The 242,239-nt window shown below is 45.4% G+C and overlaps 4 protein-coding genes, 3 long non-coding RNA genes and 1 pseudogene across 12 annotated transcripts; 3 read left to right on the forward strand and 5 right to left on the reverse strand.

Annotated features, from left to right (window-relative positions):
• Positions 1–16,340: 16,340 nt before the first annotated feature.
• On the reverse strand, positions 16,341–20,315 carry LOC309329408. The gene is made up of 3 exons (XR_014151138.1): positions 19,993–20,315; positions 18,930–19,042; positions 16,341–17,585 (listed from the first exon to the last, which is right to left on the reverse strand). It is a non-coding gene; the product is annotated as an uncharacterized lncRNA (long non-coding RNA).
• A 13,146-nt stretch (positions 20,316–33,461) lies between these two features.
• On the forward strand, positions 33,462–69,094 carry LFNG (LFNG O-fucosylpeptide 3-beta-N-acetylglucosaminyltransferase). Its single transcript, XM_081839968.1, has 8 exons — positions 33,462–34,067; positions 58,621–58,669; positions 59,979–60,078; positions 61,851–62,004; positions 63,231–63,316; positions 64,095–64,260; positions 66,578–66,663; positions 67,580–69,094. The coding sequence occupies exons 1-8, from the start codon at positions 33,639–33,641 to the stop codon at positions 67,644–67,646; spliced, it is 1,137 nt and encodes a 378-aa protein (XP_081696094.1). The 5' UTR covers positions 33,462–33,638; the 3' UTR covers positions 67,647–69,094.
• On the reverse strand, positions 68,723–70,876 carry LOC309329360. The gene is made up of 2 exons (XR_014151073.1): positions 69,414–70,876; positions 68,723–69,256 (listed from the first exon to the last, which is right to left on the reverse strand). It is a non-coding gene; the product is annotated as an uncharacterized lncRNA (long non-coding RNA).
• A 6,315-nt stretch (positions 70,877–77,191) lies between these two features.
• Positions 77,192–78,446, forward strand: LOC309329313 (large ribosomal subunit protein eL27 pseudogene; annotated as a pseudogene). Its single transcript has one exon. The product of its transcript is annotated as a large ribosomal subunit protein eL27 pseudogene (transcript).
• Positions 78,447–79,397: 951 nt separating this feature from the next.
• TTYH3 (tweety family member 3) lies at positions 79,398–164,164 on the reverse strand. Of its 3 annotated transcripts, XR_014151055.1 has the most exons (16): positions 163,977–164,164; positions 128,840–129,009; positions 120,783–120,894; positions 119,149–119,369; positions 118,661–118,756; positions 113,685–113,757; positions 112,131–112,206; positions 102,621–102,676; positions 101,426–101,518; positions 101,240–101,332; positions 99,743–99,879; positions 96,424–96,600; positions 95,175–95,250; positions 93,128–93,231; positions 79,992–87,227; positions 79,398–79,954 (listed from the first exon to the last, which is right to left on the reverse strand). XR_014151055.1 is itself a non-coding variant. In XM_081839835.1 (15 exons), the coding sequence occupies exons 1-14, from the start codon at positions 164,115–164,117 to the stop codon at positions 93,151–93,153; spliced, it is 1,602 nt and encodes a 533-aa protein (XP_081695961.1). In that variant the 5' UTR covers positions 164,118–164,164; the 3' UTR covers positions 79,398–87,227; positions 93,128–93,150. The 3 variants fall into 3 exon arrangements, 2 of the variants coding, with proteins under 2 accessions (XP_081695961.1, XP_081695962.1); XM_081839835.1 differs by having other exon boundaries at positions 79,398–87,227; XM_081839836.1 differs by lacking the exon at positions 93,128–93,231 and having other exon boundaries at positions 79,398–87,227; positions 163,977–164,163.
• On the reverse strand, positions 115,164–118,651 carry LOC309329420. Its single transcript, XR_014151150.1, has 3 exons — positions 117,553–118,651; positions 116,868–117,203; positions 115,164–115,738 (listed from the first exon to the last, which is right to left on the reverse strand). It is a non-coding gene; the product is annotated as an uncharacterized lncRNA (long non-coding RNA).
• Positions 164,165–177,384: 13,220 nt separating the features above from the next.
• On the reverse strand, positions 177,385–214,750 carry IQCE (IQ motif containing E). Its single transcript, XM_081840712.1, has 23 exons — positions 214,519–214,750; positions 209,704–209,751; positions 208,607–208,649; positions 208,056–208,196; positions 207,170–207,304; positions 206,582–206,652; positions 203,567–203,680; positions 202,661–202,711; positions 201,119–201,189; positions 199,836–199,908; positions 199,223–199,272; positions 193,178–193,329; positions 191,306–191,361; positions 190,122–190,303; positions 188,825–188,927; positions 186,375–186,623; positions 185,443–185,466; positions 184,785–184,928; positions 182,993–183,120; positions 182,689–182,770; positions 181,588–181,850; positions 180,183–180,304; positions 177,385–178,915 (listed from the first exon to the last, which is right to left on the reverse strand). The coding sequence occupies exons 1-23, from the start codon at positions 214,558–214,560 to the stop codon at positions 178,752–178,754; spliced, it is 2,508 nt and encodes an 835-aa protein (XP_081696838.1). The 5' UTR covers positions 214,561–214,750; the 3' UTR covers positions 177,385–178,751.
• Positions 214,751–217,094: 2,344 nt separating this feature from the next.
• Positions 217,095–238,619, forward strand: BRAT1 (BRCA1 associated ATM activator 1). 3 transcript variants are annotated; one of them, XM_081840219.1, is made up of 14 exons: positions 217,095–217,209; positions 217,869–218,059; positions 220,966–221,120; positions 221,993–222,140; positions 223,900–224,272; positions 225,853–225,972; positions 227,092–227,183; positions 227,834–227,940; positions 228,378–228,564; positions 230,548–230,627; positions 230,958–231,060; positions 232,876–232,974; positions 235,176–235,357; positions 236,913–238,619. In XM_081840219.1, the coding sequence occupies exons 2-14, from the start codon at positions 217,933–217,935 to the stop codon at positions 237,624–237,626; spliced, it is 2,487 nt and encodes an 828-aa protein (XP_081696345.1). In that variant the 5' UTR covers positions 217,095–217,209; positions 217,869–217,932; the 3' UTR covers positions 237,627–238,619. The 3 variants fall into 3 exon arrangements, with proteins under 3 accessions (XP_081696345.1, XP_081696344.1, XP_081696343.1); XM_081840218.1 differs by lacking the exon at positions 217,095–217,209 and adding an exon at positions 217,216–217,590; XM_081840217.1 differs by lacking the exon at positions 217,095–217,209 and adding an exon at positions 217,216–217,517.
• The last annotated feature ends 3,620 nt before the right edge of the window (positions 238,620–242,239 follow it).

Here is a 242,239-nt window from a genome sequence, read left to right on the forward strand (position 1 = left end):
ACACGAGCACCCCCCACTCAGCTCTCTTAGTCTTAATTCCCCTCGTTTACTGACGCACACCCACCAAACCCAAAAGTCAGTTGCCCTGTTGTTATCTTTTCATTCAGCAGCCTAACAGCCCAGGATGGAAGCTGTTCTTTACCCTGTTGGTGAGACTAGTCATGCTTCTATATCTTCTGTCCGAGGGCAGGAGATAAAGAAAGTGCCGGCCAGGGTGTGAATCATCCCTGATGATTTTCCTCACTCTCCTGAGGCAACGTTCTTCCGCTATTTCATCCAGCGGATTCATGGGACAGCCCATAATATCTTGTGCTGTATTCACCACCCTCTGTAGGCACTTCCTATCAGATGATGTCAAATCAGCGTACCACACCATGATGCAGTATGAAAGGAAACTTTCTATTGTTGACCGGTAGAAGGAGATTATCAAATGTTGATTGACATCGTTCTTCTGCAATACTCTGAGGAGATGAAGTCTCTGTTGGGTTGTATTGATTTTCCAAGTAAGGTCTTCACTGAGATAAACTCCTAGGAATTTAATGGAAGAGACTCTCTCCACACAGCCCTCCCCAATGTACAGCGGGGCTAGTTCTCCTCTCTTCCTCCGAAAGTCCAACACCATCTCCTTTGTTTTGCTGATATTAAGGTGCAAGTTGTTCCCCAGGCACCATGTAGATATTTTTTGGACCTCCCCTCTCTATGCAGTTAACTACTGTGGCAAGGTTTTCCACACCCAGGAATTTTCCCATTCCTTCTTCTCTTGGGGGTCCTTATACCCTGCAATTCTATGGTTCTACGGTCATCTTCCTGGAGCCCCCCACCTCTGCTCGCCCTCCCCAAACCACCCTTTGAAAAAAAGCTCTTTCCTGGTCCCAAGGAGGATCATTCCAGCATCTGAAGGGAAGCCACCCCTCATCAGCATGTCCCTCACGCCCCTTTGGCTGGCTCCCCCCCCCCCCCAATCTTGGATTGCGCACCAGTTCCCATCTTTGTCCTGGTACCTCCCAAGCGGATGTGAACACGCTACTCTCCTGCTCTAGCTGGCTGTAGCCTCCATCCCAATTAAGAGGTGGCCAGTGCCATTGTCCCAGGCATTCCAGATCCGTGTTGAGTGCCCCCCCCAGCTCCCCCCACCAAAGGCTCTCAGATAAAGAGGGCTCAGTGAAGGCTTTGTAAAAGAGAGTTTCTGCCTGATTAATGGTCACATGGCGGCACTTTCAACTTGGCTGGAATTGCGAGTGCGAGGGAGAAAGAGAGAATTCCAGACCTCCCCCCCCCCCCCGGTACAAAGAGATCAGGACAAAACCCTCATAAATCTGTTCCCAGCGCCATCAACAGAATTTATCCTTCTGCTAAGTGGACCGGGCGATTCACTGAGAACTGCTACTGGTCTGCAGCCCAGCATTTGCTGTGCAGAGTTTTCCCCTCAGCTCTGAACGCCACTTGCCCACACCACTAATATATATATAAACATATTAGTTCCAACAATCATTTAACATAGCTTCTTATCTTATACAATATTTTAGACTTGCATCAACAACCTCTGAAGATTATCAATTCTTTATCACTTGTTCTGCATTTCTTAATTTCTCTATTACTCTTAATTATCATTAACTAATAGTTCTCCTCATAGTCTTACTTGCAATATTTCAAAGAATCATCCTTACAGAACTTCTTGCAGTCCTACTAGCGTAATCTGTTTATTACCATTGCTTTTCAAATAGTTCAAATATTTACTCCAGTCCCCTAAGATCTCTGATCCCGCAGGTTTCAAACCTTTCCTGTTAATTTATCTAATTCTGCATAGTCCATTAATTTCATTTGCCATTCGTCTTTCGCCCGTAATTCTTCTTGCTTCCATTTTTGTGCCAATAATATTCTTGCTGCCGTTGTTGCATATGAAAACAATTTATAATCCTGTCTGTTAATATCCTCCACCCACACCACTAATCTGGTAGCCAAGCAACTCTTCTGACATCCTTAAAGAATAAGAGAATCTTAGAGCTCGAAGGGACCCCGGGGCTATCTAGTCCAACCCCCTGCAATGCAGGAATCTCAACTAAAGCATCCATGACAGACGGCCATGGAAGAGGCAAAGTGAATCCTACTTTTAGGAGCTGCTTCATGGACGCATGTTGAGAATGGATTTTAGCCCCAGCCAGGATGGTCTTCTACAACCTGGTGCCCTTCAGATGTTTTGGACTACAACTCCCATGCCGGCTGAGGTGCATGGGTGCTGCAACCAGCCCAGAGGAGGGTGCCAGACTGAAGCTGATCTAGGGAAGCCTCAGAGTGCCCTGCAAGCTGCATTAGAACTTTACAAATTTGCCTGCAGTGGTTGGCATAGAAACCCAACAGCTGGACCTGTGTTGCATGTAGTTCTGGCACACATCTGGCCACGGGATGCACACTGTGGCTTGCACTGTTTGTGTCTGTCTGTCTGTCTATCTGCCTGCCTGCCTGCCTGTCTGTCTGCTATGATTATCGTGGCCAAGTGCACAGATCTCCTGTCCCTTTCATAGTAAGGCAGCAGAGGGGATTTCAGCAGGCTAATAGCTTTCCTCAGGATCCATTCATTGCATCCGGACACCAGTGTGCACTGTGTGAAGAAGTGCTTTCTTTTATCTATCCTGACTATTTCTCCAGGTCAGAAAAGAGGGGCAAGATAAAGACACCGAACTGTGAGGCTTCCCCCTTGCACATGCAATGCTACCCCAGCCAGCCCGCCAGCCCTTTGCAGTGTCTGAAAAGAAGTCCCTTTTGCTCTCTCTATCACAGAGACACTTGAGTTTCCTTATTTGTCTGCATCTGGCTTCCCAGGCACCAGGAAAACAGCTTTGGGCCTCCTTCCCCTGCGGAGTAATTAACATGATCAGAGATGGAAGCAAATCCTCACGGACCGCTGTGTTTTCTCTGCAGCTGGTCATATGATACAGATTCCAGAGATGCATCCACCTGCAAAGATCTACTGTTAGGGCAAGTCCCCCCTCCCCCCCTTTCTAGACTTCTCTGACATTATTAACCAATAGCAGCTTTCTCTTCATTCTAATATCTTTGGGTGTAATGAAGGGTGACGACTGTTGCACATTAAGAGAGCAGCAGGGGTGCTGCAATGCGCTCTGTGTGGGGCTGCCCCATGGGCCTGGTCCAGAAGTTTCAGCTCGTGGAAGCAAGTCTCCAACATTCCTCAGGTGAAAATAGGGACGTTTCTCAAGTGACCCTCCTCGACCCCTCATTTTCATCCCCTCACTCAGAGCATTTCCACCACCAACGGGACGCAGCACACATGCCTTCCACCTTCCTGAGGAAACCCCCTTGATCCTGATTTTATTCTATTCTTCAGTAAAGGTAAAGGAACCCCTGACCATTAGGTCCAGTCGTGACCAACTTTGGGGTTGCAGCACTCATCTCGCTTTATTGGGAGCCGGTGTACAACTTCTGGGTCTTGTGGCCAGCATGACTAAGCCGCTTCTGGCGAACCAGAGCAGCACACGGAAACGCCGTTTGCCTTCCCGCCAGAGCGGTACCTATTTATCTACTTGCACTTTGACGTGCTTTCGAACTGCTAGGTTGGCAGGAGCAGGGACCGAGCAACGGGAGCTCACCCCGTCGAATGGCCAAACTTCTGATGGGCAAGCCCTAGGCTCTGTGGTTTAACCCACAGCTCCACTCGCGTCCCAGTGTGTGTAGTGTGGTGTAGTGTACACCAGTGTGGTGTAGTGGTTAAGAGCGGTAGACTTGTAATCTGGTGAACCGGGTTCGATTCCCCGCTCCTCCACATGCAGCTACTGGGTGACCTTGGGCTAGTCACACTTCTCTGAAGTCTATCAGCCCCACTCACCTCACAGAGTGTTTGTTGTGGGGGAGGAAGGGAAAGGAGAATGTTAGCCGCTTTGAGACTCCTTCGGGTAGTGATAAAGCGGGATATCAAATCCAAACTCTTCTTATTCTTTGGTAGATTTACAAAAACACACAAACCCCAATAAATAAATTTTGGAATGGAGAAAGATTAGATGCAGAAGCAAAGCATTTTTTTTAAAAAAATCCTTTTGCTCCGCTCCCCCTTTCTTCCCACCCAGGGTGGTCCTGCCTCTCTGCCTAGGGAGCTGGTAGCGCTGTGGTCTAAACCACTGAGCCTCTTGGGCTTGCCAGTCAGAAGGTCAGCGGTTAGAATCCCCGTGATGGGGTGAGGTCCTGTTGCTCTGTCCCTGCTCCTGCCAACCTAGTAGTTCGAAAGCACACTAGTGCAAGTAGATAAATTGGTACCGCTGCAGCAGGAAGGTAAACGGCGTTTCCGGGTGCTCTGGTTTCCGTCACGGTGTTCCGCTGCGCCAGAAGCGGTTTAGTCCTGCTGGTCACATGACCCGGAAAGCTGTCTGTGGACAAACGCCGGTTCCCTCGGCTTGAAAGCGAGATGAGTGTCGCAACCTCATAGTCGCCTTTGACTGGACTTTACCCTCCAGGGGTCCTTTATTTTTTTTACCTTTGCCCTCTGCCTGCCCCTCAGAGCTGGTGCATCACCCAGGGCTGAGCCTTGGCAGCCTCTACAAGCTGCCCAAGGGAGGAGGCCAACAGTGGCGGCCATGGAGAGGCCACAGGATGTGACCTTGTCACCACCACATGCATCTTTTAGTGTGGTGCTCTCGTGGAAGCAAGCTGGCTCATGCAGCAGAGCCACACTGAAAGCCACATGTCCTGATTTTCGTCAGCGTAATGTTGGAGGGTATGTTTTCCCAGACAAATGTGGCTGGTCTCATGCTGTGGAATAATACTCTTCCTCCAGAGACCTGGCAGGTAACCTCACTTTTGACTTTCAGGTGTCTCTCAAAGATTTGTGCTGTTTTGTTCTTCTTTTGATCAGCCAGTCACCTTAATGAGTATCTGTATAATAATAATAATAATAATAATAATAATAATAATAATAATAATACTTATGATTCAGCAGTAAACACTGCCCTGATATTTTATGATATGTTGGCACAGAAATGAATGAAGCAACCACAACCACCCTCTGCCCTATAAGATGTTCAGATGGAAGAGTCTCCAAAGGGATTCTGCCTCACAGCCGCTTCCTGCACAGAGAACCAGGCGAGGATGTATAATTTATCCCAGGACAAACAAAGGCTGGGTTGGGGAGCTGGTCCAAGGCTATTGCAGGCCAGATTTAGCTGCTAAATAGACACAAGCTGTCTTCATAGGGATGTTTTTCAAGGCCCGGTGGGCTGTATTCTCTCTGCTCACATCTGGAAAATGACTCTCATCTGCCAATAAACAGGCGTCCAGGGGAAGGCTAGGGTTATAACTGTCCTTCCTTTGGGACCCCACAGAGACAAGGTAGGAAGAGAACAGGGAGAGGTAGAGTGGCAGAAAAACAGCTCTCTCTGTGTGTGCATGTGTTTTCAGCTGCAAAATGAACAAGAATAACAGGAAAAACAGATTCTGTTGGCCTCAGTCTATTCCAGCTGGGGGATATAGTGGAAAATGGTTTCCTTTACAGAAGGCACATCGAAGCTGATTTGACGGGAGGCAGCGCAAAACCAGTGTGGCGAGTTTGGTGTAGTGGTTGGAGTGCTGGACTAGGACCTGGGAGACCAGGGTTCAAATCCCCACTTGGTGACCTTGGGCCCATCACTGCCTCTCAGCCTAACCTAACTCACAGCATTCCTATGGGATTAAATGAGGAGGAAAAGAGCCATGTATATAGCCTTGAGCTCTCTGGAGAAGGAGGTGAGGTGGAAATGCAGCAAATAAAATGAAAATTTAAAAACTCTACAGCAGCAATGTCCAACCGGTTGGCCGTGATTGACAGGTAGATTGCCGGGGTTCTCCAGGTTGATTGTGTGCGGGAGTTAAAAAAGAGATTGCCCTGTTGCTTCTTAGTGATCGCGACATGCCCTGCCCCCAGCGCTATGTCCCATTGCCACCGCTGCCACTGCTTTGACAGGTTGTATTCCCTGTGTCGTGGGCAGAGTGGGGGAAGGAGGGAGGGCAGCTGACTGTTGGGCGATCAATGTTATTAATTCCTTCCCCAAAGAAGCTCAACAACTCTGGTCTCTCGCCCTAAAAAAAGCTCAACAACTAAACAACTATGGGCAATGACAATGGGTAGATCACTGCCAGTTTTATTTTTATTATACTGGGAGTAGATCACAGTCGCTAGAACATTGGGTGTGCTTGCTCTACAGCTTCTGATCCCTGCACCTAAAGGAGGCAGAACGTAGGCATTGCTCGGTTCCTGCTCCTGCCAACCTAGCAGTTCGAAAGCACACCAGTGTAAGTAGATGAATAGGTACCACTCCGGCGGGGAGGTAAATGTTTCCGTGAGCTGCTCTGGTTCGCCATATGACCTGGCTGGCCACATGACCCGGAAGCTGTACGCTGGTTCCCTCGGCCAAAAAAGCGAGATGAGTTCCACAATCCCAGAGTCGGCCACGACTGGACCTAATAGTCAGGGATCCCTTTACCTTCATGAATCTGTCCAACCATCTTTTAAAGCCATCCACGTTGGAGGCCATAGTTTGATAGTTTGCTATATGAAGGAGGCCTTTCTTTTAACTGTGCCAGCTCTGGAGGGCTGGGCTGTGTCTGGGTTCAAAGGTGGGACCCCTGAGCTGTGCGAAGGTGCCGCTGTCTGTCGGTGTCCTTTCTACTGGCAGAGAAGAAGAGGTTTGCATTTGGCAGCGCAGCCGAGGTCCAGAATCCCTTTCTCCATTGTCTGCGGACATCCAGGCCTTTCGATTCCCACAGTCACCAGGACAATAGAGACACAACAGGTTTCTCTGGGGAGAAAACATAATCTGAGAGATACCAAGCTTCTGAAAAAAGCTCTTCCTCAAAACAACCGAAGGAAATAAAAGGCGCAGTGAGAAAGCTCCTTGGGTCCCCTGAATCGGCCGACACCTGATAGGCTTGCTTGGGGTATTATTTGTCCAGCATTGTCTGTCTTCTGAATGTGATGCTTGTTCCTGAAGGCTAATGGAAAAGAGAGGGAGAACCGCGGAAGACAGAGGTGCTCTGCTTTTCTCCTTCAGGCGATGCCAAGCCCGCTTTGTCCCACACAGGCCTGAAAGCGAGAATCAAAGGCAGAGAGTAAAAAAGACCAACGAGGGACAGGAGGGGAACAAGAGCCCAGAATGCTCTTAGCCGTCGTGAAAAAACTGGGTCACGGCTATAGAATGACATGGAGGGAAGCGGCAGCAGCCTTGGGGTGATAATGCACCATATGGCCCAGTAGGGCGGAGGCTTGTGGGAGAATGAGCCCGCTCCTCAGCGAGGGTCACCAAGATATTATTGGAGCAGATTCACATTACATTTTGGGTAGTGTTTCACGCATCTTGAGCAGCCCTCTTCCAGATGCCCAACAGCTGTCGGTGATGCCGTAGGTTTCTTAAGCAGAAACATTATATACAATTTTTTTGCAGCAGGGGTCTAAACACAGGCCTGTAGCGGGGTTTGCATTAGTCCAGGCTTCCTCCACCTCGGCCCTCCAGATGTTTTGAGACTACAATTCCCCACACCCCTGACATTGGTCCTGCTAGCTAGGGGTCATGGGAGTTGTAGGCCAAAAACATTTGGAGGGCCAAGGTTGAGGAAGCCTGCATTAGTCCAAAGGTGCAGGAAGGGGGAGTCTGGATGATGGTCTGCCCTGCACTACTACGACTACGACTACTACTACTAATTTATTATCTATACCCAGGGCATCTGGCTGGGTTTCCCCAGCCACATTTAATCAACTGCGACCGATCTAAAAGTCTGCCAGCAGCCATGCAGATGGCACATCATTAATTCATTGATACTGTAAAAAGCAATTTAATACCAACCCTGACACTCTAACCACTTTATCATACTGATGTGATGACTTTCTTTGTAATGTATTGCTTTCTTTGAAGTTTGAGTTCATTTTCATTTTTAATGCTGTGTGTGTGTGTGTGTGTGTGTGTGTGTGTGTGTGTGTGTTCGCATACACATGCAAACCACATTTTGGGTCTGTGTTTGGGCAATAAGAATTTGTCCCTGTTCCCTGTTCCCCTCCCAGAGCTACAATTCCCAGAGTTCCCTGGGAAGAGGGGTTGATTGTGAAAGAGTTCCCTGGGAAGAGGGGTTGATCGCTGGATGGGGAATAAGGGGATCTCCTAGCAACTCCCAGCATCTTTTATCAAACCTCAGCTCCCATAATTCTTTGGGGGGGGGGAGCCATGACTCTTTGAAGTGGCATCGTAGCACATTAAACGGGTGCTGTGAGTGTGACCTCAGATTCAGAACTGGTTTCTGTAATGAGTGCAGTACAGAGGCAGCTGGCAAAGGTTGCTGCAGAGTCCAGAAATGTCTCCTGCCCCATCTTTCCAGCTCACCAGCTCCCTTCTAAGTCCATGTTGGATGGAGTTAGCCTCTCTTCCTTCTTCTTCTTCTTCTCTCTCTCTAATTCATCTGTGCTGTCCGTCCGCCGCCCCCTTTTCTCCCCAAGGAGATCCGTGAGTTGTTCGCCTGTTTGTTTTCCTTTTCAGTTTGAGGCTTTGCAGATATTAAAATATAATCCAGGAAGAATTTGCTTTCTGGAGGATTATTTGATGAAGGAGGAGGTCATCTGGGAGCTGGAAGGAGGGGAGCAAGGAGAGGTTTTAATTTCCCCTCCGTGTCCCTTTTGGGTTCCGTGTTTACGCTTCCCTAGAAACAATAGCAGCTGTGATGGGAACAAAGTCGGAGCCTTTAAAATATTCCTGGCATTACAGGAGGCTGTGATCAAAGAATTCTGATCCGAAACAGTAACACTAGACAGGGGTGTATCGGGGTTCAAGGCTAAAATAGTTGACATTGCTCAAACAGTGTGTTTGTCATTATGCAGGGGATTGATAGTTTAGAGGTGGCAAGACACACGGATAATTTAGAGGGGCAGGTGAAAGGGGGAACACAAATAAACATGCACTGCATATGTACAAGTTCCTAGGTCCCATTGCCTTGTCACATTCTGGTGCGGCAAAGAGATGGAACCCAGGGTGGAGCTATGCTGAGGTCATGCAACACAGACTCACGTCTGAGCTCAGCCTCTCGTAGGTGAACATAGGAAGCTGTCTCGTACTGAGTCAGACCACTGGTCCATCTAGTTCAGTATTGTCTACACTGACTGGCAGCAGCTCTGCAAGATTTCAGGCAGAAGTCTCTCCGAACCCAACCTGGAGATGTTGGGTATCAAACTTGAGACCTTCTTCTCGCAAGGCAGACATTCTGCCTTCTCCCAACCGGGGGCTTTCCAGATGTGTTGGACTACAACTCCCATCTGACCATTAGGCATGCTGGCTGGGGCTGAGGGGAGTCTGAGAACATCTGGTGGGCATCAGGCCAGGGGATACTGCCTTAGGGGCTTCCACAGAGATCTAACAGATCAACCCAGTGTGCAGCAGCTGTGAAGAAAAGGCAAATTTCATGCAAGGGATCATTAGGAACAGAATACTGCACAGAACTGGTTGCCTTGCCTCAAAAAGGATATTGCAGATCTGGAAAAGGTTCAGAAGGAGCAACCAAAATCATTCAGGGGATGGAGAAACTTTTTATTTTAGTGAAAAGACTGAACTGGAGGCAATGTGATATGAGCTTATAAAATTATGCATTGGATACAGAAAAGATTTTCTCCCACTCTCAGAACACCAGAACTTGTAGACATACAATGAAGCTGAATGTTGGAAGGTTCAGGTTGGAGGCAGTAACAAACCTCCTCCTCCTCCTCCTTCTTCTTTGGCGATCCCTCATAGCCGAGTAAGACTGATTTCCATGAACACAATCTTAACAGTGAGGCCTTATGTGACTGTGGAGGCCAATTCTGGATCCACACGTCCTTCCACAGTGGGGACATAGGTTTCTGGGCAGGAGTTGATCATGGTGAGGGTTTGCCAAATGTGCCTTCCACTTAGCACGTTCTTCCCTTTCATCCTGAGTTCAAGTGTCTTCGAAGTCTATGACACCTTTGGTAAAGGCTGTTCTCCAATCGGAGCAGTTGCAGGCCAGTGTTTCCCAGTTGTCAGTGTTTATACTACATTTTTAAAGATTTGCCTTGACCACCAGCATTACACCTTCCATTTGTAAGTTTGGAATAGAGTAGTTGCTTTGGAAAATGATAATCAGGCGTCCGCACAACATGACCAGTCCAACGAAGTTGATGTTGAAAAATCATTGCTTCAACATGGGTGATCTTTGCTTCTTCCAGTACATGGACATTAGTTTGCCTGCCTTCCCAAGGCATTTGTAAATTTTTCGGAGACACCGTTGATGGAATCTTTCGAGGAGTTGGAGATGGCATTTGTAAGTGGTCCATGTTTCACAAGCATACAGTAAGATTGGTAATACAATAGCTTTGTAGACAAGCATATTGGTTTCCCTGCGAATGTCCCGGGACAGTAACGAAGACCATTGGGACATCTTGCTGGCCAATGTGAGAACGGGATTCTGGGCTCAATGGCCCATTGATGTGATCCAGCAAGGTTCTTCTTATGCTCTTTTGCTCTTAAGGAATATATACGAAGCTGAAGAGACAGTGCTGTGCAGTGGTTAGGGTGTCAGACTAGGATCAAGTCCCCACTTGTCCATAAAGCTTGGTGAAATGTCCTTAGACCTCATAGCATATTCCCAACAGGAAACTAAGCCACAAATTACTGTTCTTTTTTTTTTTTTTTTTTGAGGGGGGGAAGAATTCCCATCTTTGTTTTCTCCTCTCTTTCTTAGAAACCACTTTCTAGACATTTCTATCCTTTCCCAATACAGACTGATTTCAAAGTGTATATTTGTATGTGGTTAAGCGATTAAATAACTCTTTCCCCAGGGAAAGAGCTGGGAAGGTTAGCTACCCTTGGTTAGCCACGGGGAAAACATTCCATCGTGGTGACAGATTAGAATGACTGGGTTTTTAAGGACTTTTCGGTAAAAAATATAACCCAAGTCCTTGAAAAATTAAAAAAAGCCAACCTTTAATTATTATTTTGTTGACTGCTGCCCCCTTTCTCCCCCTTTTCACCATTTGGGTGTTTCAGGAATGGAATCTCGTTGCAACTGAAACCCCCAAAGAGGTATAATTAAGGCTCCGTTTAAAATCTGCCTCTCCAGGCTGGTTTGCACATGTGAGCTTTCGTCACTTGATGGTGTGAAGCTGCAGCCATCAAGTGATTACATTCATGTGCAAACAGAGCCATTGCAGAGAGCGGGTCCAGAGGCTCTACTCCTCCCCTGACACCCCATATATCAATAAAACTATATACCGTATTTTTTGCTCTATAAGACTCACTTTTTCCCTCCTAAAAAGTAAGGGGAGATTTGTGTGCGTCTTATGGAGTGAATGCAGGCTGCGCAGCTATCCCAGAAGCCAGAACAGCAAGAGGGATTGCTGCTTTCACTGCGCAGTGATCCCTCTTGCTGTTCTGGCTTCTGAGATTCAGAATATTTTTTTTCTTGTTTTCCTCTTCCAATAACTAGGTGCGTCTTGTGGTCTGGAGCGTCTTATAGAGCGAAAAATACGGTATCCTACAAACATCATAGTCTGCATTAATCTGCATTGTAAGGGAACTGAACCCTGGGAAAGCGCAGGCAGCAGGCATGCTATATGTGGGGGGCTGGCGGTTGAGACCCCCCCCAAAATGTTCAATGAAGGCCCACCTATGGCTCTGACTAGGCCCCATCAGGCCTTTTGGAGGGCACGCCGGGTCCTGTGGGGCCTCCCCCTGCCATGTGACACATGCACACTGCATGTGTGACATCACACATGTGCTGGGCCCCCCAATGTTGCACAGAACCCGGCACGCCAGGCAGGCACCCCTAGAGCCCCTTGCTGCTTGGACGTTGGTGTTGGGCCTGACAATATGTCAAAGCCATCAGAAGCTCATCGTCCAGCACCTCTTGTGGCGGGGAGTTCCGTAAACCATTTACATGGTCGAAAGAAGTCCTTTCTCTGCAGCTCCTTTGCAAAAGCGAGCCTTAATTTGGCTCGAAACCTTCAGAGGTGCTGAGATGTTCGCAAGTTTCACTGGCTCCCTTTTGGGTGGGAAAAACAGTTTGTGTCGTTTCCAACATGAGCAGGGAGGTGACTTGAAGGAGAAGATTCCACCGAGGATTTTTGCTTCTCGAAAGCCCTTAAAAAACGTTGAAGGTTAGCATGATTAAGGGAGAACGCAAATGTCAGCCCTCCAGTGTAATCGTGGCCCAAGTATCTGCCAGGAACTGACTAAGCCCCTCTTGAAGGCAACAGTTAAAGTGGCCCGTTGCCCACATTCCAGTGTTAATTGCTCCCTTTGCTTAACTGCGCAGGCGAAATGTGCTCCGTGGGCTGGGCTGGGTCCCAAACAAGGGCTTCCTCATGGAACTGGAGAAATGCAATCAGAGCAACTGATCCAGGCTTGGAAGCAAGGAAGAAGCCAGTAGATCTGAAAATGACCTGGAGGTCCATCCAGCATGGAACACATTCTTAGTCAGTGATGGTGCAGACAACTAAAGGCTGCACCTATCAAATTTCCTTCGTGTGTTGGAAGTTTGGGTGCAACTCAGATCGTTGAGATGGGTTTGCGGATAGAGCACGGAGCCTTCAGTTTTCCAGATTATCCCTGTACCTTTATTGCTATGCCGACTTCTCTTTATCTCTTTGGTGTTTAGACTGATATGTCTTGTTTCTGAAAAATTGGGGGAGAAATTCATATATACCGTACTTTTCCGTGTATAAGACTAGGTTTTTTTATTTTAAAATAATGCTAAAAAATGGGGGTCGTCTTATACACAGGTAGTGCATAGGGCGGATGTTTGATTGGTTGCTGCCACAGCTGTTAGCGGCCATTGTGCGTGTGATTGGTTGCTGCGTGAATGGCTGGTGTTGATTGGCTGAAGCTGCAGTAATTGGGTGGTTGGTTGGCAGCTTGTGTTGGCGAAGGAACAGACAAGAGCTGGATTTTGCAACATGTGCGGGTGAGCTCAACAACTCAGGGCAATCCTCCGCAAAAAAAGATCAACAACTCTGTGCCACCTCCCTCCATTTTCTTAAATTTGAGTCCCCCAAAATAGGGGGTGTCTTATACACGGAAAAGTAGGGTAAATATCTGGACAAGAGGAGAGAGGTCATTGTAAATCTGCCTTCTGAAAACAAAGGGGCAAGCATGGAACTCTTTCCTATCAAGAATGACCTTCCTTTAGTCATGTTGTTGTTTAGCCATGTCCGACTCTTCGTGACCCCATGGACACCTAGACACTCCTGTCTTCCACTGCCTTCCACAATTTGGTCAAACTCATGCTGGTAGCTTCAAGAACACTGTCCAACCACTTCGTCCCCCGTCGTTCCCTTCTCCTTGTGCCCTCCATCTTTCCCAACATCAGGGTCTTTTCCAGGAAGTCTTCTCTTCTCATGAGGTGGCCAAAGTATTGGAGCCTCAGCTTTAGGACCTGTCCTTCCAGTGAGCACTCAGGGCTGATTTCCTTTAGAATGGAGAGGTTTGATCTTTTTGCAGTCCATGGGACTCTCAAGAGTCTCCTCCAGCACCAGAATTCAAAAGCATCCATTCTTTGGCAATCAGCCTTCTTTATGGTCCAGCTCTCACTTCCATGCATCACTACTGGGGAAACCATGGCTTTAACTATACGGACCTTTGTCAGCAAGGTGATGTCTCTGCTTTTTAAGATAGGCAAGGACACATGCAATCTAAACTCCCGTCGCAATGTGCTGTGTATTTAAGCATCAGTCCAGTGGAAAAGTTGATTTATGAACATGAGCATAGATCTCTCCCCCACCCCCTTGATTTCAAGGGTTTCTCTCCCATTTTCCCAAGAGATCTCTAAACCGTGTTTGAATCCGATCTCTGCCAAGTTCTCAGCAATTCCTTCAGTTATGTGTGTTAAGAGTGGCTTGGAGGAAAAGGTACAGTATCTGTTTAACAGTGCTCTAAGGTCTTCTCGTTTTGAGTCCACCTTCACTGGTGACACAGTTACAGAATTCCCTGTAGAAATTTCTGCAAGGCACTGTTTCAAGCCCTACAGCTATTACAAAGTTAAGCATCATAAATGCTACTTAGCTAGGAATCTGACGGTCTTGTCTCTCTTTTCTGGATGATGTGAGATGTAAGGATGCTGCTGCTTTTTCACGAAATAATAAACCCGAAGGACATATAAAAAAATAAAAAAAATTTGTAGAGTTGGAAGGGACCCTGAGGGTCATCTAGTCCAACCCCCTGCAATGAAGGAATCTTTTGCCCAACCTGGGGCTCAAATCCATGTTCCTGATATTAAGAGCCTCCTGCTCTATTGACTGAGCTATCAATGGCTACTAATAAACATATGCTTTCTTGTTTTATATTAAGCCTGAGTCTGAATACTTTTCAACTAAAGGTGTGCTCCAAGCATTTAACTGAAGTTAACTTCTGCCCTTGCATTTAAATGCTAACAGTTTGTGTTTTGTGTGATCTGTACTGTAATTCAAGGCTCACCCATTCATCCAACTTTCGTGCTTTGAAGCATCCCCCTGCCCCTCCAGCTTTTTCACCTCATCAACACCTGGAAAAGTGAAAGTTATCCAAAGACTCTTCAGATTAAAGCATTATTACCTCTGGGGAAGATTTTAATCATGCTGTAGTGTATATCAACCTTCTTACTATTTACAGCCTACAAAGATTTGTTTATTTCATTTCTAACATTTCGATCCCTGATAATAGCCTCCAGCCCCCAAAATTAAATAAGATGGAAAGCGTTTATATGAAACGTGCTAATTTATGTATTGGAATTATTTTAGCTGTGAAGTACAAACCGCACACCTTTTCATATTAAATATGTTCACTGAACTACCGTATATAGCATTGTATTATAATAATAACAAGTTGTAAATCAAAGGAAATGTGAAAAGTTAATTGGAGCGGAGGAGGAGTTCAAAGAAGCTTGCAACATGTGTGTTGTACAATGCAAACATTCCAAGAACCATTGAAGACCATAAATGTACAGGGAACCCTTTGTTGCTGAAGGTCCGGGGTGTAAATATTTGTTTTGTTTATTTACCGCACATACATACAACCTTTCCTCTGAGGAGCTTGCAGCGGGTGCACAAAGTTGTTGGGTCTGCTAATCAGACCTTTTTATTGTCCCAGGCGCTGCTAATGCCAATAAGAGCCTGTAGACAGGAGATCCAATATACTTTTCTTTATTCAACTGAATAAAGCGCACAAACATCTCCAAAGAAAGGGAAGGAAAACACTTGATAGGTCTCCAGCAGGGAAACAGAGACAGCAAGCACAATTTTATACAGAAGCGAATATAGCTGGTTATTTTATATAAAAACAGGATCGCTAATAACTTCTGACCCCACATAGTTCTCCTCCTGCCCTGTTTATCCTCACGACAACCCTGTGAAGTAGGTTAGGCTGAGACTGAGTGACTGGCCCCCAAGGTCACCCAGGGAGCTTCATGGCTGAGTTGTGCATTTGAACCCTGTTCTGCCAGGTCCTAGTCCAACGCTCCAACCAGTAAACAAATCAACAAATTTATAGAGAAACATACATTCACGAAACTCTCAGCAGAACTCACACTCGACTCCTTCCAATGCACAACAACAAAAGGAAGGCTGCCCGGTCCTCAGCCACACTATTCTTTTAAAGCAATATCATTCCACTTTAAAAACTCATAGAATCATAGAATCATAGAGTTGGAAGAGACCACAAGGGCCATCGAGTCCAACCCCCTGCCAAGCAGGAAACACCATCAGAGCACTCCTGACATATGGTTGTCAAGCCTCTGCTTAAAGACCTCCAAAGAAGGAGACTCCACCACACTCCTTGGCAGCAAATTCCACTGTCGAACAGCTCTTACTGTCAGGAAGTTCTTCCTAATGTTTAGGTGGAATCTTCTTTCTTGTAGTTTGGAACCATTGCTCCGTGTCCGCTTCTCTGGAGCAGCAGAAAACAACCTTTCTCCCTCCTCTATGTGACATCCTTTTATATATTTGAACATGGCTATCATATCACCCCTTAACCTCCTCTTCTCCAGGCTAAACATGCCCAGCTCCCTTAGCCGTTCTTCATAAGGCATCGTTTCCAGGCCTTTGACCATTTTGGTTGCCCTCCTCTGGACACGGTCCAGTTTGTCAGTGTCCTTCTTGAACTGTGGTGCCCAGAACTGGACACAGTACTCCAGGTGAGGTCTGACCAGAGCAGAATACAGTGGCACTATTACTTCCCTTGATCTAGATGCTATACTCCTATTGATGCAGCCCAGAATTGCATTGGCTTTTTTAGCTGCCGCGTCACACTGTTGGCTCATGTCAAGTTTGTGGTCAACCAAGACTCATGACTTCCCCCAAAGAATCTTGGGAAGTGTAGTTGTTAGGAGCACTGAAGGGTGTTCAGGAGACCCCTAATCCCTTCCCAGAACTACAATTCCCAGAGTTCCCTGGGAAGAGGGATTAGTTGTTAAACTAAATCTGAATAGGCATATGTTTAAAGGTTAATTTGCCACCGGAATGATTTTGAAGAAAGCTTTTTTCCCCTTTTTTTTAATTGTAAAATTGGCTTGGGGAGATTTCCTGCTGACATCACAGCAGACAGCCAATCGGCACTGGGCACAGCTGGTGGAGGCTTCAGACTTGCAGAACTGTGACTTGTTGTTATTCCAAACTTGAACCTGGAGAGGTCAGACACATCTGGCTTGACTACAGCTTCTAAGTTCGCCCCCCACCCTATAAAAACATTATACATCTCCTTTCACACTGTGGCAAAATGGAGATAGGAAATCGTCAGGAGAAGGCCGACTATTCTGTCTCTTGGAAACAGAGTGGTATTTGGGCTGCCTATCAAGTGTAGCTGGCAGGCTCTGGATGCAAAAATAAAACTATGAAAGAGCCTTTATCTGCTTGCAAGACAGAAAAAGGAAATATCTTTTCTTAAGGAGAAGCAGGCCTAAGGATTAGGCATGTCTTCCCAGATGTTCTGTTCATCCCTGTGAGTGTGATACAGGATTCGCACCCCCCTTTGGGAGCCCTTGGACCCATTTGCAACAGAATTAATTAATGGGCTGGGGGGAGGGGACCCTGCGGGTGGCACATTAGCAAATGCTGGCATACATCAGCCTAGAGCAAAAGGTTTATTCTGCAGAGTAAATACAGAATTTGAGTGTGTTCAAAAAAAGGCTTTAGGACAGGCTGTTCCAGTGGAAACATTATACAAAGGAGAGTCAGGAAATGGCTTTTGTTGAAAAAGACCTATATTTCCTAATGGGGGAAAAATTCACCTCATTCATTTGCTGGAACAAGGGGCGGTCCATTGAATACTCTGGCAAATGGCATCACCGCTATTGCCCTAATTTTTTTTTAAAGCCCTGAATCTGCATTCCCTCCTCCTGTACAGCACTGATACTGCGGCTCAATGGACTGGTGATTTGCCAGTATAATGCAGCTTTGTTGTTCCTAAGCAGGCAGCTTCCCCAGAAATCTGAGCTTCCTTTGAAAAGCACAACTTTCTAGTCCTTATGGATGCTCGCTGGAAGCACTGCCGTTTTCTTCTATGTTGGGGGGGGGGCATCGTGCCACAGATGCAAGCTGCATGTGTGGACAAGGCCACCGGTATCTCCCACTTGGCAACAACAGAAAGCTAAACAAGTTAATTAAGGCAAAGAATGAAGGACAGAGAGCATTTCCTTCTAAGCAACGTGCTGCCTTTGGATTTCGCTGCATGTCCCAGCAGGGCTGGGAGCATGCCTTGGGATCATTTCAAGAAGGCGGTCGCTGTTGGCTGAGTTCTTTGCTGTCATCCGAAAAGCTGCTGGGTGAAAACACTCATTTCCAAAAGGAAACTGTTGGCAAAGGGCACAGCTGGATTAACCCCCAATAAACATGGGCATGGGGTTCTTAAGAAACTCTGTTACAGCAGTGCTGACTGCAATGGCATTGCCCCTCCACCCAACCCCAGACGGGAAGAGGAATTTGCCTTCCACCAAATGTGGCCCCCGGGAGTCTCTCGAGGTGGCCCTCAGATCTCTCCCTAGCCCACACCACCCCTCACTGGCCCATGTTTTTGCTTAGAGCATGCACGACTCTGGCAAGACAGTCTGTGAGCAGATAGGATCTCATCCTGTGTACCAGATGGAGCTGGTAAACAGCTGCCCTGGACACAGAATTGACCTGTGCCTCCATGGACAGCTGTGAGCCCAAAATGACTCCCAGGCTGCGCACCTGGTCCTTCAGGGGCACAGTTACCCCATTCCAGTGGCATAGTGTGGGGGGTGCAGGGGGGGCCGGCCGCACCGGGCGCAACATCGGGGGGGGGCGCGCTCTCACTCGCAGCTCTCTGCCCCTACTAAAATCCACAGGTTAGGGGGCGCAAATTACTTGCCTTGCCCCGGGTGCTGACAACCCACGCTACGCCACTGCCCCATTCAGGACCAGGGAGTCCTCCACACCTGCCCACCCCCTGTCTCCCAAAAACAGTACTTCTGTCTTGTCAGGATTCAGCCTCAATCCATTAGCTGCCATCCATTCTCCAACCGCCTCCAGGACCTTCACTGCCTTCAGTGGTTCCGATTTAAAAGAGAGGTAGAGCTGGGTATCATCCTTATATTGATGGACACCCAGCCAGCTCTACTCCCTAGTGGAAGCTCAGGTGGCCTCTGAGACAAAGCCGATATTCCCACAGCATGCTGGTTAAATAAATTGTTGATTCCAAACTGGTTATCTGAGAGTGCCAAGCCTTATGTTCTCACGAGCAAAAAATGAATGGCTGTAGCTCAGTGGCCGATCACTTGCTTTGACACGAGATTCAACCATTCAACCTTCAGGTAGGGCTGGGGAAGTCTTCTAAAACTGTGATGTTATGAGAAAAATTATAACAGTGACTAGAGCTGTCAGCCAGCATAGAACAGGAACAGGGGAACCTCTGGCCCCTCCAGATGTTGCTGGATTATAAACAGGGGTCAGAAATCTATCTGGGAAAGGATACATCAAAATGGTGTGCTCATCACACAATTTTTAAACTATAGCTAAAATTGCATTCTGTTGGTTTCACTGTGACATTCCTCTGCTATCTCTCCTTTCCGCAACATTTCAGGCTCCCTTTGGCAGGTTGAGTTGGGAATGCAAATGCATTATGAAATAAAACTGTCTTATTGGACAAAACCCTTAAAGGGATGAAGCATAAGCAGAGCCTGTTTGACTAGGAGCCAAATTGCATGGGACGTTCCAGTAAGGGCACTGCTTCTGACACAGGGCAGGTGATGGCACAGTGATGGCACTGGAGGTCCCCACCATAGTTCAGAAAGCACACAAGCAGCAGGGAAAGAAGCAGCAGGGAAAAATTCTGGAGCCAGCACTTGATAGCACCCAGCTATGAAAGTTTTAAGGCAGAGCAAGCGAAGCCTTTGAGAAACCAGGCCAGAGCATCTGACAGCCACCATCTCCCTCCTCTTCCCCCCGCTTGCCTATTTATTTTTCCACTCCTGATGTGAAAAGTCACCCTGAATGACATGCATGAGAAACCAGGCAGGGCGGGGGACCCCCACCTTACGCCACCCGCTTTCAGGCGGGCTCAAAAGCTTTCGTGGGCCCATTTGCGCCCCTCCGACCCACCTCTCCCCCACCCCCCGGCAACAATGGCGGCCGCAATGGCAGCTCTGCGAGGGGCTTGTTTGCCGTTGCCGGGGAGAGAAGAATGTGCTGGGCCAGGGGGCTGACCCACTCCTGCCACCAAAGAGAGAGAAATCTTAGCCTTGAAGGAGTCACCACTGAATTCCATTCAAGGGACAGAAAAGAAGCGAAATCCTTTTAAAGAGAGCCCAAGAATGCTTCTCTCTGGCTTTTGTCTCGCTCTGCTTGGCTTTCATGCAACGATGCTAAGGAAGCCGCCCCAATACATTAACCAGTTTAACTTGTTGGTGACCCTTTTTTTGTGCTGAGGACACAATGGGGATCCTCTCCAGCTTTTTCTTCTTCTTCTTCTTCAATAGACTGGCCCCCCGTTGTTCCCTCTCCCTCCTGCCTCCCTTTCTCTGGGTCTCCTCACCAACCTTTCTCAGGCTCCTCTTTGAGGGGCCTATTCAATGCCACCGCTCTGCGTTTCCGTAGAGAATTTCCCCCCTCCAGGAACCTTCCCTTCATACAAGGACGGATTGTTCCATTCACTGCTGCCCGTTGGGACATCGCCTCCCATTGACATGAAGGAAGTTTAGCGGCAGGATCGAAATTTGTAAGTTTATAAAATGACGCCTGGCATGGAGAAAGCAGGTGGAGAAAGGTTTTCCTCCCTCTCTTCCAACACTAGAATTCGTTGGCATCCAATGATGAATGTTGGAAGACTCAAGAAAGATAAAAGAAATGGCTTCTTTCTTTCTTTCTTTCTTTCTTTCTTTCTTTCTTTCTTTCTTTCTTTCTTTCTTTCTTTCTCTCTCTCTCTCTCTCTCTCTCTTTCTTTCTTTCTCTCTCTCTCTCTTTTTCTACCTTTCTTTCTTTCTTTCTTTCTTTCTTTCTTTCTTTCTTTCTCTCTTTCTTTTAAAATACAGTCGAACCTTGGAAGTCGAACGGAATCCATTCCGGAAGTCCGTTCGACTTCCAAAATGTTCGAAAACCAAATCATGGCTTCTGATTGACTGCAGGAAGCTCCTGCAACCAATCAGAAGCCTTGTTGAACATCGGTTTCCAAAAGAACATTCGCAAACAATCACTTCTGGGTTTGCGGCGTTCAGGAGCCAAAACGTCCAAGTTCCTGGGCATTCGGGATCCAAGGTACGACTGTAAAGTTATATCAACACTTTTCACAACACGAAAAAAGGCAAGCTAATCTACATGGAAAATAACAAAGAAAAGAAATAGGAGAATACAGTAAGGATCCTATCTCGCAAATGTTTCTTAACTTTTGTCCCATACAGAAAAGGTGTGTCCTAGCTGTTACCTGGGAGCCTCCCTCTCTTCTCCCAGCCTCTCACCCTGAGAGATCTCCCCTTCCCTGTGTCTCACACAGCCTCCTTCAGACTGAGAGCCAGTGTGGTGTAGTGGTTAAGAACAGTGGACTCATAATCTGGTGAACTGGGTTTGATTCCCTGCTCCTCCTCATGCAGCTGCTGGGTGACTTTGGGCTAGTCACACTTCTCTGAAGTCTCTCAGCCCCACTCACCTCACAGAGTGTTTGTTGTGGGGGAGGAAGGGAAAGGAGATTGTTGGCCGCTTTGAGACTCCTTAGGGTAGTGATAAAGCGGGATATCAAATCCAAACCCTTCTTCTTCTGTACATCCCCTTCATGCAGTTCTTACCTAAATACAACAAGAAAAAAATGATGAATGTTGGAAGACTCAGGATAGGTAAAAGAAACGATTTCTTCATGTAGGCCAGAGTTGGCCTGTGGAATCTGTGGAATAGGAGGCACTGAGGACCACCAACCTAGATGGCTCTCAAAGAGATTTGGACAAATTCATGGAGGTCTGTTGATGGCTCCTAGCCATCATGGCTGTGCTTTGCCTCCATGGTTGGAGGCAATATTGATTCTGAATGCCAGGTGCTGGAGACCCCAGGAGGGGAGAGAGCTTCTGTGCTCAAGTCTCGTTGCGGGTTTCCCACAGGCATCTGATTGGCCACTGTGAGAACAGGATGCTGGACTAGATGGGCCCTTGGCCTGATCCAGCCAGCAGGCTCTTCTAATGTTCCTCCTGGAAAAACCCCAAAGGCCCATTACTGATGGGATTGCAAGGGAATGTTTGATTTCTGGCTCTTCCCGAGCATCTAATGCAACACAGAAGGGTTTTTAAGAGGCCAAGCTAAGCACGATCCTTTTGATAAGGTCTGGTTCCCATGTATCTTGCTATGTAAACAGAAGTGATGTCAGTGTCGGACCTCCAGACTCTCACACTTAATTAGGCCATCAATAGCAGAAGCCTTGGTGCTGCATTCAACGGTTCAGTTCTTTGGCAGTGCCCCTGATCAGGTTTCTTTCTTGTATTTGTGATTGGCAATAAGCGTGTCACACTCCACAGGTCTTGATCGATGACATTTTATTGTAAAACCATATATATGGATTGTTCGGAATCCAGTTGTGCTTCCAAGTTCACATCTGACCTCATCTCTGGTTCGCTAGTTGTTTTGTCTTTATTACCTGCTCAGCAGTTTAGAAACAACGATCACCAAATTGAATTATTTGTTGTTATACAGTGGTACCTCAGGTTAAGAATTTAATTTGTTCTGGAGCTCCATTCTTAACCTGAAACTGTTCTTAACCTGAGGTACCACTTTAGCTAATGGGGCCTCCCGCTGCCACCGCCGCACGATTTCTGTTCTCATCCTGAAGCAAAGTTCTTAACCCAAGGTACTATTTCTGGGTTAGCGGAGTCTGTAACCTGAAGCGTCTGTAACCCGAGGTACCACTGTATTTTAATTCCATGCAAGCTGGTGGATGGGGTTCTCTCCTTGCCTCACACACACACAAAAAGCGACTCTGTGAGGCAGGTCAGACCAGGGGGGCCAACTTGAATAAAATATTGGAGGGCCCAGGTAAGCCCTGTCACAAATAATCAGTCACATGATGTGGCACACATAAACCATTTGAATGGCCATGCTGAATCAATTTGGGGGAGCCCAGCCCCTTGAAATATTTTATTGGGGGAGTGAAGGGGCCCTGGTCCCTAGGAGTTAGCTCCTATGGGTCAGACTGAGAAACCGGCCTAAGGGCACCCAGGGAGCTTCATGGCGGAGGGGGAATTTCAGCCCAGCTCCCGAAGTCTCTCCCCCCTATGTCTTAGTTGCTTAACAATCCATCCCTCTTCACAGGGTATTCTGGGAATTGTAGCTCTGGGAGGGCAATAGGAAGGTCTCCTAACAACACTCAGCACCCTTAACAGACTACAACTCGCAATATGCTTTGGGGGGGGGACCATGACTGCTTAAAGTGGAATTGGAGAGTTTTCAATATACAGTCATACCTTGGTTGTCAAACAGAATCTGTTCCGGAAGTCCATTCAACTTCCGAAAACATTTGACAACCAAGGTGTGGCTTCTGATTGGCTGCAGGAGCTTCCTGCACTCAATCGGAAGCCGCGTTGGACGTTTGGGTTCCAAAGAGCGTTTGCAAACCGAAACACTCCCTTCCAGGTTTGTGGCATTCGGGAGCCAAAATGTTTGAGTCGCAAGGCGTTCGGGACCCAAGGTATGACTGTATGGTATAAATGTGGCCTCTAAGATACGCAGCCACAATCTGTGCATCGTTCTCCACCCCAAACGAGAAGGCAAAACTCTAGGAAGGCAGAAATAAATAAATAAAAATGTCCTTCCAGATAAAACGCACACAAACATTGCACGTGCATTCAAAATCCATTGTTCTCTTTTGCTCTCCTTCCCTTTCCCAACCAGGCCAGCCACATCCACCTGTTCTTTTCTAATCCTGCACTGAGCCACAAACCCCTTTTGAAGCAGGACAGGTGGCAAGGAGGCAGCAGACAGGGGGGGGCAGGGGGGGCCATTTGCGTTCCTTTGTCTCGTGTCCTGCGTGTGGCTCCACACAGAGAGACCCATGTCTCCAGCCGCCCCGTGTGGGCAAACAAACAATCCCAACTAAAATAACAACAAAGTGAGCAGCATATTTGGGTGTTCAGATACGGAGTAGAGAACCAAGTGGCTTCATTTGCGACGTTTTTGCCTTTCGTGTGTAAGGTACAGGATGAGACCCCGCTTACAATCCAGGCAGCTGGTGTGCAGGGAGGAGAAGCCTTATCCCTGCGTGGGCCGCGAAATAAACATTTTTGCTACAGGGAAGGGCTGTCACCCAGTAAACAGAGTATCTGCTTTGCATGCAGAACATCCCAGGGGGAAGGCACCATGCTGGCTTTTCCTCCAATAGCGCAGAACAATAGAGTTGGAAGGGACCATGAAGGACATCTAGTCCAACCCGCTGCAATGCAGGAATGTTTTGCCCAAACCCATGACCCTGAGATTCAGAGTCTCATGCTCTACCGATGGAGCTATGCATAGTTCCCTGCTGCTTATATATTTCAAGCGGTGGCCTGCATCATTTACGAAATGCTTTAAAATGGGATTAAGCCAGACTTCACCAGCCTGGTGGCCTCCAGATGTTTGGCACTACAACTCCCATCACCCTGACCATTGGCTGTTGTGGCTGAGGCTGATGGGAGTTGTAGTTCAAAACATCACAAAGGCACCAGGTTGGTGAAGGAGGTTTTTTTTATAATAGTTTTTATTGCATTTTCAATTTTATCATAATCCCAGTTTCAATACACAATTCAATAAACTCAAACATCGCTCTATCTGAGCATCAACCTCTTTCTGACTTCCACAGATAATTAGTTTATTCTTAGCCTTTCTATAACCACTTTCTATAACCTTCTCTCTTATTTTTGTATTTCCCCTCATTAAATGTAAATCAGTTCCTTTTATTCTCATTACAAAACATTTCAACACAAACCTAGAAACGTTTTCAGATGTTTACAATCTTCTTTCATATATAATATAAATTTGCTCCAGTCCTCTTGAAACAGTTCGTCGCGCTGATTCCGGATCTTCCCCATCAGCTTTGCTAACTCTATGTATTCCACCATCTTACTCCGCCATTCTTCCAATCTTGGAAGTTCCTGAAGTTTCCATTTCTGAGCCAGGAGTATCCAGCAGCCATTGTTGCATACATAAACAAATTCACATCTTTTTTTTGGAATTTCTTCTCCAATTAAACCTAACAAAAACGCCTCCAGTTTTTTTATTGAAATTATATTTAAAAACCTTTATTATGTCCCAGTAGGCTTTCACCTTGGTACACATCCACCACATATGAAGGAAATTCCCCTGAAGGAGGTTCAGCCTACTAATAGTTATTACCTGTGGGGGCTATATGGACCCCCCTCCCCACATTTTTAGAGGCAGTGTACCTGGAAAGTAGCCTCAAACCCTACTTGCAATTGTGCTGCCGCATCAGGTCGAACCTTGCGTACTGAAATCAGGTTTCACACAGGTGCCTCTTACTAGATTTACAAGGTTATATACAGATCCCTGGCAGGGCTCCTAATACAGGCCTGCATTGGGTTTTCTGCTAGGCCAGGGATGGTGAATCCATGGCCCTCTAAGGGGCTGTTGGCCTTCCAGTGCCCATCACTCCCATGTTGGCTGGGGCTGATGGGATATGGAGTCCAACAGTGCCTGGAAGGCAACAAGTTCCCCAAAAGAAGGAAGAGAGGCAGCAAAGGAATCTGGAACCTGGGTCATTGTTCAAGGTTCGGTGCACAGTTATCTCACAGTAAAGGTAAAGGGGCCCCTGACCATTAGGTCCAGTCATGACTGACTCTGGGGTTGTGGCTCTCATCTCGCTTTATTGGCCGAGGCAGCCAGCGTACAGCTTCCGGGTCATGTAGCCAGCATGACTAAGCCGCTTCTGGCGAACCAGAGCAGCGCACGGAAATGCCGTTTACCTTCCTGCTGGAGCGGTACCTATTTATCTACTTGCACTTTGACGTGCTTTCGAACTGCTAGGTGGGCAGGAGCAGGGACTGAGCAACAGCAGCTCACCCCGTTGCGGGGATTCGAACCGCGACCTTCTGATCGGCAAGTCCTAGGCTCTGTGGTTTAACCCACAGCGCCACTTGCGTCCCTTAACTCACAGTACCTGAATGCAAAGTGTTATCTCTGTGGCCGGTTTGGGTCCTGAATTTCGTGCTGAAGAAGATGTTCTGCAGGGAGAAGAGGCAACGGCCTTTGCTGCATGCATTCATCTTCTCTGGGTTCAGCAGACAGTCACATTTTCAGCCCAAGCCAAAAACCAGAGCCGACGCCTGGAGGGGAAGTCTGGGGAGGGGACATGCGCCTGGAGTCCACCGTATTCTCTAGGGAGCTGCCCTCTGGTGAAACAATTAGTCAGAGATGAAAGGGGGTGTCTCCTGCCCTCCAGAAGGGCCTGCTGCTGGTGGCATGCGTGCTCTCCAGAGCCAGCGCAGTAAAAATACGGTCTCCACACCAACCGCAATCACTGTCTTTTGCCTGCAGCCAAAGGGGAAAACTTTTGGTAATTCATTTATGTGGGGCCTTGAAGACTGGAAGGCTTTGTGGAGCTGACAGCCCACAGACCGTGGACATGCCAAGCTGGACAGACAGGGCATTGTGGCTGACACTGTGTAGCAACGGCAAGGAGCAGGTTGGCAATGCGGCGAAAGCAGCAGCTGGCCTGACAGGGACCCAAACATCTGTCTGATGTTTCTCCAGTCATTTGGGAGATTTCCAGAGGGCTGTTGCCAAGGCACTGGGAGAGAGGACGTCCTTCTGGTCTGGTGTCCTTTTGAAAAGGGTCTTTGATTTGTATCTGCGTTCCTATTTCAGCATCTCTGCAGATAAGGCTCCATGCAGTGTGTTTCCTCCAGGGATTTTAAGCATTCTGAATACAGAATCCCTAAAAATTAAGATTGCACCCCCCTCTCTCTCTCTCTCTCTCTCTCTCTCTCTCTCCCCTTGACCCCAGCTTGCCAAAAGAACCAGCATTTTGCCACAATGAGTTTAGATTAAGTGAAAGGTTAATGGCTTTTAAAATTCCACATGGAACCACCTTGTGTTAAAATCTCTTACCAAAAAAAAGCACTTCTGTTTCATATGTGAAAATTCCCACACCCTTATTAACTGGACAACATTGGTTTCCAGATCTAAGCAGCCCAAACCTTCATGTGGACATGAACTTTTCGTCCAATATATTGTTGCAGGCATTGTATGAGAGAATCTAGGCTTTTGTTTAGCACATTGATTTGTTTGATACACCGTTAAGATTGAAGCTGCTTGCCTAAATGAGCAGCGATGGCCTTGGACGGCTGATAGCAAATCTCATTTGCTTTGATGAGAGCTAGAAAGGAGTTTGGAATGCAGCCACCCAAGGAAACATTAAATATTGTTAGAAGCATGCTACATATTGTTAAGGCACTTGGGATATTTTGTGGATTTTTTCCCAGAGAAATAAATAAGTCTGGGCTTTATTTCCCTAACTGGTTGGCAAGAAGGCTGCTTGGGAATAGAGACCTCAAAAGCATGCTTTTTGCTTTTGAGAAACCGATGCTGTTTCCAAAACAGCTTGTCTGCTTGACTACACTCTTCAGCTTATCGGCATGCATCCTCAGGACAGGCACTCATTTATAACAATCATCATTCAGTGTGCAGAATCAGCAGTAGATAATGTAGTGTCTGGATGATACCCTGGCTGGGTCCCTTCCAGACCTCCTTAGAATCTAGTAGAAGAGGCTGCTGAACAAGTTCCTTTGTTACGATAATGGCTTTGGCTGGCCAGTTAAGTATTGTGATTTGACATATCCAAAGAACTTGCTCTGTTGCCATAGAGACAAAGGGGTGGGCCTTTTCCCACCTCACCTAACTGGATGCCACACCATCCTAGGATGGAGAACAAGAGGCCAAGAGACCTGTGTATAGGAGAGTTGGGTGTGAGTTTTGAGCAAGGCTGGAAGCTGGGGACATAGAGACATGTCTGCTCCGTGCTGAACCCAAGCTTCTAGCTTGGGGTTCCCTTGGAACCCTTATGGGGAAGCAGGATCTTTTTGGGTGTTAAAGCTGTGAGCCACTTCATCCTACACTCAGGCTGTATATATGTATAAAGAAAACCATGTATCCTAAAGACTCCACAGTCTCCATTGACCTTCATTGCAAGGAAACCAAAACTGCAGTAATTGTAGGCACCGCTGGAGTCTCTTGCTGCCTGGAGATTGGGGATGAACACAACAGTAGATTACCAAACACAAGCACACTCACCCACATGGTGCCGTGTTTGTGCTTTCCCTCAGGAGCTGTCTCTTATCCCAGTGTTGCTGGACTCCAACTCCCATCAGCTGCATCTACCACGGCCAACTGTCAGGGATGATGGGAGTTGTGGTCTAAAGCACAGAGATGGCACCAGCTCAGGGAAGGGCTGCCTTAGAAGAACACAACTGGTTCTGTGCTATTTCTGAGCTCGAGGCCTAACCAAAATGTGTTTGGCAGCACAGCTCATTCTCCTGCGTGAATTATCTCCGAGCCTCCCCACTTGAAATGTGCATCCAGCTCATTCCAGGAATAGAGTCCACACTTGTGACTTGGCTCGTCATGAAATGTTCAACTCCCAGGGCTATCAACCGACAGTGTGCTTCTAGCTAGCAAACAGCCCTGCCTTGAAAGGATTTATCAAGGAATTAACCCAGTTAACAATGCAGTACTATGGATTTTTACCCAGATGTGCATCCCACTGAGTCTAATGGAGCCTACCTCATTTATGACAACATTTTGACAGAGGTAGCGTTTGGCTAAAGGTCTTCAGAACACGGCAGTTTCTTTCCGCTCAATAACAAAACACAAAGCTTTTTATGCATAGATTGAGAGATAATCTTAAACACATTTCTCCAATCAGGAGATACACCAAGTTTCTTACAGGGGGACGTTTGGCAATCCAACATCCTTTGGGGGCTTCCTATAAAGGGTAGTCACTTAGGCATCACTTAAGAAGAGACGAAAGGACGCAAATTTGCAGAACATTAGTGTGTGATTGTGTGCACGCATGCACACAAAATTTAGAATACTCACTGCCTTTTAAATAGAAATGCATGACATCTTGCCATAGTGGGGAACTGTGTGCCATAGAATCATAGAATCTTTGAGCTGCACCTACATGGATGGAAATGATCAGGAAGATAAAGAAGCCTCTGACTCAGATGCTGAAGTAGATGGCGTTGATGTTTAGTTGTGTCTGACTCTTCGTGACCCCATGGACCAGAGCACGCCAGGCACTCCTGTCTTCCACTGCCTCCCGCAGTTTGGTCAAACTCACGTTAGCAGCTTCGAGAACACTGTCCAACTACCTTGTCCTCTGTCATCCTCTTCTCCTTGCACCCTCCATCTTTCCCAACATCAGGGTCTTTTCCAGGGAGTCTTCTCTTCTCAGGAGGTGGCCAAAGTATTGGAGCCTCAGCTTCAGGATCTGTCCTTCCAGTGAGCACTCAGGGCTGGTTTCCTTCAGAATGGAGAGGTTGGATCTTCTTGCAGTCCATGGGACTCTCAAGAGTCTCCTCCAGCACCATAATTCAAAAGCATCAATTCTTCGGCCATCAGCCTTCTTTATGGTCCAGCTCTCAAATCCATACATCACTACTGGGAAAACCAGAGCTTGAACTAAACAGAGCATAGTGAGGAAGCTGTGGCCCAAGATGCTGCTGGACACTAGCTCCCATCAGCCCCAGCCAGCACAGCCAATGAAATAACACGATACCCTCACATTTTATTTGCTTATTTGGATATCTAAACTGCTTAAAGAGTACATAATTTTATAGCTTGGAACAACAAACCTATTAAGAAAAGAAGGATACATCAAAAAGAAGGCTGTCCTCTGTAAAGTAGGATACAGGGCCATCCTAGGCACACCTCTGGCCGTCTTTAGTCCAAATCAATGCTGTTCTTACATCATAGTATTGTAATGAGTTTGGCAGGGTCAGTTTGGATGATGCCATGGGGTCCCTTCCAAACTTGCTATCCTGAATCTGTGAGGGCAGGGTCTATAAGAGGAAACCTGTCAGACCAGTTCCTTTGTCTAAGTACTGACATCTGCATCTTAAAAGAGCGAGTTCTGTTGCCATAGAGACAGATCTGTGGGCATTTCCCCACCTCACCTGGCTAGATGCCACAGTCATCCTAGGATGGAGAACAATGGGGGGGTGGAGTTGTTGTTGTGTGTGAGCTTGACTGATGCTGGAGACACAGAGGCCTTGCTCTGTGCTGGGCAGTGGTCTCCTCTGGAAACTTGAGGGAGAAGATCTACTGAGGGGATAATGCGCTGTGCCCCCGGAGCCTCTTGGAACTTGGAGATTGAGGTCTGCACAACAGTATTTTAGCCAATGGCAGGTGGCAAAAAAGACAGTAAACATTTGGAAAACTAGTTACAGGTAGGTAGCCGTGTTGGTCTGCCGTAGTCGAAACAAAATAAAAAAATTCCTTCCAGTAGCACCTTAGAAGAAGAAGAAGAAGAAGAAGAGTTTGGATTTGATATCCCGCCTTTCACTCCCTTTAAGGAGTCTCAAAGCGGCTAACAATCTCCTTTCCCTTCCTCCCCCACAACAAACACTCTGTGAGGTGAGTGGGGCTGAGAGACTTCAAAGAAGTGTGACTGGCCCAAGGTCACCCAGCAGCTGCATGTGGAGGAGCGGAGACGCGAACCCGGTTCCCCAGATTACAAGGCTACCGCTCTTAACCACTACACCACGCTGGTTGGTAAGTTTGTTATTGGTATGTGCATTCATGTGCACACACACTTCTTCAGATACTGGGCATGTGGCAGGTGGAATGGGAGTAATTACGGGTCTAAAAACAGCCAGTTCATCAACATGCCATATGTCTACCACATTGCTGCAGCTTAATATGTTTTTTTATCATTCATCACAAAGTGACTGTGCTCATTATATCCATCTCCATTTCCACTGAGAAATGATCTTCGTATAACACTGGGATGCATTAAGGAAGAGACATCTGTTTGCCAGGCTGGTAAACGCAAATGTTTGGTTTACACTGTGCCTGCAGATTTCTTCTTTTTAACTTAAAATGGCACAAGTCCCTTGCAAAGTGCCCAGCAAGTCGTTTAAGTAACAGAGTCCTGGTCAGTTCAAGGAGGACTATCAGGGTCTGCCTTTGGAGATATGATCAATATAAGATTGGTGCCTTATGCCAACTGCAAGCAGCTCCAGTCACTAGGGTCAAGCCTGATAAAAACTGTGGTCCAGAAACATCTGGGCAGCCACATGTTCCCTTATGCAAAAGGGGCTGAGGTTCAACCACTGACATCTCCAGGCATGGCTGCAAATGTCCCAAATGAAACTCTGGAGAATCAGTGTAAACAACACTCAGGGATGGATTAAGACCTTTAGAGGCCCCAAGTACCTAAAATATTTTGGTGCACCCATATATATATCTATTTCAAATTGTTAACAATAAGAAACCATAAAATAAAATTTTATTTTTTCAAATGAAATGAAACCTACAGTAAGATGGAAAATGTTTGGTTTTATATACTTCCACTTTATTTATATTTGATATTTTTTCTCCTACTTTCTCTAATTGCAAAGCCTTTGATTAGATTCTCAAAACTTATGTAACACATCTGCTTCTATGCTTGGTAGAGATAAGGCACCCAACCTGCCTTGTTGCGTAGTTGTTCTGTTGGGATTTTTAATAGACTTCAAGTGAGAAAATGAACGCTCAGCTGAGCAACTTGTGACCATTAATGTTAAAAATCTGGCAATGGGAAATTTCTTTGGTGCCCCTGCCCTTCCCTTGATGCCCTAAGCATGTGCTTATTTTGCTTAATGGTTAATCCAACCTTTGCAACACTTAGTTAGGTGAACCAATGGGTCTGACCGCATGCAGTTCTGGTCGCCTCACTTGAAAATGGATATTGTAGAGTTGGAAAAGGGCAATGAAAATGATCAAGGGGAGGGTGTGACGGCCTTTTGTGGGAGCCAGTTCCATAGTTTAACTCTGCACTATGTGACATCATACATTTGTATCTTGCTTTTCCACCCAGCTGTTCAAGGTTGTGAACATTATCCTCTTCTCTCCACGCTTTTATATTTGCAGCAGTCCTGCAAGGCAGGCTTCACTACAGTTGATGCATGTACATTGGTTGTTGTTTAGTCGTGTCTGACTCTTCATGACCCCCTGGACCAGAGCATGCCAGGCACTTCTGTCTTCCACTGCCTCCCGCAGTTTGGTCAAACTCATGCTGGTAGCTTCGCAAACACTGTCCCACCATCTCATCCTCTGTCGTCCCCTTCTCCTTGCGCCCTCCATCTTTCCCAGCATCAGGGTCTTTTCCAGGGAGTCTTCCCTTCTCATGAGGTGGCCAAAGTATTGGAGTCTCAGCTTCAGGATCTGTCCTTCCAGTGAGCACCCGGGGCTGATTTCCTTTAGAATGGAGAGGTTTGGTCTTCTTGCAGTCCATGGGACTCTCAAAAGTCTCCTCCAGCACCAGAATTCAAAAGCATCAATTCTTTGGCGACCAGCCTTCTTTATGGTCCAGCTTTCACTTCCATACATCACTACTGCGAAAACCATGGCTTTTACTATACGGACCTTTGTCAGGAAGGTGATGTACGTACAGAAGCAGCAGTTATTCTCAATAGGGTGGGATGGGGCGTGCAGGGGCCCTAATCCACATACAGCGTCTGACGCCCAGGAAATCCTGTTGGCAGCCTTGGAAAGACCTCCTTGGGTGACCTAATCACACCTTGTTTGCTTCTTATGCTGAATCCTCACTCCGCTATGAAACTCACTGGGTGACTTACACCAGTCACATCTCCCAGGAATAAAATGAAGGCGGAGGAAAACCATGCAGCCATCCAAGGTGACTATCATCCAGCCACAATCTGACCCTCTAGCCCCAGAGTATGGCCTGCTACTCTTTCCAGTGGGATGTTTTCCAACCTGCTGAGCTTCAGAACTTCTGGACTGCCTCTTCCTCACCTCCCCAGAAGGACTTTTGGGGCAAGGAAATTGAGGCATCCTTTCCCCCCCCAAAGCGCCTGACCCTTAACATGCAGTCACACCATTTGCAACAGCTATCCAAAAGGGCATAATAATAATAATAATAATAATAATAATAATACACTACACATCTGGCTGGGTTTCCCCAGCCACTCCGGGCAGCTTACACATAGCTGTCAACTTTCAGATTTGAAAATAAGGGATCAGCAGCCTCACCTGTCCCGGGGACAGTCTATGGGATCTCTAACAATCCAGGATAGCAGTGGGAAGAGGCGCTGGAATAAGGGAATTTCCTGCAAAAAAGGGGAAGGTTGACAGCTATGGGCTTACAGTACATATAAAAGTAAAGTAAAACGTCAAACATTAACAACTTCTTGATACAGGGCTGCCTTCAGGCCAAGCTAATCTTCTCTGTGTCCTTCCAATTTTAGTGTATGTGCTGCCAAAGGGAGCACATTTTACACATGCTCAGAGAACCGCTCTCCACCGAGTCCAGCACAGAGAACGGGCTTTTAGCTTGCAGGGTGTGCGTGTGGGTCTGTTTTCCCTGTTTCAAAGCAGACAAAACAACAACAACAAAAATATTCTAGTGGCTGTTTTGCGAATGGCAGGCGCGAGGAAGAATGCCTTTCCAACCCTTTTTTTAAAAAAGCACGATTTATCTCCAAGCGTGGGTTGGTCCCCTTCCGCATAAAACCCCACCGCGTCGCTTTGCCTTGTTGCAATCGAGCTTTACGACCAGGGAGACCCTCCCTCACTTTAATAGCCTCCGTCCCCCCCCCCGCCCCGCTTTTCCAAGCTAAGCCACGTGGGAGACCCGCCGCCACCTTCCAGCCCGGGGGCCCCGCGTCCCGCAATGTTGCAACGTTCTGAGCCCGCCCCTCCCTCGGTGGGCGCGGCCTAAGCCAGCCACTCAGAGCAAAGGGGCGGGGCCGCGGAGAGAGGAGTTTTTAAATCGCGGCTGAGTCGCTGCTCTCGAAGCGATCGGCGCTGAGCTCGGCGCGCTGGGAGGAAGGGGAGACCCGGGGCGGGGTGGCTGGTGCTGCTGCTGTTTCTGCTGGAGCGAGCGAGGCAGGGGAAGTCTTGGCAGGGCTGTTGTGCATCGCGCGCACCTGGGCTGGGCAGCGGTTGTCCCCCCCCCCCCAAAAAAATTGCACTTAAAACTGCAAAAGCTCCGAAATCCGCGATGCTGAAAAGCTGCGGGAAGAAGCTTCTGCTGTCCCTGGTGGGCTCCATGCTGACCTGCTTCTTGGTGCTGGTGGTGGACCAGCAGAAGGGGCAGGTGCTGAGCCTGGGGGGCGGCGGCGCCGGGCTCCTCCTGCAGCCCTTCGAAGGCTCCCGCGGCGACGCGGCGGGCTTGCGAGCTGCATTGCCCTCGGGGCAGAGCCACCACGACGTGCGGAGCTTCAGCGCGTACTTCACCAAGCTGGCCCGGGGGAAGGCGGAGGCGGGCCCGGCGGTGGGAGGCGGCCCGGAGGAAGGGAAGGCGGCCAGGCCGCAGCTGGAGGACATTTCGCCCCAGGATGTCTTCATCGGCGTCAAGACCACCAAGAAGTTCCACAAGTCGAGGCTGGAGCTGCTTTTGGATACTTGGATCTCGCGCAACAAGGACATGGTAAGGAGATGGGGCCGCGGGTGCGGGTCTCTTCCCACCTCCCAGTTATGGGATGGATGCTATGCGTTTATTTTTAAATAAGATGACTGCCAACAAAACAAAAACCCGATCCACTGTTGCTGGAAGACTTGTGGTGGTGTTGGATGAATGCACTCTGTGCATGCTCAAGGGTACACTCGGCTTCGAGCATTGCTGGCGGTGCCAAAGCTGAGCTCTGGGTCGGGAAATAGGTTGGGGGCTGTGCTATGGAAACTCCCTCTTTTGGGGGTGCTGTGTTCCCGGGCAGCGTATCTTCCAGGCTGAGCCTTGACCTGGAAACGAGTTTGTGGTGGTTGCAAGGAAGCCCCGGGGAACCCGCTTCCGCGCGCGCAGAGGCCCCTCGGATCGCTAGCACCCATCCAGAAAAGCGCGGGTTGCCTGCAGCGAGTGGGCGGCTGCTGCACGGTGCCAGCCCGTGCCAACGGCGTGCTAATGAGCAGGAAGGATGCGGGCTGGCGAGTAACTGCAAGCCCAGCGCCTTGATCTGTGCCGTCTCCGCCCTTGCCCCCCAGGGAGGGAAAGTGAGGCACGCTCCTCTGCCACAAGCCCACACAGCCAGCCAGCCTCCCTCCCTCCCTCCCTCTCTCTCTCTTTTGCTGCCCCTCCTATGAATGGTTTCCGTCAAGGGAGGCTTATTTCGCTTGCTTGAGTGCGCACACACACACAGAGAGAGGTTTTCGTTTTGTTGCGTTCATTGTTTCCACGCCTTGCAGCAGTGCTTGCTTAAAAAGAGAGGTGTGTATCTGAAACTTGACATGCAATCCCTACTCTGAAATAGGCAGAACTGCTCTGTGGTTGACGCAATGGTGAGAGAAAGGCACTTTGCACATGCTCAAGCGGTCCCTTCCTCCCCGACTAACCCTTTTCAGAGTGTGGGTGCCCTGTCAGTTACTCTAAATGCATTTCCCTCCTGCAAATGGAGGCAACGGGGCAACATAATGTTATCAGTTGAGATTCTCTGATAAATTGAAAAGGGTGTTGGAGATGCCTTGTTCTCCCTTCGAGTCTAGTTTGCTCTAGGCAATTGCTACAAAGTGGGTCAAGGGGAAGTGTATGCACCCAAACACCCATATTGGATACCTGTTAGGGCAGACAGGTGTGCAAGGTTTTGAGCAGAAGAGGTTTCTATTCAAAACCTTGCATGCCCGTCTTTTCTCCCAGCAAGAAAGCATTGCACTGCACCACTGCAAGCAAATGTGCATGCAATTGCCCCACCTGAGCCTTACGAGGTTCTTGCCACTGTGGCTGTGAATGCTACCATTGAACTGCTTTGCTAGGAATTACCGCAAGTTTTCCAGCAGCAGCAGCAGATTGAAGTGCCCCCTGCCCCAGTACAGACCAGATGTGATAATAGCACTTCAGAGACAGTGTGTGTCTCTGCCAGGACCAGTCCAAGACATTTTGGCACCCAAGGTGGACCCCAAACTGGTTCCTCCCCCCTCCCCACCAGAGAAGAAGGGGCGAGGGAAGATCTACATCAGGATCTGTTGTCCCTGTGGATCCTGCCACCTGAGATGGCCACCTAAATTGTCTCATGGGTGGATCAGCCCTGGTTTCTGCTACATTTTAAAAGCCACTTTCAGGCTTGATTGAGGGAATTCTAGGGGACTGTCTGTCCTTCTGTCAAACAAGGCTTCTCAGCATGAAAGGGCAATTCTAAGGGGAATGGCTAACAGTTTGAATCTGGTGTCAGACCAGCTTACAAGGTGGAAAGTAGAATGATGATGATGATCATGATTTTATTTAACACATTGGCTTGTGTAGCTGAGCATTCCTGTGACTGTTAGGTTATGTGGAGCTGGCCTCGTGTCCCTTAGTTCAGGCTTTGCAACGTGGTGGTGCCATCCAGATGTTTTGGACCACAGCTCCCATCAGCATCACCAAAACATCTGGAAAAGGCCAGGTTGGCAAAGCATCTCTGCAAAGGTTCCTTCTTGGTGTGACTGCTGGAGAGCTGCTTCATTATTTAAATCTGCTCCCTAACAAACTGATGGCTTTAATGATTCGCTCTTCTCAGGCTCTGGTGCCTGTTTATTCCCTCCTCCCCAAATCTTTCCCTCCCTCTTTCTCTTCTCTGTGTTCTCTCTCTCAGGAAGATTGGAGACTGAGGAGCATGAAATGCAATTTGTGTCGCTGGACTGGGCTTTGTCAGATGTAAAGCAGAGACTTAAGACCAGGCTCATTTGCATAAAGAAAAAGGGGAGGGAGGGGGGGGAAAGAATTCTCAGGCTTGTTTTAGAGCCAAGAGGGGGGATGTCTTCAGTCACCAAGTGCCCCCCTTTCCTAAACTGTGACTGGAATTCCAGGATGCCCCCAAAACAATTGGAGATTGGGAAGTTTCGTGGCTTAAATAATTAGCATTAAAGTGCTAGCGATTCTCAAAAATTATTATTTATACAACCATCTTAATTCTCCAAATGCGGGTTCTTTTTTCATTCTGCCCCTGTACACCAACACAGGATGGGTTTTCTTTTTACAGGTGGAGAAACTAAGGCAGGACAGAGAGAATGACTAAGCCCATTGCTGATGGTGAATTTTAGCACTGGTTTGATCCACTTTTGTCCTGTGGATCAAATTAGTGCCTGATGTTGCATCTATACAAATGATAGCCTGGGAACCTGAAAGGTGCATGTAAACTACTTGGTAGCTCGCACACGTCTGCCACAACTCCAGAAAAATCTTACTGCTACCCTATTTTTTTTAAAGAAACCAGGTGCAAAAGAGACACGGAGGCAGTCACTTGCGCAGTACTTTGTAAACCCCCAGTTTTACAGTTTTCCCCGAACTCAGAGGAGTGCAAAAGCCAAAGGACAACTGCTTTCTGCTCCATGTATTATCGTGGAGAAAGCATCTATCATTGACCACAATCCACAGTATCTATGATCTCCCTCTGCTGTTGGAGGCTGGGAATCCCAGGTGAGCGGAAGCAGAGAGCTGTTGCTCCTTCTTTCCGACTTCCCACAGGCACCTGATTAGCTACTGGGAGAGTAGGATGCTGGCCTTGATGGGGCATTTGATCTGGCAGGGCTCTCCTTATGCCCTTGCGCAGGGAGTAGGAATTGGATCTTCAAACTGAGGAACGAGCAAAACATCCCTAGTGGTTCAAGCATCCCTAGTGATAACTCCCTTAGCATGTGGCAGCTTGAGCCAGTGTGGTGTAGTGGTTAAGAGCGGTAGTCTCGTAATCTGGTGAACCGGGTTCAATTCCCCGCTCCTCCACCTGCAGCTGCTGGGTGACCTTGGGCCAGTCACACTTCTCTGAAGTCTCTCAGCCCCACTCACCTCACAAAGTGTTTGTTGTGGGGGAGGAAGGGAAAGGAGAATGTTAGCCGCTTTGAGACTCCTTAAAGGGAGTGAAAGGCGGGATATCAAATCCAAATTTCTTCTTCTTCTTCTTCTTCAGTGCCTTGCTACTGCTGAGCCATTGGTGACCCAGCTGGGTACCCGGGTCTTTAGAGCATCCTTCCATCTCTCTCATGGGCCATTTCTCATGGTCACTTTGCGTCTTGGCCACACAGCAGAGACGGTCCAGCATGGATCTCTAGCCGCTACACATGTGTGGGAGCCCAGAGGTGGGCGATGCCCCCAAACACCTACCGACAATCCTGGGAAAGGCTGGCCCCTTTCCCCCCTTCACGGATTCAGTCTTTCTTCTGGGTTTTTTGTTCTGCCTTGTTTGTCCTCTCGGCCTTCCCAGAGCCTAGCGGCTCTGCTCTCACGCTGTCTCCCCAGGCAAGCTAACAAAGCCCCTTTTCTCCCGGGGGCTGAGAAAAGACTCGGCAGAAAGACTCTGCAACCGCTTGTGTGGTGCTTTTCCGTGGGAACGGAGCGGAGGAGCTCGCCGGAGCTCACAGTGGCCAGGTCAGGTTGCCTAGAGATGTTGTGGGGTGGGGGGTGTCGGGGGGGGGAAGTGGGGCAAAAATCCAGATTGCCTCTTCTTGGTGGGGTGTCTGAGTGACACCTCTCTCCTCCAGTGCTTGAGGGGTAGGCAAACTGAATTTCCCAAAGCCCACCTTGCATCACAGCAGAGAGGGAGGGGAATTGGTGATATGTTCCAACCTCTCTGTGCAGATTTGCATTCTCAGGTTCAAACGCTGAGTGACCTTCAGAATCCTGAAAGTTTTGCATAATACAGTGGCCTCTGGGGAAGACTGTAAACTCGCCTTGCCCACCCTCCAGATTATTTTTGAGGCTACAGCTCCCATTAGCCCCAGGCAGCATGACCAAAATATCCAAAATATCTGAAGGGCACCAGGATGAGGAAAGTGCTGTAAGCCAAAGCTTTGTTCAAAGGAACTCCTTTGATGGATGGCGCTGGGCTGTGAAGGGTCAGCAAATCTTGGCCTTGCTACAGTGCAGACTTAGACTAGTTTAGGGGTGATTGGCACTGTAGTTTTGTGCAGGGGGGGGGGGGAGGACCAGAGCTAAGGACCTCTAATAGAACGATCAGCTGGCTGCCTTGTCAAAATGCCCGGCATTCTCTGGGATAAACTCTTACAGTTAAAAACTAGCCTGTAAGCTCCACTGATTTGTAGCGTCGATAGCAGCTGACTCTTTGCTCGGAGGTAGCCTAAGTTTGCAACAGTCTTTTCTCTCTGCACCCCCAATATGTGTTCTGTTTTTAAGTGGATCGGGGCTCCCACACTTCCAGATCAGTGCTGATGTGCTGCAACAGTAGCAGGTGATGGTCCTTTGTGGATATATCTAAAACTTGAGCATGTCACATTGTGAACTGGATCAGACAAGCGGCCAGGCTCACAGACTTTTCTTCCTCCTCTTTCCTGGAAGAGGTTCAGAAAAGGGAAAGCCAAATGAATCAGGTTGGGGAGCAAACTCCGCTGGGGGGAAACGTTACAACATCTTGGGCTTCCTGGTTGGGGGGAAATGAGGTGAATAAGGGAGCATGGTGGTAGAAGTACGTAGAATGAGGCGTGTCGTGGTGAAAGTGGATTGGGAGAAGCTTTTCTCTGCATTGGAGGACAACCTGAACACTGGGAGATTCAGCACAGGCCAAAGGAAGTTCTTCACAGAATGCTATTTTGTTGTTGTTTAGTCGTTTAATTGTGTCCGACTCTTCGTGACCCCCTGGACCAGAGCATGCCAGGCACTCCTGTCTTCCACTGCCTCCCGCACTTTGGTCAAACTCATGCTGGTAGCTTCGAGAACACTGTCCCACCATCTCGTCCTCTGTCGTCCCCTTCTCCTTGTGCCCTCCATCTTTCCCAACATCAGGGTCTTTTCCAGAGAGTCTTCTCTTCTCATGAGGTGGCTATGGAATCTGCCAACACCACATGTAGGGATGGTCGCCCACATGGATGGCTTTGGAAAAGAGTATTAGAGCAATTCATGAAGGATAATCAGTGGCCATTGGCCATGATTGCATCCTGCCTCGTCTGTCTCAGGCTGAATGCCAGTTGCGGGAAATCTCAGGTGGGGAGACATTGTGCTCAGGTCTCACTTGTGGGCTTCCAAGAGGCACCTGGTTGGCCCCCTTCGGCTGGATCCAGCAGCCAAGCTCTTCCTACAACCTTTTAACAGTTGATCTCTTGCTAATCATGATGTACCCTCTTTCTCGGGGGGGGGGGGATCGAGTTGACTGTAGCCGTGGGGCCTCTCTTCCTTTTCCTTGCCTTCTCTCTTCCACATTCGCACAGCTTCTCTGTGGCATGGAGCCTTTTACAGGCTTCAAGCAGAGTGGGGAATTCCTTGGAAATTGCCACAATTGCATCTTGCCATTGACATGAGGGTGGAATCCCTTTTCATGTTCTGTAATGATGAGGGGTGTCTCCCCTGGACTCAAGACACGCTTCAGTTCACGTACGTTGCCATTGTACACATGTTCTGCTTCAAAAGTCCACTCTGCCATCATAAGAGCATGAGGAGAAGATCCATCCGGTTCTCACAGTGGCCAACCAGATGCCGGTGGGACACCAGCAAAGCCAGACCTGAGCACAAGAGCAACTCGTCTCCCGTGACTTCCAGCAACTGGAATTCAGAAGCATCACAGCTTCTCACCATGGAGGCAGAGCACAGCAGCCCAAGACATTTGGGTATCTGAGGCGAACCACAGAATGGCAGCCCCTTTCCATCCAGGGATGGTGGGGTGAGTGAAGATCTACTTCAGAACATGGAAGGAATGGCTGGCAAAAGGCCCCCTGTGAGAGGCAGGGAAGGAAAGATCTCCCAGGGTGAAGGAAGAAAGGGAAGCTCTCTTTCTGCGTGAGACGAGGGTCTCGGACACTGAAGTCCAGCTCTGAGGGCCTTCTGGCGGGTCCCTTGCTGCGAGAAGCCAAGTTACAGGGAACCAGGCAGAGGGCCTTCTCAGTAGTGGCACCCGCCCTGTGGAACGCCCTCCCACCAGATGTCAAAGAGAAAAACAACTACCAGACTTTTAGAAGACATCTGAAGGCAGCCCTGTTCAGGGAAGCTTTTAATGTTTAATAGGTTTATTGTATTTTAGTGTTCTGTTGGAACTCGCCCAGAGTGGCTGGGTATAAATAATAAAATGTTGTTGTTGTTGTTGTTGTTTTGTTATTATTATTTATTATTATTATTAAGATTTACCATTGGGAGAGGGCAGAGCCTAGTCTAGTAGCAATTGATAGCCTTCTCCCTCTTGAGTTTGCTCAATCCTCTTCTAAAGTCATCCAGTTTGGTGACCCGTCGTTGCTTCCTGTGGGAGTGAGTTCCACAGTTCAACTAGGCATGAAGAAAGAATCTCTCATCCTGCATCTTCAAACTTTCAGCTTCAATGGAGGCCCACAACTTAGAGTTCGAGAAGCTTTTCTCTGCCCACTTCCTCCATTCCTTGTGTACATCTATAAACTCCCACCCATGTTGCTTCTCGCTTGCCGTTTCTTTAAACGAAAGAGTTCCAAGCGCTGCAACCTTTCTTCACAGGGAAATCTCTCCATGAAGATTGTGTTGATGAAACAGCTTTCCCCCTGGCCTGTCCCAGCTGCTGACTTACACTGTTCTTCAGCTACACTGGCACACTGCCCTACCATGGTGTGTTGGGTGGCATCCTGGCCTGGCCCTTTCCGCATTGCCTCCTCTTTAGCGAAGCCAACCAGTCGGCCAGGGGGGGAAATCATGTCAGCTTCACTGAAGTTCCTACACTGTCTTGTTTTCAAACTATTGCCGTGTGTTCCAGTTCTGATGTGCCTACCTGCCCTTTCCTTGTGTTTGTGTGTAAAGGGAAATGACTGGTGCGTGGATCATAGGGAGCTACGTATTCGAGACCAAAAAGAAAGGAGAGCTTAACATGTGGAAAAAAGCCATTTGCAAACGTTTGAGGGGGAAAGCTGCATGTTTGTTTTCCAAGTATGCACACTGGAAGCAGAAGGTGGGGAAGTCTGTCTTAAGGGGTTTATCTAAAGCACGAGGTCTTTCTGGCCTCCCCCATCAACCTGCCATTTATTAAACATCTCCCTAAAGCTTATCCTTCCTCTTTTGGCTGCATTCAGGCTGTTTGCAAAAGTGGTTGTGAGATGTTAAGATCTAAAACCGAACATCCTTCCTTCCTGTAGTTTGAGTGCAAAGAGTAGGCAGAATGTTCAGGTCTTAGCTGTGCTTTAGAACCCACAAACGAGCCGAGTGCAGTTGACTTACCCTATTCATGCAGAATGAGCAAAATGTGTAATTTGGCAAATGAGTCCTCTCTCCATTTGACCTGGCATTCCTAAGAACCAGTTAATTCACCAAATCATGAGAAGGGCTTCCTAAACCAGCCTTTTGGGGATGCTGGTTCACATGGTCGTTTTTTAATTGCACACACATAGGAAGGTCAGGAGAATGACCTCTTGGTGCCCTGTTGGTTGAGACCATCCCTGAGCAGGCCTGGACAAGTGAGCTTTGTGACCGTGGTCAAAAAGGGGGGGGGGAGTAACGCAATGAACTTTGTTTCAGGCTTGTGAGTGGTGACTAGCCTGATCGCCTGCATGATGAGTAAGAATCTCCTCTGGGTGACTAGGCAGTGTCTTTACAAGAGGGTCCTACTTTGGCCAAATCCCAATAGCTATTTCCTGCAGATGCTCAGTGCATTTGTATTTACAGTGGTACCTCGGGTTACATATGCTTCAGGTTACATACGCTTCAGGTTACAGACTCCGCTAACCCAGAAATAGTACTTCGGGTTAAGAACTTTGCTTCAGGATGAGAACAGAAATTGTGCTCTGGCGGCATGGCAGCAGCAGGAGGCCCCATTAGCTAAAGTGGTGCTTCAGGTTAAGAACGGACCTCCGGAACGAATTAAGTACTTAACCCGAGGTACCACTGTATTTGATGAAATTTATATACCGCTTGATTGTTATAAAACCACGATGGTTTACAAGAAATAGGAAACTTTTAGATAAAAACCAGTTAAAACCAATTTAAAACACTTAAAGCAATTTTCAGTTAACAGAAGAAAAGACTGTTGTGCAGTCTTTTTTTATATTTTTATGACCCGGAGATGGTGGAGGACTTTGCAGTAAGCTTGTAACTTACGTTTAGCTTTATCCACTAGGCAATAAATGGGGGGGGGGGCAGCCAGGAAAAAGGCTTTGGCAAACCCACCCACCATTGCACCCAATCTGTTTTGAATATATATAATTTGGGCTTTAGGCGCGACCCCCAGAACGTAACCCCCACATCAGTTGAGGGCATACTGTACTTCCCCACAGTGTCTTGCAACAACTGTCCATATATATAGCCAGAGGGCAACTGTTTAGTTCCAGTAAATCAGCTCTGTGTATGGTTCCCCTTTTACCGCCACCCCGCCAGGGTTTGCTGCCACGTAAACTGCGTACGGAAATACCCTCCCAGACACCAAAGCTGCTAATAACTTGAGGGCTTGGTGATGTTTCTAGCAACTCTCAGCAGGCACCGCCAGTGGTTGACCTCCGCAGTTAGAATAACTTTCAGATGAGAACCCATAAAGAATTACTTGACGTATGGAGTGTAGGCGGTTGCATTTGACACAATGCATGCACAGGGACTAGCGGTTAACACACTGTGCAATTGGATCCTGCCCCTTGTTTTGTGCACAAAGCAACTTTCTGACCCTGCACCTATCAGTTTCCTGCTCTGCCTCTAAACGAAGATCTTGCACTTCTAGTAATGGGATAGCCGGATCGGTTACCTATTGCAACCTTTTCAAGAGTGAGCAGCCCTTCAATGAGTGAAGCTTTGTTAAAGAGCAGTCTCTGCTTACGGCAAACACACACTCAGAGATGCTCGTAGGTAAGGAAGCAATAAAGTTGTCCATTGTAGGAAATACATAACTTGGGGAAAAGAGTTTGCGGTTCTAGTCTCACCAACTGGTCTAGAGAAGAAGACAGCCATGCTTGCTCCTTTACTCTCTGAAGACTGAGAAATGTGAGGAGGAGGAAGTTGTGAGCAGGATGCAACCCGAGAATATCGGTCTCATATGAGAGAGGGCGGGAGAGGGTTCGTTTCAAGAGGTTAAAGATATCTGTCCCTCACCCCATCGGTTTAAACCATGGGTAGACAAACTAACGCCCGGGGGCTGGATCCGGCCCAATTGCCTTCTAAATCTGGCCCGCAAATGGTCCAGGAATCAGTGTGTTTTTACATGAGTAGAATGTGTCCTTTTATTTAAAATGCATCTCTCGGTTACTTGTGGGGCATAGGAATTCATTCATATATTTTTTTGAAAATATAGTCCGGCCCCCCACAAGGTGTGGGGGACAGTGGACCAGCTCCCTGCTGAAAAGGTTTGCTGACCCCTGGTTTAAACCCATGAGAAAAATCATATGCTCTAAGGTGAGTTGTGCCCAAACTTCCAACAGCTGGACTACTTAACTCCCATTTCTGCAACACACACCAGCCATCATTTCCAACTTTACCATTGTGAGCCTTGTGATGTTTTGGCCTACACCAGTGTTCCCACCTGGGTCCCCAGCTGTTTTTGGACTACAACTCCCATCATCACTACCTAGCAAAACCAGTGGCCAGGGATGATGGGAATTGTAGTCCAAAAGCAGCTGGAAAACCAAGTTTGGGGGACAGTGTTCTTCAGTGTGTCCATCGATGCCGGCTGGGGCCGATGGCAATCATAGTCCAGAACATCTGGAGGGTGCCAGGATGGCGAAAAGCTGGCAATGAGGACTCGCATTTTCTCCCCTTCCTAGCTTCTCTTCTGCAGCTCTTCTGATGATCTAGCCCCAAGGGGAGAGTCCAGTCCAGTGGTTTGGGGCTGCTGTTGTTTTTTTAGAAGTGGTTTCTTAAGAATTGTGGCCGATTCAGTGTGGAAATACTCGGAAGCCAGAGGAGAGGGGAGAGGACTGCAATGCCAGGGAGCAGTTGGGGGGAGGGAAGGAGATGAATACAGATGCAAGCTAATCCAAACTTAGCAAATTCCTGCTGAGTCGAGGGATTTGCCTTAACAGGATCACACAAGAAATCGTCTTAGTTATAAACTCTTCCTATATGCGGTTACGGCAGCTAGAATTGTGATAGCTCAGAGATGGAAACAGGAAGAAATTCCAACGGTGGCAGAATGGAGAACAAAACTAACAGAATATGCCGAGTTAGATAAATTAACAGGGAAAATAAGATATTTAAAAGATCAGACGTTTATTGAAGATTGGGGAAAATTTGTAAGTTACCTGGAAAATAAATGTTCAGTAAATACAACGTTAGTGGGGTTCAAAGAGGCTGTGTGAAGGGTCAACAAGTATTGTTTAAGCTGAAATAATATTTAAAGGAGGTACGAATGGCAATATAAAAGAGGAAATGTGACAATAAGATTTAAATGCGAATGAATGTCAATACCGCTGAAGGAAGTTCAAACTGTATAAGAAAGGATAAACTTCGAATACATTGTATATATAATTGAATTTAATAAAGTTTTCTTCAAAATGCAAAAAAAAAAAAAAAGAAAAAAAAGAAATCGTCTTAGTGTGCAGAGCCGAAGAAGAGAGACCTCAGCGCCGAGGAAAGCGGGTGGTCTGGGTTTTCTGCCACTTGCAGGCAGCGCCAGCTACAGATCTGGGGCTGCCCGGGTCCAGTGGTGTGGAAACAAAGCTGGCACGGCCCTGGGATAGCCAGCCCTCCTGGCATAAGACTTGGTCGCTGGAATGGAATATTGTTTGATCTTTAAGCAGCATTTTTTTTTGGACTAGCTTCTCCCTGGCTGCCATGTATATCTGCTTCATCTTATTCGAGCTGCCAAGAGTCAGGCCTGCAGGGGGTCCCTGCTGCCACCCCCAAAGCACATTTGCGCTCCTTAGTCCTAAAATGACCACTTTAACTGTAGCTCAGGAGAAAAAAACCACCTGCTTTGCATGGTTCAATCTCTAGCATCTAGGGCTGCGGAAGACTCCCCACCTGAAATCCTGGGGAGCTGCTGCCGGTCAGTGTGGGCAATGCCAGCTGTCTGATCCAGCATAAGGCAGCCTTATGGGTTCCTATAAAGAAGGGCCCATAGCTTAGGGGTAGAGCATCTGATTTGCATGCAGGAAATCCCTGGCATCTCCTATGGGGTTGGGAATGTCCCCTGCCCGAAACCCTGGCTGCCAGTCAGTGTGGTCCCAACTGAAATTGGTGCAAGAGCAGCCTTTAGAAGCCATGAGAGCTTGAGATTTTGCTTTTGTGTGCATTGCAGTTATTCAGTCCCACGTCCTATGCTCATCCAGACATGTGATGGAATACAAGTGTGTACACACACACACACACACACACACACGTGTGTGTGCGCACACCCGCCCATCATGACTGACCTGTTCCATGTTCTCTTTTGCAGAACGGTTAAATAATTGCCTTGCCCTCCCCTGACTTTCCTCTCTCCGCAAGCCGTGCATTTGCCTTCGGGACAGCGCATTCCTAAGCAGCTGCGGCTCCCAAATTTTCATAGCGCCTTGGCTGGAGTCCCTGCCCTGGGGGTTAATAGCTAGCTAGGGTGCGTGCCATGCGCTCCGCACATGCCCCACAAAGCCCGGTGCGCTTCTGTGTACAGAAGAAACAGTGCTGTGTTTACTGTTTACACTCCAAACACAGGTGTGGGCCCTGCCCGACCGGATTCAGTGACCTGGTGCTCCCAACCAGTTCTGGCCACTTTGCTGGGGCAGAGTGGGAAGGACTTTTCAGTGGGAGCCCAGGTCCTGTCTCCCTACAGTCCTAGGTCTGGGGGTGGGGGGTGGGGGCTGCTGAGTCCCAGCGATTCCAGCTATATTTAGTGGGAGTGGGAGATTCCCAGAGCTGCGCCCCCACCCTCATTCCAGGATAATGAAGACTTTGCATCGATTGCACCTCCCTTTTGCACAGCTCCAAGCCTGGCCTGCTTAAAAGGGGGGGGGGGAGAGAGAGAGATAGGAGATCTGGGCAGGCCAAGGGAAGGGCTCCTTTGCACAGTGCAGAGTTAACCCTATGGAATCCTTTTCCCACCTGTGGTGGAACTGCCCACCAGTATTCAAATTCTGGACTATAGTTTGTCAGGAAATGAGCAAAATGATCAAGCATCCCAGTCCAACTTCATAGAACTGTAGCGTTGGGAGGCACCCCCTGCAATGCAGAAATCTCAACTGGAGCCCCCATGGCAAATGGATTTGTTTAGTAAGTCTATGAGGGATGATCAGCTGAAAGCTTTGAGCCCTCAGGAACTGTTGACATGGATGCTGGCAGCTGCCAGAACCTCAGTTGCCCCCAAATGGAAAACCTTCCTGGATTTGCGACTTTTGCTTTGTTGTGTAAATATGTGGAGTTTAAATGACATGTTGCCCAAAGCTCGGAGGACCTGGAAAAAAAATAATTCTGGGATTTAATTTTACATGCAGCAAATAGACACATAGGACTCCCTCCCCACGACAAAATGTAAAATGTTGGCTTACCCAATGGTCTCAAGTCCTTTGCCAACCGAATATTAAGACTCTCACAGGTATATTGCACTGCTTTTTTGTAGCTGTAGTATTCCTATTGTATTAATTGGTTGGATTTACTTCAATAAAATATTTCGTTTAGACACATCCGTGGGAAAGAGAAGGCTACCTGTGACTACTAGTCACATTCCCACTGGTCAATCTGCAGCTCAAAGTTGCCAACACTGGCTGGCAGCAGCACTCCAGGGTTTCAGGAAGTCCCTGCCTTGATATTGAACCCAGGATGTCTTGCGTGAGCAGAGCAGGTGCTGGACTGCTGAAATGAAGTTTGTTCAGCACGGTTGGCTTGCCACATCCTCCTCTTCCAGGCTGGCTTCCTGGCCCAGTTCTCCCATTGCCTTCATGCTTTGCCAGCACCCTATCCATGGGGGGGCGGGGGGCGGGGGGCAGAAGGGTTTGATCTGTGCATAGTGTCAGCGCTGCTAATCGGCTGCCCTAGGCGATGTGGATTTTCCATTCAGGGCTCCATAATAGCTCTTGAAACCAAAGTCCTGGAGAGGCATCTGTGCAGTGCAGGGTGTGTGTGGGAGAGATGTGTGGGCATCTAATTGCACAAGGCCCTTCATTGTCCTGCACTGGGGGTGGGGGGTTATTAAACATAATAGCACTTAAAATTAGAGGGTCTTCCAGCTTCTCAAGAGCAGAGGAGCAGAAAGAGAGGGAGGCAAGGATCAGGGGCACCTGTGTCTCTTTAGCAATGCCTTGCAGCCCCATGGCTCAGGATCAAATCCTGAGAGGGGTTGCAAAAAAGGGTTTTGCTTTTTGCAAAGAGAAAACGGGCTGCTCCAAAACGGATGTCTGCGTCAGCCTGTTTTGTACACAAGGGCTGGGTTCGAGTTCTGTCTTTTCAGTAAACAATGCCCCAGGCAGAATACTTTGTTCCTCCAGCTGCTGATGTCTTCCTCCCGCCCCGCCCCCCCTTTCTTGGCACCAGGGACTTTTCCAGCTGTCAGGGAGAGAGACTGCAAAAGCGACTAGAACTCCGACTGGTCTGCCCATCCAGTGGGAATTTCAAAAGTGCAGGCATTCTTGTAGAAATATCTGCTTGGAGCCATTTGGGGCTTAAATCTGCAGCCTGTCCCCACTCATGATTAGTGCTAAAGGTGTTAGCAGAGGTGGGGATAATCTTCGGAAAGAATAATTCTGGGAGAAGTCCAGACTTTTCTTCTATGCAGGACTGCACAAATCAGAATACATATCCCCCTTCATCTTTTTTGTTATTAGGACCTAATTTCACTGGTGGAAAAGCTGCTTTCAGGCATGTGTGGGTGATTGTGGGGTTCACAACTGAGGGAGTTAGTGTGGGGGTGCCTTGATCTGAGGTCGCGGGAGGTCAAAGACCCAGTACAATTTCTGCAGCAGGGTCTAGGGCTGGTATTTTCCCAACCATGAGGTCTAGAAAGTTTTGTCCTTTCAAAACCAAAGCAGATTCTCCGAGAGCCAAGTCCTTTGCCAGCCCCTGTTCCAATTTGTTTCAAGCATCACATCCGGTTCTTCTCGGACCTCGAGCACAGACACCACAGATCTACAAAGTACAGTGGTACCTCTGGTTAGGGATTTAATTCATTTCGGGGTGCTGTGCGCACCCTGAAAAATCTGTAACTAGAGGTGCCGCTTCTGTGCACGCACATGGCGCGATAGGGCGCTTCTGCGCATGTGTATACACTTCCAGGCTTGCCGCAGCCGTGACCCGAAGATTCTGCAACCTGGAGGTTACGCAACACGAGGTACCGCTGCCCCCGGGGCACAGACAGATCTAGCTGGGAGCACGTCCTCCTCCTCCGAAGATCAAAATGGGGTGCGTGAGAGAGACTGTGCGTCATGCAGTTCTGCAGAAAGGCTGGTCATGGGATTAATTTCATCACACTAACTTGCTTCAGTTCCTTAAACTGAGATTGCTGTCTCTGCAGAAGTGGGTGACGAGGGAGAAGATTTCTGTAATCGCAAGCTGGTCACATGGCTTGATAAATCTTGCGTGCGTGTTCCACCTTCCTGTAGATACTTTCGATGGCTGCTGTGAAATGTGACCGCAGATGGCAAGAAGAGGAAAAATCCCACCCCCCTTGTACCCTTCTGCTGCCGCCTCCCTGGGGCCTCCCTGCTCCCTGCCCTTTGCCAGTCCTCTTGCGGGACTTTTTCTCTACTTGCAGCTTCTTGGCCTTTGCCTCTGCCAGGAAGGGGAAATGAATCACAAACCAAAAGAGAAATGGGACCAGTACAAGGGCAGGAGGAGAGGGAGGGAAACAGGCTCTCATTGCTCAGCTGGGCCTAAGCCATTCTCCTGCTTACCTAGTGGCAGAGCTGGTGGAGCTGTGGTCCTGCAGCTGCTGTCTGCCAGACACAACTGAGGGAGCCCCAAGTATCCCTGGAGGAGCTTCTCCACCCCCATCGTCCAGCCCGGACACTGAGGTCCAGAGCGGAGGGCCTTCTGGTGGTTCCCTCCCTGCGAGAATTGAGGTTACAGGGAACCAGGCAAAGGGCCTTCTTGGTTGTGGCTCCCGCCCTGTGGAATGCCCTCCCGTCAGATGTCAAGGAAATAAACAACTATCTGACTTTTAGAAGACATCTGACGGCAGCCCTGTTTAGGGAAGTTTTTAATGTTTGATGTTTTTTCGTGTTTTTAATACTTTGTTGGGAGCCGCCCAGAGTGGCTGGGGAAACCCAGCCAGATGGGTGGGGTATAAATAATAAATTATTATTTATAAGTAAAGGACTGGTTGAGCAACCAACCAACCTTGTCCTGGGGTTAACAAAGGACACTGCTGAACGGCAGTTGATTGAGGGCAGCTGGGTGCATCATCTATAAGTTGTCGCCCCCCACCAAAATATACCATCCTCTTCTCTCTGCCCACTTTCAGTATGGATCTACTATTGTGTGTGTGTGTGTGTTTGTTGGGGTGGGGGTGTTAATTTACTGGTTTTTCTGCAGACATGACAAATCTGGATTAAATGGGGAAATAAAGGCACTTTGATGCCGGTGACACTTGCAAGAAAATGTGCATGCATGTGCAGCCCCCAGGTCCAGGATAAACTGGCAAGGAGTGTGGATGCTTCTGGTCCTGTTCATGCAGATCCATGCACCCTATGCAGGCACATCAATGCACTATGAAGACTACAGCCTGCCGTTTCAGCAGGCCAGCCTTCATACAACTGTGGCGTATGATATAGCACACCATATAGGAGAAGGGGCAAAGTGTTGTCTTTGCCTCCTTCTGGCCCTGCTCTGCACTCTCTCCCAATTCTTTTGCCTGGCCGGAATGTGTCCTTGAACTAATGCCCCTGGTTTGCCTGGATGGAGAGAGAGTGAGAGTGAGAAAGAGTGTAGAAACCTTTGTGATTTTTGCAGGGCTGCTGCATGAAAGTTAAGAGATGCATCCATTGCTCTGCTTCAGATCTTGCCCACAGCTGGCACACAGCCCCCCAAAGAGTTGCCCCACAAGCAAACACAGCCCTTGGGCTGAAGGAAGCTTCCCCCTTCCTGGTCCGCTCCCTCCTGTTGCAGAGAAGATCCAGGCAGAGAGGAACTTTTTGCACGGACAGCAGCGGAGGTGGAGTTCTTTGTCCTGGGAACGTGGGTGCTCAAAGCGTGCAAGAGAGGCCCATTGCTTTACCCGGCCAGGGATTGACCACTGTGTTTTCTTTTATATATTTTAGAAAATGCTTGGTGGTGGAAAATGCTCCAAGCAGAGTTTGGAGCAAAGGAACAAGAAGCTGGAAGGTTTCTGCTGCTTTAAGAGAGCGCAGGGTCTGTGGAGCCTGACATCTCCCTTCAGGCCTGCTGCCCCAGTGGAGTCCTGCTGGCTCTGAAGCAGCATTGTCCTGGGCTTTATTCTGGTGGGTGTCTGCTATTGTTCCTCGGGGCTCTTTTCTTTTTTTGCATCCTGTGTTTCTTTAAATTGCAGCCTTCAGAAACAATGAAGTTTCCTGCGTGTCCCCAGGCCAGGGTCCTCAGACAATGCCGCCCACTGAGTAAGCACCAGAGAGGAAAGAGAAACCCTTTTTCTTAAGCTTTAAAAGCTCTCGCTTGGGATGGGGAGGGGAGAACAACAGCCGAGAGCTGCACCAGGATCCTTGCTGGGAGGGCCCTGGCCTCCAGTTTAAAGGGTGCTTCCCAGTTGGGAAGCTGAAAAAGCTGCCTGAAACCTCCCTCATGGGTCAGATCCAGAGCAGCAACAGTTGCATTTGACTTCAATGGGACTTAAGTTATAACTAACCTTCCCCCATGACAAACTGGAACGTGTCCAGAGGAGGGCAACCAAAATGGTCAAAGGCCTGGAAGCGATGCCTTATGAGAAACTGCTAAGGGAGCTGGGCATGTTTAGCCTGGAGAAGAGGAGGTTTTAAGGGGTGATATGATAGCCATGTTCAAATATATAAAAGGATGTCACATAGAGGAGGGAGAAAGGTTGTTTTCTGCTGCTCCAGAGAAGCGGACACGGAGCAATGGTTCCAAACTACAAGAAAAAAGATTCCACCTAAACATTAGGAAGAACTTCCTGACAGTAAGAGCTGTTCGACAGTGGAATTTGCTGCCAAGGAGTGTGGTGGAGTCTCCTTCTTTGGAGGTCTTTAAGCAGAGGCTTGACAACCATATGTCAGGAGTGCTCTGATGGTGTTTCCTGCTTGGCAGGGGGTTGGACTCGATGGCCCTTGTGGTCTCTTCCAACTCTAGGATTCTATGATTAATTTCAGTGGCCTTCGCTTAGATTCATTGATAGGAGCTGGATAGAAATATGCTTTAAAGAAACTTAAATTTAACTTTTTATTTGGAGGGGGAGGCTGTAGCTCAGTGGTAGAGCATTTGCTCTGCAAGCAGGAGGTCCCAGGTTCGATTCCTGGGGACTGTCCCCTGCCTGACATCTGTTGTAAACAAAAATCTGCCCCTTTTCCCTTATGGGGTATCCAAGAGCCCATATAGAGTCCTTAAGTGGGTTCCCTATTTGACCTGCAGAGAAAACATTTAGTCAGGTTGGGAATCAAAAATGGTTTCAGGTCGGTCTTCCTGTGCTGATCTATGTATGTGCTTGGTTGGTACATTTATTATATATCTAAGACTTTAAGACTGCTGGCAATACAGTGGTGCCTCGGGTTACATACGCTTCAGGTTACACACTCCGCTAACCTAGAAATAGTGCTTCAGGATAAGAACTTTGCTTCAGGATAAGTACAGAAATCGGGCTGTGGCAGCAGCAGGAGGCACCATTAGCTAAAGTGGTGCTTCAGGTTAAGAACAGTTTCAGGTTAAGTACAGACCTCCGGAACAAATTAAGTACTTAACCCGAGGTAGCACTGTACTGAGCTGGATAGACCAAGAACCCAGGCAGTATCCTGTGTCCTTTTAAGTGCATGCTTAAAAATGCATGTGCATCATCCAGGTATATTTGTTTGAGTGCTGGGCTGGATTTGTTGCTTTCATAAAGTCTAACTGGCTCTCGTGAGCATGCCTCTTGCATTTCAGTCCAGTTGCACAATGTTGTCATCTCCCCATCTTCGGGACAACAAAGGAGGCCAGGTTAAGTTTTACCTGCGGCCTTCAGGATTGCCTGCATTCTGCCTGCCTGTGTGTAATGGCTGAGCTGCAAGAAACACAAGTAAATGACGTGTAAAAGAGTGGGTGACATTGAGAGAGACAGAGAGAAAGAGCAATTGTTCAGATTTTAATTGAATTTCCTGGCTGGGTTCCTACTGAGCGGCAGGAAGGGGCTGGATGGAGAGGGTGGGAGGCAGGGAGCCTGCAGAGACAAGATTCTTCTCAGAGGTGACACTGAGGGTTGTGGTCAGGCTGTACCCTTCCTGTCCGGGCAGCGGGGGAGCCAAGCAGGGAGGCTGCTGCAGCTCTCCAGCGCTGGCTTCCAAAGCCTTGCAGGGTCTCTTCCTGTTGCGAGAACTCGACAGAGGGTCCTCTTGCCCCACTGGACTCTCCCAGGGTGCAAGTTCGGTGCTGCTGGTGGCATGTTCAGGATGAACTGTTCCAAAGCAGTCCAGTAAAAAAAATAAAATTGGCAAAATAGTAATCTCCTCCTGGTCTTTTTATAGCAGCAGGAGGATTAGCTAAGGGGCTATTTTGGGAGCAGGCTAACGAAGACACAGTCGCTGGAGACGGCACATGCCTGATCTAACCATGTAAACATTTCCCTGTTTTTTCAATGAAGTTCCCAGTCAAGGCTCGCAAGCTGATGCCGATCTCTGATCTCTTTCTCCCTGCTGCTGTTTCCGCTTTCCCCATCCATGTTCCACATTTGGGGGGGGGTGTGATTTTTTTTTTTTAAACCCATGTTGAAAGAATGTGCAGGACGGGCGGTGGTGGTGCCTCTGCCGCCTAGTCCTGCTTTGCCACTAACCGACACATTCAGTAGACATCAGGTGCCACATCCCACATACTTCTGTGGGTTGTTGTTTTTTTTTGGGGGGGGGGGAGAAGAGCCAAGCCAGGCTTCAAAGGGTCTTCTCCCCCTCCACCTGGTACCAATGGGGAAAGCAGAGTCTGCATTGCCCCCCCCCCAGCAAAATCGGCACCTGAGATATTACTAGGTCCTGTAGCCAATAAGGACTAGAACCTTAGGTTTTTTTTAATAAAGGGGGGAAGGAAAGGAAGAATCATTAGAATTGAGACAGGAGGGCAAATTCTGTACCCACAATTACCAAATTCCACTCCTGGGGGACACACAAGAATTGATACATGCCACTCCTGAAGATAAGCTACTGGTTTCCAAGTAGGATGAAAAAAGCACCATCCTATCTTCCTAATGGGACGCGGGTGGCGTTGTGGGTTAAACCACAGAGCCTTGGACCTGCCGATCAGAAGGTCCGTGGTTCGAATCCCTGCAATGGAGTGAGCTCCCGTTGCTCAGTCCCTGCTCCTGCCAACCTAGCAGTTCAAAAGCACGTCAAAATGCAAGTAGATAAATAGGTACCACTCTGGCAGGAAGGTAAACGGCGTTTCCGTGCGTTGCTCTGGTTTGCCAGAAGGGGCTTCTTCATGCTTGCCACATGACCTGGAAGCTGTACGCCGGCTCCCTCGGCCAATAAAGCGAGATGAGCGCCGCAACCCCAGAGTCGGCCACAACTGGACCTAATGGTCGGGGGTCCCTTTACCTTTACTATCTTCCTTATATGTGGATCTGTTCCTTGGAAGTCACTTTTACCTTCACCAACAAGTCCTGCCATACCCCAAATCCGCCTGAGTGTGTACTCATAAGGACTAGAATGTTGCTTTTAAAAGAAAATAGAACTGAGAGTTGCAAGGGTCAGGCTGCTGAATTCTGTCTGGCTCTGGCCCATCTGCACCCCCCTCCTTTGTCTCCATGTCTGGGGTGGGGGTGGGGAGTGTCTGCTCTCTTCCTCCTCTCCCCACCCTCCTGATGAAACCAAGTTGCTTGAATGCTGCCTCTCCTCCCCCCTCCCTCAGCCCAACCCTGTTAACCAGCCCAGCTGTATGCTAATAGAGAGCAAACACCATTTCAGCCTCCAGCTTGCATTAAGTTGGCTGCAAGAATCTATTGTTAACCAACCCCTTGCTTCCCTACCCCCTGCCAGCTACATTCTTCAATGGGGGGGGGGGGGAGAGAGACCACAAAGCAAGCTGGAGTGAATGATGTTTGGGCGCAGGCTGACAGCTCAGATTGTACTCCCCCTCCCCATCTCCTTTTGTGTGCCTCCCCCTTTTCGCTTTTAACTATTTTTTTTGTGGGGGGTGCATCTGGCTGCTGTTTCTTCCTTCCCTCCCTCCCTTTTCTGTCCTTTGTTTTGTGTTGCTCTGAATTATTTGAGATTCCCCCGCCCCTCCCACCAGGCAGCACACACAGACAGGCAACAGATGCCAGGAATTACCTGTGTCAATAAGGAAGTGCAGCCAGGCAGGTGGCAGGGCTCAGAAGGCGGGGGGGGGGGGGGCAGAGACGGCTCCCTTGGCTCAGGTTCACCTGGCAGTTGGAGCTGAATCAGTTGCAGGCGGGGGGGGGGTGCTGTTTTGTGGTTCTTGTTCTCCATCATGCTTAGGGGGCAGGTGGGGAGAAGCCTCGCAGTATGGAGAGGGGCATCTGGGCAGGACTTTGGGGGCAGGGGCCTGCGACCCCTCTTGGTAGAATGAGCAGCCTGCCAGCCTCATAGATGCAGCACATTTTGAGGGGTGAAGGAATGCACATTCCTATCCAGGTTGCATTGACAGAGCAGTTTATTCTGTAAATTCGCGCACCATGTCTGAGCTTTCGCACGGCGTGAAAGCCACTTCTGCAAAGCCATTGTGGGAGTTTTGGAGTGTGAAAAGTGTGAAAAGAGCAGGAAAGCACCACAGCAAAGTTCTGTAGGCTTGCAGAAGGCTTGGACCAGGGGTCAGCAACCTTTTTCAGCCATGGGCCGGTCCACCGTCCCTCAGACCTTGTGGGGGGCCGGACTATATTTTGGAAAAAAAATATGAACGAATTCCTACACCTCACATAGAGATGCGTTTTAAATAAAAGCACACATTCTACTCATGTAAAAAGACACTGATTCACGGACCATCCGTGGGCCGGATTGAGAAGGCGATTGGGCCGCATCTGGCCCCCGGGCCTTAGGTTGCCTACCCCTGGCTTGGACTCTGCTATTTCAACAGGTGCTCTTAGTATGTAGATGTATTAATTCAGAATGTTTCTGGGATAGCTCAGTAGACATGAGATTCTTCATCTCAAGGTTGTGGGGGGTGGACTAGATTGGCTCTTGTGGTCCCTTCCAACTCTACAATTCTGTGATTCTGCGGATACAAGTTTGCTCAGAGCTGCAGGAGGCAATAATGCTCTTGTGCTTGCGCAGGCATCTGGTTGGCCACTGTGAGAACAGGATGCTGGAATAGTCATTGGCCTGATTCAGAGGTGGTCCCTATGTCCTAATGTGCTCAGACTGAGGGGTGCAGGAGAAGGTGGTTGGAGGAGCAATGATGAACAGGTTGTGTGTGAGAGACACAAGACTGAAACATCTACTCAAGGGCACTTCATGAAAATTGTTGGAGGCTGGTGGTGGGTGGGATGTTTGCATTCTCCTCTGTTACATTTAAGATCACATACCCCCATTTACCCTCCTTACAGCGCAGTGATTTCTCTTTCTCCACCCCAAGCCACAGGCAGGAATGAGAAAATTCCAAAAAGTTGATTGCCATTGTCTTGAAACCTCAGGGCGACCAACGCCCTACACAAAAGGGGGAAGTGAGCTCAGGCAAATATTTCTCTTGCCTGAACTGCATTTTTATAGCCGGGTAGATGCTAAAAAATCTGGGTGCATTCATCACATCCAACTCCAGTGCTTGGTCTCTGTCTGGGCTGATGACTGGACAGAACAATCTTTTTATTTCTAGTTAATAAAATCCAACCTTCCTGCATGTTATGTACTGAGTCGAATAGGATCCAAACTGCAGCAGTCTGATTGGTCCTAGAACAATAGGATTCAGAATGCAGCAGTCTGATTGGTCCTAGAACAATGCAGCAGTATGATTGGTTGGCAGGAACCACCCAATCATGCTCCAGATTGAAGTGAATCCACAACCTGATTGGTTTACAGTACAATTCCGGAATTAGCCAATCATGTGCAGCCCATTGTGTAAATAATGTATATAAGGCAGATACTTTGAGGGGACTTTCATTCATTCCTCCTCACCACTATGAGCTGAATAAAGAGCATGAAATCACTTTGCGACTCCGAGTATATTTCACTGCAAAATTGCATGTTGGCGTTTAGGTTGCACCAATTTCCAGCAAGGTGAGACATGGTTGTTTGCACAGTGTTATCTAGAAAGGTTTGGGGACATTCAGCAGCAGCCCCGGGCCAGAATTCGCCAGCTACACAACCCGCAAACATGAACTGTCGGCCCACAAGGGGTGCCTGTTATGGGGAAGCAGGGTCGTTGTTCCCCAGCCCCTCCGCAAAAGGGTCCTCACAGCCCTACACGAGACACACCCAGGGGTAGTAAGAATGAAGGCCCTTGCCAGGAGTTATGTGTGGTGGCCGGGGATCGACGGAGAGATAGAGGCCTGGGTCAAACACTGCCAGGCCTGCCAAGAATCCCGCCCAGATCCCCCAAGGGCCCCAGTCCAGTCCTGGGAGTCTGCCCGAGCACCATGGTCACGCCTGCATGTGGACTTCGCTGGCCCCTTTCAGGGGAAAACATTCTTCATAGTGGTGGACTCCTACACCAAATGGCTGGAAGTCGCACTGGTACCATCCACTTCTACATCCGCAGCCATCCGGGTACTACGCAGGCTGTTTGCAACGCACGGGCTCCCTGACACTCTCGTCTCAGACAACGGGACTGCATTTACGTCAGGAGAATTCCAAACCTTCACAGCGCAGAACGCCATCCGCCACATCCGTTCGGCGCCATTCCACCCTGCCACCAATGGCCAAGCAGAACGCATGGTGCGGACCACCAAGGACACCCTTCGCCGCATGACGCAAGGGGATTGGGAGTACCGCCTTGCCACATTCCTTCTAGCACAGCACAGCACCCCCAGCTCAACGACTGGCCGGAGCCCCGCTGAACTACTAATGGGTCGGCGCCTTGCAATCAGATTGGACCGCCTTCACCCCGATAGAGCTCAGGATGAGGTAGGGGTGGGGGAAGGCAGGAACCCCCGGACCTTCGAGGCCCAGGACCCAGTGTACGCAAAGAATTTTGGGGCAGGCCCTGCATGGGTACCCGCCACAGTCACCAGGGTCACTGGCCCCGTGTCGTACGAGGTGCTAACGGATGGGGGGCAATGCTGGCGCCGCCACTGTGACCAGATACGGCGACGATTCCCGGGAGAAAACCAGGAGGAGGAGGACAGGTCAGAGGAGTCCCAGGGGAACAGTGGGGCAGTGAGGCCCATAGAGCAGCAGGGGCCAGCAGGAGAGGCAGAACCAGTAAATACAGAGAGGTCCCGGGAGGCCGAAAGGACACCGGAACCAGAACCACGACTGAGCGAGCCGCTTGCGCCAGACCAAACAGCCCCATCACAGCCAGCATCCTTGGAACACGAGCCAGAACCAGAACCCAGGACCAGGGAACACCCCAGGCCGCAACGCACACGTAGGCCGCCAGCGTACCTTGAGGACTATGAATGCGACCTCCCGGGCAGGACTGGAACTTAGAGGGGAGGGGTGTTATGTACTGAGTCGAATAGGATCCAAACTGCAGCAGTCTGATTGGTCCTAGAACAATAGGATTCAGAATGCAGCAGTCTGATTGGTCCTAGAACAATGCAGCAGTATGATTGGTTGGCAGGAACCACCCAATCATGCTCCAGATTGAAGTGAATCCACAACCTGATTGGTTTACAGTACAATTCCGGAATTAGCCAATCATGTGCAGCCCATTGTGTAAATAATGTATATAAGGCAGATACTTTGAGGGGACTTTCATTCATTCCTCCTCACCACTATGAGCTGAATAAAGAGCATGAAATCACTTTGCGACTCCGAGTATATTTCACTGCAAAATTGCATGTTGGCGTTTAGGTTGCACCAATTTCCAGCAAGGTGAGACATGGTTGTTTGCACAGTGTTATCTAGAAAGGTTTGGGGACATTCAAAAGTTATAGCGGTTCAGATAAAACTTTTATTATTATTATTATTATTATTATTATTATTATTATTATTAATTTAAAAAAACTCCCTTTCTCTTTTAGACATTTATCTTCACAGATGGTGAGGACGAAGAACTGAAGAAGAGGACAGGTGAGCTGGTTGAATGCATTTTGGCAGATGGGGAAGGGAGCTTCTTAAATATCGCTTCATCTGGAGGCTGTTCGTGGGAGGGTGAAGGAAGATAACCTCCTGCTCATTAACTCTCTGGAGTTGCTGGGGGGGAGAGGGGGGACTTACTCAGCTATTTATTAAGCTGCCCTTCCCCTGCCCTTGGGAGACTGGATCAGATCAGTCTATTCTTATGCTAATGCCTCTATTCATGATTCCCCTCAAGACATCCCAGAGAGTAACAGGTGGCAGCTGATGGGAAAATGCTGGTTGAATAGGCAGATGAGAGCCTCTCCTTAGCATTCCCCCAGCCCAAGAGGGCCCAGTTTGCATGGAAGGCTTTCTCCCCCTCTCTGAGTTAACACTCAGTGGAGTGAAACAGCCTAGCAGCCTTTAGATGTAGCCCGTAATCCCTTCTTCCCTGACATTTGTTTATCCAAAGAATTTTTTATCCTGCTCTTCAGCCAGAAAAAAGGCTCCCAGAGCAATGTATAAATTACTAAAAGGGAAGAAGGGGAGGGGGGAGAGAAAGGCAGGCTTCTAGTCTTTAAAAAAAATAAAGGCATGGCACAAAAAGAAAGTGGAGGGGAGGGAGAAGGAGATAAACAAACTCAAGTTCGAGTTGCAGGTTCTTCTAGCGACCTGCTGGGGTGGGAATATGAGGGGAGAAGGTTTTCTCACACGGAGGCCCATGTTTGCATCATGGATTGGAGAGTTGGAAGGGACCCTGAGGGTCATCCAGTCCAGCCCTCTGCAATGCAGGAATATGAAATGAGCCCTGACCATTAGGTCCAGTCGCGGACGACTCTGGGGTTGCGGCGCTCATCTCGCTCATCTCATGGCCAGCATGACTAAGCCGCTTCTGGCGAACCAGAGCAGCGCACGGAAACGCCGTTTACCTTCCTGCCAGAGTGGTACCTATTTATCTACTTGCACTTTGACGTGCTTTTGAACTGCTAGGTTGGCAGGAGCAGGGACTGAGCAACGGGAGCTCACTCCATTGCAGGGATTCGAACCACGGACCTTCTGATCGGCAGGTCCAAGGCTCTGTGGTTTAACCCACAACGCCACCCGCGTCCCCCAGTACACCTAGTTAAAAAGGATCCGGTAACAGGGCAGAGTAGGGAATGAGCCAGTGGTTAGATTCAGCAGAAAACAGCTTTATATGTTAGTAGGGTTGTGGTTGTGTTCTTGCGATGCATTTTGTTGACGTATTCATATTTCCAAGCAAGGCACAAACTTGTCAGGCAAGCCATATCCTCCCATTCATTCTTCCTCCTCTCTCCTTCAGGGAACGTCATCAACACCAACTGCTCCGCTGCCCACAGCCGCCAAGCCCTGTCCTGCAAAATGGCCGTGGAATACGACAAGTTCATCGAATCTGGGAGAAAGTAAGCACAGGGAGTGGGCTGTGGGGGAAAGGCAACTTCGTAAAGCCAGTGTAAGGAGGGGCAATGTAGAGGGTGTGCTCTGCAGGCTGATAGGGATCTCCAACTAGGCAGGAAGGGTCTATAGCTCAGGGGCAGACCATCTGCCTTGCAAACAGCAGGTCCCAGGTTCAAACTCTGACATCTCCAGGTGAGAATGAGAATTGTCCTCTGTGCAGGCAGTACTGAGATAGAGGGACCAATGGGCTGACTCTGTATAAGGCAGCTTCCTACGTCTTGGCTTGAATCATAGAATTTTAAAGTTGGAAGAGACCACGAGGGTCATCTTAGTCCAACCCTCTGCAAATTTGGACCTTTTTTTGCCCGGTGTGGGGCTTGAACCCATGACCTTGAGAATGAAGAGCCTCACACTCTACTAATGGAGTTATTCCTCATCTTGTTGTCCTCCAGATGTTCTGGAGTGCAACTTACATAAGTTCCAAGCCAACCTTAAACAGGCTAACAGGACCAGTGGTCAGGGATTATGGGAGTTGTAGGCTAGAACCTTTGGAGGACACCAGATTTTGGGAAGACTGGACAGTCCTGAGCCGGATGGACCAGTTGTCTGGCTCTGAATATGGCAGTTTCCTAAGCTGCTAATTCTTTCTGAAATTGCCCAACTGAATGTAGTGTGTAAGCTTTTTAGGGTAGGTGGATCACAGCCTCGGTTGTAGTGAAATTTTATTGCATCCTTGATAGGTCCCTTTCCCAGTTAGTTGTCCTAAGTGATGTTCAGAATTAAAACCACCAGTAAAAGCATTTTAAAAAATTGCAACCTTAGATAAGGGTTGCCATCGCTAACCAGCTGAGGAAAGGGTCCTTTTAAGGCAGGCATGGCCAAACTTGACCCTCCAGATGTTTTGGGACTACAGTTCCCATCATCCCTAACCACTGGTCCTGTTAGCTAGGGATGATGGGAGTTGTAGTCCCAAAACATCTGGAGGGCCAAGTTTGGCCATGCCTGTTTAAGGAGTTGAGTTGCCCACACCTGGGAAAAGAGACTTTTTTGCCCCATGAAGCTGCCTCATGATAGGCAGAACAACCAGTTCCTGTTTAGATAAAAACTGTTTGTATATATAAATACCTATAAATACCGTTACAGATAGGTAGCCGTGTTGGTCTGCCATAGTCAAAACAAAACAAATTCCTTCCAGTAGCACCTTAAAGACCAACTAAGTCAGTTCTTGGTATGAGCTTTCGTGTGCATGCACACTTCTTCAGATACACTGCTAGTCCAGTGTATCTGAAGAAGTGTGCATGCACACGAAAGCTCATACCAAGAACTGACTTAGTTGGTCTTTAAGGTGCTACTGGAAGGAATTTGTTTTGTTTTACCTATAAATAGTTAGAGCTTCATCGGTACCAACCCAGGAAAATATAGCAATTGGAATCGATTGTGAATTCATTAAGACTCCTGGTGTAAACATGCAAAAGGAAATAATTCGGTTTGGTTCTTAAGGCTGATGTTTAAGCCTGTGAAAAGGAGTGTCCCCAAATTTGCTTACAAATCTGAAATAAAATGTCTATATTTCTGTTCTTTTGTCTTTTATGATTCATTCTTGGAATGTATTTAATCCCAGCAATAAAAATAAAGAAAGCTAAGACACTCCTGTTTTGCGCTAAAGTTTGGAAATGCCTTTTGGCTACGAATCCTGGTCAACTCATGACAAACCGAAGTTGAATTTATTTCGCCCCCTCTTAACCTGTTCACCTCTTGCTGTCGTTTGATGCATCAGGTGGTTTTGCCACATGGACGATGACAATTATGTCAATGTTCGAGCGCTGATCAAACTGCTCTCCAGCTATCCTCACACGCAAGACATCTACATCGGAAAACCAAGCCTGGATAGGCCCATCCAGGCCACGGAGAGGATTAGCGAGAACAAGATGGTAAGCGAACAGGGGAGCTGGAGAAAAATAAAAGGCTGTTTCACTTAGACCACATTCGCATTCCTCATACATTTAAAGCACTATGATACCACTTTTATATAGTTGATTCTTTAACTGTCAGGTATCTATAGAAAATTATTCTAAAAAACCAATCCTGTGGGAATGTTCAGGGAGGCAGGAGAGGATATATTGCTTATTAATATCCTTCCTAATTTTCACTAGCAAGTTCTATAATTTAGCAGAGTTTTACACTCCCCTTTTTAAACGTACAACAGATAGCTGGTTGCATGCTTAAGCCTTTCACTATTATGTTCCTGGTAAGTTCCCTTATGGGACGCGGGTGGTGCTGTGTCTAAACCACAAAGTCTAGGGTTTGCCGATCAGAAGGTCGGTGGTTCGAATCCCCTCGACAGGGTGAGCTCCCGTTGCTCAGTCCCTGCTCCTGCCAACCTAGCAGTTCGAAAGCACATCAAAGTGCAAGTAGATAAATAGGTACCGCTCTGGCGGGAAGGTAAACGGTGTTTTCATGCGCTGCTCTGGTTCGCCAGAAGCGGCTTAGTCATGCTGGCTACATGACCTGGAAGCTGTCTGCGGACAAACGCCGGCTCCCTCGGCCTATAGAGCGAGATGAGCATGCAACCCCAGAGTTGTCCACAACTGGACCTAACGATCAGGTTTACCTTTACCTTTACTAAGTTCCCTTATATCCCTCTTAAAAGAATGAACACGCCACAATCTTGTATAAAGTACATAAAAGAAGTTTACTCACATCATCAGTTCACAGTTGGATCCCTGAAGGCAGACTTAGTTACATATACATGTGGGTCTGTCCCATATGGAGATAGCCCCTTTGTCCTCTGTTGGCTGAAAGCTGAGCCAACAGAGCATCTCTAGCTAAAAATCTGCTGGTCCAACGATGGAGGAAGTTAAGGAGGAGGGGTACTGCTGCGTGCCTTGTCCTTTTTGTTACCTAGACAGGTAAGGTCACACCCACCTCTAGTCACATGCTAAAGGAAGTATGTCCCAGTCAGGAGGAAATGGGAAGTTTTCGACTGACTGGACCAAACATTCCCCCTGCATGTCCACTCTAGGAAAACAAGGAATGTTGTACTTGACTGCTACTTGTGTGTCACATCCCACAAATACCCAACACATTCCACTTTCTCTAGACCAGTATTTTCTTCCGGATTGATTTTGACTCTTGACCCTTTTCTTGCTCCACACAGCATCCAGTCCACTTCTGGTTTGCCACGGGGGGCGCTGGTTTCTGCATCAGCCGTGGGCTGGCGCTAAAGATGAGCCCTTGGGCAAGGTGAGCGGTTGACATTTGGAGGACGCTGTGTTTGCTACCCTGAGCTCTCGGATCACTACTATTTATGCCTTAGCTGGCCATGAACATGAGTGCTCGTTCCCACCTTGCAAATGTAAAACACATTGGTGGGTCAGGGGATATTTTTTTTGGGGGGGGCCACCTAAGAAAGAGGTCAGCCCACCCCTTTCCTTTTTATTGCAGTTGTTAGAATTATTTTTGTTACTATTTAACACCCATAAAGCACCTAATATTTTCTTAAGTGCTATACGTGTAATAAATTTTATACAGTCGTACCTCGGAATCCGTTCCAGAAGTCCGTTCGACTTCCAAAACATTTGGAAACCAAAGCGTGCCTTCTGATTGGCTGCAGGAAGCTCCTGCAGCCAATCGGAAGCCGCGCCGGACGTTCGGCTTCCGAAAACCGTTCGAAAACCAGGACACTCACGTCCGGGTTTCGATCGTTTGGGAGCCGATCTGTTCAGGAGCCAAGGCGTTCGAGATCAAAGGTACGACTGTACAGGGGAATTCCCGGCTTATGTGAGGGTTCAATTCTGGGTTCCCCTGCAAGTCCTTTGCCCCTGGAGGTGCCTGTAGATATTTTTTTAAAAAGCTGTATGTAATATTGAAGGTTTTTGTTATTTTTCATATTTAAAAAAATAAGGTTTTGGTAAATTGGGGTGGGGGAAAGCAATTCTCCTCCTATGTTCGTTAGGGAGCCTTGCCCGTTGTTAAGTCCCCCACCATACCAAAGTCTTGCTTCTTCCACAATCCTCTACAGTGGCGGACACTTCATGAGCACCGCAGAAAAGATTCGCCTCCCAGACGACTGCACCATCGGCTACATCATAGAATCTGTGCTGGGCGTGAAGCTGATTCGGAGTAATCTCTTCCATTCTCATTTAGAGAACCTTCACCAAGTGCCCAAGACAGAGATTCACGCTCAGGTAAAAAACGAGAAATAATAGACCAGTGTTTCCCAAACTTACGTGTGATTGCGTACCCCTTTTGAGTTTTTCCGTCTTGCCAGTGTATCCCTTCCCAGGTGTGGATAATTTGAGGGCAGTTTCAATAATGCTATTGTTTTCTGTAGGGGGGGAAAGCTATGGCAAAGTAAAATAGAAAATTCAGCTGTGAAATGCTTAGGTGTACCCTGAAGATGCCTGAGACATATTACAATAAAATGGCAATCTGTGTGAGCCAAGGGCTTTCTCCACCCCCCCCCCGCCCCCAATGCCACGGTGCTTTACAATATCTACGCTCCTTCCTGCCTATTCCAGTTGTCGTGTTACATGGGAACTGTGAGCACAGGGTGTGGGTAGGGCATGTGCACACATCTTTGCGCGCTGCTCATGGCTGCACTGTCAGTAATATCCAAGGCAACACGAAGACCAAGTACAACAATGCAATATCAATATAAACTCTTTATAATGTCTATACGAAACATTGAACAATATGAGTGTTATGTACTGAAGTTCTCATCCTGGGCCAACAGGGGGATACTGTAGATAGTTATGCAAATAAGGGATCAAAAGTGACGTTCAGTGATTGGATAGTTTTAGAAAATTGTTACAGTTACGTTGTACTGGAGCGCTATATAAGCAGGCTGACTGAATCCTTCAGTTCAGTTCTGTTCTGGCCTGTGAATAAACAAGAGCTGTTTGAAGAATCGCTGTGTCGTCTGATATGTTCACCCACAACTTAACAATGAGAAACCAAATAAACAGAAATCTTATAAATCTCTGAAAGTCACTAAATGTGCACTCTTGATGGATTCTCTTGAAAACATAGAACCAAATAAACATAAGTCTTATAAGTCTCTGAAAGTCTTTGTGGACTATGCAAGTCTCTGAAAGAAGCGATGGGTCAGATTCTTATCTGATGAAAACAAGCCGTAAAGCTTTGTTATATGACGTCTAACGCTGCTGAAGTGGTCCGCAAACAGACGTAGTGAACAGTGATTCCGGATATACCCACTGTTTCATAGAATTCTTCTTCAGCACAGCAGAAGGATACAGAAATGCTTCATAAACCCATCTATATGGTGAATGGATTTCTATAACAACAATATCTATGGAGCAGTGGTCATAAAGTGTTGTACTTGGTCATTGTGTTGCCTTGGATACTACTGACAATTGTTTGCAACCCAGGTGTTTAATTGTTTGGTTACTTGTGGCTGCACTGTGTCAGAATTGTCCTCAAACAGAAGTTTTCAGTGGTGCTGCTTTAAATCACAGGGGTCCAGTGTCTAAAAACTGGGACCCACAGCATGGCAACTGTGGGCAGCGTGGTACCCTCAGACACACCATGATGCCCTCCTAGCTCCCTTGCTCATTACTATTTTTAATTTTTTTAATTAAGCTCTTTTGGCTCTTGTTTGGTTGGCAGGGGCTGGAGGGGTTGTTATTTTGTCTGTGTTACATTTTGTGGTTGGCACAGGCGTTTTGCCTATTTGGGGGAAGGACTTCCTATCAGTTTTTCCTTCTGTGAAATGTGTGTGTGTGTGTGTGTGTGTGTGTGAGAGAGAGAGAGAGAGAGAGAGAGAGAGAGAGAGAGAGAGAATATGAATGAATGAATGAATGAATGAATGAATGAATGAATGACAGACACATGGAAATCTTAGGAGCTTTAAACATATATACACCGAGGACCCTCGTACCTACGGGACTGCCTCTCCTGGTATGTCCCACAGAGGACCTTACGGTCTTAAAAAAAAAACATCTTGGAGGTCCCGGGCCACACGGAGGTCAGACTGGCCTCAACCAGAGCCAGGGCTTTTTCGGCCGTGACCCCGGTCTGGTGGAACACTTTGTCACAAGAGACTATGGCCCTGCGGGACTTGACATCTTTCTGCAGGGCCTGCAAGACAAAGCTGTTCCGCCTGGCCTTTGGCCAAGGCACAGTCTGACCCCCTCCTTCTGTAATCCTCATAGAACTCTAGCCCAATGGCTGCCATTAATTTGATTTTGAATTGATTTTAAATTGAATTGATTTTAGAATGCTGTGTTACTTTTATTGTTGTTAGCCGCTCTGAGCCCGGCTTCGGCTGGGGAGGGCGGGATATAAATAAAATTATTATTATTATTATTATTACTTTATATATATTTAAAGCTCCGAAGATTTCCAGATGTATTCTTTCTTTGTTCCCAACATGTCGGGAACCTTAAGTCTTGAGAGAAAGATCTTAATTCAGCCAAGTGGACATACGAGCTCCTTCGTCATTTCATCAAGTCAATCTTTGTGTGCTCTCTCTCCCCTGCCCAGGTGACCTTGAGCTATGGGATGTTTGAAAACAAGAGGAACTCCATCCATATCAAGGGAGCTTTCTCCGTGGAGGAGGATCCGTCCAGGTGAGCAGCAGGTGTCCCCCCCCCCATGCATACTAGTTATTTGTTTAGAGATGTGGATCAGTTGAAACAGTCCCTGTCCACAGGTTTGCAATCTGAAAATATACACGACACGCAAGGAGAAATGGACAGTTAGGGAAGAGCTTCCCATCTCCACTCGGCTGAAAGACGAGCCATATTCACACCACACTTTTAAAGCACTAGAACAGGCACAGGCAAACTCTGGCCCTCCAGATGTTTGGGACTACAATTCCCATCATCCCTAGCTAACAGGACCAGTGGTTGGGGATGGTGGGAATTGTAGTCCCAAATATCTGGAGGGCCAGAGTTTGCCTATGCCTGCACTAGAATATCACTTTGAGCAACTGTGGCTTCCCCCAAAGAATTCTGGGAGCTGTAGTTTATCAAAGGTGCTGAGAGTTGTTCGGAGGCTCCTATTCCTCTCCCAGATCTACTGTTCCTCTGGGAGAGGAATTGATTGTTAAATAGCTCTGGGAAGAGATTGGGGCCTCCTAACAACTCTCAGCACCCTTGATAAACTACAGCTCCCAGAATTCTTTGGGGGGAAGCCATGGCTGCCTGAAGTGGTATCCTAGCGCCTTAAATGTAGGGTGTGAATGCGGCCAAATCTCTTAGCCTAACCTACCTCAAAAGGTGATTGTCAGGAATAAAACAGGGCAGGGGAGAGAGACAAAGAACCACGAGCTCTTTAAAGGGGAAATACTGGATCTGAAAGCTATAGATAACTTGCTCTATAATTAGAAAGGTGCCCCTGATTATCATCCGAGAGCAGGTTTTAAACCTGCTTGAACCACCCCCTGGCTAAACGTTACAGCCCTAATCAATACTGTGCCACTGATGATGGGGATTATAATTTTTGGGATGTCGCTGATATACCTTCTCCTCCTCTCTCTCGCAGGTTCCGTACCGTCCACTGTATGCTCTATCCGGACACTCCGTGGTGCCCTCGCAATGCAGTTTACTAAGAGACAAAGCGTCCCCTTCTTAACCTCGTCCCGAGTTTTCCCGGTATCCGAAGAGCTCGTGGGACCTGTGCATTTGCGTGTGTGTTTGTTTCCTTTGCTGTGAGGCTGTTGGCGCTTAATTACTGTGGTTAATTCACAGTGTGCATGTGTTTTATAGGCTGCTGTGCGGCCCCTTCTTCTCTCATCTGGCCCTGAGATGCTGAGACGTTTTTGGGCTCCCCCTGCTATTTGCCCCTGTTGATGGGGCAAGCGGGTTTTACTCTGGGCAAGAAGGAACTGCCCTTACAACCCTCATTTCTTAGGTGAGTGGTTCTGGCTGTTTGTACAGGCGTAAACTGATCGAAACCAGCCTGGGCATTTCTGAATATTGCTTTGCAATGTTCTTGTAAGAAGTTGTTTGTTTGCTTTTCCACAATCACCATTACTGCTGTGTTCCCCCCTCCCCCCGCTCCCTTGCTGCTGAATTTGTAAAAGCAGTGTTGGAATGAATGAACAAAAACACAGGGTGCAATTCAGCCCAGAGTTAAAGCACTAAAGGGAAAAAACAAAATTAAAACCTATGGACTTCATGGGGAAAAACTGAGCATCTTCATAGATCTCACCCATTAACGATCAATTGGGTGCTTCCCAAGTGCCAAACACTGAGCTGGGGTATGCCTTAAATCGGTGGCAGAGAACCTATGGCCATGTCCCAGATGTGCTTGAACTCCCAACCAAGAAGCCCAGCAGCCAACATGGCCAATGGGCAGAGATGATGGGGAACTGAATCTAGCAACACCTGTAGGACCACAGGCTAGCCACCTGTTGCTTTAAACCAGGTGCAGGGAATCTGCAGCCTTCCAGATGTTGCTGGACTACAACTCTCGGTCAGCAAGCATAGCCAGTACTGATGGGAGTTGTAGTTCACCAATATCTGGGGTTCCATGGGTTCCCTGCGCCTGCCTCAAACCTTTCACTGCCCTTCCCCTCTCCATCCTGGATTCCTAAACGCCCCTTTAATTGTTCCTCCCTGCTTATTAGGCTCCGGATAACTGTTCAGATGAAGGTTTACAAACTAAAGTTTGTAATTTTTTAAAAAATGCTCCTTTTTTGGAATTTCCCCCCTCTCCATAGTGAATGAGTGAGTGAGTGTGTTCTGTATTTTATACATATAATGCTCAGTTTTCTGAACTGTTGCTTCTAGAGCTGGTCCCTTGGACTCCCAGCTTTTATGGTTGCACTGAAGGGAGAAAGTCTGGACTCAGCCTCTTGGCAAACTCTACTTCCTTGCCTACAGCTCAATTGCACGAGGATTTATGCTCCACTGAATATGGCAGGGACTTCCTTGGAAGTAAACAGGTGTAGGATTCAGTGTTTCTCAAACTTGGGTACTCAGCTGTTGTTGGACTACAACTCCCACCCTCCCTAGTGATCTGGACCAGTGGCCAGGAATGATGGGAGTTGTAGTCCAACAACTGCTGGGGACCCCAAGTTAGAGAAACACTGAGTTAGCTTTATTGAAGCACTGTAATGTTTAGCAGCAGAATTTTGTATACGTTTACTTGGAAGGAAGTCTGGGGCTGTTGATAGGGACTTGGTCTTAGGCAGGATTGTGAATTCCATACAAGTGACTTAACTTTACCCAACGGGTAAGGTTTTCCTTTACGGTTTAATGAGAAGTGGCATGAATTACTATTTTTCTGCCATGCCTTCTCATATGCGATGAAAACCTTTGTGGGCCTGGTTTTGTGTGACTTCTGTTTAGCAAGGACATTCGCATGCCTTCACCTTCTCTCTCCCTTCAGTGCAACATCTTTTGTCCACCTGTCGTTTCCTCTGGAGCATCATCTCCAGGGGCGATTAAAAAACATCTTACCTGGTTGTCTCTCCTCTTGATGCGGAGACTGCTGCTCTAGCCCAAGCGCTCAACAAGAGGTCACACACTCGTACGCAAGTGTCCAGCCTCTTGTGCAAAAACCAGGGGAGTGTTTGCTTCCTCGATTCTTGGGCACGTTCAGAGAACTGTAAGCTTCCATTCCAAATGGGAAGGAAAAAGAATTGGCCCACACTGGGTAGTGTTTGTAAATATCTTATTGCAACAGTGTTATTTACTGTGCCCTTTTTGTGTAGCTTTTGTAAATTGTGGATTTTTTATTAAATATTTTTTTCCTGTGGATCAGGAAAAAAATAATTTTATAAAATCTGTTTTTAAAAAAATGAAATGGGGAGGGCCAGGGCGTCTTTTGTGACTATCACTTATCCTTAATTTATATGTCCCAGTATCTGGGAATTTGTTTGGGGTGTGTGTATGTATGTTGTGTGTGTTTTTAAATGAGGAAAATAGAGGGGGGGATATAACAAGGACAAATGTTCTCAGGGAATTAAACCTGATTGTTACCATGGAAACTGTGGTAACCATCCTTTCTTTTGCTGTTAATAAAGCAGTTTTTCGGCTGATTAATGTCATTTGACTGTGGTGTTTTGTGTGTGGCGCATGTAGGGAATAAGATCACACATCCTTTGTTGCAAGATGTAATGAGAGTAGTGGCCAAACAACAGAAGCTGCAACACAGTGTTGCAGTACTGCCTTTCAGGGTCCCAGCCAGTGGTGAGGTGGAGAAGGAACATTTTTGGGGGGGTTTAGTGGCTGGAGGACTGCAGCAGATATTTCACCTACAGGAGAAATATCTGACTCTATTGTAAGCTTAGAATATCGGGCTGCCTGTACCTATTCATTTACCTGGCAAGAGCCTTGCCTGCATTTTATCTCTTTACATTAAATAAGGTGCAATAAGCAGAGATGGTTCTAGGTTTCAGAGGGTCTCAGGCAAGGTGTGCACCATCTTCCTGTGCTTAACAGACCTGGTCAGAAGTAGCTGGGGTGGGGGTAAGGGGGAACAAGTGCCTTTTTTCCTGGTGGGTGAATGAAAAAGGGAGCCATTAGCTCCTACTCCATGTTTACTGCCCTATACGAAGGGGTGGAGAATGGCTCCCTTTTTCTTTGACTGATCAGGAAGAAGTTGGGATTCCTTGTCTTCATTCTCCACATGTTCTTACCGCCTCCTGGGATCCTGACCTAGTGATGCCACTCAGAATCTGACACAATTGCCTTACAGCCCGCTAGTTCTGAATGGGCCTCACCGATATGTCCACATTTGTAGCCCAACCATCCTCAGTTGATAGCCCAGCCACAGATTGCTACACCACATGGACCGCCATCTCCTCCTAATAAATGGTGCGCACACAGCTACTTTCACTGTTACATTTACAGAATAATACCATATTTGCACAATAATAAATAAATAAAAATACATTTTATTTATACCCCGCCCTTCCCAGTTCAGAAAACCGGGCTCAGGGCGGCAAATTTAAAACACTTAATTGATGCAACAAAAAACAGCATAAAATACATTATAAAACATGAATAACAGTACATTCAGAATAAAAAAATCAATTTAGGGGGGAAATCCATCCAATAAACATTAGATGATCACCAGGGCTAGCTGGCTAAATTAGTCCTACTTGGGCCAGCGAGGAGACCAGGGCAGAATTAGCTGTGGGATCCCAGAGCAGGTAATCTTCATAAAAAGGGGAGAGGGAGGGAAGGAAGAGAAATAAAAGATCAGGCTAAGTTCAAATTGAAAACCAGGCAGAATATCTCTGTCTTCCAGGCCCTGCGGAAGGAAGTTAAATCCTGCAGGGCCCTGGTCTGATGAGACAGAGCATTCCACCAGGTCGGAGCCATCACTGAGAAGGCCCTGGCCCTGGTGGAGGATAGTCTGGCTTCCTTAGTGCCCGGGACCTCTAAACTATGATTATTCATGGACCTTAAGGTCCTCTGCGGGGCAGATCAGGAGAGGCGGTCCCTTCCTGTGATTTCCAGCAACTTGTATTCAGAAGTATTGCTGACTCCAATTGCGGGGGCAGAGCAGAGCCATCACAACTAGTAGCTATCGCTAGCTCTCTCCTCCACCAATACATATAATCTTCTTCAAATCCATCCTAGTTGGTGGCCACCACTGGTTTCTGCAGAAGGGCGTTCCACAGTTCAACTACATGCCCTGTGTGAATAAGTGTTTTGCTTTATCCATCCCGACTCGTCCAACGTTGAGCTTCATGGGATGCCTGCAAGTTCTGCTATTACAACACACAGAGAAAAATCTATATTCTCCATGCTATGTGTCCTACAAACTTCTGTGAGTTGGGGCAAAACTCTGGTGCCGTCCCCCAACCCCACATTCCACCTCTGCTCTCATTTCTCAGCTAAAGACTGGTAGAAAACAACAACAATGCGCACACAGAGGCACAAGCACAGTGAGCTCATTTCAGACACCCATTCTGGGTGTATGGATTGGCAGTAGCCAATGTGTGTTCCCTTAAAACTGAGACTCTCTGCAATGCCTTTAAAAGTAAAAAAAATAAAAATAAAAAATCGCACCCATAAGAAACTATTGCATTATGCTGCAAAGCACACTTTCATTCTCGCATGTCAGTGGAATGGTCTGCGTGTGGGGTGGTGCTGGGGATGATATATGGACTCTGGCTGGGAAAAGCCAGCTCCTGTTGTTTGCTTTGTAATGGTTCAGCAACCCAGAACAGCCATGATAACGGCTGGGCTAGCTCTCCACGGTCCAGCAGTGAGGGTTGGGTGCTTGCCACCGGAGGAAGCCGTTTTTCATCACTGTCTGGCCAGCGGCTGCAGCCTCTGGAATAAATCTTCTGTCCCATAGCGAGCCAGATTTGATGGCTAGCCAGCAGTGTTATCAGAACAGCAGTATATCCTGGAAAAATCTACCTTTGGCTCACATTAGAAGTAGACCTCACAATGTATTCAAGAGGCAGTAAGCATTAATCTACAGAGAGCAAAAGAGCAAACCTCTTGAGCGAGATTTAAGCCATCCTGCCAGGCAGCTGGACTGGGATTTGTGCTCTGGCCTTCCAGTGCCAGTCAACCTCCAATTTCCTGATACAAATATCCATGAGCTAACCCCTAAACTAATACTTTCAGCTATGCAGAACAGCTCTATCAATGGCAATTGGTCATGATGGCTATAGAGAACCTCCAGGTGAAGGGGCAGGCTATCTTAAGAGGACTGACATGCATAGTATTGCTTTTAGGTCCTGCTTCAAGGCTTGCTGGTGGGCATCTGATTAGCCTCTGCATTAAATGGGCCTTTGGCATGACCCAGCAGAGTTCTTATACCCCAAAGGGTACACAGTCTGGCAGCACATGATGTCCATCATCTTGCTGAAGCTAAGCAGCTCCAGGCCTGGTCAATGCGTGGAAGCTCATGGACTCTGCCTTGGTTTCTGCTCCAGAAGAAAGGTAGAAAATAAACAGAAGGGAATAAATAAATGCATGTATCAAGATTTCACATCTCACTCCCTGAGGATGCAGTTATGCCCTTCAGGAACCACACATGACACTGGCCAAGGGATGCCTCCACTCTCTCATGGTTTGATCCCCAGTCATAGCATCAAGTTGAGGTGCAACACAGCTTACACTTGAAAGCAGTGCACATGAAATTGCTGTGCAAGGTACTGAAAATGCCTAAAAAGAGCTTTGAGGTGTGTGGGGGCCGATGGCCCTCCAGGTGTTGCTGGGGAGACTCCCACCAGCCCAAGCCAGCCTGGCCAGGGATCAGGGAAGAGGAGAGTTGCAGTCAAGTAGAAACCAGAAGGCCACAGGTGCCCCATGCCCTGCTTTAGTGTCCCCTACAAGAAAAACGGGGAAGTTGTACCAATACATGACCATCATACAGTCAGAAGCAGGGTGGGCGACTACCAATTTTAGTTTATTTTACGTTCCAGTTTTTCCGCATCCTGAAACTAGTTTTCCACATTGCCACTACAATCTACAATTTTTAAAAAAGAAATCCTTCAGAATATTTGTCAGCATTTTGCTACAAATTTGCCCCAATAAACACATTGATTAAAACACTTATTTTCTGCAAGCAATTTCTCCTAATGCATTTTTGTACGCATCGTTTGGGTGGAGACACGCATTGCGAAATTTGTAGCAGTGCAAATTTCAAAGGATAGCTGTGCTTTGGTTTGCGGCATGGTCTGAGATTTGCAACTTAGGTAAGTTTATCCTTAAATGCAATCAAAACCACATTTCTCCCTACTGAGCACATATTGTTTGCCTTGATTTCATTGAAACCAGCTTAGCTTTGGCCAAGCTGTAGCCAAGGTTTTGTTGGTCTACTTACTAAGATCCTGACACCCAACTGTCAGAAGAAGCCAGTCCTGTTTAACCATCCATGCACTGGTGGAACATGTAGACCCTGCCACCTATGGGTATCTCTGCAAAACAATTCTACAGAGGTTTTGGACAATACTTCAAGTTGCGTGTTTATTTTTGTTACAAAGGAAAGGCCCAAAGGGGTCTTATGAAGTAGAAACAAAATCTTTGTCTGTATGGAGCCATTACAAGTAAACAGGATGTCCTGTCCCAGAAAAGAGCTGCAAGATGAAAGCCTTTAATTTAATTTTATTTTTAAATTGAAGCTTTTTTAAAAAAAAGCATGCGACATAGATACCAAAGTAGAAGATGGCCGCAGAAAAGGTTCTATTAAGAAAAAGAAAATGGTAGCCATGGCTGCTTATGGAATGATGAATCAACGCTATAGAATTGCAACATGGCAAGAGAAGTATGGCATTCAGAAGAGACTTAAAATTAAGTTGGAATAAAAAGGCCATGCAACACTCCTAGGGGTCACATGTATGCTGCCCTGACTTCCATGTTGGAAGTAAGGCAGAATATATATCTAAACAAAGCACCAATTTCAAGTATTGCTTTTAGTTGTCAGAAAAGACGTCACAACAAACATAGTTCACACAAGGTCTGCAAGCAGGGGGCAGAAGCTATGTTTTTTTCTACTGCATTCTTTTACAGGGACAAGAAGGTCACAGAATTGTAGAATTGGAGAGTTGGAAGGAACCCCAAGGATGATCTAGTCCAGTGCAGGAATCTCAACTAAAGTACCCATAACAGATGGCCACCCAGTCTCCTCTTTTCCAGGCTAAACATACCCAATTCCCTCAACTGTTCCTCGTCAGACTTGGTTTCCAAACCACTGATTATCTTGGTCCTCCCCCTCTGTACCCATTCCAGTTTATCAATATCCTTCTTAAATTGCAGCGCCCAGAACTGGACACCGTATTCCAGGTGTGATCTGACCTGGAATAGAGTGATACTATTACTTCCCTTGATTGGGAAACTAGACTTCTGTTGATGCAGCCTAGAAGCGCATTAGCTTTTTAGCTGCTGCATCACACTGTTGACGCATGTTAAGCTTATGTCCTAGGTTCGATCTCTGACATTTCCAGGAAGAACCAGGAACGCTGACGAGCCACTGTCAGGCAGTGTAGACTGTGCTGAGCCGGTTGCAGCAATGGACTGACTCAGTATAAGGTGGCTTCCTCTGTCTCTAAAAGCAGCGCCTGGAAATGGCAATGAGAGAAGCACAGTGACAGGGATGAAATCCTCCCATCTTGCTGGGAGGAAAACGAAAGGCAGTCCAAGAGGCAGCTGAATGGAGAAGCAGCAAAGGTCACAGAGTTGTGGTTCTCACGTTCTATTCCTTGGCGGCTGGATCATGTCTAGTAAACTATTCACCGTCCCGCAGTTGGAACACCGTCCACGAAGAAGCCATCCCACTCACCCAGCTGTTTTGTGTCCATCTCCATTGAAGATGAAGAATGATCTGTGACCAAGTCTGTGGCCCCGACCTGACGCTGGAGCGTAGAAGAAAAAACCCTAACCAGCACCAAATTTGTGTGTTGTGGGCGAGGAGTAAATGTTTTCAGCTGAGCAAAGCTTGAAGCATTGACTGATGAATTATGCAGAATTGGCAAAACTGACGGCTAGACTGCGAGAAAAGGACAACAGTGACTTTGAAAAAGAGTGGGAACCTCTTATATTATATTTGCAGAAACAAAAAAAGAACATTGACTCGATGGTAGGATTTAAATAAACATTCACACCTTTATTGATAGAGAACAATTAATGTGATGAAGGAATAATATGGTGGACTGTAAAAATCAGCAGTATATAATAAGGAGGACAACAAATCAGAAATGGAAGCTGAGGGAAGTCCAAAGAGAGGGAGGGGGTGATGATGTGTAATATGTATGTTATTGATATGAGATGTTTGATAAAATTGCAGAAGTATTACACCGGCTCAAACACTTGAACTTGATTGTGTACATTCTTACTCAGACTGTAAGTTTCAGTGAATGATATGGGCCTTAATCTAAGGTTACCAGATTTTTTTCAATGAATCCAGGGACATTTTTTAGTAGAAATGATAGGATTTTGTATGGGGACTGATTTGTAAATCTGGGGACTGTCCCCTTACCTTAATCTCGAGTCAGGACATTTGGCATTGCAGTTCCTTTAGTTTCCCATCCCAAGTAGAAATTAAGATATCATTTACATACACAGCAAAATGAGTAGACTATACCTTTCAGAGTAGTGTGGGAAACGCTCCCTCACATCAAGAAAATCAACCTGCCTCCAACGACAAAGAGAAATAACCAAGTTCTGGCGCAGATCCTTCTTTGCAATGTTATTTTCCAGGGTTTTTTTTTTTTGGTTTTTTTTGCTGCTACAGCAAAATAGCTAGAATTACTCTTGCATCACCTCAAAAGACTGGTTGAATTGGATGGAGGCAGTGGGTTTTTATCACGCTGCATGTGTTAATGGCAGGATGTCTGGATCATCAACATAACTGGCTGTGTGTGTGTGTGTGAATATAACACCTGAACTTTTCTACATTTCATTTCCTTTCAATGTCACAGCTTACAATTCACCCCTTCCCCGCCCATGCAATCTCTCTCTCTCTCTCTCTCTCTCTCTCTCTCTCTCTCTCTCTCTCCTACACCAACTCAGTATAACAATGCATGCATCTGACAAAGTGGATTCTAGCTGACAACAGATTTTGCTATCATGAATTCCTTAGTCACTGCTTCAAGGCTCTCTTTTGTTTTTTCCTGGAGGTGCTTAAAATTTTACAGGGGACACATAGGGTGCTGCCGCCACCTGGTGGAAGCAGTGTGACACGAACACTTGAAATGTGAGTAAGCAGAGATAGCATTATGGTCTGCAGCTGCAAGCTGTGGAAACAAGATAGGATCGATGCCGAATGCAAATAGCAACTGGAAAAAGCAGAGATGGACTCCTTTCACAGAACCAGGTTAATCTACCTGCTATCCCACTTGTTAAGGGACGTGGGTGGCACTGTGGGTTAAACCACAGAGCCTAGGATTTGCCAGTCAGAAGGTAGGCGGTTCGAATCCCCGTGAGCTCCCGTTGCTCAGTCCCTGCTCCTGCCAACCTAGCAGTTCAAAAGCACGTCAAAGTGCAAGATAAATAGGTACCACTCCAGTGGGAAGGTAAACAGCGTTTCCGTGCGCTGCTCTGGTTCGCCAGAAGCAGCTTAGTCATGCTGGCCACGACCCAGAAGCTGTATGCCAGCTCCCTCGGCCAAGAAAGCGAGATGAGCGCCGCAACCCCAGAGTCGGTCACGACTGAACCTAATGGCCTTTTTACCTTTATCCCACTTGTTCCTTGTTTGTGTCTTTTTAAAAAAAACCTGCATTATTTTCTAGTTCCAGTGTGGCTATTTAAGTTTTGGTTAACCTGATGTGCTCCAATTGCTTTGGATGGCAACTCCACCAGCACCAACTAGCACAATCGGGGAGGGCTGCCTGCACCATGAGGGGCAGACAGGGAAAGCAATGCAGATATTCTGGATATTCCATATCCGGAAACATCATCACTGCACCCTGGGCACCTTCACTGGGTCAGGGTCCCACAATAGGGTGTGGGTGCCATCGCCGCTGCAGCTCCAAGTTTATGAAACCAGGGAAAGTCATCCTTGTCCTCAGTGGGCATTACTCCGGACACAAAGCTGTTATTGTTAAGAATACTGATGATGGCACCTCTGACCGCCCCTACAGCCACGCTCTGATGGCCGGCATCAATCGTAACCCACGCAAAGTGACAGCAAGCATGGGCAAGAAGATTGCCAAGCATTCCAAGATCAAGTCCTTTGTGAAGATCTACAATTACAGCCATTTGATGCCTACCAGGTACTCCGCTGATACTCCCCTTGACAAGACTGTTGTCAACAAGGATGTCTGTAGGGACTCAGTGCTGAAACGTAAAGCCCAGCGGGAGGCCAGAGTGAAATTTGAGGAGATATACAAGACAGGCAAGAACAAGTGGTTTTTCCAGAAGCTCAGATTCTGAGTGGCATGCATTTGGACCAATAAATATTTTTTGGGGGGGAAGAACAATGGGGGGGGGACCGATCCAGGCATCTTTTGAATGCAGACAAGAGAAGTATTAACCATCCTGAACAGGTAAGGCGGTCGATTTCACTTTCACTGTCAATACGGTAAACAAAACCCGATCAATATGGCTTTCCCTACAAATGATGGGTCATCATTACACACCTTTGTGGCAACTGAGCCCACAATGGAAGAGTTATAAGGTACCACATTTGCAGCCATTGCATCAGGGAAGGTTTTTGTGGCACTATGACTTGGGAGAAGCCTCCCCACAAAATCATGAGCTTTGACATGCTGTGCATCAGGGCACACTTCCCCATGCCCACATATAATAGTTGAGTTGGAAGCGACAGCAAGAGTCATCTAGTCCAACCCCCTGCAATGCAGGAATCTCAGCTAAAGCATCCAAAACAGAGGGCCATTCAACCTCTGCTTTGAAACGCCCACTGAGTCCACCTCCTCCTGAAGGATTTCGTTCCACTGTTAAACAGCTCTGATGTTTAGTTGGAATCTCACCTTTTGTTACTTGGTTCGAGTCCTACCCTCCAGAGCGGGAGAAAACATCCAGCACTGCAGTGCAGAGGGTTGGTCAGCAGGAAATATACCTCACACAGGCCAAGAAAGGTGAGCCACCCATTTTATGGAGGACGGGTCCCTGCTCTAAGGAGTTCTACCATCTGAAGTTCAATGCAGGGGAAACAAGAGGAAGCAGAGGCAGCAAAATACAGGCGACTGCTTCAGTAACCCCACTTAGACTCAGTTACAGCAGGCCAGCCTTTGCCAATAGATATGCCGTCTACAGTGGATGGGAGTTGTAGTCCAAAAACATCTGGATTGCACCAGGTCAGGGAAGGACGCCATGGACGATGCCAAGGACTGGAGAAGGGGGCACGTTTGCAACCAGTACTGGTAAGCTATGCCCCCTCCTCTTTCATCCTCTCTTGTTGCAGAATAGTAAGGGAGTGGGTGGCGCTGTGGTCTAAACCACTGAGCCTCTTGGGCAAGCCAATTGGAAGGTTGGCAGTTCGAATCCCCACAACAGGGTGAGCTCCTGTTGCTCTGTCCCAGCTCCTGCCTACCTAGCAGTTCAAAAGCTTAGCAGTGCAAGTAGATAGATACCGCTGCAGCTCTGGCTTCTGTCAGTGTGTCCCGTTGCACCAGAAGTGGTTTAGTCCTGCTGGCAACATGACCCAGAAAGCTGTCTGTGGGCAAACGCCGGCTCCCTCAGTCTGAAAGTGAGATGAGCGCCGCAACCCCATAGTCGCCTTTGACTGGACTTAACCGCCCAGGGGTCCTTTACCTTTCATTGCAGAATCTAAGCAACCAATTGCATGTTTCTCCCTCTGTGTGTACAAATACATAAAACACAGTCCCCAATGCTAACAAACTATGCCCAAACTTAGTTAAATATAAAACAAAGCCGCAAGGAACAATGGCAGTGATTTAAAATTAAGACACTTAACTCCAGGGCTATGCGTTTTCAAAGTTTATTTTAAAACATTAAACTGAAGCTGAATAGAAACCACAGAAATTACATTTAGAACTTTTTGTTTAGCATTTGCTGAACAAGGGAGGGGAAAGAAAACCCAAACCAGTAAAAAAAATTAAAAAATGGTTACAGTACAATTTAATAAAACTAATGAGAGGAAAGGGAAGGATACAAAAACAGGCTCACTCCTCAGTTTATACTCCCACAAAATTTCAAAACATTTGGGGTAAGTGCAGAACACTTGAAAGCAACTAGTCATGTTCAAAGGCTTAAAAAAATTACACACATATACATGTGTATCTTTATATAAAGTGGCAGGATATACAGTACAGCCATTGTGGTTTTAAATAAAACCAAGTTAGGAGAGAGAGAAAATGTCAGTTTTGTCTTCACTGGTATGTTTCTGTGACAGTAAGTCAAAAGGTGAGGAAGAGAAGCCAGAAGAGAGAAGTCCTCAGGCAATTCCCATGTTGACTCTTGTTAAGAAAGGATCCAGGACCTATGTTACAGCTAGGAAAAGCAGCCTGGCCTATTCTTGTGCCTTTCCTTGCAGATCACTGACCAGAAAGCAGAACCACCTTTTTACAGCACGGGGACAAAGACAGTCATCTCCCAATTGTGGCTGCCATTGGTCTGCTAATGAAAAGCACAGCTACCATAGCTGGATCATTCTAGTTGGCAAATCCCAAGAAGCAAATTTAACAGCACCAAAACACCTGATGCTGTGTGTGTGTGTGTGTGTGTGTGTGTGTGTGTTAGCAGCAACATTCTTGCCAACTACTTCCAACGCTCTCTGGAGATGGAGCCCTTGTGGTGGAGAAATTCAGAGTATAAGAATCCTAACGTAAAATAGAAAAAACCAACATTGCATAGAGAGGACAGTGGTGTTGTTCTTGTTGTCGAAGACACTCAGCACCTAGAATGATCCTGAGGGAGCAGAGCAACCCCTCTTTAAATATTGAAAGGAATAACGCTTTGCTTTCCTCATAGCTGCCTGCTTAAAAACTGGCCTTTTCTTCCTCTTTTTTGGTCCAAGTGTACCCAGAAGGAGCAGTTTTCTGTTATAAATAAATAAATAAAAGCCCACACCTCTGCATCTTCCTATGCAGGACGTCAAAGCAAAACTTCACCTAGTTGGGCGAGAGGAGAGTCGCCTCGTTTACAGAGGAAAAACTGAAGTCTAGTGAAGCCAAGCCATCTCCCCAATCCCACCGCCAAACTCTCATCTGACAACTGCATGTCAGTCAAGAATGAAAAAAGTCTAGGCTCTAGGGCAGTGTTTCCCAACCCTGGGTCTCCAGCTGTTTTCAGACTACAATTCCCATCATCCCTGACCACTGGTCTTGCTAGCTAGGGATGATGGGAGTTGTAGTCCAAAAACAGCTGGAGAACTAAGGTTGGGAAACACTGCTCTAGGGGATCCCAGCTCTCACCTTCAATGGTCCCATCAAATTACCCACTCCTGATACAGTGACTCCTTTAATCAACCACCCCACGCTTTAGAGGTTATGGGAGCTTAAGCCATGGGTTGCCAATGAAGCTCTTGAGATCTCCCCCTGCAAGAGCCTCTGAGCCTCCCCACTCGCTGCCCCCCTTGATCATTAGGCGATAAGGGTGGTTAAAAGTACATAGAGCTGAAACAGGAAGTTGGAAGAGTGGCTCTCTCCCACTTTCTTTTCAGCACTGTGCACTTCTCAAGGCTGAGATTAATTCTACTGGGTCATTTTTTAATCGGATCCCTTGGAAAAGCAAAGTGTGTCTCTGCATCTTCTCTCTCTTGGGCAAGCTCAAAAATAAAGATTAGCAGCAGAGATTCTTTCTTGTTTTAGCAGATAACATTCCAGGAATCAAACTCTGCAGTCCTGCAACTAGCTGTGCATAGTAATTTCTCTCTCTCTCACACACACACATATAAATGGCTAAGATCCAAGAAGCTACTCTAGAACAGGCTCCCTCAATCTCGGTCCTCCAGATGTTTTGAGACTACAATTCCCATCATCCCTGACCACTGGTCCTGCTAGCTAGGGATCATGGGAGTTGTAGGCCAAAAACAGCTGGAGGGCCAAGTTTGAGGAAGCCTGCTCTAGAGGTTTCCAAAGGCTCTCACATGCCCTGTAGACTCCTTTCAAACAGCAAGCTCCCATGTGGCTCAGGGCCTGCTCCTCAAGACACGTTCAAACTGGGTTAGACTTAAGGTTTTTGAGGTCCTGGCCAGCCATTAGTTAAAACAGGGTGGGGAAAGCCCTCCAGATGTTGTTGAATTACAGTTCCCATCATCCATGATGATTCGAACCATTGGCTGGGGCTAATGGGAGTTGGAGTCCAACAACATATGGACACTGGTTTAACATCCAAGTTACAGATTAATCGTGAGTAACGGAAATGGGAAATATCTAAGGTGAAGAAAAGGGGAATCCAGCTGATTTAATATTGCAGGCAATTCAAAGAGAGCACAATGAATTATAGCCTGAAAATTCAGGAAATGTATGAGATAAATGTTTGTAAGGAGTTGAAATCCAAGCCTCCTAGCTATTAATCCTCATGGGATGCTGGTCCTGGAAAAGAAAGATCTTGCCTGATATTCAAAGCCTTGCTAAGGATGGCAGAATGTCTGTACGCTCTCCTGAAACACTGGCTGAGAGCAGGCAAGAACAGTGTAAGTTAACACTGGCTTGTATCCGTGTGGCCTTTTAAGAAGTATTTTTTGCATGTGAATCACATAAGCTTGCCTCCAGTTCATGAGTACCACACAAAAACGTACGCATGGGACACATTTCACACAACCAAAACTATCCCACAGTACCTCTGCTACAATCAGCATTGCTACAATCTCTGCTACACAGCATTATGTGAAATGGTCCTATGACTTTCAGCCTTCCATGCTGAAGTAGGAACTTGAACTGCAGGCTAAAGCTGTGTCAAAAGAGAGCAGCTCAACTTCTTTCTCATGGCCACTGCGACATTGATTACTGCAAAATGTAGGTAGTATTCTTCCCCTTTGTGAACACACACAATGCGCATCCTAACAGGGGATAAAGAGCAGAGGCGGCACAGGCGTTCTAAATAGTGTTTAGCACCAAGAATTTCAAGACATGCACGAATTCAAGCCAAGTGAAACTGGCTCCCCATCTGCTTACAGTAAGTAGCCCGCCAGGAGTTTCAACACTGCCATTTCTGCACTTCCAGGCAGGCATAAAAACAAAAACAGGCGGCTTGTTGAGTGAGGTGTGCTGTTTGGCTTGGTAGGTCACAAGCTGTATGGCCCAGATGCATCTAGGCACCACCAAGTGTCTGGGCTAAGCAGTAATGTGGAAGCTTTAATTATTCTTGGAAATCGTACCCTGAGCACACACACACAAACACCTTTCCATGAACATGCCATCTGCGGCTTGGGAAATTCTGGGCCTCTCTCTCCTTCCATCACTGCTAAGCTGGTCACACCCGAGGCACTAAATTAAAATATGTTTCCAGTGGTATTTAACAAGGAATAGGGGACAACAGAGGAGAATCGAACTCCTCAGATCGGCATACGTGGATGAACGCCAAGTTCGTACACTGAACCCTTCTTTTTTCTTTTTCTTTTAATAAGCAAAAATGAACTCAAAATGGAGTCAGCTAACATTAACATACAGGATACAAAACACTACACTTATTTCCAGGACAGCACACACACACAAAAAATAATTTCACAGCCAAGTCTTGATTCAATTTCCTTTTTTTTTTTTTTACGATTACAATGCAGTCTTGAACACTGGACGCAGAGAGTCCAACATGCTATATACATTTCACATTGTGGAGATGTTTGTGTGCTTGACAAGGTTCTTGGTTCACAATTGGTTTTTTTTAATAAAAAAGTGCTGTGACAATGCCATGGGGGTGTTTTTTTAAGGGGGAGGAGAGGAACATGACCAAATAAAGCAGACAAGCAGATGGCCACAGATGCACTGGGGGTGGGGGAAGAGAAAGAAAATCAAAAGGAGAGTCTTTGGACCACTCCAGTTTCCCATTCCGTTGTCTCATTGCCTCATTTAGATTCTGATCAGGCAGTTCTAGATATTAGTCTTCCTCCCTCTCCAGAATTTCAGAAACTAAATCAAAGTCAGGGCGATGGTTCTGAAATGATTTGAGAGTCGCTGAGGAAATCAGCCAGGACACATTCCAAGCAATATGGTCTTGAGATTGTTCCCCACCCCCACCCCCATCACATTACTTAAAAACTCATACAAATTAGGACAGAGAAAAAATAAAGTTTTTGTGGTTTCACTTGCTATACCAAAGATATTTAAGAGCCCCAACAGGCACCAAAGCCAGCTAAAAGATAAAACCGGCCAGTCAGCAATTTGGAATTAGTCTGTTCGGAAGCTGGCCTGGAGGACAGGGCAGAGTGGGGGTAGAACAAATGATGCAGAGACCTCCTGAGAAGCCGATTCCACAGACATGCTGCAACCACAGATGGTTTGGGATTGCACAAGAGACTGCATAGAGAAGTCACCTCACTTGCAGGTCACCACTGTGCGCACTTTTCCTCGTGCCAGTGCAAATGCCCCCCCCCCCCCCACACGCAAGCTTCTTTTTCAGAAGTAGGTCCACTTAAACTAGCCTTGGAAAATCCCCACGTGCTGTTGGTGTCACTCAGGAATCCATATCGGTGTTGTTCTTTTCGGATTTTTTAAAAAAGAGGTTCAATTAAAAACCAAGTTGAGTCTTGCCCACGTTAATTAAGATATACACCAAGGTCCTGCATTGCATGCAACGAGGCAGTTAGATGCTGTGACTCTACGGAAGTTGGGAAAAAAGTCACAGCAAGTCCAGAGTCTCCCAATCAAATCCACACAGTTGAGACCTTGCAGCTTTGCCTTATAGCGTCACTTTCCCCCAAATGGTCTCCTTCTAGAAATCCAATGGGAGATACTAAGCACATCTCCATTTGGCAATTCATGATCCACCAGTGTACCCGGTTGCTCCTTCCTCTTCAGAGCACAAGTTGCAGCTACACCTTGGACGAAGGCAATTTCTATAGTGGTTACTGTAATGTTGTTGTTGGTCCCTTGGTTAGCATCCGTATGGCCAGACAGCATTTACTGGAGCATCTGCAGGGGGTTGGGCTACTTGACCCTTGGGGTCCTTTCCAAATCTACAGCTCTATGATTTCATACTCTGTGAATCTCTTCCTTTCTACACTAGTGGGCGTGGGGTGGGAGAGACCTTGTTTAAAGGCTTGCCTTTCTCAAGCCATTAAAAATCATGGCTAGGCTACCAAGGGTGATATTTAGGGGCTGCTTCTCCAGTACAATCTGAAAACTGTTCCATAAATTTAAGGTGTTTCAAGTGTACACCTACATTTTTTTTGTTTTAGAAGCATGAACAAACAAGGTGTTTCAAAACCATGTACCTAAGCAGAATGAGGATTAACTCCCAACTGAGTGTGCACTCAATGGCAAATGTGGGTTTGCTGCTTTGCAATGCACAGTATGGTCCTTAGAGTGGGAAAAGAGACCAGTTTTGGAGCTAGCCAGATGGAAAGTAATTATCAAAAGGTTGCCGGATGGCAGGGAGGATATAAACATTTACAGTCTTTAACTTTTTAGACCCCTCTCCTAATAGTATTGGGTAGCATATGACCATAATCTATACCCAGAGGTAAATTTAAAGGCTTACTACGCTGTTCATATGCACGTAAATATTTTGGACAACTGACTGAAGACTGTTTCAGTCTTTTCTTTCTATCCTTCTGCAGGCAGCACCCAAAGATCCCATGGTCCTCTGCTTTCTCAGTAAGCAGACTGCAAAAGAGTCACACCCTTGTAGGAAGTAACCTATTTCCAAGGAGAAGGCATACAGACCTTCCCCTGAAAGCAGCCCTTTGCTAATGGAAGAGATACGGGTTATCAAGGGGGTGAACAGCTCAGCTGATTAGAGTGTGGTGGTGCTACTAACATCAAGGCTGCAGGTTTGATCCATATGGAGCAGCTGCATGTTCCTGCATTGCAGGAGATTGGACTAGATGATCCTCAAGGTCCCTTTCAACTCTACAATTCTATCATTCTATGTCTGGAGGAGTTCTCCTCCAATACTGTCCTAGGTGATGGGACAAACTCACTGTGGCTTCTACGTGAACTTAAATGAGGACCCCCCAAGTTCTGATAAAGGTGCCACGCAAAAAAGTGATCTGGTATCCCAGCTGACATTGGGAGGTATTTTACCCTGTCTCTAGTCACTTGTTGCGGGATAAGTTACACAGAAATGAAAAATCAAAGTATTAAATAAGTAAAGGCCTTCCCTGTCCAGTATTTCCTGTTGTCACCCCCCACCCCTGGACCCCCATGGTGTTTTATCAAATAGAGCACCTTCAATGCAGCAGCTGTGGGACTGGTGCAGGCATCCCTGAACTTTGATCTCTCTCAATCTGCTGTTGATCTTTGTTGCCAGCACACATCATCATTTTAAGAGGCAACTGGAATGTGGTTTGTGCAGCCAATATGAGAGATTAGCATGACGGGCCAAAGAGGGTGGTGGGAGAAAAAGCAAATATCAAAGCTGTTCTGACATTCACAGTATTTTTGCTCCCCAATTCTGGGATACAGGAGCAGCATAAATCTGTAGATTGATTGTGGAGCTCTCCCAAAGGTCTATCTGAATCCAATGCTTCTAGGGTCTTGCATGTTCCAATGCTCAGAAAAAGCAGTAAGTCCATCTTGCCACAGGGGAACATTTGCACCGAACCTGGCTGGCACTCTTAGTTGCGCTTTTATCATGTTACACTTGTGCCATGCGGGCAACAGCAGGGATAAGATCCTTCTCTCCCCCGTCTAATGCTTCTTAAACATTGTCCTGAAATATTTTGGCACCAGAAGGAATGCTGGCTCCAGTTTCATGTCTGTACATCAGTGTCAAAGAACTTCTGCTGATTGCTATTAGAAAGTCTAGTGGCAAAGTAGAGTGGGAAAATTCAGCACAGCCGATGTGAACTCATCCATGCATGTGGGTGCATGCATAGCGTGTGGGGAGTGAGAATACAGCAGTTGGCAAGGGAAGCCCCCTACTTCTCCCCAGGTGTTTGCACCTAGGTCTAAAGAGAGGGAGAGAGAAGTAAACTTGTACTGGAAGAGGATGATTGAATCAGCAGGCCTTCTCATTCTAACATGGTAGGAAGAGGTGGCCTCCCAGATTTGTCGATCCTGGAATGAGGAGACGCTTCTCTAGGGTAGCACAGAGATGAGAGATATGCAGTAGAAGCTGAGTGCACGTGAACTTTATGACAGTGTGCGCATTAAATATGGCTTCCTCGGATTAGTATGTCGCATCCATAGTACTTCTGTAAGATGATCCACTTTTTCTAGGCTTGACTCACAACACCATTTTCGTCCTCCATGAATTAGACAGAGGCCTGGCAGAAAAGGTGGCAAGCGGCTTGCAATTTCCTGATTGGCGGTCAACAAAAGCTGATCCCACACACAGCAGGGCAAGATGGGTGAACTGGCGAGTCTCCTGCAGGTGTGCACAGGACCTTGCTTCTCTGTCCACTCCTGCACACACAGGTGCAAGTAAGTATAGCCTTAATCAGTAATAAGCTTCCACCTAGCTTTGCCCCAAGTGCACTCCAAAGGGGTGGAGAAGCAAGAAAAGCAACTGAGCTGGATTCAGGACAGAAAAAAAGCAGGGCTGTTCTGCGAGGACAACACAGGATGGCAGCAGTTGGCACGTTTTGTTCCTTTTTTTTAACTTAGACCACATTCTAGTTTTTAATGCACACTGCCAGAGTCTGGCCGAGGCTGGTTGGTGGCGAGGTATTTGGCTCTCATGCTGGAGGTGTACTGGAGAAAGAGAAAAAAACACAAAGAAGATAGTAGATCAATTCAGAGTAATCGGCAAGACCTTAAGACTCAAGTATTGCTTGATACATCCCCTTGTATTAAGATTTGAAGTTAGATATCAAATGGTTAATCATCCTTTCCGACGCCTTAACGAAAGGTTCACCTAGGCTTCTGACAGATGCCAGAACCAAAACTCCTGGGTGTAGAAAAGGGCTTGGAAGATATATGCATAACAAATCCCATGATTTTTTGAAGGAAAGCCTCGGCAGTTAAGCTGGTATAGAAACAAACCTAAATTTGGAATTTAGACAAGCCATGAGTGATACGCCTATTTACAAAATACTTGCAGTGCTCAGTCCAAGTGCTCCCTGATTAAACAGTGAGGAGAAAAAGCAGAGATTTGGCTCACCAGATTTCCTCTTTCAATCATGCAAAGAAAGGAAGAGATGAGTGGCAATATATAGATACATTGCTATATCTATATTTTTTTACTATGAAAGAAAAAAATGGAAAATTTAAGGGCACCATATGTGTTGCAAACTGAGGGCTGCCCAGGAACCCATGCTGGGAGATATAAAGCAGGGTCAGGTCTTCTAGAGGCATTGCTACAATCACTGGCACAAGGTGGGAAAGAGGAGCTAGTGAGGGGGAGACAATCCTACCTTTCTGTCATATAATGCACAAAACACATTGATAAGAAGCCAATTATGCGCGCGCGCGCGCACACACACACACACATATATATATAGGCATTTGTTATACACACTTGAACCACCACATAATAAAAATAACCCAACATAAAAACCAACAGTCCAAACATTGATACAGTCCACCCTACAAATCCATCCATTCATCTACCCATCCATCCAGGAGCCAGCTAAAACACAGCAGAGCACCCTTCAGCTGCAGGGCCATGCCTTTAAAAGTGACATTTTCGCTTGCCAATGGAAGACTGACAAGGAGGAAGGAACCCAGGCAGATATGCCAGAGGATGGTCTGAGGACACAAGACGTAGCACCCTGAGCTCCCTACTCTGGCAGCTGGTAGTTCTGGGTCTGGGTTGGTACCTGGGCAGTAGACCACTGGAAATCCTTTGCATGCTGCTTTGAGTTCCAAGGTGGAAGAAAGGCACAATATAAATGAAATGAAATAAAGTAAAAATAAAAGTGTCTTCCAAGGAAGTGTGTTTCCTCCTTAGAGTCAACTTGGTGTTATCCCAGAGTCACTGTTTTACTCATTGGCAGCGTTCAAATCAGCTTAGCTTGCTGAAACCAAGCATGGCAATGGACTCAAGTTAAAATCCAATGCTCAAAAACACAAGATCAAATATCGCTGAGTGAAATGAGGCTTACATCTGAGTAAACATGGACAGGATTGGAACACCTGCCTCAATGGGATTAACACCTGTTTTTACTGGAAAGACGGATGTTCTTCTGGGACAGGTTAATGCTCAGCTATAAATGTCAACCAGATCCTGTTCTCAAGGTTGTTGCAGTAGCTCCAGAAGTACCCCTTGCTGGGCAATAGGCAACACAGAGGATAAAACAGGCAAGGTCGCTCATGATGTAAAGTTTCACACTCTCTCTCTCTTTTTTAAAAAGAACAGTGTGAAATCTTAGTGTGTACTAAGAGGTACAGAGCAAGTTTACACAGAGAGCAAGGCAGACACCACTACATTTATTTCTGATGTGTTCCCTAGGGAAGAGAACATTGATTCTGTAAAGCAGAGCAAGTATTAGGATAAGAGAGGCAAAGTTAGTGATTCAATGGCATTCCTGATGCCAGCTCAATTTCCCATACATGCCCATGTATGAGGACATCTTTTCAGTCAGGTCTTTCACTGCAGATGACTTATGGACAGCCAACCCGACCTTTCAAATTTAATTAGATAAATACCTCCTGGTTAATATCTGTGCTGTTCCCACTGAGATAGATTCCTTTGATTCCCATCTTTCTAAAGAAAAGTTATGTCCTACAGACAAAAATATTACTCTCAAAGTTCTCTTGAAAGGAGAACCAAACCTTACATTTATTATGCTTTTATCACACCCTTTCCCCACGGAGCTCAGTGTCTGTGTACATTATTCTTTCATCCTCTCAACCAACCCTTCAGGTTCGGCTGAAATACAGTGCCTGCTCCCCCACCCCCAAATACCCAATGACCTTTAGGTCTACACCATTTCACACTCACATATACAGCACAAAGCCGTTGTGGCTCAGCAAATGATTGTCTCACAGATGAACAACAAATCACAGTTTGTTCCTCCAAAGCTTGGTTTGCTACCCAACTACTCTTGCCTTGTACCTGTGTAGCTTGGTGAGCATATGGGGGGGGGGGGTGAGTGGCCAAACCATAGTTACACAAGGCTGGTGGGTTCAAACAAGATACCAAACCATAGTTAAAACATGCCATAGTGCACAACTCAACCTTCCATCATGGTTTGCTGCTGGGTTCAGACATTCAAACAAACCACACTTTGGCTAAACCAACCACGGCTTAAAGTTATGAGCGTGTGGACCAGGTCTTTGGCTGTCTAGCTGAAGTTTAACTTGTGCAGGTCTACAAAACAGCACTACTCTCTGGATCACCTCTCATTTTATTTATGAAGTTAGCTTGTTAAATTAACCAGAGTTGTTTTAAATGGAGATCTCTCATTCGAACACAATGCTAAGCTGGGATTCTGTAAAAGTGAAGGAGAAAACAGGAGAACCTGACGCTTGGTTCAACTTTTATATATTATGGATTCATTCACTTATGTAGGCAGTTAATATTTCTAAGAACTAGTCTATTTTATTCCTCACCTGAATGACACTGTGAAAGTGGGTAGCTTCAATATCTTGCAACTGCCATAAATATTTTGCTGATAACCTTTGGCCCCTTCTCAGCAACTGAATTTAAGACAAAATATTCATGTCCAGTTTTTCTGAGCATGAGCCAGCTTGATTGGTGCTGATGTTCTGGTCAACATGTACGCATTTTGGGCTGCTGGAACATGTATCCTATCTTCACTAAATATTTTCACCTGGGAGGGCTCAGTCTGCTAAATACATTTTAGGGACTTTGCTGATCTTTGGAACAATCCCAACCAAAACCTGTGCCCACATGTTCCAAGGAGACGCTTCTTCACAAGGTGACAGTTCCACTTCTCTCTCTCTCTCCCCACCAATCTTCCTACTGCAAGATCTTGAGCAGGAAAATGTCTACCCCCAACCTGTCTGCATTAGCTGCAACATACATTTTTTTTTTAAAGCAGTTTTACTCAGAATTAAATATAAGAGCTTTCCCTTGACCCCCCCCCAAAAAAAAACATTTTCAAGATGTGTTGGGAACAAGATTAGTTGTTGCAGCTGCTTCCTGTATGTGGTGTTTCTTCCAATTGTTTCTCGCTGTGTAAAATGTTAAGCAGCTCTTTCCCCCTTCTGGTCCTAACCTCGGAGGAATTTTTTCCTTAGAAAGCAAAAGGGGGGAAAAACAGCAGACCTACGAGGGACAGCTGGACTGGTCCTTAGTGGAAATTCAAAGCTTTTCTCCAGCAGAACCACACAAATACTACAACATGTCCTTAATCTAAATCAAGTTTTGGGGTGAGGGAAGAAGGATGACAGGCATTTTATAGAGGCCAACCACTTAAGGAGGGCAGTCTCTGCCACCCACATTCAAAATTCATGTATTCTTTCTAGTTAGCTATTGTTATAAACCATTGCAGGCCTACAGAGTAAGTTATGCATACAAAAAGGAGCAAACATTTTTGCTTCAAACATAAAAGAGGGTGAGTATTTAGCCTGCGCTGATAAACTTGCAGTACTGATCATGCAATTTAGCCTTGTTTATGGTCCCACCAGAAAGTTCTATGCCCCCCTCCCCTCAATGCAAAATGGTACCCCTGATTATATTCATTTCTTTGAGGTTGTTATATACCGCTTAATTAATCGTAAGCATTCAGTGTAACATTTCTTTTGTTTTTAAAGTTCAGATAGTGCTCTAATTTCATGAAGTATATTCTGCGCTGTAAAACTATCCTGGGGTGGGGGTGGGGGGAATTGCCTGAAATACAAAGTAGGTAATACAAAACATTAAAAATACACAATGCAATGGGCAACTGCATACACCCATGAGAATTAGGAAATGCTGCATTCGGGGCTTGGTTGCCCAAGCAAGGCCAATGCAAGACTGCTTACAAGAGAGGAAGATGCAGTGGCATTCTGGAGAGTACAAGCAACATGCATTGAATGACGCACACACCCATTCATGCGCTTGATAAAGAGTGCGCCGAGCCAAGGCTGTTTCCTTGACAGGCCAGCCATCTCAAGAGACCCACAAGCATTTGCCAAAGCAGAGCAAGCCAATGACAAGGAGGTGGCAAGAATGAAGACCAGGCAAGTGACACCGGAGAATGGAAGCCAGCGCAGCACAAAAGCCTCAGCAGGAATGGGTGGTGTGGAGGTGTAACAACTTGATGTATACAAACAGGTCTAGGAACAGGATGCAGACTGTGGCTAGTGGGCTGTGCTAACCAACCAACCAGGGAAACAAAAGAAAAACCTGCATTAGGGCAGGCACTTTTTCCAGGGCAGACGTCTTTCAGTTTGCTTCAGTAGATAAAGAGTGCAGGTTGGTTGGGCTTGTTTTAAAGGGATGAACCGCACAGGATTAAGCTCTCCCCAAATACCTGCCTCTAGGATTCAAAACTACACATGGCTCTCAAGAAGCTACTTTGTACTTAAGTCAGACCATAGGTCCATGTGGCCCTGGGCTGACTACCTGCTACTGCCCGCCAATACCTGAGATCTCAGGCAAAGGCTCTTTCCAGCCACACCTACTTACAATGCTTTTGTTATGGATATAAGAGTCACACCATTGTTGATCCATCTAGCTCGGTATTATACACTTGAGTGGAAGCAGCTCCCCAGAATTTCCAGCAGGGCCATTTCACTGTCCTACCTAGAGATGCTAGGAACTGAGCAACGCATATGCTCTAACTTTGAACTACAGCCACTGTAGTCCCCTGCCCCCCCCCCAGCTAGGATGCTAGGAATTGAATTTGGACCCTTTGGTATATAAAGATGGTCTCTTATCACCAAACTATGCTTATTCCCCTTTCCCTTTAAGATTCTACAGAAGTTGTTTTTTGATGGATTCTTGCCACTTAGCATCTTAGGAAGAAGAAAGCACCACATGGCAACTGTGCTTACTTGTTACTGATTAAGAAAACTCTATGGCTAATTTGTCAAAGCCAGAGGGGAACCCATTTTTAAACAGGAACCAGAGTAGTGTTCTTCCTGTCAAACCTTGCCTGCAAACATTTCTAATAGTAGAAAGATTGTACGTGCAACACAGCTAGGAAGCTATTTTGAAACATGCAATGGGCAGAATTTAAGTGCTTTGGATTATAGATTTGTTAGGAGAAGCTTTAGTAGCTGTTCTATGCTGGTGGCATTCTTTTTTAAAAAAAAATGTGTGTTCCACAGCATCAGCTGCGATGCCAAGAGATTCACTGAGGAAAGACAAATAGGCATTTCATTAAGAAAGATGCCCAAGTTAGCTAAACTGGATTCTCTCATGTTTTCAGTTTCAGACACTTGGCAGCATCCAAACTCGAGGCCTAGTTAGAGAGGAGATTCCTCTCCCATTACAAAACTCCTGCTAATCTGTTCATCTCCAAGAGGTGTGACTGACTGCCATGAAGACCACAGGAAGCTTTGCCAAGGAAAGATGTTGATGTTGCTCCATTACTAAGCACCAGGGCAGGCCTAGCTAGCGTAAACCCTGGGCGGGAAAAGGATAGGGTGGGAAGTGCAGGGAGAAGGAATGTGAATACTTTGGCACTGGCCTGGGGAAATAAGTGCAGGGATGGCAGGGTGTGGGTGGGAGTTCAGCGAGAAGGACCTTATTTCAGTACCTGTTCCGATTTTGCGGGCGCTGTTACCAGTACGTCCGAGCACTGTCCGAGGGCTTAAGCTGCCAGCTCATATGGCTGCTACTGTCCATGGCAGCCAAATACAACTGTGATGATGCAGGAAAGAGAGAAAAAGAGAGAGTGCAGCCTCAACGTGCATGAAAAACACAGTGCAAGCAAGTGAAACGCTGGGGTGTGTATGTCAATGACAGGGAAGGCTCTACTGTCCTATGGGAATAGACTCTGGAGCAAGGAGGAGGAGGAGGAAACAAGGGAAGGTATGACCAAGGGGACAAAAAGAATAGACAAACAATGAAGAAGACGACTCCAGTTCTAGGAGTAGGTTTCCTTGGTTTCCACAACAGAAGCTGAGACAAAATAGTATGAGTACGGACTACGCAACATCATCTTAAAGACTTCTTAGGCACCTCCTATTTACAGATTTCTTACTCCTAAATTGTGGCCAAAGCTGAGTAAAAGGCATTTCCTACGGCTGTGGATTTGAGCCTTAGCTGGAAAAGGCCAATGGGCCACATGGCTCAGGGGGAGGACTCACACCCCATCCTCAAAGATTCTGCCTTCTCTTTCTCATCTGAAAGTAATTCATTGCATAGATAACTGCTGGCAAGAAGATGTCTCTGTTCCCCCCACAACTCAAAAAGCAGGAACCCACCTGAAGTCATTCCTTCTTGTACTAAAAGTATCAATTCAGATGCATGTAGGGACATATTCTCTTTCCTTCTTTCATTGGGACAGTGTTATTCTGTCTTCTCAGAAAGTTCAGGTAGGAGATGAAGGATATTCTGCCCATCCCCCCTCGTCAACAGCGCTCCCACCACACCTGTCTGAAGTCCCCCATCTCCCTCTCCCAAGAAATGCAATTAAGACCACTGCTAGTGACAAGGGACATTTCTTAATTAGAGAATGAAGACTCCTTTTGCCAAAGAATAAGAGCTTTGCAGCAAGCAAAACTATGGTTTGGCTGAATTCTACAGGCAACTAAGATGATCAGGCTTAGCATGCAGTATTAGGGAGTTATAGTGTTTGCAGCTACAGATCCCACCACCACACTCCCAGTCAGAACAGTAATCAATTCCAAGAACAGATGTTTACATTTCCTCTGGAACGGTAACACCATGGCTGAGAAAACAGTGTTCTCTGAAACGATATACAAAAAAAGAAAAGGGGGGAAAGGCTAAAAAGGAGAATTCTGAAGTTCATTGTTGAGAGCTGGTCAAAGTAATCAACTAGGGCTGGTAGCACAGACTGTCACAAGTTGTTCTTTTAAAATTCTCATTGCTTTTCTTTTATATTTTAGGGTGTATTTGCTTTCAGGAATGGCTAAAGGCACTCCCCCAAGACAAGTTCAGACATCATAAGAGTGCATCTTCTTAAAAAGAAGGAAAAAAGATGGATTTATGTCATTCATATCTCAATTGGGTGCTAAAGCACACTATCAACTCACCAGTGCAAAGGCTGATATACTGCAGGTTATTACAAGCTTGAAACCAAAGAAACTAAGCAGTGAATGAAACAAAGCTGAGCCTGAAACAACTTCCAGGTCAATCAAAACCTTTCATGAAAGACATTTCCCTATTCTGAAAGTTTGATACAAAAAAATGAAAAAAAATACCAATATTGAAACAGAAGACAAACCCCCTAAACAGCTGTATATCTTAAAGGCAGATTTTGGAGAAGGATTCAGTGTTAATGTCAAAACACAGTTTCCACTACAAGCTCAAGAGTTACTATGGTGATATATCTGCAGACTTACTAGCAGAATATATTTGCAGAATTCTTCTAAAGGTTCACATCTGTGACAACAATCCTCATGTTCTAAGCAACATGCATGTTTGTTTTCCTATATGAAAAGGTACCTAGACATTTTACCAGGAGACAAGTTGTGTTAATGTGTATGGGTGCAGGAAGAGCTCATGTTTCTGTTCTAAATAGATGCTTATTCATGAAGTAGCATATAGGAGCTGACTAAACATATCTCCAAAGCAGATTTCCATCTTACCCTTCAAAGCAGTAATTAAAACAGACTTACGGAGGGAGGTGGAGACTCCCGGCCAATCAAAGGTGTGTTCTCACATCGGGGGTTCTGAAAATTTGCATTCTGGCTCCTGAGGGGAAGGCAAGAAAGAGTAAAGCGTGAAAAGGTCATTCACTTTCTGGTTTACAGTATTTGTGGAAGTCAAAAAATAAGGTGGCTGCATTTGTTGTGATCTTGGAATTGTATACACAGAATGTAATCTGTGAACTGAGCCTTAACAGGCAACTGCTGCTCAACAGCAGATTAGGCTGGCGGATGTTATTTCCTTGGCTCAGTAGGCAGGCAAGAGATGTACCACTCCCATGAAGAGTCCTAGCCCTGTGGTTATGTCCAAAGATGCACATCATATGCCAGTCCAAAACACGACAAAAACATGCACATTATTCTGAGTTGTCTCTAGGCAAAGAATTATCTCATATTCCATATTATTAAAGCTTATGGAAGATGTTCCATTCGTTCCATTACAGAGACAATGGTGGAAATACATTAAGCCAGGGGTGGTGGAGCCTTTTTCAGACCAAGGGGTGGTTTCATTTGGGGGGCAAAAGGGGGCAGGACAACAAATGCAATGTATCTTTGTACTACAGGCTACTTTCTTAACATATTCACACACCTGCTTATAGCCCCCACATCCAGAGAAGCAAGGGGCAAAAACATTCAGTGTGCAAAGCAGGGCCAGGGAGGAGGGTGGCCTGGGGTGAGTTCTGAGGAACCAGACAGTGAGGCTTGAGAGGCCACATTTGCCCTGGATCTGAGGTTTCTCACTCCTGTTTTGAACACACAGCATCTCTAGTGGCAAGTGTTTCCAATCTTTAAGTACCACTGAGTCTTTTCCCATTAAGCTCTGCAAATATCAGTTTATCCACTTGCAATACAGAAAGATATAAATAACTTGGCTTGCAGCTGCAGTCACATACAACTCCCTTTTTGGTTCTCCAGTAGTAAGTAACTGCTGCCTTCAACTGTATCCATACATTATCTCTTAAACCAAATACCAGGATCCACTCAGGTACAGAGAGCTGCAGAACAGAGCCTCCCTCCTTCCCCCCCTGTTCATTCTCCCACTGTGAATATGTGAAACTGCCAGACCACAGGCCCATTCAAGGACAGTACTACTGACTGACAGAGCAGTGGCCCGCCCTGGGTCTCAGGAACAGTCCTGCTACTCAGCTAACACTTTTCAGTGGAGATGTCCCTCTGGATGCACATTACCCACTCTATGCACTGAGCACCATCTACTCACATGTACTCTGTGACGGGAGCATTGCTGACTGTGTGCGCCGCTGCTGGGATGCTGGTCTCGCTTCCATAGCTGCTCCCACAGCTGTAAAGACTAGGCATGTGCACCCTGTACAAGTTGTCGTGCGTTTGCCTGTTTCCTTGAGCAGTCGATTCATCCTCTCCATCATCATCTGAACTCCTGCAGACGGGAGGAAAGTTTCTCTTCAGGGCTGCTGCAGAGCAAACCAAACCAAGCACGTGGTGTTGCTTCTCCTCCCCCCTCTTTCCCCTGCTTCTGAGTAGTTCAGTACAGCAACAGCTTCCTTCTCACAGCAACCACCTCCCCACAGAGAAGAGAATGACTCAGACCTCCCACAACTGCAGCCTGGGCTTTCAAAGCCTGTCACATTTCTTCCCACAGAGCCTGCCAAATAACTCAGAACCAACAAAGCAGTCTTCCAGGAGCTGGTGCAGGATAGCTGGGGCTGATGGGGATTGCAGTCCAAAACAGCTGGAAGGCATCAGGCTGGGAAATGCTGGAATACAGGGTGGCAATGAACACAGCCACTGGATGCATAACTAATCTAAGGGGCCAGTATAATATTAAGACTGTGGGGTAAGGAGGCGGCCACACATACAGTCACCTTTTTTACAAGTTAGGAGATTGCCACATTCTGTCAGTATTATTAACCAGTGCTGAAGAATCTCGGGGATGTTTTATATGAAGACAGGCCAACTTCTAGCTTCTATTTTGTGTTTGTTTACTACAATGTCTTCTAACTGGAACCTGGGCAAAAATAGTGGTAGTGGCAGACACAGATGCCAAATGGTGGCTCAAGAGCTGAGGCCAATTGCCTACTCTACACCTGGAGCCAGCCTATATCCAAGTTGCTGCATTCCAAAGATCCTAGCACAAAACACAAGCTGCCTGGCAGAGTCTCACAGACACTTGGTCAGAAGCAACTAATTCATATCCCTATTTTATAGAGAAGGCATTCTGAGGCTAAGAAACAGGTGATTAGCACAAAACCAGCCATGGCAAGTTTTGCCAGGTTTTAATGGGTTCATTACTGAGTTAGAAACCCTTGCCAATCCATTCCAAATCACCCAGAAATCTACCAGTAGATCCCAACTTACCTTCTTTCTATCCTGTTTTTCCTAACCAGAGGATTTAATATTTGTGTCTACACCTGATATGATAGACAGGGGAAGTATTTCCCTCCTATTTGCAGGGTTTTTTTGGTACAACAATCTGAGGAACTTTTTCAAAACAGCTTTGTAGATATTTAAAGAATAAATGCAGACTCCAAAGCTCACAGAAATAATGAGCAAGTGATAGAGACACTTTGAAAAGTAAAGCTATAACCAACCAGGGTGGGGGATGGACTACATTGTATTCTGAAAGAAAAGTCACGAGAAAAAAACCTATGCAACACAGGCCACAAGTGTGTAAGGGGTCCAAAGAAGGCAATGATTAGAAACTTTTAAGTAACAGACAGAATTGGCATGTGGCTTTCGTATGTCTGAAGGAAGAAGAGGAGGAAGGGCAAAGACTATGGTGCCAGCAAAACTCTGCCTGGGCTTACATAACCAGCAGCTTCTCTGTGGGACTCAATAACCTTCTCAGGTGAAAGACTGAGATCATTCAAAGAGTGATCAAGGAATTTGGTTTCCAGACAACAGTTAATTGGGTAATTTGAAATGTGTTCCACAAGGTGGCAGTGAACATTTGCTGAACAACAGGAATTAAGGGTCAGCAACACAGCATTTTATGTCTCCTGAACATTTTACAGGTCAATCTTATTAAGTGGTCTTTTTGACATTAAAGACAATCCTAATCACTCCAGGAAGACTTGCCATCCCATACCAGTCAGTCCTTCCCAAACTGCATGACATTTCTCTTTTAATGCGTATTTTGCATCCCATGGACGTCTTATCCTCTAAACTTAGCGTCTTGAACAGTACTGTTGGGTAGTGTGAGGAGTTGTGGCTAATAATGTTTGCTTGAGATGACTTAGTGGGTGGATTTTAGTCCAAAATCTAAAAGACTGCCATGCATAACACTTCCTTCTCTGCTCCATTTGGCCAGTTTCTCTTCACGTTGCCCTGCCGTGTACTGCTTGGGTAGTTTGCTTACATCACACAGAGCTGTCAGCTCCTTTTCCTCAGCCTCTGGAATCCCAGCATGTGGATGACACACAACTATTTTCCCTTTTCATCTGATACCAAAGGCGCTGCTGTGGTTTTGAATCGCTGCATGGAGACTGGATGGGGTTAAGGGCTAATAAACTGAGGTTTAATCCAGATGGAGACGTTCCTGTTTAAAAACGAGATGGACCCTAGAAAGGAGATTCACTCCCCTTGAAGAATCAGGTTCGCAGTCTGGGAGTCTGCTCCTGGAGGCAGCTTTATACAGTGGTACCTTGGGTTACATACGCTTCAGGTTACAGACTCTGCTAACTCAGAAATAGTACCTCGGGTTAAGAATTTTGCTTCAGGATGAGAATGGAAATCGTGCTCTGGCGGCGCGGCAGCAGCAGGAGGCCCCATTAGCTAAAGTGGTGCTTCAGGTTAAGAATAGTTTCAGGTTAAGAACGGACCTCCTGAACGAATTAAGTACTTAACCCGAGGTACCACTGTACCTGGATGACCAGGTGGCAGCGATGGTTAGAAGTGTCTTTGGCCAGCTGAGGCTGGTACACCAGCTGCACCCATTCCGAAGGAAATGGACATCCAGGTTATTGTAACACAGTCTACATGGGGCTCCGACTGAGGAAAGTCAAAGTGTGGACAATTAACCTTTAAAACTTTAAATCGTTTCTGTCCAGGATTCCTTAGGGATCACCCTCTCCCCATATCATCCTGCTTGCTCCCTAAGGTCTGAAGGAGAGGCTCTTCTGTGTCCCATCTAGAGTAGAAGCACGTCTCAGCGGTATAAGATAGGGGATCTTCACAGTGACGGTTTCCAGATTATGGAATGCCTTGCCCATTGTGTATTGTTTACACTGAGTTGCAACAGCTCTTCAGTGTTTCAGACTGGGGACACTCCTAGCCCTACCTGAAGATGCCAGAGACTGAAAACTTCTGCATGCAAAGCAGGTGTTCTAGCACTGAGCTATGGCTGCCGATTCCTATCTCTTGGATTTGTAAACAACTTAAGACTTTTTCTTAAAAATACTGGGAGGCATATACAATTATCTAAATAAATAAATGCATCGTTTTATACATTGTTGCTTTTTATAAAACTGAACTTTAAATGTTGTAAGTAGCTGCGAGTGGTGCTCTTGTGCCAGAAAGAAGAGATATAAAGGCACCACTGTTCCCTCTGTTTATGTGCATACCTCTTTTGCTGCCAAGTGTGCGGGACGCTGCACACTATAGAACTGAACATGAGGGCAGTGACAAAGGAGAAGAGAACCAGATAGATAAGCCCTTCCACGCCATCATAGCAGAAGCCCGTCAGAGATTGTATGTAATCCTAAAAGGAGAGAAACAGAGCAAACTTTTTCAAGCTCAAGATGGAAGGCAACACTGCCGCCTGGCCTCCCACCTGCACAATTCCTCCATTCAAGCATGTGTAGTAACACTGTGTTTTATTTTGTGAGACTGTCATGGGAGCTTTTAAAAAAATGGTTCGCCTTCTAAAATTGCACTTTTTAAAATGCAAAAATAATGCAACAGTATAAATAATAAGAAAAAAGAAATTCCAACCCTATAGTTCTTGGATGTATTGCTGTAATACCTTAAGCATGTTATTACTGGTCATAGCAATAATTTATAAATCTCATCTATTTTTATTTTCCAGGTATCACACGAGGATGCTCCAAAGGAAATCAGAACTGAAAGAACTCTAACAAGCAGTAGATGCTGACTTTTCATCCTAATGCTTTCTACAGAGACAAATACATTAAAGTCAACACACAGTTATACACTTGAGAGCTACCATGGCATAGTAGCCAAGAAGTGAAGACAGGAACCAGGAAGTCACCAGTTCAAGTCCCACGTCTGCTACAGACTGAACTAGGTAGTCTTAGGTAAGCTGTTCTCCCTCAGCCTCAAAACTACCCACCTGCAACGTGCAGACAATGATAAACCTTGCATGGTTGTTGTAAAGATTACAGAGCTAACACATGCAAGGTACCCCTGAACACTACTAAGTATTATTAAAGTTACAAGCACACCAGAAAGAAGAGGAGAGGCACACTTCTCTCTCCAGCTGTTGCTTTTCAAAATCAGTCTTAGCTAAATATGTACATCATAATCCAGGTGTGCTGCTGCCGCCCTGCCTTCATGCCCCTTCAAGCTTTACACAGAACCATTATCAAATCGTTCCAATGTATCTTTGCTGCCAAAGAAAGGCCAAAATGGCATGCTAACATTGTTTTTTTCCTCTAATGGGGAAGGCCACCAGATTCAGCTCGTGTAAAAGTATGTGCCGCTCATGGTGTTCGAATGCCCTTGTTGAATAGTGAAGCTCAAGATGAGACAAGCTGCCTTGGGCTGAATGCAGAGTTCTCTGTTTGCAAGTGCTCTTGCGCTAGTGGACAAGTGAGTTTTAATGTTGCACAACAAAGGAATCCTGCTTATGCATGCTTGCACAACAACATCCCACTGGTGCAAAATATATCATGAGCGGAACAAATAGACTACTACGTGACTTTAACTTAGCGCTACATTTGATACAACCTCTAGGTTTCGTGCAGAAAATACAATCAGGGCCCACCTGCTTTTCTATATTCTGTCCTTTCACAGTACACCATATCCCAGCTTTTCACACCACAGCTCTATAGCTACAAGCACCAAGTGATTTACTGTATTTCCTGCCCATTGGTACTCACCAAATGCAGACTCCGACAGTCCACCAGGGCAGTCAGGTGCTGCAGGTTGCTTTCGGTGGTATTCAGAACTCCCTGGATTTGACTGATGTGCTCCTAAAAGCAAAGATGTTAAGACAGGAATTGGAATGCAAAGCTGGGCATTTTCTGTACTGGGTTTGTGGAAAGGAATAATTCACCAAGCTTTACCTTGGAAGCGGGGTATTCTTTGACGGCAGACTTCATCAGCTCTAGCACATCATCCTGCATTTCTACTAGGACCTTGTGGCTTCCTGACAGCTTCTGCTCAACACAAACACCATACCTCAGTCATCAGGGCCAAGGCAAGTCAGCATGCATGCAATGACTACATCTCGATTTGACAAGCTGCCCTAAATTACTGAAGCACTGTCTAGAAGAGTAGCCACCAGTATCCTACACAGGAGAACCGTAGTGTGTCACACTGTGAATTAGAAGCCGGCAGGATGGGGGTGGAAGGCCCCAGGTTCAAATCCCGCCTCGGGCATAAGGCTTACAAGGTGACTTGGTCAGCCTAAGCTGCCTCACAAGCTTTCTGAGAGAGGAAAGGCAAAGCCCTTTTGTGAAAACAAGACTCCGAAACAAAACAAAGTCAGTCTTTATAGTGGAATTTTGTGCTTCTTTCCAGGTCTGCAGGTTTTCTATGTACGTTGGAAAGTGGGTGGCAAAATTCAGAGTTGGTGTTCCATGTTTGTAAAGAAAACACACTCCAATTAGCAAACTACAGGCACACCAAAGTTTTCATTACATAAACACACCCTGTGGTTTGCTTGTTTTCCTTGTATTATGATTTATTTTTAAAAATACGTGAAGGAGACACAAATTTCGTAGTCTAAATTGTTTTCAAACGTTGTGCCAGGGAGATTAGCTTTATGTACCGGGCCTTTGGGCTTTTGCTGCAATACCCTGTGTGATTGCTACTCAGATAATTTACCAGAGAGCCTGACCTCCTGAGAGAAGACTGGGTGACCAACCAGGCTGCTGTCCCCATAGGGATCATTTTTGGTTTCTGCACCTGGAAGGGGGTTGTGTGGTGACCTGAATTTGAAGACATGGGTCAACTTCCATAGCAAATAGCTGTTTTCACATTAATTAAGAGCCCTTCCTTGCTGCTCCCCTAATCAAATATTGGCGAGCGTTTCCTGGCATTTGCTTTGAGAGCAGATGAGATCATAGTGAGACATGGTGAATGGCCAATCCTCCTGCCCATTGTTCTCACTACATTCGTTTGGGCTCTCCTTTTTAGCAGCAGATGAAAAATGCTCTGACGTTTCGGAGAAGCTAGCCTGGAGACTTGCTGCTAAGACTCCTGGTCATGTCAAAGTACAGCTTAGCGAAAGAGAAGTGTGTGGGCTGAGGAACTCACCTGCTGAAACGGATTTAGGGAGCCAGCATTGCAGACAAGATAATAGTTCAGAGTATCTGTCAAAAGGGAAGACAAAAAAAGGGGTAGCAATCAAGGCTTCATATCTGGCTCTGGTTACAGCTTGCTATTCCTGTAATACCTGAATATTTTGTTCTGAACAACCTGCCAAACAGGTATGCCCTAGAAAAATTGCCAGAGGGGTGGGAGGATGTGGCATGAAATGAAGCTCAATGAATCTTCAAAAAGGAATAGTCTCAAATGTGATGGTATTTTAAAAATATTGCCACCACACAAAATTTCTCTCCTGCAAGTCACATCTGTGGCACCATATTAAAAAGAGACAAGGCTATTTTAAAAGAAATTTTTAACTAATCACATGACTTTTCTGGAGAAGCTGTTCAAAAGTATCACACCACTAAGAGCCGACAGTCTTCCTCTAACCTCTGCATCAAACATAATGCATGATGTTCTCCCTCCTACTCCTCATGGAGTGTAAAAAAGGCTTTTAAAAGCAAATATTTGAACAGATAAAAATGCTGGTATTGGGATGGGGGGACAAAACAGGTAGGCTGGCTGAAGAACTGGATGGGGGGCAGAAAAGAGCCAGGAACAAAGTGGAGGGGGGTGGGACAGAGTTCAACCTGCACCAGACACCCTGCATCTCTCTCTCTCTCTCTCTCTCTCTCTCTCTCTCTCTCTCTCTCACACACACACACACACACACACACACACACACACGCACACACGCACACAAATGTGAGAAAGCAGACTTTCTTTTACTCTCAGGTGTATAAGCTGCATTAAGGCACCTAACTTTGGCATAACATCCAGAAGAGGACCTACCTCAGGTTGATACAATACAGAATAAAGTCCTTTTAAAACATGAGAAGGGCCCTCACACTGCTTTCTCACCCAATTGCATATACAAGCACTACTACTACTACTACTACTACTACTAATAATAATAATAATAGGTTTCTACATTATTCCTAAGCACTGTCACCGAAAAGGAAAGGAAAACGAGCTCATACAACATTTCACAGCCTGGCTTTTAACCCTTTCTTGATACAGATGCGGTGGGAGTGAGTTATGCACAACCAACCATTTTCTCCCCGATTTGCCCTGGCAGAGCCGCTCTGAACCAGTTTTAATGGGATTCCCATTTTTCACCCTTAGTCTCTCTGGCTCAGCTTCCATGCCTCCTTCATAAGGCACGGTCACTGACAACAGCCACAAGCAAACAAATAAAAAAGAAGGAAGCCACAAGGAAGCCTATGGGACTTGTATTTTGGTCTACACACCCTACACACATGGTGAAAAGGAGATGGGGGGAAAGCAGTTATTCTAATTGACCATGGTTTTGTAGGGGAAGAAAAAGAAACAGCCAGAAAAGGGGGCAGCAGCCAGTGAACAGAGCTGGCCAGACTTTCTCCTTGTTTCACTGCACTTACCATTAATATTGAACACAGTTTCCAGAAACCAGTGCACACGCTGGAGAGACAGCTTCGTATGGGGCCGCCTGCCTGCTAACCAGGGAACCTGACAGCTGTTATTTATAATTCATTAGCCCGCTTTGGGGCTGCTTCCAGCTGCTGCACCTTCTCATCCCCCACTGAATTTCTCTTTGGGAGAACTTGTGCTTGCAGCTCAGCTGAGCCAATCCAGTGGTAATCAGCAGAAATTGGGGAAGTTGCAGGACTCCTATGTGTATTCCCCAAAAGGGGTTTTGCCATGAATGACTAGGAATGGACAGCTATCCATCAGACTACTAAGCATTTGACCCCAAGAAAAAAAACCTGTGTATCCAGGTCTGTATTCATGAGCAGGCCTTTCCAGAGCAAGAGCAGAGTCAACATACTAGCACTGTGTCCAAAGCTATTCCTCTACACATGGCAATGTACTCTCATGTATGCATCAAGCCACAAGGGGAAACAGCAAATTCCACTGAACCTGAACACCCCTGGATTCTACTGATGTTAACTCCTTGGTAAGGCTATGACTTGGGGTAAACATGTGTATGTCAATTCAAACCTCTACTGTTAAAGTCATTTATTTACAGATTGCCCTTCATCCTACAGGACCCCAGGGCTGTGAACACACAAGACAAAACAATGCAACAATTAATTAAAAATGTAATTGAAACACCACACTTGGCGAATAAAACAATTCAGCAGGAGCACAGCCATGCCCACTTACAGGCCGCCAACAAAGGTTGTGTGAACAGATGCGTTTTAAGCTGTCATCCACAAACCATCAGTGCCAAGGGCAGCCTTTATCTCTAGAGCAGAGGAAGTTCCACAAATTGAAGGGCTGCAGCCCATGATAACTGATTCATCATTCCATGGTTATGGGAACGCTGCTCCAGCCAAGAAACCACAGGACTGACTTTAGGGTACAGACCAGACATTCTTTCAAAATGCCACAAGCTAGATTGATGCACACAACACACCCCTTGGATGAGCTCACAGCCAGACATGGATGGGGAGTGCTGCAGAGAAGCATGCAGGCTTAGGTAGTCTAGACCTGCCTTAGGTGACCATTGAACGCATCAGTGAAATAAAGACATGCTGCTCCACACAGCATTGGATTAGTAATATGAAGGAGTAGCAGTGATCGACAGATTTGAGAAGCAGGTGCACTCTATTCCTGGAGCATTCATACAGCTTGAATTATATTGTCACAGGCCAGACTCTTAGGTATGCCAAGAATAGCTTGCTATACTTTTCATTCAGTGCTTGAGCACCGAAACAGAAACATGGGAAGTGGGTCAAAGCAAGTACCTCACAGAATCCATGTCACACAAGCCATGTAGCCCATACTGATCCTGTATATTGCCACATGTGGTGTAGACATGCAGGGATGGGGTGGGCTCTGGATGCACACCCATCTAAAAGAGTGCAGATGTGTCTCTACTGCACACAGACAACTCTGGATGACTTCAGGACACTAGTGTGCTTGCCTGCACCTCAGTGATTCAAAGAGAGCGACAATTCTGATGAGAAGGAGTGAAAAGTCTCTGTTTAATGCCAGTTTTCTGAGAGGGGCATATCAGCAAAGTGGGCTGCTCTTAGGCGAGCCTGGAGAAATCAATAATTCAGTGCAACTACCCAATGCATGAAGAAGTTGTGCTGTGCGTGCGTATGACTTGTCTATTGGGTGGGGGGAAGCCACACTGACAGTTCTGGAAATTGAAATCCTGTTCGCAGAACGTGCATAGCATGAGTGGATGGGAGAACAGGCTGCCCTGTCAGCACCCCTCAGACACCACCTAGAAATCCCCCACCCCCACAATAATTCAGTCTATGCTGTCTATCTAGTACAGTGGTACCTCAGGTTAAGTACTTAATTCATTCCGGAGGTCCATTCTTAACCTGAAACTGTTCTTAACCTGAAGCACCACTTTAGCTAATGGGGCCTCCCGCTGCCGCTGCACAATTTTTCTGTTCTCATCCTGAAGCAAAGTTCTTAACCTGAGGTACTATTTCTGGGTTAGCAGAGTCTGTAACCTGAAGCGTATGTAACCCGAGGTACCACTGTATTGGGTTCAACATCCAGGGAGACCAGAAAGGGGTTCCGGAGAAAGGGTTATTTTACTTTAAGGGGTTGTTATAATCGAGTGCAAACCCTGATTGAAAGGGGATGGGGAAAGATTCAACAACCTAACAGGGGTCAACAACCTGGCCCCCACAAAGCCTTCCATGGGTGAACTTGGGCAGGCTCCTCAGCCTCTGAGCTTTCTTTTCTGTTTTTTAAGTAAGTCTCTAGCCCTCCAAGAAAGTTATGGGACAAAATGTGCAGGCACCTTCCAAGTGATTTCTGCGAAATGAGAGTGCAGCCACCTTGTATATCTGTCCTGGTACTAAGATCGCCAGGCGTGGTTCTCTCTCAGTTGCACAATGGGATAGACAAAGGCATATTTAATCAACCCTCATCCTATTCACGCTACATAGGGAGCAGAGGTGATTCAAGTGACCCCCTGACTCCATTTCAGAGGGAATGGCTATGATGGGACCCATGAAGCTTAAGCTTATTTTATTTATGTCATAGAATTTGTACACCGTTTGATTGTAAAGCACCTCCAAGCGGTTTGCAAAAATACAGAACAATATGGAGACAAATCCACAACCATACTTTAAAATATACAGAAGTTTAAATGTTGGTGTTCACACAGCACAGGAAGAGGTCCAAACACCAAGAAGAGGTCTGCTTGTGCCTTGCACCTGTCAAAACTTGTTTGCTGCTAAGGGAAGATGATAATATGGAGTAGAGCAGTGTTTCCTAACCTTGTGCCTCCAGCTGTTTTTGAACTACAACTCCCATCATCCCTGACTAGCAAGACCAGTGGCAAGGGATGATGGGAATTGTAGTCCAAAAACAGCTGGATGCACAAGGTTGGGAAACACTGGAGTAGAGAATCAGCAGAGGGAAGAGGTTTTTAACCCTTTCCCCACTTGTTGCTTCTCCGCTCCAGATCACTAGGGAATGGGGTGTCCTGAAGTAAAGGAATGATGGGGTGGTGGTGTAAACTAACCACCCACTTCCCCACTACAAATCAATCCCTTGCAAAATGAAGGTTCTCCATTAGAAGCAGTATATTGGTTTTTCCAGCTCAGAGGGGATTATGACAATACATGTATGAAGACCAATGGTGATGAGCTCAGAGACCTTGACAACTACCAATTAAGGGAAAGCTTCCCCACGCTCTCTAATTACTTCCCTCCTCCGCCCATCATAGACCTGTTAGAAAGGAGAGACTTTTCAGCCCAGAATCATGGCGTCTGATGCAGCATCATTCCAGTCAGTTATCCAGAAACAAAACATCTTATTGTACATCACCCCTGAACTTTACTGAATCACTTGATAATAAAACACAATCAGCTGGAAGGACTGGGGCTGGCAAATGGCCTCCTGCCTTGAAAACAAACGTATTGGCTCCACTGGGGTTCCCCTAGCAGTGCAAGATGATTATCCCATCAGCGTCCAACTCTATTGGCCTTATCATACTTAATGAATACTAGATGAGCTGAGCATAAAATAATTTAGCCTTCCTGCACACCAAATTGCTTCATTTCCCTCTGCTCCATTCCCCCCCCTCCACGCAGCATGTGGAAAAACAAAAAGGATCTCATCTCATCTCTAAACTGTGAGTGGAGAAGATGATACACTTAATCAGATTATCTTCTGCGCCATTTATTCTGCTTAGATTTGAAACATGCCAACATAATTTGGGTATATTTAAAAGCATTTCAATTTCTGCTATTCATTGTTGTTGTTTTCCAACAGGAGGAAAAATGCCACACTATCCTACAATTAAATGCAACTATGGATATAAGGATCATGCATCATACAGAAGATCACATCTATCGGTCAGGCTGGGATGCTATCAAAACAAGCAATTTATATCCCTGATTAGGAAAAGCAAGCTTGATTTTAATTTCAAATTTTCTTCAGTCAAGTTACTTATGGAAAATTCCCCTAGCAAAAGCTCTCCAGCTCAAGGATCTCTTCTGTATTTCTTAAACTCAAGTTGCCTTAGCTAGTCCTGGGTCTTGGCAAAGGGGAGACACATCTGGCCCCATCCATCCACCAAAGTAGGACTAGTTTGCTTCCCCATATCCTGCCAGAAAAACAACAACACACTGAGCTCCAAATGGTATTGCAGAACTGAAGGGAAGCATTTCTCTGGGGAAATATGTGTGCATCTTATGGAGCGAATGCATGCTGCGCAGCTATCCCAGAAGCCAGAACAGCAAGAGGGATCGCTGCTTTCACTGCGCAGCGATCCCTCTTCCTGTTATGGCTTCTGAGATTCAGATTTTTTTTTTTTCTTGTTTTCCTCCTCCAAAAACCAGGTGCGTCTTGTGGTCTGGTGCGTCTTATAGAGCGAAAAATACGGTATTTTATGGAATCAGAAAAGCTTCCAGGGCAAAAACAAGCAAGAAAAAACTGTTACTCATGTAACATTTGCTATAATTCTATGGACATTTACCTTCTCTTTCAGGGTATATATCAGGGACTAGCAGCTGAATGGTACACTGAAGTTTCAGGGGGGTTAAAAAAATAATCAAGAAATACATACCACTGAGGAACACCCAGCTGACTTCCTCATTATTCAAGTGGGGGATATATGTGGATGGAGTGGCTGCAAGGGAACCTCTGGGCAGCCCACCCTTGGGGGAGGGATACTGCCTGGCCTATCCCAAAATAGCTCTTCCAGAAAAGCTAGTCACTGGCCAAAATTTTATATTTTCCCAAATTGCCCCCAAATGCTTTGCAGTGCTTCTGCAATTGCTGTGCTGCCCCCTTGTGCACTTCTAGGCACCTTAGCCGTAGTATGTGGCTTGGCACTCCTGTCTTGAGTAGATTCTGGGGACACAGTTAGGGAGGCCCCTTTCCACAGCACCCCTACTCTCTTGCTTGCAGCACAGAGTTATTTGGGGGTGGGTGGGAAATAGTCCCTGCCTTTTGCAGCATGGACTGAATGCTTCCCCCACCTTCCATGTCTAAAGACATGGCTATATCATGTTTATTTTTACAGATGGGTTAATAAAACCAGGAGTTGTTTATGCATTATAAAGAAACAAATCTTTGTTGGCAGGATTAGGGGATAATCTTAAATCACCAGTTACTAACAAATGTTGTTTCCGTGTACACGGTTAAGATATCAATGCAGATATACAGTTGCTTAAAAATAAATAAATAAATAAATAAATAGGAAGCTAAACCACACTGTTGACAGAGCTATCCCTGCCATGAAGGAAGTCTGCAAAGCCCGATTAGAATCCTGCACAAGCACCACAGCTGTCACTTGCTCACCCAAGGAGCAGTTCAGCCATCTATTCTGCCTCCCCCTTTCCCGCCTCGACTGCTATCGAAGCACCGTTTTGTCAAATGGACCGTTACCTACCGAGACCCAAATTGAAGGCATCATTCATCTGCTACCTTTCTCAGTCTAGATCAGGTGAGGCAAAGCCCAAGAGAGCACATTACTCAGCTAAGGTGTTCAATTACGCCTTTGTCACAGATGTGTCAAGAACCTCTGCTACTAAGCCTAACAAATTAGTACAGAGAGCTCTGGCTTCCCAGGGCTAAACACAGCTGAATGCTGAGTTTATACAAAGACCCTGAGGCAGGAAACCCTGGATTTCAGCATTTGTGAACATGCATGCAGCTTACTGGGGGAAGGGTACAAAGATTTCAGTATTTCTCTACCCTATCCCCAATTTCTTTGAATTTGTAGAGCAGAAGAACAGAAACCTCAGTTAATGACATTTAACAAATAATCACTGATTCAAATTTAAACCAATTTTAAATCTGTGGTGTCTCCTGCAAAAGAGGGTTTGTCTATAAATGTCTCTTGATTCTGAAAACACATAATAGATGTTTTTCTTATGTTTTGCTCAGAATGAAAAACATTATTTGTTATATGCCTTCAAGCTACAAATTGTATTTAGAAATAAGAACATATTCACTGTTTTATTTCTTTAGTTATAAGCAGTGTTAGAAGCTCAGGTATATAAGCTAGGCGCCAAGTGGCACCTTATACCAAGGTGTGTGAAAACCTTCAAGATCCCTATGGACTATATGGAACTGGCGGAAATGACTGGCAGAATCCAAGACCAAGGTGAAGAGTTGGTGGAAGAAGATTGGAAGAAATTCAAAATTTATCTACAGAAACATTGCAAAATTAAGGAATGTTAGAAGGATGTTGGAATGAAGTAATGTGGTTTTAGCAGAAATGACATAAAGGATTAGGTAAAAATGGATCTGTTAATTGGTGAAAGACGAGAATGTAAAATTACAGTATATTAAGATAAATTATTAGGATAAAAACAAAGCTGGAAAGGATTTGCTGAAATATCTAACTGAACTAGAATACCAAAAAGGGAGGTGTGAGGAGGTGAAGGAAATAAGCAAAGGAAAGAAAGTTACCGGTATGTAAAGGTTTGATCTGGTTTTTTTAATTGTTTGTATTCTTTGTTTTTTGTTGTTGTTTTTTCTTTTTTCTCTTTGTAATCTTTAAAATTTGAATAAATATTATTTATATATATAAAAAAAGAAAACCTTCAAGATCCAATGATCTCCAGGCAGGCACCAGCAGGTGTCAGGCACCATCCTGATGCCCAGGCATCTTCACTTGGTTGCAAGTGGCTGATAGCCAGGTGCAAAATGTGCCTGGCACCTGGCTAATTTCGAATACTGGTTATAAGCAAGGATTTTTGCACTAGAAATCATGGTGGAATGATGGTGCAAAAACTATTAGCATACTGGAAATGACAGTGGCTGAAACCAATTTATTTATTCTTGGATTGTAACAAAAAATTCATTTTCTACATCAGGGGGAGAACTGGACAGCTTATTGTAGAATGTCTATCACCTGCTAGTTGACAAAGCTCTTGCAAAAAGGTGGATCTTGGATAATCCAGCAAGGCAGCTAGGTTAATCTGTCTATTTATTTTAAGAATCATGCAAGTCATAGTTAATCTGTGTTAACTGTTAAGAGACCCTGAGCACACAGTTTTGTGTTGTAATTTAAACACACACACTAGTGGTCTAATGGGATTCTTTCGTCGTCTAATGTTTTACTGCTGTTGCACTTGAATCTGAATTTCCAAAAAATGTCAATACAGTCCCATACGACACTTTTAAGAAAACATTATATTTCTCTCTTTCTTAATGTTCCAGCCTATTTAACTGCCCTGTCTGGCATGACAGGGGACTGGATGCTTTTAAATTGAGATGCTCACTCATTCTGGCTTTTATTTTGCTTTCAAAAGAGATCTCATATTCCCAGAACTACAAAAAGCCAAGATCAATCCACAGAAACACGAATCACAGTTTCAACACATGAATGGATTTCCCATTGTTTACATAGCCATCATACCAAATCCACTTGCATCTATTTGTGTGGAGTCACCAACACGGTATGAGCAGTGGCCACTTTGAATTATATTTCCACCAACTGGGCTTCTTTCCTTATATACAGAACTCATTTAAGCAATCGCAGGTTCTTTAAGGAAATTGGTCAAGGCTCAGGCACAATCCCTCAATCAGTCAACCAGATTCTCACACAGATATCCACACACTCATCCATAAAAACCAAACCTTGCATATCCCCTGTCTCATATGCTCCCACAAAGACCTTGGACAACCCTTTGGTCACATACTGTTTTATTGGGAGAGCTAGGACTTGGGGGAAGAGATGCTACAATGCCCATATCAGAGGACCTTCTGTGAAGATGCCAACTACCATTGCCTTGCTGTTCTGCTGCACTGGAAGCCAAGACATTCGGGTCATGCCATGGCGTATTCAATGGAGACAGAAGGGTCAGAGGAGGGGGAAAGGCAAAGGGGGAATACAGTACCCTGACACCACAGCTTATGCCAGATCTCGGTTCACTGAGATGAACCAAGGTTCTGGTGACATGGGCCATCCTCACACCTCCTACCCTCTTCAACCTAACCCTCCATTTCTTGCCTTTCTACAAAACACAAAATGCAGTCACTTACCTGTACTTAGCACTGCATAGTCCTCTACCACTCTGGAGATGTAGGCATCAGGGTTAACGCAGAAGTCACTGGAACCCTAAAGAGGAGCAGAGATGTCAAAAGTAGTAAGAAACACAGGGGGAGAAAGAATAGCCATGCAGAGCACAAAAACATTTTATCTCCTGCCCCGATATTACTCTTCCCAATTTGATCTTCAAACGTATCTTTTAAATTATGATTTTATAAAAGCACCCAGCTCTAAGAATTTATGACACTCCTGCAGAAGATCTACATGTTCAGGATGTCAGATTTCTATCCAACCATCTGGATATGATGAAAGATGCACACCCCGTCTCATCTACCTGCTTTCCATCCACCCCAACAAATCTCTCTATTTGTAGAAGATAGCAGATCTAGGGGAAAATCAGTCAGTTTTTTTATGTTCAGGAAGGAGTTTTTGTGGTCAAGCATTCAAATATGGAAACTCCCCACCATCAGCACCAACACATAAACTTTAAGCAGTCCAGTCCAGGAAAAACTTTGCCACTTGATTCTGCTGAAAGTATAAAATCCTTCCCATTCTAAAAGGAGGGCACTGGTAGTAGCAACCCTGTATCTCCAAAAGCTTTTTGTCAAGAAATGATACATATCAACAGCTCCTTGAAGTGTAGAAAAATAAGGCTTCCAGTAATTTTTAAAAATAAAGGCAAAGAAGCTTCATTGTCTCTACACAGGAACAGTGTGCAAACCATAGTCCCACATAACTGCTACTAGAAGCTGCAGCCTTGATTCACTTACACCATGGGTGCAGCGCTTGGAGCTAGAGCAGCCAACATGATGGTGTCAGACTACACCTTCCACCACCCCGACCACTGGCCAGACCAGCTGGGGCTTGTGGGAGTTGTAGTTCAGCAAACATCTGGAGGGCTTCATAATACAGTGGTACCTCGGGTTACAGACGCTTCAGGTTACAGACTCCGCTAACCCAGAACTAGTACCTCGGGTTAAGAACTTTGCTTCAGGATGAGAACAGAAATTGTGCGGCAGCAGCGAGAGGCCCCATTAGCTAAAGTGGTGCTTCAGGTTAAGAACAGTTTCAGATTAAGCACGGACCTGCGGAACGAATTAAGTTCTTAACATGAGGTACCACTGTACTTATCCCTAGCCTGGAGGAATCCCATTATTCCTACCCCTCACATATGGGCAGAGGGTAGAGGAGAATTTGAGAGATCTCCCATTCTCCCTGCTCAGTATGGCTTGTGCTACCTTGGTAGGTGCGGGGGTGGGGGCAGGGAAGAGGCATGGGCCTATTGGGACTTAATTTTTTTTATTGTTAATTGTTCTAACCAATTTTAATATTGTGATTTTGCAATGTAGTAATAGTAGTGATAAAAATAATAATACACATGGGTGCTGCTCCTGTGGTACAGGTGGACTCCACCCTAGGGTTGTCATTTTTTAACTACCAGTAAATAATGTGTCACCTGTCACCAATGATTCACCTGTCACCAATGGTTCACCTGTCTGCTTAAACAGCAGTGCAAGGTGTGTGAGTTTTGTATCATAGCCACTTACCACAGCAACAGCTAACTCCAGACCCAGGGACCCCCAGCTCACAATGAGGGCAAGCACCCCTAGAAGACACACTCTGTAGGAGAAAGAGAAACAGGCTCAGTTTGGCAGACACCTTGGCTCCATTCTAATACCTTAATCTTAAGTGTAACTTCTAATTTAGAGTTCAAAGCAATAAGGAGGAGGAAAAGTTGCCAAACAATTTATGTTTCCGTAACTGGAAATCTGAAGGAGTAGTTGCTTCGATAAGCACCCTGACCTCTTTGTTGTGGAATAACAGCGCTATATAAATAATTATTTACAGGAAACCTCAAAACAAGCCAGTTATGAACAGAACAGTTACTCTGCAGGCAACATGAGCAACGACTGCAGTTCATTTTTTGCTCTATGCCCTTCATATTTGGCATCGGTGAACTTTCTTTTTTCCTTCTAACACATGAAATGCACAAGACCAAATGCTGCTGGCTCACTACTTTGACGGGGATTTGAGGATTGAATGAGCAGGACAAGTAGTTTTAGGTTCTCTTGTCTTGAAGATTGGCTGTGAGGAGACACTGCCCAAAGGGTCTGGGACTGCAGTCTAAAAGTGCAAACAGCAAACATACATATTGTTGTGCAAGGAACACTGTGTGGTCCAGCTACTGGCCTGGAGCTGTATTTCACACCCCCAACTTTTAAGAGTGCCCATAAGAAGCCATCGGCCTGACCATTAAACACCGAGCACAACAGTAGAGAAAACACTGAAGTGTGAGAGACATCTCATCTTCTCGCACATTTTTTTCTCTTCTTTGCAAGTGAAACTGTTGGCAATTTTTAAAAATACATATCTTTTGTAATTCTGTAGGGCAGGAAAAAATGTTTTCTGCTTTGTGACTATTTATATCCTGCTTTTTTGCCTAAAGACTCTCAATAAACAATGTAATAAAATGAGGTTGTGTGATCAAGCAGGCACTCAGTCTCTTGGTAAGCAGTCCTGATCCATGACCATCCCGCCATTTTGAGTTGCAAATGCTACAAGGATGATAGGCAACAGAATAGACATATTGCAGATTGAAGAGAATTTTTTCTAGAAAGCTAACAGGTACCGTAATTTTTGTTTTGTAATATTTTGTTGAATGCCGCCCAGAGTGACTAAGGCAACCTAGTTAGATGGGCAGCATATAAACAATATAATAAATAAATAAATAAATAATAACAGTAAGTCATTCTTAAAAGTAGCACAAGCAGGATCTCAGTAGCATAAGCCAATTCTGCATGCTCAGGATGGCAGTAGATTTGTGTTTCTATTCCACTCTCACTGGCAAACCCCCCCCTGAAACTAGAGGACATTTAAAAAATTGCTTTGATTGCAGTGTATTTCTAAACTGGCCAGAGAGCTTTGTTGTGCAAACAAACAAACAAACAAACACTGCACTGAGGGGGACAGTCTAAAAGGGAAAGAGAGAGCTATACACACATCCTCTGATACTCTTACATTAGTTCTTTGGATCTCAGCCCTTATCATTGCTGAAAATCCTTAGAACCGGCATCTAATTGTTAAGTCCAGGTCTCTGGAATTCTTGAATATTGCCAGTAAAACACACCAGAACATACTATGTTAAGAACAGTCTTTTGAACACTAAAACACAGGTTTTCATTATTGTGTATACATGACAATAAGCAAATCCTGTTATTAAAATGTAGGCACTCCTTTATGCATAGCTAGCTACTTTGGAAAACTACACCCAAGCATCGCAAAACCCACTGCACAAATAGAAAACAAAAGCCACAACAGAAATAAAGAGATAGGACAATTAATCAAGATGATGATGACTTGGTTTTGGCATCCTACTGAGTCATGACTGTGATATCTGAATTGATAAGCCATGGTTTGCAAACAGCCTGCAAACCATGGTTTGAAGTGGGTTTAAAGTCATAGTTTGTATGAGCTATGGTTTGATGTGATGATGACTGAATGGACTAACTGTGGATGTTTATTTATTAGATACATTTATTACACTTTCTTCACCAGTGGTCCCAAAGCATGTTGCATCATTACAAAACAGTAAAGCACAATACTAAAATAACGAATCACTAAAACAGCTTATTCTTTTTTTCCATTTGCTTTCATTTGCTTTTATGTTTTATACTGCATGATTAAGACTGTATTTTTGTTTTAATGGATGTTTTAATATTTTACATAGTGTACACTACTTAAAAATGCTTTTAAATGAAGAAACAAGCAGTAGTTACTGCCTTTGCTCTGCCTCCAGAGGCTGCTGCACCATGGATACTGGAGTGAACACTTGTAGGGGACTGCTGAGAGAACAGAAATCAAAACGTGTAAGAAGCTCTAAACTACGATCTGCATTTCGGTAATTTTGGAAGCTCAAACCATAAATTATGGTTACCATACACCTGTGCTTTTTTCTAAAAAAATGTTTAGGTGTACTCTCATTTTCCTACTCATATTGAAATACTACCCTCATTTATTTATTTTTAATAATTTTTATTGAATTTTCAAATTATAACAACAAATTTTCCACAAATCTTACTTGAATAATTTATATATCCATATTTCTTCCCTCCCCACTCATTGGCTTCCCCCCGTATTTCCGTATTGATTTATTAAACAAATTCTACACCCTGCTGATTTTGCTTCTTATATAGTTGTGAAAGTTTAGTCAAAACCTGCCAATGATTCCAAATCTTTATGTCTTTTTATAAATGGTTCCCACTCTTTTTTGAAACCAATGTTGTCTCTCTCATGTATCCTCTCTGTCAGCTTAGCCAGTTCTTCCTTTCTTGGCGTTTTCTCTGTTTTCCATACTTGTGCTAATAAAATTCTTGCTCCTGTTGTCACATACATAAACAATCTCTAATTTCCCTCTCTTATATCATGATCTAAAATTCCAAGCAGGAAAGATTCTGGTTTTTTAACAAAGGATTTTTTCAACATTTTTTTTCAATTCATTATATATCATTTCCCAATATTCTTTAACCTTCTTGCATTCCCACCATACATGAAAAAAGTACCAACTTTCTCTTTACATCTCCAACAGACATACTACCCTCATTGAGGTCAAACTTAGATTGTTTAGGGGTATGTGTACTCCTGCAACCCCCCAGAAAAAAGCACTGCTATACACCATGATTTAAAAGCTGCTTTTGGTATGATGTCTGAATTGGACCAAAATATACATACACTGGGTTTAAATTCTTCACAGGGTACATTGTTATATGGTATTGATGATACAGCTATGGGCTATCACCTGGTCTCAAGTACTTCCTTTCTGGGTAAGATGACTGAGAGGGGCGTGGAGGAACAACTGCAGATATTCCTGGATGACACTGCATCCATGCCAGTCTGGGGTCAGGCCTGAGTTTGGGGCTCAATTGTCACCCTGATGGATGACCTTTGTAGAGAGGAGGGCAGGGGGAGTGGATGCTCCTTCTGCTCAATTTCTCAGCAGTTTCAAAATCCCCGCCTCTTGCACACACAAATTATGACTTTGATCTGCCATATGTATTTGCAGCCTGATCCTATGTACAGTGGTGCCTCGCAAGATGAAATTAATCCGTTCCGTGAGGCTCTTCGTATAGCGGTTTTTTCGTCTTGCAAAGCAAGCCCATTGACAGCTTAGCGGATTAGCGCTATTAGCGGTTTAGCGGCTTTTAGCGATCAGCTGTTAAGCGGCTTATCAGCGGATCAGCTGATAAGCGGCTTAGTGGCTTAGGAAAAGGGGGGGGGGACCCCGCAGGAACTCGCAAGACATTTTCGTCTTGCAAAGCAAGCCCATAGGGGAATTCGTTTTGCAAAGCGCCTCCAAAACAGAAAACACTTTCGTCTAGTGGGTTTTCCGTCTTGCGAGGCATTCGTCTTGCGGGGCACCACTGTATAGTGATCCACTGATTTCATGAGCACATACTCCCAGATCACAGAGGAAAATTTTGTATTTAGATCAACAGAATTACGCAGTACCACCAAAGCACCAACTGCGTAAAAGAGGTATGCAAATCCTTGGAAATGTCAAGCTCTAGCCACATCTTGTGACTTCCCCAAGTCATAATGAAAACCATCACGTGTTATTGTATGATTTTAACTTGTCAAAACAAGGTATTTAATTTACACAGCTTGATCTTTTTTGTGCAATACACTTTCACAAGCGATAAGGAAGCTACAGATATGAAATCCTTCTGACTCCATTAATCAACTGTGTGGATTAGTAACTTTCTCCTGAACCACAGAATGGTAGCTGCTGTTTTGCATTTTGTTTAAGCACCTCAATGCCTTCCTTTATCAGTTTTACCCTTTTGTTTCCAAGAAACACATTCTTCATGGTAAGCATTCCCTGTTCTGCCCCCAAAATGCCTGGATTTAAAGCCTCTGTAATGTGAGAACCATCTCTAAATTAAATACACAAGTTCAACTTCTGAGTGCATAAAGATACACTGCAAATGACCAATATGCAGGTGAACCGTGCACTTGAAGGGCCTTATCATCTTAACCATATTAAAAGGTCTATTACAATAAGCACATCCCCACTGGTAAGATCAAAGCACACCATGGGACTTGGCAGTTTTTAAGATGTGGCATTTCCAACCCATATATGCATGGGTCTAATTCTGCACCACGAGGAGATATCTTCAACCAGAGACACAGTACTGCATTCACCTTTCTTATCCATGGAGGGTACACCAAAGACCGTTAGAATTACATTCACTTTGAAGAACATTTTCTCATCTTTCCAAGTTCAAAGATGGACACAAGCACAGTGCAACTGTGTAACTGTTACATGAATGCACTTTCTTGTTAATGCCTCCCAAAAAAGCCATGGCCCTGTCAGAAAAAAACTCCAAATTACCTTTTTGAATGCAGCAAGCATCGCTCACTGAGTAAACACTACTTAATAGTGTATGGAAGACTTGAAGGGCACAGAACTGAAGATTAAAACAAGCTCATTTTAATACCTTCACATACTGTTTCCACATCAACCTACCCCACAAGAATGGCCTTTGAGTTTCTAATTAGTCCAAATAGCACCAGCAAACAGATTAGGACATGGAACATGAGTAAGCCCAGGTATCCCAGCCACCTGTAGCAAAACCAAAACACAGATTAAAAAACAACACAGGAGACAATTAAAATGCGCAAAAGTGAAAAGCAAGTCTTGAACAAACAATGCAATCTTCTGATTCCCACACCCACTACAGAGATTGAGAAATGAATGCTACAAAGCTCATTTGCTTTGGCTTGGAGCTACATGCCATTGCATCATTATCATCACATCAATATCAAGGCAATTCAGAATTGGGCTATGATTATTGGTAAATGCTCAAAAACCTTTCTATTTAAAAGAGTGGGGATCCTAGCACCTCTAACTACAGAATGATAGCATAGGAAGCTGAAGCTTGAACACTCAGCTTGAACAAGCACCAAAACAGCATAAAAAACACACATGTAAGAAAGAGTACACAGCCTGCTTACCTGTACCAGTCATACAGATCAATACGACCTGCCAGCAATTCTAGAGAGACGTCATCATTCTTCCAGAAAGGAATCTCTGTTGTCTGCCTCACAAGTTCATCCAAGAGTCCTTGGAGCTTTTGAACCACATGCAGGTAATCTGTCTGTTTAGCAAACATTACCTCCAGGAACCCCAAGTTGGGCTCTGCTGTTTTGTTCAGAGCAACTGCAATGTTTTGCACCTGTGGAAAAAGAAAGTCAGGAATGAGTTCTCCACATCAGCACAGGCACACACATAAAAGTAAAGGGCTAGCAAGTTGGTCAGCTTCAAGTGAGATGCTCTAAAGCAGCTTATCTATCATATCCAAAAACTAGCAAGGCAGCTAATTGCAATGATATACACTCTCACACAAATCTGACAATGCATGCAGAAATACATACTAATAATCTCTTCAGGACAGGGCAGGCGGAAGAGATGCTTTGTCTAATAAAATTTCACCAGGCACTCAGACTTTGCTGCTATGTGGCAAGGACAACCTGCTACCACAATCTTCTCAAGCAAAATTTTGGCAAATTCAGCCTGCCTTTTTTACAGGGAGGGTACTTTATTGCTCGGTGGTTGAGGGCTGCTCCAATGAAAAGAGAAAACATTCCCTTTTCTTTGTGGGCTTGCTGCAGCAAAGCGTATTTCTCAGTACACAGGGGTGGCACTGCTAGAGCGGACTCTACTACCACAGATCGCTGTCGTGCTAAAACAGAGTCTGCAAATCAGCTCAGAAAGCACACCCACAATTCCAAGTGCGGTCAGATTTCATAAGTAATTTATATACAAGTGGATCTGAGCAAGGCTTTCATTCAGTGGACGCAACCTGGGTTTACAAAACCAAATCTTCCTTAACTCCAACATACCATAATAGACTACTGCTCACCTGAAGACAAAGCAGGCCATGTGGTTTCACTTCTGTGTGACTGCCTCACATGTTGCACTGAGAAATTATTTGTAATTATTTGTTCCATGAAGACAAATTCCTACTTTCTCTACAATAAAAACAGCTGCTAGAGGTGCCATTTGCAGTCTCTCCACTTCTAGACTTTCTGAAACAGGAATCCTTCCCACTTAACAATCTGCAACTTACCCTGCAAAAAAGAGGGCTAGCCCTGTTTTTAAGGGTTTAACCTAAGCATCTTCATGTAAGGAATCTCAGATAACTAAGATTGGAAATGGCGCAGGATTGTTGCTGCTAGAGTATTGGGCTAACTGGATTATTGGTATGGCTCCCTAAGAGGCAGTTCTTTATACTCTCATTATCAAGCAGTACAGGTGTAAATTAACATTGTGGTTTTGCTGTTTTTTTTGGGTATTGTCGCTGCTCAGGAAGGTTGGGGAAAGCATTAACATGCAGAAGCTTGAACCAAGCATAATCGTGATGGAACATTACTTTATTTAACAGGTTTGACTTGCTTGGATATTTTTAGAACAAGGAATGAAAGGAAATAGAACTGCATTTCCTTCTGCTAATGGAAGCTGTCAAGGACCTGTTGGGAAGCAGATAAGAACAGAGAGGTAGACACACAGGTGGGTTCTCACCTGAGGACAAGGTTTCAACAACAGCTCTCTCCCTCTCTGTCTTTAGGGGGAGCCTTCTTCCACTTACCCGGTCTTGGACCCCTGCAACAGTGAGATTGGCGTGCCGCAGTGAAGATGTTAGCCGATGAATGCCATCACTGGTCTCCCCATTTCCATAGAAGCCAACAGCTATGCCAGCACTGTGGGGAGACAAAATAGGAAAGAGATTGAACATTTCAATCTATGCAGGCAGCTGCAAACTTATTCCTCATATTCTGAAGTTCTCCACAGGAAGAGAACAGTATACTCTGGGCTCTAAGAAAGGTTGCAACTGGATAACTATAATCCCCAAAAGAAAGAATAAGGGGGAAAAACACTTCTTGTTTGTTTGCATGCTTTAGCTCTGGATTCTAGCTAGAAGTGTAATATACAAAGCTGATGGCCCACTCACTACTGAGCATTAGTTTTAGGACAGGGAACATTTTACTGTTCCACCTGCTCAAGTATTCCAGCACATTGCAGTTCACTCTGAGGCACCTCCAAGGGTGCAGATAGTTCATGTGGGATAGGGAGTAGTAATAATAATAAAAATAATTTTAATAATATTTTATTATTTATACCCCAGCCATCTGGCTGGAGAAGCCTATTGAGTCTGCATGGACTGATTCACATTTCAGGGAAAGACAGGAAGTTGTGGCCAGGCTACCTTTCAGGGAATGTTGCCCACCATTGCTGATGTCATTGAGGAAGTCCCGATAAACCAAAGAACTCCAGATGACAGCTCAGAAACCACTGCTTTAAGAGAACAATACAGGAGGTGTGGGCTTTCTAGATTTCAAATCAAGGCTTCCAGGCTTTCTACCTTGAACTTTTGGCAGGTTACACATTCTATCCACCCAATTGGTAGAAGAAACCACCTGCCTAACACAGGATTACCAGAAACCTTTCAGTTTAAAATGAGACAAGAAACCGCCCATTCCAAAAGAAAACCATCAGCGGCATCACATTTGCTTTTCATGCTCAACACTGAACGATGACCCAGAGGGGAAGTTATCTTCCTAAATCTATACAATGTGATTCACTGCTGTTTTAATTTTCCTCATTTGATAAATTGCAATTTATTCTTTGAAAAAAAAAAATAACTATAGGCCATTTCAAGTATCAATAGAAATGTGGCATAGAAATATTGTAAACAGGAATGAAAACTGTCAAGTTGAATTGACTCAGGACAGAGAAATTACCCACAATTAATTAAAACATTTCTATACTGCATCCCATGTTGGGATTCAACAATACTGAAATGTGTATCAAAACACCTAAAGGGTGAGCAGGCAGACAGCAGGAACAGTCCTTAGGCTGCGTATTTAGGACGGTGGAAGGTCTAAGAATATGAGAATGTAACTATTATAGGTTGCCATCCCAGCAGATGGAGAAAAGCAAAAATCTGTCACCTGAGGTGACACAAGTCCAAGGGCTGAAATAGGTACAGATGGCCCTGTAAGATCACAATCTCCTAACTTACCTTTCTCTAGCGAACAAAGGCACATATCTAGTGACGAGATAAGCTTTCATCTTTGTGTCAGGCAAAAAGCGGATAATCCCCACTGATTGTAACTGATCCAGTAAAAAAATTTTTTAAGGGTTTAACCCACACAGTTGTTGTATGAATTAGACAGAGGTCAGCTGGAGGTAAAATGATGGGCTGCATGGGGGAGGAAAGATGTCTTGCCATGTGAAAAGGAAAGGGACCCGATGAGATCATTTAATAAGATATGGCAACAACTGGGAGTTTGGAGGTGTGGCTTGTTTAAAAGACATAGTAGAACTGCATTCTGTATAACAGTATCCTAAAGCAATACTTAAAATCACAACATTTAAAAAGAGAAGCTGCTGAATTGCAACTTATCACCAAACTTAAAACTATGGAGAGACCTGGTTTGAAAAAAGACATTGGATTCTTATCTCATTATACATGACAAAGCCATTTTTCACCTTCTCACCCCTTGCTTTTTCCTGTTAGACCTATTGCAGTCGTTAAGAGTCGTCAACAGGCTCATCGCAGCTATCTGCCAATCACCCATTCCCACCACTCTTCTGAGTAATACCCCTCCCCACCTTCTCACTATATAGAAAGGTCCGGTGACTTCTGTTTCAGTGTATCTGAAGAAGTGTGCATGCACACGAAAGCTCATACCTAGAACTAACTCAGTTGGTCTTTAAGGTGCTACTGGAAGGAATTTTTTTATTTTGTTTTGACCATGGCAGACCAACACGGCTACCTATCTGTAACTGGAACATTTAAAAAGTTATTATGTCGTCATGTCAAGGTTGTTATTTAATGGATATTTCTAGGCCCTTATTGAGGTCCAGCTACAAACAGTGAGGTTAGCTTGGGACTGAGAAGAAACACTCAAATTTTATGCTATCATGTGTGGTTCGGGTGTTTCTGCAGTCACCATGTTTCCTCTGAAAGCAGAGCAGGAAAGGTCAGCAGTCCCCCACACCATGATAGAGGGAAGAGATAGTCTGCAGTAGATGGACCAATGGTTAAGGATAAGGCAGACTCCCATGTTCCTATGGTAATAATAATAATAATAATAATAATAATAATAATAATAATAATAATAATTTATTATTTATACCCTGCCCATCTGGCTGGGTTTCCCCAGCCAGTTTGGGCGGCTTCCAACAGAGTATTAAAATACAATAGTCTATTAAACATTAAAAACTTCCCTAAACAGGGCTGCCTTCAGATGTCTTCTAAAAGTCTGGTACAGTGGTACCTCGGGTTAAGAACTTAATTCGTTCGGGAGGTCCGTTCTTAACCTGAAACTGTTCTTAACCTGAGGTACCACTTTAGCTAATGGGGCCTCCCACTGCCACTGTGCCGCCACCGCGCAATTTCTGTTCTCATCCTGAAGCAAAGTTCTTAACCCAAGGTACTATCTCTGGGTTAGCGGAGTCTGTAATCTGAAGCGTCTGTAACCTGAAGCGTCTGTAACCTGAGGTACCACTGTAGCTGTTTTTCTCTTTGACACCTGGTGGGAGGGCGTTCCACAGGGCGGGTGCCACCACTGAGAAGGCCCTCTGCCTGGTTCCCTGTAACCTCACTTCGCGCAGGGAGGGAACCACCAGAAGGCTCTCGGCACTGGACCTCAGTGTCCAGGCAGAACAATGGGGGTGGAGACGCTCCTTCAGGTATACTGGACCGAGGCATTTAGGGCTTTAAAGGTCAGCACCAACACTTTGAATTGTGCTCAGAAATGTACTGGGAGCCAATGTAGGTCTTTCAAGACAGGTGTTATGTGGTCTTGGCGGCCGCTCCCAGTCACCCTGTCAGGGTTGAATGTCAGGGTTGCTACAAAGTGAACCATGGTGGGGGCCATTGTGGAAAGGCGGCTGTCAGACACATGGTTTACCCCCGCCAACAGAAAAAGGTTACCCATTCCCAATAAGTGAGTGGCTGCCATCTTCTTCTAGAGAAGGAGAAGGAGAAGGAGAAGGAGAAGGAGAAGGAGAAGGAGGAGAAGGAGAAGGAGAAGACAGCCTATCCGCTGCCAGTGTTTTAACAGAGAGCAAAAACAAATCACCATACCTGACACCAGCTGTGGTTCAGACATAAATGGAAGGAACACTATGTGGGAATGGGGGATGGGAAACGCTCCATTGCATTTATCACTAAATTACTGTTGTAGAAGGTGGAGTAAATTGTATATAGGCTTGGTTTCAAGAGCTGCCCCTCCCCTCAACCCAATTATGACCATGGGATGAAGCTAGATTTTCCATTTGGTGGAGGCAATTGAGGCTGTGGAAAAGCCCCCCATACCCTTCATTGACTAAATTTGACAGGCTTTTCACTGGTATTCATTACTGAATAAAAGCTGGGATTTTCAGAAAATTCCTGGAGGTCACATACAGCCCAGTGAGCACAAATTGCCTGTTGGATAAAAGAAGAGGAAAAGAGAACATGGTTGTATTCTGTTAACTATAATTTTGTGTTTAAGAACTTTGTTCTGAGCAGGACCTTGTAGCTATCAGGGGTGGGGGTGGGGGTGAGTTAGGCTGAGAATGTGGCTGGATATGATTAACAAAGTTCCTTAAGAATCACTGAAATCTGGGGTTTTTTCTGAATAAGGGAGTGGAAACACAGAAAAAAAAAGAAGCTAAGTTGTATGCATACAGGAGGTGCTGTGTGTGGCCACTCAAATGACCTGTTCCCCTTATTTAGCACTAAACTGAGGCTTCAAAGTGAGGGCCAGCAATTAATATATACATAGCCCCTCCTCCCTTTCCTAAGAAGAGACTCACCATCCACAAAAGTCTCATCTTTACAAGTTAATATTGCAGTGGCAGCAAGACATCTTTAATTAAAAAAGAGCCTTTGTTACTCCTGGGGACGAGTTAATATTCCCATCTAATTACCACCTTATTCTTCAACATTGGGAGAAAATGCTATTTCTGGCAGAGCTGTAAAAGCCATATTTCAACATCTGTTTGCATGTTATTTCTGCTAAATGCAGTTGTTCAAGACATTTCCCAACGATTAGAACCAATCTGTCTGGAATTTCCTGGACATATCCAGAATCCTGCAGCTGCAAGCAGTGTCCGTGTGGAAATCGGCTAAATATTCGGAGGTATGGCAGCCCATGCCGGCAGTGTTGTTTTTGCTGATTCTCCTCAGAAATAGCTCAAAAATGTCCTATTTTGGCAAAAAAGCTTAACAACTTTGGCCAGAACTACAAAAAGCTCAACAACCGTTCTGTTGTGGGGAACCCTAACTTTCTGCTCTTGTTTCTCTGGTGTTTTATTATTTATTTGTTTATTCATTCATTCATTCATTCATTTAATATATATAACACCCTTCATCTGAAGATCTCAGGAAGGTTCACAATATATAATAATAATAATAATGACGACGATGATAATAATTCTTCCAATACTTTCCACTATTTCCAAAGATCACAAACAAAGCAGACCTCAGAAAATCTACAGTGTCCATAGGTACATTAAAAGTGACAAATGTGTTTTTGGAGGACTGGAATCAGAGTTGGAAGGTGCCCTGGAAGTCCATTCCCTCCTTAATTCATGATCTACCATGCAAGTCATTCCTGAGTCCACCCAGGCTCTTCTTTAATACCTCCAGCAAAGGAGACACCAGCTCCTAAGGGAGTCCTGTTCCACAGTAGAACAGTTCTTTCCACTAGGATGTCTACCCAAATGTTTAGCTGAAATCTACTTCACTGTCATTTCTACCCATTAGTTCTAATCCTGCCTATGCATGGCAGCCGCAAGAACACCTGCAGCCCAGACACATCCCACAAAAGACAACAGAGTCCCTTTGTGGCTGCACCCCAAGTCTCTGATGGCTACCTATGAGAAACCCTAGATTAGAGCCATGGTTAGGAACACTCTCCTAAGAGACCAAAAACAAGAACCCTCAAATCGCAGTGCTTAATGGCCAAAGTATTGGAGTCTCGGCTTCAGGATCTGTCCTTCCAGTGAGCACTCAGGGCTGATTTCCTTCAGAATGGAGAGGTTTGATCTTCTTGCAGTCCATGGGACTCTCAAGAGTCTCCTCCAGCACCATAATTCAAAAGCATCAATACTTCGGCGATCAGCCTTCTTGATGGTCCAGCTCTCACTTCCATACATCACTACTGGGGAAACCAGAGCTTTGACTATACGGACCTTTGTTGGCAAGGTGATGTCTCTGCTTTTTAAGAGGTTTGTCATATGCGGGATTAAAAGTCTGCAAATGCAATGCTTGATGGTAGATTGAGGAAAGGGGCTAGAGGATAACCCAAAATAACATTCAGAATGGGCAAGAGTAAAGGCAAAAGTTAATTGTGCTGTTCAAAGCTGAAATGTTTTGCCCTCTCCAGCAATGGGTTGGTTGCCAAGAAAGGTCTGGTAAAAGGGCTAGAAATACCACTGTTTAAAAGACTGGCAGTGAATTTTTCTAATTGCTCAAGGTGCCATGAGATCAGAAATAGCTACAAGGACCAGTGGCTGAAGTTTTCCCTGTGTAAACTGCTGATCAGTCTTTTGATAAATGCAATTTAAAATGCAGAGAGGCATCAAAAAAGCTCTGTGGATGGACAGAGGTCACCCCTGTGTGCTGCAATGTAGTTTGAAAGCAAAGCTATCTCAAGCTTTCATGCAGAAAGAGCAGAACTTCTGCCCTGTTCACTTTAGAAAAATGCTCCATGAAACATACCTGTCTGTGGGCAAATAAGCTCATTATTACTCATGCTAACAGAATAACCAATTTGTACCGATCATCATCCCCACTCAAGAGCAGAGAGGTGAGGAGCCCCATTCCCTCTACTGTCTGCCCTGTTCTAAGTCTCAGGCAGTGAACAAACTTGCTTGCTTGCACTTCCAGCTTTTCCCATTCAAACCCAAGCAAATAAACTCTCCAAGGAATCCAGGTGTGTTTTTTTAAATTGTGTGAATTCCTTTTTTTTTAATGGGGGTAAGAAGAGTAGCTTACTAGCTGTGCTTAGCACAAAACTAGCAAACAACAAAAGTTTTCCACAAAAATCAAGTCGGGAAAAGACTACAGTGGTGCCTCGCAAGACGAAATTAATTCGTTCCGCGAGTCTCTTCGTCTTGCGGTTTTTTCGTCTTGCGAAGCACGGCTGTTAGCGGCTTAGCGCTATTAGCGGCTTAGAAAAAGGGGGGGAGGGAAAAAACTTGCAAGAACTCGCATGACGTTTTCGTCTTGTGAAGCAAGCCCATAGGGAAATTCGTCTTGCAAAGCACCTCAAAAACGGAAAACTCTTTCGTCTAGCGAGTTTTTCGTCTTGCGAGGCATTCGTCTTGCGGGGCACCACTGTATAAGGATAAGGCATCAATAGGAGTATAGCATCTAGATCAAGGGAAGTAATAGTGCCACTGTATTCTGCTCTGGTCAGACCCCACCTGGAGTACTGTGTCCAGTTCTGGGCACCACAGTTCAAGAAAGACACTGACAAACTGGAACATGTCCAGAGGAGGGCAACCAAAATGGTCAAAGGCCTGGAAACGATGCCTTATGAGGAACGGCTAAGGGAGCTGGGCATGTTTAGCCTGGAGAAGAGGAGGTTAAGGGGTGATATGATAGCCATGTTCAAATATATAAAAGGATGTCACATAGAGGAGGGAGAAAGGTTGTTTTCTGCTGCTCCAGAGAAGCGGACACAGAGCAATGGTTCCAAACTACAAGAAAAAAGATTCCACCTAAACATTAGGAAGAACTTCCTGACAGTAAGAGCTGTTCGACAGTGGAATTTGCTGCCAAGGAGTGTGGTGGAGTCTCCTTCTTTGGAGGTCTTTAAGCAGAGGCTTGACAACCATATGTCAGGAGTGCTCTGATGGTGTTTCCTGCTTGGCAGGGGGTTGGACTCGATGGCCCTTGTGGTCTCTTCCAACTCTATGATTCTATGATTCTAAGGCATTTGAAGGATATTTCAGATATTCCTGAAGGTTAGAAAAACAACGAAGACAGAATGCCAGCTTGACACTGCAGAACTACATGTTTGTTTCTATTCTAAGGACAATATGACCTTGAATGGGGATTACCTCCACATGCTACTCTCAGAGGAAAGCATTACAATCACTCTTGCAGTTTTTAGTATGCTCTGTGCATGCAGATAAGTGATAATCAAGTTAGCACTTGGTGGAAACAATTTCCCCCTGCAAATATGGGCCCATTCAGCTGGCCTGCCCCCACTGATGGATCCTGGTGGATTCCTGATTTTCTGGGGGATGTATTGTAGGATCAGTTTCATTTTACATACTCTGATGATGTGGATTTCTAAGCAATATACAAATATAAGGTAGGCCTTGCCCAGAGGTTTATGATCTAACAGACACAATGCTAAGCTAACAGTTTCGCCACAGATCTAGACTGACTTAAGCAGCCCGATGAGCCTGGATCCGGAAGAGACCAAAAGTTTATTTACACTTACTATGGAGCCTGCTAGGGAAGAGAATATTATCTTGAATCATAGACCGGTGAAGGCTATGTTTGAAAAGCTACAACTTTGGGTAGCTGGTTGGGTAAATGTGGCAGCAGTGGCAGAATGAGAAGGCAACTTTATCTCTGCCTTTGTCAGATTAGTTCTGTTTGTCCTTCTGTTAGTTTGGAGGGGGAGGACTTACCTGCAGACCAGAGTTGCAATGATGACACACCAAGCTGTACAGCAGCAATCTGCATTCAGCTGTTCTTCAGTTTTCCGATGGCGACAACATAACCAGAAGGAATAGAAAAGGAGGAAGAGGAGATCCAGAGCAAGGCAGGACAGAGCAACACCACCCAACAGCAAGAGGGCCTGAGGAAGAGAGAGAAAAATAGTTAACTGAAAGGCATTTCCATAGCAGGAATATACAAAATCACCTCTGTGGCCCAATTGCTGTGATCTCCACAAGTACTATTGCTCACAAAATCTTGAGAGGCCAGCAAATAAGGAATTCCCTTTTAAAATCCAGATTGAGTCACAGGGGGAGGAGTTTAGCTGGCCTGTATTTTAAGTGAGGGCTACTTCACATTTACAGCTTATATCTTTGCATCATTGATTAGCACTGGGGGCATATTTTTGAAGTATGGAGGGCTGAAGGCCACAAACATTGGCTACCACATGAGCTAAGTCTCCTGTCACATGAAAGGGGCTCTTAAACTAAGGTTACCAGATTTTTTTCAAGGAATCCGGGGACACTTTTCAACTTCAATGGAATTTGTATGGGGACTGATATGTAAATCTGGGGACTGTCCCTGGGAAATGGGGACGCCTGGTAACCTTATCTTAAACCCACTCCGCCTCAGTATGAATAGATGAGGCTTTTGTAAAGTCCTTCATTAATGTGCAGTTTTAAACTGAAAGCTAAGCCTGTGAGAAAACATTTTTCTTCATACAGTTTATTGCACAGAGTCATAATTTAGGCTGATGGTTAAGTACACTGGTAGCATACACTGTGGCCACAGAATTCACTGCGCAGCCAAATGAGTCTCTAAACCTCCAAATCTGGGAAGAATGTATGTAAGTTAGACTTCTTTGCTTTTCTCAGACTGCATGCATGTAGACCACTGAAAAAGCATAGTAAGAGAAGTGCCATCATGGTAGAAGATAAAGGGCTATTCTGGGGGCTACATGGGGAGCCTATCCCTCCCAGACTTATCTTTATTAGCTCTATGCCAGAGTGATGCTTTTAAGAAGTTGAGATCTTTCCCCATAACCCTTTTAAATCATCATACTGTTCTTCCCCTCCACCCAAATTACTTCCCTTTTCTCCTCTTTTTCATTTCCCCCTACTTCTAAATTACCATGCCTTCTTTCTAGATTTGCTACAAGGGTTATTTAAGACAAGCTGATCAATTGCATCACATCATGAATGGGATAGCTTTGGCTATGTGACATCACTGAGGGCAAAACAGAGCCAACTGAGAAAACGGGCCATGCTGGAGTAGTTTCTGCAAAGTCCTAACCCCCACACTGCAGCATCTCATTTCCAGGGCAGGAGAAGTGCGAATCACCATTTGCTGAGTGAAATGGCAAGCAATGATTGGCTGCAAGCCAGGGAAGGAGGTAATGCATGAGATTGGGGTTCCCACAGTTTGGTATTACATCTATACCAACTCAGTAGGAGGAACTCAGATGTCATTCTAGCATGACTTATTCAAATTCATTCATTTTCTGCAATTTAAACACACACGCGCACACACACACACACACACACACACACAAACAAATACTTGAACCAATTGCTTTTTGGACACAAATCTGGAGGTTACTGACTGTAAAATGACACTGAATTGCAAGTCCTGGAATGGAGCCCAAGAGATTTGTGCCAACACAGTAATGTTCGTAACCTTCACTCCGCAGACAAATCTGTCCCAGAAATGTGCAATAGAAGGGATTTTATTTTTAATCAGTTACGTCTCTTTTGCCCTTCCTGTCCTCTTGCAATCCTGATAAAATTACAAAAAGTATGAATTTTTAACAATAAAAACTCTCCTTAGCCTTGGAAATGACATTAAACATACTACAATTAAATGAAAAGTTAGTCCTAAAGACAGGTTGACTGCCACTATACTATTGAAATACCACAAAAACGCCTGCCAAAAAGAAAGCACATACATTTGTGCTTCTCCTCCTTGCTGGGAAACTGAGCAACACCAAAGCTTTCAGCTAAGCAAATACCACTGCTTGCAGAATGACAGGTTGCCTACTACACTATATACCACCCATGTGGCAAAGGAGTTGTCCCAGGATTTCAGAATACAACTAGTTTGGAACAACTTTACCTAAGCTGGTGCCCTCTGGATGCTGTTGGATTCCAATTTCCATCAGCCTCAGTTATTATGACCAAGGTGTACTGAGGATCGGATCTGAAGTCCAACATGCAGGCTACCCCTGGCCCACTCCGACCACGAGCAGCACCCCAGTGTCTTCAAGAAGGAGGAGGATTCTCCCATTTGTGGTGCATTTACCTGGTGATCCCAGGGACTAAAGCTGCAACCCCCTGCATGCAAAGCATATACCCTAATACTGAACTACAGTTCTGCCTCAAGGAGCAGTAAAAATGATAAATTCTCAAATCAAACCTTTTGTTTGTTGCTCCTGCTTCTCATTTCAATGCAGCACTGGCCAAAGTTATATTTAAAAACAAAACACGCTGAAGTTGTGCTAAGGCATTTATTATAGAACCTGTGGTCTGCAATAATCATTTTGCAGCAAACTCATCTAAAATAGCATGCTACTTCCAAGTTCTCTCTTAACCATGGTTAAGACAGCAGCATTGAGCTGCAGGACTGTGAAAGATTTGAGAGAATTCCCTCCTTTCACAAAAGAAAAGAAAAGAAACAATGATCCCTCAAATGATCCCTACCACAGAAGTCTGCATGCACATACACTCTTAGGAGCTTACTGGAGTTTCCGCTGTATCATGCCAAAGGGTGACATCATCTGCTCCTTGCTCCTTTGCAGCCATTCTCAGAGGTGTATTAAAAGGACCAGGAGACGGTGAAATGTTTTCAGAGTTCTACATGCCACATTTACCCTTTGAAGGCAGTGAAGGGCGTTTTATGTTGCCAAAGTGAATGGTAATTCTTTGTAAGATGCACATAGGCCAGACATAGGCAAACTCCGGCCCTCCAGATGTTTGGGACTACAATGCCCATCATCCCTAGCTAACAGGACCAGTGGTCAGGGATGATGGGAACCGTAGTCCTAAACATCTGGAGGGCCGGAGTTTGCCCATGCCTGACATAGGCATTCACAAATATCAGACCTCTCCACAAACCCAGTCAAACACTGAAGAGCAATGTAGCATGTGGGCAGGCAACCTGGGTAGTCTAGGAGGTGGCACACTGAACAAGGTGGGGAGACCCAGGGTCAAAACACCACTTGGTCACAAAGCTTGACTGGTGATCTACCCCATAGGATTTCTGCAAAGGTAAAAGGGAGGAAGCATACATACGTGCCCTGAACCCACTGGAGGAAGGGTGGAACAAAATACTGTTAATTTTTATTATTATTTAACAACTTCCTACATAAAATGGTCTCAGAATTGGACCGAGAGAGCTTTCCCCATAGTTGAGATCCTGGTATGTTAACAACCTCCAAGGAGGGGTCACAGGTACCCGATTCTTTCATCACTACCCTAATTTCAAGTATGAACCACTCAGGAGTTGTACATAGACTCCTGCAGGGAAGTTGTTCTTTTCCATTTTATCAGTATACTTGCTGAAAGCTTCTCTGCAGAACAATGATTTAGAAAAGGATAATCTCTCCCGCTCTCCAAATGCAGTTTGTACTGACACATCCCCACAGACTAAATCTTTATTAAATGAAGCTTAGCTCAAATTTGGCAGGCTGTCAACTGAGCATGCTCACTGAAAAGACAGATTTCCTCACAGAAGCTGCTGCAAGTCCAACAAAATGGATGCTTCAGTTGTTTTGCATTAACTGTGTCTAAGGCTGCTAACCTGTAAGGTAGGAAATGCAGAGTTCAGCAACAGCTTGTTTACATCACTCTTTGAAGCAGTAAAGCCTCAAATAGATGAACAAGAACCACAAAGATTACCTTATCAGCCTCAAAAGAATTTACTCTCAAGCAGATAGAAAACAGAAGGTGTCCCAATGGCATGTTTACATAACATGGGTATGGAAAAACAACATACATCTCTGCTATCAGAATTTGCAATCAATGGGATTGGATTGTGGTGTATCACAGTCATCTATGCATCATGAAGCATTACACTGCACAGTGTAAGGAAAGATCTGGCGCATCTCCAGATTCAGGGGGGTGGGGGGTGGGAGAGAAATATTCCTCTACCAAAAAGCTTTGAAAATTCCCTCTGCACCATGTATTCTGGGATCGAACTGGGAACCTTGAGCCTAAGTCTTAGTCTAGTGAGGTAAAGCCATGGGGGAGGGAGAGGTATCCTTTTTCTTTTCATGTATCTGATATGTCCCTGCAAAATACGAGTTTTAACTGTACCAGGACACATATAAAACAGGCCTCATTTTCTTTTTTTCCAGTGGATGCCTTCAATCTCCAACAACTCAGTTGTTCTCAACATTCTTTTGGCCCTTGAAGTCACTGATCATAAGTCCTTGCTAGGCTATACAGTTCTCTTTTAATTTATAAATTAATATACTTCTGTAGACCTGTGTCCTCAAGTACATAGTAACTCAGCACAAGCAAATTTTTGTGATTTCATTTGAAATACATCTGTTAAAGCTGAAATGAAATTGTCACAGATATTCATTTTAGGGTTTTTTAAAACTTTTCTAATCAAAATGTCAGAAGTACTGTAGTTAAGAGTTGTAAGGGTCTTCAAGTTGGTGGCCTGCAGACGTTTCCAGCTGGTATTTGTTCCGAAGTAAATGAACCAATACTGCAATAGAATAATGAACTGATACTAGTACATGAAGTCAATATATACATTCATGCACCAGACTCAAACAAATCTTCATCAGTGGCATCCACTGTACTGAAAATAATCACAGGATAATTCACTGACATGCTAGCCTGCATTTCCTCCTGCTATATCCAACTAAAGCATCAAATATAACCGGCCATTTTCTTCATGGCAACCAAATTCAGTTGGAGCAGGTATGAGGAGCAGCAAGCACTCTCAGAAAAGGAAAGATCGGTGTGTTGCACATTGTTCATGTGAATAAAGTGCATTCAATGTTGAGGATAGATTCCTGTTTCTGTTGCCTCATATTATTTCTTTTGACTCAAAGTCCTAAACTTGGCAACTCTTGTCTTCAGCAAGATGTGCTTTTTCTGTCTTTCTCTGTAGCCTAGATGTCACTACAATGAATACTTCGACCCATAATGAGGTCTCTCACCTTTATAAAGAACAACCAACAATGACCCCAGCAAGGGAGGTAACTCCATCCATGTCCCCAGCTCCCACCTGTGGACACAGTATTCAGATTCTTAGCTCAATTACTGCCAAAGGCTTTATTCTAAACATCACTACAATGACCAAACATGATCAGGTTGCAGGTTACATGGTTCTGAAGTTTACAGCACAGTTCTAAGGTACATGGCTAGGCATAAGCTAAGATGTTGCCCCACCACTTGATGTGGTTCCTGAGCTTTGTTTAAATGCCTTAAACAAAGCAAGTAAATAAACATGTGTGCCCACACACACACACACACACACAAATATTGACCAACTGGTTAATATTTCAATCAACTCTAACCATTTCCAGCATTTAGATATGAGTGAAGGTCAACAAAACATAGGCTTGAGTGACATGTTCCCATTTTAAAGCCTGTTTTTGTTACTACTGATTTATGGAAAGATTTTAAAAAATTAAAATTCATTAACATCCTGAGTGCATAGATGTGAATTGAGGTTCTTCAAAATACAGGGAACCTTTTAAGATAGCTGCTGCCACTCCCATCAGATGAACAGCTGGCATTACTAAAATGCCAGGGGTGGGAATGCATTATCTAAATAGCCATTTGTTTTTCCAAAGCCCACAGGGCACAACAATATGAAATTACTGGAAATTTATGTGAAAAATAAATTGCTGGGGAAATCGAAAAGGAAACAATCCGATATATGGGGGAGGGGGGGATGCTATGTGAGAACTGGAAGAACATGTCAGTGGAAAACTATCAAGCAAGAATATAGATTTCCTGTTAAAGGTGAAAACAACAGATGATCCTCAGGGTCCCTTCCAACTCTACAACTCTTATGATTTTATGTCAGGAGAGGGAGAATTCAATTTGGGGAGAAGCAGCTATGTTAGACTTGCAAGGACAGTGAAGCAAACAGGGATCTGAATCTAGGTTGCCCAGCTCCAAGCGCAGCAGAACCACACTGGTTTTCACATCAGCAGATGCTGCCTCTTAAAAGATCTAATGTGCTTTTTATAAACAGTGAGATGAGCTAATCTGCTGGAATATTACCAGAAGCAGCTGAAATAAGTGGCTTGAATATTTTAAATGCTCAAAGAAGAATTAAAAACAGAAGCAAGCAGTAGATATTAAAAAAAAATAGCTCAAAGGGATGCTCCAGTCTACAACCTGACGTTGTGTCACATCTAATGTCCTCAGGCTGCCCTAACCGCTACAATTGATTTGGGTGGTGGAAATCTCTCTCTTTAATGTCCATGTTTTCCAAACAGGCTTTAGTACTCAGTCAACCTGGGAGCTCCCTCTTTGTATCACCAACTGCACTGGCTGTTGCAAGGACTGTAACATGCCCTTAGCGACACAGAGACAAAATATTCAATTGTATTGCGACAAATTCCAGAAGAAGCAGCCATGTTAGTCTGTGGCAACAATACAGCCTCTGAAGTGCTGCAGTGCTTTAGAAGCTAATTGGTTTGCTGTAGCCTGAGTGTTTAGCAAGCAACAGCCTACTCGTCATTTTAACCAAGCCAAAAGCACAAGAAGAATCCCATCTGAGTGTTCTGAAGATGGATTGGTTTGCTAGATTGAAAAGAATTTTAAAAAGGAAGTATTCATGTGTAACCACTGGAAAATGACATATGAAAATGATTGTGTGGAGGACAACTGCCAAATAAGAGGGCCGTTTCACATATTAGCTGCTTTCAACTAGAACCTATTCTTTTGGCAGGGCTCATTTCAGAAATCTAAACAAGAGGCTCCATTACAAGGATGGATTGGGACCCACAGCTGGGCTAAGCCCCAAGCTAAGATCAGCAGCCCTAGCACAATCCATTTTCCTTTTCAGAAGAGAAAAAAATGCAGACCAATACAGGGAGAAAATCAGAAGTGGGTACTGTGTTGCAGGTTGGATATCCTGGAATATGGAGAACACACACAACAGAGAAATGAATTCAACCTGAAAACTATCGTAATTATGAGTCTAATTGTTAGAGGATAAACTATTATTCATTCATTCAATTTTTTACCTGCCATTCACCATCAGGTCCCAGGGAGTCACAACCATTCAAAATTCAACATTAAAAACAGATTAAGCAAATTACAGTGGCAGGAATAGGGTGGGTCTCAGGTGTCGAAGACCAGGGTAAAGAGGTATGCCTTCGGCAAACATTGGAAACAATAACGAAGGTGCCAGACACACCTCTGTGGGGAGGGAATTCCCAAATGATTTTGCTATTTTGGGATACTCACCTGGGAATGGGGATACTCCCTTAAGTGCATTTATAGGTGGCATCAACCTCCACCAAGGCTAATCGGTATACAGTGTCGCCCCGCAAGACGAATGCCTCGCAAGACGGAAAACTCGCTAGACGAAAGAGTTTTCCCTTTTGGAGGTGCTTCGCAAAACGAATTTCCTATGGGCTTGCTTTGCAAGACGAAAATGTCTTGCGAGTTCCTGCGGGTTTTTTTCCCTCCCCCCCCCCTTTTCTAAGCCGCTAAGCCGCTTATCCGCTTATCTGATAAGCCGATAAGCCGCTAAACCGCTAATAGCGCTAATCCGCTAAGCCGTCAATGGGCTTGCTTCGTAAGACGAAAAAACCGCTAGACGAAGAAAATCGCGGAACGGATTCTTTTCATCTTGCGAGGCACCACTGTAATGACAAACAAAAGTTTTCAGCGTTGGAGGGGATTGGGCATAAAGAGTTCTTTATAAACATGCCTTGGGACTGCCCTAAGATTCTTTATAATGGGAGATGATTTTCAGAGAAATTAATGCTGCCACCGACCGAACTTAATACGCACTCCTGCAACTGGCACTTCAAAACCTTTGGAAGGGTGAAAATTAAGATTTAATACATGAAATGTTGATTTCCATTGCTGCTAGCAGCATGAATTGAAGTTGCAAAAAGTTGAAAGACAGCTGACAATCATTTCAGTTGTAGATCCACAGGAATATGGCTATGGTGGAAAAATTTACCTTCAGTATAAGACTTTGTAAACTGCTTTCAGGTTGTTGTTTTTAATAATCAATTGGTATATAAATAATGGAGCCCAAACATAAACAGAACCTACACATATCTAATGCTTTCTTGAAACTCTGGGGCCATAGCTAAAGTATGTTTTGTCATACTTCTTTCTTTTTCAAATGATGTTGTAACTAGGTATACATGCATTTTTGGGTGCATGTGGAAGAGATCTATTGGTTACCTAGTTAATTGCCTTGTTATTTTGGTAATCAATAAAATATAGGTTTTTTTAAAAAAAAAACCTGCAAGCAGCCCCAGCTAGGATGATGGGAGTTGTGGTGTATCTAAAGGGCCACAGCTTCTTCAGTTATGAACTATATGCAAACTGAAGCTGAAAGCTGAATGCACTGAATTTTAAAATAAACTATTTCAAATTAAGAGCATATCCCTAACGTGATCAAAAGCCAAGTTCCTTCAAGCATTCACCCCAAAAGCAATGACTGCATATATTGCTGTCTCTTTCCATAAATATCCCCTTTTCTGGCTGTTCCCTCGGCATTTCTTAAAAAGAAACATTTGCTTAATGCTGTGTATGTGTGCATCCTTTGAATTTAAAAGGGTGCATATGGATTCTTTACATGTGGAGTTGTGTGTCCATGTACAAAGAAAGAGAAAATTGTTCCTGAAAGCAGCCTGGTTGCTGTTTTACTGGTGTCCTTGATTCCAAGTTCATTTCTATCACCATGAACACCAAATACTATTCATCTTCCTTCAACATTAAAGGAACTAACATTCAAATTAAAATCGACAACATACAGGAAACAGATAAAAACTACCCAAGACCTACAACAATTATAGCTGAAGACTGCATTTCTGAACCACTGAGACTCAAACCACTTTCCTCAGCACTGCAGGACCTGACAGGGGCAGCCACTCAGCTAAGAGACCTTGTTCAGAAACCTTTTTAAATATTTTCAAAAAAGAAATTACCAGTAACTTCTAGCTTGCTTTAAGGGATTGTGTGCATTGTCATGTTTTTCAAGCTGACCATACGAAGTCTAGGTGGCTTGCTGTAATCAAAATGGAAGTAAACATTTTACCGTGAAGAATATTCTGAAAATGGTAACAATGCATAGGCGGTCCCATCTAAGATACAGGGACTTGGAAGGATACTGTTATGTGGCTCTTGAAGGGATGTGGGATTTTTTTATCCAGGTTATCATTTGCCACAGATGATATCTATGTCGCATGGGCCACTAGAAAGAATAGTCTGAGTTAAACAACTGCAGCATTCTTTGAATGATAAAGAATCAAAACTCTGAAGCCACGGTATGTGTGATGGTCCCTAGTTCAATCCTTGGCATCTCTGGGTAGGAATGGCAAAGACTCCTGTCTGAAACAGTGCAGAGCCCATATAGCAGACAATACTGAGCTGGATGGAGAAATAATCTGACCTGATTCCTTGATTATTTATCCTGGGAACATATTAACACCCGGGGAACATCGGAACAACTGCAATAGCTAGCAGCTTTTTGAAAAGCGAAACTTGTTTTATTTCTAAGAATAACCACCAGCACATGAATCATTTTCCACATTTAAAGAATGGCAAAGCTGCTTCCTACACTATTTGGAAACTATTGTGGAAAAACAGCTGCACCCAAAATTGGCTTTCCACAACAAAGAGTCCGACAGTTCATATATTTAAATCCCACCTTTCAAACCAAACAGGAAGCTTAAAGCAGATAACAATCTAAAACCTATAAGTTAAGGGGAATCTAATTTGACTGGCTAATGTGCATAACAACTGGACATTGTGGACATTCACCAGGTTTCATGGTGAATGTGCACATAATCCTTCCATGAAGAGAGAACTGTACCCCAGTCAATATACATAATCTCCCACAGACCTCGGTAACTGTGCATATATCAGCTGAATTTCATATCTTATCTTATCATTATGCATAATCCCCAACAGGCTCTGAGAAATGCATGTATCTCAACTGCAATTTGTACATCCACCAGGTAATATGCACATTCTCCTATTAGTATGCAGTCTCAGCTGTTTCTGCTGTAAGTTGAGCAGCTCAATCCTGATGGAAATTCCTCCATTGAGTTTTACAGAATCACAGAACTGTAGAGTTGGAAGGGACCTCAAGGGTCATCTAGTCCAACCCCCTGCAATGTAGGAATCTCAACTAAAGCACCCATGACAGATGACCATCCACCCTCTGCTTAAAAACCTCCAAGGAAGAATCTACCACCTTCCAAGGAGGTCTGTTCTACTGTCAAACAAGTTCTTCCTAACGTTCAGTCACAATCTCCTTTCTTGTAACTTGAAACCATTGGTTCAGGTCCTAAACAGTCCTCATAGGGGCAAAACTAGTTTGCTAGACAGCTATTTAAATGATGTGAAATGGCAAAAACTCGCTTTAAGTTCAAGGAAATCACTGGATATTTTTTAAAAACAACAACAAACAACCACTTCCATGTACAATACTATTGGACCAACGTGAACTGGAGCTTCCCAAAACAGGCAAATCAGACATCTTCACTCAAGATGAGCAGAACAATATATGGAGACCTGAGATAAAAAGTTCTGGATCTGTGAAGTGAGAAATCCACTTGAAGATGCCAACGCTTTTATTTTGAGGTACAGACTATTTTAGAAGAGGTGAGCACTTGGGGCAAAAGCTTAGCTCCATACCTCCAAGAGGAAAAGGGTGTCAACAAAAACTGTTTATGCTTCAATCTTGTAAGACAAGTCATCTTAGATTTATTCTCTATTACCACACTTGCAAGTGGCTGATGAATTTCACAGTTGCACAGCAACATGAAAACCTAATGAGGCGAGAGGTTGACTGTCAAAGAAAGCTCAGAGCTCCATCCCTCCTCCACCCAGTGGAGAAAAAGAGACACTGAAATGGCTTCAAACACACTGACTAGAACTTTGCACATGGTGTTCTTTTTCTTTCTAAATGGTGGGGGAATACCAGCAAATACAAAAAGGGGTGGGGTATGCAGTAAGGTAGTTTCACCTTGATTTTACCTAGTCTGTCTCTCCTTGCTGAGTAGAAAGCTGAAGGGCCTCAGATGATGATTGCAGGGTCCAGGTTGGTTCATATGGGGAGAGGCAGTCCTGGAGGTATTGTGGTCCTGAGCCATTTTAGGCTTTATAGGTCAAAACCAGCACTTTTAAGCTGGCCTGGAAACTAATCTGCGGCCAGTGCAGTGGAGCCACAATCAGTGTAATATGCTCAAACCAACTTGTCCGAGTGAGCAACCTGGCCGCCGAATTCAGCACCATCTGAAGTTTTCAATCTGCTTTCAGAGGCAGCCCTACATATAATAAATTGCAATAATCTAACCTAGAGGTCACCAGAGCATAGACAACAGAAGTTAGGTTATCCTTGTCCAGATAAGGGTACAGCTGGGCCACCAGCCAAAGCTGATGGAAGGCACTTGGTGCCACTGAGGCCACCTGAGCCTCAAGCGACAGCAAAAGATACAGAAGTACCCCCAAGCTACGTACCTGCTCTTTCAGAGCAAATAGAACCCCATTAAGAACAGGCAACTTCCCATCCTTCTAGTCTAGGCAATGATCCACTAACAGTGCTTCAGTCATATCTGGATTGAGCTACAGCTTGTTGGCTCTCATCCATACTCCAAACCTCTGGGTAACTCCATTCAGTGGTTTCATTTAGAACAAAGAAAGTTGCACCTGCCAAAATTCCTGCTTCTGCACAGCTAGGGGCCCTGTCCTTTGTACTTGGTCACTCCAAACACAGAAAACAACAGATACGTGCTGTAAAAAGTGGATCCTGTGCTGCCAATTGGAGTTGAAAGGGGCCAGAAAAGCTGAAGGTTAGTAAATACTCTTAAACATTCAGACAGAGCCAATATTCATAAGTGCAAGCAAATAGAATGGTATTCTTGGGCATATTTATTTAGTAAAATGGGAGTCGCGTAGCACCTTAGAGACCTGCGAAGTTATTGTGGCTTAAGCTTTCAGAGTCCCCCAACAGTGTCTGTACCTAAACATGATTATCAGGGGAGAAGGGGAGTGGAGCCAAAAGGCCAAGCAATGCAATTGATAGTAGTAACCATACACAGTAGAGCCAAAGGGTGTTTTAAAAGCCATCTAGTCCAACCCCATGCTTTATGTAGGAAATTCAACATAGAGCATCCCCCAACAGGTGGCTGTCTTGCCCTACATTCTGTCCAGTTTGCACAACAAACCCAGGGACACACAAAGCACAACCAGCCATTGATTAGACCGTAGAGCTGTGCCTGAGCAGCTGCACAGATATCAAGATATATGCACAGATCAGCCTTTTCCCTTACATAGACAGAAAAAAAGATGATGGTTGATGGAAAGGCAAGGTCCGGCAAGTGTCGTAAGATTACACCACTAACATATGCTTCTTTCTCAATGTTACATTGCTATCCAGTAGTGAAATGTGTTTCAGAAGCACTATGGAGTAGAAGAAAATATTGCTGGTATTCAGCATTTGCTACTAAGCCTACAGCTAAGATTACAACTGAGAGGGAATTCTGTCCCACCCCAGCACATGCAAGCATGTGGGGGATGAGAAGAAAGCGCTGCGTTTTAACAACTACTTCTTTTAATTAACAAGCAGCACATGCTGCAAAGGTTCATTAAAGTCTTTCCACAATCACCCCTTTGCATTACCACCTGGCTCCCGACCCCAACAAATAAGCAAGGGCAGGAAGCAGTCTTTCTGCCACCAGTTTTCAGATTCATATAGAAACAAGTGACATAATTTACCCAAGTCGTATAGGGTGTTGGAAGTCAAAATTACCACTTTGAATTGTGCGAAGAAACCATTTGGCAACCTAGGCTAAAATTCTCCCTTTAATCCAGTCTCTAGTTCTGTATGTCAGTCCCTTCCTTCCGGATCCTTGATAATGCTGATCATGTATGAGAATCTAGCATTTTTTAGGCCCTCCAAAACGTGCAATGCAATCCACTACCTCCCCTAAAATGACAGTCTTAGTGGAGGTAAGTAATTTTCTAGCTGTCAGACAATTGTATTGTATTGTATCAATGAAACTAAGCACAATTTGCAATGGTGGGGAGAATGCCTAGACAGCACCGAAAAGAATATAACAACAACAACAACAACAACAAAGATCAAGACTGGATCTCAGACTCTCTTAGGACAGTTATATAAAAAAAGAAGAGATTTGTAAGCACAATATTATAGAAAGAAAGTGCTGTAAACACAACAGAACATGATGCACACATATATTTAAATAGTGTGTCTGAAGATAAAGTAGGTTGACCTTCTGCCACAATGTTATTAGGTAAGTTCTCAAGACTCAAACCATAAATGAATTAATGTAAAATATGCATGGTGTGTTTTAAACAGGCTTCTGACCTCAGGATTATTGAGGTGTTCAAGCAGTACAGTCAAATGTTAACAATAGGAGCAGCAGTACACAAAGCCCTTTTTTGAACAATTCACATAAGCACTGAGCAAAAAACAAGTTGAAGCTTTAAAAGTGAAGAGCTCAATTTGTGTATATGCAAAAATACTGGCATAAAGTTCCCCTCAAATAGCTCTTAAAACCACTGTAAATTCCAATCCAGGATTCAAATTTAGAAAAGAGCTACTGTCCAATACACAGAATGCTCCTATGACCAAAACCCATTTTTGAGTTGTTTAAAGTAAAAATGACAAAAATAAACTTCAATATTTTACAGCAACCATTGAAAGCAAGATAAAAGTGTTGGGGTACTGCCAGGGAGACAGAGGCCATCATGACCCCACGTCGTCTCCGTTGCGATCCATCGACCTCCCGTAGACACGCAGTATCATTCAATTAGTGACACGAGCTCCAGAAATAGCTCGCCACATTCCAGAGCTGGTGCATGCTCTATCAGCAGATAATGCACAGCGAAAAATGCACGCAGGAGAGCATTATTTACAATTTTATTCAGTGTTGGTCAGAACAAAGAAAACATGACTGCCTGCTTCGGTGTCTCAGGCACAGAGAGAGAAACGAAAGCAATAGACAAACAGAAACATCCTGTGAACAGGAAATACACAGGCTGTGACACAAACATCCTGCTCGCTTTTAAGGTGGAACGGAAATATCCTAACAAAAAGAACCCATGTTGCTGTAACATGGAAGTTGCTTATTAACACTTATGGAATATGAGAAGCCACAGTAACATAAATTCACACTAATGACAGAGGGGTAGGTGCAAATATACAGGTGAAACTTGAAAAATTAGAATAACATGGAAAAGTTCATTTATTTCAGTAATTCAACTTAAAAGGTGAAACTAATTTATAAGATAGACTCATGACATGCAAAGCGAGATATGTCAAGCCTTTATTTGTTATAATTGTGATGATTATGGCCTACAGCTAATGAAAACCCTAAATTAACAATCTCAGAAAATTAGAATATTGTGAAAAGGTGCAGTAGCTATTTAGTCCATAACACCTGCAATGGGTTCCTGACTGTTAAATGGTCTCTCAGTCTGGTTCAGCAGGAAGCACAATCATGGGGAAGGCTGCTGACCTGACAGTTGTGCAGAAAGCCATAATTGAGACCCTCCATAAGGAGGGAAAGCCTCAAAAGGTAATTGCAGAAGAGGATGGATGTTCCCAAAGTGCTGTATCAAAGCACATTAATGGAAAGTTATCCGTAAGGGGAAAGTGTGGAAGAAAAAGGTGCACAAGCAGCAGGGATGACCGCAGCCTGGAGAGGATTGTCAGGAAAAGACCATTCAAATGTGTTGGGGACTTTCACAAGGAGTGGAATGAGGCTGGAGTTAGTGCATCAAGAGCCATCACACACAGACGGATCCTGGAGATGGGCTTCAAATGTCGTATTCCTCTTGTCAAGCTACTCCTGAACAAGAAACAATGTCAGAAGCGTCTTACCCAGGCTAAAGAAAAAAGAACTGGTCTGTTGCTCAGTGGTCCCAAGTCCTCTTTTCTGATGAGAGCAACTTTTGCATCTCATTTGGAAACCAAAGACCCAGAGTCTGGAGGAAGAATGGGGAGGCACACAATGCCAGATTATTGAAGTCCAGTGTGAAGTTTCCACAGTCTGTGTTGATTTGGGGAGCCATGTCATCAGCTGGTGTTGGTCCACTGTGCTTCATTAAGCCCAGGGTTAACGCAGCCGTCTACCAGGAGCTTTTGGAGCACTTCATGCTTCCTTCCACAGATGAGCTTTATGGGGATGCTGACTTCATTTTCCAGCAGGACTTGGCACCTGCCCACACTGCCAAAAGTACCAAAACCTGGTTCAATGCCCATGGGATTACTGTGCTTGACTGGCCAGCAAACTCGCCTGACCTGAACCCCATAGAGAATCTATGGGGCATTGCCAAGGGAAAGATGAGAGACATGAGACTAAGCAATGCAGAAGAGCTGAAGACTGCTATTGAAGCATCCTGGTCTTCCATAACACCTCCGCAGTGCCACAGGCTGCCACGCTGCACTGAGACATCCATGCCATGCCACACTGATGCAGCATCCATGCCACACATCCACTGCATCCATGCCGCGCCGCACTGAGGCAGTAATTGATGCAAAAGGGGCTCAAACCAAGTACTGAGTACATATGTATGCTTCTACTTCTCAGAGGTCCAATATTGCTCTATTTGCAATCCTTGTTTTGCTGATTTCATTTAATGTTCTAATTTTCTGAGATTGTTAATTTGGGGTTTTCATCAGCTGTACGCCATAATCATCACAATTATAACAAAGAAAGGCTTGACATATCTCGCTTTGCATGTCATGAATCTATCTCATATTAGTTTCACCTTTTAAGTTGAATTACTGAAATAAATGAACTTTTCCACGATATTCTAATTTTTTGAGTTTCACCTGTATGTTAGAAAAATGGGCTTGGTTCATAACTTATCAAATGCTACACCAAGTACAAACTGTGTTGTTTTTATATGATGAGTCCTTATATTTTGACAAAAGAGAAGGTAAATACAGTAGCAGTCTGCCCCTGCCTAGGACAATCTCTCGCGATCAACACACACCAGGCACAGTCTGAACTGGATTTGCCTCATGCAGGAAAAGGCAGTATGCAAGGTGCCAGAAGCATCTGAAACCCCACCTCCAATCTGGAAGGTATTTTTAGGAATGCAGCTCATGCCTCCCAAGATACTTCATGCTGCCACCACTAGAATAATTAGCAGCTTGACGCAGGTGCAAGGTAATCTGCTGTTTTGACAGAGCAATACTTCCTATGATAACATGTCAACAGCTCTTCAAAGAAGTGCAAGACCTACTCAGAGCCATACCCTGAGGCAATACCATTCGTGTTCACCCAATAATCATGATTTGCTAAGCTTTTAAAAGTTTATTTAATTTCTTGTATTTCATAGATATTTAATAGATTTTCAAAGCACCTTTCAAGATACATTATCCTTCCAAAGTGGTTTTTATTCTACTGTTTATCTGCTACACTGAGAACCAGTTTTGATTTTAAAAGTTAAAGTTAAAATATAAATACTGTCCCCTGGCAGATTTTTAACTAGCCTGACTTTTTAGGACAATGAATTAGGTTTTTTCTCACAAGGGATTTGTTTAAGCTTGTATATAGTTTAACTATGGATGCTTTGCTTCTGTATAAAAGTGATCACAGTGAATGTGCAGAGCTAGCCTAAGGGCTTGTCTACCCAATACATCAGTTTTTAAACTGTACATAATACAAACTAGTTCAATTACAAGTACAAAGTCAGCTTGATCAGTGTTAGAAACAGATATGAAAGCTAAGAGCTAAATGACACCTTAAAGCTAGGTTATGGGCGCCACAATGGAATGTCTAGGCGCGCTTTACTTGTAACAAGAATACAAAGCTGAAAATGAATGAATTGCAGCTAAAATCTTATATTCATTTTTCACATGGTCTAGTCCTCATCTGAAGACTGAAAAAAAGCCATGCTTCCCCTGCCCACCCCCCTAATATTTCTATGAGGGTCCCTTCTCCAGTCCTCAGAAAGTGACTGGAAGTGGGGAAGGAGAAAAAAAAGTCCTCCTTTCATTGCAGCAGTGGCAGTTTTAATCTGAAATCTTAGGCGCAGTAGTGCACCCAGAGCTCAGAAACTGCTCGCATTAATTAAATTCCCTGCCGCAAAACGCGCCTAGAAGAATGGGAGTTTCGAACTCTGAGCTTGATCAATCTTTCTTGCTTTCGGAGTAGCTTTTCTCCATTTCAACAAAGTAGTTAAATAAAACATTAACACATTGAGTTCAACAAGTGCCAAATTTGTGTGTAGTACTAAACAAAAAGGGGACGCAGGTGGCGCCGTGGGTTAAACCACAGAGCCTAGGACTTGCCAATCAGAAGGTCAGCGGTTCGAATCCCTGCAACGGGGTGAGCTCCTGTTGCTTGGTCCTGCCAACCTAGCAGTTCGAAAGCACGTCAAAGTGAAAGTAGATAAATAGGTACCGCTCCAGCGGGAAGGCAAACGGCATTTCCGTGCACTGTTCTGGTTCGCCAGATGCGGCTTAGTCATGCTGGCCACATGACCCGGAAGCTGTACACCGGCTCCCTCGGGCAATAAAGCGAGATGAGCGCCACAACCCCATAGCTGGTCATGACTGGACCTAATGGTCAGGGGTCCCTTTACATTTACTAAACCAAAAGGAATGTCTCTGAGATGAAAGTAGTGTGAGTTGTATTTGCACACTGATTTCAGGAACAACGCCATTAATATGTGACAGTTACGTAATTACTGAACTAACAGTTTCTACAAAATTACATTGCATTACTCAAAACTGCACCTAGTTTGGCTCAGTACATATGCACCCAATACAAATAGTTGCATGTAAGAACTGGTGGTGATGTTGTCTTAAATGAAAGAAGCTGTTGGCATGGCACATACATGTGTTTATCTCTCCATTATTTATTTTGACTTATAGCCCACAGTATCCCCAGCAATTTGGGAAAGATGTGAACCTAGGAAATTATATCTTATCCACTAGATCATTTTCCTGACATGATGGAAATTATGCTTCAGGTTGCATCATCTACAGTTTCCCCCTTAAACATAAAAATGATTTCTATATTACAAGCAAAAGCATGTTTGGAATCTCTCTCTTTTTCACTCTAGAGTCCTAAAGGATGAAATAAACCAATAAGAATAGATCATATATTTAACACTCTATATAAATTCCCTTCAAGCTTCTCTTTAAGAATGTGGATTCTACTGTAACACCTCAGAAGTGTCATCTCCTGTTGCAAATGCAATTAGCAGGAACTTAAATTTACATCCAAACTACCCTGTTTGCTTCCCAACACATTTCATGCAAACCCCACTTCCTATCCTGCAAAATGCATTAAAAATTATCAAAATAGCCAATTTATTACATGTATATCCCACTTTTCTTCTAAGCAGTTTAAGGTGGCATAGAAAGTTCTCTTCCTCCCCATTTTATTCTCACAATAACTTTATGGGGTAGTTGTCAGAAGGAAACAATATCTTACGAGCAATTTTAAGATGCCATGCTGGGATAAACTAGTAACTGGCTCATTTGTTAAGGCTTTAAAAAGAAAAACTGACATTTTGACAAAAAAAAAAAAATTGGTACATATATAGTTCTCATACAGCAATGGCCTATATCTGCTGTAACTCACAAGAATACTTTCTGGGTCTTTGGAAAGATATAACCCACAAGCAAATAGAGAGGTTTCCTAGCGAGCAAGATCGAAATTTTATGGACCCTGGCCCTTCAAATGAGGTTGATGTTGTACCAAATATCCAGATATGTACTGAGTCAGATCAACTCTGCCCAACTTGCGCCCAGGTCTCAGTAATAATACAGGCCAGATGGGCTACCTCATTTCCAATGAAGCCATGGATGAGTGACGTATTAAGGTAAAACAGAGCAATGGAGAGGGCAGAATAAAAATTGAAACTGTGGAGTATGCATCTGATCATAGCCTTAAGACCTCCTTCCCCTATCGATCTTAAGACTATGACCAAATGCAGACCCCTTGGCTTCAGCATCACCCATCAATCCTGCCCACTGCAACTCTGCTCTGTTCACTGTCTAGTTCAGTGTTTCTCAACCTTGGGTCCCCAGATGTTGTTGGACTACAACTCCCATCATCCCTGAGCTCTGGCCTTGCTAGCTAGAGATGATGGGAGTTGTAGGCCAAAAACATCTGGGGACCCAATGTTGAGAAAGACTGATCTAGTACATCCTTTCTCAACCGTGGGTCTCCAGATGTTGTTGGACTATAACTTCCATCATCCCTGACCACTGATCCACTAGCTAGGGATGACAGGAGTTATAATGCAGCAACATCTGGACACCTAAGGTTGAAAAAGCCTGAAAAAGTTATGGAGGAACTCAAAAGCTTGCACATTATTTGTGATGTTGGGGCTGCCCTCATATGAATATTGGATTTTTATCACAACAGAATTCCTGTAGTTGATTGATACATTCTATCTACAAAGTAAGGGTGCATATTTAAGTTTTCTCAACATTTAAGGCATAATTGGTTTATGTGACCCTGCACATATACTCTCTGCTGCCCGAGAGTATAAATACCTCCTTGCTAGATCAGACCTAAGTAGCATTCTTTGCAACAATTCTAGCAGTCAGGAAATAGGTGATGCACCAGAATAGGGTAGCGGTCCATTTGTGAATAATAGTATCTTCTGCCCACTCATGTAAGCTATAATTAGGTAAAGTGATGTCAAAGACCATGCTAGGAGTACATGCTGAGAAGCAAGAAAGAAAAGAACATTACTTTTATTTCCCTGCAACAGCAGAAGGTAGACAATACCTAGATTTTCCCTGGCATTTAATAGGGTATTTTAAGATAATGAAAGCAGAAACCAGCTCTCTAAAAGGCTTTTCTAAAGATCTCTACACAATGTCACTCCCCACTCCACCTTCTGATTAGAGAATAAGCAGAGAACTAGCATCTCAGAACCTTGGCTGTGGTACGTTACCTATCCCCAAGCCAACTTTTAAAAAGGAAAGGGATTTTAACTGTTGCTCCAGCAAAAGTTCTTTTGTTGAAAAATGCCACACAGGTGTACTATACAATAGAAGTCAGAGAGAGACAGAAAGCACACACACCACACAGACCTTTGGTTTTATATTCCATTTTATTAAGACCTTGAAAGTCATCTTGTTCCATTACACATAGGCTTCCTGAAAAACGGTCCCATATTTCCTCATTACTTCGTGTTCTTCATATTATACATTCAGTCCAACTCTGAAGACAACCCAAAATATGGTGAACAGCTTTTCATTCAAGTTATGTCCCTTCCAGTCAGATATCAGAATGCTCACAGTTGTTGCTCTGGGATGAAAATGGTGTACATCTGCAGTTTTACATATACCAGAGATCTGGAATTCCAATAATCTTTCTTTTTTCCGATTAAGTTTTTTACCTCTTGCAGCTGAAGAATTTAAACACACGTTGACGAAAGCAATCAAATTCTCAGGCACCAAACAATGTTGTACTGAACTTTGCAAGGATCTAAATTCTAGCCAGGAAGGAACGAAAATCAAGAAGAGTTCTAGATGCTCAACAAAGCTTCCAACTCGGAACAGTAATCCTACTTGTTGCCACAAGTGAAACCAGTAAGACAGGACTGTGGACTGTCAAGGTGGACTGTGAAATCACATCCAGCTCTATTATTTAAAGTAAAAGAAGAAATATAGTGGGACACATGCAAATCATCACTACCCCTCCAACCATGATTGGTAAGCCAAGAACCATTCTTGACTTCAAATTATGGTTTTTTTGAGTGAAATAAATCACATCCCCCAGTTGATGTTACACTAAGTCAAGGATTGTAGCTTGTTGCACCTGATCACTATTCTATTATACTGATGGAATAATTTTCAGAAGTACTTATCAGATGGTTTAGCGAGTTAATTCCATTGGATATGCATTGAACCAAAGAGTTTTACACTAGGCTTTGATTTTACAGTTGCTAATCGCTTTCTCACTTCATTATTTAAAGGAATGATAGAAGGCTTCAGAAACAAGTCCACCCATTCTCCATCATATTATAATGCAACATGACATTAAGGTTCTGCCCCTCCATCAAGTGACAGGTGGATTGAACCTGGTAGGGAAATGCCACTTCAAGTCAGGCAGCTGAACACAAAGGCTTTTGGATGAAGTCATTAAAAATGCCTTTGAATACACAGCAGCTAGATAAAAGTCTGCAAAGTGCTTACTCTGTACATTTGCATTCACTATCTGGCTCCGCACTCCCACCCTACTCTGCAAATTCGAACAATTATAGTTCAGTTTGAGTCTCCCAGAGACCAGGCAAAAATTGAAAACAGATTTCCTCTACAGCACAGCTTGAATTTCATAAATTCCATCAACTTTCTCAGGCTTTCTTAAAAACTGAACTGGAGAAAGAAGAAAAACAGCAGCAGCAAACACACTGCACCCTTGTTCTACTTCAGCAAACCAGCACAATTAACAACAGTCAACACTTCTGGCAACCCACCACCACACATGCACAAAAGTGTGAGAGAGAATTCTTACTGTAACTTCTTATGAACTCTCAAGTTCAAACTATTTCTTAAGACAGGGGTGGTGAACCTTCCAGGTGTTGTGGGACTAAAACTCCCATCATACTGCTGGGGTTAGTAGGAGTTGAAGTTCAACAACATATGTGAAGGGCCATGCAAGTTCCCCATCCTAGCCTAAAGGAGTAAAACATAAACTCTGAAAATCTGAATGTGGAACTCAAAAATGCAGTTGAAAAGATCACACGCTGTCAAGCCAAGATGAAGGCCTTGATTGCAGGTAATCGTTAATAGCACCATAGCACTTCCTAGATAACATCACAGATTAAAGAACCTCTCTGACATGCCTCAGGATATAATTAAGGTTGCAATCCAGTATCCTCTAATTTACAAATAAGTCCCACCACAACTCAGTAGGGCTTATTTCAGGATAACCATTTATAAGATTGCAGTACAAATAGTGTAAAAGCTAAAGTGATTCAAAACACAAGGCCTTAGTACTGTACATAAACCAGTGCAAGTGTCGTTTTCAATCATAGTAAAAAGCAGGCTATGATTTCCCTTATGCAAAGACTGCTGTAGTAATACTCAGAAAGATTCAACAAGAGGTTATTCACATTACATTAATGTGGAGCTGGCACTGTTCCAGGTGCCACATAATATTTGTTCTGTTCCTGTAAGAAATGGATCTAACAGTGTGGCAGCACCCACACTTTGGAAATTCCTACCTGATATCAGGCAGGTGCCTTCACTGTACTCTTTTCAAGGTGAGCTAAAAATATTATTGTTTACTCAAGCCTATCCAAACATGGAAAAGTTGACAATGTTTTAATTTGTTTTTAACTATTGCTTTTAATTATATTTTGAATTTTTCCAAATACCTGTTTTTAACCTTGTATTTTATTGACAATTTTAATTTTATATATATTTGTAAACCACTTGCTTAAGAATACAGTACCAGATATGCCTTGTAGGATCAGCTCCAACATGCTATACCAGAAGCCTAACAACCTGCAGGTTCCAAGTGGTCTACCAATGAACTATGGTCTACCCTTTTCTCATTTGTGTTCCATAGACCACATGCATAATGAAAATGGGAAGGGGAGAACCAGAGCTAACAAAAAAGACAACAACCATCCCAATTCTGTCAGTATGAGACAGGCGAAGGTCAGTTTTCCAGCACAGAGTATAATTCACTTTAAGTGACTACTTTGCACCAATTGAGAGTACTGTTTGCTAAAGAATGATGCATTCAAACCTACTGGTTTTCTAATTAGCAGACTCTGAACTACAGTCTTGAGTTTCCAGTAGTAGACAGCTCCCAAGAGAGTATTTCAGCACACAGATACAGTCTGACTGAAACAAGTCGATTTGTACTTCTCTTTTTTTAAAAAAGAATAAAACAAAACCTTTCACTTCCCTATGTCTGCACACCAGATGCTTGTGGAAGATGTGTCAGCTGATACAAACCTGCACTTGAATGAGCTTCCCAAATATATTTCTTTCAACATATGAATTTGGAGAGGCAAATTCCTGGCTATGTGCTCTGCCTCACTGTTGTCACTTTTCCAAGAATACGAAACAATCCTTTATCAGGCATCACCACATTCATCTGTTGACAGAGGGAGAACATCAGTTCTCATTGGAAAGTTTGAGGCAGGAGGGTAGAAGAGCACATCATGTGGGAAATGCTAATGAACTGGAAATCTAGTAATGCTGGGGAAGCATAAGGGAGGGGAGAGTCTGGAAACTGACTTGGCAACTTTCACATCCCTCAGCACAGAATTATGCCTGCAAAACATGAAAGTAGCAAACTATCAGAAAGAACACAATATTTAAAACATGTTTTGTATCCCATGTTTGGAGACAGATAACAAGAGGATTTTGAGGAGCTCCAAAAGGTCTGTCCCAACTGAGTGAAAGGACATTAAAATGGCAAATACAATTCACTATAAGAAAGTACAAAACAATGCACACTGACACACACACACACAAAAATAAATCCTAACTTTGCTTATCCAATTCCAGGGTTTTAACGAGGGAGAAATATCTTGGGGTCATAGTGGATAGCTCATTGAAGATGTTGACCCAGCATCTGACAGCCATGAGAAATGTGACTTCCATGTTGAGAATCATTAAAAAAGGGACTAAAAATAAAACTGCCAATACTGTAATGCTGTTATTCAAATCTATGGTGCAATTGCACTTAGAACACTTTGTACAGTTGTGATTGGCACACTTCAAAGACGATTCCGTAAAGCTGGAAAATATCCGGAGAAGGGCAACCAAAATGATCAAGGGGCTGAAACAACTTCCCTTTGATGAAAGGTTGCTACATTTTGAGCTCATTTAGTTTATAGAAAAGGTGAGAAAGGATACAGGTATATGACAGAGGTGCAAAATGATGTGTGGTGTGTAGAAAGTGGATAGAGAAGTTTCCCTTCCTCTCATAATACTAGAACCCAAGGTCATTCAATAAAGCTGAATGTTTGAAAGATTCAGGACAGACAAAAAGAAAGCACTCTTTCACACAACACAGGGTTAAACTATGCAATTTGCTCCCACAAGATGTAGAGATGAACACCAACTTGTATTGCTTCTAAAACGGGATTGGAGAAATTCATCAAAGATGAATGGATCTATTCATGGATCTGAGGCAGTATGCTTCTGAATACTAGTTGCTGGAGAGTACAAGTGGGGAAGAGTACTTTTGTAATCGGATTCAGCTTATGGGCTTTCCATACATATCTGGTTGGCCACTATCATAACAGGATGCTGAACTAGATGGGTGTTTGATCTGACCCAATAGGGCTCCTCGTAGGTTATTTGGGAAGATCTCTTAAAAGAAATCAAAGACCCAAGGATGCTTTTGCAGTGAATTTACATGGACTCTTGGGCTGAGGTATATTGTCTAGGGCAGGGGTAGTCAACCTTTTTATACTTATCGCCCACTAATGCATCTTTCTTGATGGTAAAATTTCCTTAACGCCCACCAGTGCTCAATGGAAAGAGGATTCAGCTTGTGCCATAGAACCCCCTACCGCCCACCTAGAGTCCTGAAACCCCTGGTCTAGGAGGTTGATGGGGGGGGGGGCGTTGTTACTGTTATTGATATGACTTTTTTGTATCTTTATTTAGATATTCTTATGATTTATGTGGAAATTGTGTGCTTTTTGATGTTTTATTTATTGTTTATGACTACTCTTGTTATGTTTGCAATTATGTGATTTTTTACATGTTGTAAGTCACCTTGAGCATGGTTTTAACTATGGAAAGGCAGCATGCAAAAATAATAGCTGACTGACTGGTTTGATTGAATGCAAATGGGAATTACTTTGGAATTCAGAGTACTAAAACGCAATATACTCAGTCTAAAAACAATATTAGTGCAATACAAGGGAAAGTGTCAACTCCAGCAAGATCTATAACTGTAACTAGCCTGACATTTTGAAACTTTTTTTAATACTCTTTCATAGCTACCAAATGGATACATATTTTAAGGCAAGCGCCACAGTGCAAGCCATCATGGAAACTGTAGCTACTTAGATGTATGAAAAACCTGCTACTGTATCCATGTTCAGCTGCATTCCAAGCACTGTAATTTTCAAGGTAAAAGCAGACTTTTTATTTTTAAGGTTCTGCATCTTGAGACTTGGTTCAAATTACACTTTGTGCTGCTTGAGGAAATCCTGGCAGCTATTAAGGACATTGAGCATTCTATAGAGATCCCTAGCTCGCTCAGTGACTGCAATTCTCAATATTTATTTGGGCCTAAGAGTTATGACAAATGGACTTAAGTGATAGTTTAAATTTGCAACCTATGGACTCAGTGCCAGATGCAAAAGTAGATGCAAATTATCTACACTTGAAATAGGTGCTCGGGAGTTGAAGTACCAGTTGCTTAGCAGATAAGACGATGATACTCTTTTGCTTCCCATTTATTATTCTATTTCCAAAATGTTCACCCTGCATTATTAGTCCGCAATGCTCTTGAGGTAGTTACAGAAAAACAATGTTCCTTTAGGGCAGGCACGTCCAACAGGTAGATCGTGATCTACCAGTAGATCACTGGACGCCTGTGGTAGATGACTGGTAGATCACTGGCTCCCCCCAAAGAAGCTCAACAAGTTTGGCTCCCCTAAAAAAAAGCTCAAAACTTTTGTCCTGCACCCCCAAAAACAGGGCTTTCCTCCTCCCTAAAAGAAGCTCACCAACTTTGACCTGAACCCCCAAAAGGGGATAGATCACTGCCAGTCTTTAACTCTGTGAGTAGATCGCAGTTTCTTGGGAGTTGGCCACCCCTGCTTTAGGGAGGGCACTTAGCTTAAAATGAAAATGGGGTCAGTTCAAATTCTAACATCTTGTTCCTGACTTAAGGAGAAAACCCACAGCGCAGTGGCTGAGTACACAGTTGCATGCAAAAAAGTTTCGCTTCTCAAATCCAAAGAAAGGATTTCAATTAGAAGGGCTAGGAAAGACTTCCAAGATGCAGACAGTCCTGAGCTGAATAGAAAAGTGATGGCAGACTCTGGAGTTCAACTGTTAAGTTTCAAGACTGAAGCAAGTGCTTTATTGCCATTTTTTTATTACCATTTTCCCCCTGGTGTACAGAATGCTTTTATAATTCTCATTTAGTTTCTCCTCACAATTTACTTTGGGTTAGCTATACAGGACTTGCCCAAGACCAGCCAGCTGAGAAAAACCTGGAACCCTGTGTTTAAACACTACATAGCTACTTCATGGCATTTGCTCAGTACAATGAAGACAAATTCCCTGGCTAAAGCCAGACAGTAGAGACAAATTGTAGTACAGAATTTGTAGCAGCAGCATTTTAAATCTATCTCCAGACATGGTACACAATAGCAGCAATTTTACAGCAACTACCGGTTATCACACACTTGTGCAATCAATACCCAGATTTATATTATTACCACATTTAAGAGACTGACACCCACCATATATAGGGAAACAGAAGAATTTCCAGAGGATAAAAACTGGCCATTTAATCTCCAGTTTGATAGCCAAACAAAACTGCAAAGGAACATAATTTGATAGTTGTGGGCAGACCTCAAAGTCTGGGCAAAAATTGTATTATCTAATCCCATGAAACAAGCAGCCCTTTTTACACAAAGAGACTAAGTTGCACTGACAAGCTTGCATATGGCAAATGCATGGCCCCTAATTAGCTTAGGAGATTTATAAAACGCCATATATCTGGGCATAGTACTGTAGATAAAAATACAATTATAATGAAATATGTAAACAGCTCCTGCCAGGACTCCTGTTAGAAAAAAAATTGGCTTAAAGCAGCAGTCACTCTTAAGATATTCCATTAGCAACTGCTATACTGATTTTTTTAAAAAAAAACTTCCTGAACAGGAGCTACTTGCAACTACGGTAATCTGACCACATCTGCTGGAAGCTTCTGTACAGTTATACTCACAGCAAATCAACAGAATCCAATTCACTTTAGCAAAAATTGGGGTGGGTGGGGAAAAACTTTATTTGTGTGCATCCCTAGAGGTTGTCTAAGCCCAACAATGTAAGGCTTGTCATGTCCTACAGATTTTTAAAATCTGTTGGTAAGAAACAGAGCAGAGTATTATTGGCACAAAGTTCTCAGAAGCACTGGCTCTGCACTCCTCCTTATCTTTATCTTTGGGTTTATGATTCACTATTAAGTAAGAAGCCTTGCAGCATGACTCAGAGATTAAACTGTGGAAAAAAGGGAAGAAAATGACTTACATCTCATGATACGTAAATGCCTATACCATAGTGATTCATACTAAATGGGAAAGAAGGCAGAGAAGGGGTAGAGGTTCATCTTTCAGAATGTTCTACACAATATGATCATATAATGGGACCATAATATGGATCAGATTCTTAGTGCAATATTATCAACACCAGAGGATACCCAACATGTTGCCCTCCAGATATTATTGGATGCCATCATCCCATACAATTTGGCAAGCTAGCTGGGGCTGATGGGATTTGTTGTCCAAAAACATCTGGAGGACACCATATTGACTACTCAGATCTGGCAACTGCTCTCCAAAGTTTTAGGTACAATCTTTCCCAGTCCTTTTGCAACAGATTCTTTTTAGCTAGGGGAACTGGGAATTAGGGGTGTATGGGGAGTTAGGGGAGGAGTAGTACCTCTGGTGAGGGACAGGTGATGTACTTTCTGAGGTAGTTTGTCCACCTTTGGTCCCCATCCTTCACTTAGATCCCACATGTGGCTCCTAGAGGCTGTCAGCACACAACAGCAGCCACACCACGGGAACGGCTTGGACTGGCCGGCTAAACCAGGTGAGGGTAGCCAATGGGTCTTAAATCTTCGATGAATAAGGGAATTCCCCTGCAGGGGAAGACAGGCTCCAGTGGATTAAGCGGACAAGACTAATAGTGGGACCAATGGTCAAGAAGGAAGTTTCTGCATGTGCTGTAGAGGGTAGCAAGGATCAATGGGGTTCATCAACCTGGGAAAAGAGCTCATCGAGGAGAAGGAAAACTTTGATCCTAATCCTCCGCCAGTGTTAGAAACTCAGGTATATAAGCTAGGTGCCAAATGGCTCCTTAAACCAAGGTTGCAGTCACCCAAGTGATATGTGTAGTTGCTATTTTGGGGCAAGATGACTCTAAAGTCTTATTTTTCAAATGATGAACTGACTGTGGTTGATTCTCAATTAAACATCTGGCTAGTTGAGATGAGAACCTTGAGCTAGGTTAAGAGCTTTGAGAACTTCAAGAAGAAAAGTCACTTGATCCAGGGACAGTCCACATATATACTGGCCTATTCCAACCTTTTTCTTAATGGTGACTGCTGCTGCTCAGGCTGCACAGAAAAAGCAATTTGGTTCCAGAAATTCATTCCGATTGTGCAGATAAAATATAACTGATAGAATTTTACAAGATGGGGTATTAGTGTGTGAAACGAGTCCAGATCCAATGATCCTCAGGTGGCGAAGATGTCAGGTGCCATCTTGGCACCTAGTCTTCTTCACTTGGTTGCAAGTGGTCAAAAGCCACTTCACAAATCTGGACTCTGTAAGACTTCTGGGTGGTGCCTTGCATGCCTCCTTCTGGCAACTCCTGCAGCCAGGCTGGCCCCAAACATACTTCAAAGTTCAGCAACATCATCTGTCAGGTGCAGCTTGGAGCTTCTCTTGGAAAAGGGGAAGGATTAAGAATAGCTCCACGAGTTCCACCTTCCCACACTCTAACCCTCTAGCGATGATGGATGGAAAAAAGGACGTGACTATGGAAGCTGGAGAAGCGGTAAGAAAGGAAAACAAAGGTGTGTGTTCCCAGATTAAAGGGAGATACCTTCATGTGTAGGTACATATAAAGATGAAAACATAAGGTAGAAGAACCCTACTCATTTGTACTGGCAGGGATAAGATAGTTTCAGAGGCTGCTACCTTTGAATCAGCAGCATCACCTTATATCAATGAAAACGGGAGATATTTTACATCCTTATACTATATGGTCTTGCAGCAGCACACAATGTAAATGTTGTGTCTGAAACACTGACATTTTGACACATTTATATTGAGGTGAAAAAGAGTGAAGGGACAGTCCTGGGGAAGCCATGTGGGATGGAGGTGTGGTTGTGACAAGGAAAAGAAACAAAGGCAGTGCTGATGTTGACATGTAAAGCTTTCACATAGCTTGGATCAAACAGACTAAGGGGACTAGGCTTTCACAATAGAAAAGGTCAACCAAGAGTCACCAGTTAGTTTGCAACTTCATTTTTACAATAAAGATCATATCAGGTCTCAATAGCAGAATGCAGCAGAGCTAGATGCTTAGTACACAACTGTCTCCTCTTTCTCCAGGCAAATTAAAGGCTGCTATGTAGTCTCTCTTCAGAGAGGAGAAACAGAACTAAACGCAGTGCAGTCATTCCATTCCATGAGGGGTTTATCACCAGTTAAAAGCTCAGTGTGCATGTGCACACACAGAGAACAGCCCCAGGACTTCCTTAAAACAGAGGAAGGGTGCTTACTTCAAAGCAATAAAATGAGTACAACATTAAACCCCACATATGGTGGGAAGGACATCCAAACTCATTCAGTAACTATATGCTATGCTGGCTGTTTCCTTTACAATGAAGCAAAATATGTTAAAATGATATATTTTACAAAAGTGAACATTTATGCCTTACTATCACTTTAGGAGTTGCAAAAAAACAAACCAAGCTTTACCTAAAAAGCTGCTTGCAAAATTCATGTCTACACTATAGTTCTCAGGAGATAAAATTGGCTCACTTATCAATAGAAGGCATAACTGAAACCTCAAGCCCAGTTCTAGCCCATAGTTAGATTTAAAAACACTACCACCATATAGAATGTTTCCTGCCGCCTCAAGAGACTGCATGAACCATATTTCCTCAAGAGATGAATGAGTGAAGGGGGGCCCTTTCCACATCCTCTCGACCCCCTGGGAAACTCAACAAACGTGATACACCTGTAACTGGGTATGGAGACTGCTGTGGGCAGCCTGAGGAAGGACCATCCACTATAGGCTGCCCATAAAAAGCAAGTTTAGAGTGAGAGACTAGAGAGATGACTGCTATTTCCAGGATCTCTTCTCATTCTGAGACATTTGTGGGTGAGGTGAGAACCTGGACCCTGGGTGAGAACCTGGAGAATGAGAGGGAGGGTGAGTCAGAAGAAAAATGAATTGAACTTGATATATTGGTAACTTTGTAACATTTTTATATGCAACTGTATTTTTGTAATATTTACAGTAAGTTGTCTGTTGTTGCTTAAGTTTTTGGCACACTGCTTAGATATATTTTTAAATATATTAAATGGTATAGAAATTAAACTAAAAACTAAGTAAAATAAATAAAATAAGAGGGCAGCCTTTTTTCCCAGAGTTTGCAACTTAATAAACACACTTTAAACTTTCAAGCATTCAGTCACAATCAGGGGTTAATTGAGGAGAAAGCAGGTATTATTAACTTTCCTGTTTAGATATACTTGCTTGGTGTGCTTGTAATGTCAACGGACTGATCTTTAAGGTGGTCTTCTATTGTCTTGCCCACAATGCATGACAGGACATAGAACAGGAAAAAACAGTGCTAGATCTGAAACAGCAAAATACTGTACATACAACTGCATCCAGCAGGAAGTTCAACAGAAAATTTACAGGAGATGCTAATGCTTATCTCACTTAAGTGCACAAAACATCTGAAAAACTGACCCCAAATTTCTCAGCAGGCCAACTTAACTGAAAAATTTCTCTGCAATAGAAACCTAATTAGAAGTGTTCAGCACAGAAAAGTTGCAAGGGTTTATCATTACAGTACACAAATACACAATCGCACCACTGCAAACACATTCTTCTCTCCTGTAAGGAGATTTTACCCTCAATTTATCCTCTCACTCCCCCTAGTCTGGTACTGTTGAAGTAAGGTACAACATACTAAGAATGGGCAAAAGTCCTGAGTTTTCAATTGCAATCACAAATACAGTATAGGTATTTTTTTCATGCACCAATTATTGAAATTGCATTCACACTTGTTCAATAGATTATACACATCTTTAATCTTCATAACCTAACCAATTCTTTATATCCAGATCCTTCAAAGGCTCACGCACTTAAGGATCTTGCAATACATTTATCGCAACAGAAAACATGAACCATGGAAAACAGCCTAGAGAATCAAGTTTCATATCAATGTAAAATATCAGTTGGGCTATCTAATTCATTCCCCCAAGAAGGTGCCATTTTTTGTATCAACGACAGGCTATAATATTTAGGCCACACAACTGGTATCAAAACAGAATAAGAAGAATTCCCCTTCACGTGCCTATATTCCTTCACATAGCAAATCATTGGAATAAATGAAAGCCACAGAATACACACAGAAAAAAGATTGGGCTGGAAGTGAGGTTCTTAATTATTTTGCACTTCATTTTAAATTTTGTCAACAGATTGCTTTAATGCCTTTATGCATGAAACAAGGTTCAAGAGGGAGGCATAGATACACAACCATTTCTATGCTTGGTTTTTGCTGAACCTTAGGTAAAGTGCACTAAGAGGTGCAAAACGATGTTTTCCAAGCTAAAGATCATGGCTATACAAGACAGCAATCATGTTAGCTCCACTCAAAAAATGAAAGGCAGGAAGAAGGGTGCAAAAGTAAAAGGCATTTCAGTTAGAAGGCTAGTCAAACCAAGAGCAGAGATTTCAGATCCATTTTTTTTGTGCAGGTGGGAGAATTACGGTTAAGTGTTCCATTAATAAATCCTTGCAATTTCAACACAGAGCTATAATATAGTAAGTCATCCATTTTAATAAAAGCAGTATACAGCAAGCTGTTCCTAAGAGACAATAGGCTTCCAAGTAACTACAAGACCAAAGAGTGGGCTCGATGTACCCTTTGCCCAATTCAATGTGAAATTCCTTTTGTTTTCCTAGGTACATACCCAGAACATAAGCCTTGTGAAAGACTAACACCAATACTTGGGTCAGAAGTAAATATACATGATGAAACCAAAGGGTAAAATACAATATGGAAGACTTTCCCACTATCACCAGAGTCCTTCCCAAGTTCCTAGGATGTAATGACATGAACCACTCTAGTTTAATGTTCTGCATGCACAAAATGGGTAAAGAAGAGCCCTGTAAAACAGAGACTTGCTTTCAACCTCCAAGCCTGAATTCCGCCTCTGCTACCTCTGCATTTCTAGATTTGAAAACATGGGAGGCAAAATGGATGAGTTTGTGCAAAATTTGTAACACCCCTACTTTCATCCCCAAGGAAGCAGGTTCAGACAGGATGTCTCTATGCTACAGTCACTCTTACTCAACTTCTTGTATGGAGGCAAAGCAAATGGGATGAGGCACTCCTTTCTCAGCAGTAACCTCATAAGAAATATTTGTGGGGGAAAGGGGAACAGCTCTTTTTATAGCCCCAAATACTTTGGTGTGTAACAGACTTTGGTCTATTTCCCCCAATTGTTTTGGGTAGCAGCAACTGAGTGGGGTGAAAGAAAGGATAAGAGGTGATGACAGTAAATACGAAGGAGCCAAAGCAGAACTGCCCTCAACTGGAACTGCTATAAGAAAGAGAACTGGAGAATTGTAGGAGAAAGATGTGGAGGATCAATACAAGAACTGTTCCAAACTATCCTAAGGCTTGAAATAGCCTTCTCCAACCTGGATTCCAACTCTCACCATCCCGGCAAACTGTTACAATGATGGAAGCTGTATCCCAGAAACATCTGCAGAGCACCAAGTTGGGGAAGGCTGTTCTGAAGCCCACATTTTTATGTCTGACAGTCAGGCAATCAGGAAACTGCCTGCCATAATTTGCTCTTAACAAACAAAACTCCCTGCATATAGAAAACAAGCATGCCATGGGGAAAAGGTAAATTTAGCTTTTTCCTCTCTCCCCCTCCCCCGCAGTTCAGTGTGCAATTTGTTTGTGGGAATGGTTTGAATGTGTAAACCCCCACTTGGACCTTCAAGTGGTACAGAGAGGGAAAGGGTTTATTCCTTGATTTTGCTGAATATATTATACTTGCCAGACAGGGGTTTGTGGGTAGGAAACTGAAATGATGGAGATCTATGGAGGACAGTGAAAGGTGAAGGTGCACATAAATGCAGAAAATTGTATTACCAGGAAAATGTCTCCTCAGCCTGAACCACTATAGGAAAGTGAGTATGGGAGGGGGGGGAGAGAAAGAGATGAGGTTTGGAAAAGATGATTAAAAAGGTTATGGCAAAATTCCTTTGAAACTGACTGCATGTATAAAAGCCTATCCTCAGATTATAGAGGTTCTTTCCTTTTCTGACAACCCCCTCAGTTATTATTTTTTTAGAAGGAATGGAAAGGGACTTGTCAGTTTCACTATTGCCTCTCCCCTCAAAATTCTAACATTAATTAGGGGAATATGTGGAGGAAATGTTGGTTCTCTCTCTCTCTCTCTCTCTCTCTCTCTCTCTCTCTCTCTCTGTGTGTGTGTGTGTGTGTGTAGTGTGGACAGAGAAGAGACCAGTATGGGGGAGATTGTACATGTGGGGAAATGTGTGCAAAATGGGGAAATATGAGAAAATATGAGGTGTGGATGAGAGGTAGATGAATATAAAATGGGGATAATATGAAACTCCCCTCTGTCTGAACTGAGGTTCCCTGCCTGCATATATGGGGTTTGGGGAAGGGGGTGGGGAGAGAAGGTACAGGGTTAAATGAGGATAAATAAAAACAGGGGAGTGAAAAAGAAAGATTTCCGGGGAGGGGGGCCATATGGGATAGAATGAGGTAAGTGGTGAGGTTGGAGGTTGAAATGAAGGGATGTGGATGGTCTTTGCCCCACACTTCAGCTGCCACTCACATGGGGAAACGTTATTCTATTTCATTATATGGTGCTCTTATTACTGCATTGTATTTTTTATTATTACATGCAGTCCTGGAAACCCTTCGGATGAAGGGTGGCTTAGGATCTTTTTAAGCAATGGAAATCAAATGAAAGGAAGGGGCTGTTAGAAGAAGATAAATAAAAACAGAGCCTGCCAGTGCTTTCCCCACCAGCAAATCCCTATATGAAGAAAACCACACAGTTGTACAAAGCCAGGACATTGTGTTCTGAAAAATCGCTATTAAGTACAACGATCATAAATAAACGAACATATAAAATCAAAGGGAGAGGAGGGTAGGAGAGAGAGAGAAGTCCGATGATGAATATGCTGTAAATGTATAAATATAAACAAAGTGGAAGGGTGAGAGTGCACTTGACAATACAAACAAATAAACATAAATAAATAAAGTATGCATGGGGGGGGCGGAAAGAGAGAGCGAGAGGCTGGATCATTTAAATAAATAAATAAGGCAAGCACGCAAAGGGGGAGATTAAGTGGATGGGCAATGTAAATAAATAAATATAAACAAGTCTGAAAAAAACCAAGCGGCGGCGGGGGTTGGGGGTTGGGAGCGTGGACTGATAATATAAATAAATATAATTGAATAGCTAAATAAATAAATATAAACCAAGGAAGCACGGAGAGTGAGAGAGTGGAGGGGTAATGAATGTAAATGAATTAAATATAAACAGACGAAGGGGGGGAGAGGGAGAGAGAGAGAGAGAGAGAGAGAGAGAGAGGGGAAGGGACTGACAATATATAAATTAGGTCTGCTGGCTTGCAGGTCTCTTTGGTTCCAGTTACAGATAGGTAGCCGTGTTGGTCTGCCATAGTCAAATAAAAAAAATTTAAAAAAATTTAAAAAATTAAGGTGCTACTGGAAGGAATTTTTTTATTTTGTTAGGTCTCTTTGGGTTGGCTAGGGCGAGGGGAAGGGGCCGGGGAATCTCCTAATGGCTTCTGTGTAGGTGCATTTCGCGGTGTGTGTTGTGGGGGGGGGGGACACACACACACAAACCCCCCCCAGAGGGGGAGCCGGGGGGTGAGGCGCCCCTTCCTTCTCACCTGCTGGTACTCGGCGTCCTCGGGTCGGAAGTCGTCGCCGACGGCCTCCCAGCGGAGGCTGAAGTGGGGCAGGCGGTGCAAGAGGCTCACCCACCACGGAGGGGAGTAGCTCACGCCCGCCGCCGCCGCCGCCGCCGCCATGCCCGGCCTGAGGAGAGAAGGGGCCTGGCCGCCTCCTCCGCTCGCCGCCTCCGCCGCCGCCGCCTCCTTCTCCCCCTCCGGGCCGCCGCCGCCGCCGCCGCCTGCCTTCCTTCCTTCCTTCCTTCACCCGGAGGAGCTGCCCCTTCCCGCGGCCATGAGGGGGCAATGCGAGCAGCAGCAGCAGCAGCAGCGCCGCCTCAGCGCCGCCGGTTCAGGAGGCCCAGGAGGCCCCGCGGCCCCGGCTTCCGAGGCTCCGTGCCCGACATGGCCCCTCGCTCCCTCCGCTCGGCGCGGCTGCCGGCGCTCTTTGTTCGCCTCTCGCCTCTCGCCGCCGCCGCCTCTTCCTCCCCGGATGGCGCCGCCCACAAGGTGGACCCCCTTTCGGCGCCGCCCGAGTCGCCCGCCCGCTCCCTGCCTGCCTGCCTCGCTCCCTCGCCCGCCCGCCCGCCCGTGTTCGTGGGCTGGCGGAGGGGCCAGAAATGGCGCCTCAGGGAGCAGGCCCTCGGCGCCGCCAGGCCGCCATTCCTGATGCTGATGCTGATGCTGCTGAGCCTGGGGGACGGAGGGGTATCATGGCCACACACAGAAACACACACACACACACACACACAGGGCATGGGCACAAAAAGGTCCCCCCTACACACACACACGGTGAGAAGGGGATATGCACTAAAAGCTCGCTCTCTCTTTACACACACACACACACACACACACACACACAGAGGCATACAGTATACACAAAAGGTATCCCCTACACACACAGGCACACAAGCATGAGGGGGATATACACTAAAAGCTCTCTCACACATACACACAAACAGACAGGGACACAAAAGGTCCCCCTACACACACACACACACACACACACACACACACACGGTGAGAGAGGGATATGCACTAAAAGCTCTCTCTCTCTTTACACACACACACACACACACACACACACACACAGGCATACAGTATACACAAAAGGTATCCCCTACACACACAGGCACACAAGCATGAGGGGGATATACACTAAAAGCTCTCTCACACATACACACAAACAGACAGGGACACAAAAGGTCCCCCTACACACACACACACACACACACACACACGGTGAGAAGGGGATATGCACTAAAAGCTCTCTCTCTCTTTACACACACACACACACACACACACAGGCATACAGTATACACAAAAGGTATCCCCTACACACACAGGCACACAAGCATGAGGGGGATATACACTAAAAGCTCTCTCACACATACACACAAACAGACAGGGACACAAAAGGTCCCCCTACACACACACACACACACACACACACGGTGAGAGAGGGATATGCACTAAAAGCTCTCTCTCTCTTTACACACACACACACACACACACACACACACAGAGGCATACAGTATACACAAAAGGTATCCCCTGCACACACAAGCATGAGGAGGCTATACACTAAAGGCTCTTATACACACACAAACAGGCATGGACCCAAAAGGTCCCCCTACCCACATGGCGAGAGGGGGATATGCACTAAAAGCTGTCTCTCCACACACAGGCATATACACAAAAGGTATCCCCTACACACACAGGCACACAAGCATGAGGGGGGTATACACTAAAAGCTCTCTCACACATACACACAAACAGACAGGGACACAAAAGGTCCCCCTACACACACACACACACACACACACACACACACACACGGTGAGAGAGGGCTAGGCACTAAAAGCTCTCTCTCCACACACAGGCATATACACAAAAGCCCTCCCTTACATACACAAACAGGCATATAAACAAAAAAGGCCCTACCTACACACAGGCATGTACACAAAAAGGCCCCCTACACACACACACACACACACACACACGGGGTGAGGGGGATATACATTAAAAGTTCACTCTACACACACACAGAGGCATATACACAAAAGCCCCCCCCCCCGCTTACATACACAAACAGGCATATAAACAAAAAAGGCCCTACCTACACACAGGCATGTACACAAAAAGGCCCCCTACACACACACACACACGGGGTGAGGGGGATATACATTAAAAGTTCACTCTACACACACACAGAGGCATATACACAAAAGCCCCCCCCCCCCGCTTACATACACAAACAGGCATATAAACAAAAAAGGCCCTACCTACACAAACAAACACACAGGCATGAAAGGCCCTCTTACACACAAGCTCTCCCCACACGTACACACCAACGGGCATAGGCGTAGAAAGGTCCCCCTTCACAGAGAGACATGTGCACACAGAGGCATGCACACAAAAAGTTGCATCTCCACACAGACGTCATTGTCCGCATCCATTCGCCTCGAGAGACAATGGGGTGCACCTCCGGGGTGAAGTGAAACCATTGGCATTTGCAGCACCAAAGTGACCTCTCTCAGGGATGCAAACCTGGGCAGTGGGGGGGGGGTGTCTTTGGTCTCCTGGAGGGCATCTTTGGGCTCTGCACCCACCACAACAGCCTTTGATTCCCAACCATCAAGTAAGCTTGACCTGGTTTCGCACCCTGTTCCCGATGTAGATGTTCACTCACCCCTTCTTCCCTGGCATTGGGCATTTGTGGTTTGCCGCAGGTGCCAAAATGTCTGGGGCCAGCCCCGTGTGTGGGACACCAAAACCCTACTTTTGAAGACACTGGAGGTATTCAGAAAAGCGTTTTTGAATAATATTTTAAACCCTGACAGGTTCATATAAGCAGTTCTTCAGGTAACGATATTCCAATCTTTACACGTAACCAAGATGAGGGTCTAAAACTTCCCAGCAATTCCCTCTCCCCCCTACTTATCATGCTCTAGTTTTCCAGACTCTGTCCCAGCCCATAAAAGTCTATTTTGTCCCATCCTAAAGTCTCAAATTCTACCTTGCCCCCTCACCTCACCTGGCAATATTTTGAAAGCCAATGTTATTTATTTATGGCTCCATAACCAGAGTTCTCTTGGTGACAAATTAAAATCCGAAACCATCAATCAATATAAGCAACAGCAGGGAAAACCATATAGAAAAAAACCAAACCACTTCAGAGCCAAGGTTAATGTAGGTTCGGCCACATTCATATAATGAGAACCACAAAGTACCTCACAGAGCTAAAACCAAATCCTAAAATTTAAGTGAATTGTAGAAATTAAACTGCTCATACAAACAATTTTAAAGGACCTAGATTACTATTTTTTTAAAGCTATTTGCCTGATGCTGGGCACTAAAATCTACAGAGGAGTTTTTCTCTGTCCTGCCACATCTGACATGTTTGGTGAAGAGCCTTCTCAGTGGCTGAACCCAGACTTTGGAACTCCCTACCAAGAGAAGCTCACTTGTTCCCCTTGATGGTCCTTCTGCCAGCAGGCAAAAACTAAAAGTTTGTAGTCACCATAAGATTTGGTTTACTGATCCTAAGATTCGGTTTCTTCAGAAAACAGGTCACCTTGATCTGATAGGCTGCCTGATTTGGCTCAGAGTCTGTCCAAGTCTGCTCTGTTCCACCCCAGCCCTGCATTTCACTACAGGGAAATTTAAAAACAGCTATAACTTCACTTTTCTTTTGATGAAAGTGGATGGAATTTGCAAACATATTATCCTCTTCAGAGTGCATAAGGTTTGCCAAATTACAGGCAAATAGGCTGAGGGTTAGGGTTGGGAGCGGGGATAATACTTTTAATGTTTTCTTTAAGAGAGAGAGAAATGAAACACCTATAACTTTTTATTTTGGAGGGCAGAATTGGACAACATTTTCAGGCACGGCTGTCCCTTTTGGGAGCATGAAATCAGCAGAATTTCAGGTTAGCTGCAGTGGTTTTCCTACAAGGGCAGCCATTATTGTATCAGCACAGGTAAATAAAAAAATCACTTAATCTCTCCTTTGTAGTGACTAGGCTGAACCAGCTAGGATCCTATCATGCTGAGGTGCTAAGTCTGACTCTCACCTAAAACCCATGTCCTTTGACCTGGAATTTTTCTCCCTATCAGTGTGGGACCCAATTCTGCATTACCATTCTCTACAAAGACTTAGGCACACTCTCTCCTTTCTCTCTCTCTCTCCACACACACACACACACACACAGAGTCCTGGCACAGAGAGCGAACTCTGGGCTTTGGAACCAACCCATAGGCACCCTGGCTGAAATTAAGCCCTGGTCACATGCTTATCATGGACTCATGGAACACATATGCAACATAAAATTGGCTCTAGGCCAGCCCATTGCTGGAAAAATCCAGAGCCATTCCCAGCTGTGTGAAATTAACCTTTGTTTCAGAATGTAAGGGAAATATATCCTCTTAGGACTAGAAATAAGTTAGCTCTGATTAGCTTCAAGATGGCATAAAGAAACAGAACATGATAACAAGTAGTCATTGTTTTAAAAAATCCCAAATTTACTGCTGGGCCTCTTGCAAAGATTAATGTGGGCAGGGGAGGTGGGGAGATTCTTTGTGGAAATGTTTTGCATTAGGGAAGAATGTGCCAGATGAAAATTAAATCTGGCTGTATAACATGAGAATTCTTTAAACTTTTCCAAAGTGTGGATCCCATCTCACAGTTCACATGCTTTTCTGCTTGACTTACGGACCACATCTCTTTGTCTTCAGCTGCTTAATAACCCTGTATTCATGTGTTGTGGTGGTGACATACTTAGCTACAGTTAGCACACTGTTGCCCGAGGGGTTAAAATAGTAACAAAGCCCATACAATGAGATTAGTCAATTTTACATGGACCACGTTCAACTGTTCTACATACTAAAATTGGAAAACTTCTAATCTAATTAAACCAGCCTCAGCAAGAGAACCAGCCAAGCCACAGCAGTCTCTGTCTACCATTGTGGAATTTTAAAACTTTTGAACCATCTTTTAAACTATCAAAAGTTGGTACCTTTGCACAGCTCTTTATTTCTTAACAGGCCCTTGCAGGCAATTAAATGCCAGAAAGTACTACTAAAGGTATATGGGGATATTAGTCCAACAACATCTGAAAGGCCGCAGTTGCCTCCCACCCCAGCTTTAGAAGGAGAGATCACTGTACATTTCTGTGTGGGTGGGGGGTGGTATTTGGGTTTACTTTCAAATATACAAGTAGCACACAGGTGGAAGTACGCAGCATAACACTCTTAACAAAGAGCAATTCCAGTGTCCACACAGCAAATTTCTACAGACAGGTCCAGATGCTTAGATAAAGATCTGCACTTCCTGGTAAAGGAATTAATTCAGACTCACCTGTCACTGATCAGAAAGTTGTTTTAACTCTGATTGTTACCCTGCTGTGAAGAATCAATGAAATGCCTAGGTATAATTTAAGAATGATTGCCCATAATACACAAGAACAGACAGGGCCATGAAAAAGCGGCATTATATTACTCCCAGTGGCAAAACATTTATTAAAATCTTTACCAGTCTGCACTTTAAAGGCAGCTTGCAAAAGATTAAAACAATCTCAAAACAGGGAACACAACCTACAAAGTCTATCAACACAGAGAGTGACAGAACACTGTGACATTACATCAGATGTCAACCCAGCTGCAGATTCAAGAGCCCACCCCAAAGACCTTCTGAGGAGCCCAAAGATCCCAGGCTCAATCCTTGGGATCTCAAGGAAGGGCTGGGGGAGGGTCTCTGCTTAAAATGCTGGCAAGTTGCTGATCATCCATGTAAAACAGTAATTAGATGGTGCAATTATAAGGTACAAGGTATACCTGATAAGGTATAAAGACGCCTCCTATCTTTCCTTCTATGGAGATTGCCAGAGTGCACATGTGGGATGACATGGCCTTTTGTGTGTTGCTTGGCATAAAACCCCAGGGGGGGAAACTCACTGTGCAATGCCATAGCAAATTTTTCAGGCACAATGGAGAAAACTGCCAGATCATGCACTTAAGACAATATGACAGGCTAGTGCAATGGCCCTTCCTGTAGGAGAAAGCAGCAGCCACAGCCACCAAGACTTCTCCATCATCACCTTCCAATGACCATCTTCCTGCTCAACTGCTTTATTAGTTGGGGTGAGGGTAGGAGAGGTCCTCTCATAATGGTTTGCATACCCAGAACTCAAACATTCCTCACCCTAAGTCAAGAGGTAATGATGGCTGTGCTTAATAGGCTTGGAAGCAACAGGTCAAGGAAGAGTTTGGGAACACCAAGGCGAGCCGTTCAACAGCACCCCCACTTTCTGGTGGGCATTTTGTCAGACTGCATCATCAAAGGCCCATTCTACACCATGTGGCAAGAAGCGGGCAGCCAGATATGGCGGGGGAAGGGATTCTAATCTCTCGGATCAACTTGATCCTATTTGGGAAATTTTGCTTACATGAAAGCAGATGGTGAGCAATCCCATACCAATTATGGCTCGAGGATGCGTTCCATTCTCTATAATTGTAAAGGCACTTCCCACGTTGCCACCCTTCTCCATCCACACCTCCTGTCGGTTTTGTCTGAAAACCAAAATGGGAAGCAACAGTTACAGAATATGTGTGTGTGTGTGTGTGTGTGTGTGTGTGTGTGTCCTTGAGGCAGCCTCTCTGTCAGCATGTTGAAAAGCAAGCCTAATTTGGAGGTGGGGGTAGGTGCACATAGGAATGACACTCTCAAGTGTGTCCAGTTAGAAGCTGCAATGGGAAAGAGAAAGGAATACAAAACTCATTGGCATCATTTTAAATGTTTGTCTCATTCTCATAAGAAAAGCCCTGCTGGATGAGACCTGCAGGTGGTGAAGGCGATGTCTGCTCCCAGGTCACCTAGGTACTAAGGCACAGCCTCCCTTACTACGGCAAGGCACATTGTATTTCTATTTAATTCATTTACCTCTATGGCTATAAATTAGCATATGCATTTTTGTAAGGCAAATCTGTCTCATTTGCGGGGGGGGGGGGGGGAGGTTGATGCATTTCCTCTTTTTTGGCAGTATGCAAGCTGTTACCCTGTACACACCCAACTTGCTCCTCCGCTAGCGATGGATAAGGTAACAACATTTGCAAGATGGCTCCATTTGCGCACCACAGACATGCATGTGGTTGCAGAGGAATGTCTGTGTCTCTCCCTTAGAAGCATGATGACCTTGTTGCCTTCCTTGATGTCAAGATTTTTAAATGGACTTCCACCTTTGAGGAAAAGCCCTGTCGCAGCAGTGGTTGTAAAAACTCGTGCAAGATGATGCCATATGGTGATATGACTGCTGATGAGTTCTTTCTGCATGATGTGCCAAAGGCATATTTATTCCCTGTGCGCCCCCCCCCCCACCCTCAGGCAGACCAGCCATTTGAGGAGTGGGTTTATGTGTGTTGTGATTTCTGCATGAGAGTTATAAAGATTGCAATTCCACTGCAAACAGCCCACATTTGGGAATGATACATCGTTATTTCCTATGGGTTTGTCCCTATGGTATTGTACAAGGCCAGAAAAACAAAAACAAAAATGCACACTCTCTTTTGTGTTTATTGAACGTGACTCTTGTTCCTGGAGGCAGGGAGCAGTGATTCCATAGCAGCAACCTCACACAATGGAAACCTTCAGCCACCTGGACGTGGATGTCTGTTTTTAATTAAGACCTCTGAAATATAGTTCATGCTACATCAAACTATGTAGCAGTTGCACAATGTGGAACTGAGATCTCAGCAAGCAAAAAATGGTGAGGTTGATTATTTATTTATTTGCATGCTGTTCCCCCGTTTGTGGCAAATGCCAGAAAGTCAGGCTATGACCTTAGCTGCGCCAGGGGATTAGTCGACAGGAAGTCAGAGAGAGGTCAATGCACCAGATGTCTCCTCAGCACTGCTTTTGGCACCCTGTTCTACTCTTACAACAAATCCAAAGGTTGAAAAATTTCAGCTGTACAAACCAGTCCTTGGCTATTTACACTACCATTTTTTTTTGGGGGGGGGTCACATTACTCCCTACTGAATGAAGCATCCTATGACTATAGATTTCACAGGGCTATCCAACTTCCCACAAGAGCTCATGCAAGTATCCGTAGCCTCCAGGGCGGGGGCGCCCCAACCAAGGCAGAAAGCTTAAAAGCTTTTTCCGTGCTGGGTACTGCTTTGGTTACATGGTGCAAAAAGGGTTTATAAGCTTTCCGCTTCGCCTTGGGGAGCAAAGCCTGCTTGGCACACGGGCTCTGGGAGTGCTGGGCCTGCTCTCTCTCACCCCCCACCTGCGGGGCAGTTCCAAGATTTGGGGTACATGCCGCTTGGAACCATACCTTCGTGTAAGACGTGATTGCACTGTGCATATAGTCCACTCTGGCCCTGCCTGATATCTTGGGATTTTGGGTGTCTGTATCTTTGCCCTATGAGAAAGGGAGGCAGGCAGCCTAGTGGTGTAGATTATGTGGGTCTAGCTACTGATCTGAAAGAAAACGTTCCTTGAAAGTCACAGAATCACAGAATTGTAGAGATGGAAGTCAGTGGTCACGGGTTCAATCCCTGGCATCTACAGATAAGACAGGAAGAGACTCCTGCCTGAAACCCTGAAGATGATGCCATTCTGTGTAGATAAGACTGAGCTAGATGGGTGGCGCTGTGGGTTAAACCACAGAGCCTAGGACGTGCCGATCAGAAGGGCGGCGGTTCGAATCCCCGCAACGGGGTGAGCGCCCATTGTTCGGTCCCAGCTTCTGCCAACCTAGCAGTTCGAAAGCACGTCAAAGTGCAAGTAGATAAATAGGTACCGCTCTGGTGGGAAGGTAAACAGCGTTTCCGTGCGCTGCTCTGGTTCGCCAGAAGCGGCTTAGTCTTGCTGGCCACATGACCCGGAAGCTGTACGCTGGCTCCCTCTGCCAATAAAGCGAGATGAGCGCCACAACCCCAGAGTCGGCCACGACTGGACCTAATGGTCAGGGGTCCCTTTACCTTTACCTTAGATGGGCCAATGGTCTGACTCAGAATATGCCATCTTCCCGTTCTCCAAGCGTGTGGCACCATTTGCTGCTCTGCCTCAGTAAGCACAATGTTCTGAGTTGGCCTTCACCCTCCTCCCCCTCCAAAAACACACACAAAAAAAACCCCACCATCACTACCAGGAATAAAATCCACCTTCTGTCCCAGCAGCAAGCCAGTTTACCGGCTGGCCATTCTACCTACACCTTTATAATGTCAACTCTCTCATAAACCTGAAAAGATTAACAAGCACCAATCTGAAAGCGACTCAGCTGTCCTGCGGAAATGCAAACCTCTCCCCCTCACCTCTCGCTCACACAAGCTTTGTTCATAGCTCTCTCATACGGCTTGCTATTGTGGGAAGGAAGATCTGGTTCCATCAAATTACTCACACTAGTAGCTCCCCAGGGACTGGAGTCTGGGAAACATTTTGCTCCTGTCTTGGCCTTTGTACACACTCCCGAGTTTTGTATGAAAGCCTGGGGTTTTGCCATGGACTGCGGAGGTGCCTCTGAGCCTCAATTACAGGCTTCCAGCCTCCTCTCCCTGCACATCAGATGTATTCAGGCTCTAGATGCAAGTATTCCCCCCCCCCCCCCGCTTACGTCATTGACAGTGCTTAGCCGTGTATTCAGAGCTGTTCAGGAATCATACCCAGCCTGCGCACCAGAGCTACCTTCTGCGCCCCTGACAATGTGACCGGAGCAGCGGATGGAATTAATTTACCTGATGGCGTAAACCTCTCTCCCGATTGCCTGGGCTCTGGACAGCTCCCAGCAGCTGCCTCTGGAAGCCCTACAAACAGCGTTTCCACTGATGGGATTAAGCAAAAATCATCTGCTCTGTACCGTAGCCATCCTTTTTGGCTGCAAGTCCTGGCATGAATGATAGCAAGTATCAGATAGAGAACAGATTTCTGTCCCCAACTTAGCAAGCATTCAGCATAAGCGAGGGAGCCAATTTCTCTCTTTTATGTAGAGGGGCGTGGGGGGGGGCAGAGAGACTCACTGGAAGAAGAACAAGCAATATCTTCCAAAGGACAGAGCTCTGGGCTTCATGGACGCATTAACGGTAACCACTTGCCACTAAAGAAAGGCTACCTTTCCCCCTCCTGGCCAGCGATGCATTAAAGTTGTCGTAATGACAGCCCAGAAAGTTTTCCTCTTTTGTCTTTGAAAAACAACGGAAATCTCACAAAGGTTGAGGAGCCCCAGCCAAGATGCAACGTTCCCATCTTGATTGCTAATAAGCAGGCCGGTAAACGCAGCAAAACCCCAAAGGGGAAAGACTACAGCCAGAGGGCAATGTTCCAGGAACGTCAGTCATAATGGTGGTTTGGAATCTCCTTCTTAAGATGCTGCAGGCCAGTGAATGCCAGTTGCTGAGAAGCAACACTCGAGAGGGGCTATTGCATTCCAATTCTGTTAGTTGGGCTTCCCAAATGTATTGGACTGGCTACTGGAGGGAGAAGACTGGCTGGTCTAAGGGGCCTTCAGCCTGACCCCGTAGGGCCTTTTTTATGGAGGAAATGGTACTTAGTTTCAGGATAGTGCAAGTGGCAGCATAGGCCCAAGTTTTTGCAGAGACTATCAGCAACACCCCACAAAGGTAAAGTGACCCCCGACCATTAAATCCAGTCACGGACCTCGGGGGTTGTGGTGCTCATCTCGCTTTACTGGACGAGGGAGCCAGCGTTTGTCCGCAGACAGCTTCTGGATCATGTGGCCAGCATGACTAAGCCGCTTCTGGTGAAACCAGAGCAGTGCACAGAAATGCTGTTTACCTTCCTGCCGGAGTGGTACCTATTTATCTACTTGCACTTTGACGTGCTTTCAAACTGCTAGGTGGGCAGGAGCAGGGACTGAGCAACAGGAGCTCACCCCGTCACGGGGATTTGAACTGCTACCTTCTCATCAGCAAGCCCTAAGCTCTGTGGTTTAGACCACAGCGCCACCTGCGTCCCTACACCCCACAAAAGGAGGAAGCATTTCCTCCAGTAGAGTTTCTGTGTGAGTGAATGCACAGAATCTCTCCAATTATTATTTTTAGTTCTTTTGATTAGAAGCAAAGATGCCTCTGTGCCCACACAGTGAAAGCAGGATGGAGCCTGCTGTATATAAACCTGTCCCCAGCCCTTCAGGACCAGCTTGGAGGAAATGCACCCCACAAAAGAAGGACTTTCGCTGTGTGGGCATGCAGGCATCTTTGCTTCCAATTTGAAGAACTAAAAAAAATATTGGGGAGATTCTGTGCATTAACTCACTCTCACACACAGAAACTCCACTGGAAGAAATGCTTCCTTCTTTTGTGGGGTGTAGGGACACAGGTGGAGCTGAATGTATTGTACAAATGGTTACTGGTTTTGCTCAAAACAAATCCAACTCTGGCTGTAACCCTAAATACATACACTAGGAGCAATCCCAACTTGACTCAATGGGGCCTGCTTCACATGCATAGGATTGTGCTGTCAGTTTAACGGGCTTCACCTTCCCAAGATCCACTTGAGTGTTTGCAGATATCCATTGTGCCAATATAATGGTTACATCCCTGGAAAAGACCCTGATGTTGGGAAAGATGGAGGGCACAAGGAGAAGGGGATGACAGAGGACGAGATGGTTGGACAGTGTTCTCGAAGCTCCCAACATGAGTCTGACCAAACTGCGGGAGGCAGTGGAAGACAGGAGTGCCTAGCATGCTCTGGTCCATGGGGTCACGAAGAGTCGGACACGACTAAACGACTCAGCAACAATACAGGGGTACCTCGGATTACATACGAGCAACAACACAGTGGTATCTCGGATTACATACGATTCAGGTTACAGACTCTGCTAACCCAGAAATAGTACCTCATACCTCAGGTTAAGAACTTTGCTTCAGGATGAGAACAGAAATTGTGCTCCGGCGGCGCAGCAGCAGCGGGAGGCCCCATTAGCTAAAGTGGTGCTTCAGGTTAAGAACAGTTTCAGGTTAAGTACGGACCTCCGGAACGAATTAAGTACTTAAGCTGAGATACCACTGTAGTTACATATCCTATGGCATTATTTCCCCCCAACTGGAAAGAATTTAATCACTCAGCTAATGGCTTGGCAGCCAGATCCATGCACTACAGTGCATGACACAAACCATGTAAAGCACTGCAATATTTTGATCTACGTTTTGATTTGTAAACATTGCTGGCAGGGGGTAGGTAGCTTTCTCTGATCCCTACAATAAGACAGATTTTTGTTGTCATGCAAGTGGATCATATATGCTGCCACCCCACACACCGAATCCCCCAAAGAAACCATGTTGATTTGTTCCAAGGAATGATGTACAGTAGAGGAGGCAGCCCTTGGCTTGCAGGGCAAATCTGTGCTCCACTATCCCTGCTGAACTTCAAAAATGGGCACCACGATTTTTGCTCAATTTCACTTGTAAGGACAGTAAGTCCCAAAAGTGTTTGCTATGGCGTTGTTTTGCTGTTTCATGCTCGTTCTGGAACGGTAAAGGGCCATTTCAAAATATGAGGTGATCTGTCAGGAAGCATCCATTCATCCCCTATTTACACATTCAGCAAAATCATGTGGCAGATATCTTCTTGGGCTGTGCCACTTTAAAATGCAAACGAAGGGTTACTTGTGCTTTTTCTTGAATGATACACTCAAAACAAACAAAAACCCAAGATTTCCCACATGTTGGAAACTTACACATCAGAGAGCTATGCCAGAGCTGTGCGGCACTAGCTTTCTGCTTGCAAGTGTGCGTGCAGGAGCAACCCCACATTTGGAGGATGCAATTGTACAATCCAGGAAGAGTTCTATGAAGAGATTTTCGTAGAACATACAAGTTTTGCTGCAAGATTTGGAAAATAGCTCCCCACAGCTTCTCTCCCCAACACCCCCCTGCAAGAGGTAACGGGGAGTGCTACAGGTAAGGAGAGCAAGGCATTTCATGGTACTTTGCAATAAGAAACATCTTTTAAGGGCACAGGCAGCAAAGCTAACGCCACTACGCTGATGGCAACATTCATCCTTTCCTCTGGTATGAACTGGAAAGGCATTTCCAAGGTCTTGCAGCAATTCATGCTTGCCTGCCACTTAGGAAGTGGTCTTACTACTGCAAACTTGTGGCTTAGAATAGGGATGGGCACCAGAGTATCTGGGACTTGCTTTTTGGGCGGCACAGGGCAGAGTTAGGCGGCACAGGGCAGAGCAGGGGCTTCTTCCTCCTCCACTGCAAATGTGGGTGTCTGATAAGTGGCACATGTACAATCAGCAGGATGATCAATGGGCAAGAGCAGCCCTTCCATCTTACACTCCAGAAGGCGAGCAAAGAAGATGAGTGATTGCCATGGCTCCTGAATAAATCTGAATAATTCATCAAGTCACAAATAATGACAAGACAGGAGACTGAAGCATCCTCCTCCAAGCAGGAACTGTAATTTAGATTCCCATCTTTATCTGCAGTAGCAGCGGCAGCGTTCAGATGGACTATAGCTTAGGGGCAGAGCTGGGCAGGCAGAAGGTCCCGGGTTCAATCTCAGGCCTCTCCAGTTGAAAAGGAATAAGGAGCAGGCAATGGCAAAGACTTTCTCTGCATCAGATCTTAGAGAGCTGCTGCCAGTCAGGGTACCCTCTCTTGGGCTTTAGAGACCAATCATCTGACGGAGGAACCTAGGAAATTCTTTCATACAAAGGTGATCACACAAAGCTACCGACTGAAATGCAAGCGCAAGGCAATTCTTGGTTTGGCGCAAAATGAACACTTCTGAGAAAGAGAGAGAGAGAGAGAGAGAGAGATATTATCTATGTCAGTTAAGTATGCTTGTTAATCTACCACAGGTTTGAAGATAAAGGCTCATATCCAGTGAAGGAGCTGGGAGTCTTGCGAGAGAGCCAGAAGATAATGGAGTCTGGAGCCTGTTGATTTTATATTACAGTGGTACCTCAGGTTACATACGCTTCAGGTTACAGACTCCGCTAACCCAGAAATAGTGCTTCAGGTTAAGAACTTCGCTTCAGGATGAGAACAGAAATCTGGCTCCGGCGGCGCAGCAGCAGCGGGAGGCCCCATTAGCTAAAGTGGTGCTTCAGGTTAAGAACCGTTTCAGGTTAAGTACGGACCTCCGGAACGAATTAAGTACTTAACCTGAGGTACCACTGTACTTAGCAAAAAGCCAGACTTGACTCCTAGCCCCTTCATCTTCTACAATTTCAGTAAGTTGTATCTCCCCTTCCTGGACATATCCTTTTGCTCTGGAGTCTTTGAACAAATCGGCTCCAACTGATTTTGGTTCAGGAACCAGTCAAAGCTCAGAAATTCACAGGGTTCCTGTGTTTCGTGCCAAAGCACTGGTCCCACAGAACTGTTTGTTTAAGGGCATCACTACCTATTACAAGGAAGGCGCCCTCACCTTTTAAGGACCTTGTACTGGGGCGTCCAATTGCAAGGTGAATCAGCATGGCTAAAAGTTGGGTACAAAACATGAACTGTGGGAAGCAAGAATAACTTAGAAACAACAGCTGGAGATGGCTTGGGGTACCAAAACAAGTTTGAATTCCTACCATGTGGACCAGCAGGGGCAGAATTTGCCAGTACCTGTGAATTATAGGGAAATGGATCTGCAACAGATGCTTTCCCCTGTCCCTTAGGAACCACCTCGCAAATGTGGCCTTAATCATCTTTAGCTCTTTCTCTTTCGCTTTTGTGAAAAACTAAGCTGAGTAGCATAGCCTGGACAACTTCACCTCACCAAGCAAGACTAAAATGTCCTTCATTGTCACGCTAGGAGTGCAACAGAGAATGTGACAAATGGCTGGTGAAATCATGAGATGATGTTTTCTTCACTGGTGATGGAGACACCGTGATGATCTCATCTGAGTCATCCGACTGAACTTCATCTGCAGGTGGCGAGGGAGAGGGCTGCAGCTGATCATGGGAGGATGTGGCTGAAAGAACAACAAACGAAACAGGAGAGTGGATAAAAATGGCCAAAGTCTTTCAGTTAAGAATAACAAGGTTTCAGAATGGGTTGTGAATAATTTTGATTGCCCTTTTCTGTTTCCACGCTGACACAATCTCTCATTCACAAAAGTAAGGCAGGCATTAAACCAATCATCAGGATTTACATGTAAATGAGAGTGCACGCTCCACCTTCTCTCCTATGGTACTGCACTACTTCCTCATTTTGAAATATATCGCTTTCCACTGCATCAAAGTACAGTAACCTATGACTTGATCAAACCATGACGCAATGCATTAAGCCCTACGACACAGGAAGGGAGGAGGGAGAGAGAGCATGAAAGCACAGGAAGTCTCCTGCATGACCCTCCAAGCCATGGTTTGGAAGATTGCCCCCAGTGCACCCACAGGTTCTTCTGGGACAAGATAAAAGCAGACTCTAAGCAGAAACAGGAGGAAACCACCAATGAATACTAATTAGAAAACTCATCCGTTTGGACATTAGCAATTCAACTCCAATTCAAGTAATAAATAGCAGTAGCACAATAGACAATCTATTTCCCCCCGGTGTGATGGCCCCCTTTATATGTTTGAATTACATCTTGGGCTGCTGTTTTCTTCTGGAACAGTTAAGCAATTAAATAATGATAGTTATTAACCTTCACAACAACCCTGTGAAGTAAACAGTAATTGATACCTAACTCAGAGGCCTGTGCAAAAAAATAAAAATCAATGTGATGGAGTGGCTGTCGACAAATAAGAGTTATAACAACTGAAAATCAATGAAGCCGTCACTCTGCTGCAAGATTGAATACTGAGCCCCTACTTAGCCTCAGGTTTGTTTTGAACTCCGTTGAGACTGAAGACTTGGATGATGCCTTTCTAGAACAGATTGCCAAACATTCAAAAAGGAGAGAGATAGTAGTCATGGGAGACTTCAACCACCCCAATATCTGCTGGAACTTAAATTCTGCCAAGACAAATTCTGCAGGAACAAATTCCTCCATTGCCTCACTGACAATTTCATTTCCCAGAAGGTGGAAGTAGCAACAAGGGGGTCATCTATCCTGGACTTGGACCTCACCAACAGGGAGGAACTGATTGACAAAGTGGAAGAACTGGGAACCTTGCTGAGCCTACTGTACACAGCAGTCTCCTTTTGGACAAGATTAATTAGAACCAAAGTTCAAGGGAGACCACTGCAAAAACGTACAATTAACTACAAGCCCAGGCTAGGGAAGTAAATGAGATTACCATGAACCGCTGAGGTGAATGCTAGAGGCGAATATTTGAATGGAGACCAGACTGGCTTCTTCTCTCCACTGTCAGGGGCTGCTAGGCTTGCTCTCTCATCTCCAGGACCAAGGATCAGAGGCCTGCAAAATATGTGGAGAATTGGCAAGAGTTGTAAAAATAGCTCCCAGCAGAAACTGAGCCCAGAGTCCGAGAGATCCAGCCATAAAGGAGGAGACCTATGATAATAACTAGCACAGGCCTGAGGCTTTAAATCAGATGCAGAGGTTCACTGGTACGCAGGCAGGCAAGCATTCTGTTACATTCATCGTTTTGTTTAATCTCCATGTGGAAAGCATCTAACGTAACTTAACACTGTTGGGCGGTACATTGTGGAACGAGCATAGAGAAACAGAGCAGGCCTGAAGAACCCAAGTCTCCGCGTTCCTGCTATTTGAGAAAGATGCTCCTCAAAGACAGAAACCAATTTAGTAACACCTTAAGTGGTGAGGTTTTTCTGGCATAGTCTGTTAAAAGGCTCCTAAATGTAACACACACCTTGGGAACTCAGGATGGGCTACCTGCTTAAGACTCAAGCATTATACTGCCACATTTATTTTTTATTGCCTGGGTTTTGGATTGCCTTTCAAGATAAAAATCACCTTTACACATAGGTAAAAGGCACAAACAATGAATGATAATAAATACAATCAGTGCTTTTTTCCTGAAAAAAATATTTAGGGGTACTCTCATTTTGACTCAAGAAAATCACCATTTTATAGTTCAAATCAGGAAAAATAAATACAGTAAGTGGGCAAAAGTACAAAGATTCACAAAATGTTTAGGGGTATGCGCCCCCCCAGAAGAAAAGCACTGAATATAATACACAAGCAACCCTCCCGAGGTAGTTTATGGTAGTCAGAAAAACAACATAATATGCTTAAGATAACAAAAGCAACAGCATTAAAATGTTAAGGCAGTGGCAGCAAATAATTAAATTAGATAAGAATACTAGCAGTAGAGAAAACAGCTTTAAATAGTGACAGCAGGTACAGCACCACATACCACCCGAAAGCTGAGTGGAGTAAAAAAGATCTTCAGGGCCTTTCTTTAATACCACTGAGGAGGGCGAGGCAAAGGCAGGAGGAGCTCTGACCTCACCCTGCCAAGCACCAGTGATGGAATGGGATGCAGCATCGGTTGTAATGGTCTTAGAGCAAAGATGCTGTGCTGACACATTCTGCTGTGTTGCAGAATAGCTGCATGGATCACATCAAAGGTCCTGCCACCTCACTCTTTTACACAGCACAAAAAGTGTATTGTTGTTGTTTCAACCATAATGGTCATATCAACTACAGAAGAAAATTATATGCAATGTTGTTTGCAGATGACACAGCCTTGACATTATACGCCGAGGAGGCTCTACAGAGACTCAGCAACCGTTTTGCCCAAGCCTGTGGGGAGTTTGGCCTCGCCATCAGCCTGACAAAGATCAACAAAGATCAGGACGTCGCCAGCTCTCCACGCATCCGCATTGGTGGCCAGACGCTTGAAGTGGAAGACAATTTGGTCTACCTGGGTTCCACCATAACCAGCAACCTGCCCATTGATGCTGAACTGCACAAGCATACTGGCCAGGCAGCTATGGCGGTGGCTCACCTCTCCCAAAGGGTACGGGAGAATGTGATGCTAACAAGACAGGCGGATGCCAGCGACAACATCAATATTTAAACACAACATCTACCGACATATATCTTTATATTAAAATAATAATATACAAAAGGTTAAAATGTATATTAAAATACAAAAGGTTGAAGGGACTAATTGTTGTTGGCATCTGTCTGTCTTGGGAGATATTGGAAGAGTGCGCCTTTGGGGGGTGAAGTCAAACCACTGGAAGGTTGCAGTGCCTGCTGTGGCTGTAGAGACTGATGTAGGAGAGACATGTTTTGTTGCAGCTGGGGCAGATGAAAGCCTCTGGTTGTGTTGATGCAGGTGTACCATGGCATTACAGTAAAATCATCCAATCAAATGTTAACAATTCACCATATTGCCCTAAAAAAAAATCACAGCTTTTGGGCAGCTACAGCAAATCCTGTAACTCTGCCATGAATTTCTCAGACTCAAACAAAGATAAGTGATTTTCGCTTGATCATCCCCATGAGGTATCTTATTTAACAAATTCAGAATATATACAGCACTTGAAATCTTCAAGGTATTGCTCAACCTTTCACGAGCTTGCCACTATTATTTCCCGTTAGCAGAGGCCGGCTTGCCTACTCTAAGGAGCACAACAAGATCATTGTGGGGCACATGTGGGATTGGGACCGAGGCCAGTTAGGGCTGATCTACGCTGTCAGCAGGATCACATGGAATCATAAAAAAAGATGGAAATAGCCTGGAATTCCTTGTGCAGGTAAACAAACCATTTCTGATCCAAAGTTGTTTGGAACCATTTCTGACCCAAAACTTAGTGGGGTGTATGAAGGACCTTCAGAATCTTTTAAATCACTTCAGAAAAAGCTACTGTGCTCTTGTTTTCCTTTTCAGCCAAGCTGCTTGATGTTCTGGAACAACGTTGCCTGGCATCTGGGCTAGACTGTGGAAGACTAAATGGAAATACAAAGGAGGGGGAGAGGGTGAAGACAGCAGAAGAGTTGAACAGCATGGGAGAAGTCAACATTAGCCTCGTCACCTGCAGGTCCATTTTGCTGGTGCAAATATTGTTACACTGTTTGGCCCAACCTGGGCTCCAGCTCACGTTCTTCAAGCCATTGACATCAAGCTTTGTGAAACTCAAATCTCATTAGAACAAACCACTCCTGGCTTACCTTTCCTCCAGGTGAGTGCGTGCCGTGTGAGCCCTGAAAACGGACTGCACAAGCCTCACAGCATCTTCTTCTGCTTTGTAATCAGCAGCTGTTTGTGAAGAGCTGGACCCACGAGACGAAAGTGAATTCTAGGAGCACAAATAGGAACAAGGTGTTGGCATTCAATATGTCAATTGAGAACTTAACAGATTCTGCTGTTTCTGACCTCAAAGCATTCCTTATCCGTCAACAGAAAGAAAAAAGAACTGGGCTGCTTTTCAGCTGTAGTAGTTTGGGAATCCCAGTAGATTCCTGGGGCTGCCAAGGCAAAGTTGATCCAGCCTTCTTACTGCTTGCTCACTGAGAAATTTGGCATCGTTGATATATAAATATGGGAGAACAAAGGAGCAAGGATGCGGGCTATCAAATATTCTGGCCTTTAGATGAGACACCTCTGGGTTGAGAAGTAGCAGCTTTCACTAGGCTGGCTGAATATGGAAGGGATTCAGCAATTTCCCAACACTGAACATTCACTTAAAAAAAAATGTTTGCGGGCAGATAAATTAATATATTAGGTCCCCCAACCACATACTGTATTGTCCAAGGTTATCAATCACTGCCCCAAATTCCAATCAGCCAAAAGCAACAGCCAAATCAAGTTCAAAAAAGGGACCTTATTTTCTTTTTAAATTTTTATTTGTTCAAACTACTTATAAAGAAAACATTATTTTCTTAATTTGGTCCTCCTCCTGCATAATGCAAGAGCAAAATTAGGAAATACTGGCAGGAAGATTCAGACGTTATTCAAGCTTGTTTCACAACAAGATCTCAACAACAAATTTGGTTGGTCACTTGACAGTAAACATCAGAATGAGTTTAGCTTTAACTTTTTAGCAGCGGAAAAGCCATCTGTTGTATAATGCTGGAAAAACGTTTTGACCCATAGATTTTGGTTAAGGAAAGAATGGAAAAGTTAAACATGGGCATAAGGAGAACAGCCTTTAGAAGGACTTCCAAGGATTAACATTGCAACAGAAATGCTGTCATCTTATGTCAAGCGAAGGGACACACAATGCTTATGCAAAAGTCTAGAAACAGTTTATACTTAAAAGGAGTTTATTGGGCATTGATGGCTAGAAGCCCCTAATTCAAATGGCCTCTGACAGCTTCTAATGGCTGGTAGTTTCTAAAGTCCTGGACAGCTATAGCAATTTGGGCGCAGCCTAATTCAGAGGCCATCTACCCTCTGAATACAGGCTGCTGCCAGGCAACTGAGGTGTCTGAGTGGGGGGGGGAGAGGAAAAAAAGCTTTTATGTCCTGTTTGTGGGCTGCCTAGAAGCATCTGGTTGGCCATGGGCTGGACTAGATGGACCTTTGGACGGATCCAGACCTTTGGCTCTTCTCCTGTTAAAAGGCCAGCTTGCCCTCCTGGGGAAGTGGGGAAATGTCAACAATAAAATAGTAAACTGGCTTGATAGAGACGCGGGATAAATTTGTTCATATTTGTTTTAAAGTAAATCTGTGTGGTTTGATTTTATTATTAAAAGGTAAATAAAGATAAGAAGCAAAGCACAGCCTACAGTCTAAGTTCCAGTATTATAGCAGGACTAGCGCTTGGGACAGTGTTCTCGAAGCTACTAACATGAGTTTGACCAAACTGCGGGAGGCAGTGGAAGACAGGAGTGCCTGGCGTGCTCTGGTCCATGGGGTCACGAGGAGTCGGACACGACTAAATGACTAAACAACAACAAAAGAGCTTGGGATCCTGTTCCTTTGCCCTGCAGACCATCTGCATATCAGGGGAAAACATACTGCGGCTACATCTCTACTTGCCCGGATAGTTGCCTTGTGTCCTGTTCGAGGCACGCTGGGAGAGTTTCGACCTTGTGCGTTAATTGATAATAGTTTCTGCCGAGCCAAGTGTCCCCTGAAAGCTGCCTGGAGCACAACAACTGCCTGAGAGAGAGCACAGGGTGAGAGAATAACATGAATGGATGTTAAGTCCCTTGAAAGATGGCAGCTACACATTCCACGCACAGCCCCAGGAAGAAATTGTGTTCTGTAAAGGACTATTTTCTTGGCTCTATAAAGGTATTCCTGCCAATCAAAAGGCAAGCTGAACTACTGATCTCCAATTCAAAAGTTGGTCCCGGTCAATGAAAGATAAAAGAAACCTACTTATGCACAGGTTTATTTGGAAATTCACATACAATCAAATCTGCTGAATGAAATCACACCTCAGCAGCTAAAATTTCATTGGCAAGGCTACATTAATGTCTTGGGTCTCCAACTACCCATTAGACTTTGCCACTGATATGAACATGTTTCCAGGTGACGCAAATTGCAGAAAAACTGCACAAGACCTGAATGACTGAGAACAGAAGCAATTGAAACTATTAGTTGTACGCCTGCAACCATTAGATTAACTTTAAAAAAATCAACTCAACTAAGAAGAGTTTACATTACTCACCTCATCCAGTGCAACCCTGTCAATCTGAAATGGATAAACATTGGACAGAAATGAGGCCTTTTCCATTCTTTTAAGCTAAACTTGGTCATTCTACTTTTGGATTTGGTGTATGCCCCGGTGCTCAGAGGCTCATCAAACATTTTGCGTTTTATATCACTACAATTATTTATACAGTGGTGCCCCGCAAGACGAACGCCTCGCAAGATGAAAAACCCGCTAGACGAAAGGGTTTTCCGTTTTTCGAGGCGCTTCGCAAGACGAATTTCCCTATGGGCTTGCTTCACAAGACGAAAACGTCTTGCGAGTCTTGCGATTTTTTCCGCTCCCCCCCCCCTTTTTCTAAGCCGCTAATAGCGCTAATCTGCTAATAGGGTTGCTTCGCAAGACGAAAAAACCGCAAGACGAAGAGACTCGCGGAACGGATTCTTTTCGTCTTGCGAGGCACCACTTTACCTTGCTTTTGCGAACAATGTGTTCCAAAGCAGCTTGTGAGGAAATGCACAAATACAACAATAAAAGAGATTAAACGTACATTGACCTTAGATTAAGTCCAAGTCGTATTCCCACCCGGTGTAATTCATATTCCTTGGTATTATCTGAGCAGTTATCTATGACCATGGGACTTATGTGGAGTCAAGCCACTGGTCCACCTAGCCATGCCTGGCCAACTCTGACTGGCAGTGGCTCTCCACGGTCTCAGACAAGGGTATAATGTCTGCCTCTCCTCCAGGACATCTTTGTAGATGGAGCGTGGGACCTTCTGCATGAAAAGTGTGAGGCTCTGGTAATGATTTAAAGCCCATTTGCTATATCCAGCATCCTTAACAACTGCCACGTACAAGTACAGAAATCAGGAGTGGATGGCTTTGTTTTTAAAGGATAGATTTGAAAGCATGTTGGCACTTGAGTGGTGAGGAGGTGCAGAGTCTCACATGCCAAAGGGTGTCACTATCATCCCGGTTCCTCCCGTCCTCCGATTTCTGTACTCTTCCGCTCCAAAAATATGCCTCCCCCTCCCTTTGCAGCTGAAAGAGCATCACCTTGGTGTGGTAGGCCTTCCATTGTCTCTGGATGACCCGAGTAGCTTGTTCTTTCCTGTGATGCTCCAAATCTGAACCTCTGAACTTTAGCATGCATGCTGGATTCAACGGTCGCCAGCTGGGCTGACATTTCTGCAGGCCCTTAAAATAACATTGGAGAAAGTATGAATGGAGAAGCAGAAATCCAGAGGAATGGTGATTGCTGCTGTCAAAGGGACAGCTTGGAGGAATGGAATGCTAGCACCAATGAGCAACTGATTGTGCCAGTGCTGCAAAAAACAAATGTTTTCATTGTAACACACACACACACACACACACACCCTTAAAAAGGTAAAGGACCCCTGACAGTTAAGTCCAGTTGCGAACGACTCTGGGGTTGCGGTGCTCATCTTGCTTTACTGTCCAAGGGAGCCAGCGTTTGTCTGCAGACAGTTTTTCCAGGTCATGTGGCCAGCATGACTAAGCCGCTTCTGGCGAAACCAGAGCAGCGCACAGAAACGCTATTTACCTTCCCGCCAGAGCGGTACCTATTTATCTACTTGCACTTTGACGTGCTTTCGAACTGCTAGGTTGGCAGGAGCAGAGAGCAAGCAACGGGAGCTCACCCCGTCGCGGGGATTCGAACCGCCAACCTTCCAATCGGCAAGCCCAAGAGGCTCCGTGGTTTAGACCACAGCGCTAGCCGCGTCCACACAAAACCTTAAAAAGCCCCATAAACCTCTCAGATAAGTGAAGATAAAAGGTTGGCATGCTGACCAGTTCACTTGACTACTATTCAGAAAATTTTTGAATTATATAGAAAGAATGGTTTGTTCCTAGCTCAATGGTAGTTCTGAGTCACGCACTGAGGGAGGCACCTTCTTTGGAGCCTACTCTCTATTCTTCATGGTTCAGGAGTTGGGGGTCCACAAAAAATATGGAGCAGTGCCGAAGGAGGACTCTCCCTCAGCTGTGCTCTTCCGCAGAGACTAAGAATTACAGTGGTGCCTCGCAAGACGAAAAGAATCCGTTCCGTGAGTCTCTTCGTCTAGCGATTTTTTCATCTTGCGAAGCAAGCCCATTAGCGGCTTAGCAGATTAGCGCTATTAGTGGCTTAGCGGCTTTTAGCGGCTTAGCGGATAAGCGGCTTAGAAAAAGGGGGGGGAGGGGAAAAAAGTTGGAAAAACTCGTAAGACATTTTCGTCTTGTGAAGCAAGCCCATAGGGAAATTTGTCTTGCGAAGCACCTCGAAAAACGAAAAACTCTTTCGTCTAGCGGGTTTTTCGTCTTGCGAGGCATTCGTCTTGCGGGGCACCACTGTAGTATGTATCTGTTTGGACACACTTGGTTCTTTCTGTTCAGATGCAACACTAAGCCATAGTTTGATGGAGGGGTGGGAAATAGTTCCAGCTGTTGGGCCAGATCATTCCTCTCACACATCCTGCTGGTCAACTGACAGGTGGGCAGGATCCAGGTCAAGCCTTTACCTGGCAGGTGGGCATGGCTTGGCTGAAATAGCCTTACAGCCCCAATTAGGCCTATAAGTGGAGGTTCGGCATCCCTGGTGCAGTGTTTCATAAATGAGCTTGCTTGAGTCTTGGGCTTGCATGCTCACCCTTCTCCTCTGATGCAGGCATGAGAAGATAGGTAAGCACCTGCTTCCTGGCTTAAACTTGTTGCAGCTTCTCATTATGTCTAAACCAGGAACAGCAGTTAGTTTGTAAGAATGAAGGGGGGGAGGGGTATAGACATATGCAAGAAGCAAGAAATTGGAAGTATCAACAAATGAATGAGGGAAAAGAAGTCATGCAAACATGGAGGAAGAATGTGGCAAAGATCTAAAGGAGTACAATACGGAAAGAAAGGATTGGGACAATGAGAGAGTTAGTGGGGGAGAAGAGGAAGGAGTAGATGGAGAGAAAGAGAGAATAACTGCCAATTCCAAGCACTGTGAGAGCCAAGGCAAAAAGATGGCGTTGTCTTTCAGTACAGAGGACTTTCCTGCTATTAACAAATCAGTGAAGGAACAAGTGAGGACAGAGATTTCCCAGCCAAGTTACCAGCAATTAAGTGTTCTGTCTCCACTCACATCCCTAAGCTACACATTTCCTCCAAGCCAGCCTTAGCTATTAGGAGGTCATACATCATTCTCCTTTAGCCACCTAGAATAAGAATATAAAAGGCTCCCCCCGCCTTTCTTTCATACCCATAAACATAAAATCCAATACTTGGCTGGAGGAAGGGTTTAGGAGGGATGCAATCTCTGAAATCCATGCCAAGCAGCCTGCACAGAAGTTTCAACAGAAGTCAATTAATAATAGGTGACCTGCTGTACCAAACATATCGAACTGTGGTTTTTTTACCTGGTTGGAAGGTTCTGTGGCATCAATTCCAGCCAGCCTACAGTTTGCTTCTTGGTTTCCCTCCAATTCTCCCACCTTCTCTGTCAGCTTCTGGATTTCTTCCCTGCAGAAGTACAAAACAAATCATTTGCACAGAGTTTCCAGTTCCACAGAACTCTGAAACCTGCAGGCGCCTCTACAGAGCACACAATGCAAGGAGTTGTTTGGGGTGTCTACTTTTGGAGGGGCGCACCAAGGAAGCAGCACGTGCAACATCATGAATGGATCCTGAGGCACACCACTTGGATCCTGTGAATCTTCCAGTGCAGCAGGAGATTGGGGAAGGTTGGAGTAACTTGCAGAAGGACCCCCGAAACAAAACCAGGCAGGGCAACTGCTCTGATCCTCAAAACAGAGGGAGGGAACAAATCCTGCTACATTCAGTCCCATGTTCAAAGTGAGGGTGCACGGCCACCACCTAGCCACAAACCTCTAACTCGCCAGCAGAGTCTTGCAAGGAAGAAGATGGGGGTAACAGCTCAACAACCTCAGGGATTTGCCAAGAAATTGACAATGAAAGGACATGGTGCTAACTGGTCAACAGCCTTGACTGTGCCGAAATAGGAACATTTTGCCAGCTCTGCTGATAGCGCTTCTGGGCCAGAGTCACATTTGCTATGAAGTCAGGCTCTTGTGCAACTCCTGCTAAGTCTCTTTTGCAACTCCCTGTGGGTCCGACTCTGCAGGGTCACAGGCTCCTCCAACTTGTCAAGGTTGTGGAGGAGGAACGACAATCATCCTGTGAGTAAGGAAGGCACGTCTGGCGCCACTTTTGTTTTACTTCTGGCACCAGATCAAGACGTGGTCGTTCTTGCAGGCGTTCATGATTCATTGATTGTGCAGATGAAAACGGTAATAAGAAACCACTTTTGCCATTGTGTGGTTTTTAGCATTATCTGCTCTGCATAACAATGAAATTGTTGTTTATAATCTGCATTTGTGTACCCTGCTCCTGAGATCAATATGATATATAGGGCAGGCTACAAAGATTTTTAAATAAACAAACACACTTACAACTTCAGGTATTTGCTAGCAAATCTGGCTTTTGCACATATTTGCTGTAAGGAAAGCAGCATTCTTAGGGCCTGGATTTTTTTTTAAGCACTTTTTAATTTACACTGGGGGAAATGGCCAAATTAAAAATGCAGAAAGATTCTTGCATAGAGCACCAAAAGATATTCACATACATATGACTATACCACCCAAGACTGCAACCAAAGGCAGCTGCGCTGTTTCTGGCGATACCTAGAGACTTAACTCTTTAGCAGCCAGTTGGTTCTGAAGGATGTCCTTTTGGCCTTTCAGCTTGTTCACTAGTCTGCGAAGACGCTCACGTTCTTCCGGAGGGTCACCTTCCGCAGCAGCTGACTGACCCAACTGGGAGAGCAACGTTGAAGTGCTACTTTCTGAAAGCCTGCCATTCTGCATCTCATCCATTTTCTGGAAATATGGAAAGGGAAAAGAGTGAGGCACATTATAGCATTATAGCAGTCTACTGATCTAGGGGCACACAAAACCCTGCCCTGGTGTGCAGAAATCATCTGTGGTTGCAGAACATTCAACCAGTGGCAACCACCAGCTCAACCCTCCAGAACAGCCATTCTCAACCTTAGGTCCCCAGGTATTGTTGGACTACAACTCCCACTGGCCACGCTTGGCTAGGAATGATGGGAGTTGTAGTCCAGCAACATTTGGGGACCCAAGGTTGAGAAAGGCTGCTCTAGACATTCAAGCAGTTTCTGTGGCTAAGGGAGGGTTGGCCATTGAAGCTGCTTATAATCTAGACTCTCCTCTCAAATCATCACCACCATAAGCACTTTCTACAAAGAACTTTTGTGATTTTGGAACTAATCCAAGTGCTTACTCTGCACCAGGGGGACCGGAAATGTCCAGGCCTTTCCACCCAGCCCTGGAGACTCTCCCCAAATCGTGCCCCATCTTCTCAGGCCACCTCCCACACCAGCCCTATACTATGCCCTCCTTGGGTGCCATCGTTTGCCTGGCTGGGGATGTGTGATGATGCCTCTTGGTTGCCTGGATGGAAAATGCTTCTCTCTTGCTTTTACGTGGCTTAAGTGTAGGTGAGAGATGCATCTCTTGCTGTGGCCACCTCTGCACCTGGCCAGGTTCACTGCTGGCATGCGGCTCCCAGGAGGTTGTGCAAAAGGGGATGCGTCCCTTGAGTTTCTGAGCCTTGTCCTACGTAGTCTATTCAACAAAGATGCCCAGTGACCCCCAAACAACTGCTCGGTAATGGTAATGCTCACATCCTAAAAATACGCCAATCAGCATCTCTCTCACACACACAAACACCTATATAAGCAAGTTCCTTGGGTCTAGTCCCTTTGCAATAGACTGAAGCAAATGGACCAAGGGGTTCAGCAACTGCAACCGTTTCTTTCCCAGCAGCGCTAAGATAGCGATCCGGCTCCCAGCACTCACTTTCTCCAGCCTTGAAATCCGCCGAACCAGCCTCTGTCTGCTCCACTCAGTGTAATCTGGAGGAAAGTTAACAAGGTTTTCAAAGTGGAAGTCAGATTGCGAGAGACACAAATCCCCGAAAGGAGAGGCCCACCAAGCTGCAGGGCATCCGAGAGACGCTATTTATAAAAGCCGGAGCAGCAGATTAATCTTGAGATGTTTTGACATCCAATCAAGCTGCCTCTTGTTGGCTGAAGCTCAGGTGGGGCAAGGGAGAGACATGCCCCGTGTGCAAAAATGGACAAAATACCAGATAGTGTACTGGCAGCTATTAAGGCAGCCGTCTCTGGTAGTGCACCCGCTTTGGCAGGAAATAGTTAAGCAGGTTTTTGAGATGGGAGAAGAAAAGCAAGGCATCAGCCTGCACTGAGGGTTGGGTAGGGGCCAAAGGAACGTGTGGGTCTTCTGCTCACTTCCTTTGACTAGTGCTAGAGGTGGCAGCCCATGAAACTGCTTTTGTCTGTTCCCTGGTTGCCCTGATCATTTCCCAGGGCCTGCTTGGCCATTTCCAATAGGCATCTGGTTGGCCGCTGGACTAGATGGTCCTTTGCCCTGTCCCAGCAGCCAAGCTCTTAAGCACATAGGTAAAGGTAAAGGGTAAAGGGACCCCTGAAAGTTAAGTCCAGTCGCAAACGACTCTGGGGTTGCGGCACTCATCTCACTTTACAGGCTGAGGGAGCTGGCGTTTGTCTGCTCTGCAGACAGTTTTTCTGGGCCATGTGGCCAGCAGGACTAAGCCGCTTCTGGCGCAATGGAACACTGACACCAGAGCAGTGAACGGAAACGTCATATACCTTCCCGCTGGAGCAGTACCTGTTTATCTACTTGCACTGGTATGCTTTCAAACTGCTAGGTTGGCAGGAGCTGGGACAGAGCAACGGGAACTCACTCTGCCGCGGGGATTCGAACCGCCAACCTTTTGATCAGCAAGCCCAAGGCTCAGTGGTTTAGACCACAGCACCACCCGCGTCCCTTAAGGGCATAACCAGGAATCAAATAAGGAAAACGCACCAGAGACAGGAAAACTGGAAGTACCCAGGCAAAGTCTGAGTCCAAACAGAGCCTTTTTCCCCCTCTTTCTCCCTAAAAGTCTACTTGAAAGACCGTATTCCCTTGTACGAAACTGCCCAGGCTCTGAGACCTTCCCCCCACCCTCACAGGCATGTTTGGTGGGGATGCAGGATTTGGCCTTCTTGCTAGCTGCTCCCAGATTCTCGAACTCCTTCCCTAGAGAAGCTAGACTGGCTCCCTCCCTGCTGTCCTTCCGCCAGCAGGTGAAGATCTTTCTTGTTCCAAGAGGCTTTTAGGCAACTGACTGCTTTTAATGAAAGGGATGGTGCTGTGCTGTTATTACTGTAATGATCTCTATGTTTTCAACAGCTCTTTTAATATATTTATGTAGTTTTAATTCTATCAGTGTTTAATTGTTTTTGAATGATTTCTTTTCTCTATGTTGTTAGTGGTTCTTGTAAGCTGCCTTGAGTCCCATAAGGGAAAAGGTGGGATAGTGATGATGATGATGAAGAAGATAATAATAATAATAATAATAATAATAATAGCCAGTTTGGACAGACAACACTTGACCTAACCCTCCAGACTACAGTCCTGGTGGCTCATCACACAAGGCAGTCATGCCAAAGAGCTGAGTGGCTCCCAGTTTTAGCCACAGCAGCTCATGACAGATTCTCCCTGGGGGTTGGGAGATTTCGCATGCCCAGACGCTTCCACTTGCAGGGACCTGGGCGGGGGCCACCGCATGAGGACCACAGCACTGCAACCCACTCCTCTTTTACACAACAGAATCAAAACAGTTGGCATTCTCGAGAAACTTACTCTTTGCTCTGCCGGAGGCAGGGGAGCTGCTCATCGCGTGCTCTAGGTCTGCTTTCAGCTTCCGGTTCTCATCCTGCAGCTCTTTGATGCTCCTAGATAACTGCAGGATGGCAGCGTTGAGCACCTTCTGCTGTTTGCTCTCGGGAGGGGACCTGCGTGTGGAAATGGGGGGAAGGGAACAGCTGTAGCCAAGACTGAAAATGCAGGGGGGGGGTGGCGGCATCTAACTAGACTTGGGATCAACCAGCTGACTTGACTCTTGCATGGGATGTATGCACAAGCAACAGTGCAGCAGCACAGTGACCAATGGCAAACATGCGCCCCTGATTATTTTCACACCAAGGAGACTTGAGAGCCAGTGCAGAGAAGCATACAGACTACTGGATTCAGTATACAGTGTACAGGATCAAATCCACACCAAGCCATCCAATTTTCAGGGTGGCATTGGGCCAGTTATGCTCTATCAGGTCATTACAATATTTTTACTCATTTTATTTATTGATTTAGTAAATTTGCTTCCCTTTCCCCCCCCCAAAGGATTAGCTCCAAGTGCTATGCCTTGTGTTCCTTAGAGGAAAAGACAGTCTACTTATGCATTTATTTTATTGTTGCGGAGTTGTCACTGATAGGACATTAACAACAACAACAACAACCAGCGACTCAGGCAGGAGCTTGTGCTATCAGGAAGCTGTTTAGATTCAGGAAAAGCAGTAGAACGCAGGACTAGGCAGCATTCAGGGACATGCTTCTATCGTGCACCTTAAATCATACATCACAAAGTCAGCCCTTTAATGGCCTGGTGCCCCTATACCTGCTTTATGGCATGCAGAACTATCCAGGGATACAAAGGGAAAAATAAATCCTTGCTTTTGACCAACCTGGTGCCCTCCAGATGTTTTGGACTAGATGGCTGTGCCAGCTGGGGCTGCTGCAGCTTGTAATCCAACAACATCTGGAGGGCACCAGGTTGGCGAAGGCTGCTCAGCTTATTTAATAATAGGGAACCAACGGGATGCATCACAACAGCTGAGGTTGGGAGGTGGTTCATCCGAAACTTTTGTCCCTAGCAAAGAAAAGTGGCCTCTCAGTTAAGTAGCTTTCTGCTTGCAGATAAGAGTTACTTGTCTCCTGCTGCCATGTCTCATACTGAGAACAGACTTTATAAGACTTTGTATGTGCAGAATATCGTTTAATGATAAAATTATACGGTTTCCAGATTGGGGCTTCCAGCTCACGAGCACACCGTAAATTTCATTTTAAATATGTGTATCAGATTCTGATGGGGGGGGGAGGGGAAAGCCAGGATACTGAAGGCTGAGAAGGGAAAGTCCTTTCTCTGGAGGTTGCCCTAGATGAAATCATCAGGAACTGCTCACCTCAAAAGTGATACACAACACAAGCCAAAGAAATGAAAAAGTGTAATGGCTTCAACTTAAAACTCAGCCCAAGCAATAGCTGTATCAACAAATGTGCTGCTGAGCTCAGATGAATCCTGCATCTCTTTCGGACAACTTAAAATCAAAATCCTTTTGCGGACGCCACCTCATAGCTGGCTATACCTCTGCTTGTGATTTTGATTCTTGCAGCACCCAGAGCTCTCCTGCTCTCTCAAGGCCATTTCTCCCTTCCTGCTCCTCATGCTTGGAACAGCCTCCCAGAATACTGTACCTCCTTCTTCCTTCAAACTGTCCCTCAAAATGCCACCTTTCCCCCCAAATTCCTTTGGAAATAAACAACAACTCTGGTCCTCACACTAGGAATAAATATTTGTAACTGTAGCAATAAGAGATTTCAACATGTTGGGGGGAATAATCATGTTAGCCTCTTTCAGCAGGAACAACCAAAAGTCTTGCAGCACCTTAAAGACCAAAGCATCTATTATGCCATGAAAAGCTTCCATTCACTTCATGGGATGCTGGATGGAAGTCCACGAAAGCTTATGCTCCAAGACTCTGTTGAAATAGCTGAATGTCCTTCCCCTCTTTACTCCAGACTCCATTTCCCTCCCAAGTCAAATTGTAGGGGTTAAATTCATTGGGGCAGGAGCCTGTCCTCTTGTACTGTGCAAAGCGCAGCACACATTGCTGGTAACAAGGGGCAGTATAGTGCAGTGGTTAAAGTGCTGGACTAGGGCCTAGGAGTCCAGGGTTCAGCTATGAAGCAAACTGGGTGATCACAATATCTCTCTGCCCAACATACTTCACAGGGTTGTTATGAGGATAACATGGGGAGGGGGAGAGCTATGTGCAGCTCCTAGGAGAAAAAGTGGCTATAAATGTCATATTATTATAACACAGTTCTTAATCCCCCCTTGTTCCAACAAAGTGTGGGAGCATAGGCGGGTGCAGCTGATGAATCTATTATTTACACCTGAGATAAGGACGCTGGTCCTAAAAGCCTCTCCCTTTCAGAGATTCAATCTGGAATCCCCACCCTTGAATCTTTTCAATGGTCTTACTGTGATTTCAGTCAAATTAGCAGCATTCAAGACACAGAATAATGTTAATCTTACTTGATGTCTTCCCCACACTACCTTGAGCTCCACAATCCTCCAGTCTTCCTCTGATTGCACAGACCTCTCTCTCTCTCTCTCTCTCTCTTAACTCTTCCTTCAGAACTTCCAACATTTTCTTCCTCCTCTGGATCTTTCACCTGATGTCTATAGTATCTGGGCAACTTTTAGAGTTAACGGTCTTTTTTTTCTAGGAATAGGAAGTCCTGCTAGCATTCACCTCCAATCGGGCTCCCCAAACACTCAAGTTACAGAAACACTCCTATTTACCAAGGGCTCAGGGTTTGAAAAAGGAACAACAACAAAATAAGTGCTTATTCTACTTTCTAAACTATCTCCATTTCTCTTTTTTTCTCTGTTTCTGCATGTGGGTGTTAAGTGCTCTTCTCAAGACTGGGTTGCTTTGTTCTGCATTATTGTTCTCCCTCATTGTGAGAAGCAAAGCTACAGGGAACCAGGCAGAGGGCCTTCTTGGTAGTGGCACCCGCCCTGTGGAACGCCCTCCCATCAGATGTCAAAGAGATAAACAACTACCTGACATTTAGGCAGGGGTAGGCAACCTAAGGCCCGTAAGCCAGATGCGGTTCAATCACCTACTAAATCTGGCCCGTGGACAGTCCGGGAATCAGCATGTTTTCACATGAGTAGAATGTGTCCTTTTATTTAAAATGCATCTCTGGGTTACTTCTGGAGCATAGGAATTCATTCATTCCCCCCCACCCAAAATATAGTCCAGCCTCCCACATGGTCTGAGGGACGGTGGACTAGCCCACGGTTGAAAAAGGTTGCTGACCCCTGGTCCATCCAGTAAGAACACAACACAACACCTGGATCAGACGGAAAGCCGGTCTAGTCCTGCATCGTGTTCCCACAGGGGAACCAGATGAGCAGGATAGCATTTTTCTGCTCATATCCTTCAGCAACTGGAATTCAGAACTGGAGCTTCATTGCCTCCAGTACTGAAGACGACACAGCCTTATGACTTGTAGCTATTTGTCTAATCCTCTTTCAAAGCTATTCAGGCTGACAGCCATCACTACATGGCAGCAAATTCCATTGCTTAACTATGCACCGTGGGCAATCATAAAATCAGAGAATTATATGGCACTGGGAGGGACCCTGAGGATCATCTTGTCCAACCCCCTTCAATGCAGGAATATGCAGCTGCCCCGTATGAGGACTGAACCTAGTAGTGTCTACTCGGACGGGCAGCAGCTTGGAAGGGTTTCCTTCTCCAGCACTGGCTGCCTGAGCCCTTGTACGTGGAGAAGCTAGGGACTGGATCCAGGAGACATTTTGAATGCAAACTTGTAGTCTTATCACTGGTCGTGGTCCCTTCTGGGTTAACCTAAAGTTCTGCATGGTGAATGCAGACTAAAAATCACCGCTAGATACTTCGGTTTGATTGAAGTGACAGCCCAGAACCTTAAGCCATTGATTTGCCCCCTTCAGGGAAGCTGGGATTGAGGCAGGACTTGGAGTTTGTATGTATGTGTCAGTATACATACAACTTGGGAGTTTGTATGTATATGTCAGTATGTGTATTTGCAAGTGCTCAAGGTGAGATGAGAGGGAGGCACAGAGAAGTGATGCATGTATGTATAGCTGGAAGATTATGAAAAGCTGGTAAGTGGATTTAGGTGGGGGGAACTGCAACCCGCTAGACTGAACCAAAGGTGTGGTAGAAATGTGGCATTGGTGGAAGAATCACATAACATGGATTTGGGAACCTTCATTCAGTGGAAAAAAAGATAAATGATATTTCCACCACATTTATACAGAAGCGTTCCCTTAATCTACCCTCTTTTGCAATGTGCTTCAGATCTGGGTGCAGGATGTGCACCCCTGACCCCCCAGATTGACTAACGTGGGATATTCCCAAACTTCTTGGCGCAGATTAAACTGGTACCCACTTGCTTAGAGGCTTGTTGCAAGCATGGCATGTTTTTAACGATATTTAACTACCCTAAGGGTAGAGGGAGGAATAATTGTACAGGACTTGAGACTCTGCCCCAAAGGCTGGAGGTGCTGCCCATGTCCTAGAGAAGGGGTAGTGAATCAGAGGCCCTCCATATGTTGTTGGACTACAATTCCCATCATCCCTTGCTATTGGCCCTGCTGTCTGGGGCTGATGGGAGCTGAGAGCCACAGGTTCCCCATGCTGGTCCTAGAGCTTCAATTGTTTCCAAGACATGGGTAGATCAAAATTTCCTGTATGTTTCCAATCTTTTCTCTTTTCGTAAGCATGTGGACTGGAAACATGTATTTCTTTTTAACCAATGAAAAATGAGAACCTCAAGTTTCCACATCAATACTTATAATTAAGCCTGCAGAATACATAGAGAGCCCTGACTGTGGGATTATTTTTTGTTGGAAGGTATGTAATTTCCATGACACATTCACCTGAGAACGCTTAAATGACGAGATGACTACACAGAATCCTATCAATTTCTAAAGGCAGCTTTCTTTGGGGTCAGGATGAGGGATTATTTGCTGAAATTAAAGGCTATCTCAGAATTCTGCTTCACTGCTTTTGATTGTTTTCAAATGGTTTACAACTTGATGCTGCTATGAAATATATTTTCCTGTTCCATAGGAACTTGTTCTTAAAATTTAACTTGATAATAATCCAGTGGAAAGGAAGTAGGTAATTTCAAAATGGTTTAGCTACAGCCTGAAGTGCTTTCACTGGAGCTTGGAAAATAAGGTGCAGTAAAATCAATAGGGCTTATAGGATCAGGGAGGGTACTGACTTCAGTGTGACTCAATCTTAAAAGTAAATCCTACTTATTTCAGTGTACCCATTTCTACCTAAGCAGGTATCAAGGCTGCAGCCTTAATTACCTTAAATTTAATTGTCTCACGAGCTGGAATGCCAGCCAACCAACTAGGTTTTAGCCTTTAAAAGGCCATTGTCTTGACTTAAGAGTACAGTTTTCATAATATGAGGATGTGAACCTAAAACTGCAATGCAAAGGTCAGAAACTGCAGTTCTCTGCCTAATTTCACGAGACTCTTGAATTTATTTCATAAGCCCTCTGCAAGTTCACACACCTGACAGGAGTAACCTGTTCCTCCCCCCAGCAGCCCATTAAGTGGGAAGAAAGAGTGAGAGACAGCAAAGGGAATGTCAAAAAGAAAGAGAAGGGGCAGCCCCACCCACTATTGACTCTGGCCCCACCCACTTCCAGCTTCTGCTCCACCCCTTATTAGCATACAGCCCTTGGCAGATTACCTCAGAGATAAACTATTCGTCAGAAATATGGTTCCCCACCCCTGCTTTACCTGGTGACATACCTTAGTAGGAAATACCTTCAAGAAACTTCATTTTCTCTTTAGTTGGAAATAATGAAACATAGGTAGGACATGAAAGATCCATCGTTGGGGAAAGAAACCCAAAACAACGTCTAAGTGATGAGATTTTTTTTTTAAAAGCTCTTAACATCTTCTCACTTCACCGCTATTAGTGAAGTATAAAAATTAGCGAGCAAAAACTTATACATATGCATACAGCCCCGAAGAAATAAACGTACTTTCGTTGCGCCGTCTTCGATTTTGCCAGTAGGGTTTGGAGTCGCTGGATCTGTAAAAGGATGGCTTGCGTTAGCAGGGAGACAGAGCAAGGACCAAGGTGTGAAGGAAGCGGCTTCATAAGCATTTGCTACCAAGTTGCATCAGGTGGGCGAAAAGGAGCGAAGGAGAGCAGGAAGATAGGATGGTGACATTCTGGTAACTAAGAAGTTGCACCGTGAAATCAACTAGGAAGCCTTGCAATTTTGCAGAGGGTTCCCAGAGCACAGCTCTGGCATCGTCTGTGGCCATCTAAGTCTGCATCGCCGTATCTGGGTGTGCATACCTCTCAGGTTGCACAATGCTTTTCTGGCACCCCTATACATCACAGCCCTAAGAAACTGTTTGGGTTGCCCATGTAACGGAGAAGCATTTTCTCCATGGTGAAATTCTGTTGTAAGAAATGCATGAGATCCAGCAGCACGAACAATGGACATGTTTACCCATCATCCATTGGGAGGGAAACAAGGAGAGCCCATTTGGGACACAGAATCCAAACCTATGTTGGTTCCAGCTTTTTATTGAAATTTTCTAATTATGTTCTCCCCCTTTAGCACGAGCAAAAGAAAAATGTACCTCCTCGTAATAGGTCTGCAGGGCAATTTTCATTTCTTCCACATTAGTGCTTTTCACATCTGTCTGGAGTTTGCTTTTTAGCGATAGAAAACACACATTAGAAAAATAAAAGATGCGGAAACTGGCAGAACAGAAGAAGAGACATAAATTAAGCATGAACATTTGTTAACGGTGAAGGCAGCAGGAATTCCTTTTTCGCCCCTTACTGTAAAACAAAATTACCACCAATAGTACTGATCATAACCAATGTTTCTGGTTGCTTTAAGAGGGCTTTTGGAAAATTTCTCTGGGGGGCAGATGCTACCACCAACTGGCTTGTCATCTCCCTGGTCTAGTCTACTGACTTGCACTAGATTCTCGTAGACAATGTGCGAGGCCACCAGGTCACTCAGGCTGCCCTGAAGAACCAAAGCACATCACACTTGTAAGAGGATGTTCCCATTCTTCTCCAGCAACTGCATTTTCATATAATTCATGGCTGCCAGAAATGGAGCAATCATTCGTGGGGCGATCTATATTTCAGCAGCATCAGAGAAAGTCCACTTGCTCCAGAACAGGATTGCTGTGGCCATAGCATCTGCCTCCGACACATAATGGTTTTGCCATCTCCCTCTGCCCAGCACAATACAATCTTCAATGCAAGCACCATGCTTGGGAACCTTAGCATCGTAAGGACTGCCTCCTCCCCTATGAATGCTTAGAACTTCAACAGAGGCCCTGCTCTACAACCCACAAGTGGTTTTGCCATAGCAGGTGTGCAAACAAGGCCTTCCCACTGGTGGTGTGCACTGTGAAACCCTTTGCCCTGGAATGCCTAATTGGTTCCCACCCCCTCAGGACGAGATGCTGTTTTTGCAGGATGCTTTGGGCCTCTATGGTAACTATCTGTTTCAGATGGGGGGGGGGGTTGGTGTCGCACGGACGTGGTGTCACAAAACCAGGAGGAGCCAAACATGGCGCCAGCACGGCTTCAATGGTTGGCGGCTCCTCCTCTCTACCTCCTCCAGCTGCTATTGGGGGGAGAGGATGGCTTCCCCCCAAAATTATGGGGCGGGGCAAAATAACTCAGCTCCTAGGAGATAGCGCCCCTGATCTGCTCAGTCCTCTCATGGGCTTCGCTCCTGGTTTAGCTCAATTTTGCTTGCTGGTATTGTCATTTTATGACACCTATGTTTTCAATATGCTTTTGTAACTGATTTATTGCTAGCAACCTTGAACTTCTGTAAGGATGGAAAAGCAGAGTGAAAACTATTAAATGAACAAACAGATGGAATTTGGCATACTTAATAGTGTTGTCTTTCTCCTTGCACTGCTGCTCCAGTTTAAGGATCTTCTGCTTCAATCCGTTGAGCATCTATCAAAGAGAAAGCACACAGGGCCTCTCCTGAAGCACACGTTGCCTAAGACATTGTGCGTACACAGTTCACCATTTGCCTGTGCTGCCTACAAACCCATGAGAGGCAGGGCAGTCTCAGCAAAAGGCAGGTCAATATGAACCTCCTGAGACAAAGGGGTCAACTGGGAATACAACAAAATAAAGGAAAGGAAAACAGAAACCACATTTCCCTCTTTCCCCAGCATCCTCTTCTCTAGGTGCTGTGTCTTGGTCTCATTATCTATTTTCCTGACCTCCGATACAACCTTTATGCTGTTGACCTTTAGCTCTGCTGTTCTTCACTCAACCTTTCCATTCCTCTCTTGCCTCAATCTCTGCTGCTTTCTTCACCACCTCTCATTGGACGGGTGCCCATTTCCCTCAAGCTTAGCTGTACTAAAATGGAGCTAGTTACAGATAGGTAGCCGTGTTGGTCTGCCATGGTCAAAACAAAATAAAAAAATTCCTTCCAGTAGCACGGAATTTTTTTATTTTGTTTTAAAATGGAGCTGTTTTCTTCTTGCTTATCAGCCCTTTTTAACCTCACATTGATAATCTGGTTCTCTGTTCTCCTCCTCCCTTTTTTTTTTTTTTTAAAAAAGCCATTCTCTTCCTTTTTCTGATGTCAAGGCTCTTGCCAGGTCTTGTCTTTTCAACCACTTAATACATCTGGCATTTTCTCTTTCCTTTTTACAGACATTGCCAACATTTTAATCCACCCTCTTATTATTTTCTCCTTTGATTATTGCAATTCTTCTCTTGTTGGTCTTCCTACGCCAACTCTTAGGCCATCTCACTCTACCATAACATGCTGCTGCTAGTTTGGTAATTTCTGTTTCAATCCTATTATTTTGTGCCATTCTCCTCGCTGGCTCCCCCCCCCCCCACGTATTGTATAAGCCTCTTGCATTTACTACTGAGCATCTTAATGGTCCTGCCCCACCTTCTTTCCCTAGAAGCTTTTCCTTGGACCCTTTGCTCTGCTACTCTTCTAGTTTTGTCCCCCATTGCCTTCTCTATTCCCTGCCTGTTTCTCTCTGCATCTCCCCAGGACTCAAATTAGCCTTTCACCTGACACCCACCTCTCTTCCGCCTTAGAACATCCATTCATCCTGGCATATTCTGGCCTCTCCTGCCTACTTACTTGATCTTCCTCTTTAACGTTTCTTGTCTTTATTCTTTGGCTGCAAGCCTAGAGGAAGGTTCTGTGTTCATTTTTGTAGCGTGCTTTGCAATTCAGGGCAATTTAATAAACCGAGTTCCGAATCCAGATGCAAGCACATCCACATTAAAAACAAAAGAAAACCTTCTGGCATTTCATGAGCACTTTCACCTTGTGTACTGTAATACACAGTTTAGCCACTTGGTCACTCTACAAACCCAGTATGTTCTGGTCCACCAACAATTCTTAAGCTAGAAAGGAAGATAGGGAAAAGAGAAGGCACAATACCGAGCTGGTATCATTTTTCTGCTCTGTCCGCATCCAGCCAAATTCAGACCACTGTAAAAACAAGAACATTAACATTATTCACTATTCACAAGGTGTTTCATGAACCCAAGTGCTTTGCAGAAGATAAAAAGTGAAGATGGACCTTTTTAATAGCAGTTCATGTCCTTTTATTGTGATCCTCACACAAAAAAATATTTATCCCCAACTTGCAGATTTGAGGGGAGTGGGGTGGCTGAGGCTAAAAATAGAAATTGGCTTGCCTAAGATCATCTAGTGAGATCATGGCAGAGGAAAAATTTGAACCAGGCACCTTCCTGGGTCAAAATTCAGCCACCATGCTTCTAGCTCTCACTGACAAAATTTCACTATGTTCCTCAAGCTGCCATCCTCCAGACTATCTGGCTATAAATAGACCAAGGTATGGTCTGAGGGCACATGATGCAGCTCTCTCTGTGAAGCAAAGCAGGTCTGGTCACTGCCTGGATGAGACACTAGGTGTCTGCTGCCTTGAGTCCGATGGTGAAAGGAAGTAGGAAGTGAAATAAATTTTTAAAGGGCAAAAATGTACCCAGAGTTGTGCAACTGGAATCTTTAATTTTGTATTCTTATTTTTAACAGGGCACCCATTATATCTTTTTGGGGTGTAAAGTTTATTATTATTATTATTTCATTATATAATGTATCTAAAACAGTAAGCACCCATTACAACAGTAAAGCGGGCATTTCTCCCTATCCTACAACTGTACAAAAAAACCCAACAAATACTACAGACAGACAATACTGTGCCTTCCTTGCCCCAGTTAGGAAGTATTTTCCTTGTCCTGTTTAGAAAACCAAGAGCGAAGTGAATAGATTCAAACATTCTCCCTTAACTGCACTTTTTTTACCCAGGAGCGCACAACTCACCCTGGAGGGATCCAGCAGCTGCTCAATCTGTTTGTCCTTCCGGTTATTTTCCTCTTCGAGTCGCCGAAGCTTGGTTTTCATCCGATCTGCTTCACTTTTCTGGGCTTGTATTGTCTGTAACAAAGAGGGTTTGTGTGCACTACTTGTGCTGACTTAAGAGGAGCACAGCCGGATCAGGCCCATGGCCCATCTAGTGTAAGGTTACCAGATTTTTGGAAACTTTGGTCGACTTTAGGAAAATATTTAAGAATGAATAATGAGTTTGATACCATCGACCAATAACATCCTTCTGGACCGTCTTGAGGGGCTGGGAGCTGGGGGCACTGTCCTACAGTGGTTCCGCTCCTTCCTCCTGGGCCGTGTTCAGAAAGTGGTGGTGGGGGATGAGTGTTCAGACCCCTGGGCTCTCACTTGTGGGGTGCCTCAGGGTTCTGTCCTCTCCCCCATGCTTTTCAATATTTACATGCAGCCACTGGGAGAGATCATCAGGAGGTTTGGGCTGGGTGTTCATCAGTATGCGGATGATACCCAGCTCTACCTCTCTTTTAAATCAGAACCAGTGAGGGCAGTGAAGGTCCTGTGTGAGTGTCTGGAGGCGGTTGGAGGTTGGATGGCAGCTAACAGATTGAGGTTGAATCCTGACAAGACAGAAGTACTGTTTCTGGGGGACAGGAGGCGGGCAGGTGTGGAGGATTCCCTGGTCCTGAATGGGGTAACTGTGCCCCTGAAGGACCAGGTGCGCAGCCTGGGAGTCATTTTGGACTCACAGCTGTCCATTGAGGCACAGGTCAAATCTGTGTCCAGGACAGCTGTTTACCAGCTCCATCTGGTACGTAGGCTGAGACCCTATCTGCCTGCGGACTGTCTCGCCAGAGTGGTGCATGCTATGGTTATCTCCCGCTTGGACTACTGCAATGCACTCTACGTGGGGCTACCTTTGAAGGTGACTCGGAAACTACAACTAATCCAGAATGCGGCAGCTAGACTGGTGACTGGGAGCGGCCGCCAAGACCATATAACACCGGTCTTGAAAGACCTACATTGGCTCCCAGTATGTTTCCGAGCACAATTCAAAGTGTTGGTGCTGACCTTTAAAGCCCTAAACGGCCTCGGTCCAGTATACCTGAAGGAGCGTCTCCACCCCCATCATTCTGCCTGGACGCTGAGGTACAGCGCCGAGGGCCTTCTGGCGGTTCCCTCATTGCGAGAAGCGAAGCTACAGGGAACCAGGCAGAGGGCCTTCTCGGTAGTGGCGCCCACCCTGTGGAACGCCCTTCCAGCAGATGTCAAAGCGATAAACAACTACCTGACATTCAGAAGACATCTTAAGGCAGCCCTGTTCAGGGAAGTTTTTAACGTGTGATATTTTACTGTATTTTTGGTTTTTATGGAAGCCGCCCAGAATGGCTGGGGAGGCCCAGCCAGATGGGCGGGGTATAAATAATAAATTATTACTATTATTATTATTATTATTATTATTATTATTATTATTATTATTGAGGTATAAGTACTGATGTTTAAGTTTGGATAAGTCAAAACTGATTTTTAAAATGGTCTAAATTAAATGAAAATAAGGTTTGCAAAAATAAATTGAGGAAATGGAAGAAAGAAGAAAAGTAAAATAACAACATGTTAGAATAAATTATTAAGTTAAAGTTGAAATAAGATAAGGATTTGCTGAGCTGATAATTTAAATTGGAATACAAGAAGGGGAGGTGTGAGGAGGTCTGAGAAATAAGTTAAAAGAAAATAAGTAATTGAAATTTTATGTGTTTTTAATTGTTTTTAAGTTTTGGATTTTTGTATTTTTGTTACTTTTTGTCTATTTTTGTTTTTGTGTGGTTTTTGAAAATGCTAATAAATATTCATTTAAAAAAAAAAGGTTACCAGATTTTTTTCAATGAATCCAGGGACACTTTTCAACTTCAGTTGAATTCAGTGGATTTTGTCAGGGGACTGATTTGTAAATCCGGGGACTGTCCCCGGGAAACGGGGACGCCTGGTAACCTTAATCTAGTCCAGCATCCTGTTTTCACAGCAATCTCCCGTCCTGCAGTTTCCAGCCACTGGCATTCACAGCCACACTGCTTCTGACAGTGGAGCCAGAACATCCATTCCGACAAATTTCTCCTTGTAGCTCCATGGTAAATAAACATCGGTGACATTCTTCCTTTTGCATTTGCTTGTTGTTGTTTTTTTACAAATGCAAAACAGAACTGCCAGCCCCCAGATCTCAAAAATCAGAACAGAACAAACTAACAGAGAGAGTAGATGAAGCAATAACCCCCCCCCCCAATTCTTCACCCAGGCTCCCTGCCCTGCGCAGCATCCTTCCCCCATTCCCACAGCTCCATCTCGCTTCCTCCACTGTGCCAGAAGGCCTTCCATGCAACCAGCGAATGGGAAACTGGAGATGATGTGCTAAATGACAAGGCAGTGGAATTCAGAATATTAGGTCAAGGAATACGGAAGTAGAAGGCAATCAGGAAGGGAAGGTAGTGCAGCCGAAACAGGGACCCTGGGTGGGAAACCCAGCTAGATGGGCTGGGTATAAATAATAATAATAATAATAATAATAATAATAATAATAATAATAATTGGAGCCCAATTACTAGCCCCTCCTGGAAATCCTGCCAGCAGCTGTTCAGTTCCTGAGCAGATACTCCCTAGAGATTTGAAGATTTCTTTGCATCCATTAAGACCAAACTCCCCACCCCCCATTACAACTGAGAGTCTTCAGAAACTGCATTTTGCATGGTGCAGAGACGGAGGCATCAAGTCAAGACATGCTTGTTTCTTCAGGTCTATGAAAATGGCTGAAGTAAGACCTAAGGTGCTGCTAGATTTCCTTTTGACTTTGCTTAAAAACAAAACAACCTACTTCATGTATATTGTCGATTTTCTGATCACTGTACTAGTGCATGCATTTTATAAAATATTGCGTACCACCCTGGACACCTTTGGGTTGAAAGGTGCAATTGAAAAACATAAATATGTAGAGTTTGTGATTCATACCTTCTTTAATTCAATTATCTCATCGTACATATCTTCTTTTTCTTTGTAGTCTGGAGTTCCAGGGATGTAGCCTGGAAAAGATCATCCCCAAATAAATAAATGGGAGCCGAAAGGAATGGTAGAAATATTCCAAGACTGCAATGACTTCCTGTCCATTATAAAAACCCCAGAAAACAACAGAGACAGTTGATTTTTACAATTTGTGCAAGTTTAAAAAGATGCACCTGTTGCAAACTCACTGGAGCATTTACCTTTAATTAAAATTGTATACCACTGATATTTGCTATTGCACCTGGACTTATTGTCATTGCAAGTTTACTAAGAATGTTTTAGTTGAGATTCCTGCATTGCAGGGGGTTGGACTAGATGACCCTTGGGGTCCCTTCCAACTCTACAATCCTTTGATTCTAAGAATTTATCTATGTCACAAGTTTATTGACGGGCACCGCAGGACCAAAACAGACTTTCCTTGCTTCGGAAGTCTTTGAAAGCACACAAAGGTTTTCTCAAGGTTAAGCTACTCTGAAATGCAACCTGTTCGCTATTACGGATCGTCCTAAAGCTACTATTCCCTTTTTGTGAACTCACCACTGCTGGCAGAGCGACCGTGTTTGGGCTTCTTCATGCCTAAAGCTTCCTTCAGATACTCTGGTGTGCTGCCAGAGAGAGCGGTCAGCATAGGACCCACGTCAGGGTCCGACTTTGTCTGGTTCATCCAAGCACCTAGTGAAAGGGCAGGGGGAGAACGCAGCAGAGTTGACTGCGCACATATCTGAATTGCTGTAGAAAGACAAAAGCAGCGCAGCCCAGGAGGTGTGAAGGTTGTGAAGTGGCTGCCATGCTAGCAGTGCTGAAAGAGTGGCAAGATGGAAAGGATTTGCTGAAATATCTAATTGAACTAGAATACAAAAAAGGGAGGTGTGAGGAGGTCAAGGAAACAAGCAGATGAAAAATAAGTTATGGGAAGGTTTGACTTGGTTTTTTTTTTCTTTTTCTTAATTGTTGGCATTTTTCTGTGTTGTTTTTTTTTTTCCTTTTTTTGTCTGTACAGTATGTATCTATTGTGATGTATTGTTTTGTTTTTTCTTGTTTAATTTAGTGTTTTCTTTTTGTAACCTTTAAAACTGGAATAAATATTTTTTTTAAAAAAAAAAGAGTGGCAAGTCACAGTAACCGGACAAAGCAACGTGTAATCTACATGAGGCAAGAACAGAGCTGGCAGAGGTGATGCGTCATCCTATGGTGAAGCAACTGATATTCAAAGGTAACAGAAGAACCCCTAGGTCACTTGGGAGGAGCCCATTGGCAGGAGCTCCTCCCAGAAAGTGGGACAGGGCTGGCAGGAGCTCCTCCCACCTCAGAGACTCTTTTTTACCTTCACGGCATGGGAAAGAGATATATTGCCCTTGTTCCCGCATCTCAAAGATTATGCAGTAAGAAGCTTGTAGAAGGAACTGATTTTGCATGTGGATACCTTGCTTGAACGGTCCGTGCCACAGCTGCCTTGATGCTTTAACCAAGGGGATTTCAAAGTGCTTACTGTCTGTGCCCTTCAAGGTTCTCAGAAATCCAGCCTTTTTAGAATGGAAACATGTGCTAGAGGTGTATGGAGACTCTGAGGCAAGAAAAAAAAAACCCTGTCAGTGCTATGGATTAAAACTGCAGCAACAACAAGCTTCTAACATTTCATCTGAGTAAAGCTGCAAAGGATGTATGAACTAATTGCCTTAGAATTGCTACTTAGATATAGGAGGCTATTGTTCAGAGTAATGTACATATAATGAGAAGTATGTAAACCACAAGATAATAAAAGGATGAACTCCTTAGCCAGGTAAGAAAGCAGCCAGTAATATTTATCTTAAAGCTTATCTTCCTATCTTAAAGCTTTTTTGGAGAGACCATTCAGTTCCCTATCCCAGCACTCTCAGACTGAAGAATATTTCATGCTAGAGAACGACAGAGAATCAAATGTCGCATTTGTCATTAGGTGGTTTCAGGGAAAGGGAAAGGTCTAGTCATGCTTACTTGGTGATTTTGGAGGCTTGCAAGATGTTTTCTTCTTCAGTTTCTGAAAGAAATATTTATTTGGCACTGAAATTCACCAATTTCATTGGTTTGGATTCACATGATGGCTACAAACAGTATATTTATTTTCTGAGCAGGGAACAAGAGCGCCTCTGCCATTATACGTATGTAGAAAGTGGGGTTCTAATTAGCCAGCCAGGTTTACTAAAGTTCCAAAGCTTTATCAACAAATCGCTAACCTGAAAGTCAATAAAATAGGAATAGGGAACTTGCGGCCCTTCAGATGATGCTGGACTCAGGAGTTGTTGTCCAACAACAGCTGAAGAACCACATGCTCCCTCACTGTGCAATAAACAAGACAATATCTTACAATGCTGTAAAAGTAAAACATCTAATTTTGTTCCTTGTCCAGGTTTCTCACTTAAACTTCCATATTACAGTAGCATTACACACACACACACACACACACACACACACACCAGGGACAAAGTAAAGCCCACTTATTTTTGTAAAAAAGGCTTACTACTAACAGCTTCTTATATATTAGCAACTACTACTAGAACAATGAATGCTGCAGATTTGGGATTAGTGGAGTGGTCCAGCAAAATACCCAGATGAGTCCAGAATTGTTGCCTGGAAACAAACAGTCACAATAGATGAAACAAATTCACACCTACATGCCTTATATTAAGTTTGCTGCTGCAAAAAAACAAACTACCACATTATATAACAGGAGAAAATTCCTCCCAAGGTGTTTTAAAAACTCAAGATCACCTGCATCAATATCACCATGCTGCGCACCAATCAGTCCAAATGGAATATTATGAATACTGTTATGAAACTAACCGTAGTTTGTTTAAAACCAGGATCCCATGATATGAGCATGAGGCTAAGCTGGGATTCCTTAAAAATGAAATGAAACTCTGTCAAATGTTTAGCTCTAGGTCACGGGGAGGAAGGCGAGTGCCAGCCTGACAATTTGGCTTGCTCTGGGCTCATCCGCAGAGCACTTGAGCCTGGTTCACCATTGTATGAAAGCGCAGTCACTGAAAGGGTATGTAAAGTGTACAGAAAGAGAACATCCTTGTAAAACTCACCGTTTCTGTGTCAGATTCAAACGTCATTGCAGAAAGACTGTCCTCTGCCTGCAGAATAAAAATGCATACGTATAGGACTTTTTCTGCATGCGAACCTGCGGCTTTTCTAGATACTGTTGGACTCCAACCCCCACCAGGCCCAGCCAGCATCTCCATGCTCAGGGATTATGGGAGCTGTAGTCCAGCAATGTCCGATGGGCCCTGGGTTCCCTATCCCTGAACTTCTTCATAATGTCCTGGCATCATTCAGAGGCACCAGATTTCAACTCAAATCTGCTTGCATGGATTACCAGGAGAGCTGTGGAAATACATGACACAATGTATTAGTAAGGGGGTTGGGGTTGGATTTAGTCTCATTTCCCATTTTTTTTAAAAATTTCCTTTAAAAATAGTGTTGTCCCCCACCTGTTTTTTGCAAATAGGTCACTCTCTAAGGAAGCACCTTGCAGTTCATTTCTGCTGCTGCTTTCACCAATACTTATAAGCCCCACCAGTCTGGTCCTTAGGCTAAATCTAGATTTCGCTTTGTGTGAAAGGCAGAATTGCGGAGGGGGGGGGGTCCTAGGCTGGTATTTACAGCCTGGATAGCGGCATGAAGAGATAAACTGGCTTCCTGGTAGCTCACTGCAGGCAGACTCGGGCCACACAGCGCATCACAGAGTTTTTAATTTCCTGAAGTCCCATTCTTCAAGGCATACTGGCAGATTATTTTTTTGCTATCCTTCAGGCATCTGATCTCAGGCTATATCTCCCTATCCAATTTGCCCTGCAATGTTAGTGAGTGATCAGACTGCGAAAGAGGCGAGGACCGCAGAGCTTGAAGGCAGATGGATAACCACCTCCAGGAGAGTGGAGCATAGGCAGAAATTTCTAAGAGCTGGTCTCTCCCATTACCTGGGAGGAATTAAATGAAAGAGATATAAATCTCAAGAGACAGTGATGGAACTACTTTCAGAAGAAGATTTCAATTGTGCTAATGCTAAGAACAGAAAACACGGCAATCTGCACGTCACAGATAGCTTAGACAGAAGAACTAAGGGGGTGTTTGACTGGTTTAAGCAGCAGATTAATCAACTGAAACTTTAGGCGATGCCTCTATTTTATAGTGGTAGAAAATTTTAATCCATGGAGTTATAAATTATGCCTATGGGGACACTTTACTTCTAATAAACATTACAATAACTATAAAGACTGATTTTGTTCTTTTTGATGTGAGCCACATTTGTCTGAAAAGGAGAAGAAAAAATGCAGTAAATAAATTGTGAGGCTTCACTTTAATTCCAAATCTGGACATAAATGATAAATAAACCACCTAAGAATGCACTCCTATGCATGCTTACCTGGAACTAAGCCCCACACATTGGGAATTACTTCTGAGTGAACATGCAGAGGACTGAGCTTTCCCTCTAATCTGCTCATAGGACGTTTGAGGGTAAGGCTTGCACACAATGTTACAGTATAAAGATAACATATGAGATGTTATGACCAAGTTATGGGATATTCCTAAAATAAACTCATTCTAAGTCTTGCACAGGGCTCTGGTAAAAGGCACTGCAATTTAAAGCTAGACCTCTTATCACATGATAAAAGTGCAAGGACCATATTCCCAGCTGTGTAGAGTAGTGGTTAGAGCAGCCATAGACAAATGCGGCCCTCCAGATGTTTTTGGACTACAACTCCCAACATCCCTAGCTAACAGGACCCGTGGTCAGGGATGGTGGGAGTTGTAGTCCCAGCATCTGGAGGGCCGAATTTGCCTATGCCTGGTTAGAGTGTCAGGCTAGGCCCTTGGAGACCAGGGTTCAAATCCCCACTTGGTCATGAAGCTCACTGGGGGACCTCTGGACTAGTCACTACCTCTCAGTCTAACTTAACTCACAGGGTCGAAATGGCGGAAATGACAGGCAGAATCCGAGACCAGGGAGAAGAGTTGGTGGAAGAAGATTGGAAGAAATTTAAAATCTATTTACAGAAACCCTGTAAAATTTTTGAATGTTGATGACATTGAAATGAAATGAAGGGGTTCTAGTAATAAGGTAAAATAAGAATATGCAAGAATGGATTGATATTAGATGAAAATTTGAAGCTATAATATGTGAGGAAAAATAATTAAGGATAAACCAACAGGATATGAATTTGCTGAACCAATTTTTAAATGGAATACAAAAAAGGGAGGTGTGAGGAAGTCAGGAAAATAAGTTAACGAACGGTGAGAAATTAAAAAGAGGGATTTTTTTTCTATATTAAACGTTTGTATTTTTGTGTTTTTGTATTTTTCTTGTGTTTTTTTATCTATAACTTTTTTCTTGTTAAAACTTAATAAAATATCATTTATATATATAAAAAAACTTAACTCACAGAGTCACTGTGGGGATTAAATGAGGAGGGGCAGAACCATGCACACCACCTTGGGCTCCTTGGAGAAAAACATGGGATATAAGGGCAATAAATAGAAATAAACTCGATGAGCACTGTGGAAAAGACTAAATTCAAGACATCAGGAGGATAGAAGGGGCAGAGAATTGGTGCCTTTGTGTGATCCTGGGATCACTGGCAGGCACAAAAAGGTATTTGTCATCGAAGATCGGTCTGTCAATAGCTATAGATCATTGCAGTGGAAAAAAACCTGCTTTATGTATACTGAGGACAAACAACAGAATACGGGCATGACTTTCCAATCCAGCTTGTGACTGGTTGCCGTTGGAAGCAATTCTGAACACAAAAGTTCCATCTAGTTGTAGAAAAGCTTCTCCAAATTTGCATAAACCTTTAAGCCACCACCGGACCTTGTAGTAGTAAGGCCCACAAATTAATATTGCATCACCTACTGTACTGGGTGACCGCGATGGGTTATTAAAAGGGAAGCAGAAAGATTTGTCTTTGCCCATGTCCTCCATAAACACATTGGCCCCCCCACTCCATATTTTTTCTCAGCTAAAAAGCTCCAGTTTCATGAAGGTCAATGTTTACTTGTACGTTCTTGTGAAGCTTCCCCCACAAAATCCCGGGGGCTGTAGTCTGTTAAGGGTGCAGAGTTTTTGGGATATCCCCCTGTTTTCCTTTCTACAGTTACAATAGCCAGAGTTCGCTGTGAAGGAGAGAGACTGCTAAAGTTACCACTCTGGGAACTGTAGTTGTAGGAGGGGAGCAGGGGGGCTCCTCCTCACTCTTTGCATCCCTAACAAACTACAGCTCCCAGAATTCTCAATGAGAAAGCCACAACTGTTTAAAGTAGCATCGTGGACTTTACATGTCCAGTGTGAATGTGACCTTAGCCTTTATGAACGGTGCATATCAGTTTTGAAGGCTGGATTCATTTATTTCTTAGGTCTGCCAGCGCAGGTGGGTGGGAGACAGAGATGAGGAGGAGGAGGAGGAAGCAGCAGCAACAGGCTATGGTTGCCACCTGTCCTGTATAATACAGGATTGTCCTGTTTATTTCAATGTAAAATGCTATGTCCTGTACTGATACAGTTTTGCCCTGTATTTCAGGTCTTCTCTCTCTCTCTCTCTCTCTCTCTCTCTCTCTCTGCCATATTAGAGACCTTCTCCAAATGCACGTGTTGGAAAGGGGGTGTGAAAGGCTGTCTTATTTAAGCTCTGGGTTGCAAAGCACAGGCGGATTTACAAATCCATGCGTTTGTGTGTGATAAATTCCAGAGGAGCCATCCTGTGAGGCTGCAATAGATTGCAACAGGTTGCTTTGAAGTCACTTTGCGAACCCCCCCCCTCCCAAAAAAATTGTCCACCCACCACCCTGTCCTGTCTTTTGTCACAGCAAAGGGGGCAGCTCAGGGCCGGATTGAGGTTTGATGAGGCCCTCAGCTACTGAAGGTAACGGGCCCCTTTCTATGTCCAGCTGTCCTTTGTCAACAACAAATTGTCACTGTTTTTTGTGCTGAATAGATGCTATATGGTAATTTATGGACCTAATAGGTATCTAAAGCCATTTGCACGTAACAAAATATCTATTTTATCAAATCCAGTTACAGATAGGTAGCCGTGTTGGTCTGCCATAGTCAAAACAAAATAAAAAAAATCCTTCCAGTAGCACCTTAAAGACCAACTAAGTTAGTTCTTGGTATGAGCTTTCGTGTGCATGCACACTTCTTCAGATACATGTATATGTATGTATATATGTATCTGAAGAATGTATATGTATGCATATATGTATCTGAAGAATGTATATGTATGTATATATGTATCTGAAGAATGTATATGTATGTATATATGTATCTGAAGAAGTGTGCACGCACACGAAAGCTCATACCAAGAACTAACTTAGTTGGTCTTTAAGGTGCTACTGGAAGGAATTTTTTTTTATTTTGTTTTGACTATTTTATCAAAGTAATTGTAGAACTGAAATACAATTTTGGAAATGTACATCCAGTTGTTGTTGTTTTTTCCTTTAAATTTTTTGGGGGGCCGCCAAGAGAGTGGGGCCCTAAGCTATAGCTTGTTTAGCTTATACGTGAAGACTCGATGGCCCTTGGGGTCTCTTCCAACTCTATGATTCTACGGCACTGGGGCAGCTGAGGGAAGCCAAGCAGGGATGGGGCAACCCTTGACCCGCCTGCTGCTCCAGAGGAAGCCCCTCTGAGCTCAATGGGGGGGCGGGGGGGAGAGGGAGATGTTGCCTCCCCTCCCTCGCCATAAGGCCTGGCTGGGCCGCAGCTGCCCCCTTCCTCGACCCCCACCAGGCCTCCCCTCCCCTCAGCCGGGAGAGAGAGAGAGAGGAGAGGGGCTCCCCTTCCCCCCAAGGCCGGCCGGCCTGCCCGCCTGCCGGGAGAGCTTTCCCGCTTCCTCGCCCCTCACCAGCTCCCGCTCCGCGGCGGCCTCGTCGGGGCTCTGAGACATAGCGGGGAAGCGCCGGCCGGGCCAGCGAAACCACCATTTCACCCCAGGCGGCAGCGGCCCTTTCTCCGACTCCGGCGGCCTCTCCTCGCCACTTCCGGGTTTCCGGCGCCATGGCAACCTGCCGCGGCAACCAGGACCCGGATGGGGGGGGCGGGGCGAGCTCGGGCCGGGAGGCTCCGCCGCCGGAGTTGACAATCAAAGGCGCGGGCCGAACGAGAGGTTGCCCGAAGTGACGCGCTTGCTGTTGGGTGAGAGGCGCGCAGGCGCAGAAGCGAGCGAAGGGGAGAGGATGACCCGCGGTTTCTGCTACTCTTGGCTTGGGCGTGCAGGGCAATGGGGAGACGGGAAGAGAGAATGTGCACAGGATCTGGCCGCGCGGCTGCCCGCTGTCCCGATCCTAAGTGTTTAAATTCCCCCCCCCCTCCGCTTAATGTGCTCTCCTTTTATTTGTATGTGTGCCGCCTTTCGGCCAAAGAAGCCCCGCCCCTAAGGCGGCTCACAAAAATAAATAAATCATCATCATTTTATTTGTAGTTGAAACTATGCTCAAGGCGGCTTACAACATGACAAGATTTACAGAATTACAAATGTAACAGAAGCTATAAACAACAACAACAATAATAATAATAATAATAATTTTTTATTTATACCCCGCCCTCCCCAGCCAAGGCCGGGCTCAGAGCGGCTTACAAGCAATAATAAAAACAAGAAGAATGATTACAAACTTAAAAACAAAAATAAAATACAACATTAAAATAATGGAACATTAAAATATTAAAATGTAGCCTCATCGCAGGAGGAGAAGGAAAAGAAAAAAAGAGAGAGAGAGAGAGAGAGGGAGGGAGGGAGGGAGGGAATCAAATTGGCTCCAAGCCAAAGGCCAGGCGGAACAACTCTGTCTTACAGGCCCTGCAGAAAGAAATCAGATCCTGCAGAGCCCTGGTCTCATGAGGCAGAGCGTTCCACCAAGCCGGAGCCAGTGCTGAAAAGGCCCTGGCTCTGGTTGAAGCCAATCTAACTTCCTTAGGGCCCAGGACCACTAGGGTGTTGTTATTTATGGACCTTGAGGCTCTCCGTGGGGCATACCAGGAGAGGCGGTCCCGTAGGTACGAGGGTCCCAGGCCGTGAAGGGCTTTAAAGGTCAAAAGCAGCACCTTAAATCTGACCCTGTACTCCACCGGGAGCCAGTGCAGCTTGAAAAGCACTGGGTGAATATGCTCCCATGGCAGAGACCCCGTGAGGAGCCTCGCTGCAGCATTCTGCACCCGCTGGAGTTTCTGGGACAGCTTCAATCAATCAAACACATCAAAAAGGACACAACCAAATGGAAACAATTTCCAGGTCAATCCTAAGATCTAAAACTAAAGATGCAACAGTAATATCAAACCCCCCCCCCCCAAACAATACCCAAGAATCTGTTCAACAGCCTCAGCTTTGGTAGCTGGAGTCATGTGCATGTAATCAGGGCCGGATTTAGGTTTGATGAGGCCCTCAGCTACTGAAGGTAATGGGGCCCTTTATATGTCCAGCTGTCCATTGTCAACAACAAATTGTCTCTGTTTTTTGTGTTGAATAGATGCTATATGGTAATTTATGGACCTCATACAGATAGGTAGCCGTGTTGGTCTGCCATAGTCAAAACAAAATAAAAAAATTCCTTCCAGTAGCACCTTAAAGACCAACTAAGTCAGTTCTTGGTATGAGCTTTCGTGTGCATGCACACTGTGTATCTGAAGAAGTGTGCATGCACACGAAAGCTCATACCAAGAACTGACTTAGTTGGTCTTTAAGGTGCTACTGGAAGGAATTTGTTGTTTTGACTATGGACCTCATAGGTATCTAAAGCCATTTGCACATAACAGAAAGGAGCCTACACCAGTGGCGTAGCGTGGGGGGTGCAGGGGGGGCCGGCCGCACCGGGCGCAACATCTGGGGGTTAGGGTTAGGGGGCGCAATTACTTGCCCCACGCTACGCCACTGGCCTACACAACACAAAACACTTTTGCTGTATGTAGGTTTTATTTTATTTGTTTTTTATCTTATATTTTGGAAATGTACACCCAGGTTTTTCCCCTGTAATTTTTTGGGGGGCCGCCAAGAGAGTGGGGCCCTAAGCTATAGCTTGTTTAGCTTATAGTCAGTGATGGCCAAACTTGGCTCTCCAGCTATTTTTGGGACTACAATTCCCATCATCCCTGACCACTAGTCCTGTTAGCTAGGGATGATGGGAGTTGTAGTCCCAACACAGCTGGCGAGCCAAGTTTGGCCATCTTGTCTTCCACAACTTGGTTCCCTCCAGACGTTTTGGACTACGACTCCCATCAGCCCCAGCAAGCTACCACAGGCATTATGGGCATAGTCGCAGGGGCTGATGGGAGACGTAGTCCAAAACATCTGGAGGTTGTGGAAATTCTCTCTTTATAAACCTCTCTGACCCGACTCCGGCAGATCCCTCTGGTGCAACCCAAGCCCTGCAGTCCCGCCTCGGAGAAAGGCTCTCCTTGCCCTCCACAGATGCTTTGGCTAGCGAGCCTGGAGAAACTCATGCCAAGTGCTGGCAAGGCAGGACTTCGCTTGCGCTACTGAGCATGCTCACTGCCGGAGATGAACTGAGCATGCCCAGTAGCGCTTGGAAGGGAAACGGGGCAGGTAAGGTCTTTGCGATAGCAGCGCGCGGGGATTTTATTGCAACCCGATCCAAGCCACGTTTGCTCGGAGAGCAAGTCCCGTTTTGTTCAGCGGGGTTCCTCTCCAGGATCGCGGCGTTTGCGTGCTTGCTTGCTAAACTCTCCAGAGATTCCTGTGGCTTATTCCCAATTAAAGCAGAAGTGATAGGCGCACAAACTGTTGGGGAGGCTAGTTCTGTGGAAGTCGGTGGCACTTACTTCTGAGTAAACGCTGATCGCGCCGGCCGAGCTGTGCGTGCGGAGAGCTGCATTCCTAGGGGACCCCGAGAGGTGCACTTACTGTACTTGATAATAAACTCAAGCTGAACTCGTTGCTGCTGCTGCCTTACTTCCGAGTAAGCAGGTTCAGCACTGAGCTGCAATGCTTTGATCACGGAGCAGGAAAGGAGGGAGACTTAATGGAACCCGTGTGTCCCACCCCCTGATGCTCCCCAGTTTTGGTCAAGTCCTCCTCCATAGCCCTCAAAACAGTAGCTTTGGGTCCCATCCTAAGTGAGAGTGGGTGAAACCAGGTCACTTTGCTGTCATTTGAGTACAGTTGGGCCGTTAGATTTAAATGCAAGATCCCATGTTCCGGTTTAGTTTCCTCTTCAAAAACAACATGTTTTTCCTGCGTTGTAGGTTCTGCCTTGTTCTTACACTCTTTCTTGAGGAAAAAAACAGAACGGAAAAACCGAGACTCGCCATGGATAGAAAGTGCTCTCAACTTTTGCCTTCAGTATGTACGATTCTGGCAGATCCAAGGCACCCCCTTTCAGATGACACTTGTTTGGAAAAGTTGCTGGATTGGTTTAAGATGCTGATTAACACTGGTAAGTTCCACGGTTAGATGTATGGAAAGGAACCCACCTCTTGAAAAAAAACTAAACAAGGGGCCTTGAGACCATGTGGCCCTCCATATCCCATCAGCTTGGAAGGTGGTGGACTGTCCTCCCTTAGAAGTTTTTAAACAGAGGATGGGTGACCATCTATCAGGGGTTTTTTAGCTGTGATTCCTGCATTGCAGGGGTTGGACAAGAAAACCATTGGGTTCCCTTCTGAGGCAAGGAAGAAGGGCTACCCTTATGCTATTCATATAATCAGTTATCAGAAATCAATATATTCATATATGCTCACACATAATCAGGGCTTACAGTATTTTTATAATCCATTTTGAATCAAGATCAAGGTGTCTCCCCTGCCGGGTAAGCTTGAATCAAAGGGAAGCTGTGCCTTAGCTAACTGCAAACTGCTTGAAACAGCGAAATTGGAGACCAGGGAGAAGAGTCGGTGGAAGAAGATTGGAAGAAATTTAAAGGCTATTTACAGAAACATTGTAAAATGAATGAATGTTAGAAGGATGTTGGAATGAAGTTATATGGCCTTAGCAGAAATGTTATAAAGGATTAAGTAAAAATAGGTTGTTAATCAGCCAAAGGGGGAAAAGAAAGGTTAGATTGTGTCAAGACAAATTATTGGGCAAAAACTGAGAAAGATGGAAAGGATATGCTGAAATAGCTAACCGAACTAGAATACAAAAAAGGGAGGTGTGAGGAGGTCAATGAAACAAGTAAATGAAAGATAAGTTATGCAAATACTTGTTGTGGGTTTTTTTCCCCTTTCTTGCTTTTTATTGTAATGTATTGTTTTGTTTTGTTAAACTTTGTTTTTTCCTCTTTTTCTTTTTGTAATCCTTAAACCCTTAATGAATATTATTATTTTTTTAAAAAAAGAAACAGCAAAATTGGAAGCCGACCTTTCCCCTATAAACATCAGTGTACCCTGGACAAGGGGAAGACATGAATCAGAGATTCTGGTACAAAATCCCCTCAGATACAGGCTAAATTAATCCACGGAACAGGAAGAGCAAACCACAAAAACTCCAAAACTCCCTGTCCTGTCATAACTAGGGGAGAGGTTAGACAGAGCGTCACTGCAAGCAACGGAAAGCAGAACTAGAACTCAGTGCTTGATCAGGAGCTGGAAGCATGGCAAGGAGCTTGCTAATTGGCTAATTTTCGCTGGCGATATCGTGTCTGTCTCACGGTTGTCTCATGATCAATGATTTGCTGTGATTGGCTCAGGTATAAAGACCTCTGGATTTCTGTCAATCGGGGTCCCAGTTCCTTTTGGAAGAGATTCCAAACTGGGTCCTTATTGCCTGGCAATAAACTTCACCTTCTTCTTCTCCATTGCTGCGTCTGCCTGATCCTTATAACGCAAATTGGGTACCTGCTATTACCTTCACGTGTTTCACTTCCAATTCTTCTGCAGTTCTACTATTCATTATCTGCACTGCGGCTGATGGAGGCTGAAGGCCAAGAACATGTGAGCGGCCACAGGATCTGTTTCTGGGGCTTGTGATTTTGGTGTTAAGTGGTATAGAAATGGTTTAATTATTGCATTTATATCCTACCTTTTTCTCTAAGGAGCTCAAGGTGGCATGCATGGTTTTCTCTCCCCCCCCCCCTTCATTTAAGCCCCACAACAACCCTGTGAGGAACCCTGTGAGGAAGGTTAGGCTGAGAGGCAGGTCATCCAGTGAAATTCATGGCTGAGTGGGGGTTTGAACACTGGTCCTAATTCAACACTTATAAATATCTAACCTAGAAAAGAGATCATAAAGAGGTGATAGCCAAATAATAATAATAATAATAATTTATTTATACTCCACCCATCTGGCTGGGTTTCCCCAGCCACTCTGAGAGGCTTCCAACTGAATATTAAAAACAATACAGCATCAGACATTAAAACTTTCCCTAAACAGGGCTGCCTTCAGTTGTCTTTTAAAAGTAAAATAGTGGTTTATTGCCTTGACATCTGCTGGGAGGGTGTTCCACAGGGCAGGCGCCACTACTGAGAAGGCCCTCTGCCTGGTTCCCTGTAACATCACTTCTCACAGGGAGGGAACTGCCAGAAGGCCCTTGGAGCTGGATCTCAGTGTCCGGGCTGGATGATGTGGGTGGAGATGCTCCATCAGGTATACAGGACCGAGGCTGTTTAGGGCTTTAAAGGTCAGCACCAACACTTTGAATTGTGCTTGGAAACGTACTGGGAGCCAATGTTATATGGTCTCAGCAGCCACTATCAGTCACCAGTCTAGCTGCCACATTTTGGATTAATTGCAGTTTCTGAGTCACCTTCAATGGTAGTCCCACATAGAGCGCATTGCAGTAGTCCAAGCGGGAGAAAACTAGAGCATGCACCACTCTGGTGAGACAGAAAGTGAAACCAGTGTTCCCCTGCCTGGTGCAATCTGCCCACCCGCCCACGATGTTGTTGAACTCCAACTCCCATCAGTTTCCAGCCAGCTTAGTCAACTATCAGGGATGATAGGGGTTGTCGTATAAAATGTAGTGAGGGCACCAGGTTGGGGAAGCCTGTTGTAGTTGATGGAGCAAATTTGCAGCTCCAGAGAACTCAAAGCAGCTGGTTCAAATAGCAAGAAAGGAGATTTTGCTTTAAATGTTAGGAAGCACTTCCTGAGGGTATAAGGTGTGGAGGGCTGGGGCATTCAAAATTTCTTAATAGGTTGAGACTGTGATTCCAGGGAGGGCTGAGGAAATCGCCTGCCTTAAAATACGGAGAGTCAGTGTGGAGAAGACTAAGCAAGGCAGCTTCCTATTGCATCACCAGGACTTAATTCTGAGTAGACCGCAGAGGCTTTGCCCTACATAAGTTTTGTCTTCTAATTAAACATCTGGTCATTCCCTGCTGGCCCCTCTTTTCCCCCTCCCAGGATCCAGCCTGCTGCTGTTGGAGGAAAACCCGTGTTTGAAAGAGCTGGTCTTGGCTGTGCTCAGACAAGAGGAGCCAAATCCCACCATCCTTTCCTTCGTCCTGAGGCTCACTGGGATATTTGCTGCCTCTGAAAGTAGTTTCCAACACCTGCAGGTCAGTAAAGTCTTGAGCACCAGCTTGGCTGCAGGAGTTGCTGGAAGGAGGCATACAAGGCACCACCCAGCCATCTTAGGAAGTCCAGATTTATGTAGGGCTTGCTCCTTTTCTTCCCCAGAAGATACCCCGCAAGGCAGTGGGGGGTTCGGACCTGAGTTTTCCTTCCCCTAAATGGGCTCCCTTCCCAGGTGGACGAGCCCCATCTGCCCCTCGCTTCCTTCTACAGCACCTGCAGAAACTGCCTTCTTGACCGTTGGACCCACTCTTGGTCTTGCCCGCTCCATCCACCAGAGCTTGTCTTTACATGCAGAGGAAGCCCCTAACTCACTGAGGGTTTCGGACTCATTGGTCCAACCCTTAAAATATAACCACCAAAAAAGCACAAGGGAGGGTGGCGCTGTAGGTTAAACCACAGAGCCTAGGGCTTGCTGATCAGAAGGTTGGCTGTTCGAATCCCTGCGACGGGGTGAGCTCCCATTGTTCAGTCCCAGCTCCTGCCAACCTAGCAGTTCAAAAGCACCTCAAAGTGCAAGTAGATAAATAGGTACCGCTCCGGCGGGAAGGCAAACAGCATTTCCGTGCACTGCTCTGGTTTCGCCAGAAGCGGCTCAGTCATGCTGGCCACATGACCTGGAAAAACTGTCTGCGGACAAACGTCGGCTCCCTCGGCCAGTAAAGCGAGATGAACGCCGCAACCCCAGAGTCATCCGTGACTGGACCTAATGGTCAGGGGTCCCTTTACCTTTAAAAAGCACAAAAGAGCAGCGCTAGGTTGCATGTGTTTCAGGATTCCCCCCCAGGCAGAAATGGGCGTTAGTCATAGGTCAGCGACCGTGAGAATCTCCCGCTTTCTTCTGTTCTCCCTTCAGCAGGGAGAAGTTGTGTTTGGTGCCTTTGGGGAAGCGGGGCCTCTGAGCAGTGCATTGTGGGAGGACATGTCCATCCGGAGCGGCTGGGTGCAGGGCGTTTACAGCATGCTGCAACACTACAGCGCCTTCCAGTTCTTGTGCAACTCTGGTAAGCGCTGCTTCTTCTGCCAGAATTTATACAACGGACCTGGGCCTGCCTCTGAGGCACGAGAGGCATCTGTGTCAGGCCATTGGTCCATCCAACTTAGTATTCTCCACACTGCCTAGCAACATCTGTCCAGGGTTTTGGAAGAAGTCTCTCTCTGTCTTACTGGAGAGGTGATCTGCTGGTGAATCGTGGCCGTCCGCCTAAAGGAAGGCAGTGGGGCTTCCTAAAACTGAAAACCCATGGCTAACCTGCCTTTTGAATCCTGTTGAGAACATTTTAGCTCCCAAACCTGCAGGGTTGGGGAGCCAGATGCTGTAGGACTACAATTCCCATCATCCGCGGTGATTGCTCACCCTCACCGGGGCTGCTGGGAGTTGTAGTCCAACCACATCTGGAGGGCCACAGGCTTTCTCCCACTCCGTCTCCCCCTGCTGCCTGGGCTCCCCTTCCTCTGTTGTTTCTCCTCTGTTGGTTTGTAAGCTCCTTGGGGCAAGGCCTTGTCTTTTGTGAAGCATCATGTGTCTTGATGGCTCTGACATGTAAACCATCACTCTCGTAATTCCAGAGCAGATGTCTGGCTTATAACAACAAGAAAGAAATGGACCTTTGTCTTGGGCCTCACGCTGCAGCACTCTGATCTCCCCAGCCTTCCTTGGGCTGTTTGTTTTCTGGGTCGGCCTGCTTTTTCGTACTTACGGGACCGCCTCTCCCGGTATGCCTCATGGACCTTAAGGTCCATAAATAGCAACACCCTAGAGGTCCTGGGCCCTAAGGAAGTCAGATTAGCCTCAACCAGAGCCAGGGCCTTTTCAACTCTGGCTCCAGCCTTGTGGAACGCTCTGTCTCATGAGACCAGGGCTCTGCGGGATCTGATTTCTTTCCACAGGGCCTATAAGACAGAGTTGTTCCGCCTGGCCTTTGGCTTGGAGTCAATTTGATCCTCTTCCCCTCTTTCCTTTTTCCTTTCTCCTTCTGTGATGGAACTCCTATTTGGGGACTTCCCTGGCTTTTTTCTAGCCCACGTAGGACCAGTCTGAATAGTTGGCCTTGGTGAAGATTTGACGTTTTCATCCCCAAAAAGTTTCTGATTTGAGTTTCTACTGAAATGAGGCTGCATTTTAATGTTGTATTTTAATCTTGTTCTTAAGTCGTATTTTAATCAATTGTTTTTACCTGGTGCTAGCCACCCTGAGCCCGGTCTTGGCTGGGGAGGGAGGGGTATAAATAAAATTATTATTATTATTATTATTATTATTATTATTATTATTATTATTATTTTGTGATGTCTGCTGCCCCTTATGGCTAGTAGGGCCATTGTTGGGCTATGGAGCTCACTATCGATTAGAGAAACGCTGCTGAACAGAAGGAAGCTGCCCCTTTTCGCTTTCTCCCTTTCCGATGTTTGTGCTGCGAGTCCTGTTGCTTATGTAGCCAAAACAGCAGCACCCACACGCACAAGGGAAGCATCACCCAGATGAAAACGCTGGACGGGAGTTTTTTGTTTTGTTTATGACATTGATATCCCACCTTTCCTCTCAAGGAGCTCAAGGTGGTGTACATGGTTATCTTCCTCCCTGTTTCATCCTTACAACAACCTTGTGAGGTAGGCTGGGCTGAGAGTGACTCACCCAAATTCACCCAGTGAGCTTCATGGCTGAGTGTGGGATTTGAACCCTGCCCTCTAGTCCTAGCCCAGTGCTCATGGACCTCATTACAAAATTATTCTGCATCTTCCTCTCTCTGTCTCCCTCAACACCAGGTTCCCTAGATGTGATTTTCGCTCTCCAAGGAGACCCAAGCCTGTTTGTTGCTTCAGGAGCCAACCGCCTTCTCGCTCGCGTGCTCATCTTCTCCGTTCAGTCCGAACCGTCTCGCCTCCTCAGCTCAATGGACTGCGATTGGCCGGCTTGCACTCGAATGATAGTTGCTCGCGTCGAAGAGTCCCTCAAATCCCACTCAGCCTCCCGGGCCAAGCATTCCTTGCAGCTGCTGACAACGTTGTTTGAGCACAACCAGGACGCCTGGACTGAACTGCTCTGGTCGCGGATCGCGGGAACAGTGGAGTCCCTCCTGACAGAGGAGCTGCTCCAAGTTGGGCACCAGCTGGTGGATCTGTTCCTCAGCATGGCAAGGTAGGTGCCTGCACAGTGGCATTCATTAATGTGAGGGGAGGCGAAGGATGGAGAACTCTGTGGTTCTCCAGAGATTGATGGACTCCATCTTCCATCAGCCCCCAGGCAGAATGGCCAATGGTCAGGGAGGATAGGAGTTGTAATCCAGCCATGGCTGGAGAGCCACCAGTTCCCCAACCTTGATCTATATCAAAGAGGTCTTCCAAGGTTAAAACCATTAGTTTGAGCTATGCTTGGAATAGAATTGGGAGCCATTGGGGAAGCGGAAGACCTGTGGTCCAGCAGCTTCATTGCCAAAAGAAGCTCCTGAGTTGAGTCTCCAACATTTCCAGACCACTGACCAGAAACCCCGGGGAGATTATGCTACTTGGTGGGAACCTATTGTGGAGAACTGAAGTGAAGGCATGAGGCGGGAGTTGGTAATGCAGGTGAGCTATGCACAGGCAAGCAGCCAGCTAGCTCTGCTGAGGCTCTTTTTATTAGCACAATATGCAAAACCAGTCAGATACATTTTGGACTGTGTCCTTTACACGTCTTCCAATCACGCGATCGTGGGGGGGATACAAAGTTATTTTCGCACCTGTTTCCACTGTTTCATTTTCCCCTTGAACAATGTATAACGAAGGAGACAAAGGTCACAGACAGGGCACAGCAGACCACTGAGAAAGCCAAAGGTTAGATAGAGGGCATGATGTTCAGACAGTTGTGGCTTGTCTGTGGGTGGAAGTGTGCTCCACACCTGGTGGTCATTCCTTCAGAGAACCTTTCCCATCCCTTTGGGGCAACCTTCTGGGACCAACAAGTTAGTGGTGGGTGGGGCCAGAGGCAAAAGTGGGCGGGGCAGCAGGTGTCAATTTTACCTTTATAGAGTAGGCCAGTTTCTGGACACACTCACACATGGCTCTCTATCCTGCATCCAAGCAAGCAAGAGGCATCATCAGAGGTCAGGGACACATCCCACCCAGCCAGGCAAAAATGCTCTGGAGCAACAAAGTTATGAAGTAGGGTGGCTTGGGGAGAGGCCTTCATTTGCCACAACTCCACCTGCCCCACCCGCCCCCAGGAAGGCCACCCATCTAGGAGAAAGAAAACTCAGATTCTAAATCTCCATTCCCTTGTGGGATACCTTTAGCAGAAAAAAAGGCTGAGGAGTAAACCCTATACAAATCAGGAGTGGCGTCCCTAAGACTGTTGGATGGCGCCTTGTACTCCTCCTTCCTGCAACTCCTGCAGCCCAGCTGGTGCCAAACGTCTTGCTCTGCTTTTCTTTGGACCTCATCAGCAAGGCTTGGCCAGGGGGACGGGTCTTGTTGCCTGGGCAGCCCAGGACCTCCAGACACACAGCCCAAGATAGTGCCTAGGGAGGTCACTTCAACACTGCTAACACAGCAAAAACAGCACGGGAGGCAAAAGTTATGAGTTCCAGGTTTCTGCAGCCACAGCAGGCGCCGCGATTCTCCAGTGGTTTGATTTCACCCCCAGAGGCACACGGCATGGTCTCTTGAGACAGGCTGCTGGCAACAACAAATACATATCTAAAGGTTATGCGCGCACATAATGCATCTTCCTCTCTCCTGTAGGTCTCCTGCGTTCAGCTGCCCCGAATGCAGCCTCTGGAAGCTGGTGGCACTTTCTCTGAATACCTTGAGCCTCACTCAGTCGGGCCCTCTGGCCTTGGGACTCCTGAAACTGGAAGCCTGGTAGGGATTTGTTCCCTTCAACATTAAAGCCCAAGCCATTAAGTATTTTGTTCGACCTTGTTTTCCTTTAACAGATAAAATAATAATAATAATAATTTATTATTTATACCCTGCCCATCTGCCTGGGTTTCCCCAGCCACTCTGGGCGGCTCCCAACAGAAGATTAAAAACATGATAAAACATCAAACATTAAAAACTTCCCTAAACAGGGCTGCCTTTAGATGTCTTCAAAAAGTCAGACACTTGTTTATTTCCTTGACATCTGACAAGAGGGTGTTTCACAGGGTGGGTGCCACCACCGAGAAGGCCCTCTGCCTGGTTCCCTGTAACCTCGCTTCTCGCAGTGAGGGAACCGCCAGAAGGCCCTCAGAGCTGGACCTCAGTGTCTGGGCTGAACGATGGGGGTGGAGATGCTCCTTCAGGTCTACTGGGCCGAGGCCATTTAGGGCTTTCAAGGTCAGCACCAGCACTTTGAATTGTGCTTGGAAACGTACTGGGAGCCAGTGTAGGTCTTTCAGGACCGGCGTTATGTTTTATTATCACATTTTTGTATTGCATTAGATTGTTATAAAATGTATCGGTACATTTTTTTGTTTCTTCAGCTTGTAAACCACCTTGAGTATTGTAAGATAGAAACATGGTATACAAATTAAAAATGATGATGATGGTCTCGGCGGCCACTCCCAGTCACCAGAATCCCTCCTCAAGCCGGCCTTTTCTATGAAGCCATGCTTAACCTCCTAGCTTTCACCCGCAGCTGCAACGAAGTCTAAGGCTGCAGCCCTGTGTAACTTTTGCTGAGGAGTAAGACCCATTGAAAGCAATGGAACTTACTTCTGACTAAAATGGCAAAGGATTGTGCCCCAAGCACAGGAGAGAGCTGCATGTTCCTTGCTGTTCCTGCCTCTCCTGCCCTCCCGCTCTCTCCCCCCTCACAAATTGCAGTTGCAAGCTGGGCCGATACCCAAAACACCTGGCTGGGGAAGGCGGGACTATTGCGTTGATGCATGCATTTGCATTAATATACGGACTAAAGCTTTAACCTGCATTAAGACCCTAGAGATGCTGCCTTGCTGCGGATGCAAGAGAGATCTAACCTGCTCCCTCTCCTCCTTCAAGCCCACAGGCAATCCAGGTGCAAGGTCTGGGCCTTTTGCTGCAGCCAATGGGCTGTGTCTTGAGAGGCGCTTCTCCATCCTTAGAATTCCCAGGTGCGTTGCTGAGTTAGGATGCGGCCTCAGAGCTCAGCGCTACCAGCCACAGTGGCTCGGCTCGGCCTCCGCGGTAGGAGGCAGCAATTGCTTCTGAATACCAACTGCTGGACGCCACAGGAGGGGAGAGGGTGCTTGTGTTCGGGGCCTGCTATTGGGCTTCCCTTGGGGGCATCTGCATGGCCACTGTGGGTACAGGATTGGGGGGGCCATAGGCCTGATTCAGCAGGCTCTTCCTAGTTTCTTATGTGCACATATTGCATTAAACGGGATGGGTGGGTTAAGGGAGCAAAGTACAGTTGACAGGCCCTGAAATACTTCACCTGGGCCCAGATCCAAAGAACAACAGGCCTTGCTGGAATGTCCCAGGTGGATTCTGTCCCCTTCTGTTTGGGAGGGCACTGGAACAAAAATCAACTTTCTTCCCCCTCTGCATACACTTAGCCAGTCTCTGCCATCCTGGTACCCTACAACTGCTTTACACTACAACTCCCATCATCCCCAGCCAGGCTGCTCTAGCTGAAGCTGTTAGGAGTTGTAGTCCAGAATATCTGGTGGGCACCAGGTTGGGGAAGGCGGCTTTTACTCACCATGTCAGAGAAGCCTTTTGCTCTCTTGGTGTCCTCCGGCTTCCCTTTCTCCACTTCCAGGTTTGCCGCCTGAATCTGCCTCTGTGGAGTCTCTTCTGTCCTCCAGGGCCTCGTGTGTCAGTTTCCTGTGCCAGACTCTGGCTCATCTGGAGGAAATCCAGTATGTGGTAAGATCTAGATAAGCAAAGACCCAACCTCCTTTGGCTCCTCTTTCTCCCTGAGCTTTTTATAGGGAAAAGGTCATTAGAAGAACTTTTAAGAACTGGTGCCTGTACTTATTTTCCTCTTCCCTCCTCTTCTCTCTTTCCTTTTGTGCTGCATCTTTCACATTATAGGCCGAGTGGGCAGGGACTCTCTTGTTATTAATATTTGTAAGCCATGCTGGGAGCCTTTCCTGCTGAAGAGTGGAGGAAAAATGCAGCTCCCCGGGCTTTAAATGTACCATCCTTGTGCAGTATCGAGCTGAAACTCTTGAGATGCTGAACTCTGGCTTCCTTATCAAATTTTGCCCCTGTGCAGTGGGGCTGCAGCATACCCAGAAGCCTGTGTATAAGACACCTCTAGCAAATTGGCTGAGACTGCATTTATCCCTTTTCTTCACCAGGCCTCTCTGGCAGTGGAGTTTCCCCACGAGCCTTTGCTCCAGTCCGTGGTGACTGTTCTGCAGTTCTGCGTTGGCCTCGCCGTTCCAGCCTCCTCTCTGGCAGCTAAGATCGGCAACTTCCTGGTCGGCTGCTTCCGAGTTCAGCGGGCAGCCCTGGGCCTCCTGGGAGCTCTGTCTCGCTGGGCAAGTAAGTACATGGAATTTATTACGGTCAGAGGCCAGCTTGAGAAACACAAATGGAACTACCATCCCAATAGCAAAACAAACATTTAAAACAATATACAACAATGGATTTTAAGTTTAAAAGTGCGATAGGCATATAAACACATAAAAAAATTTAAAACACCGTATTTTTCGCTCTATAGGACGCACTTTTCCCCCTCCCAAAATGAAGGGGGAAAGTGTGTGTATGGAGCAAATGCAGGCTTTCGCTGAAGCCTGGAGAGCGAGAGGGGTAAGTGCTTTCCAGGCTTCAAGCAGCTATCCGCAAGCCCTCTGAGCATGGCAGGAGTTCCCGCCGGGCTCCGAAGGCTTGCGGATAGCAGCCTGTTCTGGTGGCTGGAGTCCCCAGCCCCGCGGCTAAAAACGAAGCCGCGCACAACCTCTCCCGGCTGGAGAGGTTGTGTGTGGCTATAGAGGAAGCCAAGAAGTCTTGGCTTCTTTGCTCTTTCGGGCTTAGGGGGGAATAAATTTTTCTTTATTTATTTCCCCCCCTAAAAACTAGGTGCGCCCTATGGTCCGGTGTGCCCTATGGAGCGGAAAATAACGGTAGACTACCTTAGAGAAATAACCCAGAGTTGCCCATGGATCAGAATTTGGGAATTTTCTTAACAAACTAGATTGAATCGGGGGGTGGTCTGCGCCTACAGATCTGTGTGCAGAATCTGGCGACAATCTGGGTTGTCTTGTGGTCTTTGCCTAACAGCAGAAAATCAAATTTTTGCTTTACTGGGAGGTCAGCAAGCCTCACCAGCAGGGGGTCAATGGTTTCTCCCCCCTCCCTAGCTATCCCGGTGTTCCCTGTCAATTCCAGGGTGACCGCAGCCCTGGAAGAAACCTCCTGGGAGGCAAGGGAAGAACGAGGGTTCCTTTGATGGTCCTGTCCAGCTTCTCACAGGATTGTAGAGTCAGAAGGGTCCCCATTGGTCATCTAGTCCAATCCCCTGCAATGCAGGAATCTCAACGAAAGCCTTCCTGACAGATGACCATCCTACCTCTGCTTAAAAACCTCCAAGGAAAGAAGGAGCAGTCAAATACAACATTCCTTGTTTTCCTAGAGTGGACATGCAAGGGGATGTTTGGTCCAGCCAGTCTGAACTTCCTGTTTCCTCCTGGACTAGGACATACTTCCTCTTGCATGTGACTAGAGGTGGGCGTGAGCTTACCTGTGCAGGTAACAAAAGCACAAGGCACGCAGCCCTCCTTCTCCATCTTCCTTTCATCATCTGAACTGCAGTGACTGCCAGTCTGCAGTCACTGGGATTAACCCCCCATATGGGATAGATCCACATGTATATATCTTCGTAACTAAGTCTGCCTTCTGGGATCCAAATGTGAACAGAATATGAGTAAACTACTTTTATATACTTAACACAAGATTGTGGTGTGTTTATTCTTTTAAGAGGGAAATAAGGGATCTTACCAGGAATCTATATTGAGAAGCTTAAACAAGCCTGCAACCAGCTACCCACTCTGCGTTCAAAGGGGGATGTTAAAACACTGCTAAGTTATAGATCTTGCAAGTGAAAGTTAGGAAGGATGTTAATAAACAATATATCTTCTCCTGCCTCCCTGAACATTCCCACACCCACCACCTCCAGAGAGAGTCTTTTCTACAAGCTGGCTCCATCTTCCATGTGGCAGCCCCTGAGACGTTTGAAGCTTGTAGCACAAACACAACAGGTTGCAAAATTAGTTGCATTTTTTATGGTGGGGGGCAATTCTAGGACCCCCCATTTGGAACCACCCTTCCCTTTAAAATAGATATGCATATTCATATTTGTAACTGCCGCAGTGAGTTCCAGAGTTCCGTGTAGTTCCTGATTATATATTTTTTCCTTGGTGTTGTACACCACCCTGGGATCTTTGGTTAAAGGGCAGTGTATAAATTGCAAAGTAAATAAATAAGTAAATAAAATAACTCCCAGGTGTCCTTCTCTGTGTGTTTTAGCTTCAGTTTCTGACGAAGTCATGGAACAAATCTTTGACATCCTCCTTGTGTACCTGAAGAGTCCAGATAGCAGCCCCGCTGTAAGTATGGATTCTTGAGTCGGAAGCAGGGGCTCGAGGTGGGGAAGGTTTTTCTCTCCCTCCTTGGTTAATCCCTACAGCAACCCTGTGAGGGAGGCTAGATAGAGAGGCAGCGACTGGGCCCCCCAAGGCTAACCAGGGGGTTTCATGGCGGCTGAGCAGGGGATTTGAACCCTGGGCTCCCAGGTAGCAGCCAGACCCTCCAACCGCTACACCACATTGGTTCTTGGTTGCAAAAGCAGTGGTTTGGGGGTGGCCAGAGTCAAAGTAGCAGGATATTGGTCATCCTGGGGGGTTTCTTTCACGGCATCCCCCTTTTCTCTCTTTCAGGTTTTGAAGAAGGCATTCCAAGCGACGCTGAAGTGGTTTCCAAGCACCTCAGAAGCATCTGACTCTGTAGGCGACTTCCAGCGGCACAAACAGTTTCTCAGAGGTAAATTTGCAAGCCTGTTTCTGGCGTAAGGAGCATTACAGCCAGTGTACTGGACATCCGGTGAATCTGACGACAGAGAAAAGAAAATACAGTGGTACCTCGGTTTACGAACTTAATCCGTTCCGGAAGTCCGTTCTTAAACCAAAACCGTTCTTAAACTGAGGCGCGCTTTCCCTAATGAGGCCTCCCACCGCCGGTGCCCTTCCACCGTTCGGATTCCGTTCTTAGACTGAGGTAAAGTTCACAAACTGGGACACTACTTCCGGTTTTGCAGAGTTCGTAAACCGAATCGTTCGTAAACAGGGCTGTTCTTAAACCGAGGTATCCCCTTTACTTCTTTGTCCAGCACGAAGTTAAACTACAGAACTCACCCCCCCACACAGGAAGCAGCAATGGTCACCAACCCAGGTGGCTTTAATAATAATAATAATAATAATAATAATAATAATAATAATAATAATTTATTCATTATTTATACCCCGCCCATCTGGCTGGGCTTCCCCAGCCACTTTGGGCGGCTTTCAACACAATATTAAAATACAGTAATGCATCAAACATTAAAAGCTTCCCTAAACAGGGCTGCCTTCAGATGTCTGGTAGTAGTTGTTCTCTCTGACATCTAGTGGGAGGGCATTCCACAGGGCAGGCGCCACCACTGAGAAGGCCCTCTGCCTGGTTCCTTGTAACCTCACTTCTTGCAGGGAGGGAACTGCCAGAAGGCCCTTGGCGCTGGACCTCAGTGTCTGGGTAGAACTGTGGGGGTAGAGACGCTTCTTCAGGTATATTGGACCGAGAAGAGTAGACAAATTCTTGGAGGGAGAGATGGCTCTGGTCTGCCTGCACAGTCAAAGGCAGCGGGGCATCTGAATCCCAGTCGGTGGAAATTGCAGGAGGGGAAAGGGCTTTTGCACTCAAGTCCTGCTTGTGGGTTTCCCACATGTGTCTGGATGGCCACAATGAGAACAGGATGCTGGACTAGATGGGCCACGGGCCTGATCCTGCAGGGCTCTTACTAGATTCTTATTTATGGCAGGGGTGGGGAAACTCAAACCCAGAGCATGAACCTGCTGTAAAAAAATGCCACACTGTTCCCCTTCTTTTGTGATCTTCCTTCAAAGAGTTCAGTGTGGCCTGGGGATTTTCACTTGTCTTCCCCCCCCAGATGCAGATGGGGTTGTAACTTACAGGGCTGTCCTACTCAGAAGTGACCCCCCAGGTCACTGGGTTAAAGCTGACCGAAAGTCCAGAGGCAGCATTATCATCAATTTACGATGGGGTGGAAGGTATATAGGCTCTGAAGGGCTTGCTCACAAATTTATTGACAGCTGCACAAGTTATTATAGCTAGGTAGTGGAAGGGGCAAGCAGAATATAAAATGGAAGAATGGTATAAAGAGGTGTGGGGTATAGCTATTAATGATAAATTGACATGTGCCATTAAGGTAAGATGTGGAATACGCAGGAAAAAATTTTTTGAGGAGATACGGAGGGTGTTTGTAGAATTTGTACTGTTAAAACGGAAAGGGGGTCAAACCATCGCAAGAGGTGTTGAAATTTTGGGATGTTGGGTAGTTACAATGGAATGGTCTCGGTGGCGGGGAGCACATTTTTATTCTTATTTATTTATGATTATAACTTTGTCAAAATAAAATTAAAAATTAAAATTAAAAGGGGGGGGGAGGAAAGAAGTGACCCCCCATTAAGTTCAATGGGACTTTACTTGCAATGTGTAAAGTGTGGCAGACTTGACGTTGTTTTATAAACTGCAACAGTTCTGTCTGTGACGCCCTCTCTGTCTCCCACCCCTTTGGAGCAGACATGCTGCCCGTCTTGCAGAAGCGCATGCACAGCCCCAGCTGGGAAGTGCGTGACTCGGCCCTGGAGCATCTCACGCAAGCGATGAAGCGCCTGAGAGGTAAGTGCAGGGAAGGCCGAACCTGTAGGTGGGGAGCACAGCTGGGTGACAAAGGAGCAGTCCGCCTTAGAAGCATAGAATGAGTGGCAGGGACCCTGAGCATCCTCTGGTCCAACCTGCTGCAATGTGGGAATCTCAGCTAAAGCATCCGTTACAGACGGTCATTCAGCTTCTCCTTAGAAACCTCCAAGGAAGGAGAGTCCACAACCCTCAATGGGCTTGAAAAGCTAAAACAGGACCGTCTTTACCCAGGTGTGCAAGGGGTGCGGGGCACCCAGGCGCTGAATTCTAGGGGGCACCATCCACCTGCCACTGAAGCCGCCTAAGCTCTTAACTATCTACCTGTTACAAAATAATAAATAATTTTGATCGAGCTAGAAAAACAAAACACATACCGTATTTTTCGCTCTGTAAGACGCACCTTTTCCCTCTTAAAAAGTAAGGGGAAATGTGTGTGCGTCTTATGGAGCGAATGCAGGCTGTGCAGCTATCCTAGAAGCCAGAACAGCAAAAGGGATCGCTGCACAGCGCTTCTAGCTTCATCCTGCTGCCCTGAGGAGGCTTCGCGCAGCTATCCCAGAAGCCAGAACAGTGAGAGGGAGCGCTGTGCAGCGGTCCCTCTTGCTGTTCTAGTTTCTGGCTTAGCCCCTCAGTCCCTTCCCCCACCTCCCGGAAAAGCCCCCAAGAGCCGCACTCCCTTTCACGAGCCATGCGGAAAAGCTCCATGCGGCTTGTAAAATGGAGCGCTGAGCAGAGCCTGGGATGCATACAGGCTCTGCTCAGCGCTCCCTTTAAAGAATTTTTTTTCTTGCATCCCCTCTCTAAAAACTAGGTGCGTCTTGTGGTCAGGTGCATCTTATGGAGCGAAAAATACGGTATATACCTAGGTATTACGGAAATGTATAACCTACTGATTCACTACAGGACTTTCGACTTTTTGCGCTCATTTACCAAAGCCGCGCCAGCAGCAGCGCTTGTCATTCACAACGGCAGTGCTTGTCAGACTCAACGGTGCCATGCACACGAAACTGACTAAATTTGGGGGCGCTGGGCACATATGCTAAAGACGGCCCTGACAGGAAAGGAGGACTGCTGGCCCAACCTAGTCTGCTAGGCCTTTCCTTGTGACTCGCCGGGACATTTTGGGCTAGCCCTGCTCTTCTGCTCTACACTTCGTGTCATGTGTGGTGGCCAGGCTAAGTGGGCATGATGGGAGTTGTAGTCCAAAACAGCTGGAAGGCTTGATTAATCCTTGCATTCACGGCAATTTTAGAACGGAGGGGTGTTCCCCCCCCAAAAAAAAAACCCTCTGGGAAGATTGTTTTCATGGCTCCCTGTATTATACAAAATATTTCAGGAGCCATGTTGCTATCTGCTAAGATAAGGCTTTTGGCTTCATGCGTTTTATGTGTGCTGCTATGGAAAGGGTGTTTTAGTGGAGCTGTGTTTTGAATTTCTTTTAACCAGTACGTCACCCAGACAACTTCACTTATTGGGTGAATTATAAATGGAGTCAGTAAATAAAATGCATGCCTTGATTGGGGGTGGAGAAGGAGGGATAGTGGGGAAGGGGGGGCTCTCACACTTCATGAGCTTCTGGTTGGGGGCTTTTTCTGCCCATGAGCTCCCGGTTAGCTGACACTTCCTTGCCAGGAATGTCTCAGCAAAAAGAATTCCTGGCTGCACACCTGCCTCCACCCCTGCTTTTGGGCTTTGCAATGACAACATCACGGGAGTCTAGCTGCTGGACCAGGCAAAAGGCCCATTGAGTCCAGTATCGTGTTCTCTCAGTCGGTCAGCTCATAAGTAATGAGTAAAAGAACCCTCTCCCTGCTTGTGATTCGCAGCAACTGGCAATCAGAGGCATACAAACCATCTACAGCTTTATTCCTCCGTGATTTTGTCGCCCTGTTTTAAAGCCATTCCGGTTGGTGACTTTAAATGCACACCAGAAGCGGCTGCAACAAAACGTTGCAGTGTGGAGCGCTTCCCTGTTCAGGATTCCAGGCAGCAGATGCAGCAAATTATGACCTCTGTGCGCTGCGGGGGCCAGTCTGGAGACTGTGAGCCTTCCCAGGAAACCGGCGTGCTCTTGGCAAGATCTGTCCGGGGCCAGGCATTTGCTTTAATGGTAGGGACAGAGGGCTGATGGGATCAGGCACTGTTTATCCCCCCCCCTTTTTGTTTTCATCTCTACACAGGACAGGAGTGGTTCTGGCAAGAGCTCCTCTCTTCGGAAGTGCTGCCACTGGCAGAGGGCCTCCTGGCCGACCCAGAGAGCTACGTGCGAGCCAGTGCAGTGGAAGCCTTGGGGCAGTTTTCCTTGCTTGCTAGCGCTGACACGAAGAAGCCCGGCTCAGAGAACAATGGCAGCAACAAAGAGGTACAGTCCTCTTTGCTGAGCACGTTTTTGTCCCTGCCTTTTCACGCCGCAAGGCGGGGGGGGGGGACGCATTCAGACCGGAAGACTACAGCTCTGTTTACTGGGGAGGGGCGCTTTGGGTGGGTTTCCCCTGAAAGGGCAGCCTAGAAATACAAGTGTACCTTGGAAGTCGAACGGAATCCGCCCCGGAAGTCCTTCCGACTTCCAGAACGTTCGAAAACCAAAGCGCAGCTTCTGATTGGCTGCAGGAAGTTCCTGCAGCTAATCGGAAGCCCCATTGGACGTTTGGCTTCTGAAAGAACATTAGAAAACCGGAACAGTCACTTCCAGGTTTCAATCGTTTGGGAGCCAAAATGTTTGAGAACTAGGCTGTTCGACTTCCAAGGTACAACTGTACTATGAAGCAATAGATAGGATATTGAAACAAAATCTGGCTGCTAGGAGGTTGATAGGTGTGCAGCGATTGGAGCTCATCGCACCAATCTTACACCAACTGCAATGGTTAGTTCTTGAGTTTCTGGGCTCAGTTCAAAGTGCTTTTAGAATCATAGAATCTCAGAGCTAGAAGGGACTCCCGAGGGTCATCTAGACCAGGTGTATGAAACCTCGCAGGGCACAGTACTCCTGTTCAGCATTCCATGGCCTTTGCCAGAACACTCCATTCTCTCTTCCCTCTGGTTTTCTCTTCACCCCCTTCCCCCCAAAAATCAGCCAACATGAAATGGCCACTCAGCACACTCAGTCCTCACTGGGCTGTTTGGGCCCCACCCCACAACTTTAGGGTTCAACACACCCTGCAAATACTTCTTTATTTCTGCAGACCTTGTGGGGTGATGGTTTTGGCTGTATAAGGAGAATGGATTTGGCTGTAGTAATAGTAGTAGTAGTAGTAGTAGTAGTAGTAGTAATAATAATAATAATAATAATAATAATAATAATAATAATAATAATAAATTTTATTTATACCCTGCCCTCCCCAACCAAGACCTGGCTCAGGGTGGCTAACAACTGATATAAAAACAAATTTATTGAAATACAACTTAAAAACAAGATTAAATTACAACATTAAAATATTAAAACATTAAAATGCAGCCTCGTTTCAATGGAAACTCAAATCAAAAACTTTTTGGGGGGATGAAATTGTCAAATCTTCACCAAGGCTAACTATCCAGACTGGTCCTACATGGGCCAGAAAAAAGCCAGGAAAGTCCCCAAATAGGAGGAGAAAGGAAAAAAGAAAGAGGGGAAGGGAATCAAATTGATTCCAAGCCAAAGGCGAGGCGGAACGACTTTGTCTTACCGGCCCTGCAGAAAGAAATCAGATCCTGCAGGGCCCTGGTCTCATGAGCCAGTGTTGAAAAGGCCCTGGCTCTGGTTGAGGCTAATCTAACTTCTAACTTATATGAGGAGAATGGATTTGCTTTGGTAGGGGAAGAATGTGCACCATGTTTCCCTGGTGCTGTGGGAGTTAACACGATGTGGGTTTCTCCCCCCACCTAGCATAGCTTGCAAACAGTGTTCAAATCCCCCCCATCTCTTCTCCTTGTTCTTCAAGGCCAGCATTGGGGCTCGCTTGCAGGAAATCCTGTCCGCTGACTCCGAAGGCTTCCCCCGCAGAGCTGTGATCCGCGTCTTCATTGACTGGCTCCGGGACGGCCACCCGGAAGTCCTGGCTGACCCTGAGCAGTTTGTTTCCAGAGCGATCCAAGCCATGGACAGAGACTTGGACTGGGAAGTCAAGGTCAGCGGTTTGGAACTGGCCAAGGTTTTTGCTGGCCAAATGTCTGGCCGGCTTGGGCTCTCCGACTGCCCGTACGCCGCTGACTCATCACCTGCCAGCCAGGCTGCCCGTCGCCTCAAATTGCTGGAGGCGTTTTGCCGAGTGAAGCTCTTTGAGTTCCTCTTCGGAGCCCTGTATGACTGCGACAGGCCAGTGGCGCTGAAAGCCTGCGAGATCCTTTTAGCCGTGAAATCCAAGATTTGCAAAGACAGTCGCCTGGAGGAGAGCAGCTTGGAACTGGGAAGCACATCTCAGCAGCGGGAGGAGAAACAGAAGGAAGAACTGATCCTTCCTGTTGGAGAGTCGGCTAAAAGGATTTCCCAGGATCCAGAGTGCCTGATCCTTTTCTTAGAGACGACGGACCTGGAGGGTTTGCAGAGATCTTTAGACAGGAGCAGTGATCACCTGGAAAAGAGCCCCCAGTCTCTCTTGCAGGATATCCTCTCCGCTGCAGGGAATACGGAAGATAATGAAGCAGATTGCTACTGACAGCTTTCCAAAACGGAATTGATCCTTGGGGAGGGCTAGACCCTGCCGACCTTCCCCTGACCCCAAGAACTTAAAAGGCCACTTTGCAAAAAAACACACACGTCTTCCTGCCCGTTTGGGCACCGTCATGTAGGGATTAGTATGAAACTCATCTGGAGGAAGACAGCTCTGATGCAAATCTGAGAAGTGGGGTGGGAATCAAAGCGGAGCTAAAATTCACACAAGAAAATCAAGAGATGCCCAAGCCAGGAGCGACTGACGAGATTATGACAAGCGCACCGTTGTTGATTTGTAGAACATCACCCAAGTCTGGTGAGGATGTTGTGGCCTTCCAGATGTTGCCGGACTGCAACTCCCATCATCCCTCACCACTGGCCATGCTGGCTGAATCTTATTATAGTCGGGAGCCCAGCTTTTTTGGGGGGGCCACTGGCTCTCCACCCCTGGTTTAAAATGCAAAACTCAGTCAAACCCTATGTATAATGGTGGATCCGCCTTGAAATAAGGAAACTGCGTCGCATTTAAAACCAGCACCACACAATTAATAAAGTCTTCGGGGGCCCATACTGCCGAAAGCTTGCAGTTTCTAATGAACAAACTGTTCAGCACAGATACTGAGAAGTTTCAGGGTGGCTCTGCAAACGACATGACTGGATTCTGTACTTGTGCGCAGTGAGAGTTCCTGACGTCTCCTTTCGATGCACACAGTTGTGTGTACGCAGCGTTTGACTACCAAGTTCAAGTCTAGAGGCCCCGTGTGTACCTTTCAGACTTAAGGCGCAATTGCACACGGGTTTCCAAGTGTTTTCTTTGGCCGAGCAGCTTTGTACCTTTATAACTCAGGCCTCCCTTTTGAAAGCATTGCAGCCAGGTTGGTCCAATTGAGTGTGAGGCTCGTTACTTGCTGGCTGTTGCCTTTGCAGAGCAAGGGAACAGGTTGGCGAGGGAGGATTCGTTTTATTACCAATTAAAGTTTGTTTTAAAAAACCCAAAGTTTTTGTCAAGCTCAGACTGGATGGCTTGTCTGTGCATGTTCCAAACCTTGCTTTCTGCGGCTAAGATAGTAAGTTCTTTCAAGAAGCGTTTTTGGGGAGGGCCAGCTTTGAATGCAGAAGGCATGCAGGTGTCACTCTTTGGCATCTCCAGGTAGGGCTTGGAGAGACCCTTCTGACAACCTTGGATAGCATCTGTCATTCAGTGTAGACAGCCGTGAGCTGGATCGATCAACAGTCCCCCTTGCTATAAGCTTCTTTAATTGCTAAGATGTGGGTGCATTTTGAGTTTGGACCATGGGCGTAACCAAGAGGGGGCAGGGGGGCAGCTGCCCCACCTAAATCAAGTAAATCAATAAAAATACTTAAATTAGCAGGTTCTTGCCACCTAATATGAAACCTGCCCCCACCCCCCCAAAAATCCTGGCCTATGCCCATGGTTTGGAGGCCAGCTTACCAAGAGTTTGGGGGGTTTGAAGGATGCTCAGCCTGAAACCTTCAACATACTCGCTAGGGAGCAGGTCCCATTGCACTCAGTGGGGCTTGCTCCTGAGTAAACCTGTTTATGCTTGGACTGGAATAGAAGCCACATCTTGATCCTGCAAGGAGCACGAGTCGCCAGCTAGTTTCTTTTGCAGAATCAAACGTGGGGAGGGTGGCAATGCTTTTCCAAAGCTCCGCTGGATTTCAGTGAGGGGCGCCTAGGGAAATGCCTCCAGCCAGGTCTGTCATATCTCAATCAGCTTGCAAACACGTGAAGATCCCTTATGCCAGCTTCTCCAACCTGGGAAATACATTGGGGGGGGGGAGTTCAAAGCATCTAGAGGACACTAGGGTGGAGGAAGGTTGCCTTACAGCAGCCATGCAGCCCAGCATTGCAACCAGAAACAGCTGTCCAAAAGGGTTTCCCCCTCTTCAATCCTTTAAGAGCATGAGAGGAGCCTGCAGCTGGATCAGGCCAATACTAGTCCAGCATCCTGTTCTCACAGTGGCCAACCAGATAATAATAATAATTTATTATTTATACCCCGCCCATCTGGCTGGGCTTCCCCAGCCACTCTGTGTGGCTTCCAACAAAATATTAAAATACCATAATGCATCAAACATTAAAAGCTTCCCTAAACAGGGCTGTCTTCTAAAAGTCTGGTAGTTGTTGTTCTCTTTGACATCTGGTGGGAGAGCGTTCCACAGGGCGGGTGCCGCCACCAAGAAGGCCCTCTGCCTGGTTCCCTGTAACTTGGCTTCTCGCAGTGAGGGAACCGCCAGAAGGCCCTCAGCTCTGGACCTCAGTGTCCGGGCAGAACGATGGGGGTGGAGATGCTCCTTCAGGTATACAGGACCGAGGCCGTTTAGGGCTTTCAAGGTCAGCACCAACACTTTGAATTGTGCTCAGAAACCCGCAAGCATGGCCTGAGCAAATGAGCCACAGTCTCCTCCTGTGGCTTCCAGCGCCTGTCTTTCAGAAGCCTTGCTGCCTTCCAGCACAGCCATTGTGGATAGCAGCCACCACGATAGCCCTCTCCACCACAAATTGCTCCAATCCTCTTTTAAAGGTTCTGGTGTTGACTGTGGAATTAACTCTGGGGCCTTCTGCTTGCAAGAATGATGCTCTCTTCACTGGGATCCAGCCCTCCCCAGTTAGACTACAGCCTAGGTCAGGCACCTAAATACAGTGGTGCCTTGCAAGACGAAATTAATCCATTCCGTGAGGCTCTTCGTATAGCGGTTTTTTCGTCTTGCGAAGCAAGCCCATTGACAGCTTAGCGGATTAGCGCTATTAGCGGTTTAGCGGCTTTTAGCGGATCAGCTGATAAGCGGCTTAGGGCTTAGGAAAAGGGGGGAAAAGGGGGGGAAAAACCCCGCAGGAACTCGCAAGACATTTTCGTCTTGCGAAGCAAGCCCATAGGGAAATTCGTTTTGCGAAGCGCCTCCAAAACGGAAAACCCTTTCGTCTAGCGGGTTTTCCGTCTTGCGAGGCATTCGTCTTGCGGGGCACCACTGTAAACTCGCTCACAAAATGAGTAAGCTTCTCCAGGGTTTGCGACTGGATATTCCTAGCCCTCACTAGAGTTCATGGTGACGGAATATTGGAACATCTGCATGCAAGACAGATGCTCTAGCAGTAAGCAGCAGCCTCTTTCTGTAATGCAGGTGGTTGTTTTGGAAAGGGAGTGGGCTGGATTAGATCATTTCCTAACGAGACCTACATTTTGAAAATGCGCCTCCTCAGAATCGCAGCCGAGCAGAAAAGATCAAGGATTTTAAGTGTCTGCAAAGAATCCCCTCAACCTCCAGTCTGCTCTGCGCACTTTGCTGGTTCATTTAATAAGACGCCAGCAGAGAAAAAAGCCAGGGGGGGATTTGGGCTCGCACCGCCCTTAGAGGCCGGATCCTGCCCCCGCTCTAGTCTGCGGGGCGTTCACAGCCCACTTCAACAAGAGCTGGGTCTGGCTCCTCGTTACCAATGCAGATTCTACGTAAAATCACATTAAGAAATCCTAAAGCGCAAAATGATAACAGTGTCTGTTCATGCTGCCAGGATTCCCCAGGCACGGGAACAGCCACGAGGCATGAATTAATACCCAGAGAGATGAACCCTGCTGCATCGTGCAGTTTAATTCTGAAAGGGCAAAAGCTAAGCCAATAACAAGCAGTCCCAGAGACTGAGAATGACTGCATCTCTTAAACCGCAGAAAGCAGAGAGGCAGGCGAATATTATTATTATTATTATTATTATTATTATTATTATTATTATTATTAAGAAGAAGAAGACTATTTATTTGTAGCATTTCTATCCTACCCTTAATTCAAGGGTAGCATATGTGGCTATCCCTCCCCAATCCTATTTTATCCCTCACAACAGCCCTGTGAGGTAGGTTAGTAGACACTGACCGGTCACGGACTTCCAGTGAGCTTCATGGCTGAGCTTGAAATTGGGTCTCTCTACTCCATTTATCCATTTATATACTATCATAACCATCCATAAGTTCATTGTGCTAGCCAAAGGCCATGGCAATTTCATAATTACCAAATTGCAACCATAGTAAAAACATACACCAATAATATAAAACAAACACCAGTGATAAGAAGAGAGGTCAGAAAAACCGTCAGCTAGCTCAAAGCTAGCTCAGCTTCAGATCAGTCCCCAGAACAACTTACAGCAATGTTATCTAAGCCTCTGTTACAAATCTTTTTTTGTGGGCAGTGCATAAGGAAGGCCTTCATGTGTCACTGAACTATTAGTGACACTCAAGAGAAACTGAACCATTTGCACTGAAGTGCATCTACTGCCATGTACAAGCAAAGATTCTGGAAATTGATCTCTTGGATCCCTGTATAAGGGGCAAATTAACCAAATAATGCACAATGTATTCCGCCTGTAGCTGACCACGAATACAAAACCTGCCATCGTGTGGGACCTTACGAAAGCAGCCATCCAAGACTGCAGAAGGCATCATTGAATCGCATCTCAACAAAAGCATTTCTTACAAAGAAAGGCTTGGGTTTAGTCAAATAATAGGCTCCAAAAAACTTGGATTTCAAAAATGGGTACTGTGGAGAAAAATTAATTGCATGCCCCTTCCAGATTCTATCTATGTATATATCTACCAAGAAGAGCTG

This window comes from Podarcis erhardii (genome assembly GCF_964252035.2).
Source record: "Podarcis erhardii genome assembly, chromosome: 14".
Lineage (NCBI taxonomy): Eukaryota > Metazoa > Chordata > Lepidosauria > Squamata > Lacertidae > Podarcis > Podarcis erhardii.

What these genes read in the sequence shown, in the direction of transcription:
- LFNG (XM_081839968.1), top strand. Translation starts at nt 33,639, where the DNA reads ATGCTGAAAAGCTGCGGGAAGAAGCTTCTGCTGTCCCTGGTGGGCTCC. An exon ending in AGACAGAGATTCACGCTCAG is followed by an intron (nt 64,261 to 66,577) that starts GTAAAAAACGAG and finishes TCCCCTGCCCAG; the next exon opens with GTGACCTTGAGCTATGGGAT. An exon ending in GTGGAGGAGGATCCGTCCAG is followed by an intron (nt 66,664 to 67,579) that starts GTGAGCAGCAGG and finishes TCTCTCTCGCAG; the next exon opens with GTTCCGTACCGTCCACTGTA.
- TTYH3 (XM_081839835.1), bottom strand. Translation starts at nt 164,117, where the DNA reads ATGGCGGCGGCGGCGGCGGCGGCGGGCGTGAGCTACTCCCCTCCGTGG. An exon ending in TGGAGTTAGCTGTTGCTGTG is followed by an intron (nt 112,207 to 113,684) that starts GTAAGTGGCTAT and finishes GCTCCTCTTTAG; the next exon opens with GGTTCCAGTGACTTCTGCGT. An exon ending in CACACTTGGCAGCAAAAGAG is followed by an intron (nt 96,601 to 99,742) that starts GTATGCACATAA and finishes TCCCGTCTGCAG; the next exon opens with GAGTTCAGATGATGATGGAG.
- IQCE (XM_081840712.1), bottom strand. Translation starts at nt 214,560, where the DNA reads ATGTCTCAGAGCCCCGACGAGGCCGCCGCGGAGCGGGAGCTG. An exon ending in TTGAATCTGACACAGAAACG is followed by an intron (nt 208,650 to 209,703) that starts GTGAGTTTTACA and finishes TATTTCTTTCAG; the next exon opens with AAACTGAAGAAGAAAACATC. An exon ending in AACCAACTGGCTGCTAAAGA is followed by an intron (nt 188,928 to 190,121) that starts GTTAAGTCTCTA and finishes GTACTTCTGCAG; the next exon opens with GGAAGAAATCCAGAAGCTGA.
- BRAT1 (XM_081840219.1), top strand. Translation starts at nt 217,933, where the DNA reads ATGGATAGAAAGTGCTCTCAACTTTTGCCTTCAGTATGTACGATTCTG. An exon ending in TGGAGGAAATCCAGTATGTG is followed by an intron (nt 227,941 to 228,377) that starts GTAAGATCTAGA and finishes TTTCTTCACCAG; the next exon opens with GCCTCTCTGGCAGTGGAGTT. An exon ending in AGCTCTGTCTCGCTGGGCAA is followed by an intron (nt 228,565 to 230,547) that starts GTAAGTACATGG and finishes TGTGTGTTTTAG; the next exon opens with CTTCAGTTTCTGACGAAGTC.